This window comes from Thamnophis sirtalis, unplaced genomic scaffold, assembly GCF_051295495.1.
Source record: "Thamnophis sirtalis isolate CommonGarterSnake01/CBP01778 unplaced genomic scaffold, rThaSir2_p1.2 scaffold_4, whole genome shotgun sequence".
Classification (NCBI taxonomy): Eukaryota; Metazoa; Chordata; class Lepidosauria; order Squamata; family Natricidae; genus Thamnophis; species Thamnophis sirtalis.
Genome location: NW_028261384.1, coordinates 80,374,499 through 80,655,201, shown reverse-complemented (window position 1 = coordinate 80,655,201; position 280,703 = coordinate 80,374,499). Strand labels below are relative to the sequence as shown.

General features: G+C 39.0%; 3 protein-coding genes and 1 pseudogene across 8 annotated transcripts; 1 reads left to right on the top strand and 3 right to left on the bottom strand.

Annotated features, from left to right (window-relative positions):
- Positions 1 to 54,021: 54,021 nt before the first annotated feature.
- On the bottom strand, positions 54,022 to 95,518 carry SPMIP7 (sperm microtubule inner protein 7). Of its 2 annotated transcripts, none has more exons than XM_014053604.2 (10): positions 95,402 to 95,518; positions 85,870 to 86,480; positions 83,400 to 83,497; positions 78,525 to 78,595; positions 77,734 to 77,860; positions 75,731 to 75,798; positions 74,214 to 74,255; positions 73,170 to 73,277; positions 55,832 to 55,939; positions 54,022 to 54,202 (listed from the first exon to the last, which is right to left on the bottom strand). In XM_014053604.2, the coding sequence occupies exons 2-10, from the start codon at positions 86,369 to 86,371 to the stop codon at positions 54,055 to 54,057; spliced, it is 1,272 nt and encodes a 423-aa protein (XP_013909079.2). In that variant the 5' UTR covers positions 86,372 to 86,480; positions 95,402 to 95,518; the 3' UTR covers positions 54,022 to 54,054. The 2 variants fall into 2 exon arrangements, with proteins under 2 accessions (XP_013909079.2, XP_087569291.1); XM_087713165.1 differs by lacking the exon at positions 95,402 to 95,518 and adding an exon at positions 95,160 to 95,274.
- On the top strand, positions 95,387 to 135,540 carry ZPBP (zona pellucida binding protein). The gene is made up of 8 exons (XM_087713168.1): positions 95,387 to 95,541; positions 102,601 to 102,663; positions 107,402 to 107,527; positions 111,231 to 111,380; positions 113,348 to 113,566; positions 114,350 to 114,426; positions 128,053 to 128,230; positions 135,358 to 135,540. The coding sequence occupies exons 1-8, from the start codon at positions 95,433 to 95,435 to the stop codon at positions 135,450 to 135,452; spliced, it is 1,017 nt and encodes a 338-aa protein (XP_087569294.1). The 5' UTR covers positions 95,387 to 95,432; the 3' UTR covers positions 135,453 to 135,540.
- Positions 104,180 to 199,043, bottom strand: VWC2 (von Willebrand factor C domain containing 2). 5 transcript variants are annotated; one of them, XM_014053621.2, is made up of 5 exons: positions 198,311 to 199,043; positions 164,610 to 164,739; positions 159,318 to 159,399; positions 154,835 to 154,923; positions 148,688 to 148,819 (listed from the first exon to the last, which is right to left on the bottom strand). In XM_014053621.2, exons 1-4 carry the CDS (start codon positions 199,031 to 199,033, stop codon positions 154,845 to 154,847), a joined length of 1,014 nt encoding a protein of 337 aa, XP_013909096.2. In that variant the 5' UTR covers positions 199,034 to 199,043; the 3' UTR covers positions 148,688 to 148,819; positions 154,835 to 154,844. The 5 variants fall into 5 exon arrangements, with proteins under 5 accessions (XP_087569292.1, XP_087569293.1, XP_013909097.1 ...); XM_014053623.2 differs by lacking the exon at positions 154,835 to 154,923 and having other exon boundaries at positions 148,658 to 148,819; XM_087713166.1 differs by lacking the exons at positions 148,688 to 148,819; positions 154,835 to 154,923; positions 159,318 to 159,399 and adding an exon at positions 104,180 to 104,644.
- LOC148045935 (U6 spliceosomal RNA) lies at positions 186,940 to 187,036 on the bottom strand (annotated as a pseudogene).
- Positions 199,044 to 280,703: the final 81,660 nt, after the last annotated feature.

The following is a 280,703-nucleotide window of genomic DNA, read 5'->3' as shown; positions in this document are numbered from 1 at the left end:
ATCGTGAAACAGTAATGGCTGGATAAGAATCATTAAAGTTAAATCCTGGAAAGGTAGAGGCATTATGACAATACACTTCTCACATCTGGATATTAGAGACATTTCCTATTCTTGTTGGGACCAGTACCTAATCAGGCGATATTTCTTAAATTAAGAGTACAAACTGGACACAAGAGTATAAACATCTCCATGGGTTTCTCTAAGAAATAATGTAATACAACAATGCATATAAAAGTGATAGCAATAAACTATTCCTAAATAAGGAGATGTTTAAAAGAACATTGAAAAATGTGTGTGTTATAGTGATAGAACAGTTGGAACAACCAAAGTTCAGGCCCATCTTCAGCATTGAGCCTGTCATTCTCTCCCAGCCCAATTTATGTCACAGAATTATTGTTATGGGGGAAATCAGCAAATAACAAAAACCAAAATCAAACAAAGAAAAAGTGTTCTTTTTTGAGAAAGAAATGATTGTTGATTTTATTAAATGGCAAATTAGGAAAACAAAATTTAAAAATCCAGGAAATTTTAAAATGCAACAGAAAGAATGTACATGATAATCAACAATCATTATGTTATGCAAGATGGTAGGGGTTTATACCATAGGAATGAGAGTGACTAAAATGTCAAGGCTTTATGATGGAAACATTCAGATTATATATGGGACCTATGAACTGCATTTTCAAATAGTCATGGATTCTTTCACTTGCTTAAATTAAGAAGTGGCCAAATTTGTGTAATATCCTGCTATCTCTCTTCAGAGATGTGCAAATCCCTGACTTCTCCACTTCAACTCATTCCTCAAGGACCTCCTCCCATTGGCCTTTTCCTAATCAGGTAGGCGGCAGAGAAATTTTCAGAAAATTAATAGAGAAATAGGCCCAGGTGCATGTATCAACAGAAACAACTCAAAAGCATTAGCAAAATGTATTCATAAGGAATAATTTCTGTAGTAAGACTCATGTATTGGTTTTTTAGAGTGCTTTAAAATATACTTGATTTGTGATTTATCTAATCACTGTAGACTCAATACACTGATATTCTGAATTAACACTTATGAACTGGGGTACCATCAATACAAAATAATAAAAAGGAAGCACATAATTTTTATTTTCCTTTAATCCTAGGAAAACTCAAAAGACTGGCAAAGTATTTTTAAACACTTTTTCTACTCAACTTGTTTCTCTGGATCTGATGTCATTGCAAGAACGATTCTCAAAATATTTTAACAAGGAAGATTCTTCAATCTCTACAGGCAATCTTTTTTCGTTGCTTAACTCACAATTTCTGGAATTATGAAATTTTTCTGGATAAACAAGTTGAGTTGTACTTTCTTCAGTCAGCTTCACTTCCTTAGTGGCAAAGCAAGAACAATTGCTTCATACTATGTTCTGAAAGTGGTTAAGTTAGTTTCTTTGGGTTAAATGCAACCTACTGTTTAGATTCCCCTCACATGTTACACTTTCATAACATGTGTTTTCTCACCTCTAAACACGTTCCAACTTCCTATTTGTGTGGTAATTAAATCTACACTTAGTTGCATAACTCTGCAGTTTTCCTTAGAAGATCCCAAATTGCTTTATTACAAATGACCAAGCACATTTCATATCATTTGAGAGTGTCACTTTACTTCCTATCAGAGTAGAGTTCAGGACCTCTGTTTATCTCAAAGCAAAGGAAATAATTGCCTTTGTTTATGTCTGAAAATGCTGGGCAATTGTTGATGTGTCATCTTGAATATAAGGGTTTCTTCTGTAGCATTGAGGACCCAAAATAAGAACAATATGTGGACAATGGTCAAGAAAGAGACCAAAGAGTGAATATAAAACAATAGAAGAACCAAGGGACCTTTTTAGCAACAATTCACCTAGACTAGAAGACGAAATAGAACCAATCTATTTACAATAGCTAATGGCATTCCAGATTTATGCAACTACTCAGTTTAACCATCAATAAATCTAGGTGTTCTGGGTACAAATCAGGGTCTTAGAGAAAGAGATCCAAGTGACTTATGCCTATGAAGATATGACAAATTGAAAAATGCATGAGGAGCATCTCTCCATTTACCCCTTCTGTCCAGAATGTAGACTTTGTGGAATGTGGACAGAGAGGACCATTGGTATGAAAGAGAGGTAAAAAAGGCTTTCATTGTTAAAATTGAGCAGTCCTCTCTCAACAGAGGGGGAGGGACATCGCCTATCTCCTGTCTACAATGCAGTCCTTTCAGCAATTCTAAGAAGATTACACACCCGTTTGCACTTTGATTCATGTAGATGTAGGTTGTACATACGAAACCATCCTCCGCACTGCAGCCTGCGGTGGTGGTGATGGTCTGTGGAGTCAGAAAGGTTGGGGACTGCTATTGTATTACATTTAGAAGTAAGCACACACCAAATTAAAAAAAATACAGAATTGGGGACAAACTAATTATACAGGAGAATAGTGCATAGCTAAATGTCTATGGAGAACCTGAGGGCACATATAAACTCCCAAATGTTTCAATGGCTCTGAGAGAGTGTGCTAATGACCAGATCCCTGCGAAGAAATATGATCCTTCAATTCCCTCCCCTCCCCCCAACAATCCTGCCAGAACCGATGAAGTTTCTTGGCTGAGAAGTGAAACTTCTTCAAGGAATAAAGTCCAGTTGCCTTTTGATAAAAAGCATCTTTTAGACAACCATGACCTGGATTACTGAGAATCCCAATAGAGATTTAGCCATAAACTATTATCCTATGTAATTAGCTTGTACCCAATTCTGTTTTTTGTAAATTTGGTATGTGCTTATTTCTAAATGCAATATAACAGTGGTGAGTGGTCCCCAAAGTTTCTGGCTCCAACAAATAGTGGCAGCGACAGGTGGCAGTGGGGAGGATGGTTTTGTATGCACAACCTACATCTTGCTCACATCCAAAGGAAGCTTTGCACACTCAACTGCTGCTTGTGTGGTCTGGTTCCCAACAGGCAGTGGTCTGGAAGTTCGGGATCACTGCAATGCAAGATCGATTTTTTCCACTCAACAATCTACGTTTATTGTTATCCTGGTGCTCTAGAGTTCAAGCGATCCTTGACTTATGGCCACAATTGAGCCCAACATTTCTGTTAAGTGAGAAATTTATTAAGTGAGTTTTGCTCCATTTTACGACCTTTGTTGCCACAGTTGTTAAATGAATAGCTGCAGTTGATAAGCTAGCAACTTTGTTAAGTGAATCTGTCTTCCCCATTGACTTTGCTTGTCAGAAGGTAACAAAAGGTGATCACATTACCTTGGGAAACAGCAATAGTCATAAATATGAATCAGTTGCCAAGCATCTGAATGCAAAGGTCCCAATTGTGAAAAAATTGTCATTGGTCACATTTTTCAGGGCTGTTGTAACTTTGAACAGTCACTAAATGAGCAGTTACACTGTTGTAAGTGTAAAGGTAAATGCAACACCTGTATTAGTGCACTTAATACCTTTAACAGAATGCAAATTCCTCATCCCAACACCTTCAGCTTTGCTTTGTTTTTTTTTTCTTCACTTTTCTCCTAATGCCATCAAGTAACTGGCTAGAAAAGAAATCAATTTTATATATAATCAGAACAGAAGAAAACCTGGACTGAAAGATTCATGTTATATTAACTGGCCATCTATTGGAGCTGTGAATCCAGTGATATTAATTCTTCAGAATTTCAAGACCTGATGATTATATGAAAGGTAAAAAATGATTTACTTCATGCTCTCTATTTGTCTGCTACTTTGCCTTTTAGTCCAAGAGATTACTAATTTGAGGTCATTGATCCTGTCTTTCTTTCCAGGCACAAATGCACCAAAAAGGATGTTCTTGGACTTCCCATCTGATAATTAGCTGGGTAATAGGCTAATTGTCTAGAATGGGATTTAACTCTGCATATAAATCAAATAAAGAAATGTTGCAAATCATTTTGGGAAGCTAAACAAACACATAGAAAAAGAAATATTAGTTGTCTTCATCTGAAATTCATTGCTTAAATGATACCAAGCTATGTTACATATAATTAAAAGAGGATGTAGACCTTAATTTCGTGTTAAATAGTTTATAAACCTGTAATCTGCCTAAATATGAAGAGTAAAATGCAATTCTCTATAAGATCAGGAGAAGAAAAAATGAAATGTTTCATTTGCAATGGCTTTGACTATTTACAAGCTAACTATCTTAGAAAAATCAAACATTCCACTGATGATAATTCACCACAATCCATGAAAAAAAGAGCCAGGAAGAACAAATGCCAAAATAAATGGATCAACAAATGTCAATTTTGCAGAAATTTCTAATTTTATTAAAGATAAAAGAAAGGTTTACAGAACTCAGCAAATGAACAAAATAGTACCTCAGTCTGGGGAGGGTTTTAAGTTTCTGTGGTTCATTAACAGAATGAGTTTGTTAGTCAAAGAAGAGGCACTCAATTTTACAATTAAAATGCCTTATATTTATCTCATTGGGAGCTAGTTTGCTCTTTGTAATTATATAATCTTTTTATGGTCACTGACCAGCAAATGTGTAATTATGTGTACAGTAATTATGTCTTATAGAAAGATATTATGTAAGATTTAAATGTAATCATTATTACATGACTGAGGATAGAGAATTGCATATAAAGGACACCTCCAGAAAAATGGACTTCTTGCGTTAATCTGCCAGAACATAAAACAAGGGAAGCAAATAATTCCAGTTCTAAACATTGCATACATCCATGGTAATGAAGAATAAGATGCAGAAATGCAGGTGTTGTTTATGAATTAGAAATTTTAACCAAAGGTTAAAATCATACCTTTGTGAATTGATCAATGCACAGGCTATGTAAAAGGCAAGGGTATTAAGTCCAATGAATATGAGGAGGCAGGGAGAGCTGAAATTCCAGGCAAAGTCACACGGATGCAAGTTTACATATACAATTTGCTGGGAAGAAAGCATGGTGTGTGCCTGCACACTCCTAGTTTGCTGAAAATGGTAGGTGAAATTTTGAGCAAAGTTAAGTGATTTGAGATCAGCGAGTGTAGAGAAGGGAATAATAACTATATTTTATCCAGCAGCTATTGACAATAATCCGGTATATCTTTCCAGGATGGGAGTGACTTTTTGGATGACAGCAAGGAAGATATGTGGTTTTCAAAGCCTAGAAAAGAAATCAGTAATTTATAAATCTGGAACATTTGCATATTTTTAGGGAATCATGTTGCAACCTCCTCAATGGTTCAAGAGGCAATCAGCAAGATGATCAAAGTCTCAGGCCTGCAATTATATCCCTTTTAGGATCTTTGGCCTGCCACACTTTCTATTATTTCATTGTGCTGTTTCATTAGTGTAGTAGTTAGGAGGGGGGAATAGAAAGGAGTAGAATGGTGGAATGTGTTGTTGTCATTCTTTTCTAGAAGCCAAGGTCATCTTGTGTCTCAGCACCTCTGCACCTGACCGAAATCAGCTTGGTGGAGATGCCAGCGTGGCCGAAGAAGATTGGATCGTGTGATGGATTTATGAGTGTGGGGATAGATTCATGAACTTTCAACTGGGTGGAATCCGAGGAAGTTTTTCAGATTTGGGATTCCACAGATGTACCAAGATGTCTGGGAAATTCAATCCAGCCAGCAAAACGGGATTTGGCCAGCATCTTTCACTTGCCAGCCACCGGAAATTGGGCTGCAGCTTGTGAATGAAGCACCACCAAATTGAGCTTTCTTCCCAGAGTATGGATGGATAAGATGCCAGTGTGCACCTCCTTGGCCATCAACACGGGAAAATCCTCCAAGCCAGCAGAGGGAGCCTTGGCCCATAACTCCTCAAGCCAGCAGAGGGGGCCTTGGCACATAACCACACCCCCCTAGTCAGCCATCGTTGGTTGAACTGCAACCTGTGAATCAGGCAACCCCAGGATGAGTCTTAACCCCTGGTCATGGATGGAAGGGATGCCAGTGGGCATCTGAACTCCTTCAGCAGATGGCACCAAGGCAGGTAACTGGGCAGTGGCCAACTGAGGGATTGACCTCCCCACCGATTCCAGGCTCTCCTCAAATGTCCCAACAGGTTCTTACCCCACCTTCCTACAGAGAAAGGTTCTCAACAATGGAAGAAGGGATTATCAAGGGGAAAGCTACAGAATAGATAGCAGAACAATGTGATGAGGCGGTTCCTAAGTTTAGAGATGCAACTAGGTTCCTTTCCTTGTGGGGGCTAATAAAATGCCACCCTTGCTGTCAACTTGGCCACACAGCATCAGAGTGCTTGGCTCCAGCCCTTATGCCACAAACGTGCGCACCAACCGCCACGGCGGTAAAGAGAAGGCCCCAGATGCCACCAGAAAAGAGTCATCTGGGCCAACAACCTCTGGAAGAGGATCCCCAACTTAAGGTGATGAAGAGTCCTACCAAAGGGGAGGCCTTGGAGGAGGAAAATGCTGAAGATGACCTAATGGTGAATGCACCCCTGTGCCTTCCAAGTCAACCTCCAAGTACCTGAGATGGGGGTGGAAGGGGAAGTTGAAGCAGTTGTGGACACCAGTTGCACTCGATGATTAATCAGCATGTCGATTGTCAAGCAACTAGGCATAAGCACAAGACCTCTGGCCTGTCCCATTCGGGTTGAGCAGGTAGATGGAACGCTAATTGGAGGGGCCCAACCCACGCTAGTAACTGAACTGGTGAAGTTACAAGTGGGCCGCCACTATGAGCTTCTCAGATTCATTGTGGCTCCAGAGATGCCAGAAAAAATAATCTTGGGGTTTGCATGGCTTGACAAGTGGAAGCCTACGATAAAATGGGAGGACGGTGGTAGGAAATTGATGATTGTGTTTGAGCGGCTACTACCGGTGGAGGAAAAGGGCCAGCCAGGGATGATGAATCCAGGAGCCCAGAACCTGCAGCAGAGACAAAAAACCCAGGGGTCCAACAAGTACCAAAAAACCTGTTGGGGGATGTTTTGTCGAGAAAACCGCAGTATGACAATAATGGAAGCCAAGATAAGCTGATGACAGCTATGAAATTGGCACTCCCAACAGACCAGTGGCTCAACAATAACCAGGAAATCCTAACAAGGGAAAATGGATTAGCCTGGAAGGGGTCCAAACTGTACATCCCCGCAGGGTTGAGGCTGGAAGTTCTACAGCGCAGCCATGAGGCAGAACTAGGAGGCCACTTTGGATTCCTAAAAATGCTCCACTTTGCCAGGCATCAATTTTGGTGGCCAAAGATGGAATCAGAGGTGGAAGATTACGTAAAAAGCTGCGCTACTTGCACAACGATGAAACCACTGTCGGAGAAGTCCTCTGGATTGCTACAACGAGTGGCCAGCCCTAACCGACCATGGGAAGAGGTTGCAATGGACTTCATTGTGGAACTCCCTGACAGCAGTGGAAACAGAGTAATCTGGATAGTTATTGACTTGGTTTCCAAGCAGGAAACTTGCTCAGGGTTGTCGTCCACAAATAAATTAGCGAAAATGTTTGTGAGAGACATTTATCGCCTGCACGACTTACCCAAGAGGATCATTTCAGACCACGGAGTCCAGTTCATAGCCAAGTTCTGGAGAGAGGTCCTGAGATCCATTGGGTTCACACAAGAACTGAGCTCAGAGGTTCATCCCAGCATGAACTGCTCATCAGAGAGAGCCAATGCAATGGTGGAACAATACATCTGGTATTATGTGGACTATCAGCAAGACAACTGGTTGGACTTGCTACCCATCGCTGAAGTGGCATACAATGCTTTGGTCCACAGTAGCACAGGATTAACGGTTTTCCAGATTACCAGTGGCATGGAATTTGTTGCCATGCCTGAGCTGCCTAGAGAACCTCCCTGCTCCATGTCTTGTAATGAATGGGTGGACACGCTAAAGAAAGGATGGGAGAATACGAAGAAGGCTCTAGCAGATGCAGGGAAAATATCATAGACTCCAGGCTGAATAGGGGTCACTTACAGTATCTAGTGCAATGGAAGGATTACCCTTTGTCTGAAGTCACTTGGGTGAAAAGTTGGAACTTAAAAGTGGAGAAGTTAGTGGAACAATTCAATGAGAAGTTTCCCGATAAGCCAAAGGGTCCCCCTGGGGGTGGGGGGGAAGAGGTGGTTAATTTTGTTATGTTACCTTTTATGTTATTCTCTTTTCAGGAAAAGTTTTCTTCTGAGGAGAGGCTGCCTGTCAGGCGTGCAATTATATCCCTTTTAGGATCTTTGGCCTGCCACACTTTCTATTATTTCACTGTGCTGTTTCATTAGTGTAGTAGTTGGGGGGGGAATAGAAAGGAGTAGAATGGTGGAATGTGTTGTTGTCATTCTTTTCTCGAAGCCAAGGTCATCTTTTGTCTCAGCACCTCCCCACATGATCAGAACCAGCTGGGTGGAGATGCCAGAGTGGCCGAAGAAGATTGGACCATGTGATGGATTTATGAGTGTGAGGATAAGATCATGAACTTTCAACTGGGTGGAATCCCAGGAAGTTTTTCAGATTTGGGATTCCACAGATGTACCAAGATGTCTGATTTATTAAATTGGAACTTTAAGGATCGTTTTGCCTTGGACTCTGATTTAATTCTGCATGATACTTGGAATGATGACATAAAGAAGCTATGTCCTAGCAAACTTACTGATAAATATGATGCCAAACTCCACATAGCTAGTTTGCAAGGTTCTTAATCCTAACCATTTTATATATATTCTGAGAATCCAGCCTTTTGGATGGTGTTTGTTAGAAATCTGATATATTTTTAATTCCATATACCTTCTCATTTTTGTCCATTGTAATTTTTGATTGATTTATTTATATTTATATAATTATTATTTATATAATTATTTTTATATATTAAATTTATATGGCCACCGATCTCACAAGGAATTATTCTGAGAGGTATAGAACAAAAATATAAAATAAACAATTACATGTTATCAAGTAATTGTTGACTCTTACTGACCCCATAGATGGATTTTTTCCATGAAGATCTGTCTATCTTGGTCATTCAGGTCTTCCATTGGCACCCACTCATACAGTAACCCAGTTCATCCATCTTGCTGCTGGTCATTCTTTTCTTTCCTGTCCTTCTACCTTTCCAAATATTAGAGTCTTTTCTAGAGACCTTGATGAAGTAGGATAATTTGAGACAACTAATTTGTGCCTGGAGTGAGAACTCTGAGTTGATTTTGATTTTTCAATGATCCATTTCTTTGTGTTCTTGGCTGTCCACAATATTCTCAGGAGTATTCTCCAAAACCAATTTTCAAAGGCCTCAAGTACACTTCCTACGTTTCAAGGTCCAATGTTTTATGTCCATAGAGTGTCACAGGAAATACCAAGTATATGGAATTTGTACATGATTAATGCTAATTTCAGAAGATAACTTTTTTCTACTTTTTGTAGTAGAATATATCATGCTTAATATTTTTAGTTAAAAACAATGTAGAGCATAAATTTATATGATTTAGCATTTGACAGGATATTTCAATATTAAAATAGCTTAAGCAAAATTTAAAAGAAGGAAGAGGGAGGATTAGGACTATGGCTTTTCCTCTAGCTCCCTCTCTCAAAAAGCTGATGAACAAAATTGTAGCTGTGTTTCAGCCACTTAGAAAAATGGTCCTAAACTCTTTAATAAAGTTGAACTTCCATTACAAAACAGTCCCCAATGTGCCACATTTTCCTGTTGTTTATTTGTTTAAACATGAAACACAACATATTAGCTGAAAAACAAAATAAAATCTATATCCAAAACATTTAAATGAAAAAAGAACAATTTACTGTATATTATTTACATAATCTAAAAGCAATGCAGCATCAATATAATCATAAAACTCAGTGTTTCATTTCCGTTTTATAGCACAATTATTCTTTCTCCCTAGATATTTCGTTAAATCTTATTTATTCTCATGGGAGACTATTTACCTGGATTGGGGTACTATTTATTTAGGCAACAACTGATAGATGTATAATTCTCCCATATGGAAAACTGAATTTGTTTTTATTCAGACATAGAGGTAGAAACTACCTCATGTATACTATTAAAATGTTCACAGTATAACCCAGAAGTGATCAAATTTAATAGTTTTATGTGCTAATAGGACAGGAAGCTGTTACTCTCCTTCTGGGTAATATCTTCAGAAACCTTTAAGAAATTCTTATCATAGCCACAAATGGTAGAAGCCATCAGATCCGTCTTTCATGTTATTAATTGTTAGTTGTTAATTGTTTTAGGATTTTCTCACAATTTTAAGACTATTTTTATAGCTATTCTACTGTTGGTCTTTTTCATGTGTTTGGTCTTGAACTATAGATAAAATTTTGAATACTTTTTACACATTAATGTGGTACTACGTGGACTTTATGAATTATATTCAAAAGCAATCCTAAATATAACATATTGAAATAATCTTACAAGATTATAAAATATTGTAATTAAATTACCTTTTTTTCTAGCTAAGGAGTAGCTGGCACTTCATTTTATATTTCATTTCATGCCATTTCTTGTCATGTCATGTTATTTTCTCATTTGCATTTCAAAGGCAAGCACTGACAAGAGATGACACTTAATGCTTGCTAAGGAGAGCAACATCTTCTAGAATAGACCAAACATCCTCCTCCTGAACAGACAAAACATCCATCAGTTGTTTGGTATGATGCAGATTAAGTTCACTAGCTTTTTCCCTGTCCATTATTGTAATCACATATTAAGCACTAAATGTTCAGATTATCTCAACCAGTGGTTTGATGCATCTCTTAAACACCGTACAGGAAAATATCAGGAGCTGAATAGATATTTTCAGAATCTTGAAATACTAATTCAAATCTCAGCAGAACCACCATACATTTGTTCTATCCAAAACCAATCTAAATAGCCTCTCTGGGAGAATGTCATGTCTGATGATCCCCAAAATGACAAGTCCAGAAGCAACAACAACATTGCTCTCTTTCTCTCTGTTTCAGCAAATGCAATCCCAAAGGTGACCAATATGGTATTAGTCCTAAAACCAGATCAAATTCTCACTGAAATGGAACTATAGGAAAAAATTATGCATTAGTAATTCAGCATTTATAGAAAAATATTAACAAGAAAGTAGATTTTGGCTTTTATAGAGAATAATCCCTAGGGGAAAGGGATAAGCCAGTGGTCTGGTCAGTGGACTATAGATTGTAAAATTATTTTTCCCTTTTCTTCTTTTCCCTATGTCCTTTAATTCCAATTTGAACTTCTGAACTTTTCCCTCCAAGAGTCATTTTAACCTCATTATATAATTTAGATAATATAGCTAATTCTTAATTATTTTGGTACTAGAATTATTATCTTGCACATGAATGTTCAAAACTGTTAAACATAAATAGTACAAAATAAAAATGGCAAAGTTTTATGAGGTAGTTCCTTTTCTAGGGGGTGGATGGATATTGATTGCAAGATGCAATAGAAATGTTCTCTTACTACATCTCTTCAGTCCATCTGTTCAAAACTTTCCTACTCCAAGACATGTATAGAGGTCAAAGACTGTGACTTTCCTTTACTCCTCAGGTAGGTCTGTCTATTTACAGCAGTTTTAACAGGCATATTATCAAGCTTCTTGTATCACTGCCTGGATACGTAGCTTTGCAGAAAACAATGACTTTTCTCTACTAAGTAGAGATTTTTAAACGTTTATAGAATGTGGCTGTTTATTTTTATAGAACATGCTTGTATGTATCCCAGAAGCAATAAAAATTAATACAGAATGGTACAGTTTCTCATATAATACCAGTACCAATCATTTTGGCTTGTGCTCCTTGGCTAGCATGATGAGGGAGAGTTTTATGAAGAGGAAATTAGTTGCAGAAAGAAAATCAGCAGAGGATGATTAATATAATATTGGGACTATTAGAAGGTAGAGAGTAAATGTCAGAAAAAGAAATATTTACTACAACTGCCCCATTACACTATAATTAGTTTATATAATTCAAACTTACTTCTATGTAATTTGTATGAGAGGAAAACTAGAAGTGCCTGAATGGATGAATCACATGAGAACACAGCTATTGAGTTGCTGGACTTACCTTCAAACAAGCAAATAATCTTGAGGTTACCTACTCACACTGTATTGTGCTGACAAATGGATCTTGACAGCTCACAGCTGAATTTGGTGAAAAATATTATTCATCTGAAAAGTCATGAATAGTAATTATTTTCCCTGTTTCTCTGACTTCATCTTCCTGTGTGAAGGCTAGAGTGAAAAAAACAACACCAAAAGAAAGTCCATCAAACATTGCAGCCTTGAAAATTAGCAATTCTGGGTTATAATACCTCTCTCTGCTTTCTTTCTTTTTACCGTGCTCATTTACTATGTTAATCTTATATTTATATTTATATTTATTGGCTCATGTAAAATCAGATAAAGTAGAAATATTCCATCATAATTGTCTTGTTTGCAGAAGAAACAAGGATACCAAAGTCATATTTAGTTCCAGTATTGAATTTGGCCAATTTTCTGATGTTTTATGTTTTTTTTATGTTTTATTGCAAATTTATATGCCGCCCTTTTCCCTGAGGGGACTCAGGGCGGCTTACAGCAATAAAGGGAAGGGGGTGCAAGACAAAACTTAAAAAGAAAAAAAATCGTGATTAAAGGAAATTGGTCATAAAAACACAACATTCACTCAACATTCGGGCGGGGTGAGAGTAATCCTATCCCCAGGCCTGACGGGATAGCCAGTTCTTGAGGGCTGTGCGGAAGGCCTGGACTGTGGTGAGGGTATGGATCTCCACGGGGAGGTTGTTCCATAATGTCGGAGCTGCAACTGAGAAGGCTCTCCTCCGCGTAGTCGCCAGTCGGCACTGACTGGCGGATGGAATTCGGAGGAGGCCTACTCTGTGCGATCTGATGGGACGCAGGGAGGTAATTGGCAGGAGGCGGTCTCTCAAATAGTCAGATCCACTACCATGGAGCGCTTTATAGGTGGTAAGTAAGACCTTGAAGTGCACCCGACGATCAACAGGTAGCCAGCGCAGCTCACGGAGGATTGGTGTTATATGGGCGAACCGTGGTGCGCCCATGATCACTCGCGCGGCCGCGTTCTGGACTAGCTGAAGTCGCCGGATGCTCTTCAAGGGCAGCCCCATGTAGAGCACATTGCAGTATTCCAGCCTAGAGATCACAAGGGCTCGAGTGACTGTTGTGAGAGCCTCCCGGTTCAGGTAGGGCCGCAACTGGCGCACCAGGCGAACCTGGGCAAATGCCCCCCTGGTCACAGCCGACAGATGGTGGTCAAAACTCAGCTGTGGATCCAGGAGGACTCCCAAGTTGCGGACCCTATCTGAGGGGAATAAATTTTGCCCCCCCAGCCTGATTGATGGAACGTTAACCAAATTTTTGGGAGGAAAACACAACAGCCACTCGGTCTTTTCCGGGTTGAGTACCAGTTTGTTAGCTCTCATCCAGTCTTTAACAGCCTCAAGGCCCCGGTTCATCACGTCCACCGCTTCATTGAGTTGGCACGGGGCGGACAGATACAACTGCGTATCGTCCGCATATTGATGGTACTTAATCCCGTGCCTCCGAATGATCTCGCCCAGCGGTTTCATGTATATGTTAAATAGCAGGGGGGACAGAACCGAACCCTGCGGCACCCCATAGGTTAGGGGCCTCGGGGACGATCTCTCCCTCCCCACCAACACCGACTGCGACCTGTCCGAGAGGTAGGAGGAGAACCACTGTAAAACAGTGCCGCCCACCCCCACCTCCCGCAGTCGTCGCAGAAGGATACCATGGTCGATGGTATCGAAAGCCGCTGAGAGGTCAAGGAGAACCAGGATGGACGCATAGCCTCCATCTCTGGCTCTCCAGAGATCATCGGTCAATGCGACCAAAGCGGTTTCAGTGCTGTAACCGGGCCTGAAGCCAGACTGGAAGGGGTCAAGATAGTTAGCTTCCTCCAAGGTACGCTGAAGCTGTAAGGCCACTTTTCTGATGACTTTTCTGATGACATGGTCATTTAGGATACACTCAAATTTTCTGTTGGACTAGTCAGATCAGATGAAGAATTAATTTTATGTCCCAGGAATGAAAAATAAATGTTACATACAAAAGTACAATTTTGGTGCCATTGTGAAGGGCAGAGTATCTACGTGTGCCAATAGTACTTTCTATGGAGGGCACAAGGATACGATAAAAATATTTTGGGGTGGTTAAACATTGATCTATGAATTTATTGTAGCAGAAATGTGAGGTGTAAATTTATCCCTTCACACATCAAAATCTAGAATTTCCTGTTTGATCTCATTTTAACCTTTAGGTCTAGCTCAGATAAAGAGAGTGGAATAAACAGATAGATGTAATTTGATTTTTCCATGGGGAATTATATCTGTTTATAACAACAAATGGACTGGAGACTCATGTCCATATTTTTATTTGAACCAACAGTTTTGCTTGTCCTCAATAGAGTCACATCAAAGTTCAAACTGGAAACTCTGAACTTCATGCTGCAACAGAAAAACTACTAATGTGATAAATTGACATATACCAGTAAACTTTGAGATTCATGGTTATGTGCCTGCAGCTTTCCAATTATTTGAACTTAATTTATTAAGTCTTTTGCAGTATGGCACACATTGTTGTATGAGTAAGGTTATCACTGCATTAGGAGTCCAGTATACATTCCCAAGATTTATGCTCCAAGTTGCTACCTTAATTGGAAATACACTATACTAACAGAGGTTTTGTTCTTGTGAGGAACATAAACTCTGGTATACTTAAATCTCTGACCTTATCACTACTGTTACTAATATGCATTGTAAACATTCTAGGAATACATCAGGGGTTGCATGCCAGAAATGTGCAAGGCAAAGTTGATTGGGTAACTCTATGGCAAGCTTGTAGTCCAGGATGTGGTTCCTTAAAGTGACACTTAGATTCTTTTTTTTGGGGGGGGGGTCCCTCTCAAGTCAAGGCAATTGCATTCTAAAACAGGAAAAGGGTTCCTGGGCTTGGCTCCTTTCTCACTAATAGCAACACCTTCTCCTACACATATACTATGGTGCTACTTAAAACTAAACCTGTAAAACTATTCAAATATTTCAATATGGAAAAAACTTTTTTCTCCTCACAGAACTAAACTTTTTTTCTCCTAAGAGCCTAAAGAGAGTCTTAGGGAAGAGGATTGTAAATTGGATATTCATGGGTTTAAATTCCATCAATTTTAAATTCATGTACATATGTGAAGCAAATTCCAGTATTGCATCCTGTTGAAACCAATAAACTGTTAAATGGTAGACTATTCAGGTAGGAAGAGAATTTTGAGCTACTATCATAACTTAGCTTCTGATATGCAATATCTACTGGCATATTAAAATATTTCTGCTGCATGGCGACCTGAGAGGTGTGTTTATTATGACATAAACTTTTGTAAACCAGAGGCAACTTCATTAGACATGAGAAATATCACTCTGAATTATCATATCTGTAGAAGTATATAAATAAAAGTCTCTCTGTATTTATCCATTACTCAAATATAAATTCAGTTCTATGTTTTTTGGAAGGGGGTAGTGATATAATGAGTCATATATATGAATGAATGAATGAATGAATGAATGAATGCTGATTAAGTGCCATCAAGTTGCTATCAATTCTTAGTGCTCTTGGATAGATGTTTTCAATCTGACATTTAAGTCTCTCAATGGTGCATTCATTGATATTGTAATTAAGTCCATCTTCCTTGCCACTGGCTATCCTTTTTTATTTTATTTTGATTTTTCTAATTATTACAGATTTTTTGATGGAACTGGATTTCTACATTATGTGTCTAAATGTTGATATTCAGCGCTTCAAATGAGAATTTTGGTTATTAGTGCTTCAAATGAGAATTTTGGCTTGATTCATTTATCTGTTTTCTTGCCATGGCATCCTTAAAAATGTTATTCGTCATCAAAGTTCAAATGTGCATGTACTCTTTCTGTCGAGCTTCTTCCACATTACAGAGTGTCATGGGGGGCGGGGGAAGCTGAGCAATTCTTGGTTAGTGTGGACATATCACTGTATTTGAATATCCTTTCCAAAGTCTTAATTGCAACCCTCCAAGTGCTTATCTATGGTAAATTAATCAAGCAAGCAAGTGCAACTCCCTCCTCAAACAGGAGACCCTGTATCATTTCAGATAGGTGGCTGTCCAGACTTTTCTTAAAAACTTCCAGTGATGGAGCACATACAACCTCTGAAGGAAAGCTGTTCCACTTGTGAGTCTGACTTTGCTTTCTCTTTCCTTCTTATGTGGCTGAAAGTCAGGGAAGAGGCCGTTTAAATATTTTTCTAGTAGTTTCCTGCCTCCCTGGGCTTAACTCATATTTCAGCACCTGTTGTCCTTATGGCTTTTGGAGATCTTTCCCAAGATCGTCTTCATAAATCCATACACCACTGCCCACACTAGACTTAATCTTCTCTAATTTATGCAAAGAAAGTTAAAAAATGGGAACACACTGTTGATTTAATCCTTTCTCTGTCTCTCAGTAGCTCCTTGTGGTCACAAATAAGTGTCAGGCAAATCAACCAGAACCACTAGTAAATGGTAAAATAATATTGGAGGAAGACTGGTAGAATCAGGGAGAGAAGTCAAGCAATCAGTTAAATCAGTTTAGAATCTCAACATAGTCACAAGCAGAGGTGGTATTCAGCCAATTCCGACTGGTTCTAGAGTTGGTAGTGGCAATTTTGAGTAATTCAGAGAACCAGCAAATACCACCTCTGGCTGGCTCTGCCCCCATCTATTTGCTGCCTTCTGAGTCCCAGCTGATTGGCTGGGTCTTCTTCTGTTGCCCTGTACAGGAGAACAGAGCTACAAAGTAGGTTAGTGGAGTGGGGAGGGAATGTAGATTTTACAGAATTCTTCCCTTGGAGTGGGGTGGAAATGGAGATTTTGCAGTATCCTTCCCCTGCCATGCATACCAAGCCACGCCCACTAAGCCATGCCCACCAAGCCATGACCACAGAACCGGTAGTAAAAAAAATGAATCCCATCACTGGTCACAAGAGGTCAAATCCAACCCCCTGGTTGCCATTGAACCTTATCTAGTTTTATCCAGGTCCAATCCATTAGTCTGAGAAAATTCCTGTACATAGCCTTGAACAATAAATCAGTAATTTTGAACACTTTACCTATGGATTTGGTTGTTTCTGCCTGACATGTAAACAATTTTGTTATCTTTTACCCATTTTATAAGAATCTCCATAGATTGATTGCATTTCCCTGGGAATGACCAGAGAAGGCTTCATGGATCTTGTGGGAGGTCAAGCTTATTCACTTGTGCAATGAATCCAAGCTGGGTCTCTGCTTGAACTGTCCTTCCGGCCTGGCTGGCAGCTTTCCAACAACAGTCCCTTTAATGTAGAGGTAGAATGCCTCCCCTTCTTGTGTTATCTGTGCCGACATTCATTGTCTTCTCCCAACCTTTTTTTCAACCAACTTGCAATCCTGCAACCAGAAGTGGATGTGGATGGACAGTCTATCCTTTCAGAGGCTAATCTCTCATCTCTTCTGATGGGCCATGCTGGGAATTCTCTTCATTCTGAGATCAACATCTGCAATGTCTGAGTATTTTCCTGACAAGACAGGAGAGTCACCAGGTGTATATGCCTATGGAGAAGATGAGAGTGAAAAGCTTCTAACAAGACATTTTAGGGGTGGAAAAGAAATTTCTTCTTCACAGAACTCATGTGTATTATGTAACTGTAGCCAGTTAATATGTAACAAAACGAGAATCTGTGCTACGCAGAGTGACAAGAGTTCTGTGTGATGCTCAATAGTTAGTGCTAAGAACACTGACACTATAACATTGGGCTCAGCTAATACCATTTTCCTATTTTTTTCTGTCAGCACTGGGTCTTTCTAGTGTCTGAATAGATAAATTAAACTTTTGCACTATGATCTCATCTACTAAATTAACTGAGTCCCCCTCTCCCCACAACCCTGAGGGCAAAGAGAAAATATTCCAGCATGAAATCTAAAGAAAAGGTAACAGAAGCAATATGAATTGCTTGTCCGCTGTCAGAGCCCAACTGTTTGAAGCTTCCCCCACAGAGTTCTACGGAAGGGAACCTGTGAAATTTCCTCAGAATCCTGGAAGTGAAATCATCCCACTCTCAAAGAAACTGCAGCAGAAAGGAAACAGATCTTCACAAGGTAAATGAGTCCATTGTGGCAAGGTGAGGGAGTGGAGCAATTGTGGGGAGCAGAGGGGAATAGGCAGGCTGAATGTTGCAGTACCTCTGTGGTCGTTCTTAAGGTAAATGATTGCCGTGGTGTTGCAACATTCGTAATTTTGGGACTATGTTATAAATACTTGGGACAGGTTATCCCAAAACTTTGAATGGTCACTAAGTGAACTATCATAACTCAAAGATTACCTGTAACATCAAGAGTCTGGATGAAGATGATCATTGCAAATATTTGGGTATCCTTCAAGCCAACCATATCAAGCACACTGAAGTCAAATAGAAGATTAAAAGTGAATAGCTTATAAGAATGAAGAAAATTAAATCAAATATTTTCATTACAGTCTTTGACCACCGATTGCAATAAAAATGTGCAATAAAAGTGAAATAGTTCAACACAACAAATTTATTGTTGTGGAATGGAATAAATAATGGGACAATAAAACAATATATGGAATATATCTTCTTCTCTATGAAGTCCAAACTCAGCGAAGAAATATCCTCAAAGTAATTAATACCTGGGCAATTCAATAATTAGATACACAGCTAGAACAGTGGACTGGACTCAAACAAAACTAAAAGCCCTGTATAAGAAAACCAGAAAAATAATGATAATGAATCATGCCCTTTATTCACACAGTGATACTAATAACTGTACTTACCAAAGAAAATAGATGAGCATGGGATGTTGCAAGTAAACCAGACAGTTGTAAAAAAAAAAAAAAGGACATTGAAAGCATGTTTAAAGGACAATGAAGAACATGCACTGAAGCTAGTACACTATAAAGGTTTATTGAGTTCCAGAGAGATGAAAGTGGCCAGCCAAATGAAAAACAGATAAGAGATATGGCAAAGCAATGTGGCCAGTACATAAATTTTTTTAAAAAAAAATTGCAGGCAAAGCAGATAACACCAAGACGTGGCAACAACTAAGAGGAGGAAAACTGAAGAAAGAGTCGGTGGCTAATTGCAATGCCTATAATCTCCTGAGGTTCTGGAAAGCTCTTAAGACCTGGCTTTGATCCCTGGCGTGGTTCAGTGTGTTGAAGGGACCTGCTGATATGGATATGAATTCCTGGTATTATTATGACTGTTTCAGTCCGGGCTGTATGTTTTGTTTTGTTTTGAACTGTTTTTACTGTTTTAAAGTTTTGTAAACTTAAACCTCCAAAGTCTCCTGGAGTAAGGCTATAACAGATTATTATTATTATGGTTGGTTGCATAGTCAATCAGATGTTTACACTGGATTTGACATTTTATCCACTGAGTCCTTCCCAAGGACCTGGCAGATGTTGTTGTTTGATGATATTAAAGGTATCATTGCAGGATTTAAGCTGTTCAAAGTAAAGCTGCGTGTAATGGCTCTTGCACATTTCTTTGAAGGCCATCTTCCTTATACTCTACCCTGGTTGATATTCCCAATCACAGAATTGTCAGTATAATTGAAATAGAATAAAGGGAAAGCCTCTGTTTAATCTACCTTTAGGTACTATAGAAAATAAAGAATATAAATCTCACAAATATTGTGGGTACTTTTCACAATGTATATAATATTTAGTCAGATTGAGGCTACGATATTGGACAGCAGAAATCTGAATAGCAAATAGAGGCAGCACATATTCTCTTTGCTGCCATCTAATGGTCATCATGATTTTTGCAGTCCCCACTTAGCCGCTTTAAAAAAATAGTTTTTATTTAACACTATTATTCATCATTTCTGCATGCTATTTTCAACATTCCTATTTTTTTTTTCAATTTTAGTCTATGAGCTGCAAATATACAAAAAGCTGCAAGATTGTGTTGCTGTCTCCTTTCCCATCCATCAAATATTTCTTCCAAAATCTTGTACAGGAATCAAGGCTGTAGCACTAAAAAAAAGTAGGATGGCTGCATAAAAGCTGGTACTGAAGTCTTAGGATGATATTCATTTTATTTTGTGCATCTTCTAGACAGTGATTTTAATGTTATGTAAATACATCTGGCAATTTCTAATCTTTATTGAAATGCAAGTGTCAGAGCTCTTCTGTAGTATAGGCTACCAATGATAAAAAACAAGATTTGCTTTTATACAAGGAAGAGCATGATTACCAGCTTTAGAAATTCAGTTTTTTCCAACTTCGTTTCAAATTTAAACTAAGACAAGACGCTGCAATAGAAATGGGGGTGGGGGAATAGCATCAGAAAAGCAAGTATTGTTTTTTTAAAAGGTTCGACAGGAATTGTTTTCCTTCTTTCCCTGAATTCATCAATATATGTTGCATGGAGAAGGCCTCTATTAATTGTCCAGATTAATACATTTAAAACTGGGAGGGATAGCCAACATTCCAGAAGATAGATTTAAGATCCTTATAGATCTTGACACATTTTTTTTCAATAGTGGGCCATATCTAACAAAATAAAATTCAATGGTGAGAAAAGGTTTTACACTTAGGCAAGAAAAACTGTACAGGTACAGATAAGGTGAAACCTGACTCAATAGAAGTAACTCTGAGAGGGACTTGAAGGCTTAGTGGACAATCACTTAAACATGAGCCAACAGTGTGCAGCAGCAACCAAAAAAAAGCCAATGCAACCCTAGGCTGCACTAATGGAGGAAAGAATTAAGATCACATGAAGTGTTAGCAATGCTTTATAAAGTCTTACTATAGCTATCACTTTATAAAGCCTTAATAAGACCACACTTAGAATGCTGCATCCGATTTTTGTCACCATTTTATAAAAAAGATGTTGAGACTTTGGAAAGAATGTGTCAAGTTTCCTAATGATGCTGTAACTGATTCATAATAATCAAGCCAATGTTTTAATACAAAAAGCAATGATTTATTGATAGCTTCATTAGGAAAGATTTATTCGCAGCCAAATCTTTGCTTTGTTTATCTGTTTCTGAACTTTACCCCTGTTCCTTCCCTCCCCATAGTCTGTGTGATAAATCACGTTACCCAATAGATACACCCCTCCCAGCAGGCAGCAGTAATCTGAGATCCCATTCCAGCTGTCAGTATGCGTGGAATTTACTCCCACTCATTCCGTCCCCATGATAACACGGAGAGTTGACATCCGGCTCCCCTCACCTTCCAAAAACAACCTGTGCAAAGCAAAAACAATTTGAGTACAAAATAGGATTCAAGGCTACGTCCTCCCCCCAGGCTTGTTTGGATTTTTTCATGGTATCTTTCTATAAGGCAATCAGCCTGGATATTTCTATTCTTCACCCAAGATGCCTCGGACAAGGGGTAGCCGTTCCACTTGATTAAGTACTGGAGTTGTCTCCTGTGCCACCTTGAATCAAGGATTCATTGCACCTCGTAATGAGTTTGGCCTCCTATGACCACAGGGCTTGTGGGGAGTGCCCCAGGGTAGTAATCTCAGAGTGGATCCAACCATGGGTTTTAAGAGGCTACTATGGAATAGTGGGTGTATCTTCCCTAGTAGTCAGAGCAGTTTCAATTGCACTGTGACTAGGTTGATGATTTTTACTATGGGGAATGGTCCCACAAACTTTGGTCCCAGTTTCTTGTTAGGGAGTCGCAACCTCAAATATTTTGTGGAGAGGTAAACCTTCTCTCCCCCCAAGAATAGTCATTGCAGAGCTCGGTGTTTATCTGCCTGTTTCTTATAGGTTTGTACCGCTTTAGCCAGTGCTTTTTTTACATTCTCCCAGGTTGCTTTTAGCATTGACATTCAGTCTGTCAAGCTGACTGAGGAGGGAGGATTCCTTGGATACTCAGGCATTGGGACAAAGTCCATGCCACTCATTACTTTGAACAGTGTTAGTCCTGTGCTACTGTGAACAGTATTATTGTATGCAATCTCAGCAAAAGACAGAAGGTCTGCCCAATTGGACTGCTGATAGTTCACATAGCACCTCAGGCACTGCTCTACCATAGTGTTCAGTTTTTCTGCCCCCCCCCATTGGTGCTCAGGTGAAAAGCCAAGCTAAGGTCCTGGGATGACCCAATGAACCGCAGGAACTCCCTCCAGAACTTAGCTGTGAACTGGACCCCTCTGTCTGAGATAATTCTTTGAGGTACTGCATGCAGGTGGTAGATGTGCTTCAGGAACAGTTTGGCCAGCTTGTGAACTGAGAGTAGTCCGCTGAAGTGTGCCTGTTTGGAGAACAGGTCTATTACAGTCCAAATCACCATGTTTCCCCCACTTTTTGGCAACTCTACTATAAAGTCCATTGAGATCTCCTCCCATGGCCTCGTTGGCTCTGCTACTGTTTGCAGCAGTCCGGGGTGGTGGTGTTTCCTGGTCATCTCTTCATTGTGACACGGATGGTGCAACTTTTCACATAATTGTTCACATCTTTATTTCAGGCCACCACAATTAGTTCCTGGCTAAGTGTAAAGTCTTTAAGAATCCAAAGTGGCCTGCTGGTTTGGCATCATGGCTCCTCTGGAGAATTAGAGTGCATAGGAATTCCAGGACATAGAGTTTTGTCCAATTCCATGCAAGGTCGTCTCTTTTTGTCAAAGTGTGTTGGTTGTTTTGGAACCAGGGGTCTGCTAGCAGTACAGTTTTGAGTCTCATGGTTAGGTCACCTGAAAGCCTCCTTTTCCCAAGCAGTCCATCATCTCTCTGTGTCTGTGAGCTTGTGGGAGGTGTAGGCGCAGGGTTGTAAGTTTTCTTGGCTGTTTCTTTGGAGTAGCATTGCTCCCACTGCCGTGTCACTGGCATCTGCTTGGATCACGAAAAGTTGCTTGGGGTCAGGATGCTTCAGCACTGGTTCCTTTGCAAACATTTCTTTTAGTGATTTTGATAGCTGGATATACAGGTTGGCTGCCAGAAGTTTTTTCAGTACCTGTCGGATCAGGGTATATGGTCATTATTGGTCTCTGTGTAGATGAAGATGTAATCCAGGGAATCCCCTTGTAGAGGTGCTCATGCAGCACTTGGTTTATTAACTGCATGAACACTGCTGGGACTCCCTGCAGTCTGAAAAGCATCACTTTGAATTGGAAGCTCCCTAGTGGGCAGTTGAACTCTGTTTTCCACTAATCTCCTTCCCTGATCCATATTCAGTAGTATGCTTCTCTGAGGTCTAGTTTGGTGAAAACCTTTCTTTTGGCCAGGTGAGAGAGAATGTTCTTCATGAGGGGGAGGGGGTATAGGTTGTGTACGCACACTGCATTGATCCCTCCAAAGTCCACATACAGTCTCATAGTTCCATCTTTTTTTTTCTTTGAAGAGGACTGGCACTACAACCCATGGCTTGGCTGGCTTGATAAACTCTCGTGGTAGGTTTTTGTCCATATATTTGTGCATTTTTTGTATTTCCCAGGGCATCATGGCATACAGTTTGGGTTTGGGTAGTTTTGCCCCGGGGATGATTTCGATGGTGCAATCTGCCTCACAGTGGTGTGGGGGGGGGGGGGCAGAATATTGCAATAGGTCTCACTGAATACTGCTTTGAGGTCCTGATATTCCTCTGGGATCTGCTTTCCATCCCCCCGCATCTGTAGCATTTCAGTAGACTTCGAGGGGGGACTGGTTTCAGGGCCTGCTGTGTTGCTGTGGGTCTGCGTTGGCCAGGCAATTTCAGGTTGAGTTGACCTCTCTCTTTCAGGTCCCGTGGTTTTCTCATGTCGTTAGTGTGCAATCCATCATCAACTTTTATTGCTACTCGGAACTACTCAGAGAGTCGGTTTGGGATGTTGCGGTAGGCAATTACTTGGGCAATCCACTGGTCCAGACTTATTCTGAAAAAATACACTAACAGATACTCTGGTAAAGGGAGTAGTCTTCCAATGAGTCTCCTGAATTTGCGGATATGCTCTTTGATGGGGCAGCCCCTCTGCTTTAGGTTGCTGAGCTCATCTTCCTCATGCAGGTCCTCCTGCATTTCCTCAAATCTGGCCTCTGGCAATCATTGGATATCATCTACACCTTGCAGTTGGGGTTCTCTCCTCTTGTGGAGGGCTGCTAGCCATTCCCTTGCTTCTCCCTTTAGTCCCTCTGTGATAGTATTCACTATGGATCTAGGGGATGAGTAGAGGTGTCCATAGCATTCCAGGTGGATCTCAGCTGAGTCAATGAATAAAGCTAACTGGTTTGAGTCCCCATCAAACTTTCCTCTGAACTGGGGCAGTTCAATCAGCACTGCCCTTCCCTCCTCCTGTCGGCCTCTGTATGCTTGTGTTTATGTCTAAAAATATTCCTCAGTTCTAGTTTGGAGGGAGATTGTCTGCCCTGTGCAACCTGCCAGCTGACTTTTGAACACCATTTGTCAGCTGTGACCAGGGGGGCATTTGCCCAGGTTCGCCTGGTGCACCAGTTGCGCCCCTACCTGAACCGGGAGGCTCTCACAACAGTCACTCGTGCCCTTGTAACCTCTAGGCTGGAATACTGCAATGTGCTCTACATGGGGCTGCCCTTGAAGAGTGTTCGGCGACTTCAGCTAGTCCAGAATGCGGCCGTGCGAGCGATTGTGGGTGCACCTCGCTTCACCCACATAACACCTATCCTCCGCGAGCTGCACTGGCTACCTGTTGATCTCCGGATACGCTTCAAGGTGCTACTTGTCACCCATAAAGCCCTTCATGGTAGTGGGTCTGGGTACTTGAGAGACCGCCTACTGCCAATTACCTCCACGCGACCAATTAGATCCCATAGACTAGGCCTCCTCCGAGTTCCATCTGCCGGTCAATGACGACTGGCAACTACGCGGAGGAGAGCCTTCTCGGTGGCAGCTCCGACCCTGTGGAACGATCTCCCCGTGGAGATTCGTACCCTCACCACCCTTCAGACTTTCCGCACAGCCCTTAAACTCTGGCTATCCCGTCAGGCCTGGGGCTAAAGACTGTAACCCACCCGAATGGTATGAATGTTGTGCTTTTAATTATGTATTGTTTTTACGTGTCAAATGTTTGTCCCCCCCCCCTTTGAGTTGTAAGCCGCCCTGAGTCCCCCCAGGGAAAAGGGCGGCATATAAATAAACTTTCATAACTCATAACTCATGTGGGAGAGGCACATCTTCCTTCTAATGGGTGGGAAAGGGGGGCTGCATTCCTGTGTGTTTCTTGTCACCTCAAGAGGATCCACTGCTCCTCCCCTTTCATTTGGCCTGCCTAATGGTGTTTCTTCATGGAGGGTGGCCCAGTCAAATTCCTCCTTCCATTGCTCTAAGGAACTTCCCAGGGACTCCATTGGGGGCTTTTGGGGACTGGCTTCATTCCAATCCAGTATTCCCAGCTTGCTCAAGGACTTTCCCTTTTTCTGGGCATAAGGGTGGGATGGGGGGTCAGCTTTAGCTGTTTTAGGGATTGAATACTCATCTCCTCTTGCTTTACCCATCGCCTTTGATGTCTGAGGTCGGGCTGCACTCCAGCCGCAATCAGGCTGTCTTTAGATAGCTGGCATTTTGCCATGGTCTTCGGAGTTCCCTCCAGGCACCACCAATATTTAAAAGCAAGATTTGGCTATCTGTCAAGCAATATTCCCTCTAATTTTTTTTCAGTGTGTGCGGAAAAGTATAGTGTTTGAGCGACACATTTTCATGCCTGAGCACCTGAATTTTTTTTAGCCATAATTGCCATCAGAGCAGATGTTGGGAGGGGGGCAAGGAGGAAAAGGGTCCCCTCCCTCTCCCTCAGACCCCCAGGAAGGGAGGGAGGAAAGGGAGGGGGAGGGAAAGGAAAGAAAATGGGAAACAAGAAAAGGAAAGGAGAAAGGAAAGGAGAAAGGAAAGGAAAAGAGAAAGGAAATAGAAAAGAAGGAAAGGAAAAAGGAAAGGAAATGTGAAAGAAAAAAGGAAAGGAAAAGAGAAAGGAAAGGAAAGGAAAAAGGAAAGGAAATGGAAAAGAAGGAAAGGAAAAGAAGGAAAGAAAAGGAGAAATGAAAGGAGAAAGAAAAGGAAATGGAAAAGAAGGAAAGGAAAAGGAAAGAAGGAAAGGAAAAGGAAAAAGAGGAAAGGAAAAGAGAAAGGAAAGGAAAAAGGAAAGGAAAGGAGAAAGAAAAGGAAATGGAAAAGAAGGAAAGGCAAAGAGAAAGGAAAGGAAAAAGAAAATAAGTTAGAAGAAGGACAGAAAGGAAAAGGAAAGAGTGGAAAGGATTGGTACTGCTCAAAAATCAAGTCTCAAGATCCCGTGGACCCCTTTGACTCAGGTATTCCAATTCCACGCTGCTTCCCTCTCTCCCCAAAGTGAAGGGATCGCAGAAAAAATGCTGAGCCCAGAACGGGGCTTCAGATGAGGCAATGCCTGAGAAACCCCGGATGTGCAGAGAAACGCAGGCTACAACCAGCAAATCCTGTTTTCCCAGGATCTGACGAAGCCCCAGAGGACCAATAGGAATTCTCCCTTCTGCAGCGTCATCGATCTCCGGGCAGAGTCTTCCTTGATTTCACCAATCACCAGATGGAGGAGAGAGTTCAGTGCAGAGAGAGAAGGGAGGAGGGGGATATTTTTAGTCACATTTAAAGACATTAAAAAACACTGCGCTGCAGTTTGAAACATGTGCGCGGTGTTTTTTTGTTACCTGCGTGGCCGCGCACACACGCAGCTTAGAGGGAACGCTGCTGTCAAGTTTCCTAACGATGTCACAACTGATTCATAATAATCGAGCCAATGTTTTAATACAAAAAGCAGTGATTTATTGATAGCCTCATTAGGGCAGCCAAATGTTTGCTTTGTTTATCTGCTTCTGAACTTTACCTCTGCTCCTTCCCTCCCCTCAGTCTGTGTCATAAATCATGTTACCCAATAGATACACCCCTCCCAGCAGGCAGCAGTAATCTGAGATCCCATTCCAGCCGGCAGTATGCATGGAATTTACTCCCACTCATTCTGTGCTCATGACAACACAGAGTTGACAGAATACAGAGAAGAGCAACAAAGATGATTAGGGATCTGAGGCTAAAACATATAATTTGCATTTGTCTAGTCTAATTTAAAGAAGAAGAAATTTCCTGATAGTGAGAACAATTAACCAGTAGAATGGCTTGCTTCAGAAGTTGTGGGTACTCCATTGATTTTTAAGAAGAGACTGGACAGCCATTAGTCTGGGTTGATATATCTCCTGTAGGACACCTCTAAGTCCTTCCCAACTCTATTGCTCTGTTAAATTATACATTGCTGTTAAACTTGCCTTTTTAAATGGAAGCCCAAAGGATATTTCCAGATGTATTGGTTTAGTTTTTGCATGGGTAATTCTTAAGGAAATAGTGATGAGTAAGTAATTCTTATTGGCAATCATGCTGAACAAAACAAAGACAATCTGTCTAATCTCGTGTGACTGAACTCATCAAATGTCTACCCAATTATTAGCATAGTCTTTTGATAGTAGGAACTAGCCAAAGAGTAGTAGGAAGTTCATTAAAGAATTTTATTTAAGATTAATAGAAATTGGAGATGTCCCATGTCTCATTCCCTAAATAGCAGAATAATAGGGGATGGGATCTTGGAGGTCTTCTAAGCCAATCTCCTGCTCAAGCAAGGAGACGCTTGGAAGTGGTTGTCCAGTCTCTTCTTAAAAGCCTACAGTGCACCCACAATTCTCTTTTTCTTGGGGTGATGGTGAAGGTTTTGAGATTGTGTTTGCAAGCTTCTGGCAGAATTTTTGGCAGATGTTAGAAGGATTGAACATGCTCTGAGAACAAGGCAATTTTGAAGGAGGACATGTTGCTTGACATTTAATTTAAAGGACCGGAGATAAAGATGTGAACTGGGAGAGCTCTAGTATATTTGGCAATATTTCCCAGAAGAAACCCATGATATCACTGGTTTGTAACAAAATTACACTTAACATTTTTAAAATAAATATATTAAGAACTAAAAGCATGAGTATATGAAGCCATCTTTTGTTCAGGCTTAGGACATCTTATTTAGGAATTAAAGATACATAATCTAAGGCTAAGGTTTTTCCCAGCCCTGAAATCTTTTATTATGAGATACCTAAGTTTGGGATTCTAGTGATTGTAACCACATTGATATAAGTCTAAACACATTTGCGACAAAAAGGGAAGGGAAGGAATGAAGGAAGGGGGAAGGGGGATGGGGAAGGAAGTCAGTTTCACCACTCTGCTCACTGCTCATTGTCACAATATAAGCCTTAAAAATGGATTTTGTCTTTTCATGGCGCTTTGTCTTTAGAGTTCCATGCAAAAATAGAGGATTGGTAGCAATACATTGGTAGATCATCTCTTTGGCAAATGAAATGGCTGTTGTGGACAAGCAGAAATAGCAAGTTTTTTCATTTTAAGTCTATGAAGCGTATGTCTTCTTGACAGGTTTGAAACCAAAGAAAAGAAGACAGAATGTCCACACACACACACACACACACACACACGGACCTAACTTGAGCACTGAAGAATACCTTAGGATAAATTGAAAAATAGATGTCAACAGCAAAATCAATTATTGACAGTTGTTGCCCTGATTGGGTTGAAATTGACAAAATTACCATGGAGAAAGAGAATATTGAATAGAGAAATAGAAATGTTATTTTGGAAATTAAGACAAGGTTTTCATTGTAGAAATGTACTCAGTATAGTTAATATATGTTATATATTTCAGAGTTTGTGCTTTATTTCGTAGAAGAATCCCTGCATGGATTGCTGCTGTGATTATGTGGGACAGATGGGGAGGAAGCTAACACCAGATAGCAAGAACACAAGTGAGCGGTCAAACAAGGAGACCCAAACTCATTGGTGCTTCACATTGCAATGAATAAGGACATACGCAGCTACTAAGAATGTTGTCTGAGCATATACAAAGATAGTCAGGGAAATATTTGAAGGCTGGGAAATGGGTCCTGTGTCAGTCAACAGGAGTGCTGATTTACCACCAGATTATTCAGATAATGAGGAGCTAAGAACTTGGCAGCACAAGGAAACAACAGTCAACAATTTAATAGCAAGTCATCAACATTCCAATCAACAAATAAACATACACACCCAGGCACCACAAAAATATTACATATAAAATAGTCCAAAGCACATATTCCGGAAGAGAGACGTTCCCTGAGGATAGACTAAACCTCTGGTCCCAATAATTGATCCACATTGGATCCTACAGCATTATTCTGGGACGCATACATTTGCCTTCATTTATGATAATTAGGAATATTGATGAGAATAAAAACAAGGGTTTTTATCCAGGTGAATATCCAGCCAAAGTATTTCAAAATGAGAACTGTGTTGTATGGACTCAGAATGAAAACTAAATGAAGATGAGGAAATAGAACAGACTTGGGCATTTTATAGCCTGTGGACCACATCTACCTCGTGAGTAGTCCCAATTCACCCCATGCCGTTGGCAACATCAACTGGGGTAAGATGGCAGTAGGGGGTAATGGCCATCCACAACAGCCCAGTTTTTCATGTGGCCACTTGGAAATTAATTGCCCACTCCTCAAATAGAAAAATAAGTCCTCTCCAAAGTATATGTGACAAGATCTGATGTGATAACAGTATGGTTGTCAGAAAATCTTGAATGGTCTGTAATAATTTGGATTTCTCCTAGATTCTCCTTAAAGGGCAGGTAGAAGTTACAGCCAGAATAGCTTTTATACAGTTTCATCTTGTACATCACTTGTACATGACCATTCTTGTGCTCCCTTTGTGTGACATCTCATGCCAGTTCATGCAACTTGCTCTACATCTGATTCCCCTTGAAGAACATGTGGAAGGTACAGCTAGTTCAGAGGGCAGTAGCATAGTAATATGGTTGATCCATGTCCCTATTAGTGTTCTGGAAGGTTCTTAACTCCTGTCTCTTCTTGAAGGTCTTTGGAAATGTTTAGCCCAGATTGGTTTTAAACAAATTAAAAAGTACAGATCCTAATATTAATCCCTTAGTAACCTCATTTGAATTAATCAACTAAACTTTATAACATAAAACCGGAGAATGAACAAATAGATGTATGTATGTGTTCATACAATCCCTCAGTCACAAAAAAGATTGATAGTGCATATGGAAACACAAAATTGAATAATTCATAAAGATATATTTAGAACTTGGTTAAACAAGTAAACAATAAATAGAAATAATACAGTCTATCAAGGATTTTTTCAGGATATAATGGGTAAGTCATTTGGGATTTCCTAATGACTTTCTTGAGCCATCCCCTCAGGGACATACCTAGAGGGGTATTTTTATTAGCAGCATACAAAACAGTAGGGACAATGCATCCAAGTCAGCCAAATAAAAATGACGACAATTTCTGAACAATAATGGATAAGTAAGAAGTTGGAGATACCCTTTTAGAAAATATCATTAACTTTGAGACTAGGAACAACAGAAATTTGAAAATGTCAGATATTCTGCTTATTTGAAACAATTCTCCAATTTGAAAATTATTCATTTATTTCTACTCTTTATTTCTTTTTTTATTTAAGAATTCCTAGTTGGTAAGAGTGGCTGCTGAATTTATGTAAGAGCATTAATTAGAAGTAAATAATACTTTTATGTTGGAACATGCTTCTTCACATTCTCAGAACCAGTCTAGAAAGTTAAGGTTCCTTGAGGTTCTTTGGAGTTTGTGAGTGACACTTCCCATTTGCAGAAACTTTTAATGCATATTAAGTCTTACCTTCTAATTCTAATAGATGTTTCAAATGTAAACTAAGTTTATGATTCTTCAGCTTTTCCTTATAGGAACTGCTTGATTTTCTGCCTTTGACCCTACAAAAGCTACAATTGTAGGGAATATGAGTGCAGGTACCATCATTTTTATTTGTAGAATATGTATGTAGAATATGTATGTAGAATATGTATATAGGCATGTAAAATATGAGTGATGAGATTTTTTGTTATTCCAGGATCTGATAAAGCCTGAGGAAATGCACTGTTTAAATAATATTATTTGTTTCTCATTCTCAATGTTTTGAAGTCAATAGAAATGAAGACATTCATATATATTTTTCAAACTAACTTTGAGGTTTTATGAATGACAATTTTGTGACAGCTATGCTACACTTGTTTCAAGGAACTATCATGTTTCAAGGAATTAGCCCTTTTTTAGAATGAAAAATGTTTCAAGCAAATAAGAAATAGTCTATTACTTTTCAAAGTTACAAAAAATCACTGCACCTTTTTCTGCCTTCCTTAGCTTTGAGGAAGGAACTAGGATAACTCAGGAGCTGTTGTTTTATATGGAAAGTCTTTACAAAACTGTCAAAGTTAAATCTGTGGGCCAGAGAGCAAATTACATTGTGATAGATACCACAATTCCCAAGAACCTTGAGTTATGAGCTAAACTTTCACAGTTGCTTCTGTGAAATATCAGAGGGTGATGGCTAATGCTTGAGCACAGAATAGGCCAGCCTGTAAAGAAAGTCATTGTAAATGTCCTGCTTTAACCATTTTTGGCTTCATCAAGATATTTTCTTCTATTCCACATTAATAAAGGGGGGGAAATGAACAAATAGAAATTATTGGGGAAATGCAGTTACAGTATGAGGAAAAAGGTACCAGGATAAATGTTCCTCAACTAAACAGAACTAAACTACTGAAACAAGGGATCATGCTGTCATGAGTACACTGATTTCTACATCATGATTTTCACTACCTATAGGACAGAATACTTTACAAGTAAATTGCTAAATCAAACAATGTGCTATCATGAGAACTTTCATTTCTAGACCACAGTTTACATTATCAACATGAAGAACATCTAGCAAGAGACAGACTCCACATCACAAAGACTGGCAAGATTGTGTTTGGGAAATAACTGGTTCAACTTACCCAAATTATACCTGGAGGGTGAAGGAGACTAAAGCACTAAACCCAAAGCAAAAAGCCCAACAAAACAAAGCAGATAATGGGAAAGGGGGTATGAAAGAGATACACAAGTGTAAATCAGGAGAAGCAGAAAGCAAACTCAGGGTTAATTATAAAAGGCTCAGATGTCTAATGCTCATAGTGTGGGGAACAAACAATGAGAGTTTGAAATCCTAGTCCAAGAGGGCAGATAGAATATTGTTGTCCTTATTGAAATGAGGTGAGATGGAACCCACAATTGGAACACATGACTAGAAGGACAAAAATTGTTCAAAAGAATCAGACTCAACAATAGAGGAGGAGGCTGCACTGTATGTAAAGAATTACTACACCTCTACAGAAATGCATTCTAGTAAGAATGAAGGCCTCTTGAAAGTAAATATCAGAGGAAAAAATACATAATTTTACTGTAGGTGTATACTACTCTTCAACCAAGAGCTGAAAGCAGATGGACTATCTTAGCTGAGGTGTGCAAGAAACACACCTCTGTAGTAATGGGGAACTTTAACTACCTTGACAACAACTGAAAACACACTCTGCAGAAACTTTGTCATACAAGAAGTAGAGGAGAGAATTATAGGCACAGTTATATTAGATTAATCCTTACTAATAAAGATGAAATGGTACATAGAATAAAGGTTACTCTATGGGGATCTTTTCTTTGGGGAAGAGTGACCATGTCATACTAGAATTTAACATAATGCAACCTCAGGTAAATGAACAAAGTCAGACTAGTGTTTTGATCAGGGAGTTAGACTCCAGGGTCCCTTCCAGCTTTATGATTGTATGATTCTATGAGATCCTCAATATAATGCAAAATATTAAACATCCTCCATGTGTTTAAGGAGGAGCACCAATCACCAGATTATATCCAATTAAACTGTCAATGGGAATAATGACATAAAAGACTGCATTTCAAGGACCTGGGTATCTAACTAGAGCACTTTCGGGGTTATCCTCATCATAATGTATGCTGCTTATGGAAATGCTTCTTCGTGTGCTTGCATTGAGCATTCATCCTTATAAACTTTTGGACAATCAGAGAGATAGCAGTTAATTTGTGTTCTGCAATTTCTGTTTCATGGTGTTTATGATGATTGGTGAGTTATGTTTTATATTTGAAGGTTGCAATTATAAATAATTGTTAAAATACAAAATTCTTTCAATTGTAATTTACTTCTATTTTTCATATAACCACTTTGGGGTTATTTTTATCATGACAAACAGTTTAGAAATGTCACAAACAAATAAAATATTTCATTAACATTTTGCATGCTCCTTACTTTGAACCCATTTAGATGATAAGTTGGTATTCTACAATTATTTGATTTTTTTTTAGCTTAAAAGATGACTCAGAAGTAATACACAATATTGAAACTTCACCCACCTTTTCCTGGAGCAAGGGCAGACATCATCTTTGACTTCTGAGATTTGAACTCTATAAATTTTGTCTACATTTTCATAGTCTTAAACATTACTTACTTTTGAAAATCTAAAAGACCCTAAATTAAATGCCATGGCAAAATTATACACTTGTTTCAGTTTTGTGGGATTTATTTTACTTTATATACTTCAAAATTTCTCAAGTGAGTCTAGTCATATAGCAAGAGCTGTGTGTTGAGACATGACATTTTACAGGAATAAATTATTATTTTTCTCAGAAGAAGGACAAAGGTTGCTTCAAAACAGCAACATGTTCAACAATACTGGCACAGGCTACTTTGGCTACTAATGTCAATGAAGTTATAACAGATGAATGCATCTATCTAAGTAATTGCAAGGAAATGTTAGGAACATAGAGTGTTTAAAAATGAGCTCTAATTAAGGAGAGTTTTTTAATAAACAAATTCATTTTATTATAGATTCTTTAAAAAAAATAGAAAATGGCTATTGAATAAGCAATTATAAGACTAATAAAGCCCTCCACTTATTAGGGAATATCATTTCACAATCATCTAGCAATCTATCTTCCACTCCAGTTGTTGAAAGAACAGCAATCCTTTAGAGATGTACCATTCTTATTATAAATCCTTGTCATTGCTATTACAGTTGAAAAGGCTGTATTTGTTTTAAGTTAGTTCCGACTTCAATTATCTATCAGCCTGTTGATAGTCTTTGAAGCCTTCTGCCTACAAGGATGATACCAATCTAAAATTGACTCCATGTCTTTGTGCCTATATAATCTCTCATTCAGTTATGGGTCTGTAAGAAATGGAATGAATATACATATCTAGCATTTCCTCACAGAAGTGTCAATTTCAGTAACCACCTCTTGCTTTGATAGTGAAGCACTTGGCTAGAATGGGTATGGGCTGTTTTGATAAACCTGTGTGTCTAATTGCTGAGAAAATGACAGTTCATACTAACTGCTTCACTACCAAAGCAACAAGCTAACCCCACACAAGGGACGTTGTATTAAAATTTTGTTCAGATGAGCACAAACATGTTGCCGTAACCTAGAATGCCAAAGAAAAGAATCAGGCCACTTGTGCTGAATCATCCAATACAAAGTATGTCCATGCAACTTTGTACTGGACAAAATTATCAATGCATCACAATACAACCAACTGCTTTAGAAGCTGTTCATACCAAGTTTCTGAAAGACATAACTTTGTGTCCCTCATTCAACTTCAAAATGCTCCTGATCAGCAAAAACTTGGCTGCATTTCTATAGGAAGCTGCCTGAGATTTTGCAGTCTTGAAGGCTTTGGCTAAAACTAATGTTTTGGGATGACCCTCTGATTCCCTGATAATGGAGACAGAATGAGAACCACTATATTATCATGCCTCTCACTCTCCATATTCTATCCATAAGCATTCCACAATTTATGATATCAAAAGCTACTGGGAGATTATTTAAAAAAAGGATAAAACAGGATACCAGGTCTGACATAAGGATTATCAATGCTGTCTCTATTCTCTGCCACGCCTGAAACTGAACTGAAAAGGTTCTAGATAACCAATTTCTTCCAAGACCTCCATAACTGTAACCAAGCCACCTTTTCACAAAGATTGGAGACTAGGTAGCAATCAATCAGAAGCTATCAATCAGAATAGAGCTGAAAGGGACCTTGTGTCTGGCTCGCACATTTTTGCTTCACTCACAGTTTGACAATAAGGATGGGGTGATGGGTGGAATGCAGGAGTGAGAGAATGGTATCCAAGCATCCGTTGGCTTCCATGAGATATTGCTGGCATCTCAAGGACACCTGAGCAGATGTCCCGGTGTGACCGGCAGTTTCCCATAAGAAAATGAAGAGACGTGATTGATGAATGTATTGGACTGTGGATGGTGCTAGGGAAAAGGGATAATTAACTATGCTTGCTTTGCGTGGGAAACACAGAGCTGGTTTCTCTTCCTCTGTGCCAATGTGGTTTGTTCAGTAAAGTTGTATACTCTTGATAAAATAATGTCCCAGGAGTTTCTTTTCCTGGATTTTCCAACTAGACAGTTAACATTAAACCAGATCTCTATGTAGCAGCCTATACGGACCCACCAGGAGCTTGGCAGCTTCAAGATGACAGCAGCGATGTGAGGGTGAAGCAAGGAGAAGCCCACTCTTGAGAAGCCCTGGTGGCAGCCAAGCCAAAGCTGGGATGCAAGCAGCTGGCACATGCCCCAAACAGAGGCTGAAAACCCTGCACTCAAGGGGGAGAGAGCAATGGAAGGTCTCTATTCAGGCTCCAAGGGCTGGTGAGCGAAACATGTGGGGAAGGCAGCAGAAGCAGAGGACCAACCAATCTCTCCTGCAGTCATAGTGTCCCAGGGGAGCAAGTGGAAGGCTGGAGGAACAGCCAAGTGGGATGACTGAAAAACATTCAGCACCCCATGGAGGAAGAGGGGGTGCTCCCCTGCCAAGGGACAGCATGTTTCCAATGTGAGAAGGAAGGCCATCGAGCAAACCCCAGCCCAAGTGAAGCCAAAAAGAAAACTCAGGTGGCTGAACATGCCCTGCAGGTCTCTCCTCAATCCAGTGAAAGGGAAGGAACTCTGACCTATGACATGCCTGGCTTGGTCTTCTATGAAAGCGACAGCAAAGGGAAAGACAACCCAATGGCAGGTGGCACCATCATCCCTGTGACGATCTGAGTCGAGATTTTGGTGCTCTCCTTGTGAGTAAGAGGGGGCCTCATGGTCTTGTGGACTTGAAAGGCACTCGGTGCCTTCAGGCAGTGGAGAAATTAAGACTGAGGTTGAGGAAGTTAAGGCAGCCCAACTCCCAGTTAGATGGTTCTCTTATGAAAGGGGCACCAGCAATTTGCCTAATGGAGCCAGTGAGCCTCAGGACTGGGACCCACGTAGAGACTGTCTATTTTATTGTGGCTCCTGGAATGACTAAGAGCATGGTCCTAGGACTAGCCTGGTTCAGGAAATGGAATCCATCAGTAGATTTGGACAAGTGACCAATGAGAAAGAAAGCGGCTAGCTGGCAGAAGCCAGTGAAAGCGCGGAAACCCACCCATGAACCTGCAGTTAGGAAAGTGAAAGTACTGTCAGTGAATACATCAAAAAACCACTCATTTCAAGTGAATACTGCAATCTAGCAAAGGCATTCAGAGAAAGGGAATTAGACATGCTCTTGGCTCATCACCCCACACATGCTATTGAGAGTTTGCCAGGGGCCAAATTACCCAAGCCGAAGGTATGTTCCATAATACCGAGGACAGTGGTGGGATTCAAAATATTTTACAATCGGTTCTTTGAGTGTGGCTTGGTGGGCATGGCATGGCTTGGTGGGTGTGGCAGGGGAAGGATACTGTAAAATCTCTATTCCTTCCCCACTCCAGGGGAAGGTTAGTGCAAAATCCCCATTTCCTCCAGATCAGCTGGGGCTTGGGAGGCAGAGAATAGATAGGGGCCAGTCAGAGGTGGTATTTACCGGTTCTCAGAACTACTCAAACTTTCCACCACTGGTTCTCCAGAACTGGTCAGAACCTGCTGAATACCATCTCTGACTGAAGGAGATGGAAGAACTTTGGTGATTTATAGACAAGAACTTTACTAGGAGATTTATCTAGCCAGCAAACTCAAGATGGTTGCCCCTGTGCTTTTCATAGAGAAGAAAGATGGCATCTTAGACTACGTGTGGATTACTGTGGACTGAATTGCATCTGCATAGAGAATATGTATCCCCTCACAAGGGACATGCTGAGTTACCTATCCAAAGGGAAGATTTTCACTAAACTGGACTTGAGGGAAGCCTATTACCAAGTGAAGGTTAAAGAGGAGGATAAATGGAAAACTGCATTTAATTGCTCTCTGGGTTGCTACCAATTTTGGATAGAAGATAGAAATCAAGTGCTTTTAATATATAATGCTGAGATAATCTATGGTCACTTATTTAAAAAAAACTGCAAGGAAGAGAGTTTCTAGTATTTAGGGGCAGTGTTCATTTTGCTCTAGTACTACAGTAGATAAAAAGATTCCTAATTCTACAGCAAATACTTGTAATACTTGTTTATTCAGATAGCTAGAATCTTTATCCAAGTTTATGCCTTGGATGATCCTTCTGAAAGAATATACCTTTGACATTCTTTCCTGGCATTGTTTATTCATCTCCCCCACGACCCACCACAAATAGGCAGCATTGCAAGATCTGGGGTGAAGAGATTTACCTTATGTTATTATCTGAATCTCACCCTACAGGAACAGAACCACTGCACAATACCCCTAACTCCAAACCACAGAGACAATAGAGAAGGATACTGTGATGAAATGCTACTGAGAGATTCAAGAGAATCAACACGGTCATATCCATTTTTCTCCCCGGAAAAGCCATTTGTTACGACAAAGGTTGAACCAATCCCATAACTGAAACTGGATGATTCATATTTCCCAAAATGATATTGTGCATGCTCTGAGAAGTAATGTTTGGTAGCTTTATGATCTTTCTCCTATAATTGATTTTTACTGTGCTTCTGAGGTTTCTAATGAATTTGCTAAACTACAATTCTTCAGAAATCAACTTTATCCTCATTTCTAGTGGAAGAGATAATATTGTGTGGAGTAAATGTCACTGATTAGTAGAAGACAATTTTTTCCAGTAAACTTACATGTAAATGCATGCACATGAGCCTTAAAACATTATTTGACTCACAGCTGACAATTTCACACATTGCAGTCCCTTGCTGCATAATTTTTGTTCTAGATTTAGAAAAAACTTTAAATCAGAATCTAACTATATATGATGCAGGAGCACCTTTAGCAATTTCTTATGAATTAGGAGATAGTTTATGTAATGAACTTTTGGATGAGAATAAATCATGTTATTTTCATCTGTAGAGTTTTGGAGAACAAGGCCACATGAATGTAATACATGTTTTAAAATGTTCCTCTGCATGCTTTGCAAAAGGTTGATGTAATCCATTGAGGTAAGGCATTAATGATGGATTCTCAGAGGTTTCTCAGCAGAGACATTGATGTAGAAAGTGTTCCCTGGAGGTTGAATATTTCAGAAACATTGCTTTAAGTAAGATTCACTGGAAATGAACTAATGATGTTGCTGGGCACTTGAAGCCATCCCTAACGGATGTTTATCCTGTACTTTCATGAAACCTCCAAAGAAGATTCTGCAATTTCCTTAGGCAATTCACTATATTGCTCAACTTCTCTTACAAGTAGGAAATTTTTCCTAATCTTTCTCTTGAATCTCTGCAAATAGAATTCACTTCCTCTTGTCCTAATGCAAGAGGCAAAAGAAGAACTATGTTGTGGTCTACCTCTTTGAGAGACAATTGTTTTTATCATATCTCTTTCCCTAGCAAATTATATTCTTGTAGCTTCTTGATATACATTTAAGGGCTCTTATTTGGATAGCAAGGTATAACAATTCCTACTTTGTGTATATGTATTATTACCTCAGTATTAGTTATAACACACCTGGGAATAGAGTGGAAATAAGAAAATAAATGATTGGGATAAGCTGTGTCAGTCTAATTTACTATTAGATAATAATTGCATACTATTTGATGATGATGATAATGATGATGATGATGATGATGATGATGATGATGGTACTCGGAACATTGCATATTTTAAGAAGGTACTTGGTTGATACCTAGGATGCTGGCAACAACCCGTATTAACCATTAGCACGAGTCAATGGATTTGTGATGCATTTTTGAATGGTTAGTTGACTGAGTTTAACAACTCAGTTAACAACTCAATGTCACCTGGGTTAACAAGGTCCATGCTAGATATCTGGTTCCTGGATATCTGGTAAAAAATGGACTGCAGGATTCAAGAGTATTGGCTAAGTAACCAGGACCAGCAGCTGCACATCTACTGAAAGAAAAGGTGTTTACTTGCCGCAAATATACAGTGATTGAAAACAAAGAAATAATTATCTATTATTACAGAGCAAGTCTAACAAGAAGTACATTTTAAATGAATGTACCAGTTCTGGAAAGAACAACATCCAGAATCAGAAATAACAGAAGAGGCTAGCAGATCAATGTCAATTTATAATATGAATTAAAGTATTCACAGAAGTAGAATTGGAAGAACTGCAAAGGTTTGTCCAGGGCAAAGAAATCAAAGCTTGCCAGAAGTAACTCAAAATGTAGAGGCAAACCAGGGGGACTTGGCAATAAAGGAATCCAACAGAATATACAACTGTATTCATTTAGAAACCAGGCACTTTCTCTTTTGCCTCAGGAAGAGCAAAGCCCTCTAACTAAAGAAGTAAAAGAATTGAAACAAAGAATAATTTAACATCTAGAAGAGCACAAAAACATCAGAGTAATGGTGCATGCGTTGAAGCTTATTCCAAAGAAACATCTAGCACAAGCATTAAAAGATGCAAATATTGCAATATCAAGTATAAGCACCAACTTACTGCAAGACACAAAGAATTAATGTATAGCATACTGCAGTTATAAGGCAGTTATAACTTACATCCCCAGGTAGGGATGCAAAATCAACAAAGGAAAAAAAAACTGAATAGTGCATCACAAAAATGAAAGATAAGATTGGAAAATAAGATCAGCAAGTTAAGATCAGACATAAGCAAGCTAGAACAGATGAAAGAAAAGCTAAAGAACACCTAATCAAGAAATACCACTTAGAAACAAGGAAGATCAAGAAAGCAGCGGAAATAATAAAGCAGCAAATAACAACTATAGCCAAGAACATCAACAGATACGAAGCTCAAATTGCAAATTATAGGCAGAACCTTCAATTTCAATCCAATTAGAAACATTTCTACCAATCCATTAATAGATAAAGTGCAGTGCATTAGTTAGTACCTGACAAGGAAGAAACAGTGCAGTTCTGGATGCAGATACAGGACAACCCAAATAAATACAAGGATGCAGCTTTCTTAAAAGAGGTGAATAAGAATTTTTTAAAAGTTGAAATGAAAGAACTAGCCATAATAGCAAAAACGGTAGAGAAAAGAGTAAAAAAATATCAAGAATTAGTCAGTACCAGGTGAAGATGACCTGCATGGTTTTTGGTTGAAATATCTAACTAGTCTATACCCATTCGTTGCTAAGTAGTTTAAGAACATACTACAAGAGGTGAAATTGAAGAGTGGCTAACATCTGGGAAAACCTACTTGATAATGAAAGATCCAGCAAAAGGGGCAGCACCAGGTAACAAACACACCAATTACTTGTTTACCAACAACTTTCAAATTGCTAACTGGTTTGGTAGCTGATGTAGTCCAACATCATCTAATTGAAAACAATCTCTTTCCACCTGAACAGAAAGAAAACTGCCCCAATATCATAGGAACAAAAGATCAACTCCTAATTGACAAAGTTATATACTGAAGCATCAGCAACACTTCACACAATGATCAATGATGGCATTTATTACTAAACTCTATATAGACTTCTTATTAATCTAGAAGACATAATTTTACAACTTATTCACATTGCATAGAACACTCAAAGGTATTAGTATGATGTAAGAAATATATGAATAGTAGATTAGCTTCACATCTTATTCTTAGAAATCTATAGTACCTTTTACAAAGAATAAACCTGTGACTATCTATGGAGATTCTCAGTCATCCAGGTCATGGGTGTCCCAAAGGTGCTTTTTCAAGAGGCATCTTTGGGATAACTGTTGTTTTTCTTTGAAGATGTTTTGCTTCTCATCTGAGAAGCTTCTTCAGTTCTGACTGGATGGTGAGGAGTGGAAGGCTTTATATTCCTTGTAGTCAGTTGGTCATTTGCATTCTTTAGAGAGTCTTGGAAGCTACTTGGAGATTTATCTGTGTCATCAGGGTCACCTAGGGTGTAGAGCCTTCTTGGAACTGCTGAAAGGACTGTGTGGTAGACTGGAGATGGGATGTTGCATCCTTCCCCTCTGTTGAGAGAAGGCTGTTCAATTTTGACATATATGGCCTCTTTGATCACTCTTTCAAATTAGCGGTCCTCTCTGTCCATGTGCGGTGACTTTGCTGTCTTCAAAAGAGTGGCCTTTGTCTTTTAAATGCAGATGGGCTGCTGAATCTTGTCCTGATACGTTTGTTCTCCTACATTGTGCCATGCATTTATGAAGTGGCTGTTTTGTTTCCCCAATGTACCAATCTGCACATGTGTCACTGCATTGTATCGCATACAACACTTTGCTCAGGTTGTATCTGGGTGTTTTATCTTTGGGATGGATAAGCCTTAATGTAGTCTTGGGTTTAAAGTGTGCATATATGTTGTGTTAGCTAAAGATCCTCCTAAGCTCTTCAGCCAGCTCACCTGTGCTTAACTGAATGATAGAAATCTATATAGAATTCTAAATACAAATATTGACATAATAACATGTGCATGTCTTCCCCCCTTCTGCCATTCAGAAAATACATAGACAGCTGGATAAACTGGAAATTTCTTTCCAGTCTCTGGAATACTTTTACACACTTGCAATATTACTATTATGCCTAGAGTTTTTCCTTCTTGAATTCAGAGTGGTTTTCTCTTTTTGAGAAACAGTCTGCATTTGTAGGTTTCCCCTACTTATCCAGTGCAGTTGACTTTAGACAGAGAAATATAGTAAGTGATCTATTAAAACATCAATGCAAAGAAAGAATGCATCATCACTGAACCTTTGCATGTTTCTCTAGCCACTGTGTAGAGTTTATAATGGAAAGACAGAAGAGAAAAATAGAGCATCTCCATTTTTGATTTTATCCATCTTTAGCTCTTTCTTAATGAAAGCTTTGAGATTTTAGGCTAAAATAAAGTTTACTTATAATTACCGAGCAGCAATGATATCAAACAGTTAAGAAAAAGTGAGTTTATAGTGTTCAACACAAGTAATCATGTTAAATACTAAAATTATATATTTTTTTAAAAAAAACTTTGAATCCTCATATCTCTTGGAATGTATTGTATTGCAAGATGTTAGAGTAAATTAAATTCTCCCCTGCACTCTAAAGCATCAATTTCCTTATGGTAATTATCTGCTAGATTGGATCTGTCAGTAGCAGGGAAGCATGCCTGACATTATACCCTCTTTACAAAAATGATTACAAAAAATTAAGACGAATGAGTAAAATTAAGGTTGGGACTGGTAAGCCAATATAAAGCTCTCATGGATCACTTTACCCAAGGTACCATTGTACTGGAGGCCTCAGCTTTTAATGACTAGCCAGATAATGATGGGAAGTCCATTAAAATGCTGCAAAGGTAACTGATCAGAGAGATAAGGGCTCAACAATGATTTTTCAGCCAACTAGAAGCAATTTATTATACACAAAAAACTGACCTCTAAGTGAAATACTTGGATGGATGAGGAAGTTTTTGCAAGTTGACAGATTTTCATCCTGAGAAAGTTTTTATAAATATGATAGGATTTATTTTTGTCTCATTTTAATCTTTTCCCTTTTGGATTTCCCCCCCCCCCATTACATGGAGTCAGAGGTGGGTTCCTACCAGTTCGATAGAGAGAGAGAGAGAGAGACAGAATGAGAGAGAGAGAGAGAGAGAGAGAGAGAGAGAGAGAGAGAGAGAGAGAGAGAGAGAGAGAGAGAGAAAACACATGGTCAGCAAGCCACTCCCACAAAGGAGGCCACACCCACAGAGTAGGTTCAAAAAAAATTTGAAACCCACCACTGCATGGAGTTATGGTAGCTTCATTATATCAGTTTAAAATTAAATCAAAAGCAGGCACGAATGCGAGACAGGCATTTCTTGCCAATCACGCTTCTGTGAAAACCAAATTAACTTCAAAACAAGTGGTACTTAAAAATATATATATCAGTATATATTGTTGTCCAAGGAAAGACAATCTACTACTATGGCATACTAGTTAGGGCCTACCCCCTATCAACCCTGGTTTGATACAGAATGTTTTGAGTCTAAAAGTAAATTGATTAGGAAATTTAAGTTATACAGAGGGAACCCATTCAAGATTACGCTCCAGAAGAAATACAAACATCTTCTACAAAATAAATAAAGAGTTTACTAGAATTTCCTGGCAATGATTGGTAACATCATCCCAAGCCACGAGCTCTACTTTATTTTGGCACTTGATAGCTTCCATCCATTTGATAAACCCTTTTCATTTCTTTATCTTATACCTGCCTTTCCATGGAAGGACCACTTTAGAACATTATAGTCACATGAAGAGTTTCCTGACTTCGATTTAGCTCTCAACGCTAACCTGCACCCAAATGGGGCCCCATTTACAAGTGCTGAAATAAATATTCATTAATCAGCTAAAACCTGTTAAAGCTACACGCAATGATTTTATCATGTCTGAAATACTATGAAATAATCTGGAATGGCAGACGCCCCCAAGCCTTGCTTCCTTGTTTACTTATGTTGATCATATTGCACAAATTCTAGAGGCTTGGAGAGACCTAACCATTATTGTGTCTATTTACAAAAAGGGTACCCAAGGCCTGCCCGCTAATTATTGGCCTATCAACCTCTTAAGGATAATTTAAATAAGCTATAGATTAAATGTTTATACAACGAATAAGTCAATTGGAAAGCTTAGAGTATGTTCTGGGAGATGAACAAGCAATCTTCAGCTCTATTTATTCACTTATTCCTCAACACCAAAACAGATTCATCCTTATTTACTGCATTGATAGATTTCATATCTGTATTTGATTTAGTTCCCAGAGAAAAGCTCTGGTCTAAGCTTCCACATACAACCATTGACAGATTTCTATTACTGCTTATGCACAATCTTGATAAGAACTCCTGAATCAAAATCTGATGCATTCTAGCTCCTCTGCTGTTTAATCTGTATATAAATCAATTTGTGGCTCCATTAAACTAATTAGGGCACCATCCTCCAAAATTAGCTAAGAGACACATTGCATCCTTATTATATGCAGATGATATAGTACTTTTATCACAAATGCAAATTAGGCTTAGACAAGCCTTAATGCTCTGGTTAATTACTGATCTAAAGAGGCTTTTAAAATCAACTATAGTAAATATAAGAACATGATCTTTGCAAAAAGTCCTAAATTGCACATCTGGAAGATAAATAGCCAGAACATCAAGCAAGTCAAATCTTTTAAATAGTTGGGCATGGTTTTCCATAGCTCCAGTAACACACAGTGCACATCAAAACTACATATGTTATGCAAAATGCCCAGAAAACAGTGGTAGCAATTCATTTTTTCCCCAGAGAAGCACAGTATATTCTAGCAACACAACTGCTCTTTGATGCTCAACTAGGATCTTATTCCTCTTTTGCTCTTCTGGGAAGGGTACAATCCAAATTTCTAAGATCTATATTTCAGGTAGCTGTGTCCCAAATGTAGTACTAAGGAGGGAGACTGATTAGTCAAAGTTGAACAGGTGCATGGATTTATATTTTTGCACATTGGTTAAAACTAATCTTTTTCCCTACAGGTTTGAGTTCTTTCCTTATAGAAGATAGCTTCAAATCAATATACCACTTTTGAATATGCATAGAAATGACTTGTTTTTATTCCAGATGTTCTGATGCCCAGCCTTAGCATTACAAATTATTATTTTGTGTACAGGATTATGAATGAGTGGATAGGTGAAATTCAGTCAATCATATGAAATTATCTGAAATGTATGGCCACATTTTTCCATGCCATCAATATTTTAAAATAAACACTTGGCCATGTTTACATAGTTTCTACTCAGATCTGATTCTCTTTGAGAATTCTCAAGGAATTATATATGTTCTGTGACTTAACAATTACATTATTGAATATAATAGAGCCAAGGTGATGCAGTGGTTAGAGTGCAGTACTGCAGGCCACTTCAGCTGACTGCTAGCTGCAGTTCGGCGGTTCAAATCTCACCGGCTCAAGGTTGACTCAGCCTTCCATCCTTCCAAGGTGGGTAAAATGAGGACCCAGACTGTGGGGGCAATATGCTGACTCTGTAAACCGCTTAGAGATGGCTGAAACCCTATGAAGCGGTATATAAGTCTAATTGCTATTGCTATTGCTATAATTAATGGCGCATTGAAATCACCTCCAGAACACACATATTTGCATACAGTGATGTCTGTATACAAAATGGATTCTGCCTCCCCTTTTTGGGGTGAAATTGGAATATTTCCCTTCATACTTGTCTCTTTTCCCTCTTGTAAGTGGCTGTCAAGTGATAGTCTAAATTATGATGAACTAATTTGCTGGCTCAGGTGCCATTAGTCCATTAGTTAATGTTAATTATCAGAGGCCAAGCTTAGAAGTTAGACTTCTAAGGTTGCTACAGCAGTGATTCCATTCAGTAATCTTATAAAATGATGTCTTGTTTAAAAAGAGAAATTTGTCCCAAATCTGATTTAATTTTTCAAGACATTTTAAATGGATGAAGTAGCTTCTGGTTTGAGGAACAATAAAAACTATACAAGAGAGACTGAGTGGGAGGCAAGGATGACATCTTAATTAGAACATGTGTGTTATGCAGTCATCTTCATCTCCCATTTTCAACTCTATTTTGAAGTCCTTTAAGGACCTACCTACTATGCAAATATGAGCTTATTTGCAGAATCAAAGTGTTTGTAGTTAATATACCCCGTTTTCCTGAAAATAAGACCTCCCTGGATAATAAGCCCAATCATGCTTTGAGTGCATGCAGTAAAATAAGCCCTCTTCCCAAAATAAGCCCTCCCCGAAAATTGCAACACAGCAGCAGCCATGAGATGACCACACTCACTGTCTCCTGCACCTCAAAAATAATAAAACCAAGTGCTTATTTTGGGGGTAAAAAAAGACCCCGTCTTATTTTTTGAGAAATACGGTAATTATATGATTCCTTGCCAATATTTGATTTGCTAATTCTGGAAAAACACTTTGATTGGAATCTGTTTAGTCAAATTATTTAATCCTTTTGCAAGTCAGCCACTTTAAAAAAAATGGAAATAAGAGTGAAAAGATGTCAGAGTTTTTTGTGTGCTTTAAAATCCCATAAATTATTGGTGATAAAATTATTTGTGGTAAATAATGAAATAAACAAACAAATAGTATAATAAACAATGCAGGAAAAAGTAGATTTAAACTGAATTTAGTAGATGTTCTATCTCCCCAGGCATTGCTTTGTCAGAATCAGGTAAACACCTCTAGAAATCTATCACTTGTCACAGATGGAAAAAACTGAGAGTTGTGTCTCTCTAAGTCATTTTATTCACACTTTTAACATGTGATAGAAAGGAACAACTCCATTTGATGAATGACAACTTGTTTAGACACAAGAACAATGTATTTTTAAAATATGGGAGATGGTATAAGTTCAGCATGATTTTAATCACTTGTTATTTTGAGGTATCCCTTGACCGGGTTGGTTAGAAAGAAAAAAGCAGTACAAGAAGTAAGGAAATTTATCAAGAAGAGATCCAACCTAGAACTAAGAAGAAATTTCCTGACAGTGAAAACAATCAGAGGAAAGGCTTGCCTTCAGGAGCTATGAGTGCTCCATCACTGGAGGTTTGTAAGAAAAGATTGGATAACCATTTGTCTGAAATGTTATAGAGTTTCCTGCTAGAGCAGGGAGGGTTGGACTAGAAGACCTTCAAGGTCCCTTCCATTTCTGTTATTCTGTTCTGTTATTTTTCATTTTCACAGTAATAAACTAGGCATGGTAAACAAGAATCTCTACATAATATTTCCCAACCTCAACAACTTAATGATGTGTGGGCTTCAACAATCAGAATTCCCCAGGGGAATTCAATTCTGGAAATTAAAGCCCATACCTCTTAAAATTGCTGAGGTTAGGAAACACTGTTCTAGAGACAAGCATAGCTCACTGGAGTTTCCCATGTGTTTGCAAAATTCTTCCAAAACTTCTCTTTTCTCCCAATCCACCAAGATTTGGAAACAACCTTTATTGATGTTAATAAATGTTATTTGGAAATCTGATTTTCAAATGATGAGGCATCTCTGAGGACAGCTGGTTGACAATGAGGGAAAGAACAATTTGCTGCTCTTCAATGTTGCAAACTCCCATAGGGATTAAACAGGGATCAGAGGTGTTTTTTAAAAAAAGATTTGCTTGGTGTTCATGCACACCTGTATATACCATATTTTGATGCTTTGATGTATATTTGACTATATGTCTGGAAGACCACCCATATGAAGGGTGGGTAGTGATAATTGATTTCCTAGAATAGAAAGGTGAGAGAGCAAAGAATTGTCCAATAAGAGGTCTTGGTAGCCTGTTTGAAATGAATACTCAATAACTCTTCCTGAAGTGTGTCAGTGTGAAAAATATTTCTTAAACTGATTTACAGCAGTGTTTCTCAATCTCAGAAATTTTAAAATTGTGGATTACAACTCCCAGAATTTTTTAGCCAGTATGCTGACAGGAGAATTATGGAAGCTAAAAGTAAAAAATCTTAAACTCTGGCAAACCAGCATAAGCACACCAGTGGTGGATTCCTACCGGTTTGGCCAAGTTTGGCTGAACTGGTAGTAGCTTGGCAGTTGGGGTCGCTGGAACTGGAAGTGACCTAGGCCTGCCATGCCCCCAAACTGGTTCTCCCGCCACCGATGTAAGTACTGCCATCTTGATTTTTGCTTCTGTGCATGTGCAGAATGATTTTTATTGCTCTGCGCATGCGCGCACAGCACACATCCATGAGCAAACCAGCAGTAGAGACTGCCGGAACCCACCCCTGGAGCACAGGATAGAAATTGCTTAAACGTAAGTGTATATATGCCCAAAATTATCTATTATCTATTGAATTAACTATTCAATTCTGTTTTGGAAAAAGAACATTATCAAAGACAATGTGAGAATCAAAAGAAGCTATGTGAGCATAAAGCCCATTGTAGAAAAATTACATAAAAGAGTGAATACTGTAATCAAAGATCACTATGTGAAAGAATATCCAAATGAAATATAATCCAAGATCCTTGAGAGTTCTGTTGCTTGCACCCGTCTATGACAGAAGTATCCTCTAAGGTTCCTAGGAGTATGAGGGAGATGAAAAGTGGCTTCAAAATGCCAAAAGAATTTTGTCAGAAGTGGCACAGGTTTATTTCAAATACTTTTTTAGTAGCCTTAGATCTTTAATTCTTAGCAAAATCTAAAGCAAGTTAATGAACTGAGGTAACAATTCAGTACAAATAGCTGAAATATAATATTTTAATCTACTGTTCACCACTTACTGTTCACCTTCATTATCACAAAATCTATCAAGAAAAGGGAACTATTGTGAATAAGAAAATGTAGCTGGATGAAAATGTTTAGGAAAGGAAAGAAGTAGATAGATGGCTACTTTACATAACATGATATATTGGCTATCAGAGTAGTCAAATAACAAATTAAATTGACATAACTTTTAATAAGTATGTTAAAAATATGTAATTCTCTTTAAAAATAAACCCCAAAGTAAAATCTATTTTGATTGGTCTTGGGTTGAGTTGACTAGAATTTAACATTATAGGAATAAATTATATAGGTTGTATATTGCTTCCAAGAAAGAGGAAAAACATAATGCCTTTTGTTCTATGACTACAAAAGAGTATTCATTTGAACAGAATTCTGGTTAATAGAGAAGTAACTCTTTTCACTCAAATAGTGATGGCAGGGCAAGAAAGTACACAAGGCACCAAGGTTTTCACCAACTTCTCTAAGTTTGTATTGTCATTAACTCTCTGCAATTCATAAGTGCCTGCAGGGCATGGGATGATCAGTTTAGACTACAGTACCATTGCCCAGAATGCAGATAACCAATATCAAATTGGGAGACTACATGGTGAAGGTGGGATTCCAGAAAGATGAGTAGCATTCGCACTAGCACTTAAGACTGCTTTAGAGTGTTTTACATTCCTCTCCAAGCAGCTTACAGAGTCAGCATATTGCCCCCAACAATATGGGTCCTCATTTTACCCACCTCGGAAGGATGGAAGGCTAAGCCAAATGTGAGATTTGAACTGCAAATTGCAGGCAGCCGACAATCAGCAGAAGTAGCCTGCAGTACTGCACTAGCCATTGAGCTAGTGGTTCATAAGTACTACTGAAGAAGCCACTGGAGTTACAAGTCAGATAGATAGAGGGGAGACAATGCTAGTGGTTTTAGAGTTTTTGCTTTGTGGCATAAAATACATTACTGACCAGAGGGCTTGGACAAGACCAGCCTTAGAGAGCCTGTAATGACAAAAAGGTTGGACTTTTTCTCCATCAGGATAAAAGCTAAATTAGGTTTCAAATGTGAATCCCCCCACCTTCTTCCTTTTACATTGCTGATACTGGTGGTGCTAGTTGAGCCCTCTCTTCTTCCTCTAAATTGAATATATCCCTTGTTAGAGAAGCCACTCTTCACATCTGTGACTATAAAGTTGTAAGCCACAGGAATATTCTCCATCCCTGTTCACCAAGCTGAATCTATTTCTTCTAGAAGTTGGTACTTCAATTACTCTGAACTTATTGTAAGATGGATACTCCATCTCCTTACCTCTTTAGACCTGCTTCTGATCATTTTATTTCTGGAAAAAAGAACCATTCAATTCTGTTTTGGAAAAAGAACTATCCAGATTAAAAAAAATAAACTTAAACCTACATTTATGTGTTTCTGTTCCCTTTAAACATATTATTTTCTTCCAATTCATTTTATAACACAAGAACGAGGAATACCGTCTCCTTTTTACCCTACCTCATTTTAGTCATCCATTTGTTTTCTGTGTATTGTTTATCCATGAGACATTTTTCTTTCACTTGGTATATTCATTATGAAATCATTCTCTGAAAAGATACAGGCCACTGGTTTTTTGCAATTTTCATGAGCACTAGTTATGTTGAAAGCTAAGCTTTTTGGTCCTCTTGCTTCAGAATGTCATTAATATTTGTGTGACCTTTACTGGGTAGCAGATGAGAAGCATTAGGATTAAAAAGACAAATTCGCAGATAGTATGCTTGAAAATGGTGGATTTCATTGGCCACCTTGAGCCAATAGGAACAGAAAAAAGATGTAGCCTATTTATCACTAAGTTGTAAAAAAGTATAAAATACAGGAGTCCTCAACTTATGACCACAATTGAACTCAAAATTTATGTTGCTAAGTAAGGCAGTTAAATGAATTTTGCTACATTTTATGACATTTCTTACTACAGTTGTTAAGTGAATCACTGCATTTGTTAAGTTAGTAACACAGTTGTTAAGTGAATCTGGCTTTCCCATTAACTTTGCTTGTGAGGAAGTTGCATGACCCTTGGACACTTCTACCATCATAAATATGAGTCAGTTGCCAAGTGTCTAAATTTGATCATGTGACTATGGAAATGCTACAATAGTCATAAGTGTGAAAAATGGTAATAAGTCAGTTTTTTCAATGCTCAGAGTTCATTATAATTTCTAACAGTCACTAAATGAACTGTTATAAATTGAGGATTATCTGTAATTCTACTATAGCTGGCATACTGTGAGCTTTAGTCCCATTTTAGGTACAAGGCCACCTGATGGGCTACACCCTCCCTCTCAGCCCTAGGAAAAAGGCAATGGTAAAACATTTCCATTGACAGTTTATACTATGTTTTTTTCTTTCATTACTGAATTTAGGCAACATTCAAAAGTACCAATTACTTCCTTGGAATTGGATAGTAAGGAGCAGTGAATCATACAATTGAATCATAGGACTGGAAGGGACCTTGGAGATCTTCTAGTTCAAACCCCTGCTCAATAGCAGGAGATTGTACACCACCACAGTAAAATGGTTGTCCAGTCTACTCTTGAAAACCTCCAGCATTGGAGCACCTACAACTTTGGGAGGCAAACGCTTCTCTTGATTAATTGTGCTCATTGTCAGGAAATTTCTCCTTAGTTCTAGATTGGATCTCTCTTTAGTTTCCACTTATCAATTCTTGTCCTGCCCTCAAGTACTTTGAAGAAACAGTTTACCCCTCTTCTTTGTGAAAGCCCCTCAAATGTTAAAAGGAAGCTATCATGTCACCGCTGTTCTGTTTGATAGGTTAGATATATATACGGTTTAGCCTCCAGACCCCTTTATCATCTTTGTTGCTGTTCTATGCACTACACAACTTCTAGGGCCTTGATGGCACATGGAGCCATTTTGAGGAAATGTGAGGCATTGCCTTGTCAGCTCCAGTGTGCATGCGCTTGCTGACAAACTGAATTTTGGCCCTGATTTTTGGGCGTTTTTCGCCATGAAAGGAGAAAAACAGCCCAACGGGCAACCTGGAAGTCCATTCCCAAACTTCCGGTTTGCATATTGGACTATTTTTCACCCTGCTCAGGCTTAGGAGGCTTCCCTGAAGCCTGGGTAAGACAAAAAAAAATGGCCCAACGGGGCCAACCAGAAGTTCGGGAATGAACATCCGGGTTGCCCGTTTGACCATTTTTCTCCCTCTGGAGACTTCAGGAGGCTTTTCTAAAGCCTGCGGAGGGCACAAAACAGCCTAACACATCTCCCTGAAGTTCTGAGACTTCGGTGAGGCATGAGCACATGCATGGGGGTTGTATGCACATTCACGCAAGGGGGCTTGTGAGCGCATGCATGGCGGAGGGCATTGCATTATGGGTGTGGGCACACATGCACATAACCCCCCACGCTCCCCTCGCTTTTGGCTCACCCAGACAAAAAGGTTAGCCATCACTGTTCTAGGGTCTCAAAATCATTTTTTTCTACCATAGTAACCAGAACAAGACACAATATTACAAGTGTAATCTCATTAAAACAGTATAAAGTGATACTATCACTTCTTGTGATCTTGATGCTATTGGTTTTTTTGGCAGCCAGGTTTTATTAGCAAATTGATAATATCCCACTCCAAAATGGGATATTATTTGAATGACTTTCCTCAGTAATTTTACATAGGTGTTAAACAGCATGGGGAAAAGATGAACATAGGTCAGCGATGCCAATATGTTAAACATTAATCTCACAGCACCATCTTCTGGACATACCCAACAGAAAGTGCCATAATTATTGAGAAACAAGGCCCCATAGGCCTAACGTTACCAGACAGTTCAAAACCCTGTTGTGGTTCATAACATCAAAAGCTACTGAGGAAATTGGTGAAAGCTGCACTTTACCTTTCTAATAGATGGAATCACATGTCATGCAACAAGTTGATAAAAAAGAAATTTGAGCAACATATTCTAAAAGACCAACTGAAATTGAAATCAACATATCCTGAAAGACCAACTGAAATAGATCCAAAAAAAACCCAGTATCATTCAAATATGTCTGGGATGTGGGCTACCATCCTTTCTCAATTGCTTTTCTCAGCAATGCAACATAATTGTAAAGATGTCCCAGATCAACTGATTTTTGTTTTCACCAAAAAATTTACAACTGTCACCGTAATGGCTAGATCTAACCTGCCAAGTTACATAGTATACTTGGATTTCAGAAACGTATTTGACAAAGTAAACCACAGCCTACTTCTTGGTAAGTTGTAAAAATGTGGGATAGACATTGGTTGACAAACCACACTCAATGTGTAGTCCTTAATGGAACTACGCTAAATGGAAGGAAGAAGCAGTGGGGTATTCCAAGTTTCTGTTTTAGGCCTAATCCTCTTCATAAATGATTTAGATGAGGGAAGAGATTTAGGAACAATTTAGATGAGGGAATAGAAGGGAAACTCATCAAATTTACAAATGACACCAAACTGGGAGAAATAGCTAACACCACAGAAGATAGGCTTGAGATTCAGAAGGATCATTACAGAGTTAAATAATGGGTGCTATCTAATAAAATGAAATTCAGTGGTGAGAAAAATAAGGTTTTATACTTAGGCAAGGTACAGGTATAGAATAGGTGGAACCTGGCTTAATAGCAGTAACTTGCGAGAGGAATCTTGGAGTCCCAGTGGACAATTATTTAAATATGAGCCAGCAGTGCCAAAAAGCATTGCTGGCTTAACAGATAGAATTAAGATTATGTGAAGTGCTTTACAATGTCTTGGTAAGACCATAATTTGGAATATTGCATCCAATTTTTGTCAACCCAATGTAAAAAAGAGATTGAGACTCTGGAAAGAGTATGGAGAAAAATAACAAAGATGATTAGGGAGATGGAGGATAAAATATATAATGGTTGCAAGAATTTGGTATATCTAGTCCAGTGAAAAGAAAGACTAGTGGCAACATGATTGCAGTGTTCCAATATCTGAGGTGCTGCCACAAAGAAGAGCGAGTCAACCCATTTTCCAAAGCACCAAAAGCAAGACAAAAAGCAATGGATGAAAACTTAGTGTGGAAGAATACGCTCCTGTAATTTGCCCCTAGCTCTGGGCCAGCAGGCAGGGCGGGTGGAGGCCAGGGCATGCCGAGAGCTTGGCTTGTTGCAGCTGCAGACAAAAAGACAGTGGAACAGAGAGGGTGGGGCCAGCAGTAGCCCATTGGCCCCTGCGCTCATTGCCTCCTGTACTTAAAAAAAATGAGACCTCCCTGAAAATAAGCCTGAGTGCTTATTTTCAAGCCCAAAAGAAAATAAGACCAAGTCTTATTTTTGGGGAAACACGTACTCTATCGTAAAAAGCAATGTAGACTTCCCTGGTTATATATGTCATATGCTAAAAAATAAATGAACACTAGTTTACAAGGCAGTTTTCTTTGACTAAGATTAAATAAATAATTAATATAATTGGGAAATCAATACATTTTAATGAATTATGGGATTTTCATAAAACTATATGTAAAAATGTATATTTTATTAAAATATGCTATGTACTTGGGTGCATTATTATATGGAACATGACCTTTCTATGTCATAAAGGCAAACACTGGAAAAGTATTGATTTTTAAAAACAAATGCATGTTACAATTTTTATTTCCTGGGACTAATGTTTTTGCAAATTTTAAGTTGTACTTTTTCCTTCTTATTGAAAGAATTCTGTGGTTCAGTGGTTGTAACGATCTGTGATAAGGGTCCCCAATGGGGAAATTCTTTTGGCTGTTCATGTTCAGCTAAGTATCTGCAATAACAAAAAATATTTTTCATGTGAATGTGAATTTCAAGCTCAATCATCCTCACTCATGTCAGGAGAAAATAGATTTATTGCAGTATCATAATAAAACTGCACATCAAAACTACTACGATTTCAGAATTCTGTTTTAGATTTAAAACTATTATTGTTTAAAAGCATTACGCATACTACACAGGACATAACTGCACTAGTATCTCACTACTATGGTATGTATATAAATGATAATATAATATACTAATTATATTAAGTGAATATGGTCTGTTGGGAAAGATAAGAAACAAAGAGATATGTAGTATAATAACACTGTCCACAAAATATCATATATACACAAATGTGGGATATTATATGCTAATATACATTTGCTTAATCTAAAAATATATCTTTCCAGCAATCCTATATTTTCTATATAATACTCTTACAAGAAAACAGTGTTCATACAAAGAATATTACTTTTTGAGAAAAGGAGTTTATGTCTAATTTGAGACTGATTTAAGTCCAATAATACCATTGTTAAAACCAATGTTATCCCCAAACGTAACTGTTCTTTTTTTCTTTTAAACAATTCAATAAATCTATGACAAAAAAAATGTAGTGTTTCCTGGAAAATCTTCAATTTGTTTACCATGGTGAATAAAAACATTGTAAGATGTAGTTTCATTTAAAATTTCCATATAATTTCTCTGGCACCTAGAAAATCTAGATAGACTTAAGAAAAATAAGATAACTGGAAAAAATGTGAATGCAATCTTTGATCTTAGCATACCTGTGCTTAATATATGATAGTTTCTGTTCAAACTCCAAAATATTTAAACTCTGATCAAAGAGAAATTCTGCACTGACCTATAGAAATCTATGGACAGATTAGGATTTCTGGTGCCTTTCTTAGGTAAAGGTAAAGATTCCACTCGCACATATGTGCTAGTTGTTTCCAACTCCCATTTCAAAGCCGAAGAGCCAGCGCTGTCCAAAGACATCTCCGTGGTCATGTGGCTAGCATGATTAAACACTAAGGCACATAGAACACTGTTACCTTCCCACCAAAGGTGGTTCCTATTTTTCTACTTGCATTTTTACATGCTTTTGAACTGCTAGATTGGCAGAAGCTGGGACAAGTAATGGGAGCTCACTCCATTATGTGGCACTAGGGATGTGAACTGCCGAACTGCCGACCTTTCTGATTGACAAGGACAGTGTCTTAGCCACTGAGCCACCTTAGTGCCTTTGTGCTTGGTGCCTTTCTTAGTGAAATGTAAAAATAACATGGTTGTTATTGGGCAAAAAAAAGCTAAGGAAAAAGTAACTGATGCAATTTTCTCTAATCCCAGAAGTTGTTTAGAAGAGAGATAAAGATACTGTATATACAACATTGTAGCATGTCATATGTTCTTTAGTGGTCAGTATTCTGCTCCAAATTTTAAATGACATGCAGGAATTCTGGAGCAAACTGCTTTTGAATATTCATTTATGACTGTTATGAGATTTGGCTCCCCCACCCCTTTTTTTACTAAACCACAGAAATACCATCGTAATATTTAATTGTTCTTTAATGAAATAATCATAATTAGGATTTTCTTTATAACTCATATGAGCAAATTAAGTAATGTGCCTTACACTTACCCATACATTCGTGAAATTATTGATGGCAATGTTGGTGGAAGATTAGAATTTACTGGTTGGGTGGCTGACCAATGAACCTTGCCAGTGTATCCAAAGGTGTTTGGAGAGCTAAAGGGAAAAGTTAAAGGGAGAAGAGGAATTGATTAAATGGGCACAAGCTTGGAATAATTATTTCCTGATAGCTGTAATTAAGCCAAAAGTGATGGCTTATATTTGTACTTGTGATAAAGGGATATAGAAAAAAGTAAAACATTATAGTATGAAAATTATATTGACTTAATACAGTACAAAAATTGGAATAGATTAAAAAAATAGTTATAAAATGGCACTATCAAATATATTGTTAGTAGGGAGTCCTAGCCACACTCCTAGCAAGTGAAAAAATCTGAAAAGGGGTCATTCCTACATCTCTCTCAAAGCAAATGATAAAAAGTTAATTCCAGATTCATTAAAAAATTAGTCTCTTTATAGATCAGTCAAACCACAGAATATCATCTATAAGCTAAAGAGGCCAATATACCCACGCTGAACAAACCTAATCATATGCTCTCAATATGAATATATTGCAGGGAATAAGCTATTCTTTTATGTAGCTGAAAGAGTCTTAATTTGGGAGGGGATTTCTAAAAAATAGGAAATGCATTCTATTTCCATATTTTCAAATTATACTGACTAGTGTATATATATATGGCTATTCAAATATAATCGTTCTAATAGATAATGCAATTCCATCAAGTCTTGTGGATAGAGCACTGTAGCTCAGAGAACAGAAGAAGACTCATGAAACGTGAAATTCCATTATACCTTGCAATATATCCAGTAATATTGGAAAAATTAGCTTATCCTTAATAAATGTTTAAGATTGGGAACATATGAATATCATTACACATTGCAAAGAATTTTATTTGTAAACTGGTCTGATCTTTATAGCATGCAAAAGCAGAGTTAACATGGAACTTTTTGTTACAATTAAAGCTATTTTGTTGTTAATGACAAAAAAAGAATGCAAGAAAAAAATTTCTATATTACTATCTGTATTTGATATAGCAGCAGCAAATGCCAGATCTTTTGAAATGATTTAAAAAGTAGGTATTATTTGTATAACTGCAAATACATATGTCGCAGCAATGTAGCACTTAGCTTCCTAATATACTACACTTATATCTATATTCAATGCAATCTCCAAATCTCTGAAGCCCAGGATAAGTGAAGAATACCTGGATATTTTCAAAGTAAAGAATTTCAGACTGACCAATTGTTCCTGCTTAAAATGACTTATGAACAATTCACATTTCCCAATTTTCATCTGATTTAAGATCCATACTTTCTTTCTCCTCCTTTTAATCATTTAATCAACAAATGATTAAAAATGACACTCTGTTTGACGTCCTGTTACTATCTCATTCTTTCAACACACTGATACCATATAATTGATATATGTTTCCCTGAGAGAGGGAAAAACATTATTTACATGGTTCATTTTTTTAAAAAAATCAACAACCGCCAGAGATTATTCAGCAACTTGTCATATTTACAATTACTTTACAATAAACCTTGTACTTAATAATATATCTAGAATCATATGCACAATTTTTCTATTTTTGGAAAAATTATTATGTAGGAATGACACAAATGAAACCCTTAACCCCAGAAATCTTCTCAGCTTCATTCTTCAAAACATTATTAATTCTCAGAAGAAAGATCACAGTACTTCAAAGTTTAGGGAATAGCATAATTTCTTCTTTTAGCAAAAACTGTCCTTTTTCTCCCATTAGCTCAGTTGTAAGAAGTAATTCTCTAATACCCTACAGTATAAAGTTAAAAAACCAATAAGAACACCATTTGGGACCTCATGGAGCATCCAGTTTTTATATTATAAAATACATTGCGCATCAAAACATACATTATATTGCAACATATATTGCAATATCAATGCAATATTCTTACCTAAAGAATACTTTCTAATAAAAATGTTTATAGCATATCCAACTAAAGAATCATATTGCATATAAGGCCTGTCTACAATTAGCAGGTGTCATGAACTGTTTGATTTCAGCAGTTAGTATTTCCATGATTATGCCATGTGTTTCATTGTTTTTGGTATGACACCTGCACCTCTTCGAGAAATCAACAGTGCTAGTTTTACTCATTGAAAGCTTATCTCTCTTGACATCTAACTTAGCTAAGTTAGCTATAGCATCTTGCATTTGATCAATACAGGTTTATTGTAATTTGTTAACTAACTACCAACCACTATTAGCATGTTACCATTTTTACTATTAATTTTAAAGCATATGTTCAGTCTCTCTGTGTTTTATTGCATAATAAAAGATTTCAGGCTTGGCTTTGTTTTTTGAGACTGCTGTACTGGTAAAAGAGGAATCACACCCCATCTTTTTCTATGCATATCTGTTAAGAATAAACTGTAAATTGATACCACTTGCTTTTAGCATGATCTGCAAAGATCCATGGTAAAGAAATCTGGAAAACAAGGATTATGACTATTGAAGTTTTTAACAGAGATATTCAAAAATTGAGTAAAATGTTTCTTATAAAAAGATATTTTTATGAAATATTATTTATATTTTATTTTTCATCAAGAAATAGAAATCATCAATTCTGGTTCAAACATAGGAAGAGCAATAAGTAATTGGAGAGCATCATGTTACAGAATTTATTCAAACACTTACTGCTTTTGTCAATTATTACAATAGGGCATAATCCCAAAAGTTTATAAATAATTTATTTTGATTCCCCCAAAAAGAGTCAGAATGAACAGACTTGCAACAAAAGTTAAAGATAAGAGTTTAAGAGTTTAGAGTTTATTAACATTTATAGGCCGCCCTTTTCCCTGAGGGGACTCAGGGCGGCTCACATAAAATCAGGAAAGGGGAGTACAAACAATGACGTAGACACACATAAGTAAAAATAATGAGCAACATTCATTCATCATTTGGGAGGGGCGGCTATCTTTGTCCCCAGGCCTGACGGGCTAGCCAGGTCTTAAGGGCTATGCGGAAGGCCTGGACGGTGGTGAGAGTACGAATCTCCACGGGGAGCTCGTTCCAAAGGGTCGGAGCTACTACTGAAAAGGCCCTCCTCCTGAAAATAATAAAAAGTTTCTTTCAAAATATAAATAACAAGAAAAAAGTCAAGTAAACAGTCGGTGCACTAAAGAGAGAAGATGGCAAGGAAGTAATAGGTGGTAGAGAGAAAGTAGAATGGCTTAATTCATTCTTTGCATCACTTCATGCAAAAAGAGACTATAACCCAACCTACCAAAAACCTAACTGTAAAAAACAGACTAGAAATAAAAATTAAAATTAGCAAGAAAATGGTAAGAAAACAGCTGTCTTATTTTGATGAATATAAATCACTGGGACCCGACATATTACATCCCAGAGTTCTGAAGGAGCTGGCAGGTCAACTCAGAACCTTTGTACCATATCTTTCAAAAATCCCTGAGCACCAGAGGATGTTCTACCAGAGGACTGCAAAAGAGCTAATATGATTCCACTCTTCAAAAAAAAGTGGGGGGGGGTTATAAATAGACCCTGGAAACTACAGACCAATCAGCCTAACATCAATACTGGGAAGATACTGGAAAAAAATAATAAAAAAACAGATCTGCGAATATCTAGAAACAACTAAAGTTATACCTAAAAGCCATCATGGGTTTGTTAAAAAACAGATCATGCCAAACCATTCTTATTTCATTCTTTTACAAAGTGTCTAAATTAGTAGACCAGCAAAAAGCTGTGGACCTAATATACTTAGAATTCAGCAAGGTATTTGACAAAATAAACCATAACCTACTTCTTGGTAAACTAGAAAAATGTGGGATAGACAGCATCACTACTAGGTAGATTTGTAACTGGCTGACAAACTGTATTGAAGGCATAGCCCTTACTGGTACTACATTTATATGGAGGGAAATAAGCAGTGGGGTACCACAAGATTCCATCCTAGGCACAGTACTCTTCAATATCTTCATAAATGATTTAGATGAGGGAATAGATGGGGAACTCATCACATTTACTGATTACACTAAGCTGGCAGGAATAGCCAAACCCCAGAAGACAAGATGTTGACAGACAATGGACCCTATCCAACAACATGAAATTTAATGTGGAGATAAGCAAGGTTTTACACCTAGAAAGGAAAAACCAAAGGTACAAGTACAGATTAGGTGAAACCTGTCTCAAAAACAGTAATTGTGACAGGAACCTTGGAATCCTGGTGGGTTGATCACTTAAACCAGGGTTGTCCAAACTTGGGAACTTTAAGACTTGTGGATTTCAACTGGATGGGGAATTCTGGGAGTTCAAGTCCACAAGTCTTAAAATTCCCAAGTTTGGACAACCCTGACTTAAACTGAGCAAGCAGGGTTCAGCAGCAGCTGAAAAACTAATATAATCCTTGATTGTATAAACAGAAGCATAGGATCAAAATCATGTGAAGTATTAGTACCACTTTATAAAGCCTTAATAAGGCCACAGCTGGAATACTGCATCCAGTTTTGGTCACAACACTACAAAAAGATGTTGAGACTTTGGAAAAAGTGCAAAGAAGAGCAACTAAGATGATTAAAGGGCTGGAAACAAAAACATATGAAGAACGGTTGCAGGAATTGGGTATGACTAGCCTAGAGAAAAGGAGAACTAGATGTGAATTGATAGCAGTATTTCAGTATTTGATGTGGTGCCAAAAAGAGGCGGGGCTCAATTTATTTTCCAAAGCACCAGAAGGCAATAGATGGAAACTAATCACAGAGAATCTAGAATTAAAGAGAAACTTCTGAACAGTGAGAATAATTAACCAGTAGAACAACTTGCCTTCAGAAGTTGTAGGTGCTTCATCACTGGAGGTTTTTAACAAAAGACTAGACAGCCACCTGTTTGAAATGGTATAGGGTCCCCCTGCTTGTGCAGAGGGTTGGACTAGAAGACCTCCAAGGTACCTTCCAGCTCTATTCTGACTGATTAGATATAATTGACCTTCACTTTGAAACCAGGGATAATATATCCCTGAAATATACTTCATTAAAATATTTTCATATATTTTTATAGTTGATACCCAAAGCTACTGATTTAATTTGCACAATCCTTTAAGATAGTTAAGATTCACTTTTGGTTGATATATAATTTGAAGAAAATATACTTCTGATAGAAGGAGGCTACAGTGAATATACTGATATGAAACAGAACAGCAGTGACCTTTGTAAAGAAAGAGTAATAATGAACCTGGGGGAGGGAATTAGATCAAGACCAAATTTTACTTGCTTGATTTTTTTTCATCCATCGTAAAGTTTACTTTTAAAAATGTGCAGCACATGAGTGTGCATGCATGGCAGAACTAGACTTAAGAGACTACATAGCAAGTATTTTGAGCCTTGTTAATTTCCAGTATTTCCTTAATCAGAATTAGAGAAATACAGTGAATTAAAAGAGTCTGAAGTGCCATCTCACTGAGTACTCTATTGCCCTCTCTCTCTTCCTCTTGGTGAATGTTTCACAGGAAATCCCCACCTACAGTTGCCAATTCCACCCCCCCTGACTTTTTGAGCACCTGCAGAATGAAAACGTTTCTTACGGGCTTAAACATCAATGCAGCAAAGTATTGTTGGGGGAAGGAATAATCCATGACAGCAGAAAAGACGGCTTTAAGTCTTAACAAGAAAAACAGTAAATGATAATGAAACAGAAAGAGATCCTCAAATGAAGAACAAGAAACCAACCTTATTTTGTTAAATCCCTGTAACTTGTTTCATCTATGTGCCATTTTTGTTGTTATAGCAGTTGCCTTGTAGAATGACCACTTTCCATTTATTTAAAATATACAAAACACATATGGAAATTAACAAACATACAGTTATCAGGTTCAAAACATTCAAGGATAATGGTTACAAGATAATACTCTTATACTTTTAATTGGTTAGTTTTTCTTGTTTTGGACCTCAACACTTTGTCTTCCACAAAGAATTCTGTACAATATATTTTAGGCATTATTCTCTCACTTGCTTAATTACTCTCTTTTGCTCCAAACCTGCCAAACTGCTGATCAACAGCACACCAGTAACTTTTTGACAGGATTTTATACAGTAGGAAAATTTCCTATTACTACTATTAGCTGTGGTGACTTCACAGATACACATGGCCTTATTTTTCTTGGCCCCAAGACTGTTGCATTCATACAAGGAGTAGAAAAAACTCTACATCATCATCTTCTTCTCATTAACAGAAGTCAGTAAAGAACCAGACACTGGTCAAAATAAGACATATACAAATTGTGAGCTTTTGATAAGAATGCAGGAGGAGTGGCCTCAGATGCTACCAAGTTCCAAGTAGCAACTAAGGTCTCCACCGGGGCAGCCCTTGAAGAGTATTTGGAGACTTCAACTCGTTCAGAATACAGCTGCGCAAGCGATTGTGGGTGCACCTCGGTACACCCACGTTACACCTATCCTCCGCGAGCTGCACTGGCTACCGATCGGTCTCCGGATACGCTTCAAAGTGCTAGTCGTAACTTATAAAGCCCTTCATGGTATTGGACCTGGGTACTTGAGAAACCGCCTACTGCCAATTACCTCCCAAAGACCCATTAGATCACACAGGGTCGGCCTCCTCCGGGTTCCGTCTACCAGCCAATGCCATCTGGTTACCACCCGGGGGAGGGCCTCTCTGTGGCAGCTCCGGCCCTTTGGAACGAACTCCCCGCAGAGATTCGGACCCTCACCTCTCTCCAGGCCTTCCGAAAAGCTGTCAAAACCTGGCTGTGCCGGCAGGCCTGAGGTTGATGAGTTCCCTTCCCCTCTCGACCTGTGTGGCTGTGTGATTCTTGGCTATTTTAACTACTTGTATTGTACTCTGTGTTCCCTTTCCCCCTTTGAGTTGTTTGCCGCCATGAGTCCCTCCCGGAATAGGGCGGCTTATAAATAAAACAAATCTCAATCTCAATTAATTCCATCTCATTTTTATATGAGTTTACCAATTTTTATCTCCTCAAACTAACACACATATGCACAAAGATCAATGTTTTAAAGAAATGAAGCAAAATACGGACCTAAACGTAGGGTGCACTAGAAAAAAGTATGCACAAAACCGACTAATTTCAAAGAAAGTAGGAACTTTGTTTGCAAAAAGTGAGCACAGGAAATAAAACTCTAATTAAACTGTGCAAAAAATGTGCACTTTTGGGCTTAGGAACTTAAATACTTAGAAAAAAGAATGAGATAAATTTTTGGTTTCAAAAACAGAAATGAAACAAAACAAAACTTAATATTTTTTATTTCATTTCTAGGTTGGTATTTCAACTGAAACCATCCTCTGCCTGGAAGTATTAGGTTTGATGTATGATACCGAGTAGTATTCCAAACCCAGAGTACATGAGATACACTGTGAACAAAGGGAAATAGTTATATAGGTCCAGTTATATTTTGTTATATAATGAAGCACCTAAAATGTAAGTATTCAGGTGGAACTGAATTTATGTTCAGGTGCAACTAAATTATTTTATTTTAAATTGTTCCTAAAATATATATATATTCTGTAAAGTGCCCTTATTTTTCAAGCTTTTTACATTTGAGACAAGCTTTTAGAACATTTGTTTAGAAAATCTAAAACATTTATTGTTCCTAAATTGTAATAGGGCGGTTGGTGAAAGGTAAAATGATATATAATAATAGTTCATAGTATTAATAAGTCATTAATTAATTAGCAAACACTTATGACTTCCATATATTAACAGCAGAAAAACAAATTGGATTTTTGAAATTAAAAATTATATAATCTATATTAATTCAGGATAGATTATAAGTATATATGTAAACCAAGCGAATTTAGTATAATTTATTTCCCAAGCTACAGTTTAATACCTCCATCTAGTTGGTAGAATACAGGACTTAATAATAATAATAATAATAATAATAATAATAATAATAATAATAATAATAACAACAACAACAACAACAACAACAACAACAACAACAACTTCGCCGTTGCCGGTCCCAAGCCTGGATGAGAAAGGAGGAGGGTTGGGGTCAGGTTGGCATCTGGTCCCGTAAAAAAAACCTGCCAACCCATACAATATGGTGAAAAAAACAAATAAGAATTCCATACCGCATCGGTCGTCGCACGGGTTAACAAGGGCCGCGGCGGATGTTGGGGTCCCTGGACATCCGTCGACAAGTGGGCTACAAGTGGACCAGCCAACAAAACGACAAAAATATAGTGCAGATGAAAACCGTGCCATAATGGCCTGTTACTACAACTCAGAGCCAGAAAAAAGAGGCTACTTAAAGCGAATGTATGAATTATGGAAACAACAATATCCAGATTCAAATGTTAGTGAACAACGACTAGCAGATCAAAGGCGATTTATTATACGGAATAAAGTGTTTAGTGAAGTTGAACATGAGGAAATTCAGGCAAATTGCAAACCCCAAAAAACAATATCACAAGCGGAAATAACTGATATTCAAGACACAACTAAAGACATTATAGTAGAACTCCCAGAAGAAGCTCTCGGGGAGGAAATAACATCACCACCACTAGAACCAGTTATCACTGAACCAACTGATGAACTAACTCAAAAACAAAAAGAATTGAAGGATAAGATCATGGAGCATTTTCTGCTTAATGAGGAAAGGCAACGTTTACCATCACTAAAAACTGTGCCTAAGAAAATTTTGGCCCCTATCATGAAAATGGTTAATGCAGTGTTTTCAACAATTGAACCGGGATCCATCTTGGAAACAAACCAGTTAATGTACAGCGCAGCTGTAATAGTCACTAATGAACTAGGCATTAACATTAAAGTACCTAGTCACACAACAGAAAAAGCATCAAAGCCAAAGTGGAAAATCCGTTTAGAACAAAAAATCAAAAAATTAAGGGCAGATGCTAGTAACTTCAAGAACATGCATGAGCAACGGCTTAAAAACAACAAAATCATAGATCCGCTATTCAGAAGATATAGATTGGATACAAGAAACATCAATGAAGCTGTAGAGATTGTAAAACAGCGGATAACAGCAACAGCTAGAAAAATTGAAAAATATGAGGCACGAATCATCCAATATAAACAAAATCAGCAATTTCGATCACACCAACGGCGTTTTTATCAAAGTCTAATGTGAATGGTGACACCAAAAGTGAAAAACCAGAAAAACAGGCCACAGTTGAATTCTGGAAAGAATTGTGGGAAAATGCAAAGGACTACAACAAGGAAGCAAAGTGGATACATGACTTTGAGAAAAGCATTAGCAACAAACAAATGCAAGTATTAGAAATAACAACTGAGATGGTCAAAAATAGAGTTAAAAAGGTAAAGAATTGGACATCACCTGGAAAGGACCAATTACATGGTTTCTGGCTAAAATATCTGACCAGTTTACATGCAATATTGGCCAGGCAACTGAATGAAATTTTACAAAAGGGCCAAACTGATGAATGGTTGACAACTGGAAAAACATACTTGATTCGAAAAGATGCAACTAAAGGAACAACACCTGAAAACTACAGACCAATAACATGCTTGCCAACAACCTTCAAATTACCTACAGGCATTATTGCAGATAACATGATGGATTATTTGGAAACAAACAACATCTTGCCAGTAGAGTAAAAAGGCAACAAAAGAAGGAGCAGGGGCACAAAAGATCAGCTCCTAATTGATAAAATGATATTAGAAAATTGTAAGAACAGAAAAACGAACTTGAATTTGGTCTGGATTGATTACAAAAAGGCATTTGACTCACTGCCACATAGTTGGATCATAAAATGCTTAGAAACAACTGGCATTAGCAAAAATATTACATCCTTTACTGAAAAGGCGATGAAACAATGGAGAACTGAGTTGGCAGTAGGGAATGAGATCTACGGAATGGTTAATATCAAGCGAGGAATTTTCCAGGGTGATTCACTTTCACCTCTTCTCTTCATCATCGCAATGATCCCACTATCAGTAATCTTAAAAAAAAATGAAATTAGGCTATCAAACAGCCAAAGAAGCTGAAAAAAAATCGCATTTACTATATATGGATGATTTGAAACTCTATGGAAAGTCAGAAATAGAAATCCAATCATTGACAAACACAGTCCAAGTATTCAGCACCGATATTTCAATGCAGTTTGGCATGGAAAAATGTGCCACTGTATCCATAAAAAGGGGCAAAATCACTGCATGTGAGGAAATTGAAATGCCCAATGGCCAACTAATTAAATGCAATGAAAATGAAGCCTACAAATACTTAGGCATTCTGCAGTTGGATAACATCAAGCATGGAGAAGTAAAAACTATTGTCAGGCGAGAGTACACCAACAGAGTTAGAAAATTTTTGAAATCTAAATTGAATGGTGGAAATACAATCAAGGCCATAAATACCTGGGCAATACCAGTTATAAGATACACAGCTGGTATAGTTAACTGGACACAAACTGATTTGGACATTTTGGACCGAAAAACCAGGAAACTAATGACAATGCACTACAGTTTACATCCACGTGGTGATACTGATAGATTGTATCTGCCCCGAAAATCAGGTGGCAGAGGATTATTACAAGTGAAGCAAACAGTTGAAGAAGAAAAACATGCACTGGCTGATTATTTAAAAGAAAGTCAAGAACATCTATTAATTGAAGTAAAGAACAAAAAACTACTGAAGGCCCAACAGACGAAACAAGAATACAGAAAACGTGATAAAATCAAGAATGGAGAGTTGGCAGAACAAAGCACTGCATGGCCAATTTCTGGGGGGAAAAAAGATAAAGTGGACAGTGAACAAACTTGGTTATGGTTAACAACAGGTACATTAAAGAAAGAAACAGAGTCACTAATCCTGGCTGCGCAAGAACAAGCTATCCGCACAAATGCCATTAAGGCCAAAATCGAAAAATCCTCTGATGATGCCAAATGCAGACTTTGCAAAGAAGCTGATGAAACTGTTGATCACATACTCAGCTGCTGTAAAAAAATTGCGCAGACTGATTATAAATTGCGGCACAATTCAGTAGCACAAATGATCCATTGGAATTTGTGCAAAAATTGTAATGTTAAAACAGCAACAAACTGGTGGGAACATCAGCCTGAAAAAGTCACCGAAAATCAGATGGTCAAGATCTTGTGGGATTTCTGTATACAAACAGACAAAATACTGGCACATAATACACCAGACATCACACTGGTTGAGAAAAATAAGGTCACAATCATAGACATCGCAATACCAGGTGATAGCAGGGTCGCCGAGAAGGAACATGAAAAAATAGCAAAATACCAGGACTTAAAAATCAAAATTCAACGACTATGGCACAAACCAGCAGTGGTAATTTCAGTGGTAATTGGCACACTGGGTGCTATTCTAAAAGCACTGGAATTACATTTAAAACAGTTAAAAATTGACAAAATCACCATCAGTCAAATGCAAAAAGCCGCACTGCTTGGATCTGCACGCATATTACGAAAATACGTTACAACATCCTAGGCCCCTGGGTGGGGCCCGACTAATAACCAACGCCAAATCCGGCGAAACAACTGGCCGCTGTGATACAATTGTATAATAATAATAATAACAACAACAACAACAACAACAACAACAACAACAACAACAATAATATAAAGTCTGGTGACAGAACCCATGGAGTCTGAGATACATTTTAAAACACATAATCCATGCCACATCAACTTGACTTTTTAGGAGTCATTAATAACTACATGCCCTACGTTTTGGGCACCAGGGACCGGTTCCATGGAAAGAGGTTTTCCCACGGACTGGAGGATTTGTTTTCATGGTCCTGTTTCTACATGCTGTGAAACTATGCCGGTCCCTGGACTGGGGGTTGGGGACCTCTGTTCTACTAAAAAGTATCAAAGTTTGATAATATGAGCAACAGTCATTACTATCACAACTTAATTAGAGGTCTCAAAGATAGAAACCAAAGAATCCAGCTTCTCTGTGTTTCTCCATTGTGTCCATTTCCATGCCACAGAAGGTGTAATACTGCTTGCATAGAAGCTGGCACTGCAAAAGAAAAGGAAAGCTTGTGCCTTGCAAGTCTGCATTGGTGGGGAAAAAGGTGAAACTACCCAAGATCAAGTAATGGTATGGAAAGGATGCCTGATGCCTCTTTTGCTTTTTCCTTAGGGTGCTAGCTTGTGCACCTCTTGTTTTCCCTGATCCAATTAATTTGTCTGCCTGTTGATGACATGAAAAATTGAAGGCTGGACTGTTGCTGGGATAGACAGCAAAGTCAGTGGGAAACAAAAAAATAAACAATTGTTTTTTAAAGTTATAAAGTTATTCTATTGGTCTAGGATGGTCACATTTTCCCAACTGAAACTATGGTTAAGTCTGTCTATATGTTGTGAAATTAAATAGTTTTCATCATGTCTTCTGACTGCAATTAAACATTTGCAAGAAAACAAGCAAACTCAGTGAGCACCAAGAACCCTGCATTTTTGTATTTATATTGTTTGTTATAGTGAGCCTATTGTTAAATTTCTCTGAAAGCACTTATTCACAAAAAAATGAACATTTTCAAATGCCATTCAGAGAAAAGTATTACAATATCATTAGTAAGTGCTCAGATAAAGGTTCATTATTTTTGCAGAGCACTAAAGATTTATGTTCAGAGGACATCTAGTGGCAACTAATATATAGGCATGTTAACATAAAGATGCTTTGTTTAGGAAAAATACAGGTAGTCCTCCATTTACCACCAGACCATTTGAAGTTACACAGCACTGACAAAAGTGACTTAAGATTGTTTTTTACATTTATGGCCATTGCAACAACATCATAGTCATGTGATCAAAATTTAGAAAGTTGGCAAATGGCTCATATCTATGACAGTTGCAGTATCATGTGATCGCTTTTTGCAACTTTCCGACAAGCGAAGACAATGAGGAAGCCAGATTCACTTAACAACCATGTTACTGACTTAACTGTAATTATTCATTTAATAACTGACAAGAAAAAATGTACAATGGGGCAAAACTCACTTAACAAATATCTCAACAACAGAAATTTTAGGCTTAATCATAAGTTGAGGACCATCTGTATACAGGTTCCACAAATAATCACATATATTTTTCTCTTAGATTTAATACACAGTGGTTTTTATTTAGAAATCTTACTTTTAAAATGTTCAACAACTAATTTCAATGTAAAGAAAATAGGTACTTATTTATCTTTCCACCTTATAAAGCAGCAGGAAGCAAGACTGGGCTGAAAAATGGTTGATATCAGGGGCATAAAAAGGGGCAGTGGTTTTGTCTGCACAATCATGGCCACCATCTTGATTTTTTTAAAAAAAATTCTCCCTTGCAAGTGATTTTGTCTTGGTACAATAGACTGAATTGATAAATTATAAAAATTCCAGCAGAAGGCAAAGAATATTTAACTTGAATAATTTTCAGTTCAGAAAAAATGTACCCAATACATTTAAAATAAAAACAAAAACAAAAACTTGATGTAACTGTCATTTTATCCTACATTTCTGAGATCTGCAAATTTTATAAAACATTCTATGACATAAAATCATAGACGTTTTATGACATAATACAAAATATAATAAAATGTTTCCTGCGATCAATCCATTTTTTGAATGTGCTATGTAGCTGAACATGGGCTACAGGAGTCTTTGATTTATGACCAACAGTTGCTTATGGACAGTTTGAAGTTAAACAGACTTCCCCAGAACTCAAAGCTCCAATGACTGTCCACCCTGTTGGGGAATTGGTGTGATTGCCCCCACAGCCCATTGTTCTCCAGAATCTGTCATGTGTTGCGTCTCTTCAAGCAGCATCTATTTCTGTAAATAGGTGTGGCCTATCTGAGACTGCTCCAAGTCACATAAACCTTTTTTCCTTGAAGCAGCTTTGGAAAATGCACTTTTGCAGCCTTAAAAACTGCATAAAAGTATTATTGATGTTAAAGCCCTTAAAAACATTTTCATTTTGCAGATGCTCAAAAAGTTTTTGAAATTGAATTTGGAAAATGAACATGTAAAACATTGTATGACTCAGTGGAAAAGGAACTTTGGATACAATGTGATGTTTGAACAATGGGAAAATATGTGGATGAAGGGTTTAAAATTCACATTAAACTATAATCTAAAAATATTTTTTTATAAGATCATATACCATTGGTATATAACACCAGATAAGTTATCTAAGATGTACAAAGATATGTCAAATGAATGCTGGAAGTATAAAAGTAAAGAGGGGACTTTTTATCATCAATAACATGTAGACATGTGATAAAGCAAAAAAAATATATTGGAGTATGATTCATATTTTAATACATTTTTTAAAAAAACAGAGATAAAAATGAAACGAGAACTTTCCTTTTTAAGTATAATGGAAAAAGAACTAGAGAAAGAACTTGGATCTTTTTTACTATATATGTTGACAGGAACAAGACTATTATATGCATAAAAATGGAAGGACACTTCAATTGCTACCAATTTGGCTGAAATGGCAAAATTGACCACTTTGATTAAAGAAAAGAACATAAGTACTTTTGTTTCCATATGGAGACCGCTTCTGAACTTTGTGCTTGATGTGGAGAAGAATGAAACTCTGCCTTTGGGATTTACTGATTAGACTGATAGATCTTTATAGAACTGGCATATTTATACTATTAGGATAAAGCAAAAAGTTGTGATTTGATGTTGTTAATGCCTTATTTTACTGTAACAGAGAGAATCAGAAGTCAATGATTCTTTTTCTTATCTTTTTTCACTTCTCCTTCCCCTTTCCCTCCCCACTGCTTTCCTATTTACTTTGTATTTTGTATTTTATATTACTTTATAACTCAATAAAAATGTTAACTAAAAAAACCTACATAAAATTATACTGCATTCTTGCATGATTTTTGGAGTTCCACTTCTCATATGAGTTCTGGAGGTTGCATGAGTGGCCTCGGCAGCATTGAAAAATCATGTGAGAATGTAGTGATCTTTCAAGATTAGTTGTTGCTGAATTAGATGTTGGTGAATGCTAGAATGTCATTCAAAACGTTTTAGGTATATCACCTTTGACACATATCATAAGTTCACCATCAGAGGCTTATGTGCTATAATATGTGGTCTTAGGTCCTAAAGCAGTCTTAAGCATCCTGCAAAATATGATATAAGTGACACTTTGCTCTGAAAATGGATCTATACTTGTAGAGAAATTCTAACCCCGAAGAGATTGTATTTGAACATAAGAATATAGAATAGAGCACAAAATATAAAACAGATGACTTCTTTTCTATGCAGGTATCATGAAAGCAAGATAAAGATTTATAGAAATCTAGCCTATTTATTACTATTGTCCAAGGGACAATATTCCAATTTCAAAATAAATCTTAAAATAGCGATACTTAAACAAAAGAAATGTCCTCACTATACTTCAATGAAAACCCAGGACAATTTTTTAAAAATTGTTATAAACTATTCATATATATATGAATGATTCAGTGCTTCTGGCGACTGCTGTGCTCCTGAGTTGCTGCTGCAGTCACATGATATTTATTTTTAACTTTCTGTGATAGTTTCTTAGCCAATCTCATGATCCCTCTCTCCCTCAACCCAGCAGCAGGTACTTACCCACATGCTGGGAAGGGAACGGATAGGAAGGAAAGAGGTGGGGGGAGGGAGGGAGAAAGGAGGAGAAATAGGGAGGAAGGAAGAATCCTTCTTTGTTCCTGCCAGCCTGGCCCACAATGTTTTTCCCTATGCCTTCCTTTACCCCTGGAGCTTCTTTTGAACATCTTTCCCAACCTCCCACACCACACCATATCATTCTTTTTCCTACCCGTCAGTAGCCATAAAGGAAGAGAGGGAGGGAGGGAGGGAGGGAAGAAAGAAACCCACCCATGTTCATTCTGTTTCTTCGTTTAGGTAAGAAAATATCTCTGAAATTATGTATACTATTGAGATATAACAAATGGGATACATCTATTAAAACATATTTTAGTAAAGATTAAACATAATATAACATAGGAACCATAAATAAAAATACAGAAAATTTACCAAAATATTACCAGACATAATGATAACACTAAATACAGCATAAAAATCACATTAATAATGCTAGTAATAAAAGTATTTTTGAATTCATTAATGTAGCTGCTAATATCCTTGGGAAAAGAACATGGTTATCTTCTTTGTATTATTGGGTGAGAGTACTTGGTGAATACCTAAGATGCACACATTTTGGTAAATATGGGTAAAAATGAAAAAATATTGCTTTGGGTAACCTTTTCCCAAACTATTTAGGCCGTTCTGGTCATAGCAGCACTTTGTATTGGGACCAGAAATATGCTGATAACCAAAGCTAAAAGTAAGGGAGCTTTTTAAAATCACAGTAGCATTCAAACAAACTATCTATCATATAACTATGATGTAAGAAGCAAAGGAAAGAAAAAGAAAGAAAGTATATGTATGAACATTTAAATGAACCCATTGAAACAGTGCTATTTCTCATGATTTGGAGTTGCCATTATTTGTCACTAAGCCTTGAGAATCTGAGCATTTAGCACCCCACTATGACAAGTTCATTGAACATCTTATAAAAAATTTCTTAGCACGCTACCTTAGTGTAAGTTCTCAGCTTTCCAACTGACTTCAAGAGGAGCCTAGAGTTTTGTCTGTCCTAGATTTGTCATATTAATTTCAGAAATTGCTGCCCAAATTTGTCAAAGTAATGGAATTTGTGAGGAAAATGACAACTTTCTCCAGGCATATCTCACATGGAAATGATTAATTAAAATTAGCTGGGGGCAGTGGGATTACTTGATTAGTGAAATCATCACGATATAACTGAATGAGAAAAGAATTTGTTAGGTTCTAATTAAAATATATTTGATTTGGTGTGAAAACTTTGTTGAACAGGTGATGAACATTTCTCAGAGTTCCATAGCTCTCAGTATATTTTCAGAAACAGATACGAAGAGAACCTTAAACATTAAAATCCCATGTTGCCATACCTTCCAATTATGTAACCATTATTTATATAAAGTCATATGTGTACATACATATGCATTTATATATAGTATTTAACTTGCATATCTTATATTTCAATTATAGGCTAATTTTACTGTAATTGTCACAAGCTGATTGATACTTAGACAAAGTATCAGCATAATAGAACAGATAAGGAATAGATAAGAAATAAATGTAAGCATAATAGTTTTTCTGTATATGAATGACAGCCCAAGCTATCGAGGAATAATCCTGTATCTCCAAATAACTGAAATCCTACTTGATAATATAATATGAAGAACCTTCCATGATATTCAATTAAAACTCATCTATTAATTGATAAATAAATGAGAATATACATATATGCATACCTTGAAGATTTTACATAATGTGGCATTGCAGTACGAACTCGGTTGTAGGTAATTAAGTCAACAAAGGGGTTGTCTAGATCTTCAAAATTCTCTGAACCAATATAGCCTCTGTTTGGAAGAGAACATGAAAAAATAACACATATTTTACATAACTAAGTTGTCCAAAAACAATTATTTTCAGGATTAACAGAAAGCTCAGCAGTCTTTATAGCAAACCCCCACAAAATATTTTTGGAACAGATTTCAGGGAAGCTAAAACAGTAGGAAATGGGTGAATTAATCCCCTGCCCGCCAAGCCTTTATATTCAGCCTTGAGAAATTGACAGATTAAATCAAGCCAACATAACTGATGACCTATCATGCCAAACAGGCCATTAAGCTATTCATGGTCACATGGATATAGACATTTTGGCTGACCATGATTCTGAATTTTATCCCTAAAAGAAAATTCAAAAAAGGGCATGAACCTATGTAGAACTCATTATTCCTCAAATGTCATAGTCTTTGTGGCAACTTCATAGTCTTTGTGCAATTTCACAAACTGAGTTTTAGATAAGCTGATGAGGGAAATACAATTAGGATCAGATACTTTACTGAGCCATTCTTTACCCATCACCTTCCTTTCTTATTCCATAGCTCCCCAATGGGTGGCCATGTCATGAAAATATTTACAATAAATAAAAGTTTCCAATGTCAATAAAAAGAATATAAGAAACCAAGTCCTAAAAATCCAACTTCCTATTATTTACAAGTTATTTAATACTTTCAGCAAGTTACGCTCTTTTGTAGTTTATATCTTAACAGCTGATTATTGTATTGTATAGTTATATTCCTTATCAAATATACACAATTTATATTTTATATCTTGCAGCATAGTGCCTCTTAATTTGAGTTTATCAAATAGCTATCCATTTTTTATTAACGTGTTTTATTTTACAACACATATTAAGCAAATATATTTATCACTTTTGTTTGTTCAGATGAATATATGTATGTATGTTCATTGAAGCTCAAAATTACATATTGAAACAAACTATAACTTACGTGTATGAAGGGATATGCTGAGTTCGAGAACTTGGGCTAACACTGTCAAAAATTAAACATAGTTTAAATTATTTACATTTACTATTAATATAAAATTATGTTTAATGAAATATAGGCCTAATTATATATTACACTGATTGAGCAAAGAGTAATAGCCTTCAATCAGACATTTCCAGCAATGCCTAAGCAAATATTCTTGAAGAGCAAGGCATAAAGACAGCAGACACTAGCAATAAGTTGATGCAATTCCACAGTGCATACAACATACAAAAGAGCACTTTGATGGCACAATATTGTGTTGGACGTTATTATTAGAAATAAGATATTAGAAGCCATTCCTTTATACCCCCCGAGACTCTGTTGCATCCATATATCTAGTTTATCCTGGTGGCCACCAGTTTTTGTCAGAAATTACAGCATTACAACCAATTGTCCAGGCTTGTATTCTTTGAGCAGGGGATTGGACTTGAAGACTTCTAAGGTCTCTTCTATGATTTTATTATTCTATCTATTGCTTTCCAACTTTTGCTGGCACAACCAGCACTCTACATTCTGATTGCTGCACTATATTGGCTGTCATGCACTATGAGAAAGAGGAGGTATCCACTCTTTCCTCCAGACACAAGTTGCTGCTCTTTACATTCATTTCATCCTTGGTTTATTAAATTGTCTATTTCCCTAGTGGAGTAGAGCAACATTGGAACTTTTGTTTAATTGGTTCATTGGTAGACTTTCTTTCTTACAAGTTCATCAGCAAATACAGGTAGTCATCGATTTGTGATCATAATTGAACCCCAAATTTCTGTTGTTAATTTGTTAAGTGAATTTTGATCCATTTTACATTTCTTGCCAGAGTTATTAAATGATATGGCTCCCCCACTGACTTTGCTTGTCAGGTCACAAAAGGTGATCACATGGCCTAGCAGCCATCATAAATATAAGTCAGTTGCCAAGTGTCTGAATTTTGATCATGTGACCATGAGGATGCTGCAACAGTCATAAGTGTAAAAAATGGTCATAACTCACTTCAGTTTTGTTGTAACTTTGAATGATCACTAAATGAACTGTTGTAAGTTGAGGACTACTACGTTTTATGGTATAAAAATATTGACTTTTTTCTTCTTTGTTAAAAGAAGCTGAAATAGAAATCCTCTGCCAGTTTCCCTAACTATCTCTGTAGTAGGAAGAACAGTAAAATAGTTGCTTTACAGTAAAACAGTAAAACAGAAAGGGGGAAAAAGGCTGCAAGGGAGTAGCTGGTTGCGGAATCTGGAGATGAAAGACTACAATAGCCATCTAATATTTTGCACTTTCTTCATTAAGCATCAAACATTCAAGCAACTTCCTAAAGTCCTTAATAGGGATTTTTTTTTAAAAAAGAATGTCGACTCTCTAAACTTAAAAGATACACCTGACTGTTAAAACTTTAACCTTCTCATTATTCAAAGCATTTCATTACATAAAGCAAACACATACAATATTTGTAAATCTCAAATTATATAAAAAATGGAACTCACAAATTTATTGGCCTGTATGGAACTGTAAACATTCTCTTTTGAAATCTGTCCCAGAGACCTCCAACAACCTAGTATGATAATTAAAATGTGTGTGAATCTGTTGAATGTAAGTAATGGTTTTTATACTGCATCATTGTATTTTTAATCACAGCAAAATGCTTTATAAACAATAGCTCATTTCCTGCCAGGCCATCTGGTAAAAAAATCAATTGCATATATCGCACACACTTTGTACACACTTTTCCAAACAGAATCAAAATATCATAATAGGTAAAATCAGTAAACCAAAAAGGCAGAATGAGAATTTTAGCCCTATGATCCTGATGAGTCACTGAGGAGGAGCTGATATGCATCTTAGCAACAGCACTTAGATGTATATAGGACCCCATTGTGCTTCAATATTTTACAATGTTAGCATATTGCCCCCAAGAATTTGACTCCTCATTTTACCGATCTTGGAAAGATGGAAGGTTAGTCAACCTCGAGCATTGTCAGGATTTAACTCCAGGCTGTGGGCAGAGTTTGCCTGCAATATCGCATTTAACTACTGTGTCACCAAAACTAACTTAACTATCGTCCGTCCGTCCGTCCGTCCATCCATCCATCCATCCATCCATCCATCCATCCATCCATCCATCCATCCATCCATCCATCTATCTATCTATCTATCTATCTACCTACCTATCTATCCGGCTGTGAGTGTGTATGTTCCAGCTTAACTCTGGAGAGCCTCAAGCAATTTCAACAAAACTTGGTACATAGATTATTTATTCTTTGGAAACAAATACTGTGGGGGTAAGACACTCCTAAAACTCCTTGGTATGTGTTCTGTTAAGATACAGCCTATTGTACCTTAAAATGGCTTCTACTATACTGCTGTAAATGGCTCCTACTGTGCAGTGCAGTGGAGTTGCCATGGTAACAGCTTCACAGCACTCCACAATAGGGGTCCCTCTGGTAAGGGGGAAAATCCAACATTAGAAATTACGTTTGGTCCGGACATTTTCCTCCTATAATAAATACCCGGGCAACGCCGGATTATCGGCTAGTTCTAATATAAATTCTCTTCCAGGGAGTAATGCTGAAATCAAAGGCACAGAAGGAGAAATCTTTTTCTGCAAGTTGAGCAATCTCTACTTGAGAGTCTACTGCTTGTGCTTGGGAGTGTTTAGAATTCACTGTGAATTTCCTATTAATTAGCATCTGCATTTCAGGCTATTAGTTGAGGACAGAGAACTATGGCCAATCATCAGCTGATGGTTCTCCTTTACCAGATAGTAAGGAATATCTCCTCTATTCAGTTTTATTTTTTTAAAAATCCCTTCCCTCTCATAAATAAAAGGAAAATGACTATTGTTTGCATGGGGTACAATGCCAATAGACTCATGGCGTTAAGCTAGCAAGACACTATTTCTATATTAACATTATGTCTGCCCGGGTTTCTTTCTTGCAGAGTAGATGAGGGGATGTAGATGATGACCCTGACAGGGACTGAAACAGGCATGTCCAACTCGTGTCCTGTGCTCTACATGACACCCTGAACACCTAGTAATGTAACCCCACAAGGTTGTACAATTTTAACATTACTAATAATATATATGTAACACACACACACACACACACACACACACCACACACACACCATACATTATAAGCAGCATAAAACAGTTTCACTTCATTCAATGAAGTTCAGAGAAGCCAAAATTTTGGATACTCATAGGCTAAAGAAAAACCTAAGTTATTTATTTTGATTGAGGGCTTCAGTTTAAGGAAGAGAGCTCCTTTTCTAGCCTTGCCAGAAATCTAAAGGGGTTGGGGCTGGGCCAAGTTAGATATTGTTTCTCATCATAGTTATAGATACAAGGGGTTGAATCTGAAGGTATTTGGGGTTGAATCTGAAGGTATTTGGGGTTGAATCTGAAGGTAAAGGATGTGATCTACCACTGCACTTTATCCTGTGTTTGCTTATCCCATATAATTATAATGAAATAGATTTCACAAACTTGGCTTATTTCTTCTGCTGGTTCATATCGCTTGCTTGTAGCAATATCCTCCATGGGTTTTAATCTTGAATGTGCAGGCATGACTTTGGGAGATAGCATATTATCCCAGGGAACTTCTTCATATCCTCTAGAATGCTCATTAAAATAAAAGAAAAATGATTTTTATTATAGCTAATTTATTAAAGCAATCAAAGTCATTCAAATAAATAACTAAAAAGGGAATTTTCTCCAGATAAAATAGGTTTATTTGGAGGGAGGGAGTATGATTGGCTGGAGAGAGAGATAGAAAACTGATATTTAAGAATGATAGAAAGCTAAGAGTGAGTTGGAGTAGGAAAACTGATTTTGGGCCAGTCACTCTCTTCACAGGGTTGTTGTTTGCAGGGAAAACCGAAGGAGGGATATTATCTATGTTTGCTACCTTGAGTTCCTTTTAAAAGAAGGCTAAATTCTAAACAACAACTCGTGAAATAATAAAGTAATTGAAAATGATTCCCAGGTCCTTGGGAAGGCCTCTATAGATGGATAAATAAGCCAAATCCAGTCTGAATATTGAGCTGACTGTGCAATAACCCATAATAATTATTCTAAGATCAATTCCTATCCTATGACCTTTGTTTTGCTACGTAATCAGTATTTGTATTGTTGTAACTAATAAACACAGTACTTAAAGGAAATGTACTAGTATTATTAGCCTGATCAGGAAATATGATGTATACATTTTGCCAATAACAAGAGGAACATAGAAACTCAGTATCATCACATTCTTCTTAAGAGAAACAGAAACTCACCTCTGGATTGTGGATGTATACATATACTTCAAAGCTCTCTTATCTCTGGGTTCAGAAGAAGTATCAGTTGACTTAATAAGAAAATACAAAATAAAGCATATAGAAAATAATGAAGTGATCAGAATTCAGTTGAATATTTCCAGATTATTTTTCAAGCATGTATGCATATGATTACTTCGAATCTTGCTTTTGTTTTTTTAAAAGGATAGAGAAAAGTAAGAGAGTTAATTTGCAGTTAACTTGTCATGGTATTTTAATTACCTCTTCATTAGCCAAGTCAGCATATTCCTTCATCTTCTAAATATAGGTAGTCCTTGAACTATGACAGATCACTTAACAGGTATTTGAAATCATGACAGGCCACACACCCCTGCCCCCCCCCAACCCCACCCTATATATGATCCTGTTTCAAAGTTGCTGCAGCACATCTGCAGTCATTCACCCTTATGACCAGCCTTAGTGATGCTGCAGCACATTTCCCCCCACAGCCTGTCCTTGCGGAAATTCATAGCACATGGCCCTGCTCACCATTACTCTTGAAAAGCCATCATTTTATGCATTTTGAGAATTTCTGCAAACTACTCCTGGCTCTTACTAGTTTAAGCCAACCACCTACAAGCAAAGGCAGCAACTTCAGGAGGAGCTTCTCAAAACCTTTCCCTTGGTTCAAATACTCCATCCCCCAGAAACCCACATTTCTTTAATAAACAAAATGGGGGGAGGGGACTTGTGGATCTTTCTCCTCCCATTAGATGCTGACATTAAATTCTCTTCCTTTGCCCTTCAATCTCAATCCCTTTTAAAGACCTCATTTGCTAACTTTACTGCATGCATGAAAAAAGAGTGACAAAATCTGTAACTTACTTATCTTGATAAGTGACTGCCAGGCTGAAGAGTAGAGGAAAGGAAGCAAGCAAGCAAGCAAAGAAAATCTTTCTGCAGCTTGTTTGCATTAAGGCACTGAGGAAAAAGTTCAGCTCAGAAAATTCAGCCAGCTAAAGCACAACATGTGCAGCAAATGACTGGGGCAGAAGCTGGATCCTTGGAAAACTTGATGTTGTGTGTCAAACTGCTTTTAGGATTCAGCTAGGGCTAGAGATTGGAGAATAGAATTGTTTTTGTTTCAGAGCAGTTTAGATGTAATCTGATTTTGGAGGACATTGCTATTAGATTGTTGCTATAGTCAGATTACTTTATGACCACTTTTTAGTTCACTGGTGTTACCCCACCTCATACTACCTCACAGTGAGATAATCTGTTACAGATGATCAGACTGGTATCTTGCCTGATCAATGATAGATATGGCTGGATTCCAGAAGGAGCTTGAAGTTTTTCACAAAGTCTGTGGAGTGACTAGTTGAGGCCTTAGTTGCTGCCTGGAAGTGACAAATGACAGAGGCATAGGCCAGATTGTCCCTTTGCAGCCTCTTTTCTACATGCCTCCTGGGATGCATCTTAGTTCTTCAAGAAGCTCCAAGGAGTTCTGGGAGAATGAAAAGGTGGGAGATGCCAATTTCAGAATGCAGCAGTGTGGGCATTTTTAGGGGCCTCTAGGATGGCACATGTAACAGCATTGTTGCAAAAACTGCACTGGTTGCCAATTTATGGTAACTACCTCCAATCGGATTGGTCCAAATCACTTGTCCAATAAGTCTCCCAGTGCCACTTGACAGTGAAATGGACAACATATAAATTTGCATAAATAAATAGATAAATAAATAAATAAATTCCATAATGAATTCTCAAAATTAATAATTCTAAAAAAAACAGTGGCCTAAAAAGGTATTGAATACTTGTGTTGCAGTATACAAATAACAAATGTAATTCAAGCAATCTCTCTATTTAAACACTATTTTACAGATCTGAAAATTGCTCCAGTAGAGTAAGGGATCAGATTCTAGTGGCTATCTTTGTTAGAATTCTGGGCTATACATTCAATGTTAGTTATGAGGGAAACTGGCATGAGCTTTTAATCGCTTATGTTCAAGTAAAGACCATTTGTTAGAATCATGAATGCATCTCAAAAGAATAAAGGCAAAGAACATGAATTAATGAATGGATGAAAATAAAAGTAGTACATTATACTGTATATTTGTGAAACTTAAGAGAATGGATGCAATTAATGAATGAGAGTGGCTTGATCTTGTCAAAGTTTTGGAGCTGATTAAAACATGCAGGCAAAGCGATGGGTAAATAGTTAATGAAAAGCCTAAAATGCTTGACAGAAAGTATTAATTCATGTAAACTGTTGTTTGCAGTTTAACCACTTTAAATGAAAAAAAGAATCCACAGGATGGTGACAAGTGCATGTTAAACCTCCATAAGTGGTGATGATGTGCAACATTTTAAATGAATGTAATATAGAAATAGTTTTGTAGGTGTGAATAAGATGAGAAAGTACAAAAGAAGTGAATGGACTACTTGGAGTCCTAAGAATTAATCAAAGTAATATGTGGTGAGTTTCTGCTCAGAAAAAGGTGTTTGTTTCAAATATTTGGTGAAAGTTTAAATCAATTTGCATGGATTGATACCATAGCAATGAATATAAATCTAAAAATGTAATTGATTTATTTGTTTTTGATGAAAGACTGAGAAACTTGCTTTAAGACTAAAAGAATAATGAGCAGTTCTGCACAGTTTATTTTTGGTGATATTAAGCGGATCTTTGGGGAAAAAATGAAGATCTCCTTATTGGGGAAAACATATTTTGACATCAATAACAAGTGCCATATAAGGATCCAGCAGCATGAATAAACTGAAAAAAGACACAAAGTAATTATTTGGGATGAAACTAAAATGAAGGAATAGTAGAAAGAATAGCTTAGAGATTTGTATGGGAATCATATTAATAATCCTCATTTAGTAATCACAATTGGGACCAGCAATGTGGTGATTAAATAAAGCAATTGCTAAGTGAATTATAATGTTATGCTTTCCTTTGTTTTCTAGAGCTGCAAAGTTTATATAAAGACCAATATGATATTTCACTTTTTTCTTTTAAAATTTTTTACAGACATTTCTAAAATTCTCTTTTCACTTTGTCATTATGGGGTACTGAATGTAGATTAATGAGTGTAGAAAAAATGAATTTCAATAACTGTAGAATCAAGCTGCAGCATAACAAAATTGACAAAAGTGAAGGGGGACTGAATACTTTCTGAATGCATTGTATGTAAAGCATTTGCTTGAATCTCTTAACAAAGCCTTGATATATTGAAATCAATACAGCTAGGAGGTTAATACAGAATATATGCTATGTACCATTTAATGTAAGCCACTCACCTAAGATCTCAGAGGAACAGATATTTCTGAATTTATTCTCTTCATAAAATCCCAATCACTAAGCAAGGCTGCATTTCCAGCAACCTCAGGATTTCTTTTTATAAATATTCTAGAGCAAGTGGGGAGAACTGATTTTGTGTGCCTCAATGGATAGCACAAGAAAGACAACATAGCAATTAACTGAGATGGAATGGGAGTCACATCTATAATGTTACAGTTCTCCATAGCTAGGTTGTCAGGGTTTCATTTTAGGTGTAACAATGTGATAAATTCTATGTTTTTAAAAAACTGCCTTATTTTCATTCAATGTTTGTGCTGGTTGTCTACAATTTGTAAGAAACCCTTCCTAGGAAGCTCTATCTGAATCTTATATATTCAAACTACAAGCCAAGAGTATGTAGTTCAAATATCTAAGTATATTTATAGCATAATCACATTTCAGTAAAAGTCGTATTTTATATGTATATATCTAAAACAATGGTTTGTTCCTATTAAAATGAATCTTACCACTCCTGTTCATTTGTCACATTTCTCTCACATTATTACTCACAAAGCTTAGTCATTGCTCTCATTTATTTTTTTGTAATGTAAAAGGGGAGACATCATGAGCCTAATCATCTTTGGTTCCAGAATTAAGTAACCATTTCCCCCCCAGATCTCTATTATATACTACATATTCATTTTTAAAGTGCGTACAGATAAGTCTGTCTTTTTTCTCAATGTCCATCTTATATACAAACTTCCTCAAGTATTCAAAACCAACAAGTCCTTATGTTAAAGGGAACCACATTCCAAGTTGTACCTGAATATCTTGTGGAAGAAGAAATGTTTCTTTCTGTTTCACACCAACTGAGAATTAAGGAAAAAATTCCTGACAGTGAGAACAACTAATCAGTAGAAAAGCTTGCCTCCAGAAGTTGTGGGTGCTCCCGCACTGGAGGTTTTCAAGAAGAGATTGGGCAACCATTTTTATACAAAATAGTATAGACACTCCTGCTCAAGCAGAAGACTGGACTAAAAGACTTCCAAAGTCCCTTCCAACATTGTTATTCTATGTTCTATGCATAACTTATATTGTAAATTATAAGAGAGGACTGTGTCTCCACAGCATTACATGGCCTAGAGCTAGGTTTTTACCAAATGCAGAAAAAAACTTCATATACACCTATGATGAGGATTTGGCTATAAATATAGGCATAGATATAATTAAATTAGAATGTATCTATTCTGAGACCACATCCCTCCTCAGAACTCTTTATCTTGGATGGAAACCCATTTTGATTAGTGTAATTAATATGTAGAAGGCTACATCATCCTCTGGATCATCTATATGAAAAATGGAGTTCTATGATGGGCAGCCACAAAGTGAGTGCTTTTTCTAGAAGGAGACGTACAATGTGATTATCAGATTAATCATATGAAATTGAAGCATTGGATGAGTGATATTTTAACAAGAACGATATATAGGGCCATTCTGTCTGAAGATGGGATGGGGCTAGTGGCTGAATAATTTTTAGTGATATCACTTGATTATTCTTTGTCTCATTAGAATGTATGGTACTGATTTGAAGCAGCAGTAGTAAAGAAATTTACCTGAACATCTGTGTCCACATGAAATACAAATGTATGAGGTATAAAATTTTCTTTGGCTTTAGGTGGATTTGGTATGACTTTTACTGGACTTGTCCATCCTGGAAAAAAAAGTTGAACATTTTTCACTAAGTAATATTCATAGCACTGAGTTGAATACAAAAATGAAATTTATATTAGTGACAATCACAATATGCCATGCATAACATTTATGAATTATTATTTTAATGACAGAAAAGTCAGAAGATAAATAATTACAGTTGGTTGGTTCAGTAGTGGATTCATATATTGTACCAAGCTACTGACAACAGAATTAAAGAAGAGAAAGAAAAGGGAATAGCTGGAGAATTGCTTATTCTGAAAAACTATTGTTCAGTTATACAGAGTAAAAAAAATGTTGAATGCAAAGGGATATAGCTTGAGAATTGTGGGAGACTGATTTACAGCGTTTTACTGAATAAGGCTATGAAAAATGTAAGAAAACTCAGAGCAATAGACAGGAAAAGTCAGAAGTTTTGAGAAGGAAGTTAGGAGACATCCCTAACAAATCCTAAGTCAACACATGGCTAAATTGAGAAAGAATGTGAATAAATGTAAGCTTTTTATTGATGTTACATGAACACAACAGCAGCCATCTTCTGCAGAGGTGCCAGTAGCCATATCCATGAGTGGATGGGGGCCATTCTCTCACCCTCTGTCAATCAATCAATCAAATAAATAAATCAGAATAGAGCAAAGAGTAAGATTGGGTCTGCAGACTCTCAGGAAGCTTCTTGTGATTGAAGAAAGAAATGATTTATATAAGGAAAAGGAAAAAAAACCTCAGTATTTGAAGCTATGTTATAAACACATTTATATATTGGCTTATAACATCACTGAAATTGTTATCATAGTGTAATCATACACTGGGCTGAGATAGAATTACAAATTGAAATTCTTTCTTGGAAACCCTGTAGGAAAGGCAGAGAAAGATAGGGTATTTATTTTTGGGACTACAGGCCAAGTATTTTAGGATGAAGAGTCAAATGTAGTCTATAGATTGTGGGTTCCTGACCTTTGCATTAAGGAATAGGTGAGGCTGAATGGATGTGATTTGCAATCATGACCTAAAGTCTTGTGGCATGTTTGCATTCATACTTGAAAGAAACAAGGCATCCATTTGCAGAAAATGGATGCTTATAGTGATACTTGAAAGAAAAGAAGGCAAAGAATTGAAGCAGTGAGTGGTCATATTTTCACTAAGATCAAATAAATACAAGTTGAATCCCTGAAACTAAAACTAATCTTAGTGAACAAGAATGAAAACTTGAAATAAGAGATACTGAATGTACCCTCCACTTTGAAAAGATCTTGAGGCAGTCTCCTCTCTAAATATTTGAGGGGAGAGAGAAAGAAACACTCTCAAATATGAGTATGGTTATTTGAAAAGCAGAGAGAAAAGTTTTGGCTGAAAAAGACAACAACAACAAAAATCAAGATATTTGCTGTTTCAATCCCATGGAAACTAAGCAAACTTATGCTAACTAGACTTGTTAACTTATGTAACATCCTTTCCCTTTGTTTTTGCCTCTTTTTCTAAGCTCCGAACTCCAGAAGAGAAGAAAAAAAATGTTTAAAGGTTACGATCCAGCCAAAAGGAAACTTTTAATCCACAAATACAAAAAATGGAAAAAGTATAGAGGAAGTCCGGTTTAAAAGTAAGAGGCATTTGTAAGTCCATCCATAGAAAACAAACAAAATTAAAATGAAAAAGATAACATGATAGTTTTAAACCAGGGTTAATTTGCCACTTACGTACTTCTGTCTTCAACTTTTATTTTAACTCTAAGTCTTTTGGGTTTTCTCTTCTCTAATAATAAGGATTTTTCTCACCATTTCAACACAGTCTCTTCAGTTCTGCTTCCGTTTCAGGGGACTGTCCCAAAATTCTGCAGCCATTTTGACTGCTTCTCTTGTAGCTGGCAAAAAGAGTTTTCTCCTGGATCGATCAGGGACTTTGCGATGTCCCTGAGATCAGCAGGACATGCTCTTCTCTATCACCATTCCTTCAGAATGGTTTAGATCCAAAAAGGACCATTCAACAACAGAGATATAGACAGCAATCTTGGAGCCCCAAGATTGCACGTTGTGTCATTGCAACATTAAGACCCGCCCACATGTTCTTTCAGTTCTTGATTGCAATCTCAGCTTGCTGGTTTCCATGAAACCAATGTTGTGGAAGAATTGGCTAGAAACTGGGAGACTGTGAGTTTCTGTCCTTCTGTCTTGGACACAAACACAGCTGGTGACCTTGGGCCAGTTACTTTCTCTCAGTCCTAGGAAGGAGGCAAATACAAACTCACTTTTGAAATACTGTGTCAAGAAAACTGCTGGAATTTGTTCAGGCAATTCTGAGAATTAACATAATTGAACAGAAAAAAAATACACACACACACACACAGACAGTGGCAGTTGTAGTGGCAATGATATTTACCTCCAAGTCTTGATCTCACAGAAATGTCAGGTACTGCTCTAGAATTCCACTGTTGGTTCTGATTTATTTCTTTCAGCAGTAAAGCGCTTCTATCACCAGGTTGGCTTCTTCTGCAAAATACAGATGCCTGCTGTGAAGAATGTGTATCTTTGCCATCTCGCAGGGGTTCATAGGCTTTGTTATCTAAGATTTGTCGATCAACTTTACCACCTGGGCTCACAAATCCTGTAGAAGTGTTGATTATTGGCACATCATCCCGATGTGGTGCTAAAAGGTAGCCTTCATCTTCAGGAGGAAGGAAAGGATTTAATTTTAGAAAAGCATTACTATCTTTTTCTTGGAAACTGGGAAAAAAATGCCTGTCTTCAGGTCCACGTACAAAAGGCATATACATTCTCTTCAACAGATCTTTGTGTTGGTTTAAATGCATCTTGTGAAGTGAATCAACTGGATTTAAGTATGAATAAGGATGAAAATGTCTTGCAGTGACTTGAGAAGCCATGGTTAATTTTTAACTTGATTTAATAACTTTCATTAAAAACAGAAGCCAGACACAACTGCGAAGCGATTGTTTGGAAAAAAAAGTAGCGATGTAGTGCTTCTTTCTGTAGCTGAAATAAAAAAAGAAAAATAAATGGCAACACATCAAAGGAATGAAGCTTGATACATACAAAGATTCTCAGTTGCTTAGTGACAATGGAACATGAACACATAATGAAAGTATATGCAATGCTCTTTTGCTCTGTAAGTAAAGAAACTTTTCACTTTTACATAAATGATTTTTATTATCACAACATTTGTGATAATAGATAAGTGTGTGACTAGTGATGGGGGTAGAATGCTGTGGGGACTAGTCAGGTGGATAGCAGACCTAATACCTATTAAGACCTGATGTGTGGGGGGAAAGCAGGGTCAGGGTCTTTGGGTATTCTGAGGGGCAGAAAGCTGACCATGGGATGAAAAGCCCCGAGAGGCACCTTGAGGCACTCTATACCCTACTTTATAGTCCATTCAATTTAACATCATTGAGGAAAGTAGGGGTTGGGGTCATTAATTGAGTTGGTCATCTAATTACCTAATTTAATGACTGCCATGGCTTGCAAATGTCATTGGTTCCTTGACTTTTATTTCTAGAATTTGCATATCATTTGGATAGCCAATTTGGTATAGTGCTCAAGGTACTGGCCCAGAAATCAGGAGACTGTGAATTTGTCCCACTTTAGGCATGAAAGCTACCTTGGTGACTTTGGGCCAGTTGTTTTTTTTCTCAGCCCAACCCATCTCACAGAGTTGTTGTTGTTGTTATTGTGGAGAAAAATAAGATGAGGAAGGAGTCATGTGTATATTTGCCACCTTGGATTACTTATAAAGTAATAAAGGTGTGATAAAAATCTAACAAATATTTAGCTGAGCAGTGTCATCATCATAATGCAGGTTTATGACGATTTTGTTAATTTCCAATTCATCTTCCCTCAGTATACATTCACATATTGGTTGAATAAATACAGGTAATCCTCACCTATTACCATAATGGAGTTTGAAACAGTCTAAGTGAAACCGTCTTGCTTAACGACCCCCACCCCTGCTCTCCCTGATACAGTCATTAAATGAGCAAGCAGGTTATCAAGCAGAGCACAGAGGTTGGAGAGGCCCTGGAGGGCCCACTACCCAGCTGGATCCAAAAAAGAAGCAAACAAATAGCAAAAAGCTTTGCAAAGCCAAAAACAGGATAGCAGGGGGAAGTGCCCAGCTCAGTTAGAGCTCAGTGCTGTGTTCAGTGTCAAAGAGGCTTCCAAAGAAACTTAGAAGCTTGACTGTGAGAAGTCCCAATGCTTTGAAACAGCAGGGAGGAAGCTCAGTGATCTATTCACTGGTGGCATTTTACAGAGACAATGCGTATGGGCCGGCCTCTGTCTTGATCAGCTGGCAGTCAGGAAATCTCTTGCTAGGCCGGAGGTCCCCAAACTTGGCAACTTTAAGACTTGTGGATTTCAACTCCCAGAATTCTCCAGCCTGCATAGCTGTATCAATTGTACATGTATCACACAACAGCAGCAAAAACTGGATCCTAAAAGGAGTTAGACAAGGAGAAAAAAAAGTTTGTAAAGCTTTGGACAGCTTTTTGTTGCATATCTGAAACCCTTTAGGGCCAAGCTTTTGTCACAACTGTTTACTGCACATATGTCTGGATAGAGAGGACCAGTAGTCTGAAAGAAGAGCCAAAGAGGCAATCTACATTAAGAGTGAACAGCCCTCTCTCAACAGAGGGTAGGGATATGCCACATCTTACACCACCATCTATATCCTGTTTATACTAGAATTCTTTCAGCAGTTCCAATGAAGGCATTTGCATTTTTCAGGTGAGCCTGATGACACCGATAAAATTTCAAGTGGCCTCAATGACTCTCAGAAAGAATGCTAATGAGCAGATGACTGCAAGGAATATAAATCTTTCCATCCCACACAATTTGGTCAGAGCTGAAGAAGCTTCTTGAATGAGAAGTCAAACTAAGTTGCCTTTTGGGGCAACCATGACCTGGATGACTAAGAATATCCATACATGCATGTGATATGCTTCCGATAGCTTTGTAGAGTATTTTCCTGTCCACACAACTTCCATAAGGATTTTTTTTTTGCTTCCTTCATGCTCCATCTCTCCACTTTAAAAAAAATTAAAATCCTTTACTTAATTTCCTCTGTCTTTAACCGGCAAGCTACTCATCATTGTAAGTAACTTAGATTTTGTCACTCTCTTTTTAGGCATGCATTTAAAAAATGAGGTGGTTAAAGGGGATTTAAAAGGGATTGAGATTCGAGGTCAGGGTAGATGAGCACCTAATTGGGAAGGGAGGGAGAAAGATCCATAAAGTCTGCACCTCCTAGCTTTTTTTCTATTTTCTTCATTGAAAAATATCTGGGTTTCTGAGGGAGGGAACAGGTAAAGCAAGAGAACATTTTTAGGAAGGTAATCTGGGAGCTGCTTCCTTTGTATGTATTAGAAACTTAAAAGGCCTCCTACCTGCCCTTCCACCCCCACCCCCCTTTGGCACCTCATTGGCTCCATGGGAGACAAGAATTCTCTCAGAGTGGGGGAGACACCATATAAATAATTTGCATTTCTGAGGGCTAAACAATCTATCTTTTCTGGATTTCAAGCAGGATCAACACTCAAAGAAGGGGTATCCCAAACTGCATAGGAAGGACTAGTTAAAACTACACAAACCACAACCCAAATTCGCACAAAGGACAAGTTCCCTATAAAGCCAGGTCCTTACACCCATCTTTTCTGTAGACTCCCCTTCAGAAGAGAGTCTTTTGGTTTTGAGAATAAAGTTTCCTTTACACAGTGTGTTTGGATTTCATTTTGATTTGTTCTTGCATTATTCCAAATTATTAACACATGCAAGGGGCTGGTTTCCCCAAAGTTTAGCAAGAAGCAGGAGAGGCCTGCAGTCTCCTGACTGCCAGATATGAGCAGAAAGCTTGGAAGCAGCTACCATTTCTAAAGCAGACGTAAAGTGAGATTTGGACATTAAGTGTGAAACCTACTGGGTCAGGTTGGACAGCCTCTTAGAGCCCCTTTACTTCTATATTAAAGCCACATAGGCAGAGTTGCAGCTTGCAAGAGAACAGGAAGCCAGTGCCTAACCACAAGGTTCAATTAAAGTTCGTTAATGACACGTACTCCATAAACAAAAGGAGAAGTAAGACCCCATCTCCTTATAAGGTTTTCTCCTCAAGGTAACCACTAAGAAATGTGTTAAGTATTTCCGTGTTGCAATGCTTTTGAGAATGTATAAGAATGCGTGCTTCGATAATTAAGGTTGTTCAGAACTTGCAATGCTAAGCCATGGGCTAGCTTTCTGAACCTGGCTGCCAAATAAACTTTTCCTGTATCCTGAGAAGTCTAAAGCCTGTCATTTTCTGCAACATATTCTGGCGACCGTGGCACAGAGCGATATTTCTCTGAGGACAGAATGGACCGACCGGTGCCCCATCGAGGCCATCTCGCCCATCTTCAGGCGCCACAGAGACCTTTGTCTGGAAGAAGGCTGATGACCTCTCTTGGGCATCCGGAGGACACCATCGATCCAAGAATCTGACCAGGGACAGGACAAGTTAATAAAAAAATATGCCAGCTGAGAAAGAAGACGCCTGCAGGCAAGTATCAAAAGAATTGTAGACCCACTCGTTTAGGAGTGAAAGAGGGGGCCCGATCACCCCCCTGGGCCCCGGATAGCGTCCCTTCCAAACGGAACTGGCGTATCCTAATGAGGCTCTAGGTTTGTATAAGAATGCGTGCTTCGATAATTAAGATTGTTCAGAACTTGCAATGCTAAGCCATGGGCTAGCTTTCTGAACCTGGCTACATTTCTGCAAGGAATTTCGGCATGCTCAAAGTGGTGGTCACTTCTGGAAGGCAGCCAGGAATGAGTTGCCTTCCGCAACATGAGATCCAGAGATCTATAAAAGGTAAGTATGTGATGGTAAGGGTGGGGAATAGGCCCAAGGCCTGTAGAGACCCAGCAGGGTGCGATAGGGAAGTGGGGGGCATTGCAGTGTTCCTGTGATCAGTCAGGCATAAGGCCAGTATAACTTTGAAAGAAGATCATCAGTAGCTTAGAGCAGTGTTTTTCAACCTTTTTTGTGCAAAGGCACACTTTTTTCATGAAAAAAATCACGAGGCACACCACCATTAGAAAATGTTAAAAAAAATTAACTCTGTGCCTATATTGAGTGTATATTGGGTGTTTTTCCCACGGCACACCTTACACTATGTCACGGCACACTAGTGTGCCGCGGCACAGTGGTTGAAAAACACTGGCTTAGAGGGTGTGTGTGTCATAACTTCAAACAGATAGTAAGTAACAACTTATATCTCAAATACTATTTGTAATAGGACAAGGACAATATGCAGTTTTGTCTCAATCCTTTGCAAATTTGTGGCTCCCTGATTTGTGTATGAGTTTTAAATAAAAACTAGTGGATGTTCTAAAATTTCCATTTTCCTAAGTATATAAGAATTATAAAAGCATAGACTCATAGGACTGGAAGGGACCTTAGAGATCTTCTAGTCCAACACTTGTCCAAGGCAGAACTTATACCGTCATAGACAAATGGCTGTCCAATCTTTTGTTGAAAACCCCCAGCGATGGATCACCCACAACTCTAGAACATAAGCTGTTGCACTGATTGTTAATAATATGATTTATGCAATAAAAAATATTTGTATAATCAATACAGCACAATGTTTTTTTTCTATTTTTGTTACCATATTCTTTAATTGTGCATATTAGAACAATGATTTTTGAACTAAGTTATCTCAAATGGGCTGTTAGAATGCCTCCAAAATCCATGACTCCCATGCATTGAAACTTGGCAAATTTTATAAAACATTTTATGACATAAAATATCATCAAGCTGTTTATGACACATTATAAAATGTCATAAAACATAAAAACATGCTGATGTTTGACTGCTACACAATTCAACATGGGTTATTTTCAAGGTATATACATTTCTGAATGTATGCCATTTTTTCTGGTGAAGGCAGTACATTAGAATTTCTTTCTTTGTGGAAGGCATTGAGAACTCTGGTAAGGAAATATCTCTGAAACAATGACCCACGCAGTCAATGATTGTCTGGTTGCCACTAAAATTATCCACTTTCAGCATCTTCATATATTGTTGTTGTCCAATATAGGTGCCTGCTTGCTTAAATTGGCAGGGGGGCCTTGAGTGATTCCGTTGGTTTATAAACATGTCACTGGTATTCTTCCGAAAGAGTTTCTGGCCACAGTAAGGCAACTGGTATTGGAAGAAATGGGCACACATAGCCTAGTCATAATAGTCTGAGTATTTTTTTAAATTAGTAGTTTTATATTGTTGGAAGAAATATCTTCTGGGTTCAGCTCCAAGTGGGGAAAAAGACACTGGAGACATGGAGGCTGCTTGGAAAGATGGTTTAATGGTGGACAGGACCACATGGCTTGAGTTCTGAATAGAAAAGGGGATCACATGCTTCAATGTTGGGTGAAGAAGACGAAAGAGACAGAAGGGCTGAAAATTCCTGGCTTTATACTCTCTATTTGGCCTCACCTCTCTGTTTCCTGTTCCTGTGTAAGAAATGTATTCTGATAGGTTGTCAGACTCCCATGGGACCAAGTTTGAGTTTCCAGATGCCATGTAGTGAGTTTCTGTGGAAGGCTAATGCTATCATGCTTTAATCCCATCACCCTGGAGCTGAAGGGAAGAACTCTTTATTATGTAGAATAGACTGGCTTGGGCATTTTAATGGGCCATTAAGGAAAGTGGGGGCTATTAAGAGTGAGTCTGTTTCCTGCTTAAAAACATGTTTCTCCATTTCTTACCCAGGAAAATATAATTTTCTGCCTTTTCAATATTTCCTAGAATATTTCATTTTTCTAGGAAAGGGGTGGGTGCTAACTTCCTACAATATAAAGCACAGTTAGATTAGACTAGAATAGAACAGAACACTTTATTGTCACTTTGAATCAGTGGTGGGATACAACCGCTACACCCTGGTACAGGTGTACCAGTGCCTGCTGGGAGCACTAGGTACTGTTCCGGTACGGTGCTCTGGAGGGTCCACCTGCCCTCCTTACCTGTATTTGAGCTAATTGAGGCATCTGTGCATGGAGCGTACAGCACCTGTGGGATGCTCTGCTGAGCAGCTGGAGCATCGTGGGCGGTAAGTACACATGCGTGCGCTGCATGCGTGCATGCGGTGGACGCCCAGCTTCGTTTCACCGTACCCGGTGCACTGGAATCCAGAACCTACCATTGCTTTGAATAGATACTAATCAGCATACATTAAAATGAAATTACATTGCATACAGCTCAAAGGGTTTGTATCTCTAATATAAACATATGTTATGTTTAAACATGACAAGATAAATAAATAAATACAGAATTATGCATGTATTCACGTATATTATAGGACACTATGTTTTATATAAAACTACTTTTAAAAATGATTTGGAAGCTCTAGTTCAGGGAGTCTCAAACTTCCTAATGCTGCGACCCTTTAATACAGTTCTTCATGTTGTGGTGACCCACAACCATAACATTATTTTATGTTTTCCATATTTTTTTTGAAAATATGTGTTTTCTGATGGTTTTAGGCGACCCCTGTGAAAGGGTTGTTTGACCCCCAAAGGGGTCCCAACCCCCAGGTTGAGAACCACTGCTCTAGTTGACATAAAAGGTAGCCATTAAATTGCACTATGGAATTTCTGCAGAGACTATTCAGCACTATACCACATTAAAGGCTTATATTGTCCTAATTAGTTCCAAGCTTTAGTAGCAATTTTTAAAATACCAATGATGCTCAAAAATCAGAGAATATTTAATAATTGGAGGGTCTAGAAAAGGAAATGGAGTCAATTCAGTACGTATATAGAGGGGCCTAGAGCCATAAAGAAAATTTATCTAGGAAGATATTGTCCTTTGCTTGTCTATTAGCTACAAATACAATCAGTTCTACAACCAAGTTTCATCAGTCTTCAGTTAAAATACAGGCAGTCCTCAACTTACAACCACAACTGAGCCTATTTTTTTGTTGCTAAGTTGTTAAGTGAATTTTGCCCCATTTTACAACTTCTCTTGCAACAACAGTTAAGTGAATCACTGCAGTGTTAATAGCAAGAATGTTAAATGAATCTGGCTTCCCCATTGATTTTGCTTGTCAGAAGGTCACAACATATGATCAGATGACCCACGACACTGCAACTGTCATAAGTATGAGTCAGTTGCCAGGTATCTGAATTTTGATCATGAGAATGCTGCAACAGTCATAACTGTGAAAAACATCTTAAGTAACTTTTTACTTAACTTTTCCCAGTGCCATGGTCAAATGGTCACTAAATGAACTGTTGTAACTACTTAGAGGACTAACTGTATATTGCTCAAAAAAACTATTTCATTGATAAGTGAGAGCAAGACCACTTAAAACAGGTGTCAAACTGGTGGCCTGTGGGCTGAGTGCGTCATGTGCAGGTCACACTCACCCCAACTCCACAAAGGGGGAAACATTGCAATGGTTCTGAGATCATGACTGCCAGCTCCTTCAGAACTCTGGGATGTAATCCATCACAACCTGATGATTTGAATTCGTTTAGAATGGACAGGTGTTCTATTACCATTTTATTGCCTAATTTAATTAGTATTCCTAGTCTGTTTTTTACAGTTGTTTCTGGTTGGTTGGGCTATTTTTTTTGCATAAAGACAGATGCAAATAAGAATTAAGCAGCTCTGCGCTCTCTTTCTGCTGCCTGTCACTTTCTTACCATTGTCTCCCATTAGTGAACTAATTGTTTCCTTGGCTTTTTATATGGTGAAATAAACATAAAAAAATATTTTGGACATTTGTTATTAGTCTTAGTGCATTCTGAGCCTTAAATTTCCGCATTTCATCTTTGCAGATTTGGGCTACATGCTGGGATTCTGCCTTATGTGTCCTTCTTTCCATTTTTTATACTTATCCTTTTTATCTTTCATAGCATTCTCTATGCTATCACGGTTTCTTCTTAGAGTTCTTCTTTTTCTTTTTCAGAGGTACTATGCTGCACTGCGCTTTAATAATTGTTTTTAGAGTGGGTTGTTTTCCCCTTTAATATTACACTCAGACTCCTTCCCAAATTCACTCTAAGTTTGTTGAAATCGGTTCTTTTAAAGTCTAAGACACTGGTTTGATTATGTTCTAATTCCTGTGTCTGCATTATATTGAATTCCAACACGGTCAGCCTCCCCCAATGGTCCTGCAACCTCAACTCCCTCTATAATTTCTTCTCTGTTAGCAATAATTAGGTCCAGTATAGCTGTCCTTCTAGTTTCTCCCCTCTATCTTTTGAATTACGAAGTTGTCAGCAACTTTGTTAGTAAGGAATCTGTTACATCGCTCACTTGATATAGGGTTTGTCTCCCAGTTGATGTCAGGGTCCCTCATTACTATTGTATTATGTTTCTTACGAACATTTTGTTAACTATTAGCAAAAAGTTAATCTATCCATCCCAGACCGCTTCAATTCATTTAAAGACACAGCACATCTCCCCCGCCACGGAAATCTGCGCTTTTGTGGCTTTTCTTGCTAAAAGTGACACTGATTCGTAGCTAAATCACGATTAGCAGAGGCAGAATTTATTAATCTACACAAACATACAGAACGTTCTAAGTGTGCAGCAAAAAGCAAAAAACTATTAAGTCGTGTATGCTCAAAGTAGCGGTACTTTAAACTCAGAGAGAGGTTATGGTCAATATGCCAACTAGCCTTTTTAGGTCGCCGGCACGAGGATATAAAGAATGGTTTTCAATTGCGTGAGAGTCGCAGGCGAACGCTCCATACTATGCGAAGCCACCCGCCAATTCATCCGAACAATTCTGCGCCATGCTTCATTGCACTTCCTCCGCCCCGCCCCTTTTTCCATTGTGACGAGAGGCATTCGACGCCAGCGACTAACGAATTTGTTGGCGCCCGTGTGCGAAAAAGTGGAGGGGAGAACGGGAACTCACCCAGTCCCGCCGCATTTGTTGGCATGCGGGGATGCGGCGCCGAGGATTGCGGAGAAGACGTGACTTCTCCTCTGCATACTGGAGTTTCTGTGTTCCCTGGCTCGCTCTGGCATTGTCCCTATTGCAGGGACTTTCCTTAGGTAAAAGAGCGCGTACTTCAATAATTAGGAGGAAGAAGGGAAGAGGAGGGCTTCCCAGCCCGATCCCCTTGGCATATTGGTCTCACATAATGCGCCTCCTGCCCTCCTCTTGGCATATTGGTAATGTAATTCGCGAGGAAAGTCCCCGAAAATACTGCATATTTGATTTGATTTTTGATTTTATTGACATTTGTAGGCCGCTCTTTTCCCTGAGGGGAAAAGGGCGGCCTTTTTGTTTTGATCTAGCCAATTTGTTTTGGCTAGATCATCTTTAGTTGCCGGACGGAGGAGTATAACTGGCAAGCAAATCCATAGTAATGATTCGCATTGGAAAGACAGCGTTTGTAGCTGGTCAATTAGCATCCTGTCTTCCAATCTATGCTTCCTGGGCTAGTAGCATATGGTCTCCGTATGAATAATTCAGTTTTTGCAAAATTATCATTCATTATATTATTAATTTCATTATCTTTAAATACATTTCAGTCCCAGAATTCATTTCGGTACTAGATGTAAGCATATAAACTTTTCATTACTTCCTAGTTTTCTGCTCAACCTTTCTTTGTTTCAACAAACAATTTTGGGAATGTGTGCCAGTTGTTGCAGTTACTAAAATGTTCAGCCATAAGTCACTCAGATCTACTATTAGATCTTTATGCAAATTTCTATCTGCTACCATAATGAACTTGCATACTGTTTTCTAGTAGTTTTCTTTTGTAATTTTCCAAAAGGATATGAAAATAAAAGTAAATGAAAGAATAAAGTTATTTGGAATAATTTTGTATTCGACAAATAAAAGTGACATTTATTCAAGATTCAAGACCTTTCAAACAAAGGATCCTAAAATGCTTTTGAGCAAATGAACTAATTGAGAGAACGAAATAAATGGATTTTCATTTTTATCTGAGAAAGAATAGTGTATTAGAATGTATATATTTTCCAGATTTTATAATTGAAAAACTAAATGCTTAGAATTACTGTAATTTATTATATTTTTACTTATTTAAATATTTATGGTTATATGTCTCCACCTTGTGGCTCTACATTGTAGTTATTTTCTAATCAGAAAAGTGTACTGAAGTTTAAAACTTAGTTTCTTTTCAGTCTGTTGAGCATTGCCATATTATCCATGCTTGCAAATTATATTTAACTTTATCTGGCTTTAATTGCGTCATCGTATAAGATTATTGCATCATCGCATAAGATTATAAATAATCTGCCCCTATTTACTTCCAGTTTTATTGTTATAACAGTGTTTTTTAGGATCAACGTACTTTCAGATTCCAGAATGTTTGGCTCTAATTTCGTTATTAAACTTTCAAATTTTTAACTGGCCCAGCTTATCTGAAGGATTTTAAACTAAATATAGAATGGGACAAAGACCAATTTTTAGGACATGCTGTAATGCCAAGCAAAAACCTTAGCACAACCAATTCAATAGTGCAAAAGATGGGGAACTCAGATATAAAACATGTTTCATAGAAAGCAAATGTGGGACAGTCAAAAAAGACATAAAACATAAAACAACAGAGTTGGAAAGGATCTTGGAGATCTTATAGTCTAACCTCCTGCTTGAGCAGGAGACCCTATATCAGTGATGGCGAATGTTTTTCTGCTCGGGTGCCAAAAGGGCATGTGTGTGTGCGATAGCACGCAGGTGCATGCCCGCACCCATAATGCAATGCCCTCCCCCTGTGCATGTGTGCACACACACCCAGCACATGCATACAGGCTGCATTGAAGCCTCCAGACCTCCGGTAACTGGGCCGTTTTTCACCATCCACAGGTCCGGATGCTTTCCTGAAGCCTTGGGAGGGTGAATACAGCCTCCCCTGTCCTCCGGAAGGCTGAAAATCAGCTGGCAAGCACGTGCATGCCCACTGGAGCTGACAGGGCAATGCCTTGTGTGCCCTTAGATATGACTCCACACTCGTGCCATAGGTTCACCATCATGGCCCTATATCATTTCAGACAAGTGGCTGTCCATTCTCTTCTTAAAAGCCTCCAGTGATGGGGCACCCATAGCTTCTGAAGTCAAGGTATTCCACTGATTAATTGTTCTCACAGTTAGAAAATTTCTCCTTAGTTTTAGGTTGCTTCTCTCCATGATTACTTTCCATCCATTGTTTCTTGTGTTGCTTTCTGGTGCTTTGGAAAATAGGTTAATCCCTCTTCTTAATGACTCCCCTCAAATACTGGAACACTGTTATCATGCCATCTCTAGTCCTTTTCACTAGACTAAACTTACCCATTTCCTGCAAATATTCTTAATAAGTTTTAGCCTCCAGCCCCTTAATCACCCTTGTTCTTCTCTGCATTCTTACTGTTGTCCCAACATCTTTTTTATATTGTGATAACCAAAATTGGATGCAGTATTCCAAGGTTATTGTTTATTTATTAAGAATTTATAAATACTTCACGTGATCTTGATTATATTCCTCTTATTAATACAGCCTAGGATTGCATTGGCTTTTTTGGCAGCTGCCACACACTTTTGGTTCATATTTAACTAATTGTCCACTAGGATTTCAAGATTCCTCTCACAGTTACTGGTACTGAGGCAAGTTTCATCTAGTCTGGAGGTGAACAAATGTTTTTTTTCTTGCTTAGGTGTAAAATCCTTTATCCACTATGAATTATGTAGGGCTCAGTATTCAATTTGTCAAGATTCTTTTGGGTCTTGAGCCTATCTTCTGGGGTATTGGCTATTTCAGCTAGCTTAGTGTCGTCTGCAAATTTGATGAGTTCATCTTCTATTCCCACATCTAAATCATTTATGCAGATATTGAAGAATACTGGGCCCAACCAGAGCCCTGGGGTACCCCACTTCTCACCTTTCTTCATGTGCATTTAGTTCCATTAAGGATTACATGTTGAGTATTATTTTTCAGACAGTTACAAATCCAGTGGTGGTGCTCTCTATCCCATTTTTATAGCTTTCCAAGAAGTAAGTTGTGATCTATTTTGTCAAATGCTATGCTGAAATCTAAGTATATTATGTCCACATCATTTCACTAGTTCCTTAAATTAGTCACTTGATCAAAGAATAAAACAAACTATTTGTTTAGGTTGGCCTGTTTTTGACAAACGTGTGTTGGCTTCTAGATATAAATTTGCTTTCTTCTAGGTTTGCAGATGTGTTGCTTGATTATCTTTTCCAAGACCCTTTGATTGGTTTGTTGTTTCCTAGATCCAATTTTTTACTTTTTTGAAGATGGGAATCACATCAGTTCTTTTCCAGTCTTCAGATGGTCCTCTAAGAATATTGATAGATATAAGTCAATGGTTCAGAGATCATGTCTGCCAGTTCCTTCAAATCACTGGGATGTAATCCATCAGGGCCCAGTAATTTGAATTTGTCTAGAACTGATAGGTGTTCTCTTATCTTATTTTTGTTTATTTTAATTTGAATTTATACCCTGTCTTTTATGGTTCTGTTTTTGGTAAGTTGGATTGAACTATCTTTTTGCATGTACACGGATAAAAAGAATGAATTAAGCAGTTTTGCCCTCTCTCTCCTGGCCATTACTTCTTTGTCTTTATCTCCCATTAGTGGAACAATTGTTTCTTTGATATTTTTACTAGTTTTTTACATTTTCATTAATATTACTATGCTAATAATTTGTTTATGTAATTGTTTAAAGTTGTATATAGTTCATGAACTTATGTGTAACCATTTTCATCACATATTCATCCTGTTATACCAGGAATGAATGCCCATAGGTTGCATATAGCCCAATTATGCTTCAGTTAACAGTTTAGATACCAAAAATGCCCATCATTTGGGAGAGCATTTGAATATATATCTGCAGTTTCCATAAGTTCACCTAGGACAGTGGTGGCAAACATCTGGCACGCGTGCCCTCTCTTTGGGCACATGTACCATTGCCTCAGCACAGAGTTTGCCAGCATTCGCCGATTGGGCCATCCCTGGTGGGATTAGCCTAGGGGCTAGGGTCCTCGCGGGGCAGCCTAGGGGGCAGAGCGCTCACCCTGGCAGAAAGTGAGGGCGGGGGAGAAGAGCCTGACGGAGCTAGAGTTGCAGAAGTGGAGACCAATGTTTACAGCGGGCTGAGGTAACCTATAAAGTTGCAAAGGACCTGCCTGCTATAAACATCAGTCTCCACTTCAGCAGCTCCAGCTCCATTAGGCTCTTCTCTCCTCCTCCATACTTTCCGCCAGGGCAAAGACCCCACCTCCTAGGCTGCCCTGTGAGATTCCTGATCCCACTATGGCTGCCCCAATCCCCTTCTTGAGCCTTACACCCCTGGAGGAAAAGAAGCAAGGGAAGACTAATGTGAAGTGCTTGGTTAGAAAGAACCAGAGCCTTTCTCTGTGGCAGACAGACAGCACCGAGGTCACAGGCCCATCAGGAGTGCCATAGACATCCCTCACTCAGCCAGGTCCTGAATTAACTGTCTTAATTTGGTTACTGTTGTAAAGTCACCCCTGAATCTTGATTTAATTTGCAAATACATACAACTACAAGCCTCATCCATGTAGCACTCTAAGTCATAAAAAGATATTTTGGCTTGTCAAAGTCAACACATTTGACTATTTTGAGCAAAGCAGTTATGCAAACTATGATATATGTTGCATGAACATGACATTAAGTCCTAGATTGGGATCATACTTCATAATACTAAGGCATAGTAGGATTTGTGGTAGGTTGTGTTTCTTCAGACAGGTTTGATGAAGCTGTTAACAAAACCTGCCTAATAGGGTCCATGTGCCCAGCATGTTGTACAAACTAAGCATTTTGGTCATTGCCATGTCAGAATATCAACAAAATATATTAGAATTATAATTGACTTTCTGAAAAAAAGGAGGTTGGATGGATTGCTTCAGTTATCATCAATGACTGTGTAATTTGTAAAATGTAAAACAATTGTTGAATATTGTTTTAATATAATATAAAACAAGCTAAAAATGAGGAGAGAAAAATTCCCTCACCCTTCCCAAAGAAACCCAGGATATATTCTAATGATTCTAGCACTTATAATTAACTTCTTTTGTAAATCATCCTAAATCCATAAATTGTCAATAAAGTGGCTATATTGATAGGGATGTTAGCCATTGTTAGCCCATGTGTAAAAGGACCTGAAAATATTTCTCTGATTGTGTTATGCAACAGACTTATTTGATACTCCATAATTATTTCTATCTTGTAGACAGAGCATCTCAACCAGGAATATTTGGTGTTTAAGAAGTGGGCCATACACTTGCTAAAAAGATGAATGGCAAGGCTGTGTTTGATTTGGGGGTTCAAATACTCTATTAATGTTGCCCCAATGTATTTGGGAACAGAGCTGCCATCAGCAAGATTCCCTCTTTGAGGAAGATGGGCAGTTCAGGAATGTAAATACATAATTAAATAAAATTATGGTTGAGGTAGGCCCAAAATTGTAAATATCGAAAGTTGTTTGTATTATTGAAAGCTCTGTTATTGTGTTTTTTTTTAAGACAAAAGATTTTAATGTATGTTGCTTTTTCTAAACTAAAACCTCAGTATTCAGTTAAATTGCAATAAATAAGTGGGCTTTGGGTTGCAGTTTGGGCACTCTATCTCTAAAAGGTCACTGCCCTATAGCACTTCAGACAAATGATCATCCAATTTCTTCTTAAAAACTTCCAGTGTTGGAACATTTACAACTTCTGGAAGTGAGTTGTTCCATTGATTAATTGTTCTATCAGGAAATTTCTCCTTAGTTCTAGTGTGCTTCTCTCCTTGATTAGTTTCCACCTATTGCTTCTTGTCCTGTCCTCAGGTGCTTTGGAGAATAGCTTGACTTCCTCTTCTTTGTGGCAGCCCCTCAGATATCGGAACTGCTATCATGTTACCCATAGTCCTTCTTTTCATCACATTAGACATACCCAATTTCAGCAACCATTCTTTATGTTTTAGACTCTAGTCCCCTATTAGCCTTTGTTGGTGTTCTCTGCACTTTTTCTAGAGTCTCAACTTCTTTTTACATTGTGGCGACCAAAGCTGGATGCAGTATTCCAAGTGTGGTCTTACCAAAGCATTATCAAGTGATATTAACACTTCGGGTGATGTTGATTCTAGGCTGTTTCTGCAGCCTAGAACTGTATTAGCTTTTTTGGCAGCTGCAGCACACTGTTGGCTCATATTTAAATGATTGTCTACTAGGTCTCCCGGATCCCTCTCACAATTACTACTATTGAGCAAGGTACCACATATTCTGTATCTGTATCTTATTTTTCTTGCCTAAATGTAGAACCTTTTTTCACCATAGAATTTCATTTGTTAGATAGCTCCCAACCTTCAAGTTTGTCAAGATCCTTCTGTATCTTAAGCCTATCTTCTGGAGTGTTGGCTATTCTTTCCAGCTTGGTATCATCTGCAAATTTGATAATTTCCCTATCTATCTCCTCATCCAAATCATTAATGAAGATATTGAAGAGGACTGGGCCTAAAACAGAGCTTTGGTGTACCACACTGCATACTTCCCTCCATTTAGATGCAGTTCCTTTGAGGACTACACATTGAGTGTGGTTGGTCAGCCAATTATGAATCCATCTGGTGGTGATGCTGTCTAAAAAATTTCTATCTTATCAAGTAGTAGGTTGTGGTCCACTTTATCAAATTTCCAAGTAAATTATATCCACAGTGTTCCTCTGGTTCACTAATGTTGTCATTTTGTTGAAGACTGCAATAAGATTCATCTGGCATGATCTGTTTTAGACAAACTCATTTTGGCTTTTGGTTATGACTTTCTTTACCTCTAGATGTTCACTGATTCGTTCCTTATCTTTTCCAGAATCTTCTCAGGCATTGAGGTTCCCCAGTGCTCCAGGATCTTTGAAAGATATAGTTCAGTGGTTCTGAGATCATGTCTGCCAGTTCCTTCACATATTTTTAAAGGTTTTGGATTATTGTTTGAATATGGCCACTTCATTCTGTATTGTTGAAATTGTGTATAAAGTGGCTCTGGTTGCTTTGATCTGTTATTTTTTTCTAATTAAACAACAGTAATTTGTGTCCTAGTTATATTTCTAAGATTTGAATTTATACTATTTTTTCCTCTCTTTCTCTAGAAGTTCATTCTTCTACCAGAATAAATCATCACGAACCGAAAGTTGTAGGATCAACAAATTTACCAGGTATATAGTAAATGCTCTATATTCTTTCAAACAAATTTGAAATTTTGGAGAGGTTTTCAGCATTCACATGCTGATATTTTGCCTTTAAATGAAATACACAATCCATGCCTCAGGAATGTTAATGCCATTCCTTTACTCTCTTCCATTACTTTCTATGATAAGTGAAACAGATAAAGAAAACACAGGTCATATTAAACAAACATCAACCAACTGGTTAATGGTTAAACTAAAGATGCCACTATATAAAATCCTGATTTATATACTTGGTTTCTTTTCCTGCATTTTGATCATGTGACCATAGGGATACTTCAATAATTGTAAGTGTGAAAAATGATAAGTCACTTTTTCCAGTGTTGTAACTTTAACAGTCACTAAATGAATGGTTGTAGGTTGGGGTCTACCTGTAATAAGAAACAGATTCCAAAAAAGAAAAGGAGCAGATGCACTGTATGTAGAAATTTTCAGATCTTTACAGATATACACAATACCAAGGATGAAAGACTTCTTGGTTGCATCTGGTGAATATTGCTATAGGGGTATACTAAACAGGCCACCCAACCAAGCAGAAAAATAGATGAATTTTTGGTTAACCAGTTAGCTGGTGTGTAGGAAATACACACGATAGTAGTGATGGACATTAATTGGAGACAAATTTTGCAGCAAGGGGGGGATCAAACAGGTTCCTGATGAGCTGACTTGACAATTTTATCATCCAAATATCAAAGGAAGAAATTGGAGGGTCAGTTACATTTAACTTAATTCTTACTAATAGGGATGAAATGATGAAGGGGTAGAAGTCATAGGAACTTTAGGAGCAGAGCAGTGCTGAAATGTATTTTTTTTCCCCACTGGTTCTGGGGCGTGGCTTGGTGGTGGTGGTCATGTGACTGGGTGGGAAAAGAAAAACTTCTTTTAAAGCAGTTTTTTCCTGCCTATTCGCCCAAACAGGCAGGAAAAAATGCTTTAAAAATGTGTGTGTGTGGGGGGGGAGAACTTCCAACAATTATGCAGATCAGCTGTTAGCCGCACGATCTTTGGAAGCTACCCCACCCCACCCCGCTTTTTAAAGCATTTTTTTCCTGCTGGTTTGGGTGAATAGGCAGGAAAATAATGCTTTAAAAAGTGAAAAAAAGAGTTTCCAATGATTGTACGACTCCTCGGCAGCTTTTTTTTTTACTACCGGTTCACAGAAGCAGGGACAATTATCCCTATCTGTTTGGCCAAACCAGAAGGATTTTACTCCTGGAGCAGAGTGACCATGTTATAGAATTCAGCATAATGCAGGGACTGTAGTTGAAAAATATCAAAGGAGTGTTTTAGATTTCAAGAGAGCTGACTTCAACAAATTAAGAGATTAGGAAGAATTCCATTGATGGAAATCTGTTCTGACCCCCCTCTTCATACACCAAAGCACACCGAGACAAAGATACTTCAAGGATTTATTAACACACAGACTAGACATTGGCAGTAATCCAGCACAGACTAGACCTTGGCAGCCATCCAGCCTGCTAAGATAGCCACGATAGCTTCTCCAGTTCTAGTAAATATGTTGATTCCTGCGACAAGCTTATGAAAAGCCATTCCTTTTATAGTCTTGAGAGGAGCCTAATTACCACCAGCTGAGTTCAATTATCTCCTGTAACTGTATAACTGTTCTTTACGCCTATTAGCCCTCCGTTGCTGGGCATCCAGGACCAACTCCCTTGTCTCCTCCCCACTGCTCCAATGCATGACATCAGGATCACACTCCCTTGTCTCCTCCCCACTGCTCCAAGGCTTGACTTCGGGAGCACTCTCCCTTTGGCTCCCACCGCTGCTCCAGCCTCAGGCGTCTCCTGGTGGCCAACCAGCCTCTGTGCCCTGCTCAGAGTCGGAACCCTGTCCAGGGTCCTCCACATCTTCCAGAGCCGACTCATAGGGCCCCTCACTGTCGGAGTCTGGTGGCAGCTCCAACGGCTCCTGCTAGGCCACAACAGAAATCCTAAAGAGAAAAGCTATTCAACATTAGAAAACATTGAAAAATAAGATTAAAAATGCCAAATCAAATGAAGTACCACAGAGAAAAAAAATCAAGAGACGAGATGAAACCAGTGTGGTTCAACAAGGAGTTCTCTGGCAAACTGAAGTACAAAACAAAGTATAGAAATAGAATGAGGAGCTCCTATTAAGAAAAGAATACCAATAAATAGGCTGAATTTCCAAGTATGGAGTCTCAAAATGAGGTAAGACTTGCAACAAATGCCAAAAATAACAAAAAAGTTTCTTTTAATATGTAAGGAATAAGAAAAAAGTCAAGGAAATAATTGATCCATTAATAGGAGAAAGATGGCAAGATGGTGACAGACAGCAGGGAGATTTTCGAACTGCTTAATTCCTTCTCTACATCAGTTTTCATGCAAAAAGAAAATAACTTGGCCCAACCAATCAAAAGCAGCACCATGGGAGACAGAACACGAAAGCAGAATAAAATAGGAAAAAGTTATTAAGAGACTATATTACCTATCCATTTTAGATGAGTTTAAATTGCTAGGACTAGATGGTTTACATCCAAGGATTCTGAAACAGCGAAAAACAATCCAACGCGCAAACAGTTACTTCCAGAACAGACTTCCGGTTTGCATGTTGGGCCATTTTTCTCCCTCTGGAGCCTTCAGGGAAGCATTCTGAAGCCTCCGGAGGACTTCCGGGAGGGCAGGGGAGGGCGTTTTTGCCCTCCTTAGGCTCCTAGAAAGCCTCTGGAGCTTGAGGAAGGTGAAAAACAGGTCCATCGCGTGCCAAAAGCGGGAGGAGGATGGGGGTTGCACGTATATGCGTGTGAGAGGTTCACATGGGGGGGGTCGCACATATAGTATGGGTATGGGCATACCTGCGCACGATCCCCCTGTGCTCCCCCTGCTTTTGCTTTCGATGTCACTGGCATAGGGGAACTGCCAGAGATTGGAAAGGAACTGACGTGCAATTTTCAAAAAGGAAAAAAGTGAAACCAGGAAACTACAGACAAATCAGCTTGACAATACCTGGCTTAATTCTGGAAAAGATAATCAAGCAATGCATCTGTAAACATCTATTAGTGACGTATTTGTAAGTACCTACAAATGAAAAAGATGATTACTAGAAGCAGTTCTGCATTTGTTAAAAACAGATATTGTTTTTTTGGTCGTCTTTGATAAAGTAATTAAATTAGTAGATCAAGGAATGGTATACTAGACTTCAATAAGGCATTTGACAAAGAGCACAGCTTACTTCTTTGTAAGATAAAAGCAATGTGGGATAGATCACAACCTACCTCTAGGTAAGATAAAACAATGTGGGGTAGACAAAACCACCACCAAATGGATTTGTGGTTGACCAACTGCATTTGGCATGTAGTTTTCAATTGAGTTACATTTAGTGTATATTATATGGAGGGAAGCGTGCAGAAGAATACATCACATTCTATTTTGGAGCCAGTGCTCTTCAATATCTTAAATGATTTAGAAGTGGCGATAGAAGGAGAGCTCATTAAATTTGCAGATGACACCAAAGGGGGGGGGGGAATTGCTACCACCATGGAAGAGAGACTCACAGTTTAGAAGGATCTTGACAGACTTGAGCATTGGGTCCTATCCAGTCCTTTCCAAGGATGCAGCTCAGTAATGGGAAAAGTATGGTTCCTCACTTAAGCAGGAAAAATCTGCACAGGTGCAGAATAGTAATTGGCTCTACAGGAATAACTGAGAGGGCTCTAAATGTCCTCATGAACAACCAGTTAAATATGAGCCAGCAGTATGCTGCAGCTACCAAAAAAGCTAAAACAATCTTAGACTGCATCAACAGAAGGGCAGTAATCAAAATCACAGTGCTGTTCTATATTGTAGTAAAACCATATTTGGAATACTGCATCCACTTCTGGTCTCCATGACACAAAAAAGCTGCTGAAACCCTACAAAAAGTGCGGAGAGGAATAACAGAAATGATAGGGGTTTGGAGTTAAATCATACAATAAATAGTTAAGGGAACTAGATATGCCTGGTCTAATGAAGAGGAAGATTAGGGGTGACATGATAGCTGACTTCCAATATTTGAGGGGCAATCAGAGAGAAGAGGGAGTTGACTTATTCTCCAAAGCACCTGAGGGCAGGACAAGAAATAAGGGGAGGAAACTAATCAAGGAGAGATCCAATCTGGAACTAAGAAATTTCCTGTCAGAAAAATTAAGGGAACAACTTGCCTCCCAGAGTTGGTGCTTCGTCGCTGGAGGTTTTCAAGAAAGAATTGGACAATCATTTGTTTGGGATGATATAAGGAGTCCTGCCCTGGTCTGAAAGACCTGGTCTGAAAGACCTCCAAGGTCCCTTCCAACCCTATGAGTCTATGTTTCTAAGCAATCTATTGCTAGAATCCTGGCTTGTCTATCAATCTTATAAAGAATGGAATGTGAGCAAAGGACAGTCTTTATTTTTTAATGTAACATTTAATTATTGAGATGCCATAAGAAAAGATATAACTTTGCTGGTTATAACAAAGGCATCCTATATCTGAAAGTCTAAACTTGTATTCTGTTATGTATACCAATTAAATATATTTCATGTAATCCTAAACTACTTACAAGCAATTTTCCTTGAAATTAATCAGATTTACTTCTGAGTAAATGCATAAATCTTGAAGATAGCATAGCTTTACTTGGATAATTGTTATTTTAAATGCATTTTAACAATGTACGTTCTTTTAACAAATATTAATTAAATTATATTTTCAGTCAAAGTTTATGTCAGACAGCATCATAACAGCCCACATATTCTATGTTTAACAAATCATCTGAGAAATTCAGAATTGATCGACCCAATATTTGAGTGGCATGGACCAAGTGGTGATTTGGTTACAGGTATTTTCCTCCAGTATTGCTTAATAATGTTTTCCTGTTTTTCATCTAAAACAAGAACAGAATGTCAATTTACATGTACTCTCTTGTATTAAACTAACTCTAAGGGGTTTAATTTAATTTTAGTTATAATTAAACACAGATAAACTAAACTAATTGTTTTTAACAATTATGGGTAGTTCTTGACTTACAAGCATTCATTTAGTGACCTTTCAAAGTAATGACAGTGCTGAATGAATGATGGTTACAACCAATTCTTGAATTCTGACCATCTGGACAACTTCATGGTCTTAGGATCATGGTCTGGGTGCTTGGCAATTGACCCCTACAATATTAGTTGTAACTCCCCTCAATCATGTGATCATCATTTGCAACCTTCCTTGTCAGCTTCCCAAGAAAATTAGTGAGGAAGTATTCCCCACCTGCACACCCTTCTTCCCCAGTCTCTGCATTTGTGCTGCACTCACAGGTCTGCAAAAAATTTTTTGGGGGGGTATGGGACGAATTGCTGAGCGAAGATTGGGGTATGAAATGGAATGCTTCCATTTAGAATTAAACCCTTTCACATCGCATGAACAAAATTACAATCATCACTATGGTTCTTTTGCTCTTACCATACCATAGGAATCCCATAATGGAAAGATTTTTTCTTACCCTGTTACCAATTTCGGAGGTCCTCAACACACCATTTGCACACTTTATGAGGAGCCCAAACTTTATCTTGATCTCCAATTTTTAGTCCAAAGTATGCAAAGTATACTTTTTTCACAAAGTCTGTAATATTCTGCTGTTGCTTCAACATTGTATATTCACCACAGATAAAACAGAAACTGTCTGGCAAATTAATACACTTTCGCGGAGCCATAACATAATGGTTGAAAAAGGATGAGCTAACATGAATTGTGATGAAAAAGTGTGAACAGCCTAGAATCAAGAACCTGATGATGATTCATGCACAAGTGTGGCATGCAGGAGAGAGCAGCTCTGTCTCTGTACACGAGATGTCACAGTGCTGGCCATGCCCCCTGCACTGACCGGAGATGCTGCTATTTGCCCTGTGTCCTCATCCCACTGGATTCTTCAGGAAAGATTAACCCCTTCTACCATTAGAAGCACAGACTTAAAACTTGCTTAGCTTATGTATATATGGCTGACCATCAGATTTACAGTGCTATATTTTTTACGGGGTTTTTTTTGGGCATTTTATATCTTAAATGCACTTATGTGAATTAATTAATAGTAATTTGGACTTTAAATTTGATTAAAAACCTATAATATAAAAAAATACCAAAAATTTTAAAAAATGATAAATTTGAAGATTATTCGTTGTTAAAATGAAATAACAAAATATTTCAGTAACATCACTTTTTCTATAAATGAACTACAGTTTTATCTACTCAAACATTTTGATGAGGATTGTGTGATCAGGGTTTCAGAATCATCAGTGATGATAGGAAATCACAGATGATAGATACTATAACATCCTAATTCCAATTCTGTAAGCAACTCACATTTCACTGCTTATCTTCAGTCTTCTGACCTATAGGATATTAAAACCAATATTCCATATTTATTCGTAGCAGTGGAACAAGGAATAATTTTGCTGATCCTGAAACTCCTAGGAGAAACAAATTAGCTGGATCCTTTCCAGGCTAGATTCAGTTCATACATAGATTGGAATGGAGGTACTTTGGTTTCCTAAAGAAGAATATAGTGGGAGAGAAATTGAGAATACAACTTGTTGATACTCTATACTCTGGTATTGCTTCATGTAGATCTAGAAAACCAGAGAATGCACATTGTGAGCAATATGTTTAATAGTTTAGCATATCAGCACCATAACTGGAACTAGGGAAATATTTTCATCCCCGCTGATACAGGGCTAAGGCACTTCTTCCAGGGTCACATCACATTTTGTTCAATTTCAACCAGACAAAGTTAGGCCAGTCAAATCCAGGTGGTTTAGTAGAGGAATCATTAATGGTCAGGCCACAAGAAGGTATCTTGGAACATTCCCATATCCAGATACTCTCTGGGTTAAACAGGATGCATGTTAAGTGAATAATTGCTTTCCAAGCTGATCTGTGGGGTTTCATTATTGTGATGGGCTGTACATTGTCCTGGTGAATAGGGAGGATCTTGTTCAGTATCGACCATAGTCGAATGAGAGCTTGTTGATATCTAATATGGAGTGATACAATATTACTAAGTACAAATAACTAGTGGATAGGAGTGGAATGCAATGTGCCAGAGATGATATGCATTGGTGGCAAACATTTTGGTGGCGCTATTACTATACATGCTGACATTCAATTGTGTAATAAATCAAAGCCAAGGAGCTTAGAAGGTTATCATCAGCACCCCAGGATGTTCCATCCAGTCTGTTCAGTAATAGTTGTGACTTCAATTTTGCAGATGTTTTTTCCAGGTGTTGCTGGAAGACTAGTGAACTTGCAAGTGTTACCTCCATATTTCAGGGTACTTCAGGGAGTTGTTAGATTGTAAAATACAGTTCCAGACTTCAGTGAAGACTGGTAATTTATATAGCAATTGCTAAGGTGGAATGTGGCTATTTTTGTTTTTGTTAGGCTCAGTTGGAGGCACCATTTTTAAAAGTAGTCAGCCAGGTTTTGGAGATGTTGAGAGAGAATGTCTTCTGCATCACTGACGTTAGTTCATTGGACTATGAGATTGATATTATTGGCATAAATAAATTTTCGAGGAACAGTTTCAGACGGGTTATGGTAAAAAGAGCAGAGGATAGCACTAATCCTTGTGAAAGTCCAACATATGATATCTGATTCTATTGAATTATGTGAAAACTTGAAATAATCTGTTACTCAACTTGCTGTCAGTCATGGCAATGGTGTTTACAACAAGGTACAATGGCAGCAGGTGGGCTCTGGGACATGGGGTACTATAGACTATAAATCCCAGGGATTTATAAGTGTGGGGGGGTCCTTGAAGAAAAAAAACTGCGGGAATGATTTATGAGAGCAAATTGTTACCTACTGACTTCTTGATTGACTTTTCTTCTGAGAAGCTGATAGGGAAGATTGTTAATGGTTATCATGTGACTGCAGTTTGCTGCATTGTAATTGTCAAATGGGTAGTGGGCCATGACCATGGTGATGCTACAGCAGCTGCAACTCGTAGACTGCTCACAAATTCCTCTTTTTCAGTTCTGTCATACTTTTGAATAAACTCTGAATGAATAATTGTAACTTAAGTTACCTGTAATAGTTTGGGCTTGCTTTATAGAACTAATATAGTTTTACCTTAGGACATTTTTCTCTTGGACATTTGTGAGGGATGATCGCCTGACAGAGTTGTGTTTGAAAATGTAATATACTGCTGAAGAAATGTTTACTCTCCTGTATATGGTGATAATGGAGACAATAAGCAAAAATATTACAGTAATTTTATTTCTATGCATTTCTGCAACATATGAAGATCCCTTTTTAATCCTGTCTCTCTTATCAGTCTGGTTATATTGAACTAATTAGTACTGGCTGGTTCTGTTGATCTTTTTAAAAATATTTTTGGGGAGTATTATAATTTTAAAAAGACACAAATGTACACACACACACACACACACAAGGTAATTGTGGTATGCTTTAGAATCAAGACTAAATAATTAAAACATGTAGTTACTATGGTTTGAAACTCCTTAAACAACAAAATTTGTTTTATCATTTCAATACAGGAAACGAATCTCTGACAATATCCCCATCAGGAACTCTTGTATTCCAACATTTCAAATCTTACATGAGTGGAGTTTACACATGTTCTCTAGTGTTTAAGCCTACTACTGAGCAAGAAGAAAAAAGCTATTTAATTAAATATGTTATTTACGGTAAGACAAATAACTGTCCTTTTTTGTTTTTCAGTGTTTCATTTTTTTGCCAAAATTATATAATGAAATTTACTACACAGTTAAACATGTTGCAGCAATTAATTTGTAACCAGCTAAATCAGAATTTAGAAGGTATTTACCCTTGGTACATAATACACGCATATAGATTTCTGCAGTTTTTTTCTTCTTTTAAAAAGGGAGCAAGAACTCTAAGTAGAAAACTCTTGAGAAAGTAGAAAAATAATATCTAACTAATAGTTCAACTATTGGGGATAAGTGGAATGTTCAACTTGAGGCCATGTTTAACTACTTGGAGTAAACTGAATTCCAGAATTTTAACTCAAATAAGGCATCCTGTGATCCAGAGTTTTCTCTCAAGTTTCGATCAAAGTGTGGTAATTTCTTCTGCATTTGCAAATATTTCAATATCCTTCCTTGAAGCCATGACCTTAAAACATGCATGATTTCAGTCTTTGCTGCCACTGGCTCCACCACCATTGGTTTTAGAAATTGAGCATATTTTAGATATTGAGAAATATTTTGGAGATAAAAATAACGCTGCCTCCCTGATAAAAGGGAGAAATTCTTTCTCCCCTTTCTTATACTGTAGTGAATTAAGGAGGTATCTCTGACCCACTTCTAAACATTATTTGGACATGGTAGACTTATCACTTGTTGGCTTGACAGCAGAGGTTACGTATCTCTGCCAAGGTCCCCTATAATATTTTCTACAGATTCTGTATTGGGATAAAAATGGAAATTGTAATTTAAATAAATGAATCAAATGGTGTATTGAAAGGTAACAAATAGGTTTCAACCAGGTCTAGGTCTTAAAATATTGTATCTTGGTCATGATATAATATGATTTATTTTTATTAAGATTTTTGTATGTATGCATGGGTTGAATTAATCGAACTGAATATTTCCTTTGTTTTAAGTTAAATGTTATTGAGCCGTAATTATTTTAAAATAATATATCAATGATTGTTAATTAGTAATGCAAAAGTATCTTAATTTCTCAGAAAAAAATAGTTATTTATACATTAGGACTAAGCTGATCTCAGAATATTTGCTGTTATAGCACTTTTTAAAAATTAAACATATGCTGTAGAACAAGCATGCCTGGCCAACGGCGCACTATTGTCCTTGAGCTCTTAGGAACTGAGCTACAGAAGTGGCAGGTGTGCAGGTGTTTGTATCCCCTTGTGTGAGTGGCAGCAAGCACACCAGTGCTCCATTTGCACAAGTGGTGGATGCACTTGCCTGCCATTTGTGCAAATGGAGCTGTGCATGCAAGCTTGCACGCCTCTTGCGGAACCATATCCTTCCTTCCCCAGCCCATCTGCAAAGCCAGAAAGGTTGAGGAACTCTGCTGTAGAGACCTTCTGTGTTATGTAAACTTGTTTCTTGAATTTGGGTCTTGCTTTGGGCAATTTGAGACAATGCAGTTGCAGAGTGGTTAAAATGCTGGCCTTGTTAGCTAGAAAAGCCAGCACCCCTTGTTTGAGACCAGAGTGCCATGAAACGGGGTGAGTCCCCTCCTTGCCAACCTAGCGAGTTTCAACCTAGTTTGAAAGCATAAAAATACGAGTAGATAAATAGGAACCACTTTGGTGGGAAGGAAACACCATTCTTAAAATTTTTTAAATGTTTAGATCTCAACTTCAAAAATGCATGAGTTATTTGTAATAAAAAATTCTTTACTGTTGTGATTCTTGAACAATGAACAAACAGTATTTTGACAGAAGTTGGATAAAATTTTATCAGCTGTTCAAAAGAAAAAGATCCCACAGGAGAATTCCAACTACTTGAGTATACATAAAGTAGCAGCTTAGTTCCTGAGTGTAATATTCTAGAGGATTGTATTTTTTCTCTTTTAATGCAATTCCTGTTTAAAAAATAAATTAAGTAGTTTTAAATCTTGGTATCTAGCTTTTGTTTTGAATCTAAACTTTTTTCCCCTGCAGCTTATTCTGATCCTAAATTTTACTATGAGTTTACAGCTCGGTATCATTCAGCTCCCTGCAATAGTATCTATAATAATTCTTTTGAAAAGAAGTTGCTTCAGATATTGGCCAAGCTTGTTACGGAGCTAGCCTGTGAGATTTCATTACAAAAGTCTGAATGTCATCATGTAAAAATGCAGAGAGCTGGAATGCAAAACGAGCTATTCTTCACTTTTAAAGGTAAGACTAGTTTGAAGTCTATTTAAGTCTAATAACAACACATAAGTCCTTGAAAAAAATATACTTGACCCATCCAGGAAATCCGATTTTGTGGGGTAATAAAACTGTGACAATGATGATAAATATGATTATTCACATAAGCAGTAAATATATTTTGTGGTCTTTATATAACTACACATTCTCTTCTTTCAGTCTAAAATTTACTCTTGTATCATATCAAGTCACATCATTCGACTGTTTAGACCAATACCATGTGCTACAACACATTTTGGACAACAAAACTCTCTTCTTTAAAAAGAGGTCTTGATATTCAACTTAAAAACGTTAACTTCTAATTTATGAATTCTATGTCAGAGGTCTAACTACATCACATACTCTAAAATATTGTTCATTGCATCATTTACATATACAGAGTATAAAAGTAAAATTTGGTGATATGTGTAAGAGGATTAAATTCATTAATCGATTATTTAAAAATTTACTGTTAAATAGATGCCATAGTGGCTGAGAACACCTGTGACCTTGACAGATCTCTAAAATTTTAAGTGGCATGGATCAAATTAGTATTTAGATGGGGGACTTACAGAAATCTAATACTGCAGAGTAATGTGAGATGTTGAAAAATACCTTTGAAAAATTGCATTGACATACTACTTACCAAATATTGCTAAGAAAACAATATGGATATCTAGTCCAGGAGTTAAAGTTCACTCACTAGTTCTTTTAGAAAACAAGACTTTTTATATTGTATAGCTTCCCTCATATAGCTGAACATTTTTACAGTTTCTTCTCTAGAAGCAGTAAAAGGCAAAAGTATGTGTTCGAGCGATGTATGTGGTGTATCAAGAAGATTACGAAAGGTAATATAAATCTTTCAGAAAAGAAATGAAATTCATAAGAATGCACTTGTTTCTTATTTATCTTTCAAAAAGTAAATTAATAGCTTTAATATTCTTTTTGTGTAAGTTGTAAAATAAATCTTGAGTAGTTTATTATCAAAGAATATGGGATGAAATAAGAGAGGTTCATGCAGCAAGTTCAAAGTTTTTGTCAAATTAAATCAATTAACAACAATACTAAAAAATTTAGCCTCATTTCAAAAACAGTGATCAGTATACAAAGTTGTAAAATTTTGGTCCAACTTGGTGATAGTTATGCATACATTGGTTTGTTCTGTGAAAATTGTGGGCATCCGTTAATAAAAGAATATAAAATTAGTATATTAACATCTTTCCATTGTTAACATAGAATACTTATCCTTGTAAGAAGGGGAAAGGGGAAAACAGAAGAAATGTAAATATTCTTCATTTTGGGCTTAACTGTAAACCCAAAAATATATGTTCATTCAGTTTCCCAATTACTACTGCATTTTTAATCTGCTGCCAAGAATACATTGTTTGCCTTCTTTAATAAAGGACTAAAGAAGTGGATCTGGAAAATGCTGTGAATATGGTATACTAAATGCTGTACATATGGTATACTTATGAATTACGGGGTCTAAGTCAGAGGTTTGGCTAAACCAGTAGTGGCATGGCGGCATGGGTCACTCGGACTGACAGCGACCCAGGCCTGTCACACCCCCGAACCGGGTGGCGCTGTTGGCACCATCATGTTTTTAAGTTCTGCGCATGCGCAGAACAATTTTAATTTAATTGCGCATGTGTGCGTAGTGGGCATACAATGCATGCACGAGTAAAATGGCAGTAAAGCTGACTGGAACCCACCCATGGTCTAAGTATATTATAAGTGTAAAGCATTTGATAACTTATTTCTTGGTAAAATGGAACAATATGAGATAGATAGTATCATCATCAGATAGTTTCACAAGGATCACCAACTACAATTACACATCTGGTCTTCAATGGAATTACATTTATGTGGTGGGAAGCAGTAGGATTCCTTAATTTTCTGTCTTGGATCCAGTGTTCTTTAATATCTTCATAAATGATGTAGATGAGGGGATGACAATAATCTGAGAGGAATTGCTAATACTTTAGAAGATAGACTGAAGATTCAGAAGGACCTTGACAGATTTTAGCAATAGGCCCTAAGATGCAGTTCAGTTTTGAGAAGAGTAAGATCCTGAAAAAACAAATGCTCAGGTATAGAATAGGCAGTGCTACAGCTGCCAAAAAAGCCAATGCAGTCTTAGGCTATACCAATAGAGGGATAGTACCAAGATCACAAAAAGTGATAATACTGCTCTGTGTTGCACTAATGAGGCCACACTTGGTATACTATTTCCAGTTCTTGTTGTCACAATAAAAAAAATATGATTATACCCTAAAAAGAATACAGAGAAAAGCATCAATCTTTTCTGGAGGTACTTCTTAACTGTATGATAAATAATTAAGGAAAATAAGTATGTCTAGTCCTATGATGGTGAATCTATGGCACACATGTCTCAGGTGGCACGCAGAGCCCGCTGTGGGCACACCAGCTTTTGCCACAGCCCAGCTCCACCATGCATGCTGACTAGCTGGTCTTTGGGTCTCTGCCGCACATACATGGGGGCGGGGCCTTCCCTGATCTCTGCAGTTCCCCTGTCCCCAGCATGCCCTACCTTTCTCCCTCCCCAGACGCCTTTGTTTTCTCCTGCATTACTACTGCCCATGCCTTTCCTGATCTCTGATGGTTCCACCCTCCGGAGGTGCCTCTCCATGACGGGAATGGAGGAGAAAACTAGGGCGCTACTTGGGGGAGAAACTGCAATGATCGAGGAAGGCACAGGTGGCAGGAATGCAGGAGGAAGTTAGGATGTGCTGGGGGGAGAAATTGCAAAATTGAATGTCTTCCTCATCCCGTTCTGGGCCCCAAAAACCTGCACCAACCTGGAAGCCAAAATGGAGTCCACGAGGGTGGGATGCATGCTCGGGGGAGGAATGCACAGGGAACATGTGGACATAGGTGGGGCGCATGCGCAGGGGGCATTTGCATTGCATTTTGGGGATTGAGGCACGTGCATGTGCATTTGCACACACACACTTTGGACACTCGGCACCAAAAGGTTAATATCACTGGTCTAGTCTAATGAAGAGGAGGATTGGTGTCAGACCTGCCCAAATCTAACTCTAAGAAAGAATGACCCCAGACTCCATTTGGTTGAAGTAATAGGTATTTTTACTATGATAGAATGATTGCAGGGCACGTAATGTGGGATTTGAAGAATTCTGCACAAAGCACCAGATTTTTCCTTCCCTCCTAGTCTGTCACCTTTGAGTCAGTCACCAGTGTCCAATAGCAAGTCATTTGGGTGTTTTGGGAACTGTTTGATGGTGGGCTGCTCATTTTCAGGCCAGTTGTCCTTGAAGTCTGGAGTAAACTGGCACAAGCACAAGTGGTTATACTCACCACTGTCAATTTCCCCCTCTCTCCTGCCTCCTTCCTTCTCTTTTCACCCCGGCTGTAACCCACATTCCAAATCCCCTTTTCCCCCTGTCCTTTGATATCAGAATTCAGGCAGAAGCATGGTCCGAGTTGCTGAAGATGGCAGACCTGACATTCTTTCCCCCTGAACAGGGATGTTAGTCCTGGAAAAGAAAAAGAGACAAAGGGAGGGGGGGAAAGAAAGGAATATAGGCATCAGCCTGGTTTGTCCAGGTATTTGGAGTGGAATTTTTTTAGCATTGGCATGGTGGGCACCTACACATTCAGTTTCACTCTTATGTGTGCAAGAGTCCAGAATGTCTTTAACCTCAAAAATATTGTTCACTTTCAATAAGAATAGGAGATGGAGGTAGTGGTTTAGTAGAACACAATGGAGAAGTGCTTGCAGGCTTAAGCAGGTTGCAATGAAACACCAGGTGAATTCACCTTAGCGATTTTGGCAATTCTTGTTGGATAGTAAATACATTTATCATGTATTCAGGATCCAGCTTTTTAGATGGCTGTGTTGATAGATACTTGGTGGGTAGGTAAACTAGATTTCCTATTTTAAATTATTTTGGTGGAGAGCATTTTTTGTCCACTTGGCTTTTTGTGTGTGCCTACTGCGCGTCAGCTAATGTTTATGAACCACAGGCCAGGGGTTTTGAAGTTGGGTCACCCATTCTGCCAGGGAGGTTATGTTAGGTGGAGGTTGAGGTAATTTGGGCATGGCTACAAGATCGTGGCCTGAAGCCACTTTGAAATGGCTCAAAGCTAATGCTGCTGTCAAAGGAATTGTTATAGGCTACTTCTGCAAAGGGAAGCAGATGACCCAATTGTCTTGTTGCTAATTGATATAGCACCTGAGGTATTTGTCTAATATAGAATTTGTGCATTCACAGGCTCCATTAGTTTCTGGATAATGACAGGAGCTAAGTCCCTGGGAGGTTTCCAAGAGTTTAAGGAACTCTTGCCAGAACCAAGAGGTAAATTAAATTCCCTGGTGTGAGATAATGTATTCAGCAACACCATGTAAGCAATAGATGTGCTGAATAAACAGTTTAACAAACACACACCTGAATGGATTTTGTGACTGGGCATAAAGTGCATTTGTTTAGAGAAAAGGTTGTTTGACTGTCAGGGTGTTTGACTGTAATGTCCATGGATATTTCTTTCCATGAGGCTTGGGGTTTAACTACTGGTTGGATGAGTCCTTGTTTTGTCTCCTGGCACCATTTTGCTGAGGCACACGTGGGGCAGCTTGTTATATAACGTTCAATTTTTTTTTTTCAAGATGGCCATCAGAATTGACATTTTATTAGGTTTAAAAATTTTACGAACCCAAAATGACTCACTGTTTTAGCATCATGGCACTTTTGAAACACTGTTATTTGTTGGCTTTGGAGGGCTGTATAGTTTTCACACAATCCATGTAATTCCACCAAGCATTGTGTATTCTGCTTCATGGTCCCTAAATCACGGGTTTGAGCTTAGAGCGTCTTTTAAGGAAGTGATCAAGTTTTTTGCCAGAAGAGAATTCCTGCTAGTTGTTTTTAGGGAATCACTGCTCTGACTCTTTCTTTTTTTTCACTATTGTACTGGGGCAGCATTTGCCAGGAGGTTTTTCCCTCTGGGGAGGTATCATAAGGTAAACTTTAATTGATTAAAGTATTGGGCTCACCAGACCTGTTTAAGTGATAGTCTCCTGGAGGTCTTTAATGCCTCTAGATTCTTATGATCAGTTCATACCTCAAATGGGAATTTGCTGCCTTCTAAGAAATGCCTCCAATAGAGCAGCACCCACCAGACTGTCTTTCTCCCATACTGACCACATGCACTCTCTTTCAGTAAGTTTTTTGGAGTATAGACACAAGGCTGGAGGATTCCTTGATCATTTTTCTGTAGCAGCACAGCCCCCATTGCCATGTCACTGGTGTCTGCCTAAATGACTAATGGGGAGTTGTGATTGGAATGCTTTAGCACAGGCTCAGCTGCAAACAAGTGTTTGAGGTTTACAAAAGTGGCTCAATATTCCATTGACCATTTAAGAGATTGATTGGATTTCTCTCCCCTATCTTTGTCATAGATAGGGCTGTTTGTATGAATGTGGGAATAAATTGGCGATAAAATTGGTAAACCTCAGGAAACTCTGACATTTGTTTCTAATGCAATGACAGGCCCAAAAACTGCTTGGACTTTTTCAGGGTCCATTTTGATCCTCTTGTGGGAGATGCAGTACCCTAGATAGTCAATTTTGCTGTGATGGAATTCACTTTTTGATAGGTTAGCATACAGTTTGGAAGCTTGCAGCTTTTTTAACATGGCTTGCACCAGCTTCACTTGCTTAACCATGGTTTCCGTGTAGATCAGAATGTTATCTAAGTACAGTAGGACTCCTTTGAATAAATGTTCATGCAGCACTTTGTTAATTAACTGCATAAATACAGTGGGTGCGCCTTGCAGGTCAAATGGAAGTATTTGGAATTGAAAACATCCAACTGGGTAGTTAAAAGCTATTTTTCATTCATCCCTTTCTTTGATTCTGACACAATAGTAAGTATCCTGGAGGTCCAGTTTAGTAAAAAAGAATTTCCCTTTGGCCAGATGAGCTAACATGTCCCACATAAGTGGCAAGGGTAAAAGTCTTCCACGCATACTTCATTTAACCCTCAACAGTCCACACAGAGATGAAGGGACCCATCCTTCTTGGAAAAGTACCGTATTTCCACCCATATAACCCGCCCACGCAAATAACCCGCCCACGCATATAACCCGCGGGTTTTCCGGATCGTGTAAAATATCTTCCGTATACCCCGCCCACGCATATAACCCGCCCACGCATATAACCCGCCCACGCATATAACCCGCCCACGCATATAACCCGCGACGAGTAAGAGAGAAGGGAAACAGCTGAGATGGGGGGGGAAGAAACGGAGAAACAAGCCTGCGCAAGCTGGGGAAGAGGAAAGGAACGGAGGAGAAGGAAACAGCTGAGATCGGGGTGGGGGAAGAAACGGAGAAACAAGCCTGCGCAAGCTGGGGAAGAGGAAAGGAACGGAGGAGAAGGAAACAGCTGAGATCGGGGTGGGGGAAGAAACGGAGAAAGAAGCCTGTGTACCGGTAAGCCTCCGATCGTGTAAAATATCTTCCGTATACCCCGCCCACGCATATAACCCGCAGGGGGGCGCTGTGCATGTAAAAACCGCATATAACCCGCGGGTTATATGGGTGAAAATACGGTACTAGTGCCACCACTCATGCTCTAGCTGTCTGTATAAAGCCTTGTTTTAAGTTTTTGTCAATAAAAGCCTGGAACTCATCAAGCTCCCTTGGAGTCTTTGAATATAATTTAGGCTTAGGTAATAGAGCATCTGGCAGTTTTTCTATAGAACAGTCTATGGGGTTGTGGTGATGGTAGTTTGCCTGAGCCCTTTTCACTAAATACAGCCCATAGGTGTCGATACTCCTTTGGGATTTGGGGCTCGACTTTGGGTCTCTCCTTCACTTCTGCCCCCACTTCCCCTCTGAGTTTCACTGTAGCTTCTCTCCTTCCGTGTTTGGGCATTCTTCCCATGGGATTTCCCTAGTGTTCCCACTGTCAGAACTTTAAGAGCCACCTCCTCCAGTTCACATAGGCTTTCCACTTTTGAAGCCATGTTAATCCAAGCCTTTCCGTGCAAGATGCAACAATAAAGCTTAAAATACCTGTGTGCTCCCCCATCCTTATTTCGATTGGATTGGTGACAAATATGGCTGAGGCATCCCCATCCACTGACCCATCCAGTTGTAGAATGCTACAGGCACTTTAAGTTGCATCAGGTGCAAGCCCATTTCTTCCACTAAGGCAGAGATGACTAGGTACCTGGTGCAGCCTGTGTCCAGAAGGGTCACCAGCTTCTCATGTGCCCTGATAAGGGAACCACTAGTTCTACTGGTACAGTCACTAGTAACACAGAGTGACTTATCAAGGGATCATCATCTGCTCTTGCTCATGCTTTTTGGATCCTTGTTTGGAGTTCCTGAACTCTCAGTGGGGGTGTGTGAACTTCACGGCCTCTGTCCATTTCAAAGCCATCTCTTGAATTTTGTAGCCAGTTTCCCTTGTTTCTTGGTAGGACTCATCATGAGCTTCTTGTTTGGGAACATGACATGTGGCAATCAGCAGCTTGGTACCCCTTATTTCCATACTTGAAACAACCAGTAGAACACCAACGGGCTTTGCTCGCTGTCCTGTGGCTTCAGGGTCTCCCTTCTTTTATCCATGACTGGCACAGCTTCAAGATTTGGCCAAATCAATATCTACCTCCTTTTTGAGGACATACCATGCCTGCAAGATATGAGGGGCCCCTCAAGAGATGCAGGCATTGTATACATCATCATTCAGATCAACCTGGAAACAATCAACATGTCACTCTGGCGGCCACTCTGTCAACCTGAAGACTAGGCTGCAGAACTCTTGTAGGCAGCCATAAATCTTTACTCTTGTTTAATGGTCTTCATACGAATTTTGGCCTTCTGGTCAGCAAGGGAATCTTCAAATCTCTTAAAAGGGCCACTATGAACTGATTGAAGTTGCGCAGCTCTGGAGTGTCTTTGTTACACAGGGCCACCATCCACGCTGCTGCAGCTCTTTCTAGGGACAAGGTAACAGACCATATTTCTTTACTTTACTTTACTTTTTGTCATTGCACATGGTACAACAAAATTATGTGCCGTCTTCAGTGTACATTACAATTATAAAAATAAAAACAAACATACATCCTTTACATTCTACATAATTGAAATTGAAAACCTGATATTGCACTATACCGTAGAATTCAATATGGTTATTGCTTTGGGATAGAAGCTGTTTTTCAGCCTGTTTGTCCTTGTTTTTTTTTTTTAATCCGGTACTGACAGCCAAGTGGTAATAGTTAAAAAAAAAAGTGCCCAAGATGAGATGGATCTTTGAGAATATTTTGAACTTTCTTAAGGCAGCGGGAGCTATAAAGCTCTTCCAAAGAGGGGAGAGGGCAACCAATGATCCTCTGGGCAATAATGTTGACCCTCTGGAATGCTGTCCTCTGTGAAGTTTCCAAAAGATGACCTAATTAATTTACAAGCCTCGAGACAAAGTTCAAAAGAAATCCATTCATTTGTTAGGATCAACATTTTGGCATGTTCTTCTGTGGAGCCGAAACTCCGCTTTACGGCATCTGAACTTTACCCCTGTATCCCCTCCCTTCTGTCTGTGTCATAAATCACATCCACCAACAAGGCGTTGCAGCAGGCTATGAATGTGCACATTTTACACGCTAGCTGTAGAAATATGAGACCTGACTCTAGCCAAAGGTATGCATTGCATTCTCCTCCCTTTTCTCTCTTTTTTTATGTCAACTTGATAATAGTCATGAAAATGCTTTACAAGTTGACATCCGGCTCCCCTCACTTCCCAGAAGCGACCTGTGTGAAACAAAAGCAATATGAGTACAGATATATAATTTAGGGATACATCCCTCCCCCAGGCTTGCTTGGATTTTCTGCATGGAATTTTGCTATAAGGGAACAGCCTGGATATTTCTACTTTTTACCCAAGATGCCTCTGATAAGGGGTAGCCCATCTCCTTTATTAAGTATTAGAGTTGTCTCCTGTGCTACCTCGAATCAAGGACTTGTTGAACTTCATAATGAGTTTGGCCTCCTATGACCACAGGGCCTGGGGGTGGTGGTGTCGCAGGGTAGTGGTCTCAGAGTGGATCTGACCATGGGTTTTAAGAGGCTACTATGGAATACTGGGTGTATCTTCCCTAGCAGTTGGGGCAGTTTCAATTGCACTGTGACTGGGTTGATGATCTTTACTATGGGGAATGGTCCCACAAACTTTGGTCCCAGTTTATTGCTAGGGAGTCGCAACCTTAAATATTTTGTGGAGAGGTAAACCTTCTCTCCCACCAAGAATGGTCATTGCAGAGCTTGGTGTTTATCTGCCTGTTTCTTATAGGTTTGTGCTGCTTTAGCCAGTGCTTTTTTGACATTCTCCCAGGTTCTTTTAGCATTGACATCCAGTCCGTCAAGCTGTCTGAGGAGGGGGGATCCCTTGGATACTCAGGCATTGGGACAAGTCCATGCTGCTCACTACTTTGAAGGGTGTTGATTTTGTGCTACTGTGAACAGCATTATTGTATGCAACCTCAGCAAAAGACGGAAGGTCTGCCCAATTGGACTGGTGATAGTTCACATAGCACCTCAGGTACTGCTCTACCATAGCATTCAGTTTCTCTGCCCCCCCCCCCATTGGTGCTCAGGTGAAAAGCCAAGCTAAAGCCTTGGGATGACCCAATGAACTGCAGGAACTGTCTCCAGAACATAGCGATGAACTGCACCACTCTGTCTGAAATAATTCTTTGAAGTACTACATGCAGTCGATAGATATGCTTCACAAACAATTTAGCCAGCTTGTGAGCCGAGGGTAGTCCGTTGCAGGGTATGAAGTGTGCCTGTTTGGAGAACAGGTCTATTACAGTCCAAATCACCATGTTTCCCCCACTTTTCAGCAACTCTACTATAAAGTCCATTGTGATCTCCTCCCACAGCCTCGTTAGCTCTGCTACTGTTTGCAGCAGTCCAGGAGGTTTTCCCGGTCGTCTCTTCATTGTATGCAGATGGTGCAACTTTTCACATACCTATCCACATCTTTCTTTATGACAGGCCACCAGAATTGACTCCGGCTAAGTGTAAAGTCTTTAGGAACCCAAAGTGGCCTGCCGGTTTGGTGTCGTGGCTCCTCTGGAGAATTAGGATACACAGGGATTCCGGGATGTAGAGTTTTGTCCCCTTCCATGTGAGGTCATCTTTTTTTGTCAAGATGTGTTGGTTGTTTCGGAACCAAAGGGCTGCTAGCAGTTCAGTTTTGAGTCTTATGATTAGATCGCTTGCAGGTTGGTCTTGGTGGTCATGGTGTTGCCACCTAGTGGTCACTTAGGCAGCTATTTGAGTAGAGGGAATAATGGCATCCACTACCTGCTCCCCTTCACATTTGTACTGGGGCATGCGGGAGAGGGTATCAGCTAGAAAGTTCCTCCCCCCTGGTATGCTTTAAAACAAAATCAAAATGATTGAAATATTGAGCCCATCGGACTTCTTTGGGTGATAGTTTCCGTGGGGTCCTAAATGCCTCCAGATTTTTGTGATCAGTCCAGACTTTGTATGGTTTCTGGCCCCCTTCCAACAGGGGTCTCCAGGTTAGCAATGCCCATCTCACCGCAAAAGCCTCCCTTTCCCATGCAGCCCATCGTCTCTCTGTGTCTGTGAACTTGCGGGAGGTATAGGTGCAAGTTTGTAAGTTTCCATGATTGTTTCTTTGGAGTAGCATCAATCCCACTGCCATGTCACTGGCATCTACCTGGACCACAAAAGATTGCTCGGGGTCAGGATGCTTCAGCACCGGTTCCTTTGCAAACATTTCTTTTAGTGTTTCAAACGCCTCTTGGCAGGTTAGGTGCCACTGTAGGGGTTGTTCCAGTCATTCCTGCGCTCCTTGTCTTCAGGAGGTCTGTCAGGGGTTTGGCAATCTTCACAAAGTAGGGGATGAATTGCCTGTAGAAGTTTGCAAACCCTAGGAAGCTTTGTAGCTGTCTGAGGGGGTTGCCAGCCTAGGACGGTTTGTACTTTGGCCGATCCATTTCTATTCCATCATTTGACACTCGGTAACCCAGATAGACTAACAGTGCATGGTAGAATTTGCATTTTGATACCTTGACGTACAGGTTGGCTGCCAGATGTGTTTCCGGTACTTGGCAGACCAGGGGTCTGTCATCGTCCCTGGTCTCAGTGTAGATGATGATGTCATCCAGGTAGGCGAGGACCCCCTTGTAGAAGTGCTCGTGCAGCATCTCATTTATTAATTGCATGAATACTGCTGGGGGGCCCTGCAGTCTGAAAGGCATCACTTTGAATTGTAAGCTCCCTAGGGGGCGGTTGAACACTGTTTTCCACTCATCACCCTCTCTGATACGTATTCAGTAGTATGCTTCTCTGAGGTCTAGTTTGATGAAGGCTTTTTCCTTGGCCAGATGAGATAGCATGTCCTTCATGAGGGGGAGAAGGTATAGCTTGCGTATGCATATGGCATTTATCCCTCTAAAGTCCACACACAATCTCATAGTGCCATCTTTTTTTTCTTTGAAGAGGACTGGTGCCGCGACCCGTGGCTTGGCTGGCTCGATGAATTCCCTTGCTAGGTTTTTGTCGGTGGGCAGGTCTACCCCATACTCCTGCATGTATGTCCATACTTGGGTCAGGAAGAAGGCCAGCTGCTTTGGATCACCGCCACACTTTACCCACAGGGCAGGGGGTTTCTGCCCCATCCTCCTTGGTGTGGCAGTCCATTGGGCTTGAGGCTGCTAAGCTGCTGGAGGCAGAGCAGCTGTGACTGAGGTGTTGGAGCTTGGGCTGCAACCACCAGAGGAGGTGCAGTCACAGAGGGGAGCACAGTTGCTTCATTGTCCATGTGGGCCGTCACTGGCTAGAGCGCCAAAGCACCCATCTGGGCCAGGGCCTTCTGCGCCTTGAGGTTGCAGAAGGCCTCTCTAAGGAAATTGAGTGCCTATTCGAATAGCACACTTTTGTGATTGAGCTCCTTAGGTGCCATGATCTCTTTTTTGGGTTCTCTGCTGCAGCTTCCATGACTGGCCATTTGGAAGTTGACCCCAGAAGGCTTCTACTCCCAGTCTTCTTTTATCCCGATGCCTAGGGACAACATGAGCTTTAGCTGTTTGTCACATGCTTTGAATTCCACAAGCTACTTAGGAGGATTTCTTCTATTTTGGGGTCTGGCTGCTGCTTCAGCCGAGGTTTCTCCTTCCTCCTGTTCACTGTTGTGAGCTGACATTGCGTGTATGGTTCCACGGTAGAGGGGGTCCAATTTTGCAGACCTCACCTAACGCCAGACCTGCCCCAAATCTAACGCTAGGAAAGAATGACCCGAAACTCCATTTGATCTAAATTATAGGTACTTTTACTACAGTAGAATGATTGCAAGACAAGTAATGTGTGATCTGAAGAATTCTGGCACAAATCATGAGATTTTTCCTTCCACCCTGGTCTACCTCCCTTGAGCTAGTCACCAGTGTCCAATAGCAAGGTGTTTGGATGTTGTGGGAACCATTTTATGATGGGCAGTCTATTCACTCATTTTTAGGCTGTCCTTGAATTCTGGAGCAAACTGATCATTCTCGTCCATGTCATTCTCACCTCTCACCTCTGCCTTCTTCCATCTATTCTCACCCTGGCTGTAACCCACATTCCACAGTCCCACCTCCTGTCCTTTGATGTCCGGATTCTGGCAGAAGCATGGTCTAAAGTGCTGAAGCTTGCAGACCAGACAATTGGGGTGACATAGGTATCTTCCAGTATTTGAGGGGCTTCACAAAGAAAAGTTGATCAATTTATTCTTCAGAGCATCTGAGGGCAGGACAAAGAACAATGGGTGGAAGCTTCTTAAAGAGACACTTTCAAGAAAAAAATGGATATTCATTAATCAAAGATGGTATAAAGAATTCTGCCTACAGATAAGAGTTTCGCAGCCTAGTGTTGGATTAGAAGATCTCCAAAGTCCTTTCCAGTCATATAATTCTATATAGATAAATAATCTTGCATGTCTCCCCCTAGACCAGGGGTCTTCAACCTCCAATCAATGAACTGGCACCAGGCCGAGGCATGCCAGAAACCAGGCTGCACAACCAAGTGACGTCGCATAAGCGGATTGCAGGCAGCATGCCCCTGCGGTTCACAGTAAAACCTCTCACCATGGAACTGGTTCCTGGTGCCCAAAAGGTTGGGGGCCTTTGCGCTAGTCATTTTAGGAGATTATCTTTTATGGAAACCAGGAGGGAGAAAAAATACTAAGGCAAGAAGAATGATTTGAGTATATTTTTTCCCATTTAGTTCTTACAAACATGTATCCACTCTCTGAAAGAAAGGAAATTGAAGGAGAAATTGGGAGAAATTTGATGGCATCAAGTGATTGGAAAGGTGTATTTAATTATCCTCACTTTTGATTATCTGTAGCTATTTGAGCGCGGTGGCTAAGATGCTGAGCTTGTGGATCAGAAAGGTCAGCAATTCAGTGGTTTGAATCCCTAGCGCCGCATAACGGAGTGAGCTCCTGTTACTTTTCTCAGCTTCTGCCAACCTAGCAATTCGAAAGCATGTAAAAATTCAAGTAGAAAAATAGGGACCACCTTTGGTGGGAAGATAACAGCATTCCGTGCGCCTTTGGCATTTAGTCATACCGGCAACATGACCACAGAGACATCTTTGGACAGCGCTGGCTCTTCGGCTTTGAAACGGAGATGAGCCCTGTGCCCTAGAGTTGGGAATGACTAGCACATGTGTGCGAGGGGAATCTTTAACTTTAGCTATTTGAATAATAGGCCAAACTAAGAATTTCAGTTCATCAGTTTTCATAATTGGAGCTAAGGTTAAGAATCTGTCTGAACCATCATAAACATTTATTATCTTGACATGAAGACTCCTGTAACAGAATCAAGAAGTTTGAATGGGCCACTTAGGTCATTCAGTCCAAACTGCTACTCATTGTAGGAACCTAAATTAAAACATCAGAAAACATGGCTGTTTAGCTTCTTCTTAAACACATCCAATGTGTCTACCACATGTTCGGGCATTTATTTTGTAAAAATGCTTTAGATAGAAAGTTTTTCTTATATTCTTTATTTAATACCCTGCAATTTATATTCAGTATTATATATATACTGCATTCTGGAATGAGAAAGGACAAATTTCTTTGATATCCTTTCAAGTGTTTAAAGAGTGCTTTTATATCTCTCCCTTCCAAACACACACAACAGTCATCTTTACTTAAGGGTGAACAAACATAACTCCTTCAATCGTTTTTCTTAAAATTTAGTTTTTAAAACACTGAACCAACATGTCATAGTCATTCGCTAGTTGTATAAGAATATTTATTCATTGTATATTGCAATAAGTACATTAGCCAAGAATAAACAGTTAATGTTATTGATACAGTTTGTATTTTTATATAAGTACTGGTAAGAAAAGAAATAAATAAGAAAATTGCTAATTTTTATCTTTATCAAGAGAATAATTTCTTTTTACTTCAGGCAAAAGACCTAATAGAGAAATTCTTTAGCCAACAAGTTGAAGTTCTTGGAAAAAGAACAGCACCACTACCTGAAATATACTACATTGAAGGCACTTTACAAATGGTGTGGATTAATCGCTGTTTTCCAGGTTATGGAATCAATTCTCTGCTACATCCAGATTGCCCTAATTGTTGTGGTAGGTTGGAAGCATAACAATTTCCAGGATTATAAATACAGACTAAAAATATATTTTAGAGGAATTATCTGCTTAACTTTTTATTACAACAGTTAGTATATTTATTGCTTGTGATAAATTTGGTTATTATTTCTTATGGTTTTTGTTGCATAGTTCATGGTGAATATCTTGAAAATGGAATACAGCTGCAAATGAGTTGGTTACTATGATAGACTAACTTGTTGGCATTGTTCGTTGTGCCTGAGATAAATGGATTTAGTCTTAGTATAAATCAAATTTAAATCAAACTATTGTGATTTACCATTATGATTAATATATTGGCTTGTGCCTATCTTTTCTAGAATAGATGATAATTACTCTAAAGAATTGGAGTTAAGAGTTCTTAGGGTGCCTTTTGTGAAAGCAAAGTTTAAAAGACTACTTGTGCTTTCTTGAGTCTGTAATGCACTTCTGATTTCAATAGGTAGACATTCTGCAATCACTCTATATTTGGGGATGTCTTCCTTGTACCAAATGCTACTGAATTAAAAGGGAGAAAGCTTAATACTATTGGATGAAAACTGTATGTGTCTAATGTTACATCTGTGAATCAGAAAATATAAGGTCCTCTTAGTTATGAGTTGAATCTTGTGGTGAAAACCTTATGCTTTTTCTTCTTTATCGATAAAATCAATAGAATACTGAAGCTTTTCATATCCAAATCACAATATTACAAAGCAGCGGATTAATATTGTTTGTTACTCTGTATGTTCTGCTCCTAATCCATGACAAATTCCAGTGCTTTGAGATTAGACACTTGACTCCAAACCACAGATTTTACAACCCACTCTTTCTACTATGCTTTTAAAAGCATAACTTTTTTTTTTTAAAAATGCTTTAAAAAAAATAGTTCCTTATTTAATTTATAAATTTCCTTGTTAAAAAACAAATATAACAAAGCATTATGAAAAGTGTCTATTAACTAGAGGTATTAGAGAAGAAATAACAGCCACTCACATAAACATCTTACCTGAATCAAATTAATTTATCCACAATAAATTAAAATATTAAATAGTAATCTTTGGTGCAACATATACAGAAGAAAAAAGTGTAACCGGCGAAAAATAAAACAGTTTGGCCATGGACCAAACTAAACTTAAATTTTGAAAAAAGGACAAAATATTAACTTGGAGAAGAATGGGGAAGATTTAGTGGCTGATAATTCAGCATAATTCAAATGCACTTAAGATAAATAAAGGGCTCTTTTACTTTAGCCGAAATCTTTCATTTGATAATTTTAAACTGTTTTTCTTCCCAAAGCCATGATACTTCTACGGTCAGCTTATTGTTGATCAATTCCATAAATTCGGGTTGCATTAGATTAAACAATTGCTATTTGAAAGGATGTCGTAGATTTCACAATATACTCTTAGTTTAGAATTGAAAACATACTGTTTCAGGGATATACAATAGATAATATTTTGTTCTGGAGCAAGAACAATTTTTTGCACTCTGGATGGACTACCAATGCAGTTAATCCCATTGCTTTTTTTTTTGTCAATTATTAATCCATTCCAGTTATTTAGAAAGAAGTCTGTTTTATTTTTATAGAATCAGGGACAGTTTCTTTCATGTCATATCTATTACAAAAGAAAGTTGAGTCCTTTTGATAATAACCTCTGGCTATTGTTTAGAATTCATTTTCTGTAGGAGAAGGAGTAGCACAACCAACCTGGGGTGGAGTTAAAAGAAGAATCAGCCACCATAGCCACAAGCAAACTGAGTTCTACCACTCTTGAATTTATCCTTATCTGTTGTGGCCCGGCAGGAGCTGTTGGAGCTGCCACCAGACTCCGACAGCGAGAGGTCATGAGTCAGCTCTGGAGGAGGTGGAGGACCCTGGACAGAGTTCTGACTCCGAGCAGGGCACGGAGAGACTGGTTGGCCACCAGGTGGCGCCTGAGCCCTGGATCAGTGGGGAGGAGACAAGAATGAGTGATCCAGACAATACCTGTGAGTTGTTCTGGGATGCATGCCGTCGAAGGGCTACTCGGGGTCAGGAACAACTGTGTAATCACCGGAGGTGATTATGCTCAGCTGATACTCATTAAGATCCTCTCCTGATTATAAAAGAGACTGTTTGTGCCACGCCTTTTTGCAGAAGTCAATGTTCACGATTTAGAGAAATCAACTTGGCAAGTTGGATTGCTGCCAGAGTTTGTTTTTGCATTTGCTGCCTAGGTTTGTAGGACTTGCTGCCAGAGTGCTTATCTCTTTGTTTATTTTGGGCTTGCAGCCAATGAGAGTCTGGACTGAGTAAAAGTATTCTTATTTACGTTTGTTTTTGGCTTTCGTTCCTGGACGGAGAAGTGGGGTCAGAACACTTATCTAATGGTTAGAATCTAGTTGGGGTAAGATAAGGATCTTTGGAATTCAAGGGAGGTTGGACATAGTTCACTTGTGGCTATGTAGGGATTTTAGATTCATCCCGTTTTTAACTCTGCCCCCAGGTTCTGCCTCTCCTATATTTTCTCCCTCCTATGAGAGTTGACTCCATCTCTTTTCATTTTCTTACGTATGAGATGAAAGTCTTTTGTCAAGTATGTTTGAAGTTTTGTTTTAGGTTTTTACCATGCCAAGAAAAATGGCCTCCAACTTACATGAAACTTTTGAGATCAATAATAAGTATTTGCTTTTAATTCTATTTGTCTCATTTGAATATAATACTTTGTTTGGCCTTCAATTTGAAGATGTTGCTTTTATGGCAGAATTAAGTGCTGATTTCCTGTATTATGAAATAATTTTAGAAATGGACAACAGTTATTATTCATTAGTCCTATGAGCTGGTGAATCATTCTTGCCCTGTCCTTGTGAGATATTCAAATAGTGCCTTTGTCAGCCTTATTTTTGACTAGTGTGTATTATTTCTTCAGTTTGTCAGCAGTCTTTATGCAATATTGTCTTCAATACTCTCCTAAACTACCTACTTCATGGTGAGATTATAGATTCATCTGTGTGAATCTTAGAAGTCTTAGAAATTAAAATGAGAAAGAACTGGGTCTTCATCTGAATTCTGAAAACCAGTCTCTCACCTGATTTGGATTGAAAGTTAGAATCTTGGATTCTGTCCACTGTGATGGTTATTGGATTGAGTATTGAGAGGAGACCTTCCTTTTTATATGACATGTTGTGGCGTGAACAGGGCTTATACAAAAAAACTCTCAAGCTCTGTAACATTTCAAATCTGAGCTGAAAACTCAGATGCCTCTGTGTGCATTCATAGAAAAGTACTAGAAGTCCACTAGTAAATAACCATGGACAGTGGGAATGTGCACAATAAGAGCTGCAATGGTGCAGTGGTTAGAATGCAGTATTGCAGGGCAGGCTATGTCTGCTGACCACTGGCTGCCAGCAGTTTGACAGTTAGGGTCTCACTGGCTCAAGGTTGATTCAGCCTTCCATCCTTCCAAGATTGGTAAAATGAGGACCCAGATTGTTGGGGGCAATATGCTGACTCTAAATTGCTTAGGCAGGGCTGTAAAGCACTGTGAAGCGATATATAAGTCTAAGTGCTATTGCTATTGCTAATAAAATGTACAAATTGTGACCATATGTATTAGGTAAGAGTGCAATTGAGCAGTTGCTCCATGGCTAAACCTTATTAAAACTACCTTAAATCTCAGATTTAAGCCTTCCTAAATTAGTTTAGCTATGTTTTTGCCTGTAAATAGAAGTAGAATATTTTGTGATGCTTATTCTGATGCTTGTGCCTGTAAATAGAAGTAGAATATTTTGTGATGCTTATTCTGATACTTATTCTTGTCAGGCTGAAATAGTGTCAATGAATATTAGTTACTGTAAGGCTATTGAGTTGTAATTATATAAAAATAATTTTTACTTTTTGGCATAGATCTCAAAAGTACCAGTTTACCTGCTCAAACATTTTTATACCTTGTTTTTTGCCTGGGAAACTAAAATAATACGATGCAATTAATTTGTTGGTTGCAGTTCTAAATTTTTATGGAGAATCCTACAAATATTTGCAATAACTGGTTAGGACCAGTTCACATTCAACAATGTTGTTGTAAGAAACCAAGAGTCATGAATTTGAGTATGAATACTCTGCTTACATTTTCTTTTCTTTGAAGATTAACCCATAGTTTTCTGGTATGGGGATAAATGGAAATTGTTAGCTAATAATTTCCATTTTTATAATTTCAGTTCAGGTATATGAGAGAACGTAGGCAGGGAACCAGTTGATAAAGAGTCTGATTTTTAATTTAATAAACCATAAATAAACTGAAAAGTCTGTATCTGAACAAACCTTTTTTTAAGTAGAAAAGACAGTTGAAGTAAACAGGAGTACGGATCAGTATATTATGATTAAAAATGATCCAAAATTGTTATTTCCATCCTTATCTTGGTTTGGTATTTTGTTTTAAACATTTCTTATTCCACTTTACATTTTCCATTTTTAATTTCTTTTAATTAAAGAGCTTTTGGCACTGTCATTGACTCCATGTCCCAAACATTCCTCCGGTGCTAGCTCTTCTCTATCCCTTGTCCCCTCTCTCACTGCCTCACATCAGGTGATTTACTGTGGGGGAAATTTCCCTCGTCCCTATCCTGCATGGGACAATTAGCCATACAAGATAATTTATCACACATCAGTGCAGGGAGAGTACCTGTGGCTGGGTGTTGCGCTGCCTCTCCCAGCTGAGAGGAGGCAATTTGCTTTGTGGAGGGAGGAAGGAAAAAATTCCTCCCTGGCTGAGTTTGCACCAGCTACTTCCCCATGTGTCTAACAACTCAGAGGCTGCCATGGGGAGACCGGGGGAGGAGGACCAGGACTGTGTGCTCCTTTATGTGTCACCTGATTCTCTCCCTCCCCTCCTGCCCTCCAACAAATGTGCTGGGATCTGCCCCCCTCTGTCCCCTAGGAGAGCCTTGGACCGTCTTCCACATAGCCTAATGTCAAAAGTCGCTTATCTTTTGATGATCTCACGTTGGGACTGATTTGCACCTCACTGGAAGCTCACACAAGCCTTCATATTCCCCATGCTACCCCACTTGCTCCTCTGCACAGTTTGGTAGACAACAGTTGGGCTGAGGAGGGGGGAAGATTACATGTTTGTGAGAAAGAGATACATGAGTGCCTGGTGAGGCAACGTTGAATTTTAATAGCAGTGATACAAGACCACTCAGTCCATCCAGTAAGGGACCCTAAATGTGCCAAGCGCGTGGGCAAGGAATCTTCCTCACTTCCTCACTTCCTCAGAGTTATGGGGTTCTTGAATTGTGCCTTAGTTCTGTTTTCATGTGTGTGCAGTTTTAAATTTTTAATTTGCATAGCGTTAATATTTTAAATTTTTTTTTGTCTTTTCATAATATGTAAGACCCCCCCCCCCCCGATGCAGATGGGTGGACTAAATTTAATAAAGAAATAAATATTTATGAATTGAAAATAAAACTATCTTTCAGAGCTCAAAGAATTAAAAGCACATTCAGAGAGTAGGTAGAGACATTCTTATAGAGCAAATGCATGAAGAGAATATTTTGCAGTTCAGTTTTCTAGCTTGGCCAACCATGCCTTTTTTATTAAATCAAAGCAGTCCTCCAACTTTTCCCAACAGTTGATTGGTGGTTCAGTGATAGAATTTTTGTCCGTCATGGGGAAGGCCTGGGTTCAATTCCTGGCTAACACAATGAGGCTTTGCTGCTGCTGCTGCTACTGCTTTTGCTGTAGATTTTGCCTCCATTCTCTTCAAGCAATTCCATACTTAAGTTCTTTCCTTTCTAGTTTAATTTATTCACTTGTACAATAAACATATTTTTTTTAATTGAATTGTTTCTGTGGGTCTAGTTGTAGGGAGAAAAGGCAGCTAGGCAAATAAAATCCCCTTTTCTGGATAAATATACAGTTTTATAGAAAAAATGCAGCATATATTTTTGTCTTATTTTTGTTCTTCTTACTCTTTGAGGATATGATTAAAGAAATCTACAAATGGAATGCGGGGCTGAACTTGGCCAAGAGGGGTGGCTGGTGTTCCCTTCACCAACATACCAGGGTGGGGAGAGCAGCCCAGTATGAGGCAGCGGGGGGGGGGGAGGGGATGAGGGGGGGAGGGCTAATGCTGGAGGGATGCCTGTAGTGCTGTGCTGGGAGCTTGGTGGCTATGGCAGTGCATTGGGGGCAACGGGGGGGGGGGTTGCAGTGAAGTGGCTGCAGCAATGTGGCTGTTGTCCCAGTTCAAGCTGGGAAGGTTGCAAGTGCTGATCATATGACCCAGGATGGCACAATCATAGTAAATTGCATTCTGGTTGCCAAGTGCCTGAATTTTGATCAAGTGGCTCTAGGAATGCTATGATGGTCATAAATGCGAGGACAAGTTGTAAGTCACTTTTTCCAATGCTGTTGTAACTTTGAATGATCGCTAAATGAACGGTTGTAAATTGAGGACTATTTGGACTCAAGCAGATCCTAATCTTGGAAGTAAATGAACAGTGCAGACCTCGACCCTGTCTTACTATATTTGCTAAAGTTCTTTAAAGTTCATTATAAATTGCTGGAGAGATCGCTGAAGGACCATGTTTCAATAGTTTTGTTCATAAGAAATGTTGGAATCACAGCTGCATAACAAACCAAAACAATCCAACCATAATGATCAATAGTAGAAGATCTATAACATTACAAGATTTATATTTTATTTTGGTACTAGCTGTGAAACATATGAGTTTTCATACAATACAATACCCCAGCAAATCCAATACCAGATGTTCTGTACCTGTATTCACATTGACTCCTATAATGGAAGATAAATCTTAGAATATGATGGGATGGGGCAGAGATGTTAGCTAATATACAATGTGTTGCAGATAACTGATGGAGTCTTCTCAAAGTTTTGTTCGCCTAAGATGGCTATCTTATACTTTTTACATTTATTTCTGCCTCCTGTTTCCTTATTTTTTCTTAAAACATCTTTGTGAATCTGATTCCTGAATTTAGGAAATAAAATCCCATGTAGACAAGACTTCTTGAAGCAATTGACTGGCTTTGAATTTGGAATCTTCATTTGATTGCAGAAAATTTTAATACATTTGATGACATTATTATTTTTGTTTGTTTTGTTTGCTTTCTTTTGTTATAGTGGTTTGCAGTCCAGGATCATTCAACCCTCATGAAGGAACTCATTGTCTTCCATGCAACAGAAGTCTGGCATATGGAGCCAAACATTGTTACTAGACTGTTAACATAATCCTTTCGCTATGTTTAGTAACTTTCCTGTACTTTACAACTTTACAATCCAAATAAAAGGATTTTTCAAAAAAAAGTTTATATATTTATATTACATTATTACATTTGTATGAGGAATACTATGTGGCAGAAAAGAATAAGGAGAAATTTCCTGACAGTGAGAACAATTAATTAGTGGATTGGCTTGCCTTCTATAGTTAAACGAGGGAGAAGGGTGATCAATCTTTAGGATCTTTGGGACAATTCCAAGCACAAGCTCGAAGACAGCCAATCAAACAATGAGGTAGAAAATGATGGGAAGAAGAACAACTTAGATATAAAATAGGAGAGATAAGAAGCATACCCAGGTTCAGCAATAAATGATTCAAATGCCTATACACAAATACTATTAGTTTAGGACACAGAATAAACTTGAAGAACTAGTACACAAAGGCAGATATGATATAATTGTCATTATGGACATTTGATGGGATGAAACTCATGCCTGGAATGTACTGATGGAAAGATACAAACTATTCAAAAGGAATAGACCTAACCAAAAAAGAGGTGGAGTTGCATTATATGTAAGAGATCATTACATGTCTACCAAAATCTACAAAACCAAGGATGAAAACCACCTAGAATGCATATGGGTAAATATAAAAGAAAAAATGACATTGCTATAGGCATATACTACATGCCATCCAACTGAGCAGAAGAAATAGATGAATTTTTTGCTAACCAAATGTAAGTAGAAAACACATTACAGTAGTAATGGTAGTAGTAGTACTACCCTGGTATTAACTAGGAGACAAACTCTGCATCAAGTGGAGATTGAATAGGTTCCTGATCAACCTAGCTGCTAACTTTGTCATCCAAAAAGTAGAGGAAGAGACTAGAGAAAATGCTATATTGAACCTAATTCTTACTAACAGAGAACTGATAGAAGTAGTTGAAGCTAATGGAACTTTGGGTAAGAGTGACCGCTTCATATTGGAATTCAATATAATGCAAACTCAAGCAATGGAAAATTAAAACAGCGTCTTAAATTTTAAAAGAGCTGATTTTAACAAACTCTAAGAAAGCTTGGGAAATATTCTATGGATGAAAATTTTAAATGTTAAAACAGTCCAAGAAGCTTGGGAAAATGAAAAATATATTATAAAAGCCCAGTCCAGCTCAATATCACTGAAAAAGAAAAAACAAGTAATCCAAGAAGAAACCAGCAGGGTTACACAAAGAACTTGCTAACTGAAAGACAAAAAGGGTAAGTATAAAAAATGGAAAGAGGGCACATAACTAAGGCAGTATATCAACAAATAGCCTTAATGTGCAAATATGAAATCAGAAAAGCTAAAACTCAGAATGAAGTAAGACTTGTAACAATGTCAAAAAAAAATTTTTAAAACGTTTCTTCCAAGATATAAAAAGCAGGAGAAAAGTCAAGGAAACAATCTGTCTACTAGTGAGAGATGATGGTAAGGTAGTAATTGGCAGTGGAGAGAAAGCTGTTTAATTCACTCTTTGCATTTGCCTTCATACAAAAAGAAACTATAGCCCAACCTACCAAAAACATAACCATAAAACCCAGAATAGAAATAAAAATTTAAGTAAGCCATAAAATGGTAAGAGAACATCTGTATGATCTAGATGAATTCAAATCACCGGGACTTGACAGATTACATCCCAGAGTTCTGTAGGAGCTTGCAAATGCTATCTCAGAAACATTGAACCATATCTTTCAAAAATCCTGGAGCTAAGAGGACCTGAGGACTGGAAAGAGCTGATATGGTTCCCGTCTTCAAAAAGGGAAAAAAAGAAAAATAGATCCAGGAAACTACAGGTCATTCAGCCTGACATCAATACCTGAAAAAGCAATCAACAGATTTGCAAACACCTAGAAGCAAGTAAAATTATAACCAGAAATCAACATAGGTTGGTCAAAAACAGATCAGGTCAAACAATTCTTACTTTACAAAGTCACTAAATTAATGTACCAGCGAAATGCTGTGGGCATAATACTTTTGGATTTTAGTAAGACATTTGACAAAGTAGACCACAACATATTTTTTGATAAAAATGCGAGTTAGACAGCATCATCAATAGATGGATTTATAACTGGCTGACAAATTGCACTTAATGAGTATTCCTTAATGGTACTACATCTAAATGGAGGGAAGTAGTGGGGTACCATAACTTTCCATCTTAGGCCCAGTCCTCTTCAATAAATGACTTAGATTAGGGAATAGAAGGGAAACTCGTCAGATTTGCAGACACTACTACAATGCCAGGAATATCCAATATGCCAGCAGGGCTTGGATGGTTTTACACTTTTTATCTTTCTTGCTCCCACTGCAGAATACCCAGATGGAAATCCAAATGTAGAGTGATTTTTACATGCATGTTGGATTTCTCCAGCTATACTGCCAAGCTCTCCTAAAATTTTCATGAAAAGGGATATAGATAGATGGTTGAAGTTATCCGGTGCTTTATTCATTGTTTTGAATGCCTGAAAAAAAATGCTAGTGTAGGAAGCCATCATTTAGGAGCTGTGTTGGGTTCTCACTATAAACTTTTTTTTACTTGTGGCGTTTGGTGACTGAATCTAACGAAAGTTTACATATTTTAATGTTGGGCCTGAATAGATTAGAAAGGAAAAAAAACTGGTTTGAAAACTTAAGTAGTATGAGTTGTCCCAATGATGTTTTATAAGCTTAATTAATAAATGAAAGTCAAGTTCATTTATAATAAAATTAATAAGATTGTAAGTCTAAGAATAAACTCATTTCTGATTCCAGAGGGTATTCATCTCAGAAATCTTAAAGCTGAAGTGGAAATTGTGGAACTAACAAAAATAAACAACTTTTTAAAGAAATCAGCATCTGATTTGGAAATGACCAATGTAACTTTCCTCTTTTAAAATGGATTAAAATTAAACAGGCTATTTAACAATATATGGGAACTAATGGAGAGACTGCCTATTAGGCACTTACTTCAAAATAGCCAATAATCTTAGAACTTCAATTCTTAATCAGCCTGAATCTTTCTTTTCTGGTTTTAATCTCCAATCATGCAGACATACCAAGAGCATTGCATGTTGTTTATGGCTCCAAAGTTCAGAACTGCCACATCCTTTTTTCTCTTGGTAAGACAAAGATATCCAGTTTCTGGTACAAATGATTCTTGACTCCATACATCTTATGCTTTCAGTTGAAATCAATTGTTTCCTAGAACTATTTGAAAACAAGTTCTTGGTGGTTATCTACTCTTGTGCTTCCTGAGGAAAATCTCCATACTTTTTATCAGCTTTGCTTGGGTCCAGTTCTGGTTGCCCAAAGAAGTCAGGTAGTGAATTCATATTCTTAACTTACAATATCAATCAATATTCTCCAGGCACCTTCCCCCAAACTAAAGTATACATCCTATGGATTTTCACCCCTCAATCTGACAGCCTTTAAATTGTTAACTTGATAAAATCCATGTACTACCAGGCAGACTGCTAACTATCAAATATTTAGGGTCTGTAATTTGCTATTTGCCTCAAACATTCTCTACACAATTGTATGTTGATTATAATTACAGTTACTTTCTGATTTTCTTGAACACATTATAGCTTTTAATTAATGTTTGACTTCAACCAAAGTAGTTCTGTGTGAGGTTCCAGTTTATAACTATTCTGTTATGCTGCATGAAACATAATAGAAGTTATGAATTGGGTGTTAATAGTATTTTCTAGATACTAACTAATATGAAGCTAAGTACTATTTTGAATTTTCAATATTTTTTTCCTTGGGGAGAATGTAATTATAAGTGGGTGGGTTAATTTCTCAGAATTAAGAAATAATATATCAATTAGCAAAATAGGTATGTGTCTGGAAACATTTGTTACAGTTTTTAAAAAGCATGCAAGAAGGAATTGGGAGGCTAATGAAAAAATTAAAAGGAATGTAATAGTTTAATAGAATATTTTAACTGCTGAAAGTATAATAAATATAATTAATATTGTACAGATTATATAAACGCTACTGAATATCATTTCAAAATAAGTTATGAAAAGCAATATAAACAATAATGAAGAAACTCATTTTAGAATCAACAAAAACTTTTTCATTCTATTTGTCTTCTGTTCCATAAAATCTGGAATTTTGATTAATAACAATTACCTGTATCTTTCAGCAAAGTTATTTCTTGGGAAAAGAACAGATGAGGAACAGAATAGGACAATTAAACACAGCTGCCTTAACACATCCACTTCATTTGGGCACTCTAGTATGACTGGCCCAAAACAGGCATTCTTACTCTGCCGACTCTCTCCCAGCTTTCCTCTCCCATCATTGGTCAATGTTCTTTCCCTGACCCTTCATCCACATGCCAAAGGGTCAGCAGGCACGGGGAGGCAATGTATCTGGTGGAAGGGGGAGTGGTCAAGAGCAGGGCCTTCCCCCTGGGCATAATGACAAGGTTAACAATCAGCTTATCTGCCTTTGCGGCATGGCTGAAAAATACTGCAAGGCCAATATTTATTTCCAAATATTAATGAGAAAGAGCAATGTTGAAATAATTGCTGATTCCCAGTTCCTTCAAACAGCAGACTTTTAAAGAGAGAATCTTGTTATCAAAGAGAGACAAGAGAAGGGCAAAAAAGAATAGCTAGTTTTGAGTGAAGAAGTTAGACCCTAATCTAAACTGGCTCTCTTAATATCTCTCGAGGTGATTTACACACACACACACACACACACACACACACACACGACACAGAAACACACACAAAGACTCTTAAGGCCTTCGTACCTCAAAAACTGCAGCGATGTGGAGGAAGAGTGAATATTTTTGTCTTATGGTCAAGAAGTGAGAAATTTAAATCTGGTCCTGCCACAGACTGGGCAAAAGGAGGGGAGCAAGGTCGTCCCAGAACTGAAAGAACACAGGGGACCCCCCCCCTTTCTCCCGTCCCCATTTGGTTTGCCATGATCTATTTTAACAAACGCATGCTGGCATTTAGTTATAACTTTGTTCCTAGATATTCGTAAATCTGTTTTTTTATTATCTTTTCCAGTATTTTTCCAGGTATTATCCTGATTTCCTAGGTCTTTTTATTCCTTTTTTTGGAAGTGGGAACCACAGCAGCTCTTTTCCAATCTTCAGGTAATTCACTGGTGTGCCAGGTTTTTTGAAAGATATAATACAATGGTTCTGAGATAACATCTGCCAACTCCTTCAGAACTCTGGGATGTAATCCATCAGGTCATAGTGATTTATATTTGTCCAGATCATTTTCTTGCTTATTTTAATTTTTATTTCTAGTCTGTTTTTACAGTTAGGTTTTTGGTAGGTTGGTTATAGTTCCCCCCCCCCCCCTTGAAGACAGATGCAAAGAATGAGTAAAGCAGTTCTGCTTTCCTTCTGCTGCCTATTACTTCCTTGTCATCTCTCTTTAACCGTCTGTTTCCTTGATTATTTTCTTGTTATTTATATGTTAAAAAAACTTTTTTATTATCTTTGACTTTTGTTGCAAATCTTTGTTCATTCTGAGCCTTTGCTTTCCTGACTTCCTCTTTGCTATCTGCTGATATTCAACCTTAGTTCTGTGTCCCACTTTCTAGTTTTTGTACTTGCCTTTTTGTCTTTCAGTTTATCAGAGAGATCTTTGTACAGCCATGCTGGTTTCTTCTTGGATTTCTTATATTTCTTTTTCAGTGGTATTCAGATAGGTTTTTATGACCATATTTTTCATATGATCCCATACTTCTTGAATTGTTTTCATCTTTAGGATGTTCATCCATGGATTGTTTCTTAGACTCTCTCTGTTAAAATCAGCTCTTTTGAAATTTAAGACACTGGCTGGATTATGTTCTAGTGCTTGTGTTTGCATTGTATTGAATTCCAATATGATGTGCACACTCTTGCTCAAAGTTCCAGCAACTTCACCCTCCTCTATCACTTCTCTGTTAATAAGTTTTAGGTTCAGTATAACTTTTCTAGTTCCTTTCTCTAACTTTTGGATGACAAAGTTGTCCGCTAGGTTGGTTAGGAATTTCATTGATCTTCCACTTATTGCAGTTTATCTCCCAGTTTATATCAGGGTAGTTAAAGTCTCCCATTACTACTGTGATATATTTCCTACATACATGTTAGTTGTTTAGCAAAAAGTTCATCTATTTTTTCTGCTTGATTTTCTGCTTGCCTGTAATAAACGCCTCTAGCAATGTCATACTTTTTTTCTTTTATATTGACCCATATGGATTCTAGTACGTGTATTTCTGTAGAGATGTAGTGATCTTGTATATATAATACAACCTCACCCCCTCCCTCACCACCTCTTTTGTTAGGTCTGTTTCTTTTGCATGGTTTGTATCCTTCCATCAGTACATTCCAGTCATGAGTTTCATCCCACCAGGTTTCAGTAATGGCAGCTATATCATATTTACTTGTACTAGCACTTTAAGTTCACCCTATTTATTCCCCCAAACTTTGAGCATTCATGTATAGGCATTTAAGTTCTTTATGGGTCTTGGGGTGTGTTTCTGGTTGAAGGGACCTATACTACTTTGGACAAATGGCTATCCAATCTCCTATCAAAAACTTCCAGTGTTAGGGCATCCACACCTCTGAAATCAAGCCATTACATTTGTTAATTATTTACACTTTCAGGAGTTCTGGGAGTTCTGAGTTCTCCTTTTGGTACCTTCTTTGGCTAATGATGTTGCCTTTTTGATAGTTTGTAATCCAGAGATGTATTAAAAAATGACAGATGAATAAAATTAGAAAAGGAAAAAAATGTTATCTTAGCTGAGGGTAAAAAATGAAATGTCAGCTTGTTAGTGTAATATATATATGTGTGTGTGTATGCATGCTCATATATTTTGCATGTGTGTGTGCGCGCGCACACACATTAAGGATTATATAAAGATAGTCTACAAAAATCCACCAAGATATTTAAAAAATTTAAAAAATTAAAAAATACTGTACAAATATTGTAGTCACTGATCATTTTTAATCCAAGAGGGTAGAGTAATAATTGCAGCCCAGAGCGAAAAAATTTACTATCAGGGCAATAAAGTTTACGATCTAGGCAGTAAAGGTTTAAAATCTTCCGGTGATAGTTGTAACAACGTTTTAAACTTTTTAAAATGATTACTCATTTTTTTCAGGAACATACAATATATACAAAATTCATATTCAATTAATTCATGATTATTTAATTAATAAAAACTAATCCTTATAAATCTTACAAATATACAGAGAAGAAGGGGAAAAAAACCTTCCAAAGAAGAAAAAGATTTTACTCCATAAAGATAAGCTGGAAGGAGTGACTTAAACTTAATGTGTGTTAACTGGAATTAGGATGGATTTTTCTGTAGTTAATATAGGCAACTGAAAGAAAGAAACTGAAATTTGAAAATGTAATTTATTACATATATATAATGCTTAAGTAATTCTTAAAGTAGGCAAAAGATATTGAAAATGTATTTGATAGTACCTTTATTAAGAGAAAGTTCAATTAGTTAAGTTAAAGAAAATTATGTACCAGTTTAAAGAAAAACTGTGTTAAAAAGGAGATTTATAAAAGAAAAAAAATCTATAAAGATACTGTAGTTTGGAAGAAGGGATCTAAACATAATACTGAGGTTTAAAACTTGTATGTTAAGAAGTCAAAGAAAAATATAAATTAGAAAGTTTTGATTTTTTTTTTTAAAGTTTAGTACTTTGAAGGAAAAAAGGGTGAAAAAAAAAGAGTTTCCCCCCCTTTTTTTCTATAAGGTCAAAAATTTGAAAGAATACAATGAATTTTGTAAATAAATATGGTGACAGTTCACAAAGATTATTAGGTGGAAATAAAAATACCCTTATTTTCCATAGCAAGAAGATAAAGCAGAAATTGTTAAATTGATTATTTTATTCAAAGAGAAAAATATAGTTTTATTTGTATATAATTTCTGGATTTTTTGCTTTTGAAGGAAAAAAACATTGACTTTGGTTTTGTTGACCAATGATTTGCTGTTATAGGAATGGCACAATATATATTAATATGTAAAAGAAAAAAGTTGAAGCTGGAATGTGCTTATCTTGTAATGTGCTAAGAAGAGTCAGAAGTCAATGCCTATTTTTTTCTTTCCCTTTGTATCTCACACCCTTTTCCCCACTTCCCTTAATTTCCTATTTTTTCTTCTCTTTGTATTTTATGTTAAGAAAATAAAACCTTAATAAACGGAAAAGGAGGTAGGTAATTTGTGGCCTATAACAGATCATAACACTGTTTTTGCAATCTTCTGAACCCTCCCAAGTATTTCAGGGCAAGCAAGGGAAATATGTTTGGCTCTTTTTGTTCCATTTTGAGTTTTGAAAAGATTTAATGAATAAAAAGGCACACAAGAGCCATGGTGGCACAGTGGTTAGAATGCAGTATTGCAGGTTACTGCTGACCACCAGCTGCCTGCAATTTGACAGCTCAGTTTTCACCGGCTCAAAGTTGACTCATCCTTCCATCCTTCTGGTCAGTAAAATAAGGCCCAGATTGTTGGGCTTAAATCTATTCTCTCATTTAAGAGACCATAACCATTTAAATATTAAATATATTTTCTTATTTGGAGGGATTAATATGGGACTTTAAAGCTTGTATAATATTTAAATCATCCATTTTGATTCTTAAGCTTTTAACAATTCCATCACAAAAGTTTGCAAAATATTGGTCTTACCTACATTAGCTAGATGTTCAGACTGGATTATTTTAAGTGCATGATCTTACATTTAGAAACAATGAATTGCAGTTTCCACATTTTTGAACAATTTTCCAGCAATGCCAAATTGTTATGATTACCCACAGGAATCTGTCCACTATGTCCTTTAGCATGCTAGTCCATGGTTGGATCTTCCTTCCTTTTGACTTCAGGAATCCTTTGAAAGAATTTATGTTTTCCTATCTTATTCAGGGTATTTGCAGAGATTGACCTAATACTACTTTCTGTCACTTCTAACAGCTCTGAAACTCTTAAGGAACTCTTTATTTCCTTTCTGAGATTTTTTATTTCTTGCCTTTGGCTTCTCTTCTCTTTCTGGCAAACAGTTGTTCCGATATCTAGTTTGCTTTCCTTTGGTTCCCTGCCAACCACTATTTTTCGCAGTATTTTCATATTCTTAATGATTTCTTTAAGTTTACTCCACTGATTCTTTTTTAATGAGGTTAAGGATCACAGCAATTCCTGATATTTTTCTTGACACTGCAGATTTATATGAAGGTATTAATAATGAAACTGCATTTAGTATCTACATTATGATGTTGTTTCATCTAAAAAGTTAACAGGGAAAAACAAATGTATGCTTAATATTGAGGTTCAGTCTATGGCAGGAACATATTATATGGCAGGACAGCTCCAATTTTCCTTGACTATTAATGGTGATGAGCTTCTGGACTAAGAGGCTTCTGAACCATCATGAAGTGATCTATAAAGCCAACCACTTTCACCTTTGAAGATGCCAGTCATAGTTGCTGGTGAAACTTTAGGATATCTAATAAGCTCAGACTATGGCTCTTAGCCTGGAAGCTCATAACCGTGAAAGCCTCCACCAACATACAGTACAGTATGCTTTTCCGAAATCTTTATCCTGGGCACAAAAGGATTACTGTCAGACAGATTGCAATGTAATTATCTTAGAGAACATTCATTTTATAAGATCTCTAATAAACAAACCTCCCATTCACTCATAGACAAGACACAGCAGCCTTTCCTCTCCAACATTGAACCAGAGAGCCTATACTTATTCCAGATCTGAGCAATGGGCAGGAAACTACGTATTAACTACTAAACACCTTGAGATGAGGGAATGGCAAGAAGAAATTTGCTTGGCATACCCAGCAGGTTCTTTGCAGCCCCACTGTCCTCATGGGGGAGGGGGGGAGACTCATTTGTCTGGAGCGAAAAAGAGAGAAAAGAAAAGTTATATATGAAAGGAAGCATCACCTAAATAATTAATCTAGAGGACAAAAGAATACACCTAAAAGAGAAAGAAAGATATGCTGTTGAAAGGTGTAAGCAAAATGGGAACTAATATCAACCAAATGGTTTTGTTAAGCTAGTTTTCAGAAGCAGAAAGCTTGTGCAGGAGAACTATGGTAGAAGCAAAGTTGGAACCAGAGGTGAGGGAAGGTATAACTTGAAGTCAAGAAAGCATTCAAAGAGCAGAGCAAAATGTCTGCTTGGGTAAGAAGAACATCTGTAGATAATGTGTGAAAAGAGCTCAACTAAGTGTTCCCAGGCTCCTGGTTAGAGAAAGTGCCAAACAGACTGGAATTCATAGGAATCGGAGATTACTCAGGGTATACTAGCACAGAAGTGAGCTGAGAAAGTCCCTCTAAAAAATAGAAGTTCTAGATCAAGATGTCAATTTTGCTAGATTTTAGCAGAGGTTTTTAAAAAAAATGGATGAATATTAAAATGGCTTTTGTCCATACCTGCAGCAGTAATGCAGTTGACTGGGCAATGCTTAGTTTATCACAGGTTCTTACTAATAACTTGTCTTTATTAGGGGAGTGAAAAATCAAAACAGAAGAGTGAACAGTGCCTCATTTTCTTCTGTTTTGCAAGTTGTCATTTAAGAAGTTTATTTAAAAGATAAACAGAATTTACCTACCTACCTCCCTCCCTCCCTCCCTCCCTCCCTCCATCCATCCATCCATCCATCCATCCATCCATGTATCTGTCTATATCTTTGGAACTCAAATTTACAGATTATACTTAACTGGCAGGAATAGCCAATACCCCAGAATATAGTCTCAAGATCCATCTGGATCTCAGCAGACTTGAACGTTGGGCCTGATCTAACAAAATAAGATTCAATGTAGAAAGACCCCCCCCTCCCCAATGTATAGGCACAGATTAGGTGAAACCTAGCTCAATAGCGGTAACTCTGACAGGGATCTTGGGAGTCCTAATGGGCAATCACATAAATACGAGCAAGCAGTGTGTGGCAGCAGTCAAAAAAGCCAATGCAATCATAGGGTTGCATTAATAGAGCGATATAATCAAAATCACATGAAATATTAGTGCCACTTTATAAAGCCCTTATAAAGCCAATGTTGGTTTTTACACTTAGAATACTGCATTCAATATTGGTCATCATATTATAAAAATATGTTGACACTCTGGAAAGAGTGTAGGGATGAGCAACCAAGATGATTAGGAGGATGGAAGCTACAATATAGAAACAATGATTTCAAGAATTGGGTGTGTCTAGTGAAAAGAAGGGCTAGGGATAACATGAAAGCAATGTTCTAATATTTGAGGGGCTGCCGCAAAGAAGAGAGGTTCAACCTATTTTCTAAAGCACCAGAAGGAAAGACAATAAACGATGGATGGAAACTAATCGAGAAGCAACCTAAAACTAAGGAGAAATTTCCTAACGGAACAATTAACCAATAAAATGGATTTGCTTCAGAATTTGTGGGTGCTCCTTAACTGGAGGCTTTTAAGAAGAGACTGGACAACCATGTGTCTGGAATGATATAGGGTCTCTGCTTGAGCAGGAGGTTGGACTAGAAGACTTCAATTTCCTAATACAATAATGGAATAATAGAGTTAGAAGTCAGGTCCCTTCCAGCTCTGTTATTCTGTTATTATTTTAGGAAATTTACACATTTTATCAATATTGTATTAGAGGTGTCTTCTAGTGACCTGTGTTTTCTATTGGAAAATGACCAAATCCTGTTTTAAACATGCTAATAATCTTATATTTACTTAAGATGAAGAAAATGTTAAATTTAAGACGATTCTCCCCCTCAGGAAGATGATACAAAAATTACCTGTTGGTTATTATTTGCATTCTTTTAACATAATCTTTGAATTTGTAAGGTAAATTGTTTGGAAAAGTTGTATCATTGTTTTATCATGAAAATACAATAAATAAGAAACACATTAGAATTTTCAAAAATATTCAAAATACTGAATGCAAATTTATTTATGAAACAAACAGTCATGAGTAAGCTAATTGATAAGCAAATTAAAAAAAACACAAATATTTTCCACTTCTTTGTTAAGAGCTGAGGTATATTTGAAAAATGCTATTTCTCACTGGAATTATATTAATTTTTTAGCCTTGAAATTGAAAAGAAATACTAGTTCTACTGGTTTAACTGTTTTAATAACAGTAAATTATTTTGAGATATTTGGGAAAGATGCCTAAATTAATTAAATGCTTAAAAATTCTTCTTAATTGAGTTTCATTTAATAATGCCATTTTTATAGAGCAAGTGTTGCCAGGATTTCACAGAATTTAGTAATTTTCTAACATAAGAACTGTAATATTTTTCATTCTGTTTTGAATTTTTGAAAATGATGTCATGGGATCACTTGGCTTGAAAACTGGCAATCTGCCTTTTCACAAATAATTTATATGTTAGTGGGAATGTACTTTGTAGCTGAAACAGGATATTTTTTGTCAGATGTTATTTGCCTATTAGGAAAAGTAATTTCAACTAGGTTAAAATAGGGAAAAAAACATAAATTATGTGATTTATTCATATGCATTAAATGCCTAACCACAGAAAATACATGACTTATATTTCCAGACTACTGATGGGAGACTAAATTTCTTATAACAGAAGATAAAAAATATCCAGCAGATTATGAAGTAGTCCAGTTGCTCTCAGATTACTGTATATTCATGCCAGCATATGTGAATAATAAAGAAATATAGGCACATATTGTGTGCATATTTCTGTGCAGATAAAAATTACTAAACTCAATAACAAATGTCTTGTTGCATTAAATAGATAAGCACCTCACTCCTTGCAAATGTAAGTGGTTATAATAATATCTATATTTTTTACCTTTTCTATGCCTATTGTTGTTTCTTCATAAAAATAATCTATATAATATAACAAACATTATTTATTTTATGCATGGTCAGATGTTCAAGAAGACAGTCAACCATTTATGTTACTGTAATTAGTATCATCTATATAAAACATTAAACTAATGGCACTGTAGAAATAATATAATCTGTGAGTCTATTGTAAAGTACTCACTTGGAAATATAACACTTACAATGACATAAATATTTTAAGTGCAAATGTTGACATATATATTTCTCCCTGTCAAAAACAAAATATTTGATGCCTACTTAATCTTCAACAAAATTATCCTTTGTAGTTGACTCTTGTTTTGCACCAAATCATCTGGTGGATTTAAATATTTTATAAAAATATCCTGATTCCCTAGATTAGTAGATCTAAATTTGCTTGCATTCATGTCTGGTACACATAGCTTGTCGTTCAATTCTCCAAGTAATTTCTTCGTAAGTACAGTGGCATATAGTACATTCATCTGTCTTCACTTCTCGACCTGCTGGAATAACCATGGTCTCAGCAAAGCAATTGGGCCCTAAAACAAAAGAAAAAGAAGTGTTTCATATGACCCTGATTCCATGAGATTGGCTGGCATATATAGATAGGTGAATTGAAATCCCTTCCATGTCCAAAACCTCACTGTGTACCCTTAAGTAGATCATTTTTTTCTGCTTGACCTAGTATGTCAGAAAGTTGTAAGGATGAATATGATGTATACTAAAATACTAATGGAATTATTTCTACATATGATTCAGGATGAGGTGTCTCCAAATGTATATTAGTTTTCCATATATTTCTTTGTTGAAAAGATGCAAGCAACAATATGCTAGCTTGCAAGATCATCTCTAGTTTATAAATTCTAACTTGAGTACAATAGTGCGAGAAATAGGCTTTCATTGACATATTGGTCTAAATATTCACTCAACTGACATACTGATCTAAACACTGACTCAATTGATAACCCAGACTATTCTTTATTAAAAGTATCATTTGAAAGCTTAACTAACCACAGCAACATCAATGATCATTATCCATGTCCTTGCTTCTTGATGATCAGAGCATATGAAATACTATGAATGTATAAGAGAAGTAAATGGTGTATGAATTAATAAACAGAAAGACATTTTTGAAATTAAGCAATAGGGAAATGATATAAGAAATCTAAAGATAGTTATGTTTTATGAATTAATGCGTTCCAGGAAATAGTGATAAATGAAAAACTAAAAATGAGTTTTGAAGAAAATTGGGCAAATTTATGTAGACATTTTTACCCAAGAAAAATATGAAAAAGTACAGAAAATGAGATTAAGAAAGAAAGAAAAGAGAGAAACAGCAGAAAAATTTAAAAAGAGAAGGAAAGCTATTTTAAAAATGCTTTTGGATCTTTAGCACAGTTACAAATGAAATTAGTATCATTCCATCCTCTAGGATTACATTACGGCTTCTTCCCATAGTTAATCCTTTTCAATAGGCAAATCCAAAAATCATCATATCATTTCTGTTCACTTTCAGCAAAAAAAGTACACAAAAGGTTTCTGATATTTTATAAAAGACATACAGTATTATTTCTGATCAAAATTCTTTTATCTTATTATGATACCCTTAGCTTAATGTTAAGATGTATCCTTAGAAACTGGTTCCTTGTTTTCTTCCTGATAAAAGTCCAGTGTATTTCTTAGTACAGGTCTTAATGTTTCATTCTTTTGTGATAATTCTGTGTAATTTGTTTAATTCTACATTTAGGGCTTCAGCAACACTACCCTTTCTATCTTCACTAGATTTCCATCAATGATACTACAGCTGCCACAATAATATTGTGTTCGGTAAAATGCGCAATTATATAAATTTTATTGGCAAATATTATTCTCAGATTTGTGCATCGTTTGTCACAGTTTCTGGAAAAATTCAGATTTGCTAAGTTGACAGTCCTTTCCTTCTTTTATTTCTTCCCAATATTAACCATTTCTCTCCTTAAACTTCAAAAAGTTAAAGCAAGAAAATGTGAACTTTTTTCTTAACTCTTTATATCCATCCAACTCTCCATCATTCTATTGTCACATTTCACTCATCTTTTTAAGAAAATCCACCAATTAGCTCTCTTAAGAAAGTTAAACAGTCTACTTTCCCAAGAAAATATTTGTTTAATTAAAATCAGGTACTTTGAAATAACTAATATTCCAAATATTCCTTAACCAAATTTTAAATGTTATATTTAGACTTTCAACAAGTTTTTTTAAAAATTTCGCCAGTAGTTCGGCAGTTTGAATCTCACTGGCTCAAGGTTGACTTAGCTTTCCATCCTTTCAAGGTCAGTAAAATGTGGTCCCAGATTGTTGGGGAAGATAAACTGACTCTGTAAATCACTCAGAGAGGGCTGTAAAGCACTGGTACATATAAGTCCAAGTGCTATTGCTAAGTGCTTTCTCTGTTGGATTTTCAGAAAACGGAATCGGAAGGGACATTGCAGTTCTTCTACTCCAATTACCTTCTCAAGCAGGAGATGCTATACCATTCCAGACAAATGACTGTATAATATCTTTAAGAAGACATTGGACTTCTAGAGACAAGCCATTCCACTGGTTAATTTTCTCACTGTCAGGAAATTTCTCTTTACTTTTATATTGGTTCTCTCCCTGATAAGTTTCCATCTGTTACTTCATGTCTTGCCCTCAGGTGCTTTGGAAAATAGGTTGATATCCTCTTCTCTGTGACAGCTACTCAAATATTGGAAGACTGTTATGATGTCACCCTTAATCCTCTTCATTAAACTAGAAGTACCAAATTATTTTAACTGTCAAATATTTCAATTTCCGGTCTCCTACTCATTATTGTTGCTTTTCTCTACACATTTTTGCTTCAACTTTTTGTGTGTATCATGATGACTAAAACTGGATACAGTATTCCAAATGTGGTCTTACCAAAGCAGTATAAAGAGGTAGTAACACTTCACCTGATCTTGATACTATCCCTGCTGATGCAGGTTAAGATTGCATGGCTTTTTTGGCAGCAGTGGTTCACTGTTGGCTCATACTTAAGTTGCTGTCCACTGGAATTCCCAGATCCCTGTCACAGTTACTGCTGTTGAGCTTATAATAAAGCAAGGAAATATTAAGACTAACTCTTTATCATCACAAGGTTTTTAAAATAAATATAATAAAATCGTAAGTTTTCCTTTTAGAACTGTTAAGAAAGAAAGAAAATTTGTAACATTATTTATGTAGACAGTGTTGATAATCCTGTATGCACAAAAATAGAAGGACACATCAATTCCCACAAAGGAAGAATGAATGGAAAATGACGTAGGTGGCAAAGATGGCAAAATTGACTGTCTTAATTAAAGAACTTAGTTTTGTTTGTACTTGAAAACCACTTCTGGGACTTTATGCTCGAAACAAAAAAAAAATGAAACTTTGATTTTAGGCTTTGACAATTAGATTAACTTTGTTATTACAGAAATTACTTGTATCTAGAAGAATTGTAAGAATTGTAAAGCAAAAATTTGAGGCTGTAATTTTATTTTGTACTCAACTGCACTAAAAAGGCCATGACACTGATTTTTTTTCTTTTACACCTTAATTCTCTCACCCACCTTTGTTCTTTCCTTTCGAATATTATATTATAATAAATTTCAATTAAAAAAGGGCTGGAGATAGATTCTGTCTGAGACTGGGGGCTCAAAGTTTCTTTCTCAGCTTGCCATAGTATACTTGAGGTTTGGCCATAGATTTTCTAGAATCTGCTGGTTTCCTTGTCAGAAGCAGCACACGCGCAATCTTTTGGCTTCTCCCTGTATGGAGTCACACTTTCATCAGTCTCTCCTTCAGATTTTTCTCCATTCTTTGAAGATCTGTTAGCTCACAAATTTCCTCAATATAACTCTTAAGGTCAGATGCAACACACAAGAGTTTCTTACAAAGCCAGTTACAGGTGCAAAATGATGAAACGGATGCAACCTGGCCACTCTGTCTTTCAAGTTTTATAACAGTGGCATGATGAAATGTATAAACTATTCAAATGTTCATCCCTGTTGCTTTATGGAGATGATGCTGTAGTACCAGAGGCAGGGTATTGGACTAGAAAACTATCAAAAGTCCCTTCCAATCCTATGATTCTGTGGTTCTTCCCAGAACACCAATAGGCCTTAAAAAAAATCAGATGCTGCAGCAATGACAATCTCCCAATACACTATAAAAAAAACCATGAAATTTGCCAAGAGGATGATGCTCTGTTCATAGAGTGTTAATGGTCACAAGGCAGTATAGTATAGTATAAATCTTTATTACAGTCAAAGACCAGCAATACACATTTTTACCATATGTTAAAAGTGCTAACATTAAAATATAATGAAAAAGTATTGATGTTAAAAATGGGTAATAACATATATGTTCTAAAATTGTTCGGGACACTCCCTGGTTTACCTGGGTGCAGATTTCAAGTATTAGGAATATGCATGCCACTAGTTCAAGGAAAGCTCATTACAGACATGCCATTGTCACTGGACAAAATCTCCCAATGCTATTACGTTTTTCACTTCAAGAGAGCATATGGCATCCCAGCCATGTGTAAGACTTTCAGGCTAAGACATTAGCCTCACTCTTCTTTTGGCCCTCCAGCTTCTTTTACTGCCTGCTGTGTTGCAAATGCTTATTTGTGACCGAAAACAGGCTTGACAAAAGTTGAGGCAGGAGTGTGCATTGCTTCCATAAATTTTTGGCAAAGCTTAACTTTTACCTTCAAGCACCATTGATTCTCCAGGACAACTTTCAACTATCTGGATTAAGGCTATTTAAACTCCTACATCTAGGTTTCTTGATACCTTTGGTTCTCAAGAATGGAATGATCAGGTGAAACAAATCCTGAAGCAGAGTATCAAGGATATTGGCATTAGGAACACCTAGGGAAGGCCTCAACCTTCCTATCATCCGCAAACAATAGATAATCCTCATTTAGCAACTGCCTCATTAAGCAACTGTTCATAAATATGACAATAAATAATAGTAACAAAATAATAGTTTTTCAACTAACATGTGCACTTACATAAAATTTTCTGCACCTGACAACATAAGCCATGAGAGTGAAAGTAATGTTGGCATTACTGCACAAAAGAATCTAGTATCTTCACAGTCTCTCATTCACATGGTTTACTTAATGACCATGTTGCTTGGTGACTGTTTTGCCTGAATTAGTTGCAGTTGCTAAACCAGAACTACCTGTATTCATTGTTGTTGGCTATTTCACAAAGCTAGAAACAACTAGTCATCAAAAAGCTTTGCCTCTAATCCAGTGCCATGTTCTTTCCTTTGAATGGCAAATAGAGAAAAGGAGCATTGGACACACTATCCTTTTGATTCTGGAGACATGGAAATCACAAAACATACTCTTCTTTCATAAAGACATTTGAACCAGATTCATCCTTCCTTTGATTAACAGATATCCTGATTGTTCAGATGTTGATTACAGATGAAGTACCATTTGTTGCAGCACATTTAGCTAGATTTGTGTAGCAGCATATAAGATCTAATTGCTCTTGAAAGGCTAAGCTCTACTACATAGATGTATTTTATGTAATTTGATATATTATCAACTTTTATTTAATTTTAGATACCACTTTACATAAATTTTAGATAACATATTTTTATAATTGTAGATGTTATTATTTTAAGTAATTTTAGATACTACCTCACTTATAACCTAGACAGATAATATCTTTTGGACTTTACTCACATTATTTTATAGGTATATATATTAATTTGGTTTACTGATTTCTTAGGATAAATTTATAAGAGCTCACAAATCACTCAGAAACATTTCTTGTACTGGTCTAAAATTAACAAACCAGTTAACATGTTACACCAAAAGTACAGGTGTTAAATATTTGGCTGACACCTAAGAATTAATTTGGAGAGATTGTTAAAGATAATGATTAGGTAAAGAAAAGAAATAAGTACATAGATGTTTCTTTTCAGTAATCTATGAAGAGAAAAAAGTAGGTTTAGTAAATGCCTTTAGTGTTTCTCAACCTTGGCAGCTTGAAAAATGTGTGTGCGAATGCTGGCTGGGGAATTCTGGGAGTTAAAGTCAGGACATCTTCAAGTTGTCAAGGTTGAGAAACACTGCTTTAGATTGATGTAGAGGCCTCTTTAATAAAATCTGGACCTAATTCAAATTTCAAGAAGGAAGTTTGAATTTTCCATTTAATGTAGTTGAAAATTAACAAGCAACTATTGAAATGAAATTATCTATTTCTAAAATATGTTATGTTGTTATATTATTGTCTGACCAAACTTTTTTTAAAAAGAGGATTACTAGTAAATATAAAGTTTATAAAGAAGCTTGATCCTATTGTCTGCTCTTTTCAATTGCTTTCTCAATTGTCCTTAACGCACTGGCTGCCTTTTTGTTGGCAGCTGTTTTCAGACAACTCAACGCAAGACATCTAAGCCATCTTCTTAGCATTCCTAGCCCACTTAGATTCCACAGCAGCATAAGTACAGGTGAGGTCTATTTTTTTCAGTCTGATTTGGAGTGAATTTCATTAGCTGATACTTACTTTTATGTGGTTAAAGAAACCAACAGAATATTGTTGTTTGAAGAGTTGGGAAGTGGGTATCTGAATCTGTGAAATCAGTTAAAATTGAGCTGGTTGAATTTGAAGGGAGAATGGAAAAAGGTTTGTAAAGAGGAAAGAGAAGATGAAAGAAGTTAATTAATGATAAAGTGAATATTTTAGGAAGCTAAGAAAATAACAGAATATAAAATAATAGATTTGGTAGAGACCTTAAGGTCTTCTAGTCTAATCACATGATCGAGCAGGAGAGCCTATACCACTTCAGACAAATGTCCAGTCTCTTCTTTAAAACTCCAGTGATGGAGCATCCACAACTTTCGATAGCAACCTGTTCCCTAATTAATTGTTCTAACTATTGGGCAACTGTTCCTTATTTCTAGGTTGGTTCTCTCCTTGATTGGTTTCCATCCATTCTTTCTTGTCCTGCCTTCAGATGGTTTAGAGAATAGGTTATCCCTTTCTTCTGTGTGGCAAGCCTCTCAAATATTGGAAGACAATTATGTCACCCCTAGTACTTTTCTTTGTTAGACTAGACATACCCAGTTCTTCTCTGCATTGTAGTGTCTCAACAACTTTTTGTAGTATGATGATCAGAATTGGATGCAATATTACAAGTGTAGTCTAAGATACTATACTGCAGTACTAATACTTCATATAGATACTATTCCTCTTTTCATGCAGCCTACGACTACATTGGCTTTTTTTGGCAGCTGTAACACACTGCTGGCTCATATTTAAGTGGTTGTTCTCCATGACACTTAGATCCCGCTCACAAGTATTACTGTTGAGCCAGATACCACCTACTCTATACTTCTGGATTTGGTTTTTCTTGCCTAGATTTAAAATCTATTTTTCTCATCACTGGATTGCATTGTGTTGCTTAGAGCTCAGCGTTCAAGTCTGTCAAGATCTTTCTAGATCTTGGGCTTATATTTTAAGGTGTTGGCTATTTCTCCAAGCTTGGCGCCATCAGCAAATTTGATAAATCCCTCTTCCATCCATTCATCTAAATCATTTATGTAGATTTTGAAGAATACTATGCTTAAGACAGAACCTTGAGATACCCAATTGCATACTTCTTTGCATGTAGATGTAGTTCCATTGAAGATTACATATTAAGTATGGCTTGTCAACCAGTTACAAATACATCTGGTGGAGATACTGATACCACATTATTATATCTTAAGAAGAAGTAGGTTATGGTCTACTTTGTCATATACCTTATTGAAATCCAAGTATACTAGGTCCATTTTGCTGGTCCTAATTTAGTTACTTTATCAAAGAATAAAATAAGATTTGATTGGCATGGTCTGATTTGAAAAACCCATATTGGCTTCTAGTATTAGCTTTGCTTGTTTCTAGGTGTTCACAGACCCATTACTTATTTTTTCCAGGTTCTTCCAGATACTGATGTCAGGCTGATGTAGTTTCTTGGATCCTTCCCCCAAACCCTTTTGAAGATGAGAACCACATCAGTTCTTTTCCAAACCGCTGGTAGTTGCCTGGTGCTCCAGGATCTTTCAAAGATATGGCCCAGTGACTCTGAGATCACATTTGCCAGCTCCTACAGAATTCTGGGATGTAATCAGAGGTGGTATTCAGCAGGTTCTGACCAGTTCTGGAGAATTGGTAGCAGAAATTTTGAGTAGTTCGGAGAACCAGTAAATACCATCTCTGACTGGCCCCACCCCATCTATTTGCTGCCTCCCAATCCCAGCTGATCGGGAAGAAATGGGGATTTTGGAGTAGGGAGGGATTGGAGATTTTACAGTATTCTTCCCATGCCATGGCCACCAAGCCACACCCACAGAACTGGTAGTAAAAAACTTATAAATCCCACCACTGGATGTAATCCATCTAGTCCTGGTGATTCATGGAAGAGCTGTGGATTTTAAAAAGGATTAAAAGAACCCACTGCAGAAAAATGAAGGTTGACTCCAAATGGACATGATTTAGGGGAGCTATTAAGGCCTACCTTGTGGTGATGAGAGTGAAGAAAAGACATTTCTCTGCCTTTATTGCATCTCATCCATGAATCCTGGACCAGATCACCTAACCCCTCCTGGACCAGGGAGACAGACAATCCTTGTGCAGAGGAACTTGCTAATGAATAAAGTCACTTGAATTCGTTCCAGGTTGCAACCTAAGGTTGATGTAGGTCCTCATGAGATGCCTTGGGAAAGGCCTTGCTTGATGATCTGGGAATGGCTTGATCCTGTTGGACTTAAGGAAGTGGGTAGTGTCCTTGGTCTTGTCAGTGCAACCATCTGTCAATTAGACCCTTGTCCCTCCTGGTTGGTGAAAGCCCCCAGGATAGTGGGTTAATGCAGTGATAAATTCCTCCCTGCAAAAGGAGACATTCCCAGAGCCTTTTAAAGAAGCCATGATTTTCTCTCCTTAAGACACCATTGCTTGATTCTACCTGGCTGGACATCTGTTATCCTGTTTCCCATCTTTCCTTTTTAGAAAAGCTGGTTTCTTGGCAACTTCAGAGGGTCCTGGATGAAAAAAAATTTCTTGATTCTTTCCAATCAGGTTTGAGCTGCTATGAGACAGAGACAGCATTGGCCACACTTGTGGATGTGACTTTCTGGCGATGACGGTGATGCAACCATCCTCGCCCTCGTTAACTTCTCAACAGCATTTGATACAATCAACTATGGTATACTTTTGAATCAGCTGAAAGGTTAGGGGAGAGCCAGCACAGGTCTGCATTGGTTTGGCTCCTTTCTCCAAGATTGGTCCAATTAGCATTGATACGGAATGAGAGATCCACTCCCTTCTCCCTGAGTTGCTTTCATGTAGTTGTTGCAGGGCTCGGTCACTCTCTCTGCTCCTGTTTAACATCTATATGAAGCTGCTGGTGAGATCTCATTACCATGGGTAGAAGTATCATTAGTATGCTAATGTTACTCATCTTTATATTTCTAGGCAAAGATAGAAAACTTAAGTTGATTTAAGTACATTATCTTTAAACTGAATTGAAATTTAATTAGCCACATTCAATTACAATTATCAGAAATAAATGTAATTTTCTCCTTTCCTATGTATTAAAAATACAAACAGGAGCTCTAAGGCTGGTATTGGAGGTTCTGGAAGACTGCATGTGAACCTTATCTAACAAATTGTGTTGCATTGAAAAATGTATGCACTTCTTTTAAAGTTTCATTTTTAGCTAAATTCCATCATGTTTAGAGCAGTTTTTAAAAATATATTAGCAATAAAATAAAGCAATTTTTCTGCCAATCAGTCATTTTATTTCAATCATTGACTGGCAAAACAAGAGTCACAATTGATTACATTAAGTCAAGCTATAAAATCATAAAACAATAAAAATGAAATTGTAGGTTAAAGTTTAAGAATTTGAGATGTAAAAATGAGAGTAGTAAAATATGATATACAAGGTAACTAAATAATTGTTTAGAATAACAGAATAGTAAATTTACCAGTCTGGAATATAGGCTCATTATAATGCTAAAAGTTATGGGAAAGTTGTAGTTAATATTACAGGTAAAGAAAATGTAATAATATAATATATAAGGAAGGATAATACATAAGGCATGATTATGGTTTCAAAACCAAAAGAAACCAATTATAATAACTATTTATCTGTATAGTTAAAATGACTCTGAAATTAAGTCAAAAATAAGATTTAGTTGACAATAAGGAAATAAAAGCATTGATAAAAATTAAAAACTAAATGTCAGCTGCATTTGAAATATCTCCAGATGAAAAATATCTATGAGATATTTGAAAATAAATTATGGCATATTTTAACTACTAAAATGTCAATATCCAGATGGTAAGTAGTCAAGTGTTCTTTGACTCTGAAAGATTATAGAAACTAGGTTATATTAAAAACTGCTAATCAAACTTAAATAAACATCTTAATATTTAAAATTTTAAAATTTTGCACATTTTTGGAAGTCTGGCATTTTTCCTAAGGAATGGTGCTATAAAATAAACAACTTTATGATACATCTATAATTCCATAATACTTTAAAAAACTAATTATGCCCTATTTATTCATAGTAAATAAAGTTTCGTTGACACGTTGTGATTGGACACATATACCAACTATCAAAAAAGAAGCAAACCCTTAAAATAGAATGAAATGTTGGTCTGGTGCAATACAACATAATTCTATCTTTTCTAGACAACAGTAATATTTACGATGCAAAGTCCTTCTAATAATGTGCAACTTCCAGGGTCCTGGGAATTCCCTAACTAGCCCTCTGGAAGCACTTACCCAGCTGACCTCCATATCCATCCATCTTCCAATTTTCAGTTTCTTGATGGAAAAGAAAGGGGAAACCTTTCGTTGGATCCTTTTCTCTCCAGCAAAATAAATGAAAACTGCTGTGTATCCATCACACTGGTAATAAACTTGAAGCAACTTTAAGCATTCATACTGACAAAAATATCTCACATTTGGTAATTTTGATCAGAAATGTGAGATTTTTACCTTTTAATAGGGTACAGATGTCCAAACCAGTGGTATTTTGGCAGGCAAAAATCAATCTGGGAATTTGAGAGTCTGAAAATTCCTTTAGTGGGTGAAACAAGAGTTCAAACAGTGAAAAAGTTCATCCTCCAATCATTGTAGTCCTCACTCTGTCTCTAAACTTAGAATTGTATGCCAATACTAACAAATGTACAAACAAATGTTTCCCCATACATAAGACAGCTCTAAGCACCTCTGCATTATTAAAATAAGGGTAATTTTGATGTTTAGAAAACTGATTAGATTTTAAACATGATTTTTTTTAAAAATGGTGTGCTCTCCAAACCTCAGAGATAATTAGCATTATTTGCAATTTGCCGAGACAATGAGATTTCCACATGAGTAAACTGTTTCTGCTTTATTTTTTATATTTACAGAATAAAAAAATGCAAGCTAAATCCTGTTTCCTTGCATGTGGTTATATTTGAAAAACAAATCATACTAATAAATGTATGTGACATCTATTGGTAGTTTTGATACAGTTTTAAAGTCTTTAAAATGAGGAATTCTCATGGGAATCCATAGCAACGTTTTAAAAAATCCACTATGATTTTGTAGCTAAAGGCAAGCAAACTCCATTATATTTCACTATTTTGAATAGTAAAATTAACATTTTTTATCAAACATAAGCCAGAAGTTCCATAATTTGGGAAAAAACCTAATGGAACAGTCAAAATCTATTTAATTTACTGCAAAAACATTTTTTTTAACATTTTAAAGAGTAGATTCTAGATTTGTAAGAAAAATGGAAAAATAAGGCATCCTATGTATTATGTATTGAAACAACAAATAAACCATGATTTAATGTTATAGGTTGAGGTATCCTTTCAATGGTGTCTTTGGTGCCATATATGTGCTGCATATATCCATCCCTTTCTAAATCACAAGCAAACTTAAAAATTTAACCTTGGAAAATGGCTTCATTAAAGTCATTTTTGTCATAGTGAAAATAACCAGAGTGTAGAGGATATTTTCAGAAGGTCTATGTAAAAGTATGTATAATTTCACTTTCTGTAAAAAAAAAAACCTTCTCTCCCATTTTTTCTACCATATTCTCAGCTAATGTAGTTTTCAGAAAATGGATTGTTATCTTTCTAACTCTCAGCTGATAAAAGCACAGTGATGATTATTCGTGATGCCTATGACAAAGAACAAACAGAAATAACATAAGCACAATTATACTTAAGGAGGAAAAACTCAAGAAATCATAAAATATCAAAGAGAAGAGAATGTGAAGAACAATATGTAGCTATTTAATCTTGTTTCCCTAGTCACCTTGGCTCAATGTACATATATTGAATAATTTCTTCATTACCAAAAGTCAGTTACACAGTGACCAGGGCTGTTTTTTTGTGAGATTTTAACTTATTTCAGAAATATTCTCCAAATCTTAATCTTGCTAAAGATTAGCTTTAATAGATTCCTAATATGAATGACAATCAAGAACGATTCACATGTTGTGAACAATTTTATTACATATAGCCTGTAATGCTTTAAATCCTGAAATAATGAAAAAGTAATAAGTACAATTGTTTAACATCTTTTTGGTTTTAGAGAAATTGCTGGTTTTATGAAGCCATGATTCAGAAATCTGCTGAATTTCTTTTTATTTTATTTATTTGGTCAAGTTTTAATAATAAATGTTTATAAGTGTTTGTGTGTGTGTGTATGTGTGTGTGTGTGTTCATTCATTCATTCACGCACATGCACACTTATACATGAATAATTTTTCAAAATGACATTTATAGATTTTGTTCAGTTTATGAATACTGCAAAATATGTTAACATTTATACTAATTTCTTTTCATGCTATTGTGATATAATAGTAATATTCCATAAGAAGAATTTTTATATTCATTATTCCTTTCTAGAATTTTAAATGAACGGTATTCATCTGCCCTTTTGAACAGACCCTTCACATTGCATAGATTGTCAGTGCCAAATATTATGACTGTATCTAGAACTATTCTCCACATCACTAATTCAAAAAACAATACTCGATTAAAATATCGGAGAAAATTATTGATCACCTTAACATATGGATACAAAGCTTCATATGTGTACTGCCCACTTACCCCCCAAAACAGTTGCTGTCTTACAAATCCATTTTAAACAAGTTCATTATTTCTGACAGAATTAAATTAAGCAATCCTTGGCAGAATTAAAACATAACACCTCTTTCAAAGCTCAAGAATGTTTTTAAAGTGGATATTCCTGGAATATCTTAAACTTTTACTGGAATCTCCAATAAAGACCTTAAAACAACCTCAAAATATTAAATGATATCAGCAAATCTGCAATTAAGCTGACAAATAAAATATATTTAGGGTGTACTAGACTTCCTGGATATGTATGGCAAAGGTTAAACATCAGATTTTATTTCCTTGAGGTGTAAACTGTTGAGAATTCATTGATTCTTATGATATGGTCATATTGTTATTTTCTTTCTTTTGAGGATAATAACAACAGCAATAGTACTTATACTATATACTGTTTCACAGTGCTTTACAGACCTTTCTAAGCAGTTTAAAGAGTCAGCTTATTGCCTCCAACAATCTGGGTCCTCATTTTATCGACCTTGGAAGGATGGAATGATGAGTCAACCTTGACCTGGTGAGAATTGAGCTGTCAAAATCAAACTCCTGACAGTCAGCAGAATTAACCTGCAGTACTGCATTCTAACCACCGTGCCACCAATATATTAATGAATAAAGCAGATATATGGGAAAATCTTTGAATATTAAAGATCTTAACATTACATATTAAAACTCTGTTAATTAAGAATTATTGTTATGTCAAGTATGGCAGGAAATGGTTAGAAGAATTGCATTGAAACATTGGAAATCTGATATGCTAGATGTAGTTGTTGGACATGTGTGATAATATTTTGGAAAGGGCAGTATTTTCTAAAGGAAGCCATCATATATGTTAGAATGGCAGATTTTGTAATATTTTATATTAATATATTATACTATTCATATAATTATGATGTATTCATCATTAAAAGTGTGAATATTGGATGTATAAAATATAATGTAAATTTTTCCTTCTTTGCATTTTTTTTTTAATTTAAAGGTTGTTTTGTTAATTGTGTATTCATTAAATAAATAGTCCTGTAAATATAAATATTTTGGTCTGGAGAAAAGAACATAGGGAGGATATTTTAGTACTCAAAAATCTGAAAGGACATCATGTGAAAGAAGATTAAGTTATATATTTACTCTTTAATGAGAATGATAAGCTAGCTAACACATCTCTGAATAAGTGAAGATAATGATGTGGGATCTCAGCGAGGAGATCATTCCCATGGAATATCTCCTGATAAGAAGAAAATGGAAGATTGTCTACTTGTTGCTGATTGCTCCTTCCAAAGAGACTGCAGGATAGTGATTTCTAATAGACACGTTCAAAAAGACAAATTTGCAACTCAAAGTGCAAATTTGTGACTTTAGTGACTTTACCTTCATTCTAAAACAAAGGAAAATTTAATAAGTTTAAGAATTGAAAAACTCTAAAATAAATGACAAAATCTAAATGCTTAATTCAAGAAAAGTATGAACAAATTAAGGGACCAGATGAATTTGGAATATTAAGAATTTTGCCATAAAATTTTAGAAATAATAAATAGCTCCTCTGTGGGAACTAAATTGCTTTGTCTACCCTTTGTCTATGAAATAAGTCATAAGAGAAAATCAAGACTTTATGATTCCAGAAATTGGATACCAGAGGGGACTAAGGTACCAGAGGCATAAAACAAAAGAAAAAGAGAGACAGGCTTGCCTTTTGCCTTTGGTCAGCACTGCGACAAAATGACAGAAACGATATGACAGCTGAAATGCTCCAGGAGATAAATGAAGAATGGGGATAGGAAATAGCAGCTGCAATGTCAGCAATGTTCTCTGCTTCTATGGATAGACTATGCCCAAAAGATATTTTTAAAATGACTGATGTGCAAAAAGAATATCTTAGAGGATCTACGGGATCAACAACTGAATGTTTCCCAGGTAAGCAAATTTGACCAGATGAGCTAATTCTAGATACACTAATATAATCTTACAAGTCTGATAATACAAATCTCCTGCTGTTTCTTCTACAACCTAAAAAGTTAAGGTTTCTTTGCCCATTGTGCAGCTGTAGGTTATGCCCTTTCTTATCTAATCATTCCTTGGGTAGTGTTCCTTGTATGCCAAGGTCATATCCACATACCATTACATTGAAACAAGCCTTATTTGATGCTGAAAAACTAGAACGTAAAGATGAAATATTGAAAAATGAAAAAAAAATTATAAGTCAGATGACAGCTAAAATAGAAATAAAAATGATAAGTCAAAGCAGTGACCTTGGCAATGACTCCGTACTGGACTTACGAAAAAGGTTTGTTAAAGCCTCAAAAAACCTTTGGGGCAGAAAAATAAAATCTGATCTAATTTGAGTGCTTAGCTAGCGGCATGCATTTAATGATGGTTGCAATGCTTGGGGTCTTGTCAGTGGGGAAGCCTGATTCACTTAACAGCTACATTGTTAACTTACTAACTGAAATGAACCACTTAACTGTGCCCCCTCCCCCCAAAAAAACATTTTAAAATGAGGCAAAATTCACTTAACAACTGTCTTTGCTTAGCAATAGAAATTTTGGGCTCAGTTATGATTGTAAATTGAGGGGTACCTGTAATTAAAAAAAGTAGTTATTATGAAATACAGATTAACGTATTAGCAAAAATAAAATAGATAAAATATGACTGAAAATATTGGAATATAATAATATGACAGGGAAACTTAAATGAATTGTATAAATTAGCACAGATAACATATCCAGGTTTTATACTGAACCTGAATATTTATTCAACTGAACAATTAAACCAGAAAAATATGCAATATATGCTTAAACAATCTATTACATCAATAATCTATTATTAGATACTTCAAACATAACACATGAATTGAAAGCCAAATCAGACCTGCCACAAAATTTATATTCTCTGTTCTAGACAGACATGTTTTCTTTTCTTTTTCCATCCTTAAGTTTCCCTGGGTCATTCTGAAGCAATTCTTTCTTTAGACATTTAGAACATTGCCATAAGAATATGGCAATTAGGCTACATTTGCTCAGCTTTATACTTCTGGATCATGTGCAGACAAATATGTTTTTGAAATGTAATTATTTAGCTAATGACTGCATGTAACAATGGGGTTGGGGTTTTGTTGGGGGAAGGCTGAAGCACTTAAGCACAAAAATTTGCATCTGTTACCTACCATTTTTGCAGATGGGGCAACACTGATCTGGTTCATATACAGGATCCACACAATCAGTCTGAGGACAAGCAGACACAGTGCACACTACTTCACCATTGGCTTCACATCGACATTTCTCACAAGATGAAACCTAAAAATAAATCAAAGCATATTAAAGTTAAGGTGCTGAAAATTCTTGATTTAATTCTCAACCTTTATTTTTCCTGCTGGATCTTTGAGGTCCACCAAACAGAGAGAGATAGAAAATATAGTTGCAGAATGGTGACTCAAGGATACAGATAGTCCTCAACTTATAACCACAATCAAGCCCAAAATTTATGTTGCTAAGTGAGAAATTTATTGTGAGTTTTGCCATGACTTCTCACTACATTGGTTAAGTGAATCCCTGCAGCTGTTAAATTAATATCAGTTGTAAAGTGAATCTGGCTTCCCTGTTGACTTTGCTTGTCAAAAGGTTGCCGAAAGATGATCACATGACCCCAAGATACTGCAACCTTCATAAATATGAGTCAGTTGTCAAGCATCCAAATGTAAATCACATGACTATGGGAATGCTGTAATGGTCATAAGTATGAAAAATGTCCATAAGTCACTTTTTTCAGTGCCATTGTAACCGAACAGTCACTAAGTAAACAGTTGTAAGTGAAGGACTACCTGTAGTACATTGTATGTATATGTATGTATATTTGGATTTATATTCTGGAAAGAATTATGAACATACAAATTAAAAAAGGTAAAAGGAGAAGGAGAATACTTTCCATGTAATTACATGTGATCCTTATTTAATAATCACTCATTCAGGGATCATTTGAACTAACAACAGAGCTGAATGTATGGTACTTATTACTGTTCTTCATACTTTACAATGGTTGCAGCAACACCGCAATCGTGATTGTAATCCAGGTGCCTAGCACCCGGCTCAGAACAATGATTTGCAGTTTATTTGTCAGAATCATTACAATTAAAATAATATTAGCTGACATAAAATTTAAAGAAACAAGATTAAAATATGTACAAATTAAACAGATCTTGTCTAGAAACTAACAACATTAATTGCATTCTGTCATGCTGCCATGAGGGCCGCAAGTGTACACTGATCAGAGCACAAAGGACAGGTATAGATATGTGTTTTTGTCTGCCATGTCATCACAATTGCAAAGAGCAGTAGCAACTGGATAGCCCCATTTGTTCAGAGTATCTCTGGATCTTGTACCCATGGGCAATCTATTCAACATTTTCCATACTTCCCAGCTTTAATGGGCCAACTGCCAGCTCCTCCATTGGTTCCATGTAGTGTTGGTTCTTTGAAGGTTTCCATAGAACCATTCTGCTTTCAAAGTCTTCTGTTGCCGTAAGGAAGCCTTTCCTGGATTTCAGTCTCTGCTAAGCTGGCTGTGGCACTGTTTAGATCTTGATGATTTGAATGCCTTTCTGTATGCTGCTTCTTCTCTGAACAGCAGGCAGGGCAATGCCAGCTAGGTGATAGATAGATACCTAGAGGGGTAGGTTTAAAGCATCTGGTAATAATTCTGCTAGGCTCATTCATAACAATATCTACTTCCCCAGCATGTGCTGATTTATACCAGAGTAGGCAGGCATATTCACCTGCTAAGTAGCAAAGAGCTAGAGCTATTGTCTTAAGGACCCTTCGTTTGGCACCCCAGATAGAGCTCATTAATTTCCTGAGCATGTTATTTCATCCACTGACCTTCAGTTTAATGTTGATTTAGTGCTGCTTATATGTTAGGGCCTTATATAGAGTTTAGGTTGTGGCAATGTTACAATAACATCCCTTTCCATATAATATGCAGCTTCATAACAGCCTTTTAAAAAAAATGGAAGGTGCATACCTGAAATTTTGCTGCATTTGGTCTTAACTGATTATTGTAATATTGATCCAGCTCTACTAGGGCTTCAGTTAAACATTGTTCAACCTCATGAATGAAGGTAAATATATGTATCCCAAGGTAATGTTGCAGGATTTAATCTGGGTCAGTCAATCTGGGTTCAACCTTTTCAAATATTTTTGTCTATACTACCATTGCTTGATCATCAACATACATATAATTGTTGCTATCTTCAAGGAGTGGATGATAATTGGTGTAGATATTTTTAAAAAGTTGGAGCCAATACACTACCCTATTGTAAGCCATTCCTTTGGTTCCTCTATGTACTTCGCCTTCTCTGGAATGCCACAAAGAAACATGGTTCTGAAGCAGATTCCTGATGATATATAAGTTTAAAATCTTTAATCATATCATAAACTTCTAATGTTGCAGTGTCCCACAGTCACATGATCACCATTTACAAACTTCCTTGCCAGCTTCAAACAAGCAAAGTCATCTAGGTCATGATTGTCCCAAACTGCTTTTTCAGAAGGCAACTGGACTTTTTTGTTTTTTCTTTGAAAACATTTCGCTTTTCATCCAAGAAGCTTCTTCAGCTCTGATTTGGTGGTGGATAATGGAAAGATTTATATTCCTTGCAGACAGCTGGTCATTTGCATTCTTTTAGAATCATTAAGGTCCTTTGGAGGTTTATCTGTGTCTTCAGGGTCACCTGAGTAGTGCAAATGGGTGTGGAGCCTTCTTGGTTGCAGGATGTTTTCTGCCCTATATCCCTTCAATGTTGAAGACAGACACATGAGTCTGTGTTGTTTGCATCTCAAACTGAAGTTCAAATGGTTCCTGTAGTCTGCAGTTTTTCTGGAAATCTGTTCATATGCCCATACCATTCGAAGGGTGTTCATCCCAAAGGGCATAGCTAAAAGTGTATTAAGTGTATTAAGTCATTAAGATTGTAGCTGTCCCAAAAGTGCTTTTTCAGGAGGCAAGTGGACTTTTTTTTTGGGAAGACATTTTGCTTCTCAGTCAAGAAGCTTCTTCAGCTCTGACTGGAAGGTGGGGAATGGAAGGATTTATATTCCTTGCAGACAGCTGGTCATTTGCATTCTTTTATAGAGTCATTAAGTCAGAGCTGAAAAAGCTTCTTGGATGAGAAAGAAAAGAAAAAACAAGGAAGTTCACTTTATAAAGCTTAGTAAGGCCACACCTGGAACACTGCATCCAGTATTGGTAACCATATCACAAAAAAGATGTTGAGACTTTGGAAAAAATGCAAAGATCAGCTAAGATTAAAGGCCTGGGGACTAAAACATATGAAGAGAAGTTGCAGGATTTGGCTAACCTTGAGCAAAGAAGAACTAAGGGGCACACAATAGCAGTATTCCAGTATTTGAGAGATTGCCACAAAGAGGAGGGAGTCAATTTATTTTCCAAAGCACTACAGAGCAGGACAAGAAACAATGGATGGAAACTAATCAAAGAGAGAAGCAACCTGGAACTAAGGAGAAACTTCCTAACAGCCAGGACAATTAACCAGTGGAACAGCTTGACACCAGAAGTTGTGGATGCTTCATTACTGGAGGTTTTAAAGAAGAGACTGGATAGTCACTTGTTTGAAATGGTATACGGGCTTCTGCTTGAGCAGCGGGTTGAACTAGAAGACCTCTAAGGTCCAATGTCATTGTATTTAAGTACAATGACAATGAAGATTATACTATACTATACCTTCCAGCTCTATTCTGATTGAACCTTTATAAAAGAAGAGATATCTGATTTGGGGGCTGTTCTGTAATCCATGAATTCTCTATGCTCATAAATGGCATCAGTGACAAGAAGGCCCTCTGTCCAATTTTGGTTAACATAGGATAGTCTGGCCAATTATCCCTGGTGATATCCAATCAGCACTTACCCATTCAATTAATAACATAATTGAATTATTAATGTGCACTCTAGCTGGAACTTCATTTAAAGATGCTCCAGGATCTCCTGCTGGATGCAGATACCTGATTAATTAAATGCCTAATTACTTAAAGGGACTACATAATACTGAAATTTAAAGCATAACTATCAAGCCTAATACAAAATAACAGATTTGGAAGGAACCTTGAAGGTCTTCTAATCCAACCTAGTCAAACAGGAAAACATACAATTTCAAACAAATGGTTGTCCAATTCAAGACGGTGCCTTTTATCTTCAAATCTTACATAGGTTAGCATTCACAATTTTTTTAAAAATTAACTGTGTCAAAAGATCAGCTGAAGAAGTCTTGCTATTTATGACAAGATTTCCAGATTCAGTTGTTGTAAGTCGTGGACGATCTGTATTTTTAAGGTATCATTCTGGCCCTTCTCCCCTTATGAGTTATGTAAGTCTAATCTACATGGTTGCTTTCAGGAAGCAGGTGAGTTAGTGGAGTCAATTGCGATGTTGGGACAATTGAGTATGAGAAGGTAATCAGAGATTGGTATCATCAGTAAAAAAAAGGGGGGGGGAGGTAGAGGAACAGTCCGCAGCTTTAGTGTAACTATGAGAGCATTCCTACCCTAAATCTATTGTGTTATGAGTATGGAAGTGGATGACGGCAGTTATAGCATTGGGATTCAGAAAGTGCCATCATGAATGGTTAACCAAATTGTTGGCAGTAGTTTGGCTGTTCGGATGTGGAAGAAGATAAGATAACCATGGATTATCTTCAATGGATAAGATAACCTTTATTGTCACTTTATACTGTGAACACATAGCATACATTAAAAAATGAAATTCTGATGCCTGAATTCTGAAAAGAAAATATATCTATATTGCTATACATATACTTTCAGACATACATAATATACATTACACACAAACACACAAATTGATCACAGTCCATTTTGAATAAATAGAGGAAAAAAGTCTTGAGAGTTAACAAGGTTGATACTATATGGATATGCTGAATATTGAAATATCTGAATGGAGTAGTTGCCACATGTATCCCACTTATCCCAGGGTGAAGAAGACACGGGAGGGATCAGTTTGCCATGACAAGTAAGTGAGTTCAACAATCTAGCACTAATCTTCATTCCATCTTCAGTTGTTTCTTACCTGGGTCACCATGATTGATCACTGATGATCCCAGCTTCAAGCTGTGTTGATAAACACGACATTGTAAAATATGAACCTGTTAATACACAACCTGATAATGTATGAATCTGCAGACCTGGTGGATGAGGGTAATTTTTGTGGATGAGGGTAACACTGCTCTTTTAGAATTGTTCTTTAGGTATTCAGGTATTTGAATACTAGGGATGTGTGGCAGTGACCTTGAGAGAAAACTTCCTTATAACCAGGATCTCTGCTTCTGAGGTTGCAGTGAAAGAGTACATATGCCTGAATGTTAAATACAAATATGTTAAATTAAGCAGCAAAGACAAGTTGAAAAATTTGCTGCTGCTCAGTGGACTTCTTGCCTATATACCTGTTCAACATTATCTCTTAGCCAATGTCAAAGCACCATTTTTGAAGCTGAATCACTTCAACATCCATGCCCTGCAGGAAGAGAAGAGTGCAGATTTCATGATATTAATTATATTAGACAACAAAGATTTTGCTTCCTGAACATTTTTGGGTGTATAGGTTTTGGCTGCTAATCACAAACATAACCTGTAATTTAACTGATCAAATACCATGTATAAAGTATTCTGTTTTTATACAATGGCAGCATACATCCTTCAGTGCCTGTTAGCTATGTTGAAGTATATTTAATATGCCAAGTACAACTAGAATATCTGTGGAGATCTAAAGGTAGTGGCTCTATTGCTTGGAATGCCGCTGAGATATACCATGTACTATTGCTATTTGTGCAAATGGACAGCAATACAAGAGAGTCACATTGCATTAAAAAGAAATGACCACTCGGAAGGAATTTGGTTCCAGGACAGAAAAATGTAGCGCATGAAGCATTTGTTGACCTGACAAAAATGTTTTTTCCTTTTCTACCTGAAATTCAGACTGATGAAGTTTTGTTTACAAGGGCAGTAAAGGTTTTCATTATTTGAGCCAAGGTTTCAAAGAGTAACTGATGCCCGGATTAAGGAAGGTATTTTGTTGGTCCACAAATTAGATATGTCATCAATGACAAATGATCCGAAAATCTGTTACTGGGCCCAGTGAAAATTTTCTGGAAAGCATTCAAGGATGTTGCTAAGAATTTTCTGGGCAACTACAGAACACAAAATCATTCAGCTGGTTGACAAACATCTTATAGTATAGAAGACCAAGAAATGCAACATGTTCCTGAAAATTTAGTTTCAGTCGAAGATAAACATAGTGAAAGATTTCACCAGGACATTGTCACAATGGAAAAACAGTTGAGGCTACTAGAATCTATCAATGCTAGCTGACTATTGTTGGAGTTTGCAATAAGATGTATCAGACACTGAATACAAATGAAAATGAGCAGCAAAACACTTTGCCATATTGAATTCATGCAGCATGTCAGCAACAGTGTGTAACTAAAAACATTATAGTTATTAAAACTTAATTTTGTAGTTCTCAAGATTCCTACATAATAGAGTTATTCTAAAATTATATTTGCACTTTGAAGGGTCTATCATAATTATGAAAGTTTTTTTCAGGAAATGAAATAATTTGTTGTTTGGTGTTGTGACTATGGGTCTATCCCAAATAATTTTGGCCCAAATATATAAGCAGCCACATAAATGACCATATGTTTGTCTCAGAGAAGTTATGTAATTCAACATTATGCAAGCTTAAGCAACAGAACAAAGGCAAACTAGAGTTTTGGACATTAAGAGAGCTAATTTCAGTAAACTTAGAGACAGCTTGGGAAGGATTCCATGGATGAGAATCCTCAAGGGGAAAACAACCCAAAAAGTTTGGGAAACTTCAAAAATTGAGATTATAAAAGCCTAGTCTAGCATAATACCAATGAGGAAGAAAAATAACAGTCTCAAAAAATCCCGGCATGGCTGCATAAAGAACTCTCTGATAAATTGAAAGACAAAAAGAACAAGTAGAAAAAGGGGCACATAACTAAGGCATAATATCAGCAAATAAGTTGATCCTGCAAAGATGGTGAAGAAAACAAAGGCTCAAAATGAACTAAGGCTTGTGACAAAAGTCAAAAATAAGAAAAAAAAAGGTTCTTTCAACATGTAAAAAACAAGAAGAAAGACAAACGATTGATCCATTAATGGGACAAAATGGCAAGAAGGTGACAAACAACAGGGAGAAAGCAGAACTGCTCAACTTGTTTTTTGCATCGGTCTTTACGCAAAAGGAAAAAAATATTCCAATCTATCAAAAACAGTACTGTAAAAAACAGATCAGGAATACAAATTAAAATAGGCAAGTAAATGGTAAGTAAACACCTATCCACCCTAGACAAATTCAAATCACCAGGACCAGATGGATTACACCCCAAGGTTTGAAAGATGTGATCTTAGAATCACTGAACTACATGTTTCAAAGATTCTGGAGCATCAGTGAACTAACAGAGGACTGGAAAAGAGCTGATGTAGTTCCCATCTTCAAAAAAGGAAAAAGAAATAGATTCAGAAACAACAGATCTATCAGCCTGACTTCAATACCTGGGAAGATTCTGGAAATATAATGTCAAGCCCCAACCGTCTTGTCAAACCTGGGGTGAGCAGACTGCTGTGGAAGTCGAGGCAATCATAATTCCATTGTAACTGGATTTATCACCTGTACAATGAGGAAAGGGCCAAGGAACCCATTCTATTCATAAGCAATGAATCAGCGAACATCTAGAGGCAAACAAAGTCATAACCAAAAGCCAAAATGAGTTTGTCAAAAACAGATCATGCCAGACAAATCTCATTGCATTCTTTGAAAAATGACAAAATGAGTGGACCAGAGGAATGCTGTGGATGTAATTTACTTGGACTTCAGTAAGAAGTGCTTTTGGCATGCAATGACAAAAAAGTTAGCCATCACTACTATAGTCTGACAGCTCTATCAAGATGACCAATTCCTTGCTTGGGAGAGAGCACATGCAGATATCTACTAAGTAGCCACTCTGATCAGTCTATACAGCACATCATTGATAAAACTGCTCACATTTGCCAATCTCTTGATTCTTAATGATTCGAGTTCAAAATGGTGACAGGAGCAGCATCTTGCTATGCTAAGATTCAGGATGGCCTATACATTAGCGAAGTTAATGGCTCTCTGGTAGATCTGTGACAAGGGGTTTTTTTCTTGAGTTTGTTGCTACTACCTCCTGGGTAAATGGAGGCCATGGCCAATAGGGAGGCGATGGAGGGAACAAGGAGGAAAAGGCCTTGCTCACCTCTGAAGCACCAGTTCCAAGTCCTATCTGAAGTGGACTTTGTAATGTTAACTTATTAACTAGTTTATGAATGACAGCCTAAAAATTTGCAAGTAGATTTAGTAGTTTAACAGTTTGAAATTATTTTGGCCTGTTATGCAAGGGGAAGCCAACATTGCTGTATTATACTAATCAGCATTCAACTAGGGAGAAAGTTATGGGTGTATTTTGGTTTCTTTAAGACACTTTTTTGTTAATGTCTTTTTTGTTGTATTTTCTCTTTTGTTGTTTTTAGTTAAAATATTTTGTTGTTTTGTATTTTAACCTTTTTTAATAAATTAACATTTTCTCCATTGAGGTGGAGATAGCATCCAGGTATGGATTGGCTTCAACTGCTCGCTGTTTGGACTGGGTCTATCAAAGCTGTTAAGACACGCCCTTGTTGCTAGGGATCCCCAACTTTCGACTCAGTCCATCAGCAAGGATAGACATGTCATTCTCTTGTTCCTGACAACCTTTTGGACTTTCTTATAATAATTAGAAATTTATTTCATCATAATCTGGACTTTGTGAGTACTCCCCTTACTATAGGTAGAAGGTGCAGCTGGCTTAGTGGCTAGAGCCTAGGCTCAAGCCACTGACTGTATGACAGCTTGAGCCGTGCACAAAGGTGACTGCATTGAGGGATTAGGCAGGCCCAGCAGGCTGAAGGCTGTGTGAAGGGTGGCATACCTCTCACAAAGCCGATTAATCGCACCACCTTTGCAGAGCTTCACACTCTTTACAGTGTATTTTTGAATTGGCAGGGGTTTTTTTTGGTTGCAGAGCTTCGCACTCTTTAGAGAAAGGCTGGAGTAAAGCTCTGGGCACACAGTTTAATGTTTTGAAGAGCTTTACACTCTCAAATTGGCTGTGAGATCCCTCTGGACCATAGGCTTCACCCTGTTGGCAGAAGTTTGCACCCCTCACAGTGATAACTTAGGCAGTCACTAAGCAGAGTGGGAGCGCGATCTAATTGTCAGAAGCTTTGGCACGTTTCACCTTTGCAGCAGTGGACGATATTAGCGCAGTCAAAGACCTCAACTCTCAAGTGCTGTTAGAAGCGATCATAGGGCTCAAATAGTCTGGTTGAACACGAGTTTCTTTCAATCTTTGCCTGTCTGCGTTTTGCTTTAATTAAAGGTGCAAAACTTGCCTGTTAGTAGCTCACCTCAGTAAAAGGGCGCAAAACAGTCTTTTGACAACAGGGCGTTCCTCTCCCTGTCAGAAATCCAAAATGCAGCAGCACCCAATGTCATTTAGGGGGGCTCAGACTGGACAATCAAGAGCTAAAGGCACTTTCCCCTGCATCTCCAGTATTACCCTCCTCATTTGCAGCAGAAGTGCAATTCTAAGGTTGCCTCTAAGCTAGGGAAATCCAGGAAGGGCTCTAAGACATTTCCAAATTTGAGAAATGGAAGGAGAAGACATTGGAACATCTGTGCTCCAAGGCTAGGAGCCAGAGGACTCAAAGCTCCCATGTCACAGTCAGGACATTCGCACTCCAGACATACACTTCCTATGTCACCAGGGGGAGCTGAAGAGCTAAATTGTCCTCCAAACCCTTTCCCTATTAATACCTGTGGTCTATGGGGATTAGTGTCAGACTTGCATAGCACAGCTGCCATGGTGGATCAGCTCCATCCTTCAGTTAGGGTGGAGCCAGAAGCCACACTTACTTCAACAGCTGCAGGTCTTCACACAGAATTGCAGTCTGATCCAATGGCCCAACCAAATTTGCAGGATATTATCGCTAATGCAATCAGGCAAGGCATTGCAGCTGGGCTGCAACACCAGTCTTTCTCAGCAGCCCCCCAGTTACTCTGAGACCATACAGTACAGACACCTTACTAGGCTTAATACACACTCACCCGCCCATTCGTTGCACAGCCAATCTCCCCTTTCTGAAGAGGGAGAGATAAGGGATGCAGATTTGTCAGAGGATCCTTAACAGCCTGCCTTCTCCGATTGTTTCAGCTGGCCCACTTCAAATCTCTGCTCTTCAAGGCTAAGACTTCAGCAAACCTTGTGGCCAATGTGGCTATGACAACAACAGACACTGGTTGCATCTGCTGATCCACTTTTCTCAGAACAGACCAGAGAAGCAGAGACAATTCCACCCACTAGAGTTTTTGTGGATGTATAGTTCAAAGAGAATGGGCCTCTTCTACCTCCGGTCCTATAATATCATCCACTGACAGGTGTTCTTACAATGTAGTGCCTGAACTGGCTAGGTCATTCCAATTACCTACCGTGGACATGCAGGTTGCAGCACTCTACACTTCCTCCAATATGCCGGGGGCACCTGAGGAGATATTGAAACCAGAGGACAGGCTGGCAGACCTAACTCTGCAGAAAAGCCATCAAGCAGCAGCTTGGGTGATCAGTGCATCCACGACTGTCTCCTTTTTCAATAGGGCATCATTGCTTTGGCTACGCCAGCTGCAAGAGAAGATTCTGGTGACCAATTCCAGGGCGCACCAAGATGTTAACAAGCTGGTAGCAGCGACCCAGTTCTCAGCAGATGCCATTCTCAATGCTGCTACTGTGTTTCCCCGAAAATATGACATGTCCTGATAATAAGGCCATGCCACCCTTTTTGGTGGGCAAAAATATAAGCCCTCCCCCGCAAATAAGCCAGGCAGAGCACCACTCTCCAACCTAGCCCCCTGGTCACAGCTGACAACTGGATCCACAGCTGACTTTTGACCACCAGTTGTCAGCTGTGACCAGGGGGGCATTTGCCCAGGTTCGCCTGGTCCGCCAGTTGCGGCCCTACCTAAACCGGGAGGCTCTCGCAACAGTCACTCGAGCCCTTGTGATCTCTAGGCTGGAATACTGCAATGGGCTCTACATGGGGTTGCCCTTGAAGTGCATCCGGCGACTGCAGTTAGTCCAGAATGCAGCCGCGCGAGTGATAGTGGGCGCACCGCGGTTCGCCCACGTTACACCCATCCTCCGCGAGCTGCACTGGCTACCTGTCGGTCTCCGGGTGCACTTCAGGGTATTGATGACCACCTTTAAAGCACTCCATGGTAGTGGATCTGGGTACTTGAGAGACCGCCTTCTGCCAATTACCTCCCTTCGACCGATTAGATCGCACAGACTGGGCCTCCTCCGAATCCCATCCGCCAGTCAATGTCGACTGGCGACTACACGGAGGAAAGCCTTTTCTGTTGCAGCTCCGACCCTGTGGAACGATCTCCCCGTCGAGATCCGTACCCTCACCACCATCCAGACCTTCCGCGCAGCCCTCAAGACCTGGCTCTCCCAACAGGCCTGGGGATAGGTTCCCAATTTACCCGCCCGAGTGTTGATTGTTGAATGAAAGTTGTGTTTTATTATTTTTCTTTTGTTCACATTTTGTTTTGTCTTTTGATACTGCACCCCCTCCCCTGTGATTGTAAGCCGCCCTGAGTCCCCTCAGGGAAAAGGGCGGCCTATAAATCTTAATAAAATGCTAAAAAATGCTAAAATGCTAGCGGTATTCCAAAGGTGCCAAGCCATGGGAACCAGGGTGGCAAAGGTGATTGCATTGCTTGGCACATTCAGGATACCGCTAGGTTGGTGAGCGGCGCTATGCCCAGCTGAAGAGGGGGGTTGCTGGGCGGCTGATCTCTTGCGAGTGGGCTCCCAAAGAGCCGGTCACAGCCTCAGGGGAATGGCTGGGTTGCGCTGTCGCAGCAGCGCAACACAGCAGCCATGAAGCGACCACTCTCATGAGCAGCCACCCAGCAAACCCACTTTCTAGCCGGGCATAGCGCCATTCACTGACCTAGGGGTATCATGAAGGCACCAAGCAATGCAATCACCTTCCCCACCCCCCGGTTGGCAGTCAGTCCACAACCATAGAGCGTACGCCCAGAGCGACCACTGCCGGAAGTCTCAGTTTGGAAGCCGCCAAAAAACCCATGCTGAGATGGCGGCGGCGGCAGCAGAGGTGCCCTGGCTCTGCAGGGAGAGCTGGACCAGGGCATCGTGAGGCTGGGAGGCGTGCAAGCAGAAGTGGAACAGCCGCTTGTGCAAACCCCCCCCCTCTCCAGCCGTACAGAGTGCCATTCACTGGCATTTCGAAGGTGCCAAGCTGTGGGAGTCGGGCAGCAGTGAACAGGCGCTTAGGTGGCTTGGCGATACCCCTAGGTCAGTGAATGGTGCTGTGCCCGTCTGGAAAGGCGGTTTGCCAGGTGGCTGCTCATGAGCGTGGTTGCTTCATGGCTGCTGTGTTGCGCTGCTGCGACAGCACAACCAAGCCATTTGCCCCTGAGGATGTGCCTGGCTCTTTGGGAGCCTGCTCGCAAGAGAGCAGGCCCCCTGGAACTCCAAAACAATAAGCCCTCCCCTGATAATAAGGCGCAAGCCATATTTTGTGGGTCAAAAGAAAATAAGACCCTGTCTTATTTTGGGGGGAACATTGTAGATTTGCATCCAAGTCCATGACTTCATCAGTGGGGGCGCACCATTTAATCTGGTTGCACCAGTAGCAGGCGGATGTGCTCCTAGCATCTGCTCCCTTCAAAGGAGGAGCTTGTTTGGAGAATTCTTAGATTCCATTCTGGTGGAGACCAGAGACAAAAGAAAAATGTTGCCGTCTGCCAACAGAAAGGGCTTTTCCCAGCCAGCATCTTACATCAGACTTCCTACCTTTCAGGCCCCAGATTATAGTGTGACAAATTTCAGGCCACAGGGGGTTATGTCCTTAGGCAATGGCAGCAGGCAGACCATCTGCCTAGAGGTAGACAGTCTAAGCAGCCCTTTCGTGGTCAAGAGCAGCGGTTCGCTTATTGATACGGTGCCGTGCAGGGTTTACTTGTCCCAGGACAGACAGACCAACCTCAGGGACCTAGCAGGGCAGGTCAAAAGAGAGCGGACTGTATCCTTGGCCAAGCTCTCACAGCTCCTGGGCAAAATGGTGTCCAGCATTTCCATCATCCCCTGGGTACGACTGCACACCAGAGATGTTTAATGGTTCCTTTTACCATTTCAGAAAAAAGGCGGAAGCAGCTCTCTAGCCAAGATTGCCGGAACTTCAGAGGTCATCCGGTCCCTGCACTGGTGAAGGTCCCCAGCCATTTTCAGGGGCTGCTCCTTCAAAGACCCAGAGCGACTGATGATGACAACGGACGCCAGCCTCTTCAGATTGGGGGGACAGCCTTCAGTCACAAATGGCCGAGGGACAGTAGGACCAGAGGGACTGGACTCACACTATCAATTGGTTGAAGCTAAGAGCGGTCCATCTGACGCTCCGTCACTTTCAACAGACCGTCTCCGGCAAGCATGTGCTGATTCTGATGGATGTGGCCGCCAAAGCCCACGTAAACGTCAGGGCTCCAGCTGACCGCCTAGTGCTTGAGTGGAGCATTCTGAGGGAGGACATATTTTCCTCCAGTGTCATTAAGACCATCCAGGCCTCCAGGAGGCCCTCCACGGACAACATATATAACTCTACCTGTGGATCTTTTGTACCTAGTGCTCTAGCAAGGGCATTCCCTCCATAGATGGAACAGTGCCCCAGATCTTGGATTTCCTCCAGGATGAATTAGACAGTGATTTGTCTCCAAACACCATCAGGAGACTGGTAGCAGTGTTGTTTCCGGTGCTGATATATGGGACACTGCAATCTCTAACACAGCACCACATGGTGCGCCAATTCTTGAAGGGGACATCCAACCTGACCTGGAACCTGTCTAAGGTTTTAAACTTGCTCACTGGATCTCCCTTCATGCCCTTGTGGACAGCCACCCTATGTTTTCTTATCCTAAAGGTGGCATTCCTCATAGCAATCATCTCAGCTAGGAGGATTTCAGAACTGCAGGCCCTCTCTGTAAGGGAGGTCCTCTGTATTTTCCACAACAGAGTAGTGCTACATCTTGATCCCTCCTTCATCCCCAAGATGTGCACCTGGTTCCACAGGGCCCAGGAATTGATCCTACCTAGCTTCTGCCCAGCTCCTCACCTCCCAGAGAAGAAGTGGCACACCTTGGATGTCAAGAGGGCTCTCAAGGTATACATAAAAAGGACTTCCCCCTTTAGAAAGTCGGAGTCCCTTTTCCTGTCCTTCTAGCCTTCTTCCCTGGGCAGGAAAGTAACTTCATCAACTATAGGTAGATGGTTAAGGACATGCATTACTAAAGCATACAATCTGCAGTCCACCCCATTAGGTTTGGTTTTATTAGAATTTGTAGGCCGCCCTTTTCCCTGAGGGGACTCAGGGCGGCTCACATAAAACTGGGAAGGGGGGGATACAAACATCAAGATAGAGACATATAATAAAATGGTAGGCAACATACATTCATCATTCGGGAGGGGTAACTATCCTTATCCCCAGGCCTGACGGGCGAGCCAGTTCTTCAAGGCTATGCGGAAGGCTTGGACGGTGGAGAGGGTACGAATCTCCACAGGGAGCTCGTTCCAAAGGGCCGGGGCTACTGCTGAGAAGGCCCTCCTCCTTGTGGTTGCCAGCCGACACTGGCTGGCCGATGGAATACGGAGGAGGCCTAGTCTATGGGATCTTATTGGTCGCAGGGATGTAATTGGCAGAAGGCGGTCTCTCAAATATCCAGATCCACTGCCATGTAGGGCTTTATGGGTGATTAATAGCACCTTGAAGCGCATCCGGAGATCGACAGGTAGCCAGCGCAGCTCGCGGAGGATAGATGTTATGCGGGTGAATCGAGGTGCACCCGCGATCACTCGCGCGGCTGCGTTCTGCACTAGCTGAAGTCGCCGGATGCTCTTCAAGGGCAGCCCCATGTAGAGCACATTGCAGTATTCCAGCCTGGAGATCACAAGGGCCCGAGTGACTGTTGTGAGAGCCTCCCGATTCAGGTAGGGTCGCAACTGGCGCACCAGGTGAACCTGGGCGAATGCCCCCCTGGTCACAGCTGTTAGGTGGTGGTCAAATGACAGCTGCGGATCCAGGAGGACTCCCAAGTTGCGAGCCCTCTCTGAGGGGTGTAAAATTTGACCCCCCAGCCTGAGTGATGGAATATTAGTCAAATCTTTGGGAGGAAAACACAACAGCCACTCGGTCTTTTCTGGGTTGAGCACAAGCTTGTTAATCCTCATCCAGTCCATAACGGCCTCAAGACCCCGGCTCATCACATCTACCGCTTCATTGAGTTGGCACGGGGCGGACAGATACAATTGAGTATCGTCCGCATATTGATGGTATCTAATCCCGTGCCTGCGGATGATCTCTCCCAGCGGTTTCATGTAGATGTTGAATAGTAGGGGGGATAAGACCGAGCCCTGAGGCACCCCATAATTTAGGGGCCTAGGGGACGATCTCTGCCCCCCCACTAACACCGACTGCGACCTGTCCGAGAGGTAGGAGGAGAACCACCGTAGCACGGTGCCTCCCACTCCCACCTCCCGCAGTCGTCGCAGAAGGATACCATGGTCGATGGTATCGAAAGCCGCTGAGAGGTCGAGGAGGACCAGGATGGAGGGATGTCCTTCATCTCTGGCTCTCCAAAGATCATCCATCAATGCGACCAAAGCGGTTTCTGTGCTGTAACCGGGTCTGAAGCCTGACTGGAAGGGGTCTAGGTAGTTTGCTTCCTCCAAGGACCGTTGGAGCTGGAAGGCCACCACCTTCTCAACAACCTTCCCCAAGAAGGGAAGGTTGGAGACAGGACGATAGCTATTAAGGACAGCTGGATCCAAGGATGGTTTCTTCAGGAGGGGTCTCACCACCGCCGCTTTCAGTGCGGCGGGGAAGTTCCCCTCCTGAAGGGAGGCGGTCACGACCGCCTGGATCCAGCCTCGTGTCACCTCACTGCAGTTCGTGACCAGCCATGAGGGACACGGATCCAGAACACAGGTGGAGGTACTTACAGCTCTCATGGCCTTGTCCACATCCCCGGGGGTAACGTCCTGAAACTCAACCCAGAGCTGTTCTACTTGGTCCCCCTGTGTCTCGGCTGGAACTGCGGGGGTGGAGTCCAAGTCCGACCGAAACCGAGCAATTTTGTCCGCTAAGAATTGGGCATACTCTTCAGCTCTGCCCTGCAAGGGTTCCCCCGCCTCCCTTTTGTTCAATAGGGAGCGGGTTATCCTAAACAGGGCGGCTGGACGGGACTCAGCGGATGCGACCAGGGTGGCTATGTGAGATCTTTTTGCTGCCCTGAGTGCCCTGGTGTATTCCCTGGTGTAGGTGGTTACCATTGCTCGGTTCGATTCGGACTTATCGGACCTCCAACGGTGCTCTAGGCATCTCCTCCGGCGCTTCATCTCCTGGAGTTCCTCGGTGAACCAAGGGGGTCTCCGGGATCCGCTGCCGCGGAGGAGCCGCAGTGGCGCAATCCGGTCGAGGGCCTCCGACGCTGCCGAGTGCCACGCAGCAGCCAGAGTCTCCACCGGACTGTGGGCGAGAGTGTCAGGAATAACCCCAAGCTCTGTCTGGAACCTTGACGGCTCCATAAGGCGCCTGGGGCGGAACCACCTGGTCGGTTCCTCCTCCCTACAGTGGGGGTTTGGCCTCCGGAAGTCGAGCCTCAGTAGGCAGTGGTCTGACCACGACAGGGGTATGATGTCGCTCCCCCTCAGACCAAGATCACAAATCCACTGCTCCGAGAGAAATACAAGGTCAAGCATGTGTCCCGCTGAATGGGTTGGGCCTCGAATTACTTGGGTCAAGCCCATGGCTGTCATGGAGGCCATGAACTCCTGCGCCCCATCAGAGTTTTCACCGAGCGACGGCAAATTGAAGTCCCCCAGGACCATCAACCTAGGGAACTCAACTGCCAGCTCGGCTACCGACTCGAGGAGCGAGGGGAGGGCTGCTGCAACGCTGTTGGGAGGCAGGTACGTTAGCAGCAGACCCACTTGACCCTTGAGGTCCAACTTTAACAGCAAAGACTCACACCCGACAATCTCCGGAGCAGGGACCCTACGAGGAACTAACGACTCCCGGATAACGGCGGCCACACCCCCACCCCTTCCCTGGGCTCTCGGCTGATGCAGCACCTGAAATCCTTCTGGGCACAGCTCTACAAGGGGGACTCCTCCCTCTGGGCCCAGCCAGGTTTCAGTAATACATGCCAGGTCTGCCCTCTCGTCTAAAATTAAGTCCCGGACGAGAGCAGCTTTATGAACAACAGACCTGGCATTTAGCGACAACAGCCTGAGACCAGGGTCCTGACTACTTACGCCATCTGGTCTTGGAGTGGGACTCCTAGGGCCGGAAGGAGGGATCTCTGCAATGTAGCGAACCCTCCTTCCCCGGTAATGGCCTGCCCTAAAGTCCCCGCCGTATCTGCCCCTCCCTGTTACGACCGCAATACCCCGACCCTCTCCTGTGCCTCTGGTCCTCTCAACCACCCCCATAGCCCCCGCCACTCCCGGCAGGTCCTCCGAATCATACATACTCAAACATTCCCCCAAACAGTCCCCACGTAATAGTTAAAAAACACAGAAAATACAACAATAATGGTAATAAAAGTGGGATCATTCATTCAATTACATACATACCCCTAGCATATCCCATACAAAGTAAGAAGAGAGAAGGTAGAGAAAAGGAAGAAAAAGATAGATTGCGCAGCTGTTAGGGTGCGAGTCCAGGCGGAGCCAGGTGGCTCTCAGTAATCGAGATGGTTAGAATAATTACAATAATTAGCATCCAGTTATGGTCCAGAGAAGGTATACAGGGGCGTAACTCGTGTCCCCCTCTTCTACAGGTCTGAATAGGTCCAAAGAGTCCGGAACAATTGAAGGAAGCAGGGGGCCTTCTTCCACAAGCGCTGTCCCAGATAGAGTCCCAGGGATAATGGCAGGTGGTAGTGTTGATAATGTTCAAAGCCAGATGGGGCTGAGCTAGCGGGTCTGAAAGTCCAAAATCCGCAACCAGAGGTGGCCAGAAGTTAAAATGCCACAGTAGGGGGGCGCCAGATGGCAGGTGGAAAACACAGGGAAAAGCCTCACCGCAACAAGGGGGGGCAAAGAGTAGAATGCGTCCAGAGGGCCACTTGACCGAGCAGGGGCGTAGGAGGAAGGAGGCAATGCTGAGAGAGAAGTGAGGCTGAATAGTAAAGGGAGCCATCCGGAGGGGCCGATGCAGCGTCAGGAAAAACCGCCCATCCAATCTGCTCAGTCCCCACACTGATTCAGTTCGTCCTCTCTCCCTCCGGAGCAATAATGGTCTTACGAAGCCCCAATAAGACAGCTCAATAAGCAAGGTGAAATCGCCTAGGTCGCCGAAAAACGCCACCGTTGCAGCAAACGTGGCGCCGCCCCCCCCACCAAGTAATGCAGGCAGCTCGCGGCACACAGACCACCAAAGTTGTGCAGTCCGGGGTCGCCCAGAAGCGGCGACCCCCGCAAAGGTCTGGGCTGATTCAGTTGGTTCTCTCTCCCTTTCAAGCCAGATGAAATTGCCTAGGTCGTTGAAAGACGCCGGCATAACGCCGCCGCCCCCCACCGCCGGATAACACAGGCAGCTCACAGCACACAGAACAGACCTCCGAAGTTGTGCAGTCCGGGGTCGCCCAGAAGCGGCGACCCCCGCAAAGGTCTGGGCTCCTCGGGTCCCCTGAATTCCTCATTACCAGGACAAATCACCGCTCACTCAACCAGAAGCGCAGGCACTACTGCAGTGTGGGAGACACAGGTTGCATTAGAAGAGGTCTGCAGAGCAGCCATGTAGTCCTTTCCTTCCCCGTTCATACAGAACTATAAGCTGGACAGCTTTGCATCAGCTGAGGCAGCGTTTGGCTGATGGGTACTACAAACCATTTGGACCAGATGACGCCCCACCCGTAGGGACAAGCCAGCTTTGGTATGTCCAATGCCTGGATGCTATCTCCATATTAAAGGAGAAAGGCCATTGGTCTTAGCTGATACGCCTCATAAGGTGGAGATAGTATCCAGCCCCATCCTGTAGGATGCTGGTCCTCACTTCAACTGAACAAGACATTACCAGAAGACACGTCGAGTCTGTCACTTCAACTACACTGAAAGCTGGGGTCCCTAGCAACAAGGGTGTATCTTAACAGCTTTGATAGACTCAGTCCAATCAGTGAGCAGACAAAGTCAACCAATGCCTGGATTCTGTCTCCACCATTTGAAAAGAAGCCTATCAGATAAGACCAACGCCCATTCTACAAAAAAAAATAATCTGATTTTAACTTGACAGATTCTTAAATCACAACTTTCGCAGCTTTCAGCAGAGGTAAAAACATGTAGCCAAAAAAGAAAAAAAACACACCTCCCAAATTAAATATATGTATCAAGGAAATGACAGGTTCAAAATAGTGCTCAATTTCTCTTCCAGGAACCAATTGATCTGTTTGAGAACTTAACAATCTTTCAAATTCAGTGTAAAATCTATGATAAGACAAACTAATATTATGCATCACTTTACAAAGCTTTGATTTGCAAAGCTGTAGCCATAGGATCTATAGGATTTCTAGGAAAATTTATTTTACATATTTGTATTCTGCCTTTATCATTTTTAGAAATAACTCAACGAACATATATTTGAAAATTTAAAAAGATTAAGAAAGCATTTAATGACTTTTGCAATGTATTGTTTAATTTCAAATACCCACAAGTTAATTTCTAAACACAAATGTTTCTCAAGATGAACACAATTTATATTTTTAAGAATTAAAACTCTTGTTTCAATAGTGATTTAACACTTCATTCTGTCCAAAAACTGCACAATTTTGTACTAATTTTTCTGAATATATCATTTAAAAAACTACATTTTTTCTGTTAATCTCCTCCTCCTAGTCCAGCTCCCTCACAATGATTTGATTCTGTGAATTCTGTAGGATTCTACTGGCGAGACCTTTTTTCCTTCATAACCTAAAAGATGTTTACAGATTTCTTGATTCACACAGCAAAATTGCACCAATATTTGGTAATGTTATTAACAGCAGGCAGAAAACCTAGACCACTTGTAATCACTGATTCATCAATATTGGATCCAAAAGATTTTTAAAAATCTCCCAATCTGTAAAGATTTTATTGGGAAAACAATTCCTTCAAATATACAGCATCTGCTGGAAATTTTGATTGAAATCACTCTCACAAGAGGGGCCAAAAAACAATTTTTATTTTACTTCAGTCCTTTTCATTTTAAAAAGATTCTCCCTCACAAAAAGAAACTTATCTGTGTTTTCTGTGCTAGTCAATGGGAATCTTGACACGTGTATAATAAATCAAAGCAATCAGTCTCTACTTATACCTAATCTAAAGTTTTGTTTTCCCTCTTCCCCTCCCCCCAAGAAATATAACTCTCAATCTAAATCCTTTTGTCAGTGCTTGTTCCTATTTTTCATTAAAATTCAAATAATCAAACTCCTTCAAATGAAATAAAGTATGGATTTTGAAGGAATGATATAATATTTATCACATTACCTAGGTACATTTTTATGGCTAGGAATATTGATTGTTTCTCAGCTTGCAAAATTTTTTAGAACTAAAAATAATAACACAAATTCATTCTTTCTATAGCTCCATCATATTTGAAGTTGTATTTAATTATATTTTTAAAATCCCACTCATTATTTTTATAGATAACTCAAAATGATGAACATGCCTAATACTCCTTCCTCCTCTTATTTCCCCACAATAATCCTATATAAGTGAGTTCAGCTGAGAAAAATGACAGGCCCAAAGTCACCTAATTGGTTTTCATACCTAAGGTGGAACTAGAACTGTGTCCTGATTTCTAGGCTGGTGCTTTAACCACTAGGCCAAACTGGCACTCATTGAAGCAAAATATATTGCATTGTCCTATCTCAATATTGACTAACTACGTAGTACTTCCTGATCACATTCCAAGTGTTACTTGCAGAAAGTAAGTAATGCTTGGAAAGTTTTTAAAAAAATGTTTTATAGGATTAAATTTTTTCCAGTCATTTCTTTATATATACTCATAATCCTAGGGAACAGCTTGGCCATCTCTAAAATTTTTGGAATCTTACTGCTAATGTTAGATTATCCAAAGAGTCACATATTTATGTAGTTTTATTGTACAAATAAGACAGATACTTCACATCTAATTACGTATCAATCCAAGTTATTTCTTTATTTAGATTCTTCTTATATATCCTAAGAAATTCCATTGCTCGTAAACACAGCTAGAGATGATGGAGCCAGTTTAATAGAGAGTCCACTTTACACTATATAGTATAGAGGCACCCTTATAATTTCTATGCATGTTAATCTTCTTTATTAAAGCAGATTTTCCACAAAGTTAGGAATTATAGCAGACAATGAATATGGAAAGAGTAGCATGCAGTCAGTACTAGTTCATACTAGCACTAGGACACAGGTGATCAAAGTAAAAATCCTAAAAAATAGTTTGGGAAGTTACACAAGTAGTCCTTGACTTACATCCATTCGTTTGGTAATCAATTAAAGTTACAACAGCATTGAAAAAAGTGACTAATGGCTAGTTTTCATTTCAACTGTGGTAGCATCCTATGATTGAGTCATTAAAATTCTGGAACTTGGCAACTTTGTATTTATGATGTTTGCAACATCTTGGGTTAATCTGATTACCAGTTGTAATTTCTCCAATTGGCTTCTGACAAGCAAAGTTAGTGGGAAAAGCCAGATTTACTTAGCAGTTGCATGATTCACTTAGCAACTGTAGTGATTTGCTTAACAACTATGGCAAAATAGTTTTTAAAAGGATGCAACTCACTTAACAACTGCTTGCTTAGCAACAGAAATTTTGGGCTCAATTGTGGTCATAAGTGGAGGACTATCTATACTACTAGCAACACAAAGGATTGATAGGAACAGCATCACATAAAATCTTTTAAATCTAAACCACTTATTGTGGCACGCAAAATGCAAAGTTTATCCGCATACTAAAAATCTTGATAAAAATCAATCCATTATATTTTTAATCCATACTCAGTAATATAATTTATATTTCACAAAAATGAATTACAGGCTATAGGATAACAACAACAGCACTAGAAATAGCACTTACTTATATACCGCTTCAGAGTGCTCTAGAGCTCTCTCTAAGCGGTTCAGAGTCAACATATTGCCCCCAACAATCTGGGTCCTCATTTTACCAACCCTGGAAGGATGGAAGGTTGAGTCAATTTTGAGCCGCTCAGAATTGAACTCCTGGAGTGAGCAGTGAGTTAGCCCTTGCAGTGCTGCATTTTAACCACTGCGCCACCACAGCTTATTTAAAAATATGGAACACTTCACGAATTTGCGTATCATTCTTGCACAGGGGCTCCAATTGTGTTGCTCCAATTTCAGTAAAGTTGGAAGGAACCTGCCAAATGGAGCTTCCCACATGGCACAAACACCCAACGTTTTCATGGCCCGGTTCTGAACTGACGTGTTGGTTATTCCTGCCAGCTTGGTGTCATCTGCAAATTTGATGAGTTCCCCTTTTGTTCCCTCATCTAAGTCATTTATGAAGATATTGAAGACTACTGGGCCTAAAACTTAGGCTGGTATCCCACTTGTAACTTCCCTCCATGTAGATGTAGAACCATTAAGGACTATTTACTGGGTGTGATTTGTCAGCCAGTTACAGAACCATCTGGTGGTGATGCTCAGTGGTAAGATTCAGCCAGTTCGCAGCGGTTCCCCTGGCTGACACCACCCCACCCTGCCCATCAGGATTGCCATTCAGGGTGAAGAGGCTGCAGGGTCATCACTGGGAGCTGGCTGATCAGCTGGGAGGCGGCAATGGATCGGCTATGACAATCTGCTGGGAGGTTGATCAGTTAGACCTTCCAACTTCTCGAGATCTTTTTTTCCTTGAGAAGTTGGAAGGTCTGACTGAACATTTTTTAAACTGGTAGTCACATGGTGGTCTTCAGTGGCCCTGCACACAAGAGAACGGAGCTGGAAAGCAGGTTAGTGAGGGAATTGTGGTTGTTCTGGAATGGAGTGGAACTGAAGATATACATTATCATTTTTTGGGGTGAATGGGACGAAAGCGAGGATTTTGCATAATCTTTGCTCTGGGATTGGGTGGAAGTGAGGATTTTGCATTGATTGCTTATAAGTAAGTAAGAACCAGTAAAAAAGGAATCTGTAGATCAGCATTTTTCAGTCTTGGCAAGTTTAAGGATGAATTTCATGCTGCCTTGGGAATTCTGCAAATTGAAGTCCATGCACCTTAAAGATGCCAAAGTTGAGAAGCATGGGTCTACAATACAGTTTAGGATTTTCCATTCCTGCTTTATTTAGAGTTTGGTGCAATTAAATAAATCAGTTGTCATTTCCTTAATAAATAGTGATTAAAGCGAAATGAACCATTATTGGACTTTTTGTGAGAAACTGAAATTAAAAGTTGATCTGCCTTTGATGATTAGATATGGGATTATGGAAATAATGTAGACAAATGTTAATCTTAGAGTAAGAGTTTGATATATTTTTTACCTATATCTGTACCATTGAAAGTTGAAAGTCACTCTTTTTCAGTTTTATTTCTTTTCCTCTTTCTTACACTTTCACTCTTTTTATTTCCTGAGCCTTTTCTTTTTTTCAAATTTGTGTATTATTTGTTTATCTCTTAGCTTTATATTTTTTTGGTGTATGAAGGATCAAATACTCAGCCTTCATAATTCTACATTCCTTACTTACAGAAATCATATCAAAATTTAGAATGAAATCCACTGGGAGCCATCTCATATAAGGCAGGCTCTGAGCCCTCTAACCCAAAAGTGTTTATCGATAGAAGAGAATATTCGAAACTGAGGCTTGAACTGTAGGGTCCTTGGTGCTCTCTGAGCTTGATAGGTTCCTTGCAGATGTCTCATTACCAAAGTAGGTAATATCATCAGTACTAGAAGGGAGTGGAGCTTGCTCTAATTTTCATATACTAGTGGCTTACCCTGTCAGTGTTGATCAATTGCTTCACACACAGTGTTTTGATTGGTGCTAGGTTTCTACAGCCTCAGACAGAGAAGGGCTATTCTACACACCTCCCTCAAATGTTTTTTAAAATACAGTTTCCTAGCATTCCTTTAGGAACTACCAACATGCAAACTGTGGTTACTCATCCTAAAATGAATCCTAAAACGGAGCTTCAAAATTTGCTGTTTGCTGGGAAGATGTATAGCTAAAAGTCAGTCTGTATTTAGTGTACATCTGACTTTGGGGATATTTCTTCAAAACCAAACAAAAGTTTATTTTCTGTACAGTTCACACTCCTTGCTCGCTGGATTTAGATGTCACAAAACAAACTGCACATTTTGTGATTAATCCCCATGCCCCATTTTGACTGGCAGAGTACTGTAGGAGGCTGGGTGCTGTCATGCCCCTTGGCCACTCCCACCCACCCAGCCATGAGCACCCAGCCCATCATTAGGGCAGAGAACCGATTGTTAAATTATTTGAATCCCACCACTGGTGATGCTGTCTATCCTTCAATTTTCTAGTTTACCAAGAAGAAAACAAACATTGGTACCTACCTCAACATCGTTTCTCAGGGCTTCGCGGGAGGGATCACAGCTGGGTTATTATCACAGCCTGATTGATTGAGACTGAATGTCCATCTTGAGGCCACACCTCTTCCTCTGTAGCTCCAGTTTGAGGGGAGGTCATGTAAAAGGTCTATCTATAATGATAAGAAAGGGAAATATACCTAGGCTACCCCCGACACTGACTCACTAGCCTGTAATTAGGGTGAGATGTGACCCCTCCCACAAAGCTCTGAGAAGCGATGTTCAGGTAGGGACCAACGTTCGTTCTCCAGGACATTGCGGAAGGGGTCACAGCTGGGACGTATCCAAGCTACAGTCCTAAAGGTGGGGTATCTTCTGTGTCTAATGATGTTGGGGTGGCCAGAACCTGTTGGAGTACTCTGTGCCCGAATGACACCTCCGCAGATGCAAAAACATCCAGGCAGTAATGGCAAATAAAGGATGATGGCGATGCCCAAGTGGATCCCCTGCAGATGTTCTCAAAGGGAGCCCTAGTTGTCCAAGCTGCCATGGTGGCAGTGCTGCATGTGGAGTGGGCCGTGATCCCATGAGGTGGCGACCAATCCCTAGCCTCGTATGCCTTAATGATTGCAGCCCTCAGCCAGCGACTGATGGTGGAAGAGGTGACCTTCACCCTCAGGGTTGCTGACTGGAAAGAAACTAGTAGAGGCTCAGACTTTCTTACGGTTGGCATGCATTGCAGATAAATGTGTAGTACGTGACGCCAAAGGTGTTCTCTGTCTCTGGAGGGAGCTGGACAAAAATCCAGCAGAATGACATCTAGTGCTCTGTGGAACATGGTGTTAACGTTTGGAATGAAGGTAGGTCTGAGAACCACTCTGTCAGAATAGAGTACACACAGGTCCTCTCTAGAGGACAGGCCCCTCAGCTCAGAGATGCATCTGAACGATATTATGACAATCAGAAACGCAACCTTGAGCGCTAGAAATTGTAGACTGACTGTGCGCAAGGGTTCAAAAAGTGGTCCTGTCAGGGCGTGGAGGACCAGGGGCAAATCCATGTGGGGAAATGGTAGGTGGCAGGCAGATGCAGGTTCAGTGCTCCCCTTGAGAAACTTCCTAATGATTGGTAATCTAGATGGGGTAATAGACGCTTACCCACTAGGATAGTGGAGACTGCCTCTACTTGACGGCGGACTGTATTATGAGAAAGGCCCTTGTCCAAGGCATCCTGTACGTAGGAAGTCCAGGATCTGCGGAAGAGAAGAGCTATAAATCTGCATGGTTGACGGTCAACGGCCGGCACTATGGTTGTAATCACCCACGAGGAATAGTTGGCCCTCAGGAGGCTCAGTTCATGTGCCAGGCGGTCAAGTGTTGCCACTGGGGCCCCGGAGGGATCAGGATCCCTGGCACAGACTAATTTCCTCCTGTGAAATCCTCCATTGGGGGGGATACGGGCAGTAAGACTAGGTCCGCATACCATGGCCTCCGAGGCCAATGTGGCACTATGAGGATGATTTCCGCCCTCTCTAATTCTACCTTCCTCAGGGTTCCCAGGATGAGGGGAGGGGGAGGGAAGGCATACAGAAGACTGCTCGGCCAGTTGCTGTGAAGAGCGTCCGTCCACTCTGCGCCTCGGCTCAGGAAGCGGAAGAAAAACCGGGAAAGTTGGGCATTCACTGGAATAGCAAAGAGGTTCATTGCTGGGGTGCCGAAACATTGGCAGATTCGCTGGAACAAGTTTGGGTATAACTGCCATTCTCCATGATCCATGGTGGCTCAGCTGAGCCAATCGGCCTGGTGATTGGCCACCCCGGAGATGTGATCTGCCACTATGAAGGCAAGGTGTCTCTCTGCCCAATGTCTGAGTCTCTGTGCCTCGCTCTATAGGGCCCTGGAGTGAGTGCTCCCCTGACTGTTGATATGTGCCTTCGTGGCAATGTTGTCTGTCAATAGGAGAACATGGCGGCCCTCGACAGACCTCTGGAAGTGGAGCCTTCAGTTCGAGCCAGTTTATATTGTGGTGCAGACCACCTCCGTCCATCGACCCTGCACCATCTGAGATTCCATCAGAGTCCCTAGCCAAACAGGCTCGCATCTGTCATGATGGTCATCCTCTCTGGTTCCCTGAACTCGAACCTTTTGGACAATGCAGGAGAGATCCACCATTGAAGGGACAGGCACATCGGAGGAGTTGCTCATTTTGTGCCACTGGTAAGGGAATGAGTGCCCACTGAAGGGTTCTTGCCTGCATGCGAGAACAATCGTGATACATGATATCATTTGTCCAAGCAAATGGGAAAATTCTACTACGGGAACGGTTCTTTTGAAGCGCACCTGCCGAACTGAGGTTTTCAGCTTGTTCTAGCGATCCTGAGGGAGGAACACCATCCCTGTCACAGAACTGATTTCCGCACCTAGATGCAGAAGTCTTGTGGGTGCTGTAAGATGCGTCTTCACAAAGTTTACTGAGAATCCCAGATGTTGGAGCGTCTGGATTGTTAGTTGAACATAGCAGGACGCCTGCACAGATGATTGTGCCTGGACCAGGATGTTGTCTAAGTAGCATTGACTCCTCACCGTGATGGAATGTACGTAAGCTGCCAACGCTGCTAGGACTTTTGTGAACGACTTGGGAACGGATGTAAGCCGAAAGGAAGGGCCTGATACTGGTAATGGGACCCTGCCTCAGAAAATCTGAGAAACCTGTGATGGGCTGGGTGGATTGAGATGTGCAGGTATGTCTCTGTGAAGTCTATGGAGGCTAGGTGGTTCCTCCCCCCCCCCACCTGATCACCTCTCGATCTACCCAAACCCTCACGGGCTAGATAAGATTTTGTTTGGTGGAAATAAAAAAATGTTATCAAAGATTTATCAGTTTTTGACCTGTCAAGATGCTAAAGAAGAGATGGATAAAAGCCTTCTAATAACATGGGAGATAAACTTTGGCTATGAGATTGAAATGGGCAAATGGTGGGATCTATGGAGTAAGACTATTAAACTTACAATATCTACAGCATTTAAAGAAAACATATACAAGATGGATGGCACCTCCCCCCAAGGAGGTTAGCCAAAATGTTTCCTGGATTATCTCCACTGTGTTGGAAATGTGGAAGAAGGGATGGCACATTCTACCATATTTGGTGGTCTTGTACTGAGGTCACGAAATACTGGAGAAGGATTCAAAAATGGCTAAAAGAGGTTACCGGGGCAAGCATGGAATGGAAACCCGAGAATTTTTTACTAATCATAAAACCAGAAAACATGAGTAAATCTATATGGCATTTGAGCCTACATATAATTGTGGCTGCAAGAATAACCTATGAACAATTTTGGAAATCTACTACCATACCGTTGGAAGATGCCATAATTAAAAAGATCTATGAATATGCAGAAATGGACAGAATGACGGGTTGGCTGAGGGACAAAGGAGAAACAGAACATTATCTTAGCTGGAACCTATGGTATATGTGGGCGACAAGGAGAACAGCAGGGACTTAAAACGGGGAAAGTTAAATAGCAGTTGTTAACAATGGGAACTAAAAGTGAACGTGGGTATTGTAATAGATCCCTGAACTTTGTAATGAGAAGGTGTTGCTTAGAGACTAAACAATGAGGAAGGAAAACAAAGTTGGGCTGTGAATGACTGTCACAGTGCGGGGGTGGGTGGGTTGTATGTTTAAAACTGTATTTGTATTTGTATGTTTTATCCTTAAAAAAATGTATAACCAATAAAGATTATTATTTAAAAAAAAGGATGCTGCAGCCACAGACTTAATAGCCCACACCGACACTTGGAACGTCTTGCATAGGGTAAGTTCGGCCCTCTTATCGTCAGTCTTAAGCTTGTCTGCAACATACCCCAAAACTAGGGCTGAAGAGGTGGCTAGGGCCACGACTAGCGCATCTACTGTGGGAATCTGAAGGACATCGGAAAATTCCTTGTCCATATTGTAAAACCGGTGATCATTGCTGCCAGGATTCGGAAGTATCCCTGGGCGGGCCCATTGGTTCTTGACAACCTCCAGAAAAAGGGGTGGAGCAGGCACCTTCTCCTTTTCTGTTGATGTCTTAGAAAACATGATCTTGCCAGGTTCATCCTGAGTTGTGGCAGTGGCCAGAACAGCGGCTCCAGCGCCCAATTTGGTAGTGGAGCGAGCCTTGTTTAAAAGTGACTTAAAAAGGGCAGGGGGAAAAAAGCCCTGAAAATGCATGGGTATCTGGGTCATGTGTCCCCTCGTCATCTGAGAGCTCAAGGTATTTGTGAACCTCCTCTCCCACCAGTGTTATCTTGGTAGCGAGGGAGGCTGGTCTCTGGCCCTCCCGAGGGACCGTTGTTTGGCCCAAAGACTGGGCCCTGGTGCCCTCCTTTGCCGTTCTGGAAACCTGGGTTGGCTGTTTATGCTGCCTCATGCCTGAGGCAATGTGCAAGGAAATGGCTGAAATCACAATCTTTTGCAGGCTCTCTGGTAGATTATCCAGATCAGCCAGATCCTCATAAGGGTTTGCAGCCTCCTCCTCCACCTCTCTCTGTGGAGCTAGGGTAGGCCTGGATATCAGGTGCCCTCCAGGAGGTCCCCATCAAACCCCTGATGGCACTGGGGGAAACAGGTGATGAGGGGGAAACCTCCAGCCTACTATGTCTCCTAGGCCTGACAGGAGATAGTGGAGGCGAAGATGAAAGGCTGGTTGGTCTGACCAGTGATCTGGACCTGGGAGAGGGGCTGGACCTGTGTGCCTGCACCTCTCTTTGTTGCTCGGCCCGAGCCACCCTCTTTTCCAGCCCACGTTGCCTGCGCTGCTCCTCCCTAAGAGTAACCTGTGTTCGGCACTGAGAGGCCAAAGCTTTGGCTCTAGTGGCCCTAGTAGGGGGCCTAGGGGAAGAATCAGCTATCTCAGGGGAAACCTCTTGGTCTGGGGCCTTGTTGGATTCAGGGCTGGGGTCTGCCATCTTCTCTCCCTCGGGAGATACTCACGCCAGCTCTCTCTAGCAAAGGCTACGAATGGTGGCTTGTCTGCAGCCTCTTAGCATGGCGTGGCTGTCGCTTATCTAGTCGCAACGGCGATGCTCCACATGGCCATCTTCCAGTGCTGTCCGGCACCCACGGCATCTTCAAACAGCCGTCCGACACATGCAGCAGCTTCAAAATGGCTGCCCAACACACGTGGCCACTCCAAAATGACTGCTTGGCCCGCACAGATGCTCATAAAGTCTCTGGAGTCCCGCGGCGAAATGAAGAGCACCCATACTGACTGAAAGCTGTTGTGGCATCCGGACTGCCGAACAAGAGTAGGCTGCCCGGGAATCAGCTGCTCAAAACCAGTAACTCCCAGTGCCAGGAATCGCCCAGGCTTTGCATGGCCAACAGGCCCAGAGCAGAAAGCTGAATCAGCGCTCCAGTGCCCCAAACAGCTGGCAAGGCCAGCAGCTCTCTTTTTAGAATTTTGAAAAAGCCAATTAAGTCAAATCAGAAAAATTTGCTCAGGAGCTAAATTTAATCACAGTCACCTTGACTAGACTGAGTGATAAACTGGAGCTACAGAGGAAGAGGCGTGGCTTCAAGTTTGACGCTCAGCCTAGACCAATCAGGCTGTGATAATAACACCATTGTGACCCTTCCAGCAATGCCCTGGAGAATAATATAAAGTAATCTAAAGAATCTGAGCATATGCAATTAAAATAAAATTAAAACTAACAGTAAAGAAACACTTTGGCTCTTTATCAGTTATGTTAACTATTTTCCCAAATGAACAAGCCAAGAATCCCCACTTATTCTCTCAAATGTCCTTTATTTTCTCAGATATTCTACATACAGCATTTTTCCCACACACCAAATTACTCTTTCTCTCTCAAACCCAAAGACAATGGGATATTGTCCTCAACTTCTGCCCCAGTGAATCTGTTAGTAGTGGAAAAGAAGCTCTGAAGAGTAATTGCAAATAATGATAATATTGGACACTAAAATTATTTTCTTTTACTAGATATATAGTAAATGTAACAATACATATATATATGTAACAAAGGCAACAGTAAAAATATTGGGTTTCTGTCTGGATGGCCTCTTGTGACGAGCCGATAGACAGAGAATGGAAGCAGTAAGCGTCCTCCCATATTTGGGCATACCAGGGGTTGTGACACTAATTACATACCTATTTCCCTGGCTCAGCTGATAAAGGAGGAGAACCTGTGGCTTAGTGGTTAACACATCTGCCTAATATGTAATACAGCCCAGGTTCGAATCCCAGTAAGGGTATGACTAGCTGATGAGAGCTAAATAGCTTGAAATAGATCTATATTAGTCTCCCTTTATTTATTTATCAGCACAAATACAACATACACACACCAAACAATTAAGTATTGCAGAAGGTTATCTACAGCTGAACATTTATTTTAAAAAAAAGTCCCATGTGCTAAGGTTCATCTACTGATTAGATGTATAGAACAATTGTGACATCTATTAGGTAGTTTGAGTTCTCCTAGAACTTGAAAATCTCAAAATATTCAAAGTTAACATGGTAAAGGGAGTTGAACAAATTATGAGCTTTCTAGATAATTATTGAACTTTCTCTTTTTGTTGATTTGAGTTTATCCCTTGTTTACATTCTTAATGAAAATCTCAGCTAAACTGACAAATTATCATATATATTACCTCCTCCTTGATGTATGAGTCCAATTTAGAAAATCCTGAGTAAATGACTGTCCAACTTCCACTTGAACATATTCAGTGAAATGGAGCTCACCATATCCCTCAGTAATTAGTTCCATTGTCAAATTGATCTCAACTGGAATCTGCCTTCCTGTAACTTGACCACTGTTCTCTGTCCTGCACTTTGGGAAAACAGAGAACAGGTTATGGCCATTTTTTATACTCTTCAACTACTTTGAATGCTTTCATACCAACTAACTTTGTCATCTTTTCTCTAGAGAAACAAAGCAGCCAGTTTCATCCATCTCTCTTTCTAGGATCTAGTTTAGTCCTCAGAATGAAGATCAATTTTTAAAAGATTTTTATCCTACTTAATTCAAGGCAGAAAACACACCACTACTCATTCCTCCTATTTTCCCCAGAACAATAACCCTGTGAGGTAATTTGGACTGAGAGACTGAGTAGCCCATAGTCACCCAACTGGTTTCAACAGTGGGAAAACAATTTAGCCACTACACTAAACTGGCTTTTTTAATAAAAAAAATAGATACTTGCTTATATTCCATGCATTGAAGCCACAATGAATGTTGAACTATTAAACTATTCACTGAAAAATTAAGAAGAGCATTAATGGATTCTAATAGCATTACTCTTTTTTACTTCTTCAACATCACAAGGTTTTGCTTTATTTTTCTTTAACTCCCAACAGCATTCAATTTTAAAACTTTCTATCAAGTTTGCCATGCTCCTACTGAACATATTCTTCTCACTTCCTATGGAGTGTAATTCATAGTATGCCTATTTAGAAATTTAGCAATCTAATTTCTAAATTAGATAATGCAATCTATAATTCACAAATATGAAAAATGGATGTAAAGTGGGTCTCTACTTCCTTCATACTGTCCCAGAAAACTCACACATTTCTTGTTTGCACCTTTGACATTTCATCTGAAAAAAATGTTTGGTTATATTGGATGAATCTAATCTTCACAATAAAGGTATCAGCTGGTTCTTCAGCAATATGTAATTTTGATCTCTTTTAAGGTGAAATACATTGCTGAGGAAAATAGGTTTAAGGTGGTGGTTCAATCTAAGTATCAATTACCAAGCTAGATACACATTTCCACATAAAATAGACTCAATAAAAACAAGATACGTTGATAACCATTTTACTCAAGATTAGTTCAAGATCACCCAAATAGAATTTTTTTAATCTTCCATTAAGAATTTGTAAACAAAGTATGATAAGTTCTTTTTCTCATTCACTACTATTTCCAAGAATTGTCCAATACAAATACTACTTTTTTGGAATCATCTTTCAAGTTTTTCTTGTCTTTCTTTCTCAGGATTTCTCAGAATTGCTACTCTCTCCCAAGCCTATAGCTTTCACACATAATACAATGATTAACACCATCCCTTTACATAGACATCAGCTTGCATTCTATTTCCCTATCACACATATGACTTTCCCCATTCCTCCTCCCTCTATTCCAGAATCTCTCTCCTGCATTCCCTATAGTGTTTTATGCAATCCATCTATTACATGTCTTCCATTCCTTGGTTCCATTTCTAACTCTCGTGCTTTCATAATTGCTCCTTTGCTCAGCAGCCCCCCTCCCCCTTGCTGCAATGTACCTAAGACTGATGATTCCATTATTGTTCTTGGTTAAAAAATAGAGTTACTGCATAGTGTGTGTGTGTGAGGGAGGGAGGGAGGGGGAGAGGGAGAGGGAGAGAGAGAGGGAGAGAGAGAGAGATCTTAGATGCATGCCCTTTAAGCAACCTATATACAATGCAATTTTCTACAAACAAATAATACTAAGTAATTACCTAAGAACACAGTTTGACCTAAAATACGTTTCTGATTGAGCCTCAAATCAATCAGTATGCCTGCAAGTATAAATTATATTTTTAGGATAATTAAAATACTGTCTCTCTAGAATGTTTTATCAGCTATAAATGCTGAGTTTGATTATATTTCCCATATTCACTCAGTTTAATATTAGTATTTTACTACAAATCTCATAGTAAGTATGATACATATTATAAAAGTCTGCCACCCATTTATGAGGAAAATGATAAAATAAATCAATATAATGTGTTACCTAAATACATTTTTCCCACAACTCTATTGTGGAAAATAGTTGTGGATTACCTGTAAAATTTCTAGAATAAGTAAAAAATTCTCCTCCCAGAGCAATATGTTTTAATACTTTTAAAACATATTCTGGTAACATAAGGCACTGATACTACTATGAATGACACATCTAGAATTATGTGACTTCGATAGTTGGTACTGTATAAAATCAAACAAATGAAACTGATCACAGTCTTCCTTGTTAAATATATTTCAATTAACATTGTAGATTGTTTTTGTAGTACTTAAAATGCAAAAATAGAAAGATGTGATAATAACTCATAACTGAGAATACACAAGTCAACAGGAAGAACTGATCAACAATGAATGAATAACCTCTAATTCATCACAATCAGTGTTGCCTTACCATGAATTCTTCCAGTGTCTGGTAGATTTTCCCACGGAAATCACAATAATTTTTACGTTCTTTGCATTGTGGACAGCACTGAGTAGTGTCAACATGAATACAGCGAGGGTGGAGTCTAGGACATTCTGGCTGAATGCACAGTGGGCCTTCTTCAGTACAAAGACAAGGGCATGCAGAGGGTCCTGGAGTAAACTTCTCCCCAATTGCATAAACAAAGCCACTCTCATCCACACAGCCTTTTCCACGGTAGTCTGGATAAACATATTCCTCTGGGGGTTCAGATGTAGTACCAGCAATAATATCTAAGACAGAGAAATCTTCAGCAGCAGGAAGTTCCTCTTCAATATCTTTGATCTGATTATGAGCTTCAAGGTTCCCAAACTTATTATTACTTGTTGCCTGAATACTCAAAATCTGTTTTTGCTTTGTCCAAGATTCTTTATTAGAGTAATTTCTGTTACCTTTGTTTTTCCAGTCCCTGGTGCCTTCTTCTCTTCCATTCATAGTCATTTCATTCATTTTTCCTGGTCCATGATTCTGTCTTTCCTGGACTGATGATTGATATATTTTTTCCTCACTTGTTTTTATCTCCTGCTTGCCTTGAGACTTGGATAGTTTTTGCAATGGTGTAGTAGAATTACACAGAGCAACCATCAGGCAGCATGTCACAAGAAGGGAACTAGAAAGAGCCCCAATTGCCATTGCAGTATTACTGGGCATCATCTAAGGCATCCCAGACATATTTCATTCAAATCAAAGGATGTCGGCCAGTCAATACACAGTCCCTGGGAAGAGATGAGTTGAAACTTCAAATAATTCTGCATTTTTATATAGAAAGCAATATATATAGTTTTTATCCAGTATGTATAAAATGAAAAGCAGGATAAGAAAAATACTGAGTCTTAGAGATTTAGTTTCAAATTATAGCCTAACTATGGACATGTTGGTCATTCCTGAACCGACTGATGATTTTCAACTTGTTCCCCACATCTGAGAGGAGAATAAGGATCTATATCATTTAAATAGCTAAATAACTTTTTAAAAAAGAAGCAGGGTGAGAAATTTGCCCTCTTAGTAATTATATATCAATGGGGAAGAAAATCACTAAAATGCCTAAATGTCAATACAAAAAAATTAAAAAGTACATTAACTGAGGGAAGAAGTTGGGAAGAGGAAGTGATACAATTGTTTCATAATAGTAATAAATTCTAAGAAAGATAATGAATTTACCTTTAAAATATTGGTATGTGTGGCTGTGTTTCAGAAAGACAGAGAGAGAAGTAATCATTTGTCAAGATTATCCAAAATAAGAAAAATTTAGAACATGCACTATAAATGCACCAATATTTTACATTTCTGCTTGTGCAATGATTTTTGTAAACTCCAAAACATAGATATGAAATGTCATCCTTCTCTCTCTCTCGCCTTCTCTCTCTCTTGGTATTCAATCAATGAGCAAAATAAATGTTCCTTAGTTCATAAAACATGAAGACTTTTTCTTGTAATAACCAATTATCTCAATGGATACTATATATATATATATATATAGATAGATAGATAGATAGATAGATAGATAGATAGATAGATAGATAGATATAGATAGATATATAGATATAGATATAGATATATAGATAGATATATAGATAGATAGATAGATATCTGTGTGTGTGTGTGTGTCTGTGTCTGTGTGTGTATGTACACATACATACATATACCTATACACATATACATACATACATACACACACACACACACATATATAAGCACACACACACACACACATATATAAGCTCACACACACACACACACACACACACACATATATATATATACATACACATATACACAAACATAATCATTTTAATCAACATTTTCTATAATATATTGATGAACATGCTATAGATTCTCAATGGACATCTAAATTAATAAAAAATTAATCCATAAATTAATCAATTTCTTTTAGTACAGAAAAATCCTATTGTCTAATGTTCAAAAAAAGGAAGCAAACGTTATTACATATAAACAGACGTTGAGAAAAGGCAGGGGATCATTTTAAATGATCAAATAAATAGTACTACATTTAAGAATGTTATCTTCAATTTATAGATTTCAGCATTATGTAGTATCATGTACTCAGAAATTAATCCTGTTATTCCATAAGCTTATATCTATGCAACTGCATGCAGAAACAAAACCTTAAAAGCAAAAAAATATATATTTACTGCAGTGTGAAAACAGTTCCCTATCCTGATGAAGGAAGTTCTAAAGAGTCTTTCTTTTCAACAAGTCTTTCAAACTGAGGTACTCAAGGGTGTTGAGGAGATATATCTTAGGAAAATTAGAGGAACATTCATGGATTTGACTGTAAAATACTTTCCAGAATGTGTTATTCATCCTAAATTTTACACCTAAACACTGGAATAATCCATCAGACTTGTTAGGATCATGAAATATTGCAACAATATACATATACAAGAGCACCCAAGATCATAAAGGCAACCACTTTACTGAAATTATTTATTTATTTAACGTATGGAATAGCATACATGGTCGGCCTAGCAAAATATATTAATATTTCACTTAGATCAGTATAACACTATATATATATATGTTCAAATGCCAATGTCTAGGCCGTTTGTTGAAGTTGGATTTTGCAAGTGCCTGAGGAAATGAGATGTTTTTTTCAAAAGCTTATAGCTTGTAGTAAAATGTTTTGTTCTGGAAAGGCTCTACCAGACTTCTCCTGTTTTTTATCTGAGAACTAGGTACTATATGTTGAATTTCATTATGATAGAAACAGGACAGAAAATCCAACAAATAATATAAATCAAAAGCTCATATGTCTTACTCTCTGTGAAGATTCCCCCCTCCATTTTGTATTCATCTTCATTATAAAGCACAATCGACATGGCATTTTATTTTATTTTATTTTAAAATAATACCACCAAATACTCATTTCAAGGAAACTTGGGTGTGAGCAAACAGATAGATCCAAGGATAGGATGGAAAACAACATATATCAGTACAGTTACACGGATTGTAGCTCAACGTAAAACAATTAAAGGAAATAACTGTCTATGATAGCCTTGCAGCAAGAAGGTCCTTCTTGGTTAAGCTTAATGCTTTGCCTCCATCGCTATACACATACACTGCAACTTTCCCGTCCCCCTCCTCGTCCCCAGTGCAAAAGTTCCCGCTATCACTGGCGCCCCAAAGGACCGGAAGAGCTCTTCCTCTCTTTACCTTCCACTGCATAGCCTTCATTAGGCAGATCCTTTCCTTCGCCTCGTTCCAGACTAGTCAGCCGGTTGCTCCTCGGCTCGGGAAAGCAAGTAACTCGTCTTTTGTCGCCCATCCTTCGTCTGGAAGGGAGAAGACCCGACCGGCGACTGAAGATGCCACTCCCGCCCGTTGCCCGCTTCTCTTCGTTTAAGAAGCGAAGCCTCAACCTCAGTTACCCGGGCGCAAAGACGGCTCCTCCCTGACGTTTTCACAGTGCGATCTCCTCGCAGCCACGCTTGCCGCCTCCTTCCTCTATCCGCATAAAAAGGGTAGCCTGAAGCGCGCTTCCCTCCGCTTTGAATGGCTCCGTCCCTCTCTCGGCTACTTGCCCGATGTCCGGAATTTCTGCCTGCTGCGGAAACGCCATTTGTTGCCCCATGAAAGAATGACCGGCCGGGTTTGCCAGGGGTGAGAGAGCGCTTGCAAAAATGATGCCCGCAAGCAGGCTTCGAACTGCAGTAGTTGTGGGGTTGCCTCCTTGTCGCCTGCTCTGGTTCCCGCTTTTATGAAGTGGCGGGAGGAGGCTTATTTCTGGCCGGGGACTGATGACGATGATGAAATCGTCGTCTAATTTATACAGCGCTTTGCACATTAGACAAGACGACCCGAAGGAAATGTGAGAAAGACGGCAGCGCGGACAATGGCGTTTCTACTGCTTTTTCAAGAAGGAACATTGTGTTGGAAACAAGAGACATCAGTATGAGAAACACGCGTGCCACCTAACCTGCATGTACTGTAACAATTCAGATAGTATTGTAGGTAAATGCTGCTCCCAGTTCATTCATTTTAAATTATGCTTTCTCTAACCCAATCTACCTGATCTCCATATTTTGCCTTTAGTAAAAAGTAGCCAACTACCTCTCCCCCCCCCTCCCTGCAACGAGGAGTGTTGGGTAGGAAAGTATGTAATGTAATTTTCGTACTTTAACCCCTTCCAATGCACTATGGGAAGAATATGCAAGTACAGGTAGTCCTCAACTTACGCCCACAACTAACCCAAAATTTATGTTGAGAGATTTATTATGTAAGTTTGGTCTCATTTTACAGCCTTTTTTGCTTCAGTTATTAACTGCAGCTGATGTTAGTAACTTGGTTGTTAAGTGAATTTGGCTTCCCCATTGACTTTGCTTGTCAGAAAATTGCAAAAGGGGATCACATGACCTTGAGACACAGCAATATAAATATGAATCAGTTGTCAAGCATAGGAATTTTGATCACATGATCATGGGGATGCTGCAAAATAACTGTGAAAAATGGTCATGTCACTCTTCAGTGATGTAACTTTGAATGGGCACTAAATGAACTGTTGTAAGTTGAAGACTACCTATCCCAGGAATGTCAAATTGGTGCCCACGGGCTGGATGCATCACGTGCAGACCACACATACCCCACAAAGGCAAAAAACATTGTGATAATTCACGTGACATGATCAAGTTTGACACCCATCCTTTCCTTTCACAACCCAATTCTAAGAATTCTAAGGTATACTTTTCAGGAAATGTTAATGTTGGACCAAAATAGTTAAAATATTACCAAATTTTGCTTAAGTGATCTTACCCTGTTTATATCTACAGCACAAACACTTTCTGGAAATACTATGATGTTGCCTTCATATTTTCATCACTGGTATGAAAGTATCCCAATTGCAAAGGCAGCTTTAAAATGTAAAAATATGTTAGAGTTTAATGCCTACTACCTTGAAATAAGTGACTCCAATGACTAGAAACAGGCAAAGAAAGCAGGGTAGAATAAACAATAGGGATGTCAGGTGTCATCTGATGGGTTCCTTTTAGCTCTAGGATGGAAAGATGGAAGCATTCAGCAATGGAAAAAGTCTTAAGTGAGGATTCTGCCTCAAGTCACTCTGTGTAGGTTAATTGAATTTAACATTGTTTTGGGCTAAATTTCAGTTATTCAGTATATAAATGTTTTAACACAAAATTGTGTTTATTAGAGTAGCAATACTTGCCACTTAAGGAATTTCATATGAGACAAATCTATCAGATTTGCAACCTAAATAATTTCCATAACAATCATGAAAAAAGAGACATCTACTTCTTGGAAGAAAGACCATTACAGTTCTAAACAAAACATTAAAGTTTAGAGTCATCATATTGTTCACAAAGGTATACTATCAAGGTCATAGTCTGAATTATAAAGTATATCTCCAAAGGTTGATCATTATAAATGCTAAATGAAAAAAGATTGATGCCTTTGAATTGTAGTGCTGGAGAAAATTGTTGAGAGTACCTTGGAACAGCATGAAGTTCAAATCATTCAATCATTCAAGTAAAACTAGAAACTGACTTGAAACACTAATAATGACACTATGGCTTCAATATTGGGATACCTAATGCAGAATCAAGAGACTAAAGAAGGTGACGATGCTTGGAAAAATTATAACTTCTCATCCAATTTGCCATTCATTTTTAGTATATATTGTAACTAATCCATTATAGTATCACTTTTATTCAACCAAGAATATTCTAATATATGAGAAGAAATTTTGATGAGGAAAACAGTTTTTTTTCCCATTTTCCTTATTTATACCATCTTGAACTGACAAAATACAGTTGAATAGATAAAAGATGGGATTGAAGTATGATCATCATCAAAATCTTGAATACTTATTTTTCTGAAGAAAGGATGATAGGGTTCAAATCTTCTCTGAAAATACCAATATACAATTTGTAATCTCTTTCCAAGTAAATAGAGCCACCATATATGGGCAGCAAAACTGCTAGGCTCTACTTCTTTATGGTCATCTATTGTAGTCAGAATATGAGAGAGCTAATCATAATAGGAGGAAATATGTGTTTACCAGTTTTGAAGCAACCATTATACAGATTGCTTTAAACCTTGAATCTCTCTTAATTACTAGCTTTGCAAATTTCCCTTTTTGTCCTACTTCTGTGTTCACATATACATTTCTGTGAGCAAATGTATTTTCTGCTGACACAAAATGCATTAACTACCCTATATTTTGTTTGCTGCTTTGAGAGTAATTTTTCAAAAAATAATATACAAATATGAAGAGCTCTTTAATTATGCAAACAGTTTTATCCCCTTGGATGAACACACATTATATGACTGAAATTAATGTTAGGCACTCTAGTGAAAAAACTAGAATTCATTAAAAAAATATCATTTGCAATCGCATCTTCATGTGTTAAATGAAAATGTCAGATATGTAAGTTTAAGAAAACTGACATTCAGTGAAAACTGGTATCTGGAAACATTTTAGCTTATATGACTGACCAATAGAGGCCAGTATGTACTGTGAAATCTGAATGAAAAGGGATCTTATATTATAAACACCAAAGACATAAAAAAATTAAGATGTGGATTGATTACCTAAGTTAGGAAATAAAATTTTGTGTGATCCAAACTTACTTTGTCCCAGATACAATGGAACTTATCTATACAAATTTGGAAGGTTTTAGATTGCTCAATGCTACCGGGTTTGAGTTGCAAAAATCCAGATAGCCATTACGTGGCAGCAAGAAAACAATCTTAGTGTTCCACTTTGCTTGTTCCTCAGATTCTTGCAGCTCCGTTTTGATAGTTTTAGTTTTAGTTAGTCAATATATAAATTCTCCATGTTACAGTTGCAAACTTGCAAACACGAAGAGGCAATCTACCTATTTTCCAAAGCACCAGAAGGCAAGACAAGAAACAATGAATGAAAACTAAACAAGGAGAGAAGCAACCTAGAACTAAGGAAAAATTTCCTAACCAGTGAAATGTCTTGCCTTTAGAAGTTTGGATACTTCATCACTGGAGGTTTTTTAAGAAGAGATTGGAGAGACACTTGCCTGGAATGGTATAGGATTTCCTCTGCAGAGGGTTGGACTAAAAAACTTCCAAGGTCCTTCCAACTCTATTATTCTGGGGTTTTTTTCCTGGCTTCTATTGATGCTGGACAACGGGGGCCCACAGCCTGGTAACTTTCTGCACTCTTTTGGGAACTCCATCTAAATGCCCTACTTCCATTTCTAGATGCATGCTTTAGACTTTTGCAGATAGAAACAGAAAAAAGCTGTTGTGTAATAAGCATATTATTTCAAGATAGAAACTGGAAGTAACAGGCATTTATTTATAATCCTAAAGATGATAATTGGACACCTGGTGTCCAACCCCCCCCTTCCCCCCATTTAGTTTTTGGGGGAGGAACAGTCGAGGTCAGCAGATGCTGCCACCTGCTGTGACACATTTATAGCAGACAGTTGTTCATTGAATAAAATATAACTTTAAACCATACTAAAATTTGATTTTCATCTAAGAAACATTTTTCTTCTGAACATCTGCCATCAATTAATTTCTTGCCACTACTATGGTTTTTTAAATGTGTTTGTATGTGTGTAATATTATTATAAAAGGTATATACTTGTTATTTACATGTATAGTAAATATAATTATTAATAACTAATAGTAATTATTAATACAAATAAGTATGTATACTTATATACACTATGTATAATATACTATTACCATCATAGCTGCAAAACTCCTCTGTGTACTTCAAAAAGGGACCTTGAAAATACAAATATTGGACAACCCTGTTATATTTTTTGGTACCTGCAAAGTTGTTACTCGGGGGTTTGGGATCTGTCCTTTACCATCCCAGAATATACAAAATGTAGAGTAACAAAGTTGGAAGGGAATTAGGAGGTCTTCTAGTCCAGCTCCTTGCCCAAGCAGGAGTCTCTATACTATTCCAGGCAAGTGCTATCCAATCTTTTTCCCGAAGCCTCAAGTGATGGAACACCCATAACTATTATGGTAAGCCATTCCACTGGTTAATTGTTCTCATTGGCAGGAAATTTTTCCTTAATTCCAGATTGGATCTCTCTTTGTAAGTTTCCATCTGTTACTTCTTATCTTGCCCTCAACTGCTGTGGAGAATAGATTGTCCCCCTCTTCACTGTGATATTCAAATATTGGAAGATAGCTATCATTTCATCTTCACCTTGTGGAAGTTAAAGAGGAAGCAGCTCTGGGAGAAGTAGATCACGAATATGAGTTGCTGGAGCAAGCCATAGAGTTTCTGAGAGGGGTCTTCAGGAACCTCAAGGCATATTGAATGGTAATACCAGTAGCTTAACCAATGCAGGTCCCAGCGGGGGATGGTACAGCTGTGCCTGCTGCTCAATTGCAGCGGCACCTACTTCTGTGGCACCAGCACCATCTCCAGCATCATAGCCAGCAGCTTCTCCAGCCATCCAACCAGCACCACCTGTCTGGGCTCCCACAACCAGGAGAAGAAACTGCAGACCACCAGCCTGAGTTCAGTGATCCTAAACAATTAGGGTTTTTCTTAGCCCAAGTTGGACCTGTATGTAAGAATACAAGCCAGATCTGCCCACCAAAGGGGCCAAAGGATGGTGTGGAACCATAGCATTGGCGGGACTGCCACAAAGTGGAGGGTCACCTTCCGATAATGACCCGGAATCGCAAAACTTCAATTGATTTGTGACAGTGCTCTGAAGGTGCTTTGAAGATCCCTTGGCCAACACAAAGTCAGGACAAGGATCAGTACATAAGCCAGGGTCACCTACACCTAAGAGTTCTGAGACCTGACCTGCAGGCTAACTGACTCACCACAAGACATGCTAATGGAATGCTTCCAAGTTGGGCTGAATGATATCTATAACACCTGCATCTCCAGAATCACACCCTCCATGGCTGGTATGTACTAGCCAAAGAGGTCAAGATCAATCTAGGCTGTTCCTGTAACTGACCTACTCTGGATGGTGGTGGTCCTTTCTGAGAAAAAAAGAAGCCCCCAAACCACTGGTCCGCAAGGAGAGCACCAATATTTCACTGACTATTTTAAGTGCGGAAAAGAAGGGCACCAAGCCAACAACTGCCAAGTCAAAATAACACATAGAAGAATCTACAAATCATTGGTATCAAAGAAAGGTCAAACAAAACACGTCTTTCAGTACCTTTTTATAACCTTTCTCGACTCTCCTCTTTTCATTTTGCTTGTGAAAAAGGACTTTAAAAAACTGGTAACTTTGCTAGAGTGAGTTTCAGTTTAAAGCTTAAACTGGGCACAATTCCCTAGAAGTTTTTTTAAATTTCTTCATATCCTTGCCCAACTTCTTGCTTAAGATTCATAATTTAAGTAAGTTATTAAGTTAGTACTTAAATGCTAAAAATGTAATAGTCAGTAAATGAGTGTGATTTCCAAATAGAGATAATTATTTTTAAAAACCCAATAAAAGCAGAATTGTGCCATCTGCTAATAATGGCTTGTTTCCAGCTAGAATTTCAGCAGAGATTCCAAATTATTTTTATGAGCTGTTCGGAACCAGACTGCAGAGGTGAGGGACGAATGTCTCTGTGTCTGTGTGTGCATATCCCCACTTGTGCCCACTGCTTCTGAAATGGAGCTGCATGCATATGTGCTTTACAGCCACTCACAGAGACCCATCCCCCCTTCCATTCTCCTGTAAATTTGCAAAGCAGGAAATATAAGGGGACTCTGCTCCAGATTGCTCCTCATCTGTTTATCAGAATCTAGGAAAATGGTATATAGCACTTACTTTCCAGCCTTGGTCCAAGAATTTGTGCCTCATTCTAAAGGGATTCTCTAGGAGAGAGGGAAGAGTTGGCATTGTCTGTTTGTGTCTTTTGATTTTTTTTAAAAAAAGGTATCCCTCCCTCAGAAATGTGATTCTCTGTTTGAGACAAGGAAACATGTATTCTGTGCCTGTGTTTAGACTATGAATGATAGAGTTTGCAACCTGTTATTAGCAACAAGACTGTTAGTATAAATTGCCAGAACCTCTATTGCCCATTTAACTGTCCCCAAAACCTATATTGTTTGAGTTAATTCTAGAAATAAATGATAAGTTGATAAGTGAGATTCAGAACTGATATGCAATATTAACATTAATTTACATAATAGTAATGAAATAAATCCATTAGCCTTAGTCTTTGATACACAACAAATGTTCTTCTCTAATGATGATGTTTTGGAAATTTCCAAAACACTTACTAGCATAGTGCTTGAATTAAGGATGATGAGTCCAATCCTTATTACCTGTTTGGACTTGAGCAGGAAGTATCCTGGTTTAGAAAATTGATATTTTGATAAGAACAAAATGTTTCCTTCTAAACAGGAATGTACATCAGCTACATAGAGCAACAGGAATTATGTGGTAAAACCTTTGTCAAGTTTGAAGATTTATTACCAGCTGCTCTGCAATAAACAAAGCTGAGAGTCAGAGAAGAATAGAATACTCAGCTATATAGAGACCTGCCACTGTTTCCAACAGAATGTGACTTAATGCAGAAGAGTCTAAATTTGATGAATGGTTTGGGATAAGATATTAAATAAAATGCAACGGGACTTGAAGAGCCCATGTTTTTCTTTTTTTAAAAAAAAACCTACAGATCGAAGTGCTATATAAATACAACATAAATATTTATCGGTGAAACATTTCAGAAAATTGCAATTTTGGATGTTGGGAATGTTCCATTTTAAAATAATCTCTTGATTTTTCTTTGAAAGGGACAATTTTATGATTCCTTTATGGGATGGGATGATGAGTTGATGACTTCCTCTCAGGTACTGTTGCACTGTAGTGTGTGGGAGAGAGCGTCCACCAAGAAGTCCTCCCCCCCCCCATATGTAATGGAGGGTAAAGTTGAAGTGGTTGAAACATTGAGCCCATGTACTTGTTCAGGAGACAGCTTCTGTGGAGTCTTCAATGCTTTTAGATTTTTGTCATCTGTCATACTTCGAATGGGATTTTACTGCCTTCTAGGAACTGCCTCCAGGTTAGGAGAGATCAAGGGGTGCTTGACTCTTGATGCTTTCTATATTTTATGTTCTACCTGGGAGAACACAGTCAGACAAATGGAGGCGAGCCAGGACTTCAAGTCAGCTAACAGTTTATTTCTAACAGATTGCCAAACGCGGCACTTCACATTTCGCGCGTATTAGCTAACTGGCAACAGCTGAGCCCTGTTTGACAGCTCTTTATATACCCCAGCTGTCAAACAGGTAACCAATCAGAAACAAGGACACGCCCCCCCTAGCCAAAAGGACCAGAGAGGAAACTGTAGTACACAACACTCCTTCACACTTAGAATGTGCATGCGTAGTCTTTTAGGTGGCTTGGCTGCCTCTGGACCCGCCTAGACTTTCTCAGGGCACCTTCCGCTGGTGGGACTGGAATAGTGCTGGCCCTGGCTGGAGACATGGCCCTCTCAGAGTCCGGCGCTGCTGGAGCATCACAGGGAACCACTGGTAAGTCTTTTGATTGACTTTTTATTAATTTCTCTAGCTCCTCTAGGGAGATAGACCAGGGCCTTGTGGCCTGTTCCTGACTCTCGACTTCCTGCATGTCGGATAAGCCCTGTGACTGCTTCACCAAATTGGCACCCCCTTGTCTATTTCTCAGCTGGTTTATATGGTGCTTCCAAACCCTGCCGTCCTCTACCAGGTACGAGCACGGACCTGTTATTTTCCGGACTATGCCGGGGAGCCATAGCTGATGGCCCAAGTAGTTTCTAGCATATACTGGCGTGTCAATGGACCCCTTGAGTTGACTCTGTGAGTCTAAAGGCCGATCTGGGGCATATTCAGGGTGCAGTCTATCTAGTGTTGTCCTAATGCGCCGTCCCATTAAAAGTTCAGCTGGGCTCTTGTTCATAGTTGTACAAGGGGTGGCATGCTGCCACAGTAAATACATATCTATGTCTACTTGCCAGTTTAAGGGGCCAAACCTGGCGAGAGCCTCTTGCTGGACCACACATTCAGCCAGGCCATTAGCCACTGGGTTGAATGGGGCAACAAAGGCATGGCGGACCCCCAACCGGGCAAAGAACGAGGCAAGCGCCGCAGCAATAAACTGGGGCCCATTGTCAGAGACCACTAAGTCTGGTAACCCATGGGTCACGAATACCCGGGGTAGTACCTTAATGATGGCAGGGGCAGTTGTTGCAGACAATAAAAACAATTCAGCCCATTTAGAGAAAGCATCAACAATGACAATAAACATTTGGCCCTTAACCGGACCAGCCAAGTCCATATGAATTCTGGACCACGGAGCCCTCGGTTGTTCCCAGTTCTGAATGGGTGCTTTGGGGCAAGCCGGTCGGGTTTCCTGGCACTGTGGACAGCTAGCCACCCACCAGGCAATGTCCTGGTCCATGCCCGGCCACCAAGCATAGCTCCGGCCAAGTGCCTTCATTCGGACAATTCCCAGGTGACCGTCGTGTAGCATAGTCAGCACCGCTTCCTGGAGGGAGGCTGGAATCGCCACTCTGCTGCCCCACAGAAGGCAACCTTGCTGCGAAGAAAGTTCTTGTTGCCTGGTGGTGAAAGGTCGCCATTCAGTGCCCAGTGGGTGGGAAGGCCAACCCCATTCAGTCCATCCCAGCACCTTGGCGAGCACCTTGTCCCAGCTGGTATGTCTGGCCACATCAGCTGCGGTAATAGGTAACTGCATGTCATCGATCAGCAACACTGTAGAGGCAGGCACCGGATCCTTGACCGCAATAGGCAACAGGCATCTGCTTAAAGCATCCGCTTGGCTGATGTGCTTGCCAGGTCTATAATGCAACATATAGTCATAGGCAGCCAAAAATACAGTCCATCTGGTGAACCTGGGGGACAGGATCTGGGGTGTCTGCTTGTCACCTGCAATGATGCCCAGTAAGGGCTTGTAATCCGTCACAATGTGAAAATGACAGCCGTAGAGATAGGAGTGAAACCGCTTCCCTGTCCAATTGGCTATAGTTCTGTTCGGGCGAAGACAGCGTTCGGGAAAAAAATGCTACTGGAGCCTCGAGTCCGGATGGCAGCCGATGGCTCAGAACCGCCCCAACCCCATACAAGGAAGCATCACAGGCCAACACTACAGGGAGGTGTCGTCATACTGCAATAGAACACTGTCGGACATGAGGAATTTCTTAATAGTCTCAAAAGCAGCTGCCTCACGACGTCCCCAAACCCACTTCGCCGAACGGTCTAAGAGTCTGTGCAGGGGTTCTACAATAGAAGCCTTATGTGGCAAGAAAATGTTATAAAAATTCAATAGCCCCAGGAAAGTTTGCAGTTTGGCTTTTGAGGTAGGCATTAGGGCGTGACTAATAGCCTATACTTTCTCAGGGGTAGGATGAATCCCCGTCTTAACTATTAAAAATCCTAAAAATTCGACTTGGGGAACCGCGACCCGGCACTTGGATGTCTTAAGTTTCAAGCCGACGTCACAGAAATGACAAAGTACAGACCGCAGGCGGGCCAGGAGAGAGGTTAGGGAGCGGGCAGACACCAGGACGCAGTCAAAGTAAGGGACGATGTCCGGTATGCCTTGTAACAACCTTTCCATTAAATTTTGAAAGAGCCCAGGTGCCACACTGACTCCAATTTGTAGCCAGTTACACTTGAATGCACCCCTATGACTATAGTCTGTACTTCAGCAGTTGCCTCATCCACAGGCAACTGCTGATATGCCTGTGCTAGGTCTAGCTTCGGAAATATGGTCCCCTGTGCCAGAGAGGTCAGCAGATGCTGCACCACGGGCACCAGGTATGCGCTCTGCTGCAATGCTCTGTTTAATGTGCATTTAAAATCAGCGCAGATCCTCACAGATCCATCACTCTTCACTGGCGTCACGTTGGAATTTCCCAACAAGCGTGGTCTATGGGTTCCAGTACCCCTTGGGCCAGTAACTTATCAATTTCTGCATCCACTTTAGGTTTTAATGCAAAAGGTACCCGCCGTGGCTTCAGCCGCTGCGGCGGAACCTGTGGGTCTAAAGTGAATGAAATGGGAGTACCAGTGTACTTCCCCAAACCCTCCCCGAAAACTTTGGGGAATTCCTTAATTAACAAATCCAAGTACGTAGTACTCTGGATTTGATCAATGCATGTTATGCCAAGTCCCAAAGCCACAAACCATTCCAATCCTAATAAACTTGGCCGGGGACCTTTCACCACAATCAGAGGTAACTTTTTATTGAACTGCCTTACAGAGATATTTACCCAGCACTGGAATGGGATTTCCTTGGAAATCCCTTAATCTTAACAGACAAGGCTCAAACTTGCCTTGGCTAAAACCGGGATAATCCTCTTAACCGTTGCCCAAGAAATTATTGATACAGCTGATCCTGTGTCAACCTCCATCTGACAGGGTCTGCCCTCCAAGTGGACCATAAGGAAAATTTTCCCTCTCGGACCATGGACAATCTGGTCCACTTCAGCTTCCCTATCCTCATTTACAGCAAAACAGGAATCCCTTTTCCTGAAACTCTGGCCTCTGGCAAATTTGGGTTTTTTTTCTGAAGCCCTAACTGGTGCTAGGGAAACTGCCTTCCTGCACATTTGCGCAAGGAGCGGCCGCCCTGCAGACCCTTGCTAAATGACCCCTTTTTCCACAATGGAGACAAATGGTATTTTTAAACCAGCACTCGATTCTATCATGCCTACCTCCACACCCTGGGCAGGTAGTTTGGGGCAAAACCTTACCCTGTTGACCTCTGGCCTGCTCCACCTTCAGGCAATGTATTTCATTGTTTCCAATAGCCCCTTCCTCAGGGAAAATGTCTTCATGATGCACCTCAGTGGCTTTTTCTCCGGCTTGTGGTCTACAGAACCTCTGGATGTCTTCTGTGGATTTTGTTGACAGTTCTACTGCCCTGGCTTCATCTAAAGCTGTTTGTAAATCTAACTCAGGTTTGGCCAATAGATGGTGCTGAATACGGAGGTCTCTAATCCCCCCCCTACAAGCTGATCTGTAATGGACTCATCCAAATCTTTAAACCGACAATGGAAGGCCGCAGCTCTTAAGGCAGCCACATACTCATTAATTGTCTCTCCCTCACGCTGAAACCTTCTATAAAAGGCAAACCGGCGTGAAATGCGAGAAAGTGATGGGGCATAATGATTTTTTAACTTTGTCATCAAAACATCCCATGTCACATCGTGGACGGAGTGCGGAACCACTAGCGATTCCGCAAGGTTAAACATCTCCGTGCTACACCGATTTAAAAAAAACACGATTTCTTTCTCTGTTCAGTTAGGTTAGTAAAGCCGTTGGCTTCTAAAGAAACACTCAAACCAGGAAATATAAGAGTCCCAAGTCTGCATGGCCAGGTTAAAACTGGCTAATGTATTCATTGAAGCCATTCTGAGATAACTTTTCTCCCCTTTGGCTTAACCCCAAATCAGTCTTCATAGTAGAAGTGACTCGCTCGACGTCTCGTCGAGGGATTCCCTGAGGGAATTCAGCTCTAGTGACTTCGCTCTCCGATTAGTGACTTTCTCAGCTCTGCCTGGGCTCAGCCTCAGAGGCATCCCATCCTCGTCACCAATGTTCTAGCTGGGAGAATGCGGTCAGACAAATGGAGGCGAGCCAGGACTTCAAGTCAGCTAACAGTTTATTTCTAACAGGTTGCCAAATGCCGCACTTCACATTTCGCGCATATTAGGTAACTGGCAACAGCTGAGCCCTGTTTGACAGCTCTTTATATACCCCAGCTGTCAAACAGGTAACCAATCAGAAACAAGGACCCCCCCCCCCAGCCAAACAGATCAGAGAGGAAACTGTAATACACAACATTTTCCATATCTTATCTATAGGATGCCAGATGCATACTAGGTAATGAAATAAAAGGAAAGAAATTTATAAATAACTGTCTTTCACTATGCTCTCGATTCCTTCCTTTTTTAGAGACCCATCTTTGTTCAGCTGAATAAACACATTAGTTTATCATTGCATACATCTGGAGTCTGTCTTTTATTTCACTGAGCTACACCTATTGATCTGCATAACAGGAGTTAATTAGGGAATCTTTATGCGCAAACTCTTAGTTCTGGCCTTGCCTCCTGTAAACCCTTGGCGTTAATAAAAGTAACTTTTTCGCTATAAGAGTTGAGAGTGTTTGTTTCCTAAAGGACCAAACTGAGCCAGGTATGACAGGTGGTCCAGCAAGCCAGAGGGAAATCAAAAAAATCTGGCAACGGATTAGTGGTAACATTTTCCCACAGTAGTTCTCTGTATCACTGCCCTGAGACAAAAACCAGATCTAATATGTAACCCCTATGATGTATTGGACTCTTTAATATTTGGATGCTATAGGAAATACCTTTTAGTACTCCCAGCACCATAACTGGATGTTGACAGGGTATCCTAGTTTAGTGTTTTATTATTTATATAGTTATTGACCAAAATGTAGAATTAAAATATAAAACATCCAGTGTAAATGTCCCATACACTGCAGAAAAAACCGAACATACAGAACATTACATTCATTCACATCCATTAGAATCTAACTACAGTACTACTACTACTACATTTGGCTATTTTACTGGAGTCTTCACAATACTGGTATAATAATTTAATGGGAAGCAGCGTTACCTGTTGAAATCATCCAAATAATCTGCAATATTTTTTTCATAAAGTTTTTTATTTTTCATTTTCATAACATATAGTCGTATGTATACTATTACATAGCCAACATCATATTGTATTATTAAATGTTTATATCAATTCGTCTTACCATCAACTCCCCAAAAGAAAAAGAAAAAAAACAGTTATTGGCTCTTCTGCTCTCCATACACTATATTTATGCGTTCACTTTCTTCTCCCTCTCTCCCCTTCCCTACCCCCTTTCTTCTCTATATCTTCCTTCTCTTCTCTACTTCCCCTTCCTCTCTCCTACTCCTCTCTCCCCTTTCCACTCCTCATTTCTCTCCTCCTCTTCCACCCTCCTGCCCTCTCCTATCCCTCTCTCCTTACCTGTCTCCTTTTCTGCCCACTCTTCATCTCGTTTTCTTGTTCAGCTTCTGCGCAAGCTCCATTTTATGTTGATGGTATTTATAGTTCCTTTTCAATATATATATTTAATTTTAAACATATAAAGTAAAAATAGAACAAAGAAATATACATATATAGTCATTGTACTTGTTAGGGATGTAGTAGAGCCGAGATGGCGCAGTGGATAGAGTGCAGTACTGCAGGCCACTTCAGCTGACTGCTAGATCAGCAGTTCAGCGGTTCAAATCTGACTGGCTCAGGGTTGACTCAGCCTTCCATCCTTCCGAGGTGGGTAAAATGAGGACCCAGATTGTGGGGTTTGGTTTTGGTTTTGGTTTTATTTGTATTTGTAGGCCGCCCTTTTCCCTGAGGGGACTCAGGGCGGCTCACAGAAAACCAAGGGAGGGGGGAATACGACATTGAGATTACAACACATAATAAAATAGCAAACAACATGCATACTACATTCGGGCGGGGTAACAGTCCTTATCCCCAGGCCTGACGGGCGAGCCAGTTCTTCAAGGCTATGCGGAAGGCCTGGACGGTGGAGAGAGTACGGATCTCTACGGGGAGCTCGTTCCAAAGGGTCGGGGCCACTGCTGAGAAGGCCCTCCTCCTTGTAGTTGCCAGCCGACACTGGCTGGCCGATGGAATACGGAGGAGGCCTAATCTATGAGATCTTATAGGTCGTAGGGAGGTAATTGGCAGAAGGCGGTCTCTCAAGTATCCAGATCCACTGCCATGTAGGGCTTTATGGGTGATCAATAGCACCTTGAAGCGCATCCGGAGATCGACAGGTAGCCAGCGCAGCTCGCGGAGGATAGGTGTAATGCGGGTGAATCGAGGTACACCCGCAATCACTCGCGCGGCTGCGTTCTGCACTAGCTGAAGTCGCCGGATGCTCCTCAAGGGCAGCCCCATGTAGAGCACGTTGCAGTATTCCAGCCTAGAGGTCACAAGGGCCCGAGTGACTGTTGTGAGGGCCTCCCGATTCAGGTAGGGTCGCAACTGGCGCACCAGGCGTACCTGGGCGAATGCCCCCCTGGTCACAGCCGCTATATGGTGGTCGAATGACAGCTGTGGATCCAGGAGGACTCCCAAGTTGCGAACCCTCTCTGAGGGGTGTAAAATTTGACCCCCCAGCCTGAGTGTTGGATTATTGGTCAAATCTTTGGGAGGAAAACACAACAGCCACTCGGTCTTTTCCGGGTTGAGCACAAGCTTGTTAATCCTCATCCAGTCCATAACGGCTTCAAGCCCCCGGCCCATCACGTCAACCGCTTCATTGATTTGGCACGGGGCGGACAGATACAATTGAGTATCGTCCGCATATTGATGGTATCTGATCCCGTGCCTGCGGATGATCTCCCCCAGCGGTTTCATGTAGATGTTGAATAGTAGGGGGGATAAGACCGAACCCTGCGGCACCCCATATTTTAGGGGCCTTGGGGACGATCTCTGCCCTCCCACTAACACCGACTGCGACCTGTCCGAGAGGTAGGAGGAGAACCACCGTAATACGGTGCCTCCCACTCCCACCTCCCGCAGTCGTCGCAGAAGGATACCATGGTCGATGGTATCGAAAGCCGCTGAGAGGTCAAGGAGGACCAGGATGGAGGGATGTCCCTCATCTCTGGCTCTCCAAAGATCATCCATCAATGCGACCAAAGCGGTTTCTGTGCTGTAACCGGGTCTGAAGCCTGACTGGAAGGGGTCTAGATAGTTTGCTTCCTCCAAGGACCGTTGGAGCTGAAAGGCCACCACCTTCTCAACAACCTTCCCCAGAAAGGGGAGGTTGGAGACCGGGCGATAGTTGTTAAGGGCAGCTGGATCCAAGGATGGTTTCTTCAGGAGGGGTCTCACCACCGCCGCTTTCAGTGCGGCGGGGAAGTTCCCCTCCCGAAGGGAGGCGGTTACAACCGCCTGGATCCAGCCTCGTGTCACCTCACTGCAGTTAGAAACCAGCCATGAGGGACACGGATCCAGAGCACAGGTGGAGGAACTTACAGCTCTCATGGCCTTGTCCACATCCCCGGGGGTAACTTCCTGGAACTCAACCCAGAGCTGTTCTACTTGGTCCCCCTGTGCCTCGGCTGGAACTGCAAGTGTGGAGTCCAAGTCCGCCCGAAACCGAGCAATTTTGTCCGCTAAGAATTGGGCATATTCTTCAGCTCTGCCCTGCAAGGGTTCCCCCGTCTCCCTTCTGTTCAATAGGGAGCGGGTTATCCTAAACAGGGCGGCTGGGCGGGACTCAGCGGATGCGACCAGGGAGGCTATGTGTGATCTTTTAGCTGCCCTAAGTGCCCTAGTATATTCCCTGGTGCAGGTGGTTACCATTGCTCGGTTCGATGCGGACTTATCGGACCTCCAACGGTGCTCTAGGCATCTCCTCCGGCGCTTCATCTCCCGGAGCTCCTCGGTGAACCAAGGAGGTCTCCGGGATCCGCTGCCTCGGAGGAGCCGCAGTGGCGCAATCCGGTCGAGGGCCTCTGACGCTGCCGAGTGCCACGCAGCAGCCAGAGTCTCCGCCGGACTGTGGGCGAAAGTGTCAGGAATAACCCCAAGCTCTGTCTGGAACTTTGCTGGCTCCATAAGACGCCTGGGGCGGAACCACCTGGTCGGTTCCTCCTCCCTACAGTGGGGGTTTGGCCTCCAGAAGTCGAGCCTCAGTAGGCAATGGTCTGACCACGACAGGGGTATGATGTCACTCCCCCTCAGACCAAGATCACACATCCACTGCTCCGAGAGAAATACAAGGTCAAGCATGTGTCCCGCTGAATGGGTTGGGCCTCGAATTACTTGGGTCAAGCCCATGGCTGTCATGGAAGCCATGAACTCCTGCGCCCCATCAGAGTTTTCACCGAGCGACGGCAAATTAAAGTCCCCCAGGACCATCAACCTAGGGAACTCAATTGCCAGCTCGGCTACCGACTCGAGGAGCGAGGGGAGGGCTGCTGCAACGCTGTTGGGAGGCAGGTACGTTAGCAGCAGACCCACTTGACCCTTGAGGTCCAACTTTAACAGCAAAGACTCACACCCGACAATCTCCGGAGCAGGGACCCTACGAGGAGCTAACGACTCCCGGATAACGGCGGCCACACCTCCACCCCTTCCCTGGGCTCTCGGCTGATGTAGCACCTGAAATCCTTCTGGGCACAGTTCTACAAGGGGGACTCCTCCCTCTGGGCCCAGCCAGGTCTCAGTAATACATGCCAGGTCTGCCCTCTCGTCTAAAATTAAGTCCCGGACGAGAGGTGCTTTATGTACAACAGACCTGGCATTTAGCGACAACAGCCTGAGGCCAGGGTCCTGACTACTTGCGCCATCTGGTCTTGGAGTGGGACTCCTAGGGCCGGAAGAAGGGATCTCTGTAATGTAGCGAACCCTCCTTCCCCGGTAATGGCCTGCCCTAAAGTCCCCGCCGTATCTGCCCCTCCCTGTTACGACCGCAATGCCCCGACCCTCTCCCGTATCTCTGGTCCCCTCAACCACCCCCGTGGCCCCCGCAATTCCCGACAGGTGACGGGGGGCCTGACTCTGGGGGCGATATGCTGACTCTGTAAACCGCTTAGAGAGGGCTGAAAGCCCTATGAAGCGGTATATAAGTCTAAGTGCTATTGCAATTGCTATTGCTAATCTTGGGTTGGCTATCTATCTATCTATCTATCTATCTATCTATCTATCTATCTATCTATCTATCTATCTATCTATCTATCTATCTATCTATCTATCTATCTATCTATCTATCTAAGCCATGATTGAAATAATGTATCTGTCACTTTAAATGCTCAAGTGAGATGCAATTGGATGCTGTTGCTTTAATCAGCCATAAGAGGGAGTAGGAACTACTACTGATTGTTCCTGGTTGTGCCTGTATGTTCTCCGTGCTTGTTATTGGAGTTGAATACTGTATATTGGATGGTGGCTACTCTGTGTGTTAGTTACCTGTCTACATGGTGAATCGTGAGTTGAGCATCCGTAAACCAACGTGTTGTATCATAGACTGTGTATATAATTCAAGACTACTTATCGCTTAAGGAGGAGCCAATGTCGCGACAACACAACAGTTCAAGACTGCCGTTGACACTTTTGCCACTGGATGGTCCAGCAGGACCTAAACCATCCCGGAGAGACAATGATCAGGAAGACAAAGCCTTGCTGGTCTCAGGGACCCCATAAAATCCCTGATTGACCCAAGGAAAGCGCTTCAAGCCGGCCGCAAACAGGCAACCCCAAAGCTGACGAAGTCGGAGACGGCTCCAGAAGGAAGGAAGTGAAAGTAAGTCCATCGGTTGAGGGGGTTTTTTTACTCTGAGAAAGATTGCCCAAAGAAACTTTAAAAAAAAGATAAATTAGTCCTTTAAGTAAAAAAATAAAGCAGCAAATTTAATTCTTATTGGACTGCCTTGGAAAGTTTTTGTTTTTTCTTGTAACAATGTTTTGTGGATTGAAGTGATTGTAACGTTTCCTGTTTCTTCGCTTGAAGTGAATGGATTGATTTTTTTCCTCTATTTTTTACCACCTTATTTTTTGGCTTAAATTGAAACTCTCTTTTTTATTTTAACAAATTCTCCCTTCTATTTGTTAGTAAATACCACCAAAGACAATTAAAGATTTTTGTTTTCCATAAAATTGAGAAAAGTATGAAAAAGTGGAATCTGCCATTTGGAAGCCAGGGTCTGAAGTCATTTCTTTGAAACAAGGTATCCTTTGTTCATTCCTATTTGATCTTACTGACTTTGTAACTGAAGGGTTTGCAACTTGCTTACAAAATCTGATAAAGAGTCAAGGGTACCTGCAATTGTTTTTTGCAGGTGCTCTTGGAAAATATTTTGGCAAGAGAAGGAAAAGGAAAGAAAAAGATATTGATATTTGTAACCAATCGACACACTTTCTACAAGTTGTAACGAAAGATGTTTCTTTTTTTTTTGTGTTTTTGTTTAATTAAAACAATAAAACTTTTCAAAAAAAGACTACTTATTGCTTGTTTTGGAGAATGTTTATCCTACTTTATTTTTGTTAATGCAAGTAAAGTTATCCTTGTTTTAACTTCAGCGGCTGTGATTGATAGTGTGACTATTCAGCTGCACATTCCTTGCTACCTTCTGCTACTCAACTCTAGTCTCCAAAAGGAGATATATACTTAACAGTACTTAAAAAAAAAACACTCTAATTTTGGTTGAGATATAGATCTGGTTACAGTTCCCAGCTATTCTCATAATTATCTTTATATAATTATACGTCCTTACGTGCCCCCAGTTTATGATTCTGCCTTTAAGTCTCAATAGTTTCCCATTATGTGTATTTCATGTTTCCTCTCCAATTTTTCCATGTTGTTGTCTGTGAATGGCAAATCTTGCTGTTCAATATTCATTTCAATTCCCTTAATCTATTGTATACTATAGCAAACTGTAAATATCTCGCTTTATTTTATCATCTTAAAAGTACTATGTGTATCCATGTTTCATATATTTTAGCCCATGCTTAGTTGTCCTTCTGTTGTCGTTTCCAGTCAATTTGCTACTCAGTTTAATTATCATATATAAAAGTGAATAGCAAATCTCTGCTGTACAACCTCCCCATATCAGTTTCATATTTATCCACATTCCATATCTTTTGGGCTTTGTTTAGTTGTCTTTCCATTATTATATTCAGCCAGTTAGCAACTCCATTTTATTGTCATGTTTTTCATAACCTCCCCACATCAATATCAATATTTATCCATATTCCATATATTTCAACCTTTGTTTAATTATTTTTCCATTATTACATTCAATCAATTAGCAACTCCATTTTGTTGTCATATTTAGAAATAAAACCCTTATCTTAGTTTTATATTCTCCCAGATAAAAATTCCTGGTTATCTGATTTTTTCCTAGTAAGTCTTTTGTCCCATTTCTCTGCTCCTGCCCTCACCCTTCTCTTTGTTTTGGCACATCCACTCTCCACAACTTTCCCTAGGCCACCACCAAAAGGATGTTTTTTTTTAATTTCTCTTTGTTGGGGCAAAGCCTCTTTCTTCAATTTCCCTTATACCATTAACAGCCTCAATCTCTTTTGTCTGCCTATTGTTTCCCTCCATTTCCACTCCTTCATTATCTTGCTCCCCTTGCCCCCCTTCTTCTTTGAATTCCTCTTTAGATATCTGCTTCTCTGGATTCAGAATTCTATTTAGGCTTGATTTTAGTGATTTATGCATATTTTTTAATAATTTCACGCAATTCTTCATATTCCCAGCTTTCCATGATGCCCAGTTTCAAAGTTAGAATTAGCTATATAGTTCAAAGTTCTGGTCCACCTTAAATTTGTTCACATCCACTGCTATAGGGGAGAACAGTGGGAACCATCTTGGTCTTTTGTTCTTCCTTAATATCCAGTTCCAAGATTGCAGTTAGTTATAAAAAGTCTTGTTTTGAGGTTCTGGGCCATCTTAATCTTTGCAGTAAAATAAAAAGATGAAGGAGGGAAGAAAAAAGAGAGAAGAAAAAAAACCTTAGCATTTTTCCAGTTCTTATCTCTGTAATAATTCTTGCCCCTGTTACCTTCTGCTCCAATCAACCACAGCTGCTTAAAACATATCAAATAGAACAAACTTAAAAAGAGCTAGGTTCGGGTACGTGTCCCTTTTGTCTCCTGCTCTTGCAGCTTCTGATTTATGGTAGTTGATCAGTTGAAACTTCTCACACAGTGGAGGTTGGATTATCCGTTATCAGAGAAAAAGAGATCAAAATATTTGGTTTCTATTTGATATTCGAGACCAAGTGGGTTGAGTGGGTTCAAAAGAAGACGTGCTTTTTTTCTTGACCAAATAATCTGCAATTAAAGGTGAGATTACTCCAAGCTCCAAAAGTGATAGATGGGTCAACACAAAGAGTACATGTAGATTTGTCTTAATAGTGGAGATATGAACAAATGTAAAAATACTTTTGATAGGGAATGTTTTTCAATCTCCTTTTTGATTTCACTGAAGGCATGGTATCTGGATGCAACATTTTATGTGAAAGTAGAAAGACATTAAAATATTTGGAGAATGATAAAAACTGGATAAACAAAGGCATTAAAACAGAATTGTGGGTTGTTAGCGCTATGTTAGTTTGCACATGAAGATCTAAAATCTGTTACTTAACATCACTTCAGGCTTTATTTAGTTTCAACAGAAAAACATGCATTTATAAGGAATTTAGACTAGACTGCTTTTAGTGTAGGGCTATCCTTATATAGAGAACACTGAGCTAGAGAGCAAAATATTTAGCATTTTAGCCTTGAATAGTTAAATTGCTGTAGGCACATAGTTATTCTCTTTACTGCTTGCACATCAGGTTACTGTATTGAAAGCTTTTAGTGCCTGTAACATAAAGTTTGAAAAGTAGAGTTTTGAGGAGGCAGAGGCCTGAAAATAAATACCTGAAAGCCTTCACTTGCTTGATTTGGTTGCTATTAGCGTTCCAAGAGTGATTTGTATGCTGCTTAGAAAATACCACTACCTAAATTTTTGTGGACCTGATTTCCAACATTTAGATTTTGACCCAGCCCCATGTAGGATGCAGAAAGAATAGTAACATTTTCAGCTCGTAATACTATAGAGATTAAGTTATCAGCCAGAGATGGAGGATAAAGATCAATTTTGTAAAGGCCTTGTAAGATTAGCATAGATGTGGTCAGTTCTCCACTGTTGGTACATCTGGCCTGCATTATAGAAAGAATCCCTTGGGAGATTACTTTATGAAAAGAAAGTTAACATGATTTGAGCTTTGGATGGCATGGATATGTATGGAATGACAAAGCTAAAGTTAATGTAGATTCTAAAAATAATTTTATTAGATGTGCTGTACTGAAACTATATAGAACAAATATAAACCCAGTAGATTATAACCAAAATATCTCTGTGGCTTTCAGTTTAAGAAGCATTTTATGGAAGAGAAATTTCAACTAATATAAATATATCTGATATACTATGTTTTTGTCAAGAAAAATGTAAAATAAAATCTTGAAAAATACTAAAGATAAAAGGAAAGACATGTCAATGGTTTTCTTATATACTATTTAAATTGCAGTAGATAAAATAATTTTAACAAGACTTGACATTGAAATAAAATTGTATAGAAATAAGAACATTTTATTGCTAAAACATGTAAACCTTTATTGAAATTTGCAGCAGAAGTGAAAGAATATATGACCAAATAGGTTGAATTGTTTATCATAATATAGAAATAGAATAATGGGAGAATATTTGTTGAAAGAACTAAAATATACATTGTATTATAATCTTAAAAACAATTCTTATTAAATGATGTATTGTTGGTACTTGTTCCTGGAAAAATTAGAATATATAAAGGTACTTCAAATTTACGTTCAAAGTGTAAATAAAAAACATTTCATTATGCTTGTTCGATATGTAAACAACTAGAAATTTGGACTCAATTACATATACTTTAAAAATAATATATGATTGATGCCAGAATCTTTCTTTTACAATCGATGAATAAACAGCTGGGGGTGAATCAATGGTTTGTATTTTTATGTAACAACTGCAGTGAGATTATTATATACACAAAGGTGGAAAGATTTGACCTTATAGGTAGTCCTTGGCATACAACCACATTTGAGCCCAAAATTTATGTTGCTAAGCAAAATAATTAAGTGAGTTTTACTCCATTTTAATGACCTTTCTTGTCTCAGTTATTAAGTTGAAAAATTGGTAAAAGGTTGTTAAGTGAATCTGGCTTTTTTGTTGACTTTGCTTGTCAAAAGGTCTCAAAATGTGATCACATGATACTGCAACAGACATAAATATGGACCAGTTGCCAAGCATTTGAATTTTGATCATGAGACCATGGGGATGCTGCAATGTTTGTAGATGTTAAAATGGTCATAAGTCAGTGTTTTGAGTGTTGTAACTTTGAATGGTCACTAAATCAATGGTTGTAAGTCTAGGACTACTTGTACCTATGATGGAGGAATGGATGGTGAAGGTGATGGAACTTGCTGAGATGACCAAATTGACAGTTTTAATTAGAGATAAGACATTGTCTAATGCTGACTGGAAATTGCTTCCCATTTTGCATGAAACAGAAAAAACAATAAAATTATGACATATGGTGTTGATGTTTAAAAAAATAGAATATAAAATGAATGTTAAGTAATGCTATAACCATAGAGTAAGTGGTTAATTTATATTTGTATTTATATCTGATATAAAAGAAAATCAGAAATCAATACACAAATATACACACAAATGAATGAATGAATACACATACACACACACACAAACACGCAGGTCTTGGCGTATTCGGGTATTTTCCTGTGTAAGATTGACAGTATCTTGGCGAAGTTTTGACAAGGTCACACTAGTCATCTTCAGGCTGGTGCCTTTGGCTTCATGACAAGTGTGACCTCGGAAAAATGTCACCAAAATACTGTCAATCTTACACGAGAAAAGACCCGAATATGCCAAGACCTGCATACCTTATATATATGTGTGTGTGTGTGTGTGTGTGTGTGTGTGTGTGTGTGTGTGTGTGTGTGTAAGGTTCCGATGATCGGGGTGCGGCCCAGAAGGGTTGGTGACGGCCTCTACGGAACACAGTCCAAGAAACTGGTTCCCCACCGGGAACCTAGAAACAAAGTCCAATGCTGCGGGGACCGGGGTTGACAAAGGCTGGAATCTTGGTGAAGTCCTCCTTGCAGACCTGGCCCATTGGCACTGGGCACATGACTCCACGCACCTCCGCACGTCATTTGTCAGATGCGGCCACCAAAATTGATGGGAGGCCAGGCGCAACGTCCGAAAAAAGCCCCAATGTCTCGATGCAGAAGCACCATGAACCTGCAAGAGCACCCGTCTACGGATGTGCCCCGTGGGAACATAGAGCCGGCCCGAATACTTCAAAAGATCCCCTTCCAAAGTCCATGGAGACACCAGCCCTACTTCCGCCTTTCGTCACTATACCCAGTCGTCACCCCACTGCGCATCCCGTATCAGAGACTGTAGGCTCACGGGATGACAAACGTCAATGCAGGATGCAACGGGTAGAACAGTCCGAGGTGGAAGTGAGTTCGCAGGGTCAGAGTTCTCCGCTTTACTAGGCAGGGCATCCGCCTTGGGATTCCACACACCCCGAATGCACGCTACATTGTGCGAATGGGGTATCACGGCCGCACAAATGTGCGGGTTGTCCGACAGGATAGTGCGTTGCTGAGGGATGGCTGCAGTCCATGCAACCCTTCTGTTCTTCTTGGGGCAACTCCCTGCCAGGTGTCTAAGATCCCCACAATAGAAGCACAATCCCTCAGCATGTCGTCTGTCCATCTCAGTATGTCAGTGTTTTTCAACCACTGTGCCGCGGCACACTAGTGTGCCGTGACATAGTGTAAGGTGTGCCGTGGGAAAAACACCCGCCGGGTGTTTTTGCCTTGTGACATCTCTGATATCTCTGACATCTCTAACCGTTAAGGGAGGAAGGGCGACAATGAAAGGAGAAGGGAGGGGGAGGACAGCACCCAAACCGCGATAGCAGAGAACTGATACGCTAAAGTCAAATGAGAGGTGCGCAGTACGATTTCGCCCCCCCTCCCCCAAAAAATCGTTTTTAAAATGCGCTTAAAATGTGTCAGGGAGGGATGCATGTCGTCGCCTTCTCTGACCCAGGGTGGGCTTCCTTCCCGCAAACGCGCCGCGCTCTCCAGAAGGGCTAGGAGCGGGTCTGGCGGCTAAGCAACGCGCAGCCTTCGCCGGGACTGACAGCCGTGGCGAAAGCAGCCCCCACTGGCCAGCCCTCGCTTTTGTCTGCTGGGTAGTGAAGGCGGCGGAGGAGGAGGAGGAAGCAGCCCGGCGTCACTGCTCGCCGCGCGATCCCTCGCTCGCGGCTGGGCTTTGGTCCCGCCTTTCCCGCTCTGTGCGTGGGAGAATGTGTGTGTGTGTGAGAGAGAGAGAGAGAGAGAGAGAGGTAATTCATAAAATCCCTTCCCCCTCCAGCCATTCTTCCCCTTTCCTACAACTGACATTTCTGCCACTGCATGGTTTTTTTAAAAGAAAAATTGTGGCAGAGGCTGTTTGCTTCAACGTGGCTTGCCTCGTCTTTTGGGGCGGGAGGAGGGCTCTGCCTTAAGCAAGAATTGCATTAAAGACCAGAGCAACAGGTATTTCCTTATTTGCCTATTGGATGGGGTTTTATACAGCTTTATAACGTGGAGTAACGTACACGCACACAGCCGCTGGTGGCCCTTTGATAAAAAATGGAGATAGATAATTCCTAGGGATACTTGCCATGTTCTTTCATCACCATGGTGATCTATCTGGAGGCACAAGTGGACCAACGTGTCGAACGTCGGTGGCCTGTCCACCCTCGCCAGTTCATCCTGCAAGGCCTCAGACAATCCATCCTGGAACGTGTCCATTAGAGCTGGTTCATTCCATGTGGAATCCTGGCTACGCAGCCTGAATTCACTAACATAGTCCTACAATGAACCACTCCCCTGCTGCAGTGACTTCAGACTTTTAGCTGATGTTTTCCCCTTGATAGGATCTTCAAACATCCGTTTAAAGTACTGACAAAAACCCTGGAAGTCATCCAACAAAGGGCCTGGCTGAGTTAACAAGGGGGTCGCCCAATGGGCAGCTGTGCCTGAGAGCAAACTGATAATAAATCCCACCTTCGTCCGATCAGTGGAAAAGTCCTCCACTCTCAAACTCAGGAACAGCTGGCATTGTCCCAGAAACGCGGCAAACATGGCCTGACTCCCATCATATTTATCTGGCATGGCTACTGGGCACTTCCTCCTTGGCTGGGGGATTTTTGCAGTTCTCTGCAGCTGTGCAATTTGGTCCGCCAATACCGCTATCTGTTGAGCCATTTGCCTATTGTCAGCAATTAATTGCTCCATAATCAATTAAATGGAGGCTTGTCTGGCGGAAGTCAATCTGTTCTGAGCCCCCTTCTTCGCTCGTTAACAGACGACAGTCAGCCAGACTTAAAAGGAAATAACTTTATCAGTCCTGGTTCACGCTGGCTGCGAGCCCAAAATAAACATAGATAAAGTCTCTGTCAACAAGGGTGACGCAGCAGAATGCAGAAACAAAACTCTTACAGCACCAGGTTTTCAAGAAGCAAATATTTTTACTGTTGCCTTTGTTACATTTGTTGTATTTGTGCTGATATGTAGATGTATTTATGTATGTATATATGTACGTATGTGTAATATAATAATATATACTATATATAATATAGTATTATATAGTATAATATAATAACACAATACAAAATACATGTTTCCAGGAAACAGTTATAACCAACTGAAATGTTAGTCATATTAGATCTATCTTTAAAAATCTGTCTAGAAGTGTCCTAATTTGCTACTGACTGATTTTTTTTCTCTAACTGGAGAACAGCTGTAATTGCTATATACCCAGGGGCACATTTTTCTCTAGAAACTACGTTTTAATGGAGGTTTGACATCCTGATGAATCAGCAGTTATATTGCAATATTTTCCTCAAAAGCAGAGCTAGATTTTTTTTTCTACATAAGAAATTGAATTTATAGCCTAGCTTTAACATAGCCTTGCATTTATATAGGAGTATCTAAAAGAAGCTTTACAGGCTCTTCTATCTGCAGCCAGTAACATGTTTGTCCCCATTTAAATTATGGGTTATTGGCACAGATAGAGTAATTAATGCATTATTAGATCTTGAAATGTTGTAGATTAATACTTGTTTTATTTTAATTATGGATATGTCTCCTACTTTACACTACTATTTTAAAGTGTGTGCCATACCAAAGTTGAAAAGAACCTTGGAGGTCTTTTAGTCTTATCTCTTGTTCATATATATATATATGCTCTATACCATTTCTTTCCTGATAGAGAGGAGTGACCTAGTTACCGTGCACAGAAACCACTGCATCCCCTACCTTGCCAGTGCCTGCAGCCCACCTGGCACCACCACATCCAATGGGAAGGCAGAGGCTTACCCCTCACTGTGCAGATTGACTGCTGGGATGCCTAGCTATTTGTCCTGTGCAGTCAATTGACTGGAGACAAATAGCCCAGTATAAGGGGGAAGAAACAAATGATGCAGACCAGTGGCAGGGGGAAAATGGCGGTATGAAGCAGGCATAGTCAGGCAGCCAAATTCAATTGTCACATTACAACTTGATAAGATAATCTAGTGAAAAGAAGGGTTAATGGTGACATGATATCAATCTTCCAATATCTGAGGGACTGCCATAAAAAAGTGGGGATCAATCTATTCTCCACAGCATCCAAGGATAAGGTGACCAGATTTTCAGATTGGTAAAGAGGGACACCTTTGACCGGGGGGGGGGCGTGATTAAAAATTTTAGATGGAGCAACAAAAATTTTCATACAACGCAAAAATAGTATTGTAATATTTTTTATTTCAACATAACTACAATTTACAAATACAAATTGCAACTGTTGCCAAATGTCGAAATTTTGATTACGTGACCATGAGGATGCTTCAGCGGTCGCTAAGTGTGAAAAATGGTCATCAGTCACTTTTTTCAATGCCATTGTAACTTTGGTCACTAAATGAACTGTTTGAAAGCTAAGGCTAGCTTGCATTATAATGCCTTATGCTAACTTACATTTTCAAGAGAGAGAAGCTAAACTCCTTATTAGAATTGAAATAGAAATGAATATAGTAGAGTAGAGTAGAATAGAATAGAATAGTTTATTAGCCAAGTGTGATTGGACACACAAAGAATTTGTCTTTGGTGCATAGGCTCTCAGTGTACATAAAAGAAAAAAATACATTCATCAAGAATCATAAGCTACAACACTTAGTGATGGTCACAGGTTATTAAAAAAGCAATCAAATTATTGAAGAAAACAAATTATTGGATTTTTAAATTATTGGATTTTTTTCAAAGAAACTCAGTATGTCCTTCCTGATTATTAAAAGTGCAAATTCAGTGTCAATGACTCCTGACTATTTAAAATATAGTCTAAGACAATTTAAAAAAAGAATCCACACAGAATAAAACTATTTAAAAAAATCCTATGCACAATAAATAAAATATTATTTTAAAATACATTAAAAAAATAAAAGAAAAAAGCCGGCTCACTTACCAGTAGGCAGGCACTCCAAGTCAATCCAAAATGATATAGATGTTAATATCTGCGGACCACCAAAAATTTCTCACAGACCACCAGTGGTCCACCACGGACCACTGGTTGAGGAGCACTGCTTTAAAGCAGAATCTGCAGAGGGGAAGCAGGGAGACGGTTCCTAAATAGAACGCCCGCTTTTTAAAAAAGTAAGTTTTTTTAAAATGACTCAATGCAGTTCATTATATGGCATCATGCAAGCCTTGTCACATCTTATTATGCCATCATCGCTAAATCTCTTTAGAAAGTCTACACGAATATAGTTTGTAAATCCCCCTGTATTGCTCCTTTCCCATGACTCCTGATGCTGGCAGGTAGACTGCCCTTGCCCACAGAAGCTCAAGAGGAGAAAATTGGATAAAGCACACCTTAGTCATGCTGGATGAAAATTTAAATTTCTAACTTGCCTCTTTTAGGGGGGGAGGGGCTGCCCAGGAAGACCAGGAGAATAATAATTTAAAAAAAGAGATAGACTTAATACGATAAATAGAGAAATGTGTAGAGAAATGTAAAGAATGAAGAGAGATGGATGGATGAAAAGGGAAGGATGAATGAGTTTTTAAGAGTCTGGGGCTGCAAAATGGGAGTTATTGATCTGTGTGTGTGTGTGTGTGTTTGTGTGTGTGTGTGTGTGTGTTTGTGTGTGTGTGTCCAGCCTTCATTCCTGCTCACTTCACACTGGATGCACAAAAAGACCAGTCAAAATGTGTGTTTGTGTGTGTGTACAATTTTTACCAGCAACAAAAGGGGAATTGCTAGTAGAGTGTTTTATTTGCAGCTGTTAAGTGCTGGGTTACAACAATTACAAGATCTCAGGAGGAATGGGGGAACCTAGGGAGGGAGCGCAGGGGAGGGAGGGGGATCGGAGATCACAAGGTAGGAAAGGGATAGATTAAAAAAATAAGATTGGATCGTACGCCCCCACCCACCCAGTCCCAACCCCATCCAACAGAAGGAGACAAGAGAAGAGCAGCGGAGAGAAGGAAATTTCCACACACACACCCCGCCTCTTCCAAATTATACACACAGACACTGCCCTCTCCATCCCGCAGCCCCAATTCCAGCTGCACCGATTCAAGCTCCCAGATCTCTCTCTCTTTTTTTCTCCACTCATCCCCCCCCCCCCAACCAAACAAACTAGCTTTGACTAGATTTGGCATTTTTGACCACCTGTTAGTTCTTTTCTAAGACCTGGAATAGGCAGATAGTGTCAAAGATATTGTCGCAGGATGTAAGCTGTTCCATATAGACTTGTCTTTTGCCATTGCTAAAAGACAAAGTGCCATAGTAACTTTTGCCAATGCCAGTGGTGTTCCATTTCTTTTTGGATTGCACACTAATCTTCTATTACTATTAGTATTACTTTTGTCACAAGCATTCTATTTCTATTTACAGGTCTTTATATTTTATTATTTCCTACAATTCTTTCTCTTCTGTTCAGCTGTCTCCTGGTACTGCCACATCCACTATCCACTATTTTATCTTTCTTATCAACAGTTGTTAAGTGTGGAATGTTATATGGCAGATGCTTGTCTGTTTGAATTCTAAATTCCCAGACCACTTTAGCTTGTTCATTTTCTATCACATTTTCTATTTATGGTTCCAACAGTTCTTGCTTGCAGTTAAATGGTAATTTCTTATAGTTCTTCATATGCACCATTGTTGCTACATTGCAGTGGTGGGTTCCGGGTGGTATGGCCTGGTACGGCTGTACTGGTGGTAGCTGGGAGCAGTGGCTACCGTACCAGAACAGTGGGCCATTCGGCCCACCTGCCTGCCCGTGTTCCTTATCACTTTTTGAGGTAAATGGACCAATTGCGCATGCACGTCGAGCAGCTGAGTGTCGCTGGGTGGTGGTGTGTGCAGGCATGCATGCCCACCGAGGGCGCCCAGTCCCGTCACAGTGTACCGGTTGTGACGGGATCCAGAACCCACTACTGCTACATTGTCATACTATATGCCACTGCTCAGGGTTACTTGTTTGTGAGATGGACAGTTATTAATACACTGTGTGCACAATTATTAGGCAAGTGAGTATTTTAGCCATATCATCATTTTTATGCATATTTTCCAACTCCAAGCTGTATAAACTTGAATGCTTATTGGATGTAAGCATATCAGATGATTTGTATTTGTGTAACGACGGAGGGTGTGACTTAAGTTGATCAATACCCTATATCAAGGTGTGCATAATTATTAGGCAGTATCTTTGCCTCAGGCAAAGTGAGCCAAAAAGAGATTTAATTGACTCTGAAAAGTCAAAATGCAGATGCAGCGCTCTTGAAATTGATATTAGTGTGTGATCACAGAACATCAAATGTTTGGCTGCAAATAGTCAACAGGATCGCAAGAAACTTGATGGGGGGAAAAAGACGCAAATGAACTGCCAAAGATTTGAGAAGAATCAAATGTGAAGCTACCAGGAATCCATTATCCTCCAGTGCTGTCATATTCCAGAACTGCAACCTACCTGGAGGGCCTAAAGTACAAGATGTTCAGTGCTCAGAGATATGGGCAAGGTAAGGAAGGCTGAAACCTGACCACCACTGAAGACTTATAAGTTGAAATGGCAAGACTGGGCCAAGAAATATCTGAAGACTGATATTTTTCAAAGGTGTTATGAACTGATGATGGATCAGATGGATGGGCCCTTGGGTGAGTCAGTAAGGCGCAGAACTCCACTTTGACTCAGATGCCAGTAAAGTGGGGGTACTGGTATGGGTTGGTATTATTAAAGATCAGCTAGTTGGACTTTTTCAGGTTGAAGATGGGCTCTTCTTAAATGGGAGATTTACAGTGTAGGAAAACAATACACCTCTCTGAACAGTAACTGGAAGGCTTTGGTTGCTGTTGCACAAACAGTTGATTGTCAACTGATCAAGAAATTGACAGACTCCATGAATGGAAGGCTTATGACTGTTATTGAAAAGAAGGGTGGCTATATTGGTCATTGGTTTGTTTGTTTTTTGAAATGTCAGAAATATTTATTTGCAAGTTTTGAATTGTTTGTTTATTATTCTTACTTTAACATATGGAAATAAATGAAATGGGATTTTCATTTTTCATTTAGTTGCATAATTATTTTTCACACTAATAGTTGTTCAATAATTGTGCACACATAGATATTCTTCTAATAAAGTCAAAACCTCACTTTTACTTTCTTAAATATTCAAGTTTAAGGTTTATTAACATTTTGGATTAACCAAGAACACTGGAGTTGTTCAATAATAAAATTAATCCTTACAAATACAACTTGCCTAATAATTGTGCACACAGTATATTTGTTAAATAAGATAAAATGTTCTATTCAACATTGTTTTAATTTTGATATATGTATATATGTACTGTATATCTGTAAACTAACAGTATAGCTTTTTCAGTTTACAAAATGTTTTGTTAATGTTATACATAAAATACCCCCCTCCACCACTCTCTTAATAGTCAGGTATCTTCAATATATTTTCCATGGCTTGCATTTTTCAACAACAAATGTTGCTATGTCATTATGCTGGATGACAACAACAATCAGTTTTGCTGTTTATCACTTTCATAGTGCTACATTAGATGAGCCATACAGCTTGAAGTGTGCTTAACAACTGAATGCTGGAATTATTTTGTTTTGGCTTATCTTTAAATATTTATATGTTTTAATTGCACTACAAAAATTTAAGAATTTATCCTTCCAGTGATGTGTTTTAAGAAATTTATTGAAGATTTTTAAAGGTCAGTTGCTTGAATCAGATGCATTAGCTGAACTGGACTGTCCGTGCTTGTTTTCTATAAATAGATGGCAGCCAGCAGTTTGGGAAAAGGAATGTTTAGATAGGTAGAGCTTGTATTATATTATCGGTTCTAAAAGATAGCTTTTCCAATCTTCCCTCAATGTTATCATTTTGCCAATCATTTTAGCTGATGGATTACAGACCCAATGAAGTTTATTTGTTAATTGGTTTGAAGGGATCAGCAGAGATGAGATTTGGTGCACTAACAATGAGATTAAATAAATGTGGACATGGAATAGGCTAGGAAAGGATGACAAATGAGGGCAGAAATATGAAATCTCTATATACAGACCAATTTCTATTCCTAAATAGTCTGACTGTGAAGCAACCGAAGTATCTCTTGTTATGAATAGCATGATCTAATATTACTGAAAGCTTGATAGCTACAGAAAAATAACAAGGAGCTGAATCTTAAAAGGGAAATGAAAAACCTTCTCTTAAAAGTGAATGAAGAGTGAACATTTCTTGATTTCCCATGTAAGATAACAGTATTTTGAAGCTGATAGTCAGTTGGCAAAATAATATCTCGTCTACAGTATGTTATTTAATTAATGTTCTGGAGTTATAAAGTCTACATAACCATTTTGTTGTTAAAATGCTCGTTGTAAAAAGTAATCTTTGAAATATGAAGGAATTACTGCAACACAATGTTTAAAAAAATATCTGACGAAAACAACTAACTTTATGATAAGGGAATATGTGATAACCAATGTCAGAAGTTTGATTGATACTAAATCAGTTTGTTAATCAAAAGACAAAACAAATGGAAACCATCTCTCTCTGGGGCGATTGGCTTTTACCCTGTTATATCACAAGTGGGAGAAAGAGTCACAAGGATGTGAAGCTTACAATAGAATAGCAGAGTTGGAAGGGACCTTGGAGGTCTTCTAGTCCAACCCCCTGCCTAGGCAGGAAACCCTATACCATTCCAGACAAATGGCTATCCAACATCTTCTTAAAGACTGCCAGTGTTGGGACATTCACAACTTCTGGAGGCAAGCTGTTCTACTGATTAATTGTTCTAACTGTCAGGAAATTTCTCCTCAGTTCTAAGTTGCTTCTCTTCTTGATTAGTTTCCACCCATTGCTTCTTGTTCTACCCTCAGGTGCCTTGGAGAATAGTTTGACTCTCTCTTCTTTGGGGCAACCCCTGAGATATTGGAACACTGCTATTATGTCTCCCCTAGTCCTTTTTTTTCATTAAACTAGACATACCCAGTTCCTGCAACCATTCTTCATATATTTTAGTCTTCAGTTCCCTAATCATCTTTGTTGTTCTTCTCTGCACTCTTTCTAGAGTCTCCACATCTATTTTACATCGTGGCTTAAATAGGTCTTGCATACAGGACACACCCCTTACTAGAAAATATATGTGTGTGTGTGTGTGTGTGTGTATACACACACACACACACACACACACACACACACACACACACACACACACACACACACACACATATATATATATATATATATATATATATATATATATATATATATACATACACACACATACATACATACATACATACATACATACATACATACATACATATATAGTATAATAAACATCATAACTCCTTTTACAGAATTTCAGTTTAATTGGGTTAAATTAAGTAGCACAAGAATGCTTCAATCATGTAATCAATAATTGAAAGGTTTTTAAAAAATGCAACAGGGCTTATCCTCTTCTAAGCAACACCAGGATAGAAATAAAGAGCTATGCTGACAATAATTATATAAGTAATGAATGCTATCCCTTATTTCCTAAATTTAAAAAAATAATCCATGGAATTATGAATATAAATGTCTAAAATGTATGCATTTGTGAATTCGAAGAAAAAGGGTGTTCTACATAAGGGGACTTTAAAGAAAACTATCACCTTCAAAAAATATTGGGGATATTGGTAAATATTTTGGGGCAGTTATGTAATTTGCATTAACTAAACTGTTCCAAAAAATCTTTAGATTTTTTTAGGCATTTATCTTCAAATGAATCACTATGAAATAAGATGAAAAGAAAATCTGTAAGAAAATACAGCATTAATATATCATGCACATTTGATTTCCACTATCTGCTTATCCTGAGCTAATTATTCACTGTGTATTTTAATTGTATTCTTGGGACTCAATTGGTCAAAAGCAATTTCACTTCCTCCTTTGAAGATGAAAAAGAATAAGAAATAAATCTGAAGCTTAGCAGTATGCAAGTTCAGGAAATCATATTAAAGTTTTTAGAATACAACCTATCTAGTAGTTGAGGTATCACAGAAACATCCAATTCAATCTTTTTTTGTCTTTTTTTTATCTTATTACAGTAAATCTGGTCCCTTCTATTCAATTATTAAATAATTACAGATCTGATTCAACAGACATCTGTATAAAAGAAGGCACAATTCCTTCTACATATTTTTTCAATATAGGTAGTCCTTGACTTATTCAATATAGGTACTCCTTGGCCACAATTGAGGCCAAGATTTCCATGGTTAAGCAAGCCAGTTGTAAAGTGAGTTTTGCCATTTTATGACTTTACCTTTGGTAAGCAAATCACTGAAGTTGTTAAGTGAATTATGTGGTTGTTAAGCAAAGCTGACTTTCTACATTAACTGCTTTTGGGAAGCTGGATGGGAAGATTATATATGGTGATTACTTGATCCTGAGACAATGCAACTGTCATAAATATGTGATAGTTGCCAAGTGCCCAAATTTTGATTATTTGGGAATGCTACAGCAGTCAAATGTAAAAAATGGTATTAGATCACTTTTTTCAGTGCCATTGTAACTTCAAATGGTTATTTAAAAAATGGTTGTAAGTTGAGGACTATCTGTTCCATTGGTTTAAAAAGAATAAAAAAAGAAGTATTTACATTTTTTTAAAAAAAACTGGTACTAGATAATCCTACATAACAAATAGAATAATTTAAGTTATAAAAGGAGTTTCTAGGAACTGACACCAACAATTAATACATACAGTGAAAGTTGCATATGGAAGCCCAGTATACTAGAGATAGGTGCAAGTGAAAATAAATGCATATTTTTCAAAATCATTGTTTACAATTTCGTTCAAAATTTGTTTTAGAAATTCCAATGAAATATTGTCTTTCTAAACAGGACAGCAGAATGAACTGGGTTTATACTTATGTGCTTAACCTCACCATGTAAAATAGGCAGTGAATTGTGTTATTTTAGGTTGGGGACACAGGAGAAGGAAGAACTAGAGCTTTAAAGATGCATGGTTAATGGGCAACAGAAATGAGAAAGCATCCCATATATTGAATTACACTGTAAGCAGCCTTTTAAGAGAAACTCAGCTTGGGGTATGGATAGATTAAACACGATTTTCATTCTTCTTTGTTTGTTTGTTTGTTTGTTTATTCTTGTCTCATTTTTCTTGTTTTATTCCTATTTATTCCTTTTTGTCTCCAGTTTTTAAAAAAATATTTCAGTTAATGAGGAAAAATACAGAGTTGGGAATGGCATGCGGAGTGAAGAAAAAGCCCTGCAAGCAAGCAAGAAGGCAAAATCCCTACAATCAGAACTGATGAAAGTATTATTTTGACACGATTAAAATAGAACCTACACAGCTTGCAGCAAAAATCTGGTTAGAACTCAGCAGTCTCCTACATCAGATAGCATGTTGATTGTACTGCTTAGACAGAAATGAATTCTGCATGTGAAATTTTTCTCCTTGTTCTTGCCATTCTCTTTCATGTTCTTTCTGCATTTCCAAGAATCTGATCCTGTAGGATATGGTTGTTTCAAAACTATGATTCTGTAATTTTGGAAATTTATTTTGCTTGATGATTATAAATGGTGATTTATTATGAATTCCTGACCCAATACTTAATGTGATAAAGTTGTGTCCTAAGTAAGGTGACCAGACATCCCGATTTTGGTGGGACAGTCATGATTTCTAACAATTTGTCCCGTGTCCCGCTGCATTTTTAAAAAGTCCCGATTTTCTAGCTTCATGTTGAAAGCGCAGTGGATTTGCTTAAGAAATCCTAACTGGGGCAATACATTCTGTCTAACCCCTCTCTCTGTCTCAGTACTTTCATTGAAGATATTAAAACGTTAAAGCAAGAAAACGGACCCCCCTGCCCCTTTTACTTACTTTTATAAGAAAAGATGACCCAGTACCATAGAGCTCCAGGAAATACTTTGGCTAGAGTAGTAGCGACTGTTCCTTCCTGGATTTCCCAGAGGGGAGGGGCACGGAGGTTGGACGTCGGCTCATGTGGGAAAAATAGTGGCAAGGTTTCTTTAAAAAATATTTCCCTGGGATTAATTTCACCATTTTAATTTGCTCAGTTCTTTGTATTAACATCTACATCATTCTGGATTGATTTGGAGTGCCTGCCTGCTGGTAAATGAGCTGGGTTTTTTTCTTTTATTTTTTTAATATATTTTAAAATAATATTTTATTTATTGTGCATAGGATTTTTTTAAATAGTTTTATTCTGTGTGGATTCTTTTTTTAAATTGTCTTAGACTATTTAAAAAAAGATTCTATCCAAAATAAATTGAAATAAACCATTTTAAAAATTCTATGCACAATACTTTGAAATGTATTGTGCGTAGAATTTTTAAAAATGGTTTTACTTCAATTTATTCTGTGTGGAATAGTTTGAAATGTTTTACTTCAATTTATTCTGTGTGGATTCTTTTTTTAAATTGTCTTAGACTATTTAAAAAAAGATTCTATCCAAAATACAAAATACCAGCTGCAGTTATTCACTTAAGAACTGTGGCAAGAAAGGTGGTATAATGGGTTTAGTGACCAAAGTTACAATGGCATTGAAAAAAGTGTCTGATGACCATTTTTCACACTTAGCGACCATTTTAACACTTAGCAACCATTGCAGCATCCTCAGGGTCACGTGATCAAAATTTTGATGTTTGGCAACAGTTACAATTTATATTTGTAAATTGTAGTTATGTTGAAATAAAAAAAATATTACAATACTATTTTTGTGTTGTATGAAAATTTTTGTTGCTCTGTATAAAATTTTTAATCAGCCCCCCCCCCCCCTGGTCAAAGGTGTCCCTCTTTACCAATCTGAAAATCTGGTCACCTTAGTCATTAGTAAAATAGAAAATAAAACATGCCTCTCCTCTTACTTTCTCCAGTGAGAAGGAAACAGAGTGTTTGATTATCTCTTTGAGAGAGAAAATTCAGAGACGTTCACTATGGTGCAAATGTAGCGGCGAAATGCCCTGATCCGACACATGGCAGGGCTCCCGATTTGATTTGCAACACTGTGGGCACCCAAATCGGATGCACAGAGCTGCAGAGCAGCTTGCATGGCTTCAATCCAGCTCCCAATATTGCAGGAGACCTCAATCCAGTACACAGCACTGCTTGGGTGGCCTCAGGTACACATGGGGTGACCTGGGATGACCTGATCTGGCATGCAGTGCTGTAGGGGGCTCCAACCCAGCCTGCAGTACTTTGGGGTGGCCCCAAACTGGTACATGATGGCTGTGTAGTGTTAGGTAGCCCTGTGTGCTGCAGGGTGACTGGTGTATGTGTGTGTGTGATTTGGCACAGGCCGACTGCACAGCATACAGGGAGCTCCTATTGCTGCAGAGGGTCTTGGGCAGCCCTGATCCATCTGTGCAGCATTCTGGACGCTTGACTACGCAAGGGGGGTGCTCATCCACTGGACAGGAGACCCGCCAGAAATTAGGGAGAAGAGGCGCCCAGGGAAAAGTGATATAAATAATGGAGTCCCGTGGTGCAAAGGGGAAGAACAAAGGCAAAAAGAAAGGGAGACAGAGACAGAGACTAAAGTAAGCAGAGAAACAGCGTGAGAGAAAGGGAGATAGCAGAGACCAATGGAAAAGGAGCCAAAGCAAGCAGAGCTAAGGGGAGGAAGGGTTTCTGAGCCTCCCTTGCCATCACCCATCATATGATCCTTGCTTGGTGCGGGAAGTGATAGAGGCCAGAGGGAGAGAGAGTGAAGTTGATTCAGAGAGAGTAAAGATGATTCAGAACTTTATTTGATATATTTATCAAATATCATGGCCGAACTCATAGTAGCGGAAGCATGAGGCCCTGTCCACCCACCTGGACGCTTCTGTGCATGCCTGCACAGGAGCGAGCCCAAACCAGTAGTAAAAATATTTGCAACCCACCACTGTTGCATATTTGTAAGAGTGATTATTTGCCTGCCAAAAATCACATTTCAAAAAGTCAATAAGACAGAATGCAAAAAAGGGATAACTGGATGAAAAAAACAAGAAAAAAGAGAGAAGTGAGGCAAAAGAAAGAATTGAGCAGGTAATTGAAAAAAGGTTTAAAACTCAGTAGGCAAACAATAGGCATGAGTTCCGTCTTTCCAGATTGAATGGATAGAAGGTTAATTTTCAAAGGCATCCAGATTTTCTTAGATTAGAGCATGTCTTTAGCCACTTTTATCACCTCCCAGCTATTTGTTTTCAATGCATTTTTTATTCTCAGCGAATGTGGTATTAATTCCAATCCAATTATCTAGTAATTATCTGGGAGAAAAGCCACATCTTCCTATCAGGTAAATATATGTTAATGAGGTGGCTGGGTATCCTTTTCAGGAACAACAATTTGTCCACTAACAACAGTATTTTCCTGTCCACTAATTAAGAAGTAATTGTAATGTAATTGCAGACAAGCAAAGAAACAGCCAAGTAGTTCACATTGATTATGAGAGTATCATGTCACTCTATGGTATATGAAATAAACTGACAAACATTTGATACAGACATTGGCAACTAAACAATTATCACAATAGTTTTAAAGCCCGTTCCCTCCATTGCTACCACATCCATATGTTGTTTGTCATCTTCCAAAGCATGAGATTCCATAAACACCTTCCTCCTATTGTAATCTCTCACCAAGGCCCTACCATGCCTTCCAGCCAGTTGACAACCTTCATCTTGAACACTGGTGTTTTGCATTCATTTGCATGTACCAGTATTGGGGCATTCAAGCTGCAATGCTTGTACATGGCATTGCTATGAATTACTATCATGCTGCTTTTTGTCCAAAGTGTGTGCTAATTAACCCAGAATAAATCAGTTTTATTCAAAACAATAAAAATAAGATATGTGAAACGTTAATAATAAAAAACATTAAGAGTCTAACTCTTTTATGAATGGAAAATAATGGTTTGAAAATATCTTTGGTTGATTTTGTGATTTCGTTGATTTAATTGTTAAGTAAGCCACAAAGTTTTCCCACTGAGCCAAAAGCTTGGGTGTCCCTGCATTTAAATATCTTAGCTTTTATTATAAAGATTTTCAATATCAGTGGCACTCAAGGCCTCAGCAGAGATATCAAAGCATCTCAAAAATGTTTATTGTATGTTTGGAACCCTTATAGATCATAATTCCAAGTTCCAATGGGATATTCTAGAACAGGGATGTCAAACTGGCAGCCTGCGGACCGGATGTGTTACGTGCAAGCCACAGCCATCTTAGCTCCCCGAATGGGGAAAATGTCATGTGACTCCCTTTGATTTACCTATAATTTACCACATCTGACTGGAGCTTTGCCTGCAATATGCATATTTTTACATTTTTCTAATCAGTTCATCTACCCAATTCTTAACAATACCTTGACTAATGTTTGTGGCCTATGGCTCTTACCGCTAAAGAGTTCCATAGTATACCCTCCCCTGAAATATTGCCAGCTATACCATGCGGGACTGCTTCATTTAAAATATCATCCTCCCAGCCCATTGTAGGAAATAACTTTATAACTCTATATATTCATCCATCTCCTGCACTCTTACAGCAGTATAATAGTTGTGATATGCTTCCAAGCTCACCCATCTGGTATGTTTAAATGTGAGGCATATTGTTGTAATTCTAAATAATATCACCATTTTTCCTGAGAAACTACAGTGTGGATTGAAATTACAGAAATTACAATTCTTTAGCTTTAAACAACATAAAGAGTGACACTTTTCTTGGTTGATTCAGTAATTGTATTCTTGGACATAAACTTTTTTTAGACCTGGTATTACACTCAGTTCCACAACCAATTTCTCTAAAATTGCTTTACTCTTGTATCACATTTATCTGCCTTTTCCAACAGCTCATTTGTCTTTGGAAATATAACAGAATAACAGAGTCTGAAGACCTTGGAAGTCTTCTAATCCAACCCCCCAATCAAGAACGAAACACTATACCATTTCAGTCAAAAAGTTGTCAAGCTCATCTAAAAACCTCCAGTGATGGATCTGCCAAAACCTCTGGAAGCAAGCCATTCCACTGATTAATTGTTCTCACATGAAATCTCTCCTTAATTCTAGGTTGGTTTTCTCCTTAATTACTTTCCATAAATTGCTTCTTGTCTTGCCTTCAGGTGCTTTGGAGAATAGATTGACTCCTCTTTATGGCAGCCCCTTAGATATTGGAACATTGCTATAATGTTACTTCTTTTCATAAAAATAGATATACCCAATTCAATCACAATAGAGCTGGACAGGACCTTGCTGGTCTTCTAGTCCAACCTCCTGCTCAAGCAGGAGACCCTATATCAATTTAGATTGGTGGCTGTCCAGTCTTTTCTTTAAAACCTCCAGTGAAGAAGCCCTTACAACTAGTGAAGCAAGCTGTTCCACTGGTTAATTGTCCTCACTGTTAGGAAGTTTCTTCTTAATTCAAGGTTGATTTTCTCCTTGATTAATTTCCATCCATTGTTTCTTGTGTGCCTTCTGGTGTTTTGGAAAATAAGACTGCCTCTTATTTATGGCAGCCCCTCAAATACTGGAATACTGCTATCATTCCCCCCCCCAAAAATATCCTTTTCTCTAGAGTAGCTAAACATAAATCCTACAACTGTTCTTTATATGTTTTAGTCTCCAGGCCTTTAATCGTCTTAGTTGCTTTTCTTTGCACTTTATCCAAAGTCTCTTTTTTTGTAATGTGACCAAAACTGGATGTAGTATTCTAGATGTGGCATTACTAAGGCTTTATAAAGCTTTCATATATTTTATATAAATATATGGAAGCTCTTTCTTTTTTTTATAAGGAATCTATTATTCTAAGGAATCTGAAATTTCTGATATAAGTATTCAACTTCCTGTGCTCAATCCTCTATCACTGCCTCATCACATTTTCTGCTGATTTTTCTTTTGATCATATCTCTCCCAGCCCTCCTGAATAACATATACATGAAATAATTTGTTTCTCCCTCAGAGATGGTTTATCTGCTTTACAATTGCTAATTCTTTCAAGCTAGAATCTATTGAAATGTCTTTACTTCTCTAGTTAGGAATTGCCAGTCTTCTAATCAGAAAAGCATGTCTCTGTCCCAGAGTCTGGTTCAAAATCTTGTTTGGGAGGACTCCGAAGATTTGCAGGAACTTGCCCAATATTCATTATATTCTTAAAGATCTTCTTCTGGTATTGTCTCAGATACAATCCAGAAAGTACCTCCAGTGCTAATTGTTGTTCTGCTATCTACAGACTCAGACAGGAACAAATATAAATGTGTAACTTTTAAATGTTAAATTCCTGAACTGAAAGCTCTACTCATCCACTCATAATTACATAATTACAAACCTATTCAGCTCATTTTCTAACTACAATATTTTGTTGTTTATGATGGACTACAGTTTCCACATATTTCTAGATCTTCAAATGTAGTATTTATGGTGTTATGCAATGCCTGGCATTATATACTACTTCTGAAGGCAGGCTATTTCACTGATTAACTGTTCTCACTGTTGGGAAGTTTCTCCTTAGTTCTAGGTTGCTTCTCCCCTTGATTAGTTTCCATCCATTTTTTTTAATCTTGCCTTCTGGTGCCTTGGAAAATAGGTTAAACTCCTCATCTTTGAGCAATGACTCAAATATTGAAACACTGCTATCATGTCACCCCTGCTCCTTTTTTCTAGATTAGCCATACAAAATTCCTGCAACTGTTCTTCATGTGTTTTAATATCCTGGCCCTTAATCATCTTAGTTGCTCTTTTCTGCATTCTTTCCAAAGTCTTGGTAATGTGGTGACCAAAACTGGATGCAGGATTCCAGATGTGGTCTTACAAAAGTTTTATAAAGTGGTACTAATGCTTCATGTGATCTTGTTTCTTTCCCTCTGTTTATGCAATCAAGGATTTAGCTTTTTTTCTCCTTTATTAAGAACCATGAAAAGTACCAGCTATCCCATATGCCTTTGTTTTAAAAAGATATGGGATATATACTACTTTGTTTATCAGGGAGGTGAGAAGTTGCAGCAGGGAAACCTTTTCAACCAGCAGGTTTTATTTTTCTTTGTAGAGATTTATAGATGAAATAAGTCCCAGGGCAAAATAAAGCTTAAGAACCTTACCCTAATTATACAAGGAGAGCTGCAAAGTGCAAAAATATTGGATTGTTTTGTAGGAACAGGCAGAAGACAAGCAGAGTGCATACCTGAAAACTCAAGTAGCACTCAGAAGACGTGATAATAACGCCTTAATTAACACATGGACAGACTTAAGCATAATTTCAGTAGTGAAATTATGAGATCCTAGATCAAGTGAAGTCCAAAACTGCTATAGAATTCCTGGAAGACTGGCCATTGGCCATAAACAAACACATTAGAAATAAGCAATATCTACAATATATCACAAAAGTGAGTACACCTCCTCACATTTTGTAAATATTTAAGTATATCTTTTCATGTGACAACACTGAGGAAATGACACTTGTCTAAAATGTAAAGTAGTGAGCTTGTATAACTGTAAATGTGCTGTGCCCTCAAAATAGCACATCATACAGTCATTAATGTCTAAATTGCTGGCAACAAAAGTGAGTACTGAAGATGATTTTGAACAAATATCTAAATAAAAAGAATTTTCAGCAATGGAACAGTTCATCTAGAAAATGGTAGCTACCTAATTGCTGGAAATGCTTAATCAAAAACTAGATGGCTATTTTTCAGAAATGCTCCAGCCTTGACCGGTCTATTCCTTGACCGGTCAGGTAGTTGAATCAAATTATCTGCAAGAACTTTTCCAATATTTACATTCTGTAATTCTATGAAAAACTAGCATTGTATGTTTGCTTACACAGGACCAAAAATGCAACTTCTACATTTAGATCTTCATTCCTTGCCAAAAAAACCCTCAACATCACTTTTAAAATTCTACAAAGAAATTTGTTTCTACATTTAGTTCAACTTTGTTAGGATTATAGCGGTTGGACTCAATCCAAAAGGTAAACATCAGAGATCTCAAACCTTATCTCTTGCTAACCATCCAGATTTATACATCATGGACCAACCTTCCTGTCTAGGTATTGTGGCTTACTGTTTTCAAACTTATCTCCCAGATGGATGCTGTATCTGGCATCTGTCTCTCTAACCCCAGCATGGAAAAGTGATTCATATCCCACAGCATGTCCACATTGCTGATAAATTAAAGGGGGGAGGGGAGGAAGAGTGAGAAAAAAATTATAATTATAATTGTGCCATCTCCTGCAGTTTTAAAATGTGTGATTAAGTAATGTTCCCCTCCCATTGTAAGAGATGGATAACTCTCAAAATATGAACTTGAAATTAACAATTAAAAAGAAACATGGAAAATAGAAAAGGTAAAAATTCCTTGTAACCCCAAAAGTCACTGGGTAAACCAGCAATGCTATTCACATAGTATTCAATGAGATACAGCTTTTTCATTTTTTTTCCTCCCAGCCTTGCTTGGAATTAAATTGATTCAAATCATGTATCTCAAAAACGTCTGATGAAATAAGGTTGTTTTCACAGTTGTCAAATGAAATCCTTCTTATTGCTGCTGCTACTGCTGCTATTGCTATTATTAACAATCAAAAGGCCTGAACGAGAATAACAGTTATTTTACACTAGTGGTGGGTTTCAAAAATTTTTAGAACCTCTTCTGTAGGTGTGGCCTGTTTTATGGGAGTAGCTTGACAGCCACGTGATCGGGTGGGAATGGCTTACCAGCCATGTGACTGGGTGGGAGTGGCTTGGCAGTCATTGACCGGGTGGGGGCGCCTTGGCAGTCATGTGACCTGGTGGGGGTGGCCAAGACGATGTCCCTAAATTCCTTGCCCCAATGAATGATCTACAAAAAGAAGATATAAAACAGGAGATTTATTATTTTGTGCACTTACTACTTAAATAAGATTAAAATAAGTACACAAAACAATAAAAGAGCTAATTACAGAAGGAAGATGACTGTCCTTGCCAGTCTTCAATATCACTGACCACCTTGCTCCAAAGAATCGCCTGCACAAAGAAGAGACACAGAAATGAACTCTTCAATTGCATGCACTGCATTAGGATGAAACAAGCACACAAAATAATAGAAAAGGAAGATGACTCCTTTTGTGTGTTTTCAACATCACCGACTGACCACCTTGCTCCAATGAATGGCCTGCACAAAGAGACACAGAAAGGAAGACTTTAATTGCATGCACTGCATTGGGATGAAACAAGCACACAAAATAATAGAAAAGAAAAATGACTGTCCTTTTGTGTGTTGAAGTCACCCACTGACCACCTTGCTCCAATGAATGGCCTGCACAAAGAGACACAGAAACGAAGGCTTTAATTGCATGCACTACTACATTAAGGGTGAAACCAACACACAAAGCAATAAAACTGCTATTTACAGAGAGAAGATGACTGCCTTGCCGGTCTTCTACACCACCATCTCACCACCTTGCTCAATAACCTGCACAAAGAAGAGACATAGAAAGGAAGACTTTAATTGCATGCACTTACACCTTATATAAGAATAACACAATGAAAGAGATACACTCAAGTACTTACTCGTGTTATTGGTTTTCTGGTTGAAGATATTTCCAGATTGTTCTTAGGCTTCCAGACTCCTCAGTTGCACTTTTCTTGGTCTTTACTTGTGGATCATCAGCCGTGTGATGGTGTGCTCTGAGCCACTTTTTCACTGAAGGAATTGGGTCTCACCTCTCAACAGGCATGCCAATAACATTTATTGCCATCATATTATGTTTGGAACAATTAGGCAGGTTCTTTGCTCTGAACATAGGTTCATTTTTGAGAACCCCTTTTCTGCCTCTGCTGAACTAACAGCAATTGTCCTGACAATATCTCTAGCTTTTCTGATACCATCAGGAATTTTGTAGTTGTTTGGATTTTTGAGCACATTTTCCAAAAAATCTCTAGTCGTTCAGATTAATTTCGTAATTAAATTTTTTGCCAAATTCAATCAATGCTGCCTCTGCTTCTGACCATGGAACGACTACATCTTCAATGTTCCAGTAATCTGGCTCCAAATATGTGATAAAGTGTAACTTGTTTGTGTCTAGCAATTGGCTACCTGTTTTTAGATGGTCGCAATCCATCAGCTTTTTATTCAAATTGATGATGGTGCTTGACAAAAGGTTTTCACAAGGAAGGGCAGCAAATCATTGATTTGGAGCTAATTTTATGTTTTTGAAGGATTGTGTAGCTAGCATTGCATCAATGTTTTTTTTCATATGGGCCTTTACCTGTCTAAGCACTTCAAATGCTTTAATTGTTTTTTTCCGGCCTTGATGATATCTGTGTTTCTCCCCTGCAGGGCATTTGACAGAAGAGAAATCTCATTTAAAATATCAATCATAAGGGCCAAATCCTTCAAAAAATTTAAATTTTGAAAACGGGAAGCCATGCCTGGGAATTTTTCATTGCCCAGATAAAACAGATGTAGCGCTGGATAAGCACGCCACACAACTATGGTTGACCTTAAACTACAGGCAGCCCATCTTGGTCCCAAAACTCTGCCAATCTTCACAATTTCAATGCCCAATTGTTCAGAGATTTGGAAAAGGTCATTCTGGCTCTTGCAGGATTTCTGGAAAGTGGTGTATTTTATCAAGGAAGATCTTGAAGTGGTTCACTTGTTTTATTTCTTTCATTGCATCATCCAGCACAAGTTGGAGGCGGTGTTTCAAGCAGTGCCAGATTATGATGTTTGGAAAGTCTTGAGCTATTCTGGTGCTGACTCCAGATTTTCTCCCAAGCATAACGTTGGCACCATTGGAGCAGAAAGCTATTAAATTCTTCTGCAGATATCCGGTGGTAAATCCAACTTTACGTAAGCTTCCCATCGCTGCAGAACATATGGTCTCCACATCTTGTTTTTCTAATTCCAACAGCTCAACGAAAATGGTTGCTGGGCATTCTTGATCCTCAACTTTAACAAAAACTATCAGAACTGCTTTCATTGAAAGCATTGAGGCTTCATCGATTATTAAGCACACCTTTAGATTCTTTGCAATAATCCTGGAGAACACTGTGGTTTTAATTTTGTTTACAATGAATTCAACTATTTTCACCGCGGATCTCCATGAATGCAAGCCTACTCTCACATCTACTCCAATCATAGTTAGCAAATATACCTGCCCTTTGATGTCTGAGAATGTTTTGCATCTTTGTGCCAGATCGTAAACAGTAAAAAATATTTTGCAAGTACTGGATAAATGTTTGTCAGTTGACATCTATGGATTTGGTTAAAGCATCCTGTTCCCGTTGTTTACTGTTCTCTCTACAAATAAGGTGTGCTTTTGATTGAAAATGTTCCTTCAACTTTTTCCTGAGAGAGGATTGCCGATTCTCCTTAGTTGTCCCTGCTGCCACAACCTGGAAATGCTTCCACTCTCTAGAAACATGAATACCTTTCTCTAATGAGAACATGGGTTTTGCACAATACTCACAACCTAACTTTTTGTCGGATACTGCCAGTCCATCATACTTCTCCTGGAAGTTTCTGTATTGCTGCAAACTCCAGCAGTCAGGAAGTTGTGGAACTTCAGTGGAGGAGATGGACTTGCTGCTTTCTCCAACCTCAGATGGTGGAAGTGCTGGTGGTGTTGGTGTTGGTGCTGGTGACTGTTGTGGATCAGCTGATTCCTCATCGCTTGGTTTTTTGGAGAAGAAAGCTATCATAGTCTGTTGCACCTTCTTCATCCTGTTAAATAATACTAACGGCAAAAGACTTAATTGTGGACTTAATTGTGGTTGTAAGCTGAGGTCTATAGGTAACAGAAGGGACCTCTGTTTTCACCCAATAATGTACAGTCTTTTCAGGAAGGATGTCCCCCAACAAACAGGAAAGATATAGTTTTTCATCTAAGAAGTTAGGTCAAGAAGAATGAATGTCATAGGTAGATTCACAGAACAATACATATTTCTTTTTCTGAAATTTATTACTCAGTTCAAAAAACAGAAATATATGAATTAGGTTCAGTACTTAGGTCAATCCAAGTAGCTATTCAAGAGTTAGTGGTGTCATGGTTAGAAGTAATGGTAAAGCAAGATATGGATTTAAAACCAGAAATATTTTCTTGGGTATTTCAAAAGGAATACAATACATATTTAATTTTACACATGTTAGCAGCTGCTGGAATTATGTTTGCACAACAGTGGAAAAACAAAGATATGAAAATGAATAAAGAAAAATTAGAATATGCAGGAATGAATAAATTGACAATTAAAATCAAGGAGAAGGCTTCAAATACTTTTTAATATGGGATTTGTTTTATCAATGGCTAACTAACAGAAACAGAAGTTAGAAATCTAAAAGTATGAAAGAAAACACCAATTAAAATTTATAAGGAAATATTATTAGTATTAGTATTATTAGTACTTGATCATTATTAATGTGTAGATAACTGCAGGACATTACACACACACACCCAAACTATGACAGCACCAAGAAAATACCAAAAGAGTAACAGTTTTCTCCCAAAAGACTGCAGATGAAACATTTTTTCCTCTAACCCTAAGGACAGGAAAGACAAAGCCATTGGAATAAACACCATCAAGGCATTGTGGGAAGTTATAAAGGACAGTGCCAGGAAGCTCACAGAACCAGAAACCACCAGACACAAACACCAGCTGAAAGGTAAATTTTAAATAAACTCATTAAGACAAAGGAAAAATAGCTTGCCTTTTCTTGTTTCCTGGCAGAACTAACCCCCAGGATAGGAAAGACAAAAGATCTGGGATCAAGATTAACCCAGGAATACAGGAAAACAAAAGCAGGGCAATCAGAAACCATCAAAACTCATCAAGCTGCAGGAGCTCACAAAGCAGCACACAACTCAACATACAAAAACAGCCATGGAGTCACTTGGTTATTGCTGCAAGAAGCAACTACCTCACAATTACCTCAACAACTAGATATCACACAGAAACACACAAAATCTAGCAAAGCTGCCTTGCACCAACCTAGCCTGCCCATAGAAAAGCAGCCACATAAATTTTATGTGCCTCACAGTGGCTGCTTTTAACTGTCCATGTTGATGCATGGTTTGGGCGATTTTGTGTATTTCTGTAGTGAATTCACAAATACATGCATCACAAATAAAACATTTGCAAAAAGCAATAACATTTTTTGTAATAAACATATCCTATAAACAATACATTTAAAAAAATCCCTAATAGCATTAAAAAAACATCCTATAAGCAGTAAATTAAAAAAAAATCCCTAATAACATTAAAAAAACATCCTATAAGCAATAAATTATAAAATTCCCTAATAGCATTAAAAAAACATCCTATATGCAAAAAATTAAAAAAAAATCCCTAATAGCATTTAAAAAAACCCTATAAGCAATACATTTAAAAAAAATCCCTAAAAACTATTTAAAAAATTCTATAAACAATAAATAAAATATACTTTTAAAAAACATTCAAAGCATAAAGAAAAAAAACCCCAAGTCACTTACCAGCAGGCAAAATCAGCAGCTCTCTGATGTGATGGATGCAGGGAGTAGGCAGGTGACCAGGCAGCAGATAAGCTGGACTGGAGGGACACAGGGACAACCCAGTCAGCTATGCCCACCTGGCAGGCTTAGCCAGACAGGTGAGGCTGGGGACTGGGTGGGAGGGTGGCAAGAAACCCTCAGCCAAGCACCACGTGACCCTGCAGTCTAAGCGAGCTCAGGGATCGGCTGGAACGAAGGCCGCAAGGGATCCCTGGACTCGCCCAGAGCTCAGAGCAATGGTAGGCCGCTCCAGCTGGCTTCCTGCTGCCCCCACCCCCATGCTTACTTGCAGAGCCCGGGGACCTCGCCACAGCCCCCCACTCCCACCTACTTGCAGCCACATGCCTTCATGAGGCCCCAGGCTCGTGTACATCTTAGACCACTCAGCGTAGGCTCCCGCCATGGCCACCCACCCCCCACCTTCTTGCGGCCATACAGGGACATCACAAATGCCTTTGCAAGGCCTCAGACTCCTACTTGTGGCCACGCAGTATACGCAAGGCCAGGGACCTCGCAAATGCTTTTGTGAGGCCCCAGGCTCGTGTACATTATAGGCTGCTTGCCGTAGGCTCCCGTTGTGGCTGCCATCCCCCACCTACTTGCGGCCATGCGGTGTATGCGAGGCCGGTGACCTTGTAAATGCCTTCACAAGGCCCTGGGCTCATGTACATTGTAGGCCTCCCATCCCCCGTTCCTGAGCTTAGTTGCAGCTTACCTGAGGGAAGCAGCAGTAACAGCAGAGAAAGCAAGCGAAGGGAGGATCCGATTCCGATCAGCAAGCAACGACGCGAGAGCCAAACAAGAAAAGAGGTAAGTGGGCCATCCATGCCATGGTTTAAATCAGGCTGTCAGAGGTGAGGCAATTGGTGAGCCAGCCAATCAGTGAGTGGCGGGTAGGAAAAGCATGATGCTGACAGGCAGGGCGAGCAAGTGAGAGGTGACTGGACAAGCAGGGCAAGCGAGCGAGCTGTGACCGGATGGGCGGGTGGGCGGGTGAGGGAGCGGGGAGGAGAGAGTGGGAGGGAGCATTCTGGTAGTGTGCCACCGGACAAATGGGTTCCGAAAGTTATGCTAAATTTGATGAACGGATACGCGCATATCCGTGTGTACCGGGAGAAACCCACCTCTGTTATACACTCTTGCTAATTAGAGTGGGCTCTGTCAGCACTGTAATATTTTATAACTACATCAAAGTAGTTCAATTTCAGGCTCCTATTTTCTTCCAACAGTTAAACAATGAGCTATTAGCCTCTTTTTGGCAGCACTATTTGTTACAGGATAGATAGAACAGAGCAAATAAGCAACTTAGAATCTTGCTGCACTTAATTCAGCAATTATCTTTTCTGATAAACCAGCCTGATAGCCTTTTATATGAAAGCCACATGGTGGTTCGGTAGCTTAGATGCTGAACTTGTTGATCAGAAAGGTTGGCAGCTCGAGTCCCTAGTGTCGCACAACGGAGTGAGCTCCCGTTACTTATCCCAGCTTCCGTCAACTTAGCAGTAAAAATGCAAGTAGAAAAATGGGGACCACTTTGGTGGGAATGTAACAGTGTCCCGTGTGCCTTCAGCATTTAGTCATGCCGGCCACATGACCATGGAGATGTCTTCAGACAGCGCTGGCTCTTCAGCTTTGAAATGGAGATGAGTACCACCCCCTAGAGTTGGGAACAACTAGCACATATGTGTGAGGGGAATTTTTACCTTTACCTCTGACACTGCCCAGTTTTTGTTTCCAACCCAATTCATTTAATTAACAGTTAACTTAGTGATTCTCTACCACTCAGTTTGTCTGAATTATCATTAATTTTAAAGTATGTTTCTGATATTTTTGATCATAACATCAGTTCAGAAATGTATAATTTATTCCTATGAAAGTATCATCTTAAAAAAAATTAGCTATTATGTGAGGTCCTCCATGCTGAGAGAAGCATACCTAAAAGTAAGATCTAAAACAATGATTTATTTCAAAAGAAATGCAGTAAAGGTAACTCTAATACTCCTTTAGTCAGCTCTTGCATTCGTATGAATGAAAACCAACCATTTGTTGGTTTCAGAAAAGCAAATTTCTTGTACACATATCCTTTCTTTGTTGCCTTCTCTAGCAGATTAAAACAATGTGGATAAAAGGAGCCTTATTATAATAATCACTTATTTTACTCAACATTAAATAAGGATGCTGTGTTGGTTTAGGAATTAATACCTCCTTCTTGGTATAAGCAAAAGGTTGAACATGCCAAAATGTATGTACTTTTAAAACATTAAGTTTTAAACAGTGTTAGTAATTTATCAAGCACCACTGAGACGAAAGGAAGACATTGGATAAACAATGGAAAAGTTGTAGCCAAAAGGTATTGGAGAGGCAACAGTTTTCAAATTGTCAAGGAGATAATTCCATAATTGTGGATCAATTTTAATCACAGCTATGATTCATAATTCAGATGCTAATAAAAAATGCAATGCAAGAGTTGTGTCTTGCTTTGTTTACCTGGATGAATGGGCAGATGTCAGTGATATGTCATCTGATATCTTAGATATTGCTTCACTCAAAATTAATCTATCACTCTATAGGTGTTTTCCTCTGCTATCTGGGCAATAGGAATCCAGAGCTGCTGAGAGTCAGGCAGCATATGATTTAGTAAATTATTTCATATTGATGGTGGTCAGCCAATGTTCAGACTGGATTTGGCATTTTTGTCCACCTATTGAGGTCTTCCCAAGAATCAGGGAAAGGCAGATGTAGATGTTTGACAGAAGTAGAGGTATTCTTGCAAGATGTAACCTGTTTCAAGTAAAGCTGCCTTTTGCAATGGATTGATGATGAATTTGTCAATGCCAGTGGTGCCCCAGGTGTTTTGGGATTGCATCCAAAGTGTCTCTGACAATTGGTATTGCCTTTGCTTTGTTTTGCCAGAGTCATTATATTTCAATTTGCAAGTCTGTTATCTTCTCCAGTTCTTTCTCTTCTATTTTGCTGTATTGCCATGTCCACTATCCAGATGTTTTGGTCTTTCTTATCAACAATTATTAGGTCTGGGGGTGTTGTATGCCAGATAGCTGTTTGTTTGTAGTCTAAACTCCCAGAGTATTTTAACTTCTTCATTTTCTATTACTTCCTCTGTTTTATAGCCCTACCAATTTTTGTTTACAGGCTAAAGGAATTTCTTGTATCGGTACATCTTGTACATCTTGTAATGCACCATTATTGTTATTTTGTCATGCCATTGTTTGTAGTCAGTGTAACTAGATAGTGTATTGTTTCTTAAGCTTCTGGCTTTATATGCATTTCTTCTTAAGACATATTTTGTGCAGCCAGAATTAGCTCCTCTATCCTTTTCTTCAATTTTCTTGCTCATGGGCATTACCAGATCTTGTTATCTGCTTTCCCTGCTTTTTTTTTAATGTAACATGCCTTGCCTTGTCTCTTTTCTATTTTTCATTTTGTCTTTCTTGTAGGCAAGTTTGATATTTTCATCAGTTAGCAAGTCTTCTAAACTATGGCTTCAGAGTGTATCTTCTTCACTCTCCTTCAGATGTATTGTATTTCCTATACTCTTTTCTCTTATTCAACTGCCTGATGTACAATGCTCCTTGGTAAGCAGAATCTGTCGACATTGCTTTGCAGATGAAGAGCATCATTCATTCTCTTCATTCATTCATGCTTATTATTTATGTAAAATTGATGTTGCCACATCCCCTTCTGGTATCTGGTTAGACACCATTGTGCTATTATTTCTCTAAGGACCTGCATATTGCATTGCTATGCTAGTGATCTATGAATAGCAGTAGAGAGCTCAGTCAGCAGTTTTCTAAGTGCCTCAACTCAGTAAATCTATAGCAAGGCTCCAACAACAAAACTCTAAAAGCTGTAACAATGGGATAGTGTAATATTGAAATAGGACTGGACTGACTCCTGTTGCTTCCGAACAAAGCATGGAAGAATTTGGAAGACAACACTTATATAAAACAAAGCAATTGACACCTTAAATAAATAGGTCCCTTAATGAAAGTAATCTTCTTTTAAAATGTTTTTTCAATAAAGATTATAACGAATGAGGCTATAGGAAGGTATTTAACTAAGATGCTCAGAATCCTACAGCAAGACTCACTTGTTTTTGCTGTGGTGCCATATTTTTCCTGCCAGTTAGTGATATGCAGAAGAGCTTGATCTTCAAAGGCTAAGATATCAATCAAATGCAAAAAACCCAACAAAAAACTCAAAAAGGGCAGGGCTAAGTTAAGACCGCAAAAGATATATATATATATTTGTTTTTGTTTTTTTGTTGAGGAGCTTTTCTCCCACTATACACATCAGCGCCTTATCTGGTAAATCTGCCTAAAAAATTGGAGCTTTGGCAGATTTCTGCAGCAATTCTTCTAATCTTTCAATTAAAAGGTGTACTGTTAATTAATATTAGAGTAAGTATTGTTATAGATGATTATATCAGTCTATTTTATATCTGCTAAAGGCACAAATAGTTTGCTTAAAAAAGAAAATATTCAGTTATTTTATAAAGCATACAAAGGAAAATCCTGTAGAAGTACTTATACAAGAATTACACATATACTTATGCTTGTATCTTAGTAATGAGGTAATATTTTTCAAATGCTATAAATAATTTATTCTCATCCTTATTTCCCTCCCTTAAACATTGTTGGAATTCTTAGAAGGCCATATAATAAACTTGTTCTGATTCAGAACATGCAGAAATCATATGTCATTTCTTTTCATTGCTGGCATCATCCTTAAAAGTGATGCCATAAAATGAAATATTTATTCATTCCAGACAGGAATTATTAGCAAGTGTTACAATCTAGTTCTTCCTTTCTTCCTTTCTTTTCATGCCCTTGATTTCCAGAAAATGAAAACTGATTAGTTCAGCACTTTTTACAAAGAGCTAGTTTGCTTTAGCTCAGGTACATTACACAAAGCAACCTAATGTCTTTGCAGCTGTTGGAATTCAAACATAGTCTTAAAAGCTCCTACCTTTAGAATACTCAGACAAGTTAAAATCTCCTGAACATTTGGAAAAATAAATGGTTCAAACAACTAACCAAACAAGGAAAGATAAAACGTGCACCTGTATTTTCCCCCTAATTGATAAGAAAATGAAATAATCCTACCACAAGCTATAAAAAAATTGAATAGAATGAGAAAAAATTATTACCATGGTCAGCTGCTTCATGGCAAGGCAGGCCGAAAACTTTAAGCTACTTTTACACACTGTGGAACAAAAACACTAGAAAAACAGTAGCCTAGACAATTCTATTCAACCCACTCCTGTTATATATGAAGCCTTATAGCTGGGGAAAAAGGTTTAAGTATGATTAGTTAAGACAAACTTGTAGCTGACAGGCTAAATATTAAACTAGGAAAGGTCATCTGTTACGACTCTCCCCATCTCTTTACTTCATCTGCTGGGGGAAAATCAATGCTCTTTAGGCTCCAGTGATAACACATCATTAGCTACACTTGTACATATTTATTGGCGTGCTAAAGAACAATGCAAAAATGACCTTTTGAAGCAGTGAACTTGCTTTGGCACAATAATCATTGCAATGCACCATTACCCTATAGATTTTTTGGCTAGTTCATTAGCAGCAACATCTGTTATTCAAGAGTGTCGCTCCACACTTCATTTTTTCACAATATATAATTCTCCATACATTTATGCTAATAGTGAACATGCTCTTGAATTTAAAACACATGATGTAACCAATTGAAACAACTTCTTATGCAGATCAATTTCTGGTTTCATGTTTGTGTTCAAGCATTGTGAGAAACCAGATTTCTTCTAAGGCAAATACTGAATAGCTGATTGCTGATTTAATAAGCTTTTACTAGAAGAGGTTTGTGACAAATGTCTGCTTGTTCAATACTTTTTAAAATGTGGACTTAGCTACTAGTTATTCACTCCTGCAGCTCAGTCCAAGTACAATTTTCCTGTCTACCAATTCTATAACTCATATTCCTTCTGATATTTTTTGAAGACAATTTTTTCTCTAGCCAAATGGCAACCCATATTTGTAGGGTCCTTAAAGGCTCTCTGAGCTTGATTGTAGCAATAGCACTTAGACTTATATACCACTTCACAGTGCCTTACAGCCCTTTTCAAGCAGTTTACAGAGTCAGCATATTGTCCCCAACAATCTGAGGCCTCATTTTACCGGCCTCGGAATGATGAAGTCTGAGTCAACCTTGAGCCGTTGAGAATTGAACTGATGAACTACAGACAGATGTCAGTCAGCAAAAGTAACTTGCAGTACTGCATTCTAACCACTGTACCACCATGACTCTTGTACTCTTCCAGATGTTTCCTTACCAAACTAGATAATATCAATCAATGCTACTAAGGAATGGGATTTATTTTCATTTTATATACTTGTCTTGTCAATGTTGACAAGTAGTACTGGTGGTTCCTTGACTGGATTGTTGTTGCTGTTGGCTTGTGTTTGTCTGAGTTGGTAGTTCCTTGATTGGGGTATTATTTGCCTCTTGATTGTTGGTCTTATATTAATATATGTTCATGTAGGTGTTAATTGCTAATGAGGATAGGTTTGTGCTATGTTATTTTTGGTTTTTTTTTATAGTCTCTTTTTGAATGGCATGTAGATATTGTTTATGTGTCTATTCATGACCAATTTGTCTGAGTCAGGCTTCCATGAATTCTCTAGTAATTTTTGACTTGACTTGGTCTAGGATGCTCACAGTTTCCTGGTGAAACTATGATGAAGTCTGTCCATGTGTTAATTACTAAAACCCAAGTATACCATGTCCTCAGCATTTTGCTGGTCCACTAATTTAGTCACTTTATCAAAGAATAAAATAAGATTTGTTTGGCACGATCTGTTTTTGACAAACCTGTATTGGCTTCTGGTTATAAATTTGTTTGCTGCTAGATGTTCACAGATCTGTTGCTTGATTATCTTTTCCAAAATCATCTCAGGTATTGAGGTCAGGTTGATTGGCCTGCAATTTCCTGAATCCATTTTCCCCTATTTTTTGAAGATGGAAACTCAGTGCTTCAGAATCTTTGAAAGATATGGTCCAATGGTTCCAATATCATATCTGACAGGCCCTTCAGATCTCTGGGATGTAATCCATCTGGTCCTAGTGAACTTGTCTAGAGTGGACAGGTTTTATCTTACCATTTTCTTGCCTGTTTTAATTTGCATTCCTAGCCTGTCATTTACAATTCTGTTTTTGATAGGTTGTGCTATTTTTCCCTTTTCATGAAGATAAATGTAAAGAATAAATTAAGCAGTTTTGCTTTCTCTCAGCTGCTCATCCCTTCTTTGCCATCTTCTCCCATTAGTGGACTAAATGTTTCTTTCTTTATTTTTTTTACTTGTTGAAACTTTTAAAATTATTTTTGACATTTGTTGCAAGTCTTACATCATTCTGAGCCTTAGCTTTGGTAACTTCATCTTTGCAGAGTTAAGCTACATCCTGGTATTGTGCCTTCTTTTTTTATTTCTCTCTCTCTCTCTCTCTCTCTCTCTCTCTCTCTCTCTCTCTCTCTCTCTCTCTCTCTCTCTTTCTCTCTCTCTTTCTCTGAATGTGTGTGTGTGTGTGTGTGTGTGTATTAATTCTTTTAAAATTATTATCCATACAGCTGCAGTTGCTCTCTAAACATATTCAGAAAACTGATCTCTTAATGCATCTCTCCAGTTCAGCTACCAGTTAAGCCACAATATATAGTCAAATTACAGTATGCATTCCCCAACCAATAGAAAGAATAATGGCACATTAATCCATTCTATAATCCTTCCTAATGCAGTGATAAAGCTTACACATATTAAATTAAGGTGACTCATCCTCATTCTGTTCCATTTGATTCAGAGCCAGTATGGCAGCTGGAACATCTCTGGTTAAGGATGGTGTTGTACTCAGTAAATCAACTATTTTTTTCAAAACATTTTCTAATGTTCATTCCTGAATTTATAATATTGATCCCATTGCTTTGGCCTCAGCTCTCACTTCAAAAGCCTATTTCCTTCCCAGTCATCTGGCAGTTGGGAGGTTTATAGGCAAAATTCATACTTCTCCATTTTCTGGGAAATCAGATGATGTAAGATTTAAGCAGAGTAAGAACTTCTATTTCCAAGGCATTTAGCAAGTAGAATGCTGCCTTGAAGATAAAATGCTGTTATTCAGCATTAGATTTTGCACATTCAGTAATAGACATTTTGCACAAAATCTAAAAAACTTTAAACTTTTTAATCGCCTGATTTTTCTGAGAAGGATTAAATATATGCCACAAGCTACGAACTACAGATATTATCTGTCAAATCTCAAGACTATGCTAATATAAGTGCTGGCCCTCAATATACCCTTCTAGGATGAGAGATAGATAGAGTCATATGCTTTAAGGACTGGATTCCAAAAAGTCTCCTGTTTTATTTCAGGAATAATCTTATCTGAATGGATTAAAATGATACTCGGTCCTCCTGTTTTTCCATCTTAATTGAGGGAAAATATATAGAACTCAACAGCTATCTTCCCCCCCCCCAAAAAAAAAATTTAGATGTTTTTTTTTGGGGGGGATGACTTTGTCTAGTCTAGATGACTAGATTGATGACTAGGCAAAGTGTCACATTTCATAAAAGTCAAAGCAGATTATTTTTTTCATGGTGAGCTCCTTTGAAGAATATATATTTTGAAGTAACGTTTTTGTTTTGAGGCATTGTAAGATGACATTTGCAGCAAAAATTGGAATAGCAGGCAAATTTCATACTGACTTTCTGAAAAGATTAAGCAAAAAAGAAAGAACAGTCTTCATAAATGGATTTTTTTAAGGAATTGATACTGTGGACGTATCATATTGGTTTCTGTTTTCCATAAAAGAAGATAATAATTAGGTTAGCCAGTGTGCCTAGACTGTTGACAATAAGCATTATCAATTTCTCTTAGGTGAAAACCTAAAGAGAAATTATGTAACATGAACAATAAAAATAAGACTCTCCACCTACCCCAAGGTGATCTTATGGAATGACCTTAGTGGTCGGTCACTATACTTTAGACAATCATTAGCTCCATCTATCCCACCATGGTGTTCTTAGAATATCACTCTCTCCCGCCTTTTGGGGAATTGCTGCAATGGTATCACGTTTTGCAGCTTGTTAGGTATTCCAGAGTGATTGATCTGAAATGGAACTTGGTGGTGTATAGGATACATCTGGGTAGGAAATATGTAATGCATCAATAGAAAATGGGAAGGCTTGAATTGGCAGTAGTATATATGAAAGAGACTTGGATATCCTTGCCCCAACAGTTTGCTACTAAAAAGAGAGATACTATCATGGATATATTAACATGAGCATAGAAGTAATTTCATTCAGTCTTTGTCAAACAGTTTGTCTGTATCCAGTTATGGGCACCACAACTCAAGAACAACATTCTATTAAATAGGAATGAGTTCATAGGAGGGCTGCTAAGATAGTAAATGATCTGGAAACCAAGATCTCTGAAGCATAGTTAAAGGATTTGAAAAGATGATGAGGGCAGAGAGAAAAGCAGACTTTAAACAATTAAAGGATTTTCATGCAGAGAAAGGAGTAGAATGTAAGTTCTATTGTCTAGAGGGCAGAAACAGAAACCAACGAGTTACCATAAGAAAGCCAGATATCTGGAGGAATTTCTCACTGTATAAGTTATCAATCAACTGCCACGCAAAGTGATCAGTCACTGGAAGTTTCCAGATAGAACTTGATGGTAATCTATCATAGATGCTTCAGTAGACTCTGCACTCAGCAAGAAGTTGGATGAGATGCCATCCAAAATCACTTCCAACAACATGACTTTATGTTTCTAATGGAGAACAGAGTAGATAACAGCTATTGACTTTGTCTCAATTCAATGAGGCAATGTTCTCAATTAATCTCACAGTGCCTTAGAATATGAGGTTTGTCCAAGATTAATGCATAATCCTAAAGCATATTCATTGTTTTCGTTGCCAAAAGTTGTTCAGCTGATAACTTTATATCTAATACAAGATGTTTGCAGGCAGGAATAGGGCAAGATTTACACTAGCAATTGGTATAAAATCTCCATATCTAAGGAGAGGAATGGGAAGGTGAGGAAAGGAGAGGAGAGGTAGATAGTATAAATATTATACTATTTATAGCATAATTTATGCTAAAGGAGTATAAATATTATACTAGAGTAGATTTGTGGTGAAAATATAGGTTATTTGGAATTCCCAGAGCACATCACTTAAAACATTGTCCACAAATTATATATTAAACAGTGCCAACTTTTCTTCAACTGATTTTTGTACCTTTAAATGCATCTTAAAGCTGTGAAAAAATCAGCTTTAATATGCATATTCATGTATGCATCCCCCCACCCCATTGCTATGAAAACCATGGATGTCTTTTCTTTAAATCCATGATAAATAGCTTTCTACTTTCCAGGGCTGTAAGTTGTTTTGGAAACTATTCTAGACTGCATGTGCATCTTTGTTGATCCATGTATTTCAAAATCAGATCCCAGTGATCTCCAATATTCAACTATCTATGACCTAAAAAGGAGATATAACATGATCAGGTCACACAACAAATTACTCATGATGATTCCTGAATGAAAGAACAGTATTTAGCCTGTTGAAATAGAAATTCTAATACAAGTCTGAACAGATACACCTAGCCAATTTAGCAATAACTCCTGACAATGCTATTGAAAATGGTGAAGGGGGAGTTTAATAGACCAACTAACAGATAAAAAGGAAGAGGTCTATGGAAGGAGTCTAAGGAACAAAACTGTCTATTTGGGTTTCACTACTAATCTGCTACTAGCCTGATCCCATAAGAATTTTCATTCTGCCTGACATTACTAGTCAAGCTTGTATTTTTTTTTATACTAGTGAAGACTCTGCCAATCACCAATCAAGATATTGGTTGGAAATGTGCTACATGTGAATTTTTCTTGCTGAACTCAGCAAATTAATTTTATCAGTTACTAGTAGCTGGATACCCGTGCTTCACAATGAAAACTATGTGATCGGGCTCTGTAGGAGAAATTTAGTTTACAATCCATTGGCTCAGTGGTGGTTGGAGACTGAAACATGTAAGGGAATATCACTCCTGCCTTTTTGAGTCCGGAAGCAGTTCCATAGGTGGAAGGCGTAGACATTTTGGTGAGGTACTGATATTTAGTACTGTAAGAAGCGGTGCTCAGCCAATTGGTAGGAATGCCGGTAGGAACCCACCACTGAACCTATTAACTCTGAAATGGAAAAGGTTGAGATCAAATAAAAACCCAGTTCTAATACAGCTCCCCTCTGAGGTGTTTTGTGGGAATCCTTGCATTGGATTCTTCATTTCCAATTCAGACGCCTCCAGTCAAATGAAAGAGGGAGCTATTCTACACTTTGTACGTGATGTGAGCATGCATGCCGCTAGAAGCAGCTTTATGAGCCTGGAAAGAAGTAGTTGTTGACTGCAATTTATGTGTTCTGAGAGCTGCTGATTGTCCATAGTGAGTGAGTGAATGCAGAAGTGTTCTACAATGTGGTCAAGAAGATCCTTAAAGGAAAGTCTTTAATTGTCTTACTGACACCTTTCTCCTTTGAAGAATGAAAGTCCCAGAGAATAGCTGTCCATGACTTAACATAAACCAAAAATGGAAGGCTTAGATAAGAAAGGACAAAAATCAGAAATACTGCAATACAGGATGCTTTGTTTAACCATACATAATTAAATAATACAGTCATGTTAAGCCAAAACTGTAGTTTACAAACCACAGTGCTTAGGTTCACATAGAATGCTAAAGCAAAATCAAGTTACATATGTTTTACTGTGATGTACAAATAAAACCACTAAAAGAAAATAAAGTAGGACTATGAAATAGAAGCATCTCAAGTTGTGGTTTTGACCTGAATCATTAAACTTTAAAGGTTTAATTCTGCCTTCCCATTTATATATTGTAAATACAATTGAATGTATCAGAATAATAATATAGAAAACATTGTTTCATGTGACTAAAGTTAAAAAGGGTTTTAACATATATTCTCTTTTTATAAGTAAATACATATATACATACATACATACATACATACATACATACATACATACATACATACATACATACATACATACATAACCATTTCATTCTATTCTAGACCAAGGAGAAAAGGGGACAAATTTACATATTCATAAATCTCAATAATACAGGACCAAGAGGTAGTACTACAGAACTCATTTCTTTTTCTTTTTCGCATTTTCCCATTTCACTTTCCAGGCAGGCAAGAAGTTGTGGAATCTATAGAGAAGACACAACTTCCAAATGTGGATGGGACTGTCCATTGTTGTTGTTGCTGCTGTTGTCATAGTGCTATTAGTTTAACTTATATTGATTATATTATTTTCATATAATAAATGTTTGTGCCTTGATAAACAATCTGAAAGGGAATGAGGAGCTGAAGAGTTTGGGGACTCCTGCTATAGAGATTAGGGGATGGATGCCATGTAAAGATATCCTCTTATAAAATAATAGTAGAACAAGTAATTATTAAGACACATTAAAAAAAGATGGAGCCATCCCAAAGGGTTTCTGGCACAGGTTGTTAGTCTCCAACCTTGGTCAAGAAAGAATAATTTCCATACACAAGCTATCAAAACATATGCTTTTAGTCATATACCTCTGGTGATAAAAGGCTGATGAAGCTGATTTTAAAGCCAGATTTCTGGTGCCTTCACTTTGAACTAGTACCAGAGGTAGTACTCAGCCTGACAGGTTCTGACAGGTTCTGGAGAATCAGTAGCAGAAATTACTACGTAGTTTGAAGAACTGGCAAATAGGCTGCACCTGTCCCTGCTACCTCCCAGCTGATCTTCTTTTCTTGCCCTGAACAGGAGAACCAAGCTGGAAAGCAGGTTAGTGGGGTGGGGAGTGAATAGGGACTTCGCAATAATCTTCCCCCAGAGGGAATGGGGAAGGAATGGGGATTTTGCAGTATCCTTCCCCTTTATCCTTCCTACAAAGCCACACCCACAAAGCCATGCAACCCCGACAAAACCATGCCCACAGAACTAGTTGTAAAATATTTTGAAGCTCACCACTAACTAGTACATCTAGAGATGAGTAAATTGAGAGAGGCAGAAAACTGATATTGCTGATGAAATCTTCATGAGTATTAATGGTTTTGCTAGAATCTATCTGGCAATAAACAGCACTGTACACTCTTACTTTTTGAATTACTTTTAACACAGTATCATTTGGAATTCACCATAAATGACAGTTTTGGTAAATTTGTACACAAAATGTTTTCAGATGATGAAATAATAAGAAACATATGTACAAATACAATGCCCAACCCACTCAGCGGGTCACACGCTCGACCTCGTATTCCTCTCGGAGCAGTGGACTTGTGATCTTGGTCTGAGGGGTAGTGAGATCATACCCCTGTCGTGGTCAGACCACTGCCTACTGAGGCTTGACTTTTGGAGACCAAACCTCCACTGTAGGGAGGAGGAACCGACCAGGTGGTTCCGCCCCAGGCGACTTATGGACCCCTTGAGGTTCCAGACGGAGCTTGGGGTTATTCCTGATACTCTTGCCCACAGTCCGGTGGAGACCCTGGTTGCTGCCTGGAACTCGGCAGCGTCGGGGTCTCTTGACCGGATTGCGCCACTATGGCCGATCCGAGGCAGTGGATCCAGGAGGCCTCCTTGGTTTACCGAGGAACTCCGGGAGAGGAAGCGCCGGAAGAGATGCCTAGAGCACCTATGGAGGTCCAACAAATCCGAATCGAGCCGAGCACTTCTAACATCGTGCATCAAGGAATACATCAGGGCAATTAGGACGGCAAAAAGAGCTTATATTGCCACCTTGATCGCCTCCGCTGAGTCACACCCAGCCGCCCTGTTTAGGATAACCCATTCCCTCCTAAATAGGAGGGTTACGGAGGATCCCCTGCAGGGTAGGGCTGAGGACTACGTCCAGTTCTTAGCGGACAAAGTTGCTCGGTTTCGGTCGGAGTTGGACTCCGATTCTGCAGATCCAGCCGAGGCACAGGGGGATAATCTGGTAGACCATCCCTGGGTTGAGTTTCAGGATGTTGCCCCCGGGGACATGGACAAGGCCATGAGAGCTGTGAGTGCCTCCACATGTGTACTGGACCCGTGCCCCTCCTGGCTGGTTGCTAACAGCAGGGAGGTGACATGGGGCTGGATCCAGGCGGTTGTTACTGCCTCCCTTCGGGAGGGGGTCTTTCCCCCCGCACTTAAAGCGGCGGTGGTGAGACCCCTCCTGAAGAAACCATCTTTGGATCCAGCCGTTCTTAACAATTATCGTCCAGTCTCCAACCTCCCCTTTGTGGGGAAGGTTGTTGAGAAGGTGGTGGCCTTTCAGCTCCAGCGGTCCTTGGAGGAAGCTAGCTATCTTGACCCATTCCAGTCTGGCTTCAGGCCTGGCTACAGCACAGAAACCGCTTTGGTCGCATTGACCGATGACCTCTGGAGAGCCAGGGACGGAGGCTACGCCTCCATCCTGGTTCTCCTTGACCTCTCAGCGGCTTTCGATACCATCGACTATGGTATCCTTCTGCGACGACTGCGGGAGGTGGGGGTGGGAGGCACTGTTTTGCGGTGGTTCTCCTCTTACCTCTTGGACAGGTCGCAGTCGGTGTTAGTTGGAGGGCAGAGATTGACCCCTAGGCCCCTAACATATGGGGTGCTGCAGGGTTCGGTCCTGTCCCCCCTACTTTTCAACATCTACATGAAACCGCTGGGCGAGATCATTCGGCGGCACGGGATAAAATACCACCAGTATGCGGACGATACCCAGTTGTATCTGTCCGCCCCGTGCCAACTCAATGAAGCGGTGGAAGTGATGAACCAGGGACTTGAAGCTGTTAGTGATTGGATGAGGGCTAACAAACTCGTGCTCAACCCAGATAAGACCGAGTGGCTGTTGTGTTTCCCTCCCACGAATTTGGCTAATATCCCATCTCTCAGGCTGGGGGGTCAAACATTACGCCCCTCAGACAGGGTCAGCAACTTGGGAGTCCTCCTGGACCCACAGCTGACTTTCGAACATCACTTGTCAGCTGTGACCAGGGGGGCATTTGCCCAGGTTCGCCTGGTCCACCAGTTGCACCCCTACCTGAACCGGGAGGCTCTCACAACAGTCACTCGTGCCCTTGTGACCTCTAGGCTGGAATACTGCAATGTGCTCTACATGGGGCTGCCCTTGAAGAGTATTCAGCGACTTCAGCTAGTCCAGAATGCGGCCGCGCGAGCGATTGTGGGTGCACCTCGTTTCACCCACATAACACCTATCCTCCGCGAGCTGCACTGGCTACCTGTTGATCTCCGAGTACGCTTCAAGGTGCTACTTGCCACCCATAAAGCCCTCCATGGTAGTGGATCTGGATACTTGAGAGACCGCCTACTTACCTCCACACGACCTATTAGATCTCACCAGTTAGGCCTCCTCTGAGTCCCATCTGCCGGTCAATGTCGACTGGCAACTACGCGGAGGAGAGCCTTCTCCGTGGCAGCTCTGACCCTGTGGAACGATCTCCCCGTGGAAATTCGTACCCTCACCACCCTCCAGACCTTCCGCACAGCCCTCAGAACCTGGCTATCCCGTCAGGCCTGGGGTTAAGACTACAACCCGCCCGAATAGTATGAATGTTGTGTTTTAATTATGTATTTGTCTTATATGTTAAAAGTTTGTCTCCCCCCCCCTTTTAAGTTGTAAGCCGCCCTGAGTCCCCCCAGGGAAAAGGGCAGCATATAAATAAACTTTAAATCTAAATCTAAAATCTAAATGCATTGGAAAAGAGACCATTGGTGGTATTCTAAATTATCATAAAGTTCTAGTGATTTAGAAATCATACTTTTCACTGGGTTCAGATGTCATTTTGAGAAGGATCTCTTCTGGACTTATAGAAAATGCTTTTCACTTTAGATACCCTACCTTAGCCTCAATTAATTCTAATTCACTATTTAAACTTAGGTTTTGGTTAAGGCTTAACCAAATACTGGTAACCACGATTTGAATCTCAGTTAGCTTTCACTTCCGTATTTTTCGGAGTATAAGACACTCCTAAGTATAAGACGCACCGAGATTTTGGGGAGGAAAGCAAGGGAAAAATATCTGCCTCTGTCTCTCAGCAATTTGCCTCCTTGCAACAAACAGTACAGACAATATACACTATTTGTAATGTTATATTTCAGACTACTTGTACAGATGCTATTAAAAGTGATGTGCTTTCTGGAAGTATAGTTATTCTCTGTTATTTAAAAGAATAGCACTTTTTAAAACAACAGCACGTGGCCTCTTCAGATCAAGCATTTATTTTAAAAAGCTTCTTCATTTTGTTGTCTAGAATAATAATAAAGCAGTCTTTAAAAAATAAGTCTAATAATTTGAACATTCTATAGCCATTTATGGTTGTTGACTTACCTCCTTGCAGCAAACAGCCTGATTAGCATAAAGGGGGAAAAATCTGCCACATTTGCTATGTGGCGCAAAAAGCAAGTTTCACTTTCAATTTCTCCCGATCATCAGCTGTTAGAGGCTGCAGGGATTGCTATAGCTTATTGAAGCCTCTGCAAGCCCCGTTTGCTGCAAAGAGGTAAATTGCTGGGAGGCAGGACCAAAGGATGCGGGCCAGTGGGTGGATGGGCTACATACAGTGTATAAGACGCACTCAAATTTTTACCCTCTTTTAGGGGGGAAAAGGTGCATCTTATACTCCGAAAAATATGGTATTATTTACAGCTCCATACAAAAGTTTGGTCATCCTTGGTAATATTGTATAATTCAATGAATCCCTAAGCCAAAGACACTAACAAAGTCTCTAGATGGTACAAAGTTAAACATGTTGTATTTTTGTATATTTGAACATATATGTGCTGTTTATGTGCCATTGTATATTGTAGATGTATTTTTTTATTTGGATTTGGAGAAAGACTGCTCCCATAGAACTATCTGTTCCTGTAGCTTTGGTTACTACTGTCATATTTGATTGGATCCCCTCATTTAAAGGTCTGTAAGAAAGAATGAGTGCTGTTGGTGGGGAGGATCAACAATAAAAGATTCATTAAAAGCTATATAAAAAGATCTGCACTGTCTGCTTGTCAGCTTCTGAGCAAAATTCAAGTCAGTGCACTAATGTACAAAGCTTAAAAGAAGTTGGGAACAGGTTCCTTTGAAGGACATCTGCAATTATATCAGCCTCTGAAGCACTTACATCCCTCCAGGGAAATCCAGTTCTCTACTTTGCAGCTTATAAATTGCTACTTGATTGCCAGTCAGGGGATGGACCTCTGCAGATGTGTATTTTGTGTGTGTGTGTGTGTGTGTGTGTGTGTGTGTGTGTGTGTGTGTGTGTCTGTGTGTGTGTCTGTATATTTCTTTATATAGTATCAGAGTGCAAATAGAGAAATCTCAGAAAAAAATGATGATTCATAACTTTCCAGTCATAGTGACCTGGAAAAGTTATTTGAAACAAATGAGTAGATATTAATTAGGATGATGTGCAGTATACCAATTGCACTACACTTGTGCAATACACAAGTGCAATACACTTGTGCATTTCAAATGACCAGAAAATTGCAGGAAGTTTTTATAGGTCAGCTCAATCAGAATAGATCTGGACGGAACCTTGGAGGTCTTCTAATCCAACTTCCTACTCAAGCGGGAGACCCTATAGGTTGCATTTCCCTTTGGCAAGATTCCAAAGTTTTACTCATCTATCATGTATTTATTTTGTATTTTAGACTGTTTTATGTTTTTATGAAGTATGATGCCCAGAGTCAATGATTGCGATTGGTAGACAAACATCCAAGAATATAGAAAAGAACTAAAAAAAAAGAATAAGAAACAAAGAAAAGAAATTACATTTTGTCAGGTTTCCTGGCTTGAATTTTTCTTGCCACTATTTTTATTCTTTCTGCACCATTACACAAATGAGAATAATGTGTTGGAAATGCCTTATTGTAAACTTCAATCTGTATAAGTTGGAAACAGTATACAGGTATTTTATGAATAACAATTTCTGTAATTTTCTACATTCACCTTTTCTTCTCCAAACAATGAACTATAAGGTTGGTGAGTGCAGAAAATGTGAAACTTTTTGCCTCGGAAAATATGAGATAAGCCTCATGAGCCTGATACAGAGATATGTATCCACTGTTTATTTATTTATTTTGTCTTATTTTGTACTCCACTATGCAACCCTGTTGCAAATATTAAAGACATATACAATTGATTAATACCTTTCACTTCCATGAAGAGGGATTTATGCCTCTGGAAGAGAAGCAGAGGAAAAGACATAATATTGAATAATGATGATTAATACACAATTGACACCAGCAAAAACATCATGTGGGTCAAAACAGGGCAGTGCAGTGGTTACATTGCTCTGCTATTGCTGGGTTACATAACCGCATGATTTAATAGTCACCATGGTACAGATGGGATTTTAGCAATGTCAAAGTAAATCAGACATGGGTGAATAATTCTGGTTTTGTTCAAGACATAGAAATAACTACTTCTTTCATCCTAAGCAGCTGAATGCATTGGTATTGTTCATTTAGGAACTATAAAGAGCAATTCCTGTTTCAATGCCCATTATTTTAGTGTTTTAATACATCATCACATGTCTGATTTATTCATTTCCATGGCAAATGAATAAAAAGAATGTGATAAATATTTCAAGTGTTTAATGTAAAAATAAGTCACAATGAATTTGTTTATATCAGATATCTCTGAGTTCCTTTTCTTATCTGAAATGCCAAGAAGAATATCTATTTAGCACAGTGTATGAATTATGTAATTCTATGAATTATATAATCCTTTGTATTAATTATATAATTATGTGACAGCAACTGGAGAGAATCATACTTCAGAATGCAGTCCTAAGAAAATGATGTACTCTTAAAGGTATGTTTCTATAATAGTCTTAGATTTGAGCCAGTCTTCTTCTGAAAGAGAGGAAGTATTACCATATTTTTTGCACTATAAGGCACATCCCCCCCAAAATAGTCGGTGGAAATGTCTGTGTGTTTTATAAAGTGAGATGGGGGTTGGTCTGTCACCGCCACCACCAGTCACTGCTGCCACCATTCACTGACACTGGGGAACGGTGGAGCATTTGCTGCTTAGTAGTTGATCGGCAGTTGGATCGACCTCCCAGAATACTGCTGTTCTAGGCAGTGGGGATTGCTGCTGATTGCCGCTGTCAATTTCTGCCACCAATCTTCACCACTGAATGGCCGCTGTTCGCCACCACCAATCGGCACCACCATTTTCCACCACCGCCAATCGCCACTGCTGAATGACTGCCATTTGCTGCCACAACCAATTGTCATCATGGCAGTGGCAATAGACATGGCGATCAGTGGCGATTGGTGGCGAATGGCGGTGAATGGTGTTGGCAGTGAATGGCTGCAATAGGTGGTGGCAATCCCTGCCGCCTAGAACAGCTGATCAGTGGTATTCCGGCAGGCCAATTCAACTGCCAATCAACTGTTCCAGCATTCCCCAGCGGCAGCTCAGCTCAGTAGACTGATGGTGGGCACAATACGGTTGCAATAACGCACTGAAGCTGACCAGGCTGTTTTCTGCAAAGACGCTAGCCAGATGAATACTGGATGGATGCTGGGAGGCAGAGGCAGGTTTTTTTTTTCTTGTTTTCCTCCTCTAAAGCTAATGTGTGTCTTATGCTCCAGTGTGTCTTATAGTGCAAAAAATAAGGCAAATCCAAATTTAAGCAGAAACTAAACAAGAAACTTCCATATTAGTGGAACATAGAACATAGAATTATGACACTGGAAGGGACCTTAAACATCTGCTTGAGCAGGAGATCTTATACCATTTTGGACAAATGGTTATCCAATCTGTTCTTTAAAATCTCCATTATTGATGCATCCACAACATCTGGACGTAAACTATTCCACTGAGCAATTGTTATCACTGTCAGAAAATTTCTCCTTAATTCTAGATTGGAACCCTCTTTAATAATCTTCCAATCTTTAGTTTTGTACTTACCTGAGGAGCTTTGCACAATAGCTAAACTTCCTCTTCTCTGTGATAGCCTTCAAGAAGAGACTGGACTGCCATCTATCAGAAATGGCAGGAGGTGTGCAGAAATGCCAGAAAGTAGGTCTGCTTGGGTAGGGGGTTGGACTAGATGACCTACAAGGTACCTTCCATCTCTGTTAATCTGTATTTATAAATATGAGAAGACTACTACTGGCATGTCACTCCTAGTCCTTTCTCTTCTTTAGATTAGGCATACTAATCATTTCATCATACGGCTTAGCCTCCAGGCTCCTGATCATCTTTGTTGCTTTTCTATGTACTTGTTCTAGACTCAACATCTTTTTCATATCATTGTGACCAAAACTGGATGCAGTATTCTAACAATGGACTTACTTGTGCCAGAATAAAGTGGTACTATCACTTCATGTGATCTTGATAATGCCCTTCTTTTGATGCAGCTAGAACTTTTCAGCAACTGCAGCATTCTGCTGGCTCACATGTAAGTAGTTATCCATCAAGATCTCTTTAACAATGTTGAGCCAGGTATCACCTATTCTAATGTTGGCGAATCTTTTTGGCATCAAGTGTAGAATTGGGAGCGCATGCATGTGCATGAGGGAGCACCGGAAACCAGAAGAGCAGCTCCCTGGTGTGCACACATGGGAGCGCTGGAAACAGAAAAGCAGTTTCCCGGTGCACATGCATGCGCCGGGAAGCTGAGCTTCTGGTTTCCAGCATGCACATGCACACTGGTCACCTGCTCTTCCGGTTTCTGGCACACATGTGCAGATTATTAATAATTTCCCTCTTTGCAAAACACGTAAACAATTTATGAACTTCTACATCTCTATTTACTAAACTACTATATGGCATTAAAATATTACAAATATGAAAATCTGTTATCAATCAACAAATCTGACTACCATCAACTCAGTTAAGAGGTGATCCCAACAGCAAAGTAAATGTCAAAACCCTCTGTTAATGATTATTGTATTTAATTTTTAGAAAATCCACAAATGACTTCTAATCTAAACCTACTGCAAACATTATTTCCGAATCATCCAAGATCAAATATCCTCAATTGATTCTTGATAATAAAAGTTTTCCTTTAAATTATAACTGGGATCTTTCCAAATGTTTGCACCTCATTCCACAATGTCATAAGTCTTATTTGAGAATATCCCTGCAGCACTTGTTGCTTAATAGGTTTTCCCACAACAGAAATACAACATCTCCCAATATTGTCTTCTGATGATATGAGTCTATTCTGCAATTTCCATCAGGTCTCTCACCACTGAATTTCATTCTGTTAGATGGGGCCAGTGATTAAGTTGCTGTTACCCGAATCTGAATGTCATCTTTTTTCTTTATAATATTTAGATTATTCAAAGAAAGTTAAGATTTAAAAATGCCAATATATTTTTTTTTAAGAGGCAAAAGAAGAAAAACACAAGTGAAGACATTAAAAGGAAAGGTCTCTTAAAAATACAACACCCAGGCATGCTTATGAAAATGATCTGCTGGTAGGAAGAGATGTTTCCGCTCTTATTGCATCCGTGGAATCTCGCCCAGCCACCCGGTTTAGGGTGACCCGCTCCCTCCTGAAAAGTGAGGAAGCGGGGGAGCCCCTGCAGGGAAGAGCTGAGGAGTTTGTTCAGGGTCTGAACAGTTTCTGTCAGATAAAATCACTCAGATTCGGGCAGATCTGGACTCTACTTGGGCAGCACCAGCTGAGATGCCGAGGAAGAATCTTAGTCAGATTTGCTGGGATGAGTTCGAGTTTGTTACCCCTGAGGAAGTGGACAAGGCCATGGGAGCGATGAGTGCCTCCACCTGTTTACTGGACCTGTGCCCCTCCTGGCTGGTCTCGACCAGCAGGAAGGTAACACGAGGCTGGCTCCAGAGGATTACGAACGCATCTTTACAGGAGGGGTCTTTCCCGCAGCCGTTAAAGGAAGCGGTGGTAAGGCCTCTTCTTAAGAAACCTTCTCTGGACCCAGCTATTCTTAAGAACTATCGTCCTGTCTCCAGCCTTCCTTTTTTGGGAAAGGTTGTTGAGAAGGTGGTGGCGCTCCAACTCTGACAGACCTTGAATGAAGCAGATTATCTAGACTCCTTTCAGTCTGGTTTCAGGCCTGGGTACAGCACAGAAACCACTTTGGTCACACTGACCGATGATCTCTGGTGGGCCAGGGATAGAGGACATTCCTCTATCCTAGTGCTTCTTGACCTCTCAGCGGCCTTCGATACCATTGACCATGGTATTCTTCTGCGACGGTTGGAGGAGGTGGGAGAGAGAGGCACCGTTTTACGGTGGTTCTCCTCTTACCTCTCTGACAGGTCGCAGTCGGTGTTGGTCGGGGGACATAGGTCGACCCCTAGGCCCCTTAAATGTGGTGTGCTGCAGGTCTCGATATTGTCCCCCCTCCTATTTAACATCTACATGAAGCCGCTGGGCAGCACGGGGTAAGTATCATCAGTATGCTGGTGATACACAATTGTACCTCTCTGCCCCATGCCAGCTCAGTGTAGCAGCGAATGTGATGTGCCGATGCCTGGAAGCTGTCAGGATCTGGATGGGGGTAAACAAACTCGTACTCAATCCTGACAAGACTGAGTGGCTGTGGATGTTGCCCCCGAAGGACAGTCCAGACAGTCCATCCTTGATCCTGGGGGGTGAAAAATTACACCCCTCAGAGAGGGCCCGCAATTTGGGAGTCCTCCTGGATTCACAGCTGACACTGGAACATCATTTGTCGGCTGTGACCAGGGGGGCCTTTGCCCAGGTTTGCCTGGTGCATCAATTGCGGCCCTACTTGGATCGGGAGGCACTCCAAACGGTCACTCACACCCTAGTCACCTCAAGGCTGAATTACTGCAACGCGCTCTACATGGGGCTACCTTTGAAAAGTGTTCGGAGACTGCAACTAGTCCAGAATGCAGCCGCATGGTACACCCACGTCACACCGATCCTCTGCGAGCTGCACTGGCTACCTATTGGTCTCCGGATGCAATTCAAGGTGTTGGTTATTACCTTTAAAGCCCTACATGGCTTAGGGACAGCATACCTCCGAGACCGCCTACTGCCACATTCCTCCCAATGGCTGGTGAGATCCCACAGGGTGGGCCTCCTTCAGATGCCGTCAGCCAGACAATGCCGGCTGGCGGCTCCCCGGAGGAGAGCCTTCTCTGTGGCTGCTCCGACCCTTTGGAACGAGCTACCCCCAGAAATCCGGACCTTGCCCATTCTCATGGCCTTCAGAAAACCTGGATATTCCGGCAATCCTGGGGCTGTTGACCTCATTGTTGAGATCCAGCCCCGATTGTAATGAATGTATGTGTGTTGTTTTTAACATGGTTTTATTGTCATTTTTTAATTATTCTTTCTTCGATGTAAGCCGCCCGGAGTATTCCGGGATTGGGCAGCCTATAAATCGATTTAATAAATAAATAAATAAATAAATTTCCTCACACAAACCACAAAAACACAGTAGTAGTTTAAGTTGTTGTTTCTATTGCTTTCACATCCTATAAATCTGAAGGTTTGAACATTCTCAAACATGAGCCAACTTAAGTTTAGAGATAGGATTCAATGGTATATTATTTATTCAGACTGTGCACATCCTTGAGGATGCTTCATTTTAATGAAATTTTAAGGGTATATTTTTTTAGAATCAACTTTACAAAGCTCACTTTGTAACTCACCTCCTTTACTTAAAAGCTGACTGAAGAGTATATGTTTATTTGTTTTGATTAACTTCTTTGGCACTTGTAAAAACTGGAACAGTCTTTTATATGTGCACAGCACCTACAGAAAAGTTTCTGGCTTTTTCAAGAGTGGAGGAAGTGATCAGTGTTTGCATCATTTGATTGCATGTTATGCTGCACAAAGCACCTCACTGAGATGAATTAAAAATATACCATATAGGTCTGTCATTCATCATCCATGAATCCATTTTATGATGTTTTCTGAATTCTTTCTCAGAGGGTTCATAAAAGAGATTCCACAAAGGCAACAATATTGGGTTTCTGTCTGGATGGTCTCTTGTGACGAGCCGATGGACAGAGAATGGAAGCAGTGAACTTCCTCCCATATTTGGGCATACCAGGGGTTGTGACTTTATATCTACATACACATACATATATCTACATACACATACATTTTATATGTATGTGTTTGTGTGTGTATGTATGTATGTATGTATGTATGTGTGTGTGTGTGTATGTATGTATGTATGTATGTATGTATGTATGTATGTATGTATGTATGTATGTTATTCGGGTTTTCTCCCACATAAAATTGGAAGTGTCTTGGCGACGTTTCGACGAAATCTCATTTGTCATCTTCAGGCTTGTTTGCTCGGCTTGGTGCTTCCAGGAGCAAAACACCTGCCTGTCAGAAGTCCTCATACACAAATGGCAAATCCAGTCTAAACATTTGATTGATTATAGAAAATAGCTGCCCAAATTATTAAACTATAAAACACAACCAGTTAAAACATCAAACATTTAATAACCAGAAAAATTTAGTGTCAATTCATGCTAATGTGCCATATACAAATTAACATAAATAATAAAAAAGACAGAAGACTAACAGAACTGCAACCTGTCAAACAGTAGGGCAAAATCACGAAAAATATTTTTTCCACATGCATGAAAAACATAATGCAGGGAACTCATGAGAGCAGTCATTAAGCAAATTATGTCTCTGCCAGCAAAATTTCAAGTGATAAAAAAGGTCACCAAAAATGGGCCGATAGTGAGTAGGCTCACTGGGATATTTTATTTATGTTTATTTATATCATGAAACAGCAACAGCAGTAGCAGCAGCAATAACAAACTGAATTTATTCAAGAGATCACTAAGTTTGAATCTAACTCTCATATTCTTTAAATAATATTTAAATATTTATAAGCTGTTCTTTAATTTGGAGACTTTCAGAGCAGGGCATCATTTAAAATCATAAACAACATAAATAACAGCATTAATAATTTAGTAATAGCAGGAACAAGTGCAATTTCATTAAAAATGACCAAGGCATCAGCATAAAACAGATTTTGTTACTGACTTTAAAAGGCCTACAGAAATTAAAGAATTGTCATCTGGCTTTGAAAAAAACCTGGCATCAAATAAATGTCCCAAGGAAACCATTCTACAGCTTGATGGCACAACAAAGATGGACCTTTTTCAGTTACCGACCATCATCTTCATTACCTTCAAAGGCAGTGGTTGAGGGAAAAGATTTGAAGGGTGATCTTAGAGCACTGGCACATTTATTCATGGACAGAGTTTTTTCAGGGACATAATGCCATTGTAACAGTGGTGGGTTATGGCCGGTACGCCCAGGTACGGGCGTACCAGTGCCTGCTAGGAGCACTAGGTACTTTTCCAGTACGATGTTCGGAGGGCCCTCCCTCCCTCCCTCCTTACCTGTATTTGACCCAACCGGGCCATTTGCATACGTGCGCACAGTGTACAGCTTCTGTGTGATGCTCTGTCAAGAAGCTGGAGCGTCGTAGGACAGTGGTGCACAGTATGTGATGGACACCCAGCCCCATTGCAGCAAACCAGTTGTGACGGAATCTGGAACCCACCACTGCATTGTATTTCTGGGTGTAATTCAAAGTTTCGGTTGTCAATTTTAAATCTCTATATGACTTGGGACCAGATTAGTTGAGGGACCATCTGTTTCCAAGAATCTGTACGTGTCCAATTTAAGCCAGCAGAATTGACATGTTGCAAATCCTGTCAGTCAAAAATGTTAACTGGTAGGAAACTAGAAAACACGCCTTCTTTGCTGTAGCCCCTGCTTTGTGGAATATTCTCCCTTCAGAGATTAGAATGGCTCCTGTTGACCTTTCACAAGGCTTTAAAACCTTGGCTAAGTACCCAAGCCTAGGACTTGGAATATGCTATCGGCTCTGTTTCTTGGCTTTACTGTTAGTTGATTAATAATCTTGGCTGCTGTTTGTATTTATTTTCCGGACGTTTTTAGTGTTCTATTGTTTTTTATTGTTTTAATTGCTGCATAATTTTAGAATTTTAAGCCACCCAGAGCCACGTGATTGAATTGGGACGCTATAGAGATTTTAGAACCTTTAGAATTCTTTATTGGTCAAATGTGATTAGACACACAAAGATTTTTTCTTCAGTACATAAGCTCTTACTGTTCATACAACAATAGTGATAGATCATTATCATAGCCAAATTGAATGAATAAATAATAAGAAATAAGCAGATGGCAAGCAATCATCATAATGACCAACTTTCCATAAAAAGTTCCTCTGATTCTCCATGTTTCTTGTTCTTCTCATTCAGTTTTTTCTTTGTTTTGCTTATCTATATAACCCCTTCTCAATTCTTGCTCAGAATTGAGCAAGGTTCTCTCTGACTTAATTTTTGCTTCCCGACTTTCTTCCTTTTAGCAGCAAATTGTGTCCAACAATTCTTTTTGAGATGGGGAAGAGATGAAATCCATACTCTAAGACAGAGAACACCTTGTGGTCATTTTTATTCAGTTTTGCTTTAGATTCAATATTGCATTTGTTCCCTGGGAATAGCTAAGAGACAACTCTGCTTCTAGATGCAACAGCATGATCTTCTCCACAATGCTTTCCTGTTATCAACCATCTGAACTGCTTTCAGCTTAGTCATTCTGAAATTGGAAGAAATCAGCACACCAGAATAATATGAGAAATGTTGCTATAGCCCCATTCTAGTCACTCTTAGTCCTTCTGATTTTGCGTTTGTGTTTGACCATATTCTCTCCCCAAGATTTTTGCTTGTTCTAAGGCTTTTGCCAGAATAGACTGAAGATATCGTAAGAGAGCATCTATTCTTTAGCATATAATTTGTATTCTTAACCTTCATTTCATTGATATGGATGACAACAGCTGTATAGGAGGAGTTCTGTTTCTCAGATGCCCTGCTCAATTATTGTTAGTTCTGCCAAGGAAGCAACCACATAGCTAGTTCCTTTTCTCCCAGAACACAAACCCCAAATTCATTCTGACTGGTCCCTTTCACATTTTCATTAGTCTGCGAAGAGACAGGAGTGATGTATGGCTATTAAGTTTGATTTGGATCAGAATATTCTCTCCCTTTTGGCTTGTTGTTAGAATTTCATTACATTTTAATAGAATTTCATCATAGCTGCAATATCCCTGTATGTTTTAAAGAGTGGCAGAGCTCTTTTCAAAAGACAAAATGGATTAAAAAAAAGCTAGAAAGCAAATGGAAGGTTTCAAAACTTCTTTAGTCAGGCAGTGACAGTATCCACCTCATGAAGAGCCCTAGTTGAATTGATAAGAGGACATATCATTTGTTGGCTTCCTTACTCATTTATTTGTTGAAAATGCTTAGATACTACTTACAAAACATTGAAATGGTCTGCTGTCAATAAACTAATAACTTTAGTACAGCAGAAAAGAATTGTAGCAGAAAGAAAATTACAAATGCATTTAACTATAAATATAAATTTCTAAAACCTTTAAATTTATGTTTTTATTGTACTGTATGTTTACTACACATTTTAATTTTAAAAAATGATTTTAAATTTTTTGTAAATTTTAAAACTAAATGTTTTCATGAACATTACATTTGTTTGGTTCTTAAAATTTTACATAAATTTCAAATTTTTAAAGTTTGAAAATTTTCATAACATTTTATATATTTTGAACAAAAGAGAAAATTATTTTAAAATCTTTCATTACTCTTTAAAAAATCCTATTTAAAAATAGTCACGCAAAAAAGCCTAACATTGTTCTGACTTGCAAAAGATGTGCCATGTATATACTTACACCCATGGAATACCCAAATTATATATGTACCAAATCAGAGGTGGTATTTAGTAGGTTCTGACCAGTTCTGGAAAACCGGTAGCAGAAATTTTGAGTAGTTTGGAGAACCGGTAAATACCACTTCTGCTTGGCCTGCCCCCATCTATTCTCTGCCTCCTGAGTCCCAGCTGATTGGGAGGAAATAGGGATTTTACAATAACCTTCTCCTGGAGTGGGGAGAGAATGGAGATTTTACAGTATCCTTCTCCTGCCATGCCCCCAAGCCATGCCACCCCCACAAGCCACCCCCACAAAACCGGTAGTAAACTTTTTTTGAATCCCACCACTGCAACAAATGTAAATTAATTGAAACACTTGAGGAAAAAATTAAAAGTCTGGAGGAAAAATCAAAGGGTTTAAACAAGGATAGCCTGAAACAGTAAAACCCAAGTTAAAGGAAGAAAACTGTAACCAAACTGAACATAGTAAAGAATTATTAATTAAGACAGAAGTGAACCTTTAGACTGATGGCATATCATCTATAAAAAAAATAATAAATCAAACCCAGACTAGTTTGGTCTAGTCATGGTGGCTCACCTGAGAGATTGGCGCTAATGTATGCTGTCCTACCAATCCCAGGAAAGGTTGACAAGGAACTGTATCACAACTGCCTGCCCCGGGGGTGCCCCATGACTTTTAAGCATGTTACCAGTTAGCCACAAATGTGGAGAAAGACCTGATGGGAGCATGCTGCACATGAAAACCATTCCTGCTGAATGCTGGTGAGACATGTAGTTCCCCATGGGGGAAGAGGGGGTATAGCCCCTGCCACAGGTGAGAATCCCTGCCAGAGCCTGGGAGCATGTTTCTGATGTAGGAAGGAAGGCCAACAAACAGCCGATTACTTCATGCCATGGCCAGCACCATGAGGCCTGACCCAGCTGAAATTGAGAAAACCACTTGCAAAGCCGAAAAAGAAAACATGGATAGCTCACTAGGTCATGGAGGTCTCTTCCCAATCCAGTGAAGAGGAGGAAACTCTGATCCACAAGAAGCCTGGCTTGATCTTTTACGAGAGTGATAGTGAAGGGAAAGACAACTTGATGGTAAATGGCACCATCATCCCTATGACAACCGAGGTGGAGATTTTGTGGCCCTCCTTGGGAGTAAGAGAGGTCCTTACAGCTTTGTGGACTCAGGATGCACTCAGTGCCTTATTAACCTTCAGACAGTGGAGAAACTAGGACAGAGGCTGAGGAAATTAAGGTAGCCCATGGGGTTCTGGGAGTTGAAGTCCACAAGTCATAAAAGGGCCGTAGCTCCCACCTCTGATTTAAATGATTTGCTGATCTATTCAGAGAAATCTGCCCTCCATACCAAAAACTTGTAAGCAGCATTTCAATATATTTTTGACTATACCATCTATGTCCGTGATGGCAAACCTATGGTGCACGTGCCAGAGGTGGCACGCAGAGCCCTCTCAATAGGCACACACTCTGTCGCCAGCTGCTCTTCTGGTTTCGGATTCCCTGATCTTTGCAGGTACCAGAGTGCCGGAAAATGGCCTGAAAATGGCCAAAAACCAGGCAGTTTTCCGGGTCTTTTCTGGGTCTTTTTCAGACCATTTTCCAGTGGTCTGGTTCCTGCGAAGACCAGCTTGTGCCCACGAAGACCATTACAAAAACAGCCTGAAAACTGCCCCAAAAACGCCCCCAAAATACCCCTAAACAGGCCCAGAAACAGCCAAAAATCAGGCATGTGCGTGCCAGCCAGCTGGTCTTTGGGTTTCCAGTACTCTGGCACACGGACATGCACACATATGCACACTTGTTCCAGTTTGGGCACTCAGTGCCGAAAAGGTTCACCATCACTGATCTATGTTAAGCTGGAGAAATGCATTTTATGCATTGTATCATTTGATATGCCATATTTTCTCTGAAGGAATTCAGCTGGATCTGACTAAAACAATAAACATTTTGGGATTTTTCCCATTTTGATGATAATTTTTGTCGTATTGACCACATTATTAGGCTTTTCCTACAAAGGAATTAGCTTGAAATGAGATTCAGAGCCCACCCCATATCCCATGCCTATCTTTTTGCACTCCAGCAGTGCCAATCAATGAACTGTTCATTCCTGTGGGTTGCCTTCTCATGTGGATTGATGCAATTGGTACTTCAGATAGTTCTCTCCATGAAACCTGCCAGTCCTGCTTCCTGGAAATATTAACTGCTCGAAAGCTTGACATTTTTCTGGTTGTAAAATTTATCAGGTGTTTTTTTTTAATTTAGATGATTTTTTAAATAGATGTTATATAATATAATAGTCAAGAATTCTGATGCACAGAACATTCTCAGGCAACTCCATTTCCTCAATTATTTTTCCTGAGATTCAGATGCCAAGATCGCCAAAGAAACGTTGATGATAATTGCATCCCCCAGAGAACCATCTATCAGCCTTCGGTTATTGTCACAGGATATTCTTGGAATTCAACTGTCAAATTGGCCAATTATATCCTGGGCCTTACATAGTATAACTGGCTGAGTTCTAGTGAATTTTCAAAGCCATTCTGTACTTGCTGTACTGGCTATCACATTTATGGTAACCTTGGCTCTTTGCTCCTAATTTCATCTCAGCTTCCTCTTCCACATTCAGCAATTGCTGTTTCTTGCTTGCCCCTACAAGTTATCAACTCTTGAATTTTTTTTTCTTCATATCCTGATTATTGCCCTCAATGATTTTTGTTTCTACATTTTTTTATTTTTGAACAAACCTCATCATCAATGTTTTCTCTTTTATAACAGTTTTTTTTAGTAGAAACGTATATGCAGAGAATTCTCCTTCCACCAGAAACAACAACAGCAACAAAACAAGTAGAGGCAAAAGGAAGGATTGTTGTTATTATGATCAATCCATTGCATTATTTTAT

What these genes read in the sequence shown, in the direction of transcription:
- SPMIP7 (XM_014053604.2), bottom strand. Translation starts at nt 86,371, where the DNA reads ATGGCTTCTCAAGTCACTGCAAGACATTTTCATCCTTATTCATACTTA. An exon ending in TATACATCCACAATCCAGAG is followed by an intron (nt 77,861 to 78,524) that starts GTGAGTTTCTGT and finishes TGAGCATTCTAG; the next exon opens with AGGATATGAAGAAGTTCCCT. An exon ending in CATTATGTAAAATCTTCAAG is followed by an intron (nt 55,940 to 73,169) that starts GTATGCATATAT and finishes TTTTCCCTTTAG; the next exon opens with CTCTCCAAACACCTTTGGAT.
- ZPBP (XM_087713168.1), top strand. Translation starts at nt 95,433, where the DNA reads ATGCGGCGCCGAGGATTGCGGAGAAGACGTGACTTCTCCTCTGCATAC. An exon ending in AGGATCAACAAATTTACCAG is followed by an intron (nt 102,664 to 107,401) that starts GTATATAGTAAA and finishes TTATATTTTCAG; the next exon opens with TCAAAGTTTATGTCAGACAG. An exon ending in AAGTGGTGATTTGGTTACAG is followed by an intron (nt 107,528 to 111,230) that starts GTATTTTCCTCC and finishes ATTTCAATACAG; the next exon opens with GAAACGAATCTCTGACAATA.
- VWC2 (XM_087713166.1), bottom strand. Translation starts at nt 199,033, where the DNA reads ATGATGCCCAGTAATACTGCAATGGCAATTGGGGCTCTTTCTAGTTCC. An exon ending in AGACACTGGAAGAATTCATG is followed by an intron (nt 164,740 to 198,310) that starts GTAAGGCAACAC and finishes ATTTATTTTTAG; the next exon opens with GTTTCATCTTGTGAGAAATG. An exon ending in TTGCCCCATCTGCAAAAATG is followed by an intron (nt 104,645 to 164,609) that starts GTAGGTAACAGA and finishes TTTTCTCTTTAG; the next exon opens with GATTTCTGTTGTGGCCTAGC.